General features: G+C 37.7%; 1 protein-coding gene and 1 long non-coding RNA gene across 6 annotated transcripts; both read left to right on the top strand.

The window, feature by feature from the left end:
- Positions 1–6,760: 6,760 nt before the first annotated feature.
- On the top strand, positions 6,761–12,212 carry LOC125686567 (uncharacterized). Of its 2 annotated transcripts, XR_007373829.1 has the most exons (4): positions 6,761–7,136; positions 7,770–7,942; positions 10,774–10,880; positions 11,483–12,212. It is a non-coding gene; the product is annotated as an uncharacterized LOC125686567 (long non-coding RNA). The 2 variants fall into 2 exon arrangements; XR_007373830.1 differs by having other exon boundaries at positions 7,770–10,880.
- An 8,698-nt stretch (positions 12,213–20,910) lies between these two features.
- ADAMTS6 (ADAM metallopeptidase with thrombospondin type 1 motif 6) lies at positions 20,911–169,460 on the top strand. Of its 4 annotated transcripts, none has more exons than XM_048930635.1 (25): positions 20,911–20,979; positions 26,161–26,530; positions 27,311–27,675; positions 35,435–35,603; positions 41,165–41,382; positions 41,941–42,024; positions 42,543–42,688; positions 74,915–74,958; positions 78,225–78,330; positions 94,639–94,785; positions 103,972–104,113; positions 115,432–115,539; positions 122,511–122,656; positions 125,266–125,329; positions 133,021–133,123; positions 134,161–134,294; positions 134,404–134,527; positions 135,741–135,821; positions 140,746–140,909; positions 141,978–142,116; positions 154,135–154,264; positions 155,604–155,808; positions 161,799–161,975; positions 163,223–163,379; positions 168,995–169,460. In XM_048930635.1, exons 2-25 carry the CDS (start codon positions 26,434–26,436, stop codon positions 169,102–169,104), a joined length of 3,360 nt encoding a protein of 1,119 aa, XP_048786592.1. In that variant the 5' UTR covers positions 20,911–20,979; positions 26,161–26,433; the 3' UTR covers positions 169,105–169,460. The 4 variants fall into 4 exon arrangements, with proteins under 4 accessions (XP_048786592.1, XP_048786591.1, XP_048786593.1 ...); XM_048930634.1 differs by lacking the exon at positions 20,911–20,979 and adding an exon at positions 20,988–21,487; XM_048930636.1 differs by lacking the exon at positions 20,911–20,979 and adding an exon at positions 21,956–22,007.
- Positions 169,461–212,636: the final 43,176 nt, after the last annotated feature.

The following is a 212,636-nucleotide window of genomic DNA, read 5'->3' as shown; positions in this document are numbered from 1 at the left end:
AGCAATGATAAACAGTTACTGCTTCGATGGCAATTTTTACACCTCATTCTCCAAAGCTCTTCCCAAGGAAATAAGAAGTGGTTGAAGAAATGCTTTACTTCGGAGTTGTAGGACAGATCATGGAGAAGTGATCATTAAAGGCAGAAATTCTAATATCCTTATTCTGAAGAAAAGGAAACTTCTTAAAGTCTTACATCAGAGGAAATGGAACTCTATATATGCTCCTACAGCTTCTGAATCACAATACATTTTTCAATCATTTCAGTCATGTTTTTGATTGCTTATGTCATATCACTGTCCATATAATCTCTAAGAAGTGTACCTGTGTTCCCCAGTACAGCCCATTTCACTAGCACAGAGAACCACCCTTGGACTGTGAGACCTTCATTAAAACCCTATCAGTTCACATCCAGACAACCGACTGATCACAAGACAATTTGAGAAGTATTGATGAGGCTTCATAACAGGAATCAATCTGTTTTCTACAGCATCCAGTAGTGATTAAGATAGATGCCTAGGTAGCAACAAGCAGTTGTGTACTTTGTCTTTGACTTTTGAATGCTTCTACTGTGTATTGGGCTGTGTCTGTTTGATTAGGTCTGTATCTCTGGAATATTGATATTGCTTAAAAACCCTCCCACCTTTGATTCTGCTAATTATCAAATAAGCAGTGAGCTTCTTCATCTATCCTATACCAAGAAATTGGTCTAATAATGTCAATGCCTTCTTGTGGGCTATAAGATTACAAGGAAGCACAGACTACAACAGTTGCATGCTTTCACAGACTCAGCCGTGAATACTGGTACAAATTTTCCATCATTATGTCCTACCCAATTAATTAAATTCTGCTGGGTAGCTTTTTCAACTTTCACCTGACATTAAAGTTAACTTGTATTTGTCAACACTTAGCTGAAGATAAAAAAGAATAATGATTGAAAGACTAGCTTAAAAGTCTAGGGGAACAAAGTTTTGCCAGAAATATAGCTGAGATTTTTTGCTTGAGTGTTTTGGGAGAGAACAGGTGATACTGATGAAGACTGTTATGGTTGTCCTAGCTTTGGCTGGGGTAAAGTTAACCCTGGTACGGTATATCACCTTGGAACAAAAAGTGTGTCCTGCAGTGTCAAACATTTTCAGTATTTTGGTATAACAGCATTATGTTTTCTGTACCACATCATATTTGAAGCTTTTTTTTTTTTTTTTAACAACATAAGGAAAAGTCAAATACACTGGTATGTATTCACAAAAGATAGTCAGCTCATGTATATTCTGAGAAAAAGTAAGTTTTTTTCAGCGTTTTGGATTATTTTACCAGGTCTGGTATAGGTATTTCCTGTTGTTAGACTTTCTATTTACTTATTTACTTTGCTTCAAACTTACAGCACAACTACTTTCTGACTGCAATAACTTTACTTATTCCCAAAGGCAAAATTTTAGTGACTAAGCCAGCGAGATTCTTTTTTGTGCATATTCTCAGGCAGCGCTAACTCTATGCTTTAATTCAGATTGCTTCCAGGTTAAACAATGAGCATTCCAAGGTACCTCAGCAGTGCCGAACTACTCGTAATTATAATCAGCCATGGTTACAAAAAGTTCTTTGTTCTGCAGAAGTTTTAAATTCCGTACTGTCAAATGAAACATAATCATGCCTTCTCTATTTGGCAACAAACACTGCTTGCAGGTGCTTCCAAATGAGCTTTTGGATTGTAGTTAGCCAAGACAAATGTTTTTGGTGGTATTCCTCTTGTAATTGTAATTTAGGTTGCATTCAGATGAGTTGCTGGAGACTGTTTCAGGCAGAATGATTTCAAATACAAATTAAACTAGATTGATGTTGCAGTTAATAAAGAACCAGTCCTTTACTATTTATAATAAATCATTGTCCCTGCGATCAGTTGTTGAAGTTCTCTTCAGATAACAAAGTACTTTTATTTTGGTTAATAGAACACTGGGGAATTCTGGTTGGTGACAAGGCAAGACATTATTCTTTCTGTCATGGTCTTCTAGAGACATCTGTGCCAGAATACTAAATGCTCCACAATTATAGAGCTTAAAATTGGTATCTCTTACAACATCTTTGGTGTTTCTTTGGCTTTTATTTAAGAGAACTGTTTGGTTTTCTATGTATTTGTACAGGCTGTAAAGGTCATCGTTTAAATTATTAGCTTGTATTAATCAGCATCGTCAAAGAGGAAGGGTTACTTACAACACTACCTTCATTTGTAACCTGAGGCAGTTGCATCCAGTCTTCATTTGAATGTGCAACATGCTGTTATTTTAGTATCATGTATTTTCAGAGTCAAGTCTGTTTCACTATGAGAAGACTTTGTTTTGTGAAAGTAGTTGCATCAAAAGTTGTACTTTGATTAGGTCCAGGAACATGTTGGTTACAGTCCTGCAACACTGGAAAACCAAGTAATTACTTTGTAGTATTTGAGAGAAGAATACAAAGACGATTGAAGTTGCTTAATAGAAAGAGAACAGGTCTGTGTTTCATCACGGCAAGGTGAATTTCAAATTAGACGGTCTGCTCACAGGAGTGCTGCTATCTGTTCTGCAAATTCAGAATTCACCAAGGCTTTAACTGTGCTATCGTTGAAAACTTTAAAGGGCAGAGCTGTATGTTACAGCATGCTTTTTGCAATTGTGTAATTCTATTTTATTTTTCTTTTATAGTTAGACATGCTTGGTAATTTCCTTTTGTATACAATCGCATTAAGAAAATGGAGCTATAATTACACTGTACAGGAGACACGCAGAGTTTAAACTAACTTAAATCAGTTATATTTTTATTACTCCCTGATGCTTCTCTTCTTTCACTGAGCACAAAGAAGAGTTGCTATGCTTGAAATGTGTGCACCAAAGGTATAACTCAGATGCACCCAGACGTGCTGACTTGTCTTGCTGACTGCAATTACTGTAAAAATCAGGAAACAGGTACAAATAATAGTATTGCCCAATTAGTGCTTATGAAAATGATATTATCGGGTAGTTCCAAGCCACTCATGCTTTGCAGAACAACGGCTGACTGCAAACAAAGTGGAGTTGTGCTGCTGTTTGCACCTAGAGGCTAAAGCTTTACAGCAGATACATCCTTCAATTGACCAAACACAAGCTTGACAAAAACAGTGTAACCTGATCAAAGTCCCTTGTATGTGACAGGATTCTGGCAACCTTGCACAGAGTCTGTGATTTGTGAAGATAAAATATTGAAGAGCTGGCAAGGCTACACAAATAGTACCTTAACTGCATATGTGAGGGTTTCAGCAGAATTCTAAGAACACACGAGTTCGTGTGCAGCTTTCCTCCTACAGCTAGGGCTGTCGTGAGCAGTAACAACATGAATTTAAAAAGCATTTGCAAGTCTCCCAACTGCTAACTTGCAGATGATTAACTCAGAAAGCCAGCTCTAACATATGGGTTACCAGTCAGGAACACTGAAGCTGACCTTGAGAACAGCAACTGCGCCTTGACTGAATTTGTCAAGGAGCAACTGTTCTACTTTAAGGAAAGAGTAGCTGCAGCAGCGTACAAATCTTGTGATGTAACACAGATACTAATTTTGTGAAACATCACTTTATTGACTGAATTATCACAAGAGAAGCAGCACTTTCTAGAGAATCAACAAAACTGGGAGAGGACAGGCAGAGCCCCGCTAGGGTAAATGATTAGGACTTAGCATAAGAAATTCATACCATGCCAGAAATATCCTAAAAATTCAGATAGCCCTACAAAAACACATCTTGCACAGCTTAGGTGTAAGCCTTCACCTTAAACCTAGAGTTATTTTACTCAACCAATTAATTAGTGATGCAGTTCTGTTCCACTATAGATAAAGACTGCCCACAGGACTACACCAGGGTGAAATCATCCCACTGGACACTGCAGCAATGATGCTTCAAACCTTGTGCAAAAGCAGCATCGTCACAATTGTTTAACAAGATTAGCCTTGCAGCATTTTAATAAGATGGTTTTCAAGATAATTGTGAAAATATCTAATCTGTGAGATAGTCAGATTATGTTTAATTCTGCAGGGGAGACAAACCCATTGCTGACTGTAAAAAGCCAAAATGATCAAGTCAAGTGCCTTTGTGTGCTTCTCTTTTAAACAATAAATTTGTAGTTGCAGTTTGGAAGTCAAGTAAGCCAATGATACTGAAATGATACTAGTATGCATACTTATGGGAAAGGTCAGGTTACGTGAAAAAAAACATAATCAGATACAGGAGTTTAGCAAATTATTAGCAAACTACAGAATTGTTCGTAAGCTACAAAACAGTCTGAGCTTGACCACATGGAGTACTTTTAGCAAATTTATTAGAATGATATGCTTTGCCGTGAAAATATTTTATTTCAAAGATTTATATCTGCTTTATGGATGGTGAAGGAAATCCATTGCATAAGTTTGCTGACAGTCGTGTAATAACAAAAATTTAACTGTTCATTAATTAATATTTCAACTAACCTTTCACAGTATGTAATCACTACAATGCTTTGTTAGTATTCTACACTGCAGGTGTTTTTGTTTGAATTCACTGTTCCTTTCCAAAATACCTAATAAATAATTAAAAGAGAAGTGACTGTGTGATCTATTCCAGAAAGGTGTTTTCCTATTTAGGGTTAGTGACACATAATTATGAAAAAACCAGTGTGCTGCTGTTTTTATCTACCACTCAAAATATTTCAATTATCTCTTAGTAGCCTAAATTATATAAGTTATTACTCCTTATTTCATATGGAGTTCATACTGAACAGTCTTGTTCAACATCTTCATTATTGATACGGATGAAGATACACGTTCAGCAAGTTTGCTGATGATACAAAGCTGGGAGGATGACTGACACACAAGAAGGCTGTGCTGTCATTCAACAAGACCTGGATCGACTGCAGAACTGAGTGGAGAGGAAATTTATGAGGTTCAACAAGGGCAAGCATAGAGTCCTACACCTGGGGAGGAATAACTACATGCATCAGTAAAGCTTAAGGACTGACCTGCTGAAGAGGAGCTCTGCAGAGAAGGACTGGGGGTCCTGCTGGACAACAGAGCGGCCATGAGCCAGCAGTGTGTCCTAAGCCAATGGCATCCTGGGGTGCATTAGAAAGAGTGTGGCCAACAGGTTGAGGGAAGTGATTGTCCCCCTCGACTCTGCCCTGGTGAGGCTGCATTCAGAATGATGTGTCCAGTTCTGGGCTCCCAACTTCAAAAAATGCAGGGATCATCTAAGAGTCCAGCGGAGAGCCAAAAAGATGATAAAGCATCTTCCTCCTGGGAAAGACTGGGACTGTTCATCCTAGAGAAGACTGGAGGGGCGGGGGGGGAAGGATCTTCCTCAATGCTAATAAAGGGTGGGTGTCAGCAGATAAGCCCAGGCTCTTTTCAACAATGCCCAGTGACAGGAAAAGGGGAATGAGCACAAACTGGAACACACAAAGTTGTGTATAGACATGAAAAAAAAACGCCTTTATTTTGAAGGTGACAGAGCACTGGAAGATGCTGGTTAGAGAGCTTGTGGAGTCTCCTTCCCCGTAGATATCCAGTATACACCTGAATGCCTTCCTGTGCAATCCACTGCGGGGAACTGCCTTCGCAGAGGGTTGGACCTGATCATCTCCAGCTGTCCCTTGCAACCCCTACAGTTCTCTGATTCTGTGATTCTGTGATATTAAAATCTCAATCGGTACACTGTAGAAAGAGTAAATACTAAAAGTTACCGTTTTCTTTTGGAAAAATGTGACATTCTGTGTGTTTTTCTTGCTTCTACTACACTCATATGATTAATTCATACCATTAAAAAGATCCTACAATTGGTTTTCTTATGAGATTTTGTGCCTATTTCTTCCTTCTACTGTCCTCTACACATTTCTTTCTCTATATTTTGTTCTGGATTTTCTCTTTTATGATCTCTATTTCTTTCATTTTCCCATTTCTCCTTCCAAAATCTGTACTTTACTTTGTTACCTTCTAGGTCAACCAGTATTCTTTACAGTGCTCCCTAGCCCTGCTGTAACTGAAAACAGACCTATCTTTGGCTCTGAGCCTCCATCCAGACACTTTCATTGTGACACAACCTTCTTTGAAGATTTTCTCTTCAAAGCTCATACATTCAAAAAATATTTTCATTTGTTTTCTGAGGCAAATCTGAGCCACACAATGCCTTTTTCTTATGGAAGTGTCCAGAGGAAGACAAGGGGGAAAAAATGGCCCCTTTCTCATTAAGATTATAAGATGCAGTTTCAGCTGCTTTATTAGCAGGACACTCAAATTAATGAAAAAATAATTCAGTTCAAGACATGTTCCTCTCTTTTAGAGTTTTCCAAACTCTTTCCTAGAAACATGGGATTATCAGTATTCACATCAGTACTGATATGAATAACCCATTACACTGTAAAACAATTCTGCCACGCACAGAACTGGGAAAGTACAAAAAGGCATCACAATCTCAAAAACAAGCAGCTTGTTGCTTAAAGAGGCTGGCGGACGGCATTTTAGAAGCAAGCTATACACTGACGACGGGCGCTTACCTTAGTTATTACCTTTTGGCCTACGCAACCAGGTATTTTAGCACATCTAGTACAGAGACTCAGGCCACGCACGCCCACCCACAGCCGCACCCGCCCCGCGCCATCATGGCGGCGCCTCCGCCCGCCCAGCCGCCCCGCCCGGCCCCGCGCGCGCAGCCGCCCCTCGGCCGTCCCTTCACGCAGCGCCGCTCCCGGCGCGGGGGGGGGGGGGGGCGCGTGCGCTGCGGTGCGTTGGCTGACCGCGCAACGAAGACGACGCGGCCGCTGGTTCCGTTTTGATGCGGGAATTTGAGGATGCCTTTCAAGGTTGCCGAAAAAGTCATCGGTTCCTTGGTTTGTTTGCGAATCGATTCTCAGTTTACATAAGCACGTGAGCTTTCAGACGGAAGGCACGGCGGTGCAGTAAAAACGTGACTTCTGTAAGCCCTCTGGTAGCAGAGAAACGGCCCCGCTTCGCGGTCACGCCGCGTTCATTTCACCGCGTTTTGGCGGCACCTGCGTTTGGGAACAGCTGTTTTCGGGATGAAGCGCGGGAAGAGTGAAACTTCATCACAAATCTCCGAGGAACGCCCTGAGACCTCACTAAGAACTGCGGCCATTGCCGTGGCACCAGGGTGAGCCATTCGTTGCACAAAAACGGTCACGTCCCGCTAGTTTTATGGCTTTGTTGCTTCTTGAAATATGTTGTCATTAAAAAGTAAAAATATAAATAATGAAGTAAGTAGGTGTTACTTTGTGTATATTAAATATATATTTTTATGAGGGCTGCTTGGAAAATAACACCTATTTTATTATGTTGGCCCATGCTGTCAGTCAGATGCTGGTGGTATGGCAGCAGAGGTTGAACCTTCCCACCGGTATCCCATCCCATGTTGTTGCCGTGTGACAGATGGCAGCAGACGGGCGCTCTGACGGGATGGTGTCTGACACGGAAGTGCACATGGAATAGATGTGTGTAATTGAGTTCTTCCATGCAGAAAAAATGGCACCCACTGACATTCACCGACACTTACGAATGTTGATAGAGGCCAAACAGTCGATGTGGACGCAGTGAGGGGTGGGCGGTGCTTTTCAACAGTGCCAACAGTGGCCGTCTCCACTGGTGCAGATTTTTACAAGTGCAGCATGCAGGCTTTTGTTCATTGCTGGCAAAAATGTGCAGCATGTGGTGGTGACTGTGTTGAAAGAGTGTTTTGTAGCTGAGAATTTATCAAACTGTGCTGTTAAGCTCTTTCTATTTGTTTCAGTTTCCACGGAAATAAATAGGAGGCATTAGTTTTGGAGCAACCTATGTGGCTCTAGTTTGTTCCTCTTCAAACCGTGTGGCCCAGGTAAGCCAAAAGTTGGACACCCATACTATAGAGCTCCTAGTACATTTTTTGTACTGAGAAGACTGGTCCGAGGATCAAGCATGTGCTAGGTACTACACTTCTATTTGCTCTTTATTTATTACTGTTATCTGTCCTTATTTTAAAAATAAATTAATAAAAATGATTACTGGTTAAGAGTTCGAAGGGAGCATCTTTTCTTTACAAAGGTTTTTATACTCTGCTGATTGCTGACATTCCTCAGTCCTGGCAGATCAATTTACAGGAACACTGTCCAAATTGTACTGCCTCTCTTGAGCTTTATGAAGAATAAGAAAACTATGGAAAATAGCAACTTTTCAAAAAGTTGAATTTAAAACAAGTTTCTGTATATGTAGTGATGGAATAGTTGGAAATCTTTTGGTGAAAGGTGCACCATTTCATTGACTTTTTTTCCCTGAAATAGTTATCCTCTATTATAGATGGAAGCAATAAGGGATTTTTTTTCAGTTTTATGGAAGTTAAAATCCAGTCTATAGACTATGCTTGTCATTACTTTTTATGGAAAGCTTTCTCCATCGTACAAAGGCCAAAAAAAAAAAAAAGTCCCAACAAAAAGAAACCCATCCCAAAATAACCTACTAATGAAGACTCAAAGAAAGGATGAGTAAAACATTGGTGCAGAATATGTTACTGAATGCCAGAACAACAAAACCACTTAGCGCTTTAGCATAGATCTATCCTCGGTTTTCTGTTAGATTAAATCTAGTTACTTTAAATAATATTCACTTATTTGAAGTACAGTCATGAAACTGCATCTCTCGCACCTCAGCCAAGTGGTCTGGCTGTGCAGTTAAATAGAAGATTCTATGTTCATCTCAGTATAAAACAGAAAGACTTTTCAAAGAAAACAAACAGTTCTGCTATTGTTACTCCTGAAGTCTCAAAGAAATGAGGTGAAAATTGTGCACCTTTGTAGCAGAATGATCAGTTGTGGATATAAGGCCTCTAGTTTTTGTTGTGTTGGTTGGTTTGCTTGTTGTTTTATGTTTGGTTTTTAGTTTTGTTTGTTTTGTTTTCTACAAACAATTTCTACAATTTTGAAGCTTCTTTAAGGCCACAAAACCAAATAGTGTATTGGAAAGGAACAGAACAGCAGCAGAGATTGTGCAACCTGAAAAGCACTTGCCACAGATAAAGACTATTTTCTACAACACCGTTACTTTTATATAAGAAGAACTGTAATACTGGCTCTATTGCTTCATAATATTTAGACAATACAGCATAAGAATGTATCACATAAACACACAAATCCCTAAGTTTTTGGTCTAAGCAGAAAAGTCATAGAATTATAGAATCTTTTGGGTTGGAAGGAACCTTTAAAGGCCATCTAGTCCAACTTCCTTGCAATAAGCAGGAACTGCTAGGCATCCTGCTCAGAGCCCCATCCAGTCTGATCATGACTGTCTCCAGGCATGGGGCATCCACCACCTCTCTGGGTAAGCTGTTCCAGTGTCCCACCACCCTTACTGTAATAACTTACTCCTTATGTCCACTCTAATTCTCCCCTCTTTTAGTTTGAAACCGTTTCCCTCTGTTATATCATCACAGACCATGCTAAAGAGTCTGTTCCATTCCTTCTTACAGCCCCCCATTCAGATACTGAAAGGCAGCTCTCAGGTCTACCTGGAGCATTCTCCAGACTGAGCAGCCCCAGCTCTCAGCCTGTTCTCGTAGGACAAGTGTTCCATCCCTTGGATCATTTCTGTAGCCCTCCTCTGGACCCACTCCAACAAGCCTGTGTCTGTTCTGTACTGTGAGGACTCTACATCTGGATGCAGTATTCCAATTGAGGTCTCACAGCACAGCATAGAGGGGCAAGATTACCTCCCTTGACCTGCTGGCTACATTTTTTATGGTGCAGCCTGGGATCTGGTTGACTTTCTGGGCTACGAGAGCACACTGCTGGCTCATGTCCAGCTTGCCATCCACCAGTACCCCCAAGTCCTTTTTGTGAAACCTGTGTTCCACCCTTTCATTCCCTAGCTTGTACTGATAGCAGGAGTTGCCATGACCCAAGCACAAGACCATGAACTTGGATTTGTTGAACCTCATGAGGTTCTCCCGGGCCCACATATCACGCCTATCCAGGTCTTTATGGATGGCATCACATTCCTCAAGCACGTTGACTGCACCACACACCTTGGCATCACCTGCAAACTTGCTGATCTCTCTTTAATTTCTATTTAATTTAAGGGATGTGCATAAGGATTCTTAACATGCAACATACCATTTTCTTCTTCTGTCAAGTTAGTGTACATTCATCGCAATGTTAGTATAAATACAAAGAATGGCTGTAGAAGGTTTTAAGGGGTCATTCTGTCTTGCCTCCTCATAGAAAAGCTTTGTAGGAATCATGGAAACTGGAGACAGTTACAATGTTTCAAAATTAGATTAATAGAAACAAAGAAGAGAATCCTATTTTTATTGAAACCAAACAAAACTAACCTGATTTCATTTTTTACAGAATCAGAGAATCATGCTTTTAGTTGAATTTTATTACCATCTTTTAAACCAGAGTTGTTTGTATATGTTCATCCATCTAGTATCCACCAGGTTTACACCATACATGGCTAATTCATCACGTTCTCATCTGAGGTAAAGATACTAGTTCTTCAGAGAAGATTTCTGTAGAACAAAGGAACACTGGAAAACTCACGGATGTGTGGGTTAAGTTACTGTTTGCCAAGTCACAGAGTGAGGATTTGTTCAGCTCAGTGACCCTTATTTTAAACTATCACAAGAGGGAGATAAAATGATTCTTCCATATGATGTTGGATAAACCTGTAGAGGTCCCAGGAACAGCTGAGAACTCTAATTAAAACTGTTTTTCATGTAGTAAAAGTGAGTATTCCAACTATTTTCTTCTTCCATTCCTTTTTAGAAAATCTGCTTTCAGGTCAGATTTGCTGGTTAGACACACGTGTTATTACAGATGACAGCAATTTGTGAGAGAATTGAAGCAGTGCAATCGGATGTGGAGTGGTGCAGGTAATGAAGCCAAAATGATTGAAGATGGCATGTCAGGTTGGCTGCATCTGCCACTTTTTCCATCTCCCTGAAACTTCCTTTTAGCACTGTAAGTGAAAGAAAGCTTAGTATATAGGGGTGGGAGGAGTTTAAATTTAGTAGCCGCTGTGTGCCAAGTATATAGTCATTTTTCTTCAGGGAATTAGTTGAGTCCAGCACATTGGCAATGGGTAAGGGGAAACCTATTCTGCTTCCAGCTGGCTGAGCTAGGACTCCATAGCTCAGAGGTCTGAAGCATTATGCTGCCTGACATAGGACGATTGCCTGATGACCAAGTACAAGGTTAGGAAATACAAACTACTACTCTGACAAAGCCATCATATGTGTAGGGAGATTCTGATCTTGTTACCAGTATTAATAAGAAACAATTAAATATGTTTATTTTGGTAAAATAGCAGGAAGAAAGATGGATAAGAAGTAAACCCAAAATAAACTATTTAAAAGGGGGAATTATTTTTTGCCCCAAAGGACAAAAGGCATTGTTTGTTAACCATGCAAATTAGCTTCTAATTATGCAGTTAATTAGTATAAGTTAAGTTTGACTGTGTTTTTCAAAAAAACAGTTGTGTCATCTAGACTACTTTTATTCAACATCAAAAGCAGAACTACTTGCTGTGAGGGCCGGTACATCCATCCAAAAGGCTGAATGTAAACCAGACAACCAGCAAAAGGGGAGCCCTTTTCCAGTCTCAGCTCATTCTCACAGCCCAAAGACCTGGATCTTCACCTGCCACTGTGCTTTATGCTTAGCCTGTCAAGTGAAGTACAGTCACGAGTGTTAAGAACTTCTTAATTGTAAAACTGAAGTGCTTGTACTGTATTATTATCAAGCCATCTGAATGCTTCAGATAATGCTTATTGAAAAACAAAAATGTGGAAAGCTGGGGATCTGAGTCTAAATGCAGAACTCTAGCCACAAGACAAGTTGTTTTTGTAACAGGAAAATGTTACTTTCTGGGAATTGCAAAGAATTAATTTACATGGTAGATTTGTTCACCTTCCTGCTACTTGTGTATGTCCTTTCTATGTTTAACACGTACATACTGGTTTGATGTATATGATACAAATATACATTTAAACATATAGACTTGAATAAAATAGTTTGTTTTGTCTCTTTTTAACATGAATTTAAGCTACTAATTTGTGTGACCATGCCAGTTTATATACAGTCATTCATGTTTCTCCTTTGTAAAAACACAGTTGATAAACTAAGAGGAGATGCCCATTGAATTCTATACCCTTTATATTCTTAATACATCTCAGAGGTTGGAGAGAGAATTTACTTTTTTTTTTTTTTTTTTTGAAAAAGATCGGGGTGGTTTCCAACGTAGGATAGCCCTGAAATGTTATTAATCCCACTACTGATGGTGGTTTGTTGTCAGTGAATGAAGGACACTTTCCTTACTGCTGATCACGTTGTCATTGTATCCCCTGAAAGTACTTTAAGATTCAGTAGCCTAAATGTCTGAAGGCCTACATGTCCGCAAGGGGGCAGAAGACACTTCGTTAGCAGCAAGTCCACCCATCGATTACACCCATTGGACATGCAATGTTTAGCCCTGCAGACATAATAAAGTTCTTAAAGAAAAGCAGTCATATCATGTAATTGTATCCTGTGGGCAGTAGGGGCATTTTGTCACTCAGATTTCTGTTTTCAAGATGGAAAAAAATTCTTTTCTGCAGATAAGATTTATTTTCCCAAATTACTGAATGAATAATGAAACAAAAACAAAAACAATAAGAACCTAACCTCTATCTTTTGTTAGAGAGCAGCTATTAAACAATGAAGAAGACAATGTTTTATTTTCTGAAAGACAGATGGACTTCAGAAGAATTGTAGTAACTTATTTTACACTGCATCCTTGGTAAGAAACTTTGGTAGCTGATAACGGATTGGTCTGTAGTTCCACTGTGGAACTGAGCGTGAGGAATGCTGGGATGCCCTGCCTGCTCCGAAAGTTTTGCGTGAGACATTTCAAGCTTCCGCGGTTCTTATTTTTTCCATGGAGTCTCAGAACAAAAAAAAAAACTTGGCGGAGATAGCACACAAAGTGAATACACTGGTATTCTTTTCCCGTTAATTTGTTTCATCCCCCTAAAGAAAGATCTCAATAGAAGAGTATCCATTCATGTGCAAAGCCGAAAATCTGGGGCAAAACAAGAGCAAAGGTTAGTCCCGGTCCCTCCCCCAGCCCTCTTCACAGCGAATCCCAGTTGTCTTTCTCACCTCTGCAAGTCAAACGCTGTATCTGTGGACAGGCGTTCGAAAATGAGAAATAAAAATGCTGTGCGTAGACATTCAGTAGAAACATCAGGCTAAAACAACAGGTAGTTAATGGCATCACAGAAAATGTTGAGTCGGACAGGACCCACGAGAGTCACTCGGTATTTTCATAAGGAGGCACAAGTTTAGGCTAGGGAAATAAGGGCAATACGCAGTCATTCATGGATGAAAATATCTGAAAATTACCTCACTTACATTCAATTACTAAAAGGTACTTGGGCACAATATAAAACTTGTAACAGCTGAAGGTGAGGCATTGCACAAACAGTTAAACGATTTATGCAGACCCTTGCATTATGAAGTAATGCTTCATTATACCAAAGTGTCTTGTAGCCTCACTGATCTCTTAGCAAATGCCAACTAGATCTGGTTGTATGTGCAGACACCTATTTTCAGGTGGGATATCTGCACCTGTGCTCACTGCCCTGTAAATACACTGTTAAAGCTTTGATAGGTAAGGGTAGCTTTGAGTGTAGGGACTTACTGTTAGCTGAACTTTATACACACTGGCTGCACTGGAAGAGTTGTGTTACATTTAAATCTATGCAGAAAACTGCTCATGCAATAATTTGTGTAAGAACTTATTTATTGCCAGATAATGTAGTCTATGGATAAAACTATCTAGATTTATAGACGGCTGCAATAGTGGATGCAATGAGCTAAAAGTAAATGTCAAGCATTTTCTTCAAGCTTGTGGATTTCTTCAGCTGTTGCTCCATTTGCTTTGAATACTTTTTTTTTTTTTTTTTTTTTTTTTCCCCCTAATTTCTTAATGTAGTCTTAATAAAAAGATTATAAGGGAACTCATTACTACTGATTAAGTTTCAGGCATTGTGAGAAAACAAAGTGGTTTTGGTTTACTTTTTTAATTAAAAAAAAAAAAAAAGGAAAAAAGAGGTTTGGAGAAGTTAGTCTTACAGGATTGCAGAAGGTCACTGCTAGAATCAGCTCAAACATTTGTGATTCGTGAACAGCCACAAACCAACATCTTCTTACCTCTGGATAGTCTTACGCCTAATTCATGTTAGAATGCAAAACTATAGCATACAATGTACAAACCTGTTGAACCGTAATACTTGGATCAAATAAGCTCCTTGAAAGTTTTTGAGAATACTTGAATCTCATCTTTCACTATAACTTGTCTATTGATGCAAATAATCCCTGAATGGCTACAAAACAATCAGAAGCACATTAAGCAGAGTTCATTCTTCAGTTCACAGATTGTACTTGTAGTACAGATTGTACTGAAACTTGTAATTAACTAGAAATGTAATCTTTTGATTTCTTAGCAATAAAAAGGTTTTTTTTGTTTTGTTTTTGTTTTGTTTTTTGTTTTTTTTTTTGTTGTTGTTTTTTATTTTATTTATTTTTTTTATTTTAATACATCAAAACCCAACATGCGGATGATTCACAACTGCCCCAGTGTGAAGTTCACCAGTGGCTTTGATCACCAGTGGACTCCAGTGGAAACTACTGGGAAATACTTGTAAATTCAGCAACCTAGAGTTTATACTGAAGAAGCTGAAGGCTACCCTTCACATAAAAGCAGCTACTGGGTCATACCTAAAGATTCGTTTGGCTAGGGATTTATGTGGAGGTCAGGGCTGTCACTGCTGTACAAAATCAGCTTCACACAGTGCCAAGCAAACCTAAATAAGATGTAAAAATGAAATGCTGGAATTTTAAGGCTCCTCCTTCATGCTAACCAAAGAGCCACTAATGTTGTGATAATCATATATGAAAATGAATTTTGAAGTTCCTTGTGAGATAGGGAAAAAAATGTATGTACTTATTATAGTCACATGCTCTACTGCATTCATTTGCACTTTTGGGGAGATACTGAAAAGTTAGCAGGAGAGAGTAACTATTAAAGATAGTTCAATTTATAAACTGTTGCAAGATGCTATGGTAGAAAGAATGCCAAAAAGCCATCTAAATTAGACAAAGCCGTAATCTCTGTCCAAAGCAGTATGCACTGCATGCTCTAGAGTCTTTAATAAATCTTTTCCAATTATACAGTCCAGGAATATGGAAAGCCCAATTCTTTCCATTCAAAATAAATCCATACTCCTTTCACAGTCCAATTTCACAATCTCTGACATTGGTGTATGTGTTCATGCTTTTATACAAAGTGTACCAATAAATGAGAATCCCCACATATTTCAGCAGGTGCTAAATGAGCAGACTGGGTTATTCATACAAGTACATTAACTCTTCTCTAACTCTGAAACTAAACAAGCCACCTAGGTTCTGAGATCAAGGTGCCCAGTTCTGCAGGAGGCTGTAATTCTTAGAGCTGTGTGCCAGGCTGCAATACGCTGCAGTGCTCTGCATTCTAATTGCCAGGTCTGACAGGTCAATAACAAATTCTTCATCCTAAAAAAAATCCAAATAACCAAATTCTTGTGTTTCTGCTAATAATTTATGCAACTTTATCTGGAAATAAGAAAATAAGAGAACAAGAATATATGTACATAGAAAATTATTGTACATACAGCTGGAAAATTCTACCTCTAAACAAATTTTTGCGCCTACTGGACTAATCTTTATGGTATCTGTTGACTTGGAAAGAGACAAAGAAGAAAAGGATACTCTATCTTTGAAAAAAAAAAAAGCTCTCATCTGATTTCTCTCTTCTTTTATGTTTATTGCAATTGCTGTTCTTTTATGGAGCCCTATTATGTTTGCTGCACTTTCTACTTCAGTCTTAACGAGGATAGGATCAGCTCCATCTATTTGCCTGAAAAAACGGAAGTAAATACCCATTTTAATCACCTTCCACAGGGTAAGATTCTCAGTCTCAGGTTTACTTGAGAGAATTCATCACCCTTCCCATTGTCCACCCCTTCCAGGTTTTGAGTGAGCCCTGAGCATTCTGTTACCACATTCACGTCCTCTGGTCTCTACCCTGCCTCACTTGTGTTTTTTCTATCACGGAGAAAGCTGCCCAGAACCTCCTGGAGGACTGCAAACTTACACACACTGAGATCTCCAGTTCTATTTCCAAATCTTACAATAAGATATTCAAGTTGGTCAGGTCCACGGGTCCTTATATAAAGTGACTTAGGTGATGATAAGCCCTTTATCAGCATAACATACAACTGCTCGCAGGGAGAAGCATTCTAGAAAAGGATGGTCTACCATCTTGCATTTGGTAAGGCTCTTCACATTCAAATGAAGACATTCTTGGTAAAATGTGCATTGCTGGGAAGACAGAGCCTCAAGGCCTTACTTGAAACCAAATTCATTGCTATGAATTTTGTTTTAGAGGGCCATCAAGAACAGCTCAGCTCAGAAGGGCTCCATTTTCCAATTGAAAAGACACTTTGATATGCAGTCTTTTTTTTTTTTTTTTTTGGTGGCAAACTGAAAAATGGTGTGTGGTGCACAATAGCTTCTACCTCTCTTGCATGGGAGTGATTGGTATTGCCCTGAACACCTCTCTTCCTGTTAACAATCTGAATTCAGGCTTTTTACAAAGAAATGTCAGTGAGAGAGCCTGGACCTCAGTAATACAATTATCTTCCAGCACTCCTAGAAAATTTTTAGTTTAGAGGACTGAAAATAAAGTCCTTATGCTCATTACCAGCTTCCCTCCCCTATCAGCACAGATAAAGCACAGGACATTTAGCACAGATGAATGTAAGGTTATAATAATGATTTTTTTTCTCAACTATGTGGTCAACCAAAGTATCTTAGCAAGTGTTTCATCTACCTCACAGATCAAGTTACTCAATCAAGTTTTAATTAAATTATTCAATCAAAAAGTATCATATCTTACATGTATTTCTAAATTAGAAAGCCTAAATAATGTACAAACTCTTACTTGTGTGAGCATATTTACATGGTGATAGGTGTTACACATAAAGTAATGGGGAATCATACTGTTTGATAATGTTATCCTACTCACTTCTCCAGAGACAGGAGCAGCATACTGTCCAACTCTGGAGGAGCCTTTTAATCCAATTTGAGGTAAGAGGTAGCCATAGTGAAGAGACAAGCAAACAAATGAGATGTCTGACAGATCTGTTCTAATTTTTCCCAGTCCTGACAAAGGAGTGGTAAGGAGTATTTTCTAATTCCTTCCGTGGAATTTACCAGATCAAGAATGGTTCAGGATGTAAATTCTTCCAATTCAGTACAAGCTACATGACAGTAATAAACAGTAAGATTTCTAATGCTAGAATAACATCTAACAACCAGCTTGAGGAATGCACTGTTATGACTAGTCTTCTCACAAGCAGAATAACAGTTTTCAGTTTTGCAGAATGAGCAATTCATAGTTATGAATGACAAAAGTTTAATGTTGGATGGCTTTCTCTCCATCAGTGGAATGAATATTACATATAAAATCTCATGTCTTAAGTCATGGTACATGCTAAGCTATTGTCACTGCTGTAATGACTGCTGTAATCATTGCTACAATCATTGCAAAGGGCCCACAGATCATCTGTAAAGCTATCCCAGCAGGTAACAGATACTCTAGTAGCAGCTGTCCTCATCAGCCATCAAGTCACCGAGTGTGATGGTAGCTGGACTGTGCTTCAGATTCTGATACAGAGTAGCTTACGCTTCTGTAAGCTACTAAAGTACAATGCCCAAACAAGAATGGTGCAAGCCGGACACCAGCAGTCCCACCACCAGTCTTATGGAAGCAGCAGGAACAATTAGGCTGTTAAAACCATAGTCTCATATATTTAAAAAATAAGAACAGGAGGAAGTTGTAAAAATTGAAAAGGCAATCACAAATAATTATAATATTGACTAAGCTCATCGTGGACTCAATTGTCTGATTACTGAGCAATGGTGAGATTCTTTGACTGTTCTGGACAAGAGATTTTATGTATTTAGCATGATTAATTTTATAATTTAGTATATCAGAACACTTCAAAATTTGCACTGCATAAGCACTTATTGCTAATAAGAAACTGTATCTTACCAATATGTTGGGTGGAATTTTGCACACTGTTTCTTACTTTGCAGTTAAGAATATGATTGACTGCCTTCCACTCACCTAAGCATTTCAAATAAAGTTCTCAAAGAGAACAAAAATGACTGATGAATCACGCTTGTTGTACAGGTGTCACTTTTCCTTTTATGTTGAATATTTAGAAATGATTTTTCTCTTCCCAAGCATTGCTGAAAAATTTCTAAATACAATAGGATATTACAGTTGAGTCTTCAGTGACCAGACAAATTGGAGAAAAGACATACTTTCAAGCATGCCCATTCAAATGTATAGGGAATGAGAAACTCCTCTTGTAGAAGTACACTTGTACAAATACTTAAAAGCTTTCTTTTCTGTGTTTATTAGTTAACAGCAAGATTCCTGGAATCAGCCTCAAATACCTCTAAGTATGTCGAGCGATGTTAAATTGAAGTTTAATGTAAATATTTATTTAAACAAAAAAGTGCTTGCCAATCTTATCAGTTGTTGACTGACATGCTAAAGGATTCGAAGGCCTAAAGTAAAGTCAAGAGTGCTTAATGCTTTAGCTAACTACTTCCCTAGTCTGCAAAGACTAACAAGCAGGGTAAGACATGGAGTAGTACACTCTGTTCTCAATAAATCTGTAATCCTGTCCAGAGCTTCTGAGACACAGAATGGCAGTTCCTATCTCTGCTATTTTGTTGTTTCTACTTACAGCAAAGAAAAAAATATACAAAGAATCTGCATATGACTTTTTGTGCAAGTTTCTTGTTTAAAATGTTGCAAATCATTAGAAACATATGGGTATTATTCAGGCTGACAACACAAAAATAAAAGTCATCAAATAGACTCACTATTTTTATCTGAACCAGGTTCACTCAGGGAAAAGTGATTTTATGCAAAAAGGCTAAGTCAAACTATATTGGGAATTCTGTCAGAAATTCTAATTATAGATCGTCAGGAATTTTTTTAACTGGAGCCAAAGTTTTTCCTGGTAGTATACCAGTTTTGACAAAATTGCTATTGGAAACATTTCTTGAGCTCCAGCAGTGGGTGTAGGCAAGAAAATGGAGTTGTCTGGGACAGAAAATAAATAACTTGTTGGTCTGAGCAGGCAGCTGAGCTTTGCAGAGCCCAAGTCTTTGCCTTGCTTGATTTAGAGCGAGGAGCTGAACCCATTGAAGTGCCCTGGCCAGACAGTGCTAAGCTGTCTTTCTTTTTAGCTTGATGAGTATTTAATCGGTTGTATGCCATGGAGCAGCTCCAACCACAGACAGCCGATCTTCCACACCAGAATAACCCCAGCCTAGCTGTCAAGACCGCATTCTGTCTCTGGCTCGGCAGGACCTGAGCAGGTCTCCACATCCCACCAGGATACCACGACCATGAGGCAATCGGATCATGCGCGTCTCCCTGTTCAAAAGGTTATTTTTGGTCCGGGTATAGAATGGGGTAAAAGCCGTCCTTTCAAAAGGACAGACTGCACGTTTGGCAGACCCTATGCCGAGCAGAGACCGTCACAAAGTCCGTTCGGAGAAACGGCCAACGTAGCTAAGGTATGCTTGCCCGCACCTGCCGCAGAGCGCGCAGTATGAACGCGATCGTCTTACAAATGAATTAGCTGCAGAAGGAGGAACTTACTCCAAGAAAAACCACTCCTCCGCTCCCAAGCTGACCAACACGCTTTCACTGAGCGGCTGCCGCAGAGGCACGCCGCAGCCTCCGCAGGGTGGCGCCCTCCGCACGAGCACCTCCCGCGGACGCGCCTCGCCGCCGCACGGCGCTGCTTGCCGGAGGCGACCGGTGCGCGCTGCGCGACGCCGAGCTGCTCTTGCCCGAACCGCGGCTGCCTAAAGGCTGCAGCAGGGCCTCGTGAATGGGATGAAGGTAGCGGGACGCTTCGGCAGGACTGGGACAAACGCGAGTACTTTCCTAAGGGATGGTGCTTACTCCGCTGAAGCTGCTGCTGGCAGGAACGTCACCGGTTTACGTGCGGAAGTTAGAACGGGACCGCAGCGGCGCGTTACGTTCAAACAGAACTAAGTGCGCCGTGATTCTGACACCGTGCCGCTCCAGGACCGGCCTTCGGGCTGCCCTCCAGCCCTCGGACGCGCCCCGCAGCAGCTGCACTGTGGGACTTTTCCCGCGCGTTGGCAGCTCACCGGCACCCCCCCGCTGCCTCCGACACAGCACGGAGGAGCGCAGCGCTCGGGCAGTCCGCTAACGGCAGCACGAAGCTGCTATGACCTGGGCTCCGCGCTGCAAAAAAAGCCGCAGCGCTACGCGGGTGTCCTCGGCACGGCCTCCTCCCGTCCCAGCCCCCAAAGTCCCCGTTTCACGAGCCGCCTCTCCGGCACCGTGCCCTCACGGCACACGAGAGCTGCTTTGTGATGAAATCCCCGGTAACGCCCGGGCCGAAGGCCGACGGGAGGCCTCTGCCGGCTTCGCCCGCGCCTCACCGGACAGAGAAGCGGAGGAGGCTGCTCGGCCCGCCGCCAGCAACGCCCACCCGGGGCCCAGCCGGGCTCCCGCACACCGCGCCGTCCTACAGCACGGCAGGGGGAAACGATCGTTAAAGCCCCGTTCTGTTCCCCCTTCTGCGCGGTGGGCGCGCCGGCAGCGCACGGCACCTCTTCCCCATCCCTCCCCACCGCTTTGCGTTACCCCGACTGTACCCCTGCCCCCCCCGCCGCCACGTGACGAGGCGCGCATGCGCGGCGCCGCCGCCGGGCCGGGGCACATCTGCAGGCTGACGTCAGCGTGCTCCGCGCCGTCCCCCGGGCGAGGCTGCCAAGGCTCCTGCTGCCGCCGCGCTCGGCTTGGCTGGGAGCCGGTAGCGAGAGGAGGTCTGGGGCTACTTCAACCAAATTTTCCTGAGTCCTTCCTGCTCTGCCTGCCTTCTCTCCCCCGCTCCGCTCTCCTCTCTCTCTCTCTCTCTTTCGTCTCCCTCTCCTCTCTCTCTCTCTCTCTCTCTTCCCCCCCCCCCCTTTGCTCCCCCCCCTACTCAGATGATATTCACATGGTATTTCGCACAGAGGCGGCTGCTCGAGAGGAGGGCACCCACCCCCACCTCAATATAAGCCTGTTTTTCCTTCCTTCCTCCCCCCCTTCTCGTTGGAAAGACAAAATGTGCAGGGTGATAGGTGGGGTGAACTGATGGCATCCTCCCTGCTGCCCCGCCGGTCCGTTTCTTAAGAGCCCCTTTTGGGGAGGCGACAGAACGTGATTCTGTGGGCGCAGACACCCCGATGGTGGCTTGCTCAGAGGGGAAAAGCAGAGAGGGAAGCGGGACCCGTCCTGTGCAATCTCTATTGTTTGAAACTTACTTTGTATCAGAAAGTGAAGATGAGCACGGTAAGGAAGATTTCACGCTATTCGATGAACTTTTTCTTTTCTCGTGTCCCGAGCGGCGCTGCGTGCAGGGCTCGGGCGCGGGGGGAGTCGTCTCGCACCAGGCGAGGTGGATTGGAGCGATTTCAGAGAGAAACCTCTGAGAATGGGGGAAGGGGGTGCGAGGGCTTTTCGACCGAGAATAGCCGCGATTTGCACAGCACGGTCTGGAGCAGGGCAGCTTTGCTTGAGATTGTTCTGGCGTTAGTACGAGATCGTTAGAGGAGAAAAAGGGGGAAAAAAAGAAAGGAAAAAAAAAAAGACAGCCCCCGCCCGCAGGCGCAGCAGCCCCCGGGCCGCGCTCCCCGCGGCTGGCGGCAGCCGTCCCGAAGCCCGCCGAGCGCTGGCCGGGCTCGTCAGGAAGATGGAAGCGTGTGGTTTTGATTTACTCCGGGCCGCCGGGGACTCGCCAGACTCTTAACCCCGCGGAGCCGCGTTGCTGTCGGTGTACGTCTGTCTGCGGGACGTGGTGCGGCGGGGGGAGGTGAGTGGGCTCCGGCCGTGGGTCGGCGGGTTCCGTGCTCGCGGGTTTCTCTCGTTGTGCGAGAGGGGAGAGAGCGAGTGAGAGGCAGTCAGACTCTTGTTTTTATTTGGGCTGCCGGTGCAACGCATCGGGCCGGGCGCCAAGTGTCTGGGTCACACGCGTTTTATCCAAATAGATCCAGCGCTGCTGTCTGGAAACGGGCTGCCGAAAGTTAACTTTAGGACCGGCTCCGCCGCAGCAGCCAGGCTCTTCCCTCCGCTCTCTGGGGAGGACGACTTTTTTTTTTTTTTTTTTTTTTTTCCTCCTCTTTCCCCTCCTGAATCCTCTTTGAGCGATGTCTGTGAGCTCAGACGGCGCTGCTGTTTCCCGCTACGTTTTATTATTATTATTATTATTATTATTATTTTTTTTTTCTGAGGGGTCGGCGTGTGCGGCCGTTGTCCCCGTCCGTGTAACACGCGTGCATATGTGTGGGGCTGTGGTACAGACAGCTCTCGAGCCCGATGTAGCTTTTTTTCTTTTTCCTCGGCTTTTTTTTCTTTCTCCCCTTTCCCTCCTGCACCGCGGTGACAGCGAGGCACCCCGCGCCTCACCTCGGCAGGCATCGGGCCCCGCTCTGCTATGAGGATGGGGCAGGAGGAGCCGTCCTTCCCTTTGTACGTCCCTTCCCCAGCCCCTTCCCCCCGAGGTCTGCGTGCCGCTATTCGCGCCCCGGAGCTCCCGGGGACGCTGCTAATCCCGGCTTTTGAAGCTGCGGAACGCTTCTCGCGGCCAGTCCCGGTACCTGTAATTGAATTGGTGTGACTGACTGCTGCCCGCCCTCTCCATCGCCCTGGCAACCGCTCGTAGCCCGGCGGGACGGCCGCCTTCGACCGCGCCTCGGCTCGGGCTCCCGGCCGCGGAGGGGCGGCTGGCACAGCGCGGCCCCGGCGCGGGGAGGGGGCCGCGGTCATCCCCGCTCCGCCCGCCGCGCCCCTCGGCCTGCTGGCCGCAGCACGAAGCAAAGTCGTTCCCCCCGCCCCCCCCTACGTCCCCGCCGCTTTGCTTCTCTAATCCGGCGCCGTTGTTTCGGAGCTCCAGCACTGCCGGGAGAGCTCGTGGCGCGGCTGCCGGCAGGGCTGTGGCTGTGTGGTGCGACAGCCCTCGGTCGCTCCGCTGTGGAGGTCCGGCAGCAGCTGTGTGGCGGTGCTCTGCACGCCCCCGGATGACTCTCCCTCGGCCCTCCATCGGTCCAACGGAATGTTGAGGTGCCCGAGGCGGCTCACACCCTTCACCTGGGTGGTGTCGCCAGTGTGTCTGGTCAGACATGGCCACTTTGGCTGGACAGCATCTTGGAATGCACGCTCAGCCACAAAGTCCTCTTGCGCCTCATGGCCTTTCTTTTCCCTTTTGGATGTGTGCTGAGTTTCAGTGAGTAGGAGCCTCAAGGCTTGGTGGCAAGACTGCCTCTCTGTCACAAGTGCCTGCACAGACATCCTGGTGCACAGCACCACTTGTGTCACCAGCACTGTGAAACGCATCTTGCACTTCTTCCTGACAGAACTCCTACTGTTAAGCAGGAACAATAATTGGAAATAAACTTTACAGAGCCATACGTGCGCTTGTCATGGATGGATGTGTAGTGCAGCCATGAGGCAGAGGAAATGCTTCCTACTGTATGCTTAACGCTGACAAAATGAACCAGCCTGGACACAATGCAAGTGGAATGTGAACGTACATTGCATACGGAGGAAGGAATATATTACAGGTGAAAGGAAAAGGGTACAGATACTGGATGTAAGTGCTCTGTCTGGGGTTATTTGAGTACTTTATCATTTGTATCACAATTTCTTAAGCCAGACCATTGATACTGCTGCACCTGTTGTATTTGTACCAATGCATGAACTGGCTATAATGCGTTTGGAAAGGAGGCAGGAAGTTTCAGCAGAACTTTCAGTGAGCCTGATGTGAAATGAGATTTTCCTGTGTGAGGATCAAGGCTTAGAATGTGATTCAGAGCCCTGAAAAGATTCCAGACTGAGGTGACGCTTGGATGTTGTCAAGGTTTAATGTGGGCTTGTGGTGACTAGATAATGGGCACCATTTTGTTTCCTCTATTCAGAGCTACTGAGCCCTGTGGGCGTTGCAGTTTCAGGAGATCTTAGTGCTAGTGTAATTTCTAATCAGCCTAACAGACTGAACGTGAGTTCCCCATTACTGTTTGTTGGCTAAGTAAAAGCTGTGAGGCAATGTTATCTCTATATATGGCAGTAATGAGCCATTACTGGACTAGTGTCCAGTTCTGATGTCTGTGCATGAAAAGAACTGCTGACAAATTGGAAAAGATTCAGAAAAAAGCTGCAGAATTAATTAGGCATCTGGAAACTGCATTGGCAGAGTGAGGTAAACTGAATAGGTTGAACTGCTTATCAGGGAATGTCAAGACGTTATTGTATTGGACTATAACTATCTATGCAAGGAGAAGAAAGCCCACTAGCAATCATGTAAAGCGAGATTCAGTGGAATTTGAAGGTGGGTGTTGTTATATTGGAAGTAAGGCATACTCTTTATTATACTAGTGTAACTGAGGAGTATATGATTATTTCTATTCAGATCTTGAAAAAGGCTAAAATCTGTAATTAAGTATTAGCTCGGAAATGAAGGTTTTACGTGGAAGGTCGGATTAGAGATTTTATTAGTATCATCTAAGGCCTTGCCCTTTGTGATGGCATCACTAAGTCAATTTGTTTCCTCGGGGGAAAAAAAAAAAATTCTAGTCCAGACTGTGCTTGTGAAGTATCTTTTATTCTCCCTACAAACCTGATTAAATGCTGAGTGCTCCCTTGAAAAAAATTTAAACTTGGGCACAGGAATGGTGAAGTTGTCCACGTTTATTGTTAGTAATTAGGTCTGTCTCCATTTGGCTAAGAAGTTTTCTGATATTCACTGTAATGTTAGTAAAGAGGATTTATATGGTGTTGATTTTTCTCAAGTTGACATACAACTCTTTAAATTTTACGAATAATCCACTGACTGCAGGGGGTGTTATCTGTCTGAATGAGTTGTAAATCGCTCCCATAATTTCAGAAAGGCAAATATGTCTGGTATACGTGTAAGTGACTGTGTGTACTTGGAAATCTGTTTTTGAACATCTTCTCAGGTGTTCTCTTTCAATACTGCCTGCTTCTGTAGAGTTTGTTCTATGTGCAAGTTTGTGGAGTGCTCAGGTGAGTTGGTTAGTAGCAGCTGACACGACACATTGTTATGTGGACAACAGTCCATGATACTGGACTGTTAGATGTCTGCATAGACCTTCCATTTAATCCATATCAACAGAGTTGCTTTTCAGTACTGTTGCAAAAGTGTTTGAAATGATGGCAGCGGTGTGCGGGAAGTTCAGTATTCTGTCAGTCTCATGACCTGCAAAATGAAAATAAAACGTATTCTACTACATCCAATTGTAGTTTTTATATACTAAGCATCTTTGATAACAGATGTTGGAAATCTTAGGATGTAAGTGGTGAGGTTGTTTCTCTGATGCTAGAAATGTGCAGTTTTCCCATTTTAGTGAATGAAAATTCTGCCTGCATAAGCAGAACCAGGGCCCAAGTAATAACAAAATACATGCTGCAGAAAGATCGGATAACTGCACTCATAAGTATTAGCTTGGAAATGAAGGTTTTACATGGAAGGTCAGATTAGAGATTTTATTAATATCATCTAAGGCCTTGCCCTTTGTGAATGGCATCACTAAGTCAATTTGTTTCCTCGGGAATATAATACTGATTCTTTCCCAGGTTCTTCCTTTGTCTCCCAATGCTTTGAGTCTACTTATTTTCTGCTGAAATCAATTGGTATGGTGCACTGACTATATAGGTGGAACAAATCTGAACACAGTATTGTAGCAAAAAGAAACATTAGTTTTATAATTCCTTTTATCTGTTCAACATGAAGCAGAATTGTGCGTCTTAAGCTGTATTGAACTACTTGTTCAAGGTTAATGGTAGTTCATGGTGGGGTTTCTTTGTTGTCATTTAAAATTGTGACCTTGGATCTTAAAGGTAGTAATGGTTGGTATATTTTGCATAATACGTCACGGTAGCTCAATATTTTGCAGGGTGGATCTATTTTAGTAGAAAAATTTTAACTTGACTAATTTTGCTTTGTTTTTCAGGGAAAGAAATGGAGCAAGTTCAGTAGCTATCCACTCTAACATCTTAATGATATCTTAAGGAATCTTACAGTGCTTATTTTGAATTGAGAAAATGACTGCAGATATAGAAGAAAGTTGTTGGAAAAGAATACCTGTCAAAAAGTGGAACTTCCAATAGTATAAAATAAATATACTTGTTATGGTGCAATTCTGGAGTGGAGTTAACCCTATAGCACACAGGTAGCCCTCCAAGGAGAGAGAGGAAAGAAAAAAAGCTTTCTGTTTTTCTAAATTATGGAAATTTTTTGGAAGACGTGGACATGGATTCTGAGCCTAGTCATGGTTTCATCGGAATTTCACAGTGACAGCAGGCTTTCATACAGTTCTCAAGGTAGGAGCCTGACCTCTACAGATAACAAGAATAATCAATTTTTACATTTGGGAAATATTTTCAAAGCCGTGGTTATATTATTAATGAGATCATGTAGGCTGCGGTCCTAGTTTGATCATGATTCATTGCCTTGAATGTTTGATTACATTGATTTAATTGTTTTTTTTTTTCTTTTCCTAGTTTTAACTGTACAAAAACCTTACGAATTAAATTGGTAAAATGTTGTATTTTTTAATACTTCATAATAGTTTAAAGGCTTACCATATGGTCATTCACATGTTTTTAAGCTAGGAAGTAAGGATCTAATCATTAATCCATTAGCATTTATAGACTTTTGATGGCAAGAAGAGTCTTTTAGATACGTTGCAATATAATACTTTACTACTGTACAGGTGAATGCAATAGCTTTTGTCTTTGAATGATATCATTAGAAAGAATATGTGCTTCTAGGTAGAGTTTAGCCCCATGTTTTCCTGCTTTATGTGAATAGGACAAGGTACGTTATTCAAAATGGTTTTTTTTTTTGTTGTTGTTGTTGTTGTTTTTCCTGTGATATCTGATTATTAGGAAAGAGAACACATTTTTTTTACATAGAGAGAAAGAAAAGAGCATTTTCTTTTCTTTAGTAAAGCTCAGCACCTTGTGTTTACCTGGTAATAACTTTTACTCATGCGGATGATGGGATTTAGCCAGTTGTGGTTTATGTTTACTACTTGTTGTTTCCTGTTATATTCTCTTCTATGCACGCTCCCTGGACTGTCTCGCCTTGTGATTACAAAGAGGAATTCCTGTCTTACCTTGAACACTACCAGCTAACAATCCCAATAAGGGTTGATCAAAATGGAGCCTTCCTCAGCTTTACTGTGAAAAATGTTAAACCCTCAAGAAGGAGAAGGAGCACAGACCCTTATGATCAAGAACTGGCAGCATCTAAATTATTTTTTAAACTTTCTGCCTATGGCAAGCACTTTCATTTAAACCTGACTCTCAACACAGATTTGGTGTCCAGACATTTTACAGTGGAATACTGGGGAAAAGATGGTCCTCAGTGGAAGCATGATTTTTTAGACCACTGTCATTACACGGGATATTTGCAAGACCAGCACACTACAACTAAAGTGGCTGTAAGCAACTGCAATGGTCTGGTAAGTGCACGTTGCATGTTCTAGAATAATAGTGTGTCTACCCCTTTTAAAATACAGAAGGACTTAATTGGCATATCTTTTCAGTTTTTTTTGAGTTCCTGTGAGGAGCAAACAGACAGAAGTTGCAACAAGCCTGTAAAATCCGTTCCGGTCCTAGGGAAAAGTAGTCATCGGTTTAATTGTAATTGTAATAAGCTTAACTGTAAGTACTAGGACCCAATTTTGTAGTCCTTTAGCAGACAGTACCTTAAGTGTTTACAGTGTCTGCACTGGGGCTGCAATATTAGGTCTGTTGTGGGATCATTACAGGTTATCAAAATGTTGCAGACTTGAGGAGGGAGAGGGTAGCAGTTGTTCCTTTAGGATGCTGGATCTGTTCAGTGAGATGCTGATTGAACTGTGTGCTTCATTGATTTTTTTATTTTATTTTATTTATTTATTTATTTTTTTAGAATTAGGGTTTACCTATTTTGACAAGGAGGAGGAGTTTCTTTGTATGGAAGTCATCATTGCTATAAATTCAGAAAAGTAGATTATTTGCAAGTATCAGCCTTTCTAAAAGTATTGTGTCATAAATATTTGCATTCAATGCCGGGTTAGAAATTTTGTTCTCAGATTTTACTCTTCTCTTGATCATGACAATAGTATTTGCATGGGGCAGAAGCTTTTCTTCACAACAGAAATTAGAAAACAAAAAAACCCTAAAAACTTACTGCTATCAAGTAGTAAAATACTTAAGTAAAAGAGCATAACTAGGAAGTACTAAATCAAGAGCTCAGTAATTCCTTTAGTAAAAATACACACTGCAGTTACTCAGTTTTTATATAGCGGAACATTGGTACATCTTGTTAAGAGTAAGCAGATCTAAGCAATTGGTAAACGAGGGGAAAAAGAGAAAAGGCTACAACCTTGCTAAACTGTTTCCTTTTTAACCTTTACAAGTGCCTGAGAGCTATGAGAATGTTTTTTGGTAGACAAAACCGTGCTGTTTGGGATCTAGACAGTACTAGGGACAGCACGCATAGTTGGCTGTTAAGTATTTTGTCTTGGTTAACCTGGATTAGTCTTGAGTTGAATAGATTACTCTAGTTGAATAGAGATTTATAGAGATGAGCGAGCGCTTCTGAAGAAGCATAGTTAAAATGTAGCTCTCCTTAATGTGTTATCAGAGTTTTTTTAATGCAGCTTATAGGTCTGAATTCAGTACCATAATTTAATTCAGTTTCGTAGTTCCCATGTAATAATGCTTATGACACAGTTGTTTGAACTTCTATTGCTAATGTAGTGGATTAATTTGTATTTTAGTTCTTTTCAGCTAAAAATACTTTGAAGAGAAAATTGCTGCTTTCAGAATTTACTTTTTATTAAAAAAAAAAAAAAAAAGAAGGTCTGCATGCCTTGATCTCCAGCATTTCTCCCCATTGAGAGACATACTGGTTGGCCTCAGTGGAGCCATCTATCAGTTTCACGTTTTCCTTGTCCTCAACAATGCTACTTGGCTGGTGTGAAGCTATATGTTGTTCCATGGTTTTATGTGTCATACGTTAACTGTGCTTGCAAGTTAATTTCAATGAGGAGTGCTGTTCAGTTTTCACCTTCAGTGCCTGTAGCTGTCATCAACTTTTTAGCGTTTCCTCCTGGTATACCTACTTTGTATTAAGGCAGACTCAGATCTTTGGGCACACCATGATTGGGACTTTTGAGTCCTCTGTGGTCATGCTTCTTGGGACTGTGAGTGTTAGATTGGGCCATATGCAATTGAGGTTTTTGTCATGCTCCAGAAGCAACAGTGGTCCCATAAGGCTTTCTTTCAAAGGAGGAGGGATCGCTCAAGCAGGTGCAGTGGTTGGCTGGACTCAATGTGATCTTCTGCTGTAAAAAGCTTCCCTGTCATTGTGTTGACAGTGTGTACTAGGGGCATGGGTTATAGGAATTACCACTAGATTCAGGTAAATCCATCAGTTATTTTAAAATGATTTCTACTGGCAAATATCTTGTTCTAACCAGCTGCTTTATAACATGTTTAATAAAGCAAGTGGCACTTTAAATATTCAGGACACTATTGTTTGTTTTAGAGTTAATGATATTTGAGCAAATGTTGTGTTCAAGGCATTTGTTGCATTTTTTTAAGTCTTATTTTTGATGTGTAAGAGACTGACAGTCATGTTCTGCATAGTTTTTGATTAGAATCTGTCCAAAAGGCAGTAATTTTAAGTGACTTGTAACTCTAAAACAAGTAATAGTCTTAAATGACGAGTGCTGCTCATCAGCAGAATTTAAGTATTGTGTTTATTTTGCTTCCCTGCTAGGTTTCAGTATTGCCAGAGGAGTCAAATTTCAGGGTGAGCAAGTGAGACCATGGTTTAATTAATGTAACTTGTATGACTTTGTAGAGTACCAGTGCAAGTAGGGCTTTCTGTGTTGGGTGTTGGATGTAAGTCAATGGGGCTGAGACAGTAGTAGCTGAGGAACTGCTTAAGCTGAGTATGTAATCCTAGAGGAAGTGAAATAAGAAAGTGTGGTAGATGGACTAAATAGAGAATTTCACCTTACAGAAAAGAGGTTTGTCCAATTCCAAGAGCAGCAAGTCTTGAAGAAAATTTTTGGATTGAGAAACAGTGAAATTTAGCAGAAACGAAACTCGGACTTTTCTTCGCCTTCCAGATTTAAGCCAGTAACTGAGTGCCCAGACAAGTCTTCCACAGCAGTGGGTTTTCTCCTTTTGATCTGACAAGCTCAATAGAGGGAAGTACTTCAAAATGTTTAGAAAGAAGTGATTGTTAGGAAAGTGAATTAGAGATTAAATATATTTTTGTATCTACAATATTCCTAAGGAAATATTTAATGTAAGGTGCCAAATTTTTCAATGGCACACAAAGTTCCATTCACGAAATAATATTTGTCCTAGGTAGCACAGATGTCTCCAAGTAGATAAGAGAACGAAGGGCCAAGAGCTGTCTAAAAGCATGATCTTACATAGTCAGCAGACTTCATGTTTATTTGATTTATTTCAAAATCAGTGTATGGATAAATACCCTGGTAAATCTTCATATTTTTAAATAAGCTTGCTTGGAAGCTGATTCTATCATAAACAAAACATCTAAATTTGTAGATCATAAATTGCATATAGCGATATTTTTGAATCATATATAAATGCATAATTTACAAGGTAATTTAAAAGGTCAGAGGTATCAAAAAAGACTAATATTCTAGGCTGCTGTCTATTGAGTTCTTCTCGGTGCAGCTCTGTAATTGCCTAGTTTTAAAATGTCTTGCTAGGTCCCATGATGTATTGTCTCAGGCCAGATCACTGTTGTTTCATCCTAAAGAGCATGCAAAGGGAGTGCAGCCTTTTTCCGACGATATAAAGCTACATTGAAGTGTACAGCCAGCTGTAGACTTGCTGAACAACCCTGAAAGTTTTTTAGGAATTTTATTTTCTTCTACTTTGTGTTTTTAATATTAAATTATATCAATATTGAATTATTATTAAATTACATTAATATTTAATATATGTATATTTAATATAATATCTGGAAAGGTTGAAAACAGGCAGAAATTTGAAAAAAAGTAGCACTTCGAATGTGGAAGAAGCTTTTTCTTTTCTTTTGTTTTTAACTGATGTTAACTGTTACTTCTGTAGCTGATGGACATCCCCTGTCTGAACTTAGGTGAGACCCCATCTAGGCAGTCTGACACAAACAGATTCCTTTTTACAGCTTCAGGGGAACTCCACGTGGATTCACAGATTTGTCTGAGCATGTCAAACTGCTGGATCCGGACCTTATATATGTTAGCAGGAGTTGGCAATCTGTGGTGGAGTTGGGTAACATAGGACCTCAAACAATCTGTTTTAGATAATAGCCTTGAGAATGCTTCTTACAGTAACTTACTTAGGGCATACATTATTTCTTAAATCCATGGTATTTTCTCACAACCTTTTTCTGGTCATTCCTTAATGATATTTCTTGCATTTTGGAACAGAAGTTTAATTCACAAACTGTTTTTAAGTGCTATGGCAAAGCTGAAAAGAACAAACAAAAACAAGCAAAAAAGTCCAACCCTGCCAACACATTTAATTTCTTTTAATGCTTCAATACATGTAATTCCTTTTGATGCTTCATAAGTCTTTATTTCAGTCCTTCTTTTCAACTGAAATGTTGTTTTGCTCAAACAAAAGATGATAAGCCAGAAAGAAGATTTAGGATGTTGTTTAGGATAGAATAGTGTAACTCCCTCTATTTATTAATAGTGCGTTATGGAATGCATATAGAGTGGAAACATCTCTAGCCATATGCATTTTCTAAACTCAAAATAAATACTGGCATTCACTGGAATGGGTATTTCTTACGTGCAGATTTACAAACATTTCTTAAAATTCACTCACATTAAACTGATGCAAATGGTGTTGTTGAATTAATAATGGAATAACAGTTGGGCTAGCAAGGGAAGTTAAGATATGCTATGTATGCAGGGCTTATGTGAAGTGCATTTGCAGCTATATGCAGGGCAAGTGATTTTCCAGTGTGATCGTGTCACTTAGCTAGCTGCAGCAACCGACTGCATATGTATTCTGATTATCTGCTAGCAGGTGTAAGTTAAAATTTATTTGCAATTCCTTGGGCAAACTAACACTTATATTTGTATCTTTAAACCCAGAATAATGTTTGAGCAACGGAGATGAGATAATGATTTGACATAGGAAATTTGGTGATACTCGCCTTGCCTTTTTCACTGCTTGTACCTAAAGGAACTGCAGTTGTAATTTTGCATTCTTTTGTAATAGATTTTGCTTCTCTTAAAACACAATCTGCTTAGAAAATTAGTACTGCTATTAGTGTTGTTTATGTCATCTGAAATTACTTGCTCCCTCTTTTGTCATCTCACCACTTTAAAGCTCATTTACCTAGCCAGACTCAAGTACAGTTAAAGACCTCTCTCTGTTGCAAAGACAGCGCCATGGCTTGAATGGTACCCCTGTCTCCTCAGACCTGGCACAAAGCACACAGCCTGATGGTGTTGGCTAGAAAGACTGCAGGACTCTATTTTCTGATGGGAATATAATACCAGAGCTTATAGTGGCTCAGGATTCACTTGAACCCAGATGTCTGACAGCCTGGCTGGATGCAGTCCAGATTATCAAGGCTCTTTCTACACATCTGGCAAACCTAGTTACATTTTGGTTTATATTTTCAAGGTTGCTTAAGCAGCCATTAAGTGACCTATTTTCTTAGTAATATTGTAGATTCCAAATATCGAGACATTATGAGAAAATTTGGTGTCCAGGTGTATACAGGCCCTGATGTTAGTTCTTGAGTAAATATTTGAGCTCATAATGAAAAATACCACTGAAGAGGAACACTTAATGCTGTAGTCACTATTGGCACTAAAAAGCATGTAATTGAAAACTGAATTGTGTTCATGCATATATTTTTAAAATATATGATGGGATTATGTTGTTAAAACACAGTTCTTTCTGAAGTGTTATGCTGGCATTTTTATTCTATAAGGTCTGTGCTGTTACTGAATTCTGGTTATTCCAGAAGTGAAGAACAGCAGAGAGCTGATGTACAAAACAGCAACAGAAAAGGTCTGACCAAAAGTACAGTGATCTTAGAAACAGATTTGGGATATTTGGATCATCTATAGAGCAAGTGGTCTTACAGGTTACCCTGGAGGTGTCAATGGAGAAAAAAAAAACCAAACCCTTTAAAGCAACAACAAAAAACTTCTGGAAGTGACAGGGTGATTTTTACATGCTTTTAGAAGTACTTTGAAATAACCTTACTGCACATTGCACTGTTAGGAGTGTTCAAATAACGTTAATGTAAATGCATGTTAGCATGGTTTGCTGGTGATACGAAACTGGGAGGGGTGGCTCACACATCAGAAGGCCATTTGGCGGGACCTGCACCAAGTGGAGTGTTGGGCAGGGAGGAATCTGATGAGATTTAGCAAAAGCAAACATGGAATCATGCATCTGGGGAGGAATAACTGCACACATCAGTAGGGGTAGGGGCTGACCTGCTGGAGCTCTACAGAGAAGGACCTGGAGGTCCTGGTGAACCAGATTGGCCTCGAACCAGCGGCAGTTCTATGATTCTGTGATAAGGCCAATGGTATACTGTGCATTAAAAAGATTGTATCCAGCATGCTGGGGGAGGTGATCCTCCTCCTCTGTTCTGCCCTGATGAGGCCCACATCTGGAGTACTGTGTCCAGTTCTGGGCTTCCCAATTTATAAAAGACAGGGGTCTCCTAGAAGGAATCCAGTGGAGGGCCACAAAGATGACTGAGGGCCTGGAGCATCTCCTGTATGACGAAAGGCTAAGTAACCTGGGTTTGTTCAGCCTGGCGATCTGATAAATGTTTATAAATATCTAGTGGGAGGTAGGAGACAAATGGATGAGGCCAGGCTCTTCTCAGGGGTGTGTAGCAATAGAACAAAGGAGTAGTGGCCTGAAACTTGAACACTGCAAGTTCCATACATACATGCAGAAGAACTTCTTTATAGTAGGGGTGACAGAGAGCTGGAGCAGGTTGCCCATAGAGGTTGTGGAGTCTCCTTCTATGGAGATATTCACGGTCCATCTGGACACTGACCTGCGCAACCTATTGTAGGATACCTGCTTTAGCAGAGGGGTGGACTCACTGATCTCTTGAGGTCCCTTTCAACCCTGCAATTCTGTGATTCTGGGAACAGTCTTCACAGTGGCTTTAATGGTATCTCCATTGATTTGATCAAATCAGAATATGAATGCAGAATTTAGAATTTCCACTGAAACTACTGATCAGTAGTTATTTCTACTATAATAGAAAAGTTATACATTCAGAATTTCCTAGGTAGAAATACTGAATTTTTTTAGTTAGAGACTATAAGCGTAGGAGTCTCTGTTGGGCTTATTCTTCAATATTTGTGTACCCTAAATGATCCCAAAACTGGATTTTTTGCTAAAGTTTAGTTTTAGTCTCTGAAGATTCAGGCAGTTACATAGTTGGCTTGAAATTTCCCTTTTCTTCCATCAACCACTTTCCTGGTTAGAAGAAACTGAATTCACAAATATGAGAGTTATGAGAATAGAATATCTGTCATTCTGCCCTGTAGTGTGAAGGGAAAGAAGTGCATTTGCAGCAAGAGAATAAGGTTCAGTGCATGGTCTGCATCAGCTTGGATCTACCAGAGGTTTGTGGTGCGATGTGTTAAGGAGTAAGTGCTTTGTAGATCATGTAGTCTAAGGTAATTGATATTAAAATAACTTGGCACATGAATGTAAAATGCCAAAATTTTTCTCAAAATAGTACTTCCTAAAATTAATTTTCCATGCAGTTTTTACTTTATTAAGCATTTACTAGTGTGGCATCATAGAGGAACATTGAGCTCACTTGCCCTTTGGGCAAGATGGTTTTGGCTTGGTGTTACTTCAATGGCTCTCAATTATGTGGTTTTGGAAAAAAAGTCTTTGAACAGTTTATCTGTCGCGTACTGAGAATCTGTCTTGCTTTGTTACCACACTCACTAAAAAAAGGTAGGGATGAATTCCAGAAGTAAAGCAATGCTATTTTGTTCTTTCTGTATTGTACTGCTTGTAGGCATTTACCTCTCCTTCCAACTAAAGACTCCGAAAATTAACTGAATCATGCATTTTATGTTGACTTATTTCTTAAAAGAAATAAAGGATTGTCAAATGTTACTTAATTTTAAGGTTTTAAACATAGATTTATCTTGTCTTGCAAATTTTCCTTTTTTTTTTCTTTTTAAGCATGGAGTTATTGCTACAGAAGATGAAGAGTATTTCATTGAGCCTTTAAAGAATATAACAGCTAATTCAAGTAACTTCAGTTACGAGAATGGTCATCCCCATGTCATATACAAAAAGTCTACCATGCGCCAGCAACTTCTGTATGATCATAGTCGCTGTGGAGTCTCAGGTAAATGAATATGAGTATCAGTGGTGTTATCATAGCTTCAAAAATTTATTTAGCCTTCCTTGGTTCACAGGTAAGGTACTATATACAGTGTAGAGTAAGACTCCTTTTGGGTGATACAGTATGCCCTGTTATAAAGTTGCTTCACATCAAGATTCCCATCCAGAATATAGTGTCATTTTACAAATAAAGCACTGGGAGTAAGTCTTGTTTTATTTCTTTGTGTACAGTGGTGTTAATGATCACTGACTTTCTCAAAATGTACTTCCCAGAAGGACAGCATGACTTCAGTGACTACGTGTTATAGCTCAGTGTGTACCATGTGTTTCATGTCATTTGAGGAAACTCTATGTATAGTGAATATGTTACAACTATGATTATTAGTATACCTGAAGCTGGAGTCTGTATCTTCTTCATTCTTAGGGGTTTATGATTTAGAGTTTTTAAACTCGTAGTGTTTGGGTCAGTGGGTTGATGTTATTCTGTAGTAGTTGAGTATGTGGCTAACAGGAATGATTGTATGATTTTGATTGAAGGGTATTTTTCTTACAAAGCAGTTTTAACATCTACAGAAACACTCTTTAAGTACTATTAATTTTGAAATGGTTTGCTTAAACTGTAACGGAAACTTAATTTCTTGAGAACAGCTTGGAGTAAATGATCGGTTGTTTTAGGTTTACAGCACTAGAATAGTGTATTTCTACATAAGAGAAGAAATGTTTTAGCTTTAGTGATTACCTTTTTTTTTGTTCTTGAAAGTACTGTCCCAGACATTAGTGTTCCATGAGATTCAGTGCACAGGGAAAGCTGGCAAATTCCTTAAAAATGAAAAGAATATAACTTTGTCTTTTTTTAATGCAACTTCTTTCATCTTCTTTTGGAAATTTTAACCTTGCTGATTTATTAAGCTGACAGCAAGTGTTTTCTGAAAAGGCTCATCTTTGTGGAAGTTTCCTGAGTAGTCCAGCTAACTGTCAAGTGCATGTCAAACTTTGTATGCTGCTTCTGTTTTAGTTTAGGAAGCATTATTTCACGTGCGTGCTTTATTATGGAACAATTCTGATGACTACTATGTGCTGATTGTAAAATAAGAACACTAATGTATGCAGATGCTCCAGTTTATGCATTTTGCAGTAAACATCTGTGAAGCATCTAACTTTTTATTTCATTTTGTATGGAGTGCTGTCACACAAATCCATAGAAACAAGTGGAAGGGATTGCTAAGTGTACTACAGTTCCATCTTTTACCATTAGGATTTATATAGAAAAATAAAGGATATTGACAGCAGTCAGATCTTACCTTCTGTTAATGCTTGGGAGATCATTTATCCTCAAAGTGAAGGTGAAGCAGTGGCAGGTAGTTTAGTTTTGCTTTGTCTAACTGCTCTGACAGTACCTATGCTATGGATCATAAGTTGATCAGAGCTTTGCATGAGGTTTTTGTTTTAAAACATCCAGTAATCCTTAGCATCTGTACCTCTTTTTTCTTTTTTTCCCTCCATATTTGCTGCTGCCATTATCCTTGGAGAAGCTGTTCTGCTATTCCTGAGTTTTCAGATTTATCACAACCTGAGAACCTTAACAGTAAAATACAAAATCTTTTTGCAATTCTGACACTTCTCATGCTCATTTACTTCACTTCATTCTCTTCTTGCTGGTGTGCAGACTGTTTTAACTCAGTGAAAACTTCTGACAAGCTTTGTTCTCCCCAGTACTGCAAGATCGTACCTTTTCAGATTACATGCTGTTTCAAATGTTGTTTGTCTGACTACCAAACCTTTTAAACTTATTTTCCAAGCACTGTTTAAGCCCATTTTTCCCGTAAGGGCTTGGCATTTTGAGCATCCCCGGAGTATCAATGAAACAAAAATTGTTTTTTGGTTTCCCAGCTTTCAGATATTAGAAATAAAGACAGGTAATAACTCTTGGAAGTTGAGAACTCTCCAATTCTATGTTAAACAACAACAACAAAACTTAAATGCAGATTTAGGAAAATGATAACTGCATCTTTGGAAGAATACCTTTCATTTTGTCTGAAAAACTGGTTTTGGTTTTACCTTCAGAATGCTATTGCCAATATAGTACACTGGGAGGAATATGGTTGTGCAGAAGTGCCACTATTCACATTCTGTTCTGTGAAGTTTCTACCACTGTAAACTAAGTTTACCGTGTATCTGTTCTGTACTGAGAAAGCAGTGAAGATTTTATCTTTATTTTGGTGAACAGATGAGCAGAATTTGTTGGACTGCTTCTTATTATGTAATAGAATTTCAGTGATCAGTACAAAAGAAAAGCTGGGAAGATTAGAATAAAAATACTTCTCTATTTCACAGTAGCTCATTTTCAGGTAAAAATATGGGTTTGAATTGTGGCTGATTCACATAACCTAAATTTGATTTTTAATCAGTTAGACTTGAGAGTGTTTTAAAAAAAGTTAAATAATATTTCATGTATATATTGTCAACAAGTTAATTGTTTTAGTAAATACAGTTGAAATCATTAAGGCCTTGCTAATAAATTGATTAAATTCAACTTGCCTCAGAGGGATTTGAGGTCACTGGATTATGCTTTGCAGGGTCAGCCTGTAGAAGAGTTACTATTATCATTATTTTTTAAAATTCTTCCATCCAAACTAGTATTGCCATCTAGTTGGTTTTTCAAAGAAAAGGCATCTTAAAGCTGTGGAGTAGGCAGGTATAATGCCAAGTGGTATTTGTTTTATAGCTTTGATTTATGATGTAAATATTTAGATGGCATGCTAATGGTACTCATTATTAGTTTTGCAATTAAAAATATATTATGAACTATTCTGTTCTGTTCTTGTTTGTCTGCATAACTTACTGAAATATTTATTTTTCCTTATGTCTAATAGTGCGTATTATGTTGAAGAGTGAAATACTTTTAGTAGTTCTTTTAAAAAAAAATTTTTTTTTTTTTTTATTTGCACAATTCTAAGAAATAGCTTTTCTGCAGACCAGCCATGTTGCTTCTATTTTTGTCTGGAATTGAAATTCTGTTTTCTTGGAAGCATGAATAAAATTTCTTTACCTGTTTTGGCTACAATAATAAAAAAAAATAAAAATAAAAATCACAAAACAACCAAAGGAAAATGTGTATTTACAGACTGGGTATGATTGAGAAACAATAAAAATTGACATGTGAAATCTGTGAAGTGGCAGATTATTTAGGGATAGTACTACTACATGCTGCCTCTTGTCATGATTTTATTCATGCCAAATCCTACAGTCAGCACATTCTAAAATGAAAAAATGCTTATATATGCATTAAATGGGGTTGCTTAATATTAAGAAAAGGCTGTATGTAATTTTTCACCTATGTAAGATGCAATTGTGAGAATATTAAAATAGTTTGCAATTGTGGATTTTAGACCACCTTTGGTTTGTTTTTGCGTGTTATGTTCTTTCATCTCTGCTTCTTTCTCCTATCTAGTACCTTTGAAGATGAAGACTTAAAACTTGGGTACCGTTACTGTGTACTCCGCCTGCACCATTTCTTTCTATGTGCATCTGGATTTCTTTTCAGTTGCAGTTTACAATCTAATTTCCTGCTTTTGTACTCGTTACTTTGGGGTTAATTACATTGCTTTTCTGATCCCTCCTCTTCCCCCACCCTTGTTTTATTTCCCAGTAGATATGCTCAGTGTTGATGTAAGGTTTTTAATCTAGGACTAATTATGTTATTTAAAACAAAAATATTTTTGTCAGAATGTTTTCCGTGAAAGTTTGCAGTCTTTTTTAAAGAAAGTTTTTACTCAAAATTGTTCAGTGTTTTTAAACTAAAACATCATGAAAACTGATAGATCCTGGAGTGTGAGTACCCAGGATTATTTCCAACTTTCCCATTACTTTGAAATCCGCTGAAGCCTTTTTATCATCTGATAAGAAAAGGAGAAACGTTTGTTTTCTTGAAGTCTTCTGAGACCTTTGTTTTGAAAGGTGGTGTCAAGATGAGTCCAGAAGAATTGTTACTTGTTTTTTATGTGGAAGTTTTCTGAGCTCATTGGTCTTTCAAATGTTTAGAACAGATTTGCATCTTTGAATGAAAAATTATGAATGAATATGAAGCAATATTGTATGTATAAAGTACTTGGCATTTTTATGAGCATTAGAAATCCCCAGATAGCACCATTTACTCTGAGGTGTTGATTTTTTTTTTAAAAATGTACCACAGAAGTTGCCAGCTAAAATTCTACATATTCTTAAATGGTCTTTTTAAAATTCTTCTCATGGTTGGACTCAGTGATCTTTAAGGTCTTTTCCAACCTGAGTAATTCTATGATTCTAAATCACTACTTAAGTGAGATGAAAATCTTTAAACAATTAGATCAACTTTGAACTTGCTAGAATAGGGATAAGAGCTAGTAGAAATCTTGATGTTGATTTTGAAATCCTCTCCAGACTTATTACTTATTATCAATATTACTTGATATTATTTTTTAGGATGGGTATGGGATTATTGAACTGTAGTACTGTAGAATGAGAATAATTTTACTTCCAGCATTTTTGTCAGCTGCCCAGATTATTTCCTCTTTTCAACTTTCCGAAAATAACGTGCCTTTTAAAGCCAACTCTGTGCACTCAAAATATTATGCAACAGTGGGACTACTGAAGTATTCCTGGTTTTGTCCTGAATGTACATGCTTTGTGGTGTAATTATTGCTCTGTGAAACAGATGGTTTAGCTGGACTGCATAAAGTAGTGCTTTTTCACAGAATATATTGGACATATCTCAGCTTATCCTTAGCTGAACTAATTGTAGGAGAGGTAAGGTTGCATCTCTTGTGTTGATCACTTGAGCAGTCTCATTCAGTCACTTAAAAATGTGCTTACCTTTTAGTGTTCTTAAGTTCATCCATAACTACCATCCATAACCTTGAATATTTTGAAGTCCTTACTACGTGATTTCAGCTTATTTTATGCTTTATTGAACTTGAACTTGAGATTTGCATGGATCTTTGTGAAAAAGGGATACTTAATATTAAAAGTGCCCATTTTGCAGGGAAGGGATGTTCAATTTTGCCCTGAGGACATGAGTTCAAGTATTAAGAAAGTATGTACTGTTTGTTTCTCTGATAATTTCATGTTTGTAATAACCATATATTGCATAAAAGCGGTATTGCATTTTCAAACTGTTTAATTCCTTAGTATGTCTTGATACCTTTAACCTTAATTTTGATTTTTTTCTATATTTTCCAATATTTTTTTTTATTTTCTAGTATTACAGCCATCTCATATCCTGCTCATGGTTAACTATAAGTAATCTTTAGTACTAAAATAGATGTGCAGGATTAGATACGTTGAGAGAAGATGATGATTTGTCATGCTAAGCCAAGTTAAGTAGCATTCAGAATATCAGAACTTGAAGTAAACTTGTTTTTCCTTTTTATGAGGTATTTTAAATTTAAAGATGATAAACTTGCATTTTCCTTGCCTCAAGAAAGACTTGTTTTTAGAGTCTTAAAGACAATCTCAACTTAAAACAGCTGCATTTGAATGAGTTTTACTAGTGATCCTTCTGAAGTGTTTAATTATTTTGGTTCCTAGAAGACCTCACAAGAAGCAGTAAACCTTGGTGGATGAGTGATGGATCTGCTTTTCCAACTTCACTTCCTGTCAATGACACATTAAGTAGTCATAGTCGACAGAAGAGATCAGTAAGCCTTGAGCGGTTTGTGGAGACGCTGGTAGTAGCCGACAAAATGATGGTGGGATATCATGGTCGCAAAGACATTGAACACTACATTTTGAGTGTAATGAATATTGTAAGTTTCATCCCTCTCAATATTGATATTAACATGTGCACTCTGAAATCTCAAAGTATTTGTAAAATATTTATTTACTGGCATAGTAACGTCTTAAAATATGCATCATCTTGCAAGAATTAATAATTACAATATGGTAAATACTAGCATTGTGGGGAAAAATGCAGTACTGTTTCTGTTAAGTGTGCTGTGATCATTCACTTTTTTTTTTTGTTTTGTTTTCAATCTGAATGTAATCATTTAATAATATAAATCGTTTAATTATTTAAGAATTTAAAATGGTGTAGCTTTGTTATGTTTAAATCAACAGCCTAAATGCTTCTTATGTTGGATGGTTTATTAAACAAGTTATAAACTATTTTGACTGAAAATTATGACAGAAATGTATTTATTTTTACTGAATGGTCATTTGTTTATCCAAAAAGTAACTTAGGTAATGTTAATTATCAACATTCTGTAAATGCATTGAGCAGGAAGATAGTTGAATGGTTAACAATTTAGGAACTGCACGTTGTTTCTTGTCTGACTTTGTGCCTTTTCTTATTTTCTGGAGGTCAGGTTGCCAAACTTTATCGTGATTCCAGTCTAGGAAACGTAGTGAATATAATAGTGACACGTTTAATTGTCCTCACTGAAGATCAGGTAAGAGTTGCTGCACTTCAGCTTTATATCCCTGAAATACAAATTATGCTATTGTGTAGTATAGAATTATTCAATTATTGCTTGAAATGGCTGCATCTGAGTACAAAACCTGCCTTGTAATCTTTCACTACTATAATCAAGATGAAAACTTTTCAAAGGAATATTTCCCACATATTATTTCAAAAATATCTGTTCTTTACTTCAGGAGAATATTAATATACCTTTGAGTATGTCAGTTTTATTTTTAGACCTATATTTCAATACTTAGGTGTTTTTTTTTGTTTGTTTGTTTTTTTGTATTGACATAATCATTATTTAAGTTGGAGCAGAAGGAATGTCTGTTCAGTAATACACAACTGAACTTGGGGTCAGATTTTACAGAGATAAAATTTGGCAAGAAGAGTTTATTCCTAGAAACCACTGCTTCTAATTATAGTCCCAATTTAGTCTTCAAAAGGCTTAACAACTGACCTTAGTAATTTGTTTGGAACATTTCTGGTATGCATGTTGTATTGCAGCCAAACTTGGAGATAAACCACCATGCAGACAAGTCCCTCGATAGCTTCTGTAAGTGGCAGAAATCCATTCTCTCCCACCAAAGTGATGGAAACACCATTCCAGAAAATGGGATTGCCCACCATGATAATGCGGTTCTTATTACTAGGTATGGTCATTATAAGTATTATGTTTGTTTTTATTTTAACTCTGTAGTTTTCTTGCTCTTACTTTTATGTAGAGGCTAGTTATAAAGTAATATAATTAGTAGGTAATATGATGAGGAAAAGAAGTAACAGATGGTTTGACCTAAGTATATCAAAGTATAGATTAAGAAGCTTGGAAAGTAAGATACGAAAATTACTTGCTTCTCTTGTTATTTTCATTACATAATTGCCAATGCAAATATTCCAGTAGAACAGATGGATCTTATTGAGCATTTTATATTTTTATAATTGAAAACAATTCTTAAAATTATGGACAGAAAAGCAGTGTGTAAAATGTTTTGTTAACTATATATAATGTTTTATAAGAATTTCAAGGCAGAAGCTCAACTACTGTAATACTGTTTTTCTGCTGAAACAACATTTTTCTTGCAGATTCAGGCAATGTATGATTCTGCTTTGTAGTTGTTTTGATTTATTGTGCTTAATTAAGATGAGAACTGATGGCTTTAGTAGTAAGTTTCAAAGCTGACGTGCACATTTGTTAGCTTCTCTACCACCACTACTATGATAAAGTCAACAAAGCTATCTTGTACTCCTGGTGAAAATATTACCACTTGTTCTCTGCAGTTATGAGTAGGCAATTGTACTTATCTGGATGATTCGTTTGCCTTTTGTTTAAGGACGGTATTTATTCTTTTCTCTTTTGTTTAAATAGCAGCAGGTGCAGCAGCACTAATTTGGATTAGAATTCTTTCATTATTTCTGCTTTCCTGGTCAAATTCTGTACTACTCTGTATGTCGCCTATTTTTGGAATCATTGCGCTCCCTGCAGAAATGTTAAAAACATTAAGTGATTAAAATAAGTGATTTGTCGTGGAGTTTTCTGTGAAAGATGGAGTAGTGGCTGGATTATTGGGAAGGGAAGGGGGGCTGTTTTAATTTTGTTAAAGAAACCCTTTTTTCTTTTTGAATAAGTAAAAAAATTATTGTTAGTATAAAAATATACTTTTACTTATACTTTTTTTTTTATACTTATATACTTATACTTTTTTTTTATTACTTATAAAAATAAGTAAAAAAAAAAATTGAATTCAGTAAGAAAATCTGAATCTCTTGCATGGATTTTTGCATTCATATTCCAAATCTAATTGTTACATGTGGATGTTAATGCTGCATAGTAATAATTGAGGCGGTGAAAATGATTGAGACCTCTTTCTTTTTTTTTCCTGTGAGGTGTGTGGGTGTTTTTTTGTTAGTTTTCTTTTTTTTCCCCTCACAAAAAACGGATTAGTTTTACTCAGATTTTTGCCTTCACTAGAGCTGCTCACATGTAAAATTAAACCTTTACAGCTGTCCTACATGTGAAAGTTTTACTGGCTTAGGCAGTCAGTGAACAAATCTAATTGTTACATGGTACTGTTGTGTCACTGGAAGCTTCCCAGTATGTATGGATGAGTGGTGTTGGTAACTCTGTTCTTAATCTTATGGCTGAATAATTTGACGTTTTGTTAATGTTACTCTGGCACTGCAAAGCAGAATTGTTTATTTTCATTCACTGTTGTACTTTAGCATGTTTTATTACTCTGTATTCTGTATAAGCTTCCTTGTCCTGGTTGGATGTTCTGTGTTCCAGACGAAGGTCTAAGTAAATGCTAACGTGCAGACCTGTAACTGTGGAAGAACTGTGCAAGTTCACAGAGAAAGTGAAAAATTCTAATTGAAAAAGTTTTACAGCGATCAGTGAGCACTGAGGACTTGTTTGGTTTAATAGTCATCCATGTATTCTGCTGCGTTTCTGAAGGATGGATGTGTGTTTGCTATCTTATGAAAGTAGATAAGATCTGTAAAATAAGTTTACGCTTCCATGCACATACTTAAATGATCATATCTCAGTGTGTTACCATCAGGTTTGTGATACTGACCTTTATAAAGCATTGCTGAACTTTCAAATTCAGTTCCATGTTTTCATGTTAGAATGCTTGCATTTATTATTTAGTGTGGCCTTTGGTATTAATTTTGGAAATTACTGTAGTAATCAGTATTTAATTTTTTTAGTCTTTAATTTTTTTAGTATTTAATTTAATTAGTCTGGCTTTCACCTGAACTGCTAGCTCTTCTGAATGTTACTAACAAATTCTATCAGCGTATAAGAATTGGGGTTTTTTTGCAGAGGTGGAGTTGGAATGAATAACAGTAATTGTATGCTCTACAATAAATTGCTTTACTCGATGATGCTTTAAAAGGTGTCATGTTCTACAGTGTACAAAAAATATTATCAGTACTGATTTAGTGAGGCCTGCCTGATCAACTTTTGTTTCCTGAATCGGCTATATGCTAAAACTATGTATTTTTACCAACTAATCTGCTAATCTTGTTGGAGACAACATTACCGTGCCAACTATGGCACTTGTCTTTGACCAAGAGCCTTCTTGATGTACTGGCTTATTTGCCACAAGCTGAAGGCATACTGTAGTCTGCAAAGTGCTTATTTTATTAACCTCATAGGGAACTGCAGAAAAATGTTACTAGATGAATACAAAAAATTAAAGTAGATAAGAGACTGGTCCAAATCTCATTGAGGAGAGCAAAATTATGATGGTGTAAAGAAATACGGTATAATTTGCATACATGGTACAAAAATGATGTCCATTCTCAACTTGTTCTGATGAATATTAGGAGTAATTTTGCTGCTCTGTCTCTACTGCTAACCTTTATGCCATAGGATGGCTAGTGGGAGAATTTACTGATAGTACTGCTAGCAGAAGCATCTTACTTCAGTTTCACAGGAAAACTTCTGAACATCCCTCAAACTTGTGAGACCAAAGGCACTTTACTGTAACATGATCTCAGAGGAGGTAATTGGCTTTACTTAGGACAACTTCAAGAGTCTTGAGACCCTGGATGACTTTATATAAAGCAAATAGCAACTATCCAGAGCACTGATAATACTTTTGTATGTCTTACTGCTTTTTGTCTTCCTTTATACACTTACTTCAGAACTTTTGGTCATATTTGTTGAGTCATAAGTGTTCAGTCATAATTCAAGATAAGACATTGAATTAAGGTTCTGAAACAGTAATAGCTGTTTTTTGTTATAGAGCGTGCCTGTTGAAATTTTTTATTTTTTATTTTTTATTTTTTAACTAAAATAGTATGTGACTTAATTATTTTTCCAGAATCACAGAATGGTTAGAGTTGGATGGGTGAAAGGGACCTTTGGTCCATTTTGTCCAACTCCTGCTCAAGTGCAGACATCGGCCTGCTCAGACTGTTGTCCAGGCAGATTTTGAAGATCCCCCAAGGAGGAGAGCGTACAGCTCTCCTACCTACCTCATTGAACCTTCCTAAAGGAAGCCTACAGACAAGAGGGGAGTCAACTCTTTACAAGGGTAGATAATGGCAGAACAAGGGGAAATAGTTTTAAGTTGAAGGAGTGAAGATTTAGTTTGGATATCAGGGAGAAGTTCTTTACCAAGAATGTGGTGAGGTACTCGAACAGGCTGCCCAGAGATGGATGTGGATGCACCATTCCTGGAGGTGTTCAAGGCCAGGTTGGATGGGGCCCTGGGCAGCCTGGTCTTATATTATATCTGGAGGTTGGTGGCCCCCTGTCTGTGGCAGGGGAGTTGGAGCTTGATGATGTGCAAGGTGCCTTCCAACCCAAGTCATTCTATGATCCCCTGGGCAGCCTTGTGCCAGTGCTCCCTCATGCACACAGCACAGAAGAGCTTCTTGGTGGTCAGACCTTCCATTGTTCCAGTTTGTGTCTGTTGCCTCTTGTCTTGTCACTGGAAACCACTGAAAAGAGCCTTGTTCCATCCTCCTTACATTTTCCCCTCAAGTATTTGTAGGTATTGATGAGATCTGTGTGAAACTCCTCCAGGTTAAACAGTTCCAGCGCACTCAGCCTCTCTTCTTAAGAGAGGTATTCTAGTTCCTCGATCAGTTTAGTAGCCCCTTTGGACTCTATTCTGTATATCCAGATGTCCTCTCTAAATTGGAGAGGTGTGAATTTGAAGGATGGACTGTTCAGAGGATTGGGAATTGGTTGGCTGGTTGCAGCCAAAGGGTTGTGATCAATGGTTCTGTGTCAGGGTGGAGACCGGTCACAAGCGGTGTCCCTCAGCAGTCAGTCTTGGGACTGGTGCTCTTCAACATCTTTATCGATAACAGATGATGACATTGAGAGCCCCCACAGCAAGTTTGCAGACAACACTAAGCTGAACGATGCAGTTGATACACTGGAGGGAAGGGAAGCCATCCAGAGGGACCTGGGCAGCCTGGAGAAGTGGGCCCATAAAGACCTAAAGAGGTTCAGTAAGACCAAGTGCAGGGTGCTGCCCTTGGGTTGGGGCAATCCCAGATACTTATACAAACTGGGGGAAGATCTCCTTGGGAGCAGCCCTGCACAGAAGGACTTGGGGATCCTAGTGGATGAGAAGCTGGACATGAGCCAGCAGTGTGTGCTTGCAGCCTCGAAGGCCGACTGTGTTCTGGGCTGCATTAAAAAAGGGGTGGTCAGCAGGGAGAGGGAGGTGATTGTCCCCCTCTACTCAGCTCTTGTGAGGCCCCATCTGCAGTACTGCGTCCAGGCCTGGGGTACCCAGCACAAAAAAGATGCAGAGCTCTTGGAACAGGTCTAGAGGAGGGCCACTAAGATAAACAGAGGGCTGGAGAACCTCTCTTATGAGGAAAGGTTGAGGGAACTGGGCTTTTTTAGCTTGGAGAAGAGAAGGCTCCGGGGAGACCTCATTGTGGCCTTCCAGTATTTGTAGGGAGCATAAAAACAGGAGGGGGAATGATTGTTTACATGGGTGGACAGCGATAGGACAAGGGGGAGTGGTTTTAAACTAAGACAGAAGAGTTTTAGGTTAGGTATCAGAAGGAAGTTTTTCACACAGAGGGTGGTGACACACTGGAACAGGTTGCCCAAGGAGGTTGTGGATGCCCCATCCCTGGAGGCATTTAAGGCCAGGCTGGATGTGGCTCTGGGCAGCCTGTCCTAGTGGTTTTGTGACCCTGCCCACAGCAGGGGGATGAAACTAGATGATCTTTGAGGTCCTTTTGAATCCAGGCCATTCTATGATTGTGTATCTCATGTTTTGATGGGCCCAGAACTGGGCCTAGCACTCTAGCTGTGGCGTCTTCTGACCTGCTGGCAATATTTCTCCATTAATAAAATGGCTAAGAGTAGCATTAGCTGCTTTAAGGGCAGTTTACTGTCTTGTATTCAACTTGCTGTGAATTTACGCCTTTTCTAGAGAGCTACTTTCCAGACTCTGCAGTTCTTGTTGAACTCCGTGAGATTTTTGCCAGGATATTTTTTTCATTTTATTCTGCAGTTGTCTAAATCAGTTTCTTAAGAGTACATAAAGTGAAAATACATAGGCTACTCCAAAAGTAAGTTCTGGGTAATTCCGTTAACAGAGTTCTAAAACAAACACAACGATAATAAGAGCTATTTGAGCAAATTCTAAGTTACAAAACACTTTTTCAACAGTCACTGCCACGAGTTATGCATTTTCACCAGCCATGAACAAGATTCTACACGCTTGTAAAAATCTCCACCACTGGAGGTGACCCACTGTCTCTACTGCTGAAATGCAGCAACTACCCTTCACTGTGCTCACATCCACTGTTTGATCTTTATCAATGTTTACAATTGCCAGTGAACTTCAGTGAATGCCGTTTTTTCTGCTTGGAGGAAATCAGTGACAAGCCTTTGTTTCGTATGTACTTCCATGTCAGATGCCATGTTGTCAGGCTGTTCCCTCTGCTACTACCTGTCTCATGGCAACAAAATGTAATGAAATATTGGTAGAAGGTTCAGCCTCTGCTGTGATACCACCATCTACCTCTGATGTTGTGGGCCAACATAATAAAACAGCTATTACTTTTGGAGCAGCCTTCATACTAACCTAATAGCTTTGCTTTGTGAAGTTGCATTATAGTGTAATGCTATTTTGATGACCTTCTACAGAAGAGAAGAAGAATAAATTCATATGCTTATTTTGTCTCAGGTGTTTTGGTAGAAATAGTTAGTCTTTGTATTTGATTCCTGTATTCCAGCATCAGAGATGTGGAAATCTCACTTTTTAGCACAATGTCAGGTTTTCAGATCAGATTTAGAACTGTAGTTTTGAGTCTGTATATTCTCCCATACACATCCCTTTATTCTACCTCCAATACTGAAGTATTTATTTGCCTTTTTTATAGTTTTTGTTTATGGGCTATTTGTGTGTTTATGTGTGTGAAAAACCTTCATTGATAACCTGATGACTTTTTGTTTTTCTTCAGAAATGCTGTAAGAAATATGGCCAAAATGGTGACCTCCAGAGTTTTGTGTTTTTAAGATAAGCTATTTATGCTATAATGTCAATTTTTGAAGAGAAAATGGGTAGTTTTCTTCAATCCCATTCAGTTACTTCCTTGCCTGGAAATTAAAAATCGTTAAGTAGGGAAATTCTTAAAATAGCACTTTGTTTTGGGTTTCTGGCACTGTTCAGTGATGGTGTTCATCAGCAATGACTTAGTTAACATGCAGGTGTATACCTTATAAATGAAATTGTTCTTTGTCTTGTGTGCCTGATTTAGTAGCAGAGATAAAAGATGACAGAATACAAAAATGGGTGTTTTTCTTTTACAACCCAATAGTTCTCAAATATTTTGTGAATCTGAAATGGCTAGTTTGTTTTCTCCATATACTAAACAGCTGTTTTTTTCCAGAAGCACGTTACTGATTTACTATAAAATAAGTTAAATTTATTTATTTTGTAATAAAGTTTGCAGAAACAGTCTTTTCCTGCTGGGAGGAAAGATCCAGAGCTATTAATTTGCCTTTTCTTATGACAGAAGATGAACAAAAGGTACACCAAACAGCCCATGGAGAAGAAAATTCCAGGGGGAAGCTGAGGTTGTGTGTGCGTGCCTTAACACTAAGGACATACCTTAGTGCTTGAAATACGAGCATTTTAAACAGCAAATCTATTGAAATGAAATGTCTCCCAGTAGTTATTCTGTATTTTTTAAGGAAAATGAAAATCAAATTCAGTACGCATGACAAAACCATCAAGATCTTTTTGATGCAGCAACAATCCTTTTGATATGATTCTGATTCCAAACCATGCAAAATAATTATTGGAAGCTTTTTTCTTAAAACTTTGGTATTGAGACTATAAGTGTTATTTGTTTTCCTCAGATATGCTGTTAGAGATGCAGATACGACATTTGAAATTAGTGATAAATAATAATTCTACATTCGAAGGTCTTGTAATTGAATTGGAGTTACTTTTGTAAGTGGTCTACTGTGTTAGCAACAGCTAATTCAGCAGCATCAATGAACTAGCTTACTTTGTTTTTGGAGGAATCTTCATTTGTGTGAATACAGAATCGAGAGTATAGCACATTTTTATTGACTAAGTTCAACACCACCTGGATTTGTAGGTGCAGGTGAAAGAGGACAGTATCAGTGAGCAGTCAGTAAAAGTGGAAAGTGCTACAGGTGCTATAATTTTTCCTCTTCCCTGGACTTCATATGAACTTGCAAGCTGCAAGAGTGTTTGTTCTCTCTGTCTCTCAGAAATTAGTACAGATTTTCATGTTTTTGCCTGCTACCACTGTACTTGTAATTCAGTAAGTGTAGCGCTTGGCAGTATGGTGTGGTGGCTGTTAGCTTTAACTCCAATATGTGTGCAGACGGTACTAATACTCAGTGTCTCTTATAACACTGCTTTAGCATCGTTACACAATTGTAGATTTTTCCAATACTTAAAGGGGAGAAAATTTACAGAGCTTGTTTGTTTATTGTATTTGTACAAGATTAACTTCATGATGCTTTAGGTAATCATTTGCTCATCCATGTGCTCTCATTGGCAAGGTGTATTCTCTTGTACTTATCTGTGAAGCATGAATCCCCAGTGCAAACCAGTGCTGTCACATTTCTGAAGGGGCAGACGGTATTCGCATACAGCAGTAGTCTTAAACTCCTGTAAATCTTGTGGTCGGTAATCTAAAGAACTGTAGTGTTTCTGGCAGTGGTTTAGACATTTGAGAGGAGCAAAAGGCTTCTTGTTTCATTTTGCATACCTGTGTAGAGCTGACCACAATCATGCCTTTCATTTTTTATAATATTAAGGGGGTTTAGGCAGCCAGGGCTGATTTAGAAGCTGTGTTGTCTGATTAGCAGTACTAAAAGGAAAGCTATTTCATACGAATGGTTCTTCTTTTACATGCTGGTAGCTTATAGATTAGTAATATATTTTTATTCTGTAGTAACAAGTAACATTTTCCCATTAGATTCTGTACTAGTTAAGGCATTTGGTAGCAGGGTCGGGCCAGTCAGGACTCTGCACATTCCTTTCCTCCTGCAGGTCCAAGATTGTTATGCTTCTTTTCTGAGGCATTTTTCCACTTTGTCTGGGCTTCTTAACTTGTTTGCAAAGATTTTGTTTCTATGCAAGGCACTCTAACATTGCTCTGTCAGGAGAATTTCCTATCCTTGTCCAATAAAAATGAGCATTCAGAGCATTCTGGTTCCCATGAAATCTTGTCTCTGATTCTCATCCTGCAGTTTCTCCCCCCATTAACAAGAAAGGCTTTGATTTCAAGAAGTAATTTTGATGTCAATTGTATTTGTTTGCTTCTTTCTTCTTTGGCTACAGTCCATTAAGTAATTTTCATCCTCATTTGTTGTCCAGACTTCCTAGCTGTTTTACTGGAATTCCTTACAGTGAATTTAAGCCCTTGGCAGGAGGCTGTTTTCCTTTGTGTTATTTTTGTGCAAGAATTGTAAGATTATCCATTGACTTAATTTATTGGAGACCACAGGTGTGTGTGTTCTTCTGAGGGACAGTTGAAAAACTATCATATATCTGTTGCCCTTAATTTCTTTCTGTGCATGTATTTAAAATTTGAGGACCCCGCTTTACAACAAGTAACAATAAATTTCCCATGCCTCTTTATTCTCAGGGAATTGAAGACGAGTAAGTAAAAAATCCTAGTGCATTCAAAATGATAGATTTGGTAGGGTAGAAACAAACTCTGAAATGTACTTCTGTTTAGGTACAGTAGTTTGGGGAATGTGTGGTACTTGATATGGTTCACACAGTAGGAGTATTTGTACAGTATTTCTGTAGATGGTATGCTCCTTGTACTCCTTTTTACATATACGCTACTTTCCACTGATAGAATCACTTTTTAAACCTAAATAATGAACTAATACTACTGTTCTTACATTCTTGCTTTTGTGTTACGAACATGTCGTTGCTCTTAATTATCTGAAGAAATAATCTCTAGAATGACTACCTGAAGACTGACAAAAGAGGAGTTGTGATTGAGATCTGACATAACAGCTGTGAAAATTATGGTGACACACGTTCTCTCTCTTTTAGATACACTTGGGCCTAGAGCTACCAAGTTTAACCAAGATGGCAAGCCCTATACATTTAGGAGAGAGGAAACATACACAAAGATTTCAACGAAGAATTTTCTGTCATCAGTTTCTGTAATTTGTAGCTCATCTTGTGAGTTGAGTAGCCGTAGGACATGGTGGAATAATGATAGAAAATGAAATTAGATAACACTGCCAATATAAAAAAAAAAACAAAAAACACAAGATGAATTAATGAAATCAGTTGGCATATTATCTATATTCGCATTTATGTGATAGTTATACACTTGCTTGTTGGATGTGACTTCTTTTGTTTATTGTTCCACTCCCTTCTCTATTTATAGAATAAGGCCTAAATCTCAATTCAAACTTCCTATCTTGGCTATAAATTGCTTTCGATTCTGAGGGAAGAATGGTAGCGCAAGTGGTATCTTTTAACACTTATTAATAGTTTTTTTTTTTTTTTTAGCTGACAGGAGTCAGACTGTGGGATTTGAGAGAACTCACTTGGAATGCTAAAAAACTATCTGAAAAATCTGAAATATGAAAAATGCTTATTGCATTGTGGATGTCAAACAGCAGGTCATTAGCAGCTAATTAACAAGCATGTTTGTGAGTGGATTGTTTTCTAATCACTAAAAAGGTTGTTAATTTGCGGTATCATTGGTTGGCTTATAGATTATGCTTTGTTGAAGATACGTATTCTGATTTAGTTTATAAAGTTTGTGTCTCTGAGAGTGGAAGTTTGGAAAAGATGTAATGTATGCCCAGAGTTTGCCTAATCCTTTCCAGATGGGCAAAATGTGTTTTATTTAATTCCAAATCCAGAAGAGTGACCAGTATCATGGAGTAAAGCTCAGATTTTCATGCTTTGACTGGAGACCTGAAGTCTGAAAGCTGGCTTTTTTGTTGGTTGGTTGGTTGGTTGGAGGTTTTTTGGTTTTTTTTTTTTTGTTTTTTGTTTTTTGGTTTTTTTTGGTAAATGCATTAAAATACTTGCTGTTGAGTAAAGAGACAAGTAATGTTCACCTATCTCAAGTTAAGACAGAAATTTTGAGTTTAACCTTGCACACTTAAGATGTGCTCAATGAGTGAAACTGGTCACAAACCTAATGTTTTCCTGAGCTGGAAAAGTTGAATATATAGTAGCGTATACAGCAGCATGAAACGTGAGCAGTGCAACTACTTCCTGTCCCTGGTGAAAGGCTTTCTGTAAATGAGGCATAATTAAAAATGCATTGAAGTAAATCCGTGAAATACCAAACTGCATTTTCTGTTGTTAGTAACGGTATATTAATGTTTGCTGTAGTTTAGAAATAAATGTTTTCCTTTTACATACCCACCTTACAACAGAAGAAAAAAATCAATGAAAAATTCTTTTGTATGCTGTTGTTTTTTTTTTTTTTTTTTTCCCTCTTCAGACATTTACCTTCTTAGTTGCACAAAGGGTCATAAAACTACTCAAATGATAGTTTTTCCAGGAAATGTTTGGTGGTAATAGTTTAGGATATCTGTTAGAACACTCAGTTACTGCTTGGCCAGATATCTGAGGAAGGGCTTTCTAGCAGTTTGAAATGTCATATTTTGCCTTCTTTTATTTAGAGAACATAGAGGCTTTTAAAAACCTCTCATTTTAAATTTTTTCTTACTAGTCTGATTAGAATCCTAGCATTCCCTTTCCCTTCCCCCTCCTTAAGTACAATATCAGAGCTGGTATTTTCACAATTTACAGTGACTGGCAGAATAGTAGATATGCAAGTGACTAGCTGTGCTTCTCATTCTTAACAATCCAGAAGAACATCTTAGGCCAGTTTTTACACTGGATTTTTACCAATGTTGGAGTTCGTCTGCAATTTGTTGCAAAAGGTCTCTCTCTCTTGCTGCACATGAATATATTCTACATTTTCATGTTTTCTTCAGATTTTAAACATTAGTCTTGACTATTAGCTCAAGTTTATTACTACATTTTATTAGATTGCTTCTGTATAGGAACACATTAAAAACATATGTTTTTAATTACGGCACAGGTTGTAAATTAATTCATTTAGTGACAACATCATAGCCATTACTTTCAGTATTTAGCGATCTTCAGTTTCTACTAGTTTACACAAATCTGTCCTAACAAAGGGTATGATTATTTATGCGTTGAGGTCAGTGGCAGAATGCCCAATATTTCAGTAGGATCTGGGTAGGATTTCAATCTAAGTTCATAGCCTTTTCATTTTAATTATGCAAATACTCTTACCATAAAATGAGTATTGCTTGTTCCCTGCTGCTTAACTTTTTCAGATATTCAACAGCTTTAAAATCTGTACGTGGAGTTGGGCATGTGAGTATGTTAACCATTTCAAAACTAGAGGTAGTATTCTCTCTGACCTTGCATATCTTATCTCAAGTTATGCCATCTGTTAAAGGTCAATGTCATTGATCTACCTAAATGTTGCAAATGATGTGTTCAGTTTTCTGTTTCTGTTATCCTGGAGATGCAGGTGCATCTCTCCACCTCTTTTGTATGTTAGGGATTGTTTTCCCACTCTGATCTCCAGGTGTCTGGTGCAGTTATATGGAGGTATTTTCTGTGAGGTGGTCTGAAGCAATGTTTTGTGCTTTGTGTATTGTGGTTTTTTGCCCTGAAAGGTTATGGAACAGATCCTCAGATCTGTTCTCAGATCTCAGGAGCCATCATGGACCAATTAAAGGTCAACCAGGGGATCAGGCCCAGTCAGAATGTCTTTACGAATGGTAGATCCTGTCTGACAAACCTGATTTCATTCTATGACAAGGTGGCCCGCTTAGTGGCTGAAGATAAGGCTGTCAGTGTGCTCTACCTGGACTTCATTAAGGCTTTTGACACTCTCCCCCACAACATTCTTGTGGAGAAGCTGGCTGCCCATGGTTTGGATGGGTGTACGCTGTGCTGGGTGAAACACTGGCTGGATGGCCGGGCCCAAAGAGTTGTGGTCAATGGAGTTAAATCCAGTTGGCTGCCAGTCATGAGCCCGGGCGTCCCTCAGGACCTGGTACAGGGGCCGCTTATGTTTAACATATTTCTAATGATCTTGTTGAGGGGATTGAGTGCATCCTCAGTAAGTTTGCAGATGGCACCAAGTTAGGAGGGAGTGTTGATCTGCATGAGGGGAGAAGAACGCTACAGAGGGACCTGGATAGACTGGATCAGTGGGGCAAGGTTAACTGTATGCGTTTCAACAGGGCCAAGTGTTGGGTCCTGCATTTTGGTCACAACAACCCCAGGAAACCCTACAGACCTGGAGAAGAGTGACTGGAAAGCTGTCTGATAGAAAGGGACCTTGGTGTACTGATGGATAGATAGATGGCTGAATATGAGCCAGCAGTGTATTCATGTGGCCAAGAAGGCCAATGGCATTCTGGTTTGTATCAGGAATGGTGTGGTGAGCAGGACTAGAGAAGTGATCCTGCCCCTGTACACAGCACTGGTGAGGCCTCACCTTGAGTACTGTGTTCAGTTTTGGGCACCTCAGTAGAGAAAGGACATTGAGGTGCTGGAGCATGTTCAAAGAAGGGTAACAAGGCTTGTGAAGGGCTTGGAGAATATGCCTTATGAGGAGTGACTGAAGGAACTGGGGCTGTTTAGTCTGGGGAAAAGGAAGCTGAAGGGAGACCTTACTGCTCTCTTCCAGTATCTGAAAGGTATTGCAGAGAGAGTGGGGTTGGTCTCGTTGCATTGGTGACAGGTGACAGCACCAGGGAAAGTGGCCTCAAGTTGCACCAGGGGAGGTTTAGGTTGGTTATTAGGAAAAAGTTCTTTACAGAAACGGTTGTTAAGCATTGGAATAGGCTTCCCAAGGAGGTGGTTGAGTCACCATCTCCTAATGTGTTTAAAAACCATTTGGATGTGGTGCTCAGGAACATGATTTAGCAGTGGGTTGTTACGCTAGTATGGCTAGGTAATGGTTGGACTTCATGATCTTCAAGGTCTTTTCCAACCTGAGTAATTCTGCAATTCTACTAGTGATACAGATGTATCCTATTTTTGAAAATACCTAATCTGTAGAAATAGAATAATGCATTGTTAAACAGTTACTTTAAATCACAGATTCATAGCAATGTAAAATAAGGGTATACTTTTTCTAAATAACTTTTAATTAAAAAAAGAAATAGATATTTAATAAGTAGTATTTAATTCCATAGACATCCGTCACTTCATGTATATCAAACTAACAAACCACCAGTGTTCATAAAGACCCCTGGATGGTTTAACTAGTTCCTGTGCTACTCTATTTTCTGCTGAGTTCTTTGGCAGTGAGGACTCATGCTCCACTGTTAGGGGTTTTTCTCATTGCTGCATGATATGGGTTAGTGCTTGTGGTGGCAGTGGTGATGAGGAGACGGTTGGACTAGATGATCTTATAGGTCACTTCCAACCTTGTGATTCTATGATTCTATGATCTCTTAACTTTTCTTAAGATTGCCACTTCTTTGCCCTTTGTCACACTGCTGTCAGGAGTTATTTCAGTTTTATATGTGCAAACTATGTTTGAGGGAATTTCTGTATTTTGTTGGTTATATAGACTCTCTTGAGTACTGTGAGGCATCATTTTATCGTTGCTCAGATCCCAAAATCTTGATAGTCTCCTACTCCAAGCATCTATTTTTTCCAAATAGTTTCCAAAGTTATTTCCTGTTACATGTGGTGAGGTCAGAGCTAGACTGCCAGCTCATGATTGCTTCATATTTTCAAACACTGCTTTTTGGAGGAGACTTCAGAAGTAAGGTCAGATGTTCCTGAAGATTTGTTTTCTACAACTGAAATCTTTACATAGAAATCTGACTTTCTAAAACTTTCTAAAATAGCCATCTAAAGACTGCTGTTGAATATTATTCAGTAAGTTGTCACCTGTACATATTTGAATGTGTTTTGCTAGCAAGATAGAAAAATGTGAGGTTGAGCTGTTTGATTGAAACGTGTGATGAAAGAGCTGAAGGACAGGAAAGGGAATGCTGTACCAGTACTGCAAAAGTTTTTGCACCGCTTTTAAGTTCAGCAGGGGTTCCAGTAAGGCAGATTCCTATTCCTTTTTCTATGTTACCTCAGTAGTAGGTTAGAGTTTCCCAGCCAAGCTTTTAGGAATAAAGAATCGCTACACCATACTTTAAGTAAATAAATAAATAAAATTCTTGGGTGTTTCCACATCCTCTGAACTCAATGAAAGTTGCTTAGGAATAAGCACATTTGAAGCATATTTCTGCTTTTAAAACAGAAATGTGGATAGCTTTATACTTTGAGTTACTTATGCTCAAAAGCACTACTGGCAAATAGGAAAGTAAGACTGTGATTCTGTCAAATATGCAATAGTTGAAATTGTCAAGTCCAAAAACGAGATTTTGGTAAGCAATTGGGGCATGACAGAGATTCTAGTATGAGGTTATATATAACCTTTGTATTCAACTACTTGCTCAAATTCTCTAGTTATCTTGGAAGGCGGACTATCTGTAAGGAAAGAGTCTATATGAAATAACTATTTTATTAATGTGTACAAAGATGTAGAACATAAATAATGAACAAGTTTCTACTCCTCCTTTATCTCCCTCCCCAAACCTCCCATTTCTCCACCTTCTCTGTTGCTTGTTCTCTTTTAGGTATGCCATGGATGTAGGTTTGATATAACAGATTGGAGTGTCACCAATTCTTCTGTCTATCTTCTTAAAAGTAAATAGTGTCTTTATAAACATCAGAGGAAGAGAGATTCTTTTTAGAACTTGTACGATAGGATAGTTTTCTGTTTTAATTAATCTGCACTGAAATAGCTGCTGTGTGTTGATTGTATTTTTTAAAGAGAAGGGAATTTCTGAGAAAAGCAAAACAAAATTAAAGATATACCCACTTTTTTCCAGGAGAGTGACAGTGCAACTTAAGGTCAGTTTCTAGTAACTTTCATTAACTACATTAAAGGTGTACATCATAAACTATGCAAATGTGAAGTGCATGGCAGTATTTGTTCATAAACACCGAGAACAACCAATAAAAAAAGCATCTCAAGATACATACTGTTCTTCTGTATTTCTGAGAATAAGACACAAGATACATTTAATGGGTTATGTAGAAGTACTTTTTCTTGATCACTGTATGTATTTCTAAAAGTGTGGTTTATCTGCTTTGGTTTTTTTGTTTTTCTCCCAAAAGAGGCATGTGTTGTGTTGATTACCAATGAATTAAACCTGAAGGTCAAGTAAATCAATATATTCAGTAATGGATTGATGTTTTTTGCTTCTAAATATTGTGTCTTCAACATTGTTAAACTCATATTCCAGAATCTTTTTTTAAAGGGGGATGGGGTGGGGTGGGGTTGGGGAGAAGGAGGGGAGAGGAGAAGTTAAGAGTGCATTCTTTTCCGGATGTAATTAGATGCATAATTTTGAGCATATTCATGTTTTGATGTCTAACTGTGAAAGATTGTAGGGACAGGGTATTTGGAAAGTTACATCCTCCTTTAGAAACTAAAGCTCTTGAATTACATCAGAACAGAAGCGTCTGAAACTTTTTGGAAATAATTTAGGTTTAAGTATTATTAGTCTAGAAATAGATTCACTATCATGTTACATAAACGAAGTTAACGTTTTATAACAAAAAGGGATTACATTTTCAGTGGCATAGAAAACTCTGTAAATGTCACTTTGAACTTGCTTTTTCTGTTTCATAGGAAATACATGATAGGTTAGTTGTATTATAATTAATTTGATAACTCAGTAGGTGGCACTCTTCCCTCTGAGTCACCAAAATGCCTAAGTCATCTGTATTTGAGGTTTGATTTTTTTGGAATACAGTATAGAATAGATCCTGTCTACTTCTGCTCATTAGAACATCAGTTGTGATATTCTAACAATGTTTGTGTTTAAGAATTACACTCTTGCTGTTCAGCCTTGGCTATTACTGCTGTTAGATAACAGGTTTTTATTCTGAACTGTTGTGCGTTTTATTCTTAAAATACCTAGCTTTGAAGGTGGTAGCATTCAAACAGGTCTGCTCTTTATGTTCCTTGCACTTGAATATTAATAATTCTACAATAAATTTTATCTGAATGATAGTGCAATTCTAGCTTTGTTGCATTGGAGTTTGACCTGCTGCCTCTCTCTGGGATCACTTCTACTTGACATTTGATAGCTGCAAACTATGCTGGAGACTGTAAAAGGTTACAGGTTCTGATTATCAAATCTTAATTCACAGGATTGAGTCTTACGGCTTCAATAGCATTAACTTCATATTAAGTGTAAATTCCTTGTGTAAAATTAAAGCATCAGTTAATTTTTGGTGAATTTTATGTGAGACTTAGGTATATAGTTGTGCTGATACTCTGTGCCCATAATATCAAAGCAGGATCTTGTGTATGGCTTACTGCTTGCCTAAGGGTCTGATTCTACCACTACAGACAAGTACAAGTCAACAGTAGGCCACTTAAGTGTAAGCATATGCACAATCTTTAAATACATGTTCATGGAGTGTATGTTACTGAAAAATATTTGAAAGTGAAATTTTACTGCCAAAATGGCTTAGTCTTAAACTTACAGCGTTCCAATTCTGAGCATCAGTTCTTTTGGCTATGCCATACCTACGTCGTCGGAACCCATGATAACATGAGAAATTGGGTTTCACTGTGTCTTTGATTATTCTTACTACTTAAACCAGAGGCACAGAACTTATGTGAGCCACTTATTTGTACACCACGCACTTCTTGTTTTAGCATTTTATTCAGTGGATTACCCTAATCTAGTTTTTCCTGGCTTTATGCAGCCTGTAATCAAAAAACAAAATTGCACAATCTTCATACCTTTTCTTATTTCCATCGAATTGTGGATTGAAATAAGTACTGCTGTTTGAAAGCAGTCTTTCATGCAATACAACTCATTCTGCTGAGTATTTTTTTTGTTATTTGAATCTAACATTCATCCAAAGTCTCACTTTATTTTTTTGAGAAGGAAAAAAAAACAAAAAAAACAGAGAAGCCCATCTTAAGCTTTCCGTAATACTCAGAATTACCCTAATGCAGAAAACAAAGCAAGTGTGTTGAGCAGGCATTCTATGCTATTCTTTTTACAATTACATACTCTTCAAAGAAAATAATATGTGAGTTCTCCTCTTTCAACTAATCAGCTGAAACAAAAAAGTTCTCTTTAGCTTTCCAGACAGAACGCAACTTAGGATTCTCAGTGCATCCCAGTAATGTTCTGTGGCCCTTTGGCTCAATGATACCTATACCCATCAATATACAGCTGTTATGCTAAAAGCATCAGTTTTCAGTGCCCTCAGTTTTAATGACTCCGGTTTGTGATACACTCTCCAAGAACTAAGGTGGTGGTGTTTTTTTTGTTTTGTTTTCTGTGGTGCTTTTTGAAAGCAGAGTCACTGTTCTGTGTCCTTTTCAGTTGTGCCCCTTAAATACAGTACCACTACGTCTTATGTTCTCCAAATTTGATGGTATGCAAGCTATTTTTCTAGATTTTTAGATTCTATTTTGACACTTTTAGACTTCAAAACTTCCTTCTGCTAGAAAAAAAAACAGCTCTCAAATTTCTTCAAGGAGTCTCCTTGTGACTTGAAATAAATGTAGGAGACTGCAAGTTAGGAGGGAGTGTTGATGTGCATGAGGAGAGAAGAACGCTACAGAGGGACCTGGATAGACTGGATCAATGGGGCAAGGTTAACTGTATGCGTTTCAACAGGGCCAAGTGTTGGGTCCTGCATTTTGGTCACAACAACCCCAGGAAACCCTACAGACCTGGGGAAGAGTGGCTGGAAAGCTGTCTGATAGAAAGGGACCTTGGTGTACTGATGGATAGATGGCTGAATATGAGCCAGCAGTGTATTCATGTGGCCAAGAAGGCCAGTGGCATCCTGGCTTGTATCAGTAATGGTGTGGTGAGCAGGACTAGGGAAGTGATCCTGCCCCTGTACTCAGCACTGGTGAGGCCTCACCTTGAGTACTGTGTTCAGTTTTGGGCACCTCAGTACAGAAAGGACATTGAGGTGCTGGAGCATGTTCAAAGAAGGGTAACAAGGCTTGTGAAGGGCTTGGAGAATATAGGGCTTGGAGAATATGTCTCATGAGGAGTGACTGAAGGAACTGGGGCTGTTTAGTCTGGGGAAATGATAGCTCTCTTGATAGTCTCCTACTCCAAGCATCTATCTATTTTTACCAAATAGTTACCAAGTTATTTCCTGTTACATGTGGTGAGGTCAGAACTAGACTGCCGGCTCATGATATTGCTTTCTAATTGCTCTCTTCCAGTATCTGAAAGGTGATTGCAGAGTGAGTGGTGTTGGTCTCTTCACACTGGTTATTGGTGACAAGAGAAGGGGAAATGGCCTCAAGTTGCACCAGAGGAGATTTAGGTTGGTTATTAGGAAAAAGTTCTTTACAGAAAGGGTTGTTAAGCACAGGAATAGGCTCCCCAGGGAGGTGGTTGAGTCACCATCTCCTAATGTGTTTAAAAACCATTTGGCTGTGGTGCTCAGGAACATGATTTAGCAGTGGGCTGTTAGAGTTAGGGTGGAATGGTCAGGTTACGGTTGGACTTGGTGATCTTCAAGGTCTTTTCCAATCTGAGCAGTTCTGCTATTCTAGTAATAGTTATTTAATAATAATAGTTACTTACTGTTTTGTACAAGCCTTACTGGTCCAATTCTAAAAGTAGCCCCACAGCTTATGTCCAAAAGCATTTTGAACAGATTCAATTAAGAGTACTTCAGAATAAACTTAAAAGCCTGAAAATGTGCCAAAAGTAATGCATTCTATTTATTACCATGGCAAGTGCAAAGAGCGCAATAACAATGATAGAGCAAGTTCTCAGCTACAAAACACTTTTTTTTTTTTTTTTTTTTTTTTTTTTTTTTTTTTTTAGCATAGTCACCAGTAGCAATAAATTTCCACCAGTGATGAACAAGAGCCAGCTTGTAAAAGTCTGCATGGCCATCCACAATGTGGCTGTTGCAACAACTGCTGAAACACAGCACCTGCCACCTCACTGTGCTCACATACATTGCTTGGTGTCCATAAATGTTCAACAGATTTGGGGTGCCAATTTTTCTGCATGGAGGAACTTTGTGCACTTTGCCACTTTGTCAGACTATCCCTTTGCTGCCGTATGTCACATAGCTACAAAATGTGATGAAAATATTGATGGGAGAGTTCAGCCTCTGTGTCTATACCACTAACATCTGGTTCTGATCATAGAATAGAATCAAAGGATCACCAAGGTTGGGAAAGACCTCCAAGATCATCCTGTGCAGTACAGTGCGACTGTCCACATATCATGACACTAAACCATGTCTGTTAGTACATCTAAATGATTTTTGAACACCTCCTGGATCAGTCTCTCAACCACCTTCCTGGAATCCCATTCCAGCACCTGACTAGTCTTTTGGAGAAGAAATTTTTCCTGATGTTCAATCTGAACCTCCCCTTGAGGTTCAGTTTGGTGCAACTTGAGGCTGTTCCCTGTAGTCCTATCACTGATGTCATGGGCCAACATAGTAACAGTACTTCTGGAGAAACTCTTGTAGTTTTGATAGTCTAGAACTCATGTAAACTAGTTAGTTTTAATCAAGAATGATGGAATTTAAGAGTTCTTTTAGTAGTGGCTTTAGATTAAGCATTAGACAAAATAGAGTGTCAAACTGTAGTGTTAGTCCACAGAAAAGGAAGAGTATTCAAACCACATTTATTGTTAAGGTTCTTAACAAAGTGAGATGTAGTTCGTAGGTGGCTTACAAGTATCTGTTTTGGATGGCCTAATGATTTTTTGGGTTATACTTAGTGATATACATAAAGTAATAGTGGTGCCAGGCAAATCTAAGGGAATGTTTAATAGTTTAGACACATGGGCAACTTAATACAAAGTAATGTGAAGGTAATGTAAGTTAGTTTAGTCATATCTATTACAGATTCAGTTGACTCAGATAACCCTTCATTTTTCATGAGCTGAGGGTGATGTAGCTGTGATAAGATGCTTTAATGCCAGAACTAGAAGGAGTTGTGGAGTAATAAGTTGCTGAAGGGATGACGCTTCATGACCATCCAGTTTGCTGTTGAAGTTAGATCTTTGTTGTATATACTTGTATTATTGTGCTATGGAACTTGATATTTTATAGAGCTGATCACATACAACTTCCAAGTAGTATCATGATTCTTCTGACCTCTTAAGAAGGTATCTGTTGGAATAGCACCTAGGCTGCATTTCTATGACTTTCACATTTTCTTCAGCCAGACCAATGGCAAATCGCTCATTTATTACTTTTAGCAGCTTGAAGAAAAGAGTAAGTGAGTAGAGATTTAGGGAAAAAGAAAGTAGAGGTGGCTCATTAGCTTACACATTTAGCTGTAATGGAAAATATTTGCTTATATTTTAATTTTAGGATATTTAGTCCTGCTTAAAAATTGCAAGGTCATAAGTTATGCTGACCAAACATTTATTATTCAGATTCTTTAGAAGAAATGTCTACTTAGCTCTACCTGACAAAGTGGAGTAAGAAGTATTACATAGTTCTGAACAATGTATTTGGAAATGCTAAAGAACAAAAATTATAGAATCATAGAACTACTCTGATTGGAAAAGACCTTCAAGATCATCAAGTCCAACATCAACATACTCATAGTACCCTAACTCTAACAATCCACTGCTAAATCACCACTCGCTCCTCCTGTGGGCTGCGCTTGGAGCAGCACACGGAAACTTGCCTGGGCTGACAAAGCTGGAATTAAAGGCATGTATGGCACTGCTGTCATCTGTTATTACTCGTTTGATTGCTGTTTTGGGGTCAAAATCAGATCCGCTTTGCTTTCTGATAAGAAATTGTTCTCCAAATGTTAGCAAAACCTAGGAATGAATTTCAGACATGTGAAATACAGTCTTATAAACTGTGAAGTGCTTATAAGGCTTCGACTAAGATTGTTTTTGACTCTTTCACTTTGGTCATATTTAGCCTACAGAAGTTAATTACACAGTGATTTAAATAATGATCAGCAAACAAAAGCAATAGTAGGATTAGTGATTGGTAAGGAAGACTATGATGTGTTGCAGTTCTATTTTTGATTATGTCTTGAGTCAATTAAGTGGATTATTTAGCAATCAAAAAATGTGCCATCCCAGTTCCTGAACACGTTAAAAAAGAGGACTCTAAGTAGTGTGGTGCTGACTTCACTAAATGTATGGCTATTCTTTGTAGCCTCTGCACTGCTGAAGGTGGGATCTCTTCTGGAATTGCTGGAAAGAAATTATATCCAACCCTTTTTTTTTTTTTTTTTTTTTTTTTAAGTAAATGATTTTGACTTCAAATTTTGTTGTAGTGTTTCACTGAGAAAAAACGGGAATATGATTATTCCCGTTTGTAAATAGGATTTACAACAACCAGTTGTAAATTATTTTTATTTATTAACAGTTGATGTTATGAAAACCATTGACCAAATGAGGCTAGTTGAGGGTAGTTGATGTTATCTTTCTGGATTTTGGCAGGCTTTCAATACTGTCTCTCACTGCTATTGACTCCCTCAGAGTGGAGAAGCTTTGCAGAGATCCTCACAGACTGGAAGGCTAAGCAGTCACAAACAGCATAAAGTTTAGCAGGAGCAAGTGGTGGACTCTGCTTTGGGAATGGGGCAATCCTGAATATATCTGGGGCAGTCCTGGTTATGTACAGACAGAGGGATGAGAGTCTAGAAAGCAGCCCTGCAAAGAGGAATCTGGGGCTCTGGTTGATGGTAAGTTGAACATGAGCCAGCAGTGTGCCTAGGCAGCCCAAAGGGCCAGCTGTACCCTGATGGCACCAGGCCCAGCACTGCCAGGGGGTGAGGGAGGGGTTTTCGCCTCTGCTCTGTGCTGTGCAGCCACTGGGTGTGGTTTGACCACCGCAATACAAGGAGGCTGTAGAGGTACTAAGAGAGTGTGGAACACTGCTAAGTTTGAGAAGGATCTAGAAGGCAAAACATATGAGGACCAGAAATGGTTCCAGGATTTCTTCAGTGCAGAGCAGAAGAGCTGAGGGGAGGCCTGATGGCGGATGCAGCTCCTCACAAGGAACAGAGGGCAGCACTGAGCTCTGCTCTTTGTGGTAGCGACAGGGCCTGAGGGAACGGCATGGAGCTGTGCCAGGGGAGGGTGGGGTTAGGGACAGGTTCTTTGCCAGAGAGTAGTAAGGCTCTGGAACACATTCCTTAGGGCATCGGTGATGGCACGGAGCTGCCAGAGTTCATGAAGTTGGAACTATGCTCTCACACTTACTGATTGAATTTTGGATGGTCCTTTGTGGAGCCAGGGGTTGGACTCCCATAATCCTTGTGTGTCCTTTTCAACTTGAAATATTCTGATTCTATTCTATGATTTTAAGATACTCATATTTCTCTCTATGGAAAAGTTAACTCTGTCATTGCCCTAGTTCTTCTTGATTGTTTGCCTTCTGCCCATGCCATATATGTTTCTTAACATGATGAAATTTTGACTAGAAAATAATCTGTTCTTTGAAATGTTCATATGGTACAAACAAAAAATGAGAAATGTAATATTTCTAAATTCTAGGCTTTACATTTTCACACTATTTTATTTATATCTGTACAACAAAACTAAATCGTGGCTGGTAGGCGTAGCTGTTGTTTCCCTTCTGCCTGAGGTCTGGACTACTGTTTTCCTATACACAGTTTAGCGTATTTTTTGCTGTGTTGTAGGATGCAACTAACCATGCCTATGCAATTAATTTTGCTTATCTTTCCCAGACTTTTTTGTATTAGAACACTCTGAGAAACATTGCCTTACAAGCTGCTTGTGATGTTCTTAATAAATGTCCTTTGAACAGAGCTTTTGTCCATCTGTCACCAGATTTTTCCTGAATGCATTGATACAAATATTGTTAACAGTGTACTTGGATTAAATAGCAAGAAACTTCTGTTCTCTAAACTAGTCTTAGGTAATCACATGTAAACTTTGGAAAGGTACCGAGAATATTTTAAAGCTGTGGAATTCAGTTTTGAGGAACAGAGTACAGTAGGTTAAATATTCTCTATAGTCTTGTGATAGAGCGAATCCTGAGTCTTTCAATAATCTCTGAATAGTTATAAGATTATGACTGTCATTTGTGAATCTTTGTCGCTCATGTAGGTAGCTCTAATTATTCTGGTCCACTATTATAATATAGACTAGGAACTATTCCAGGAGAAGAAAATAAAATGTGTGATGGAATCACAGAATCACAGAATTGTAGGGGTTGGAAGGGACCTCTAGAGACTATTGAGACCGACCCCCAATATAATATAACTCTCTGATTCATGGTGTCTAGCTTGCAAGTCTTGTGCCTGACTGTCATAATTACTTTTCAGAATTCAACAATGTTGACTTCGACATAGAGTTTATTCCGTGATAAGGTTGAGGAATCATGGTGTTGAAAAGAACCAAAAATCTGGTGTGGGATAGAGTTTATATACACTGGAAAGGATGGATGGATTTATTAGAGGGTGGGCTAAGCCTCCCAGAAGGCCTGGGGATTTTTCTGTATTATGATTGACCTGTGTGTATCTGAACTGCTGCTCTCAGTTTACTGAAGACGTATTTTAAGTTCTTTATCTTGGGTGCTGATACTGAATGCATAAGCACCAAAGTTGGAACAGGGTATAAAGATGTAAGGAAGTGAGATGGATCTTTAGGTTGCTAGGCTAGGCTGAAACTACTGATACAATACTGATGCAATAAGATATTACTGAAGATAAATAGCTCTCTGTTGATATGTCTTTGACTATCTTTTGTTTTACATATTTCTCTTCCCGTAAATCAGAAAATTAGAAATTAAAGTGATAATGATTTTTCTAGCTCAGAAATTCTGCAACTCAGGATGTCATTTTTCCACCAAACTTAATATCAGTAAAAAATCCAACAGAGCCAGACTTTGTTGTCTGTGGCATTTTTCAACACATGGAAAACTAATAATAGAAAAAGATATTTCTGTTGAGTGATGTGTAACATATATATTACACTTTCCCTTCCTTGGTTTAAATAGCTCTTTTTGGTTTGAGGCTTTTGAGGAAGAAGCCAAATAAGATCTGTACTTTATTTTAAGGCAGAATCCTGTTGTGGTGTACCACTTTCTGTAAGTCTAAGTATATACTGCAGTAAAAGTTTTAGAAGGAGATCAGCAAGTATTGTGTTATATATGTGTATTACTGTTTGTAAACTGTTCAAGTTTAGTGAATGACCAAATTATCTTAAAAGTGGTAAACTATTGAGGAACTACAATGAAAAGTTTATTAAAATTGATCGGATGCCAGTACTGGTTTTATAGCTGTTCTTCCACACACTAGCATTAGTGAAATTGTACTTGAAAGATGACTTTTAAAAACAGCTATTTATGAAAAAGAGTATGTTGACACTCAACTCACTGTTTGAATTTTTAACTTCTATTTTTTTGTAATTTAGAAATGGGAGGTTAAATTGTTCATTTCTTTATTGGAAGTCTGAAATTTCATTTTGATCAGCAGCAGTTCAGTTTATAGCTCTGGGTGTTGAAATTAAATTAACTTACATAAAATACTTTTTTTTTTTTTTTTTTAACTTGTTTTAGCACTTACTTATGCATCCAGTCACAGACAGACTGTATTTGAATAAGTTGCACAGCACAAAAAGTGAAAAGTAAAGAAGATCAAATTCTGATGAACTCGTTAGGTTTATCGTTAAACAAGGACATATAAGGACCCTTAAAAATTTGAATAATTTATTACAAAAAAATCTGTTATCATAAAAAGTGTTGACATTAGGATTTGGTTTAAAACAGATGAAAAATAAAACTTTGTTTTCTGGAATAACACACTTGGAAATGTTCCATAAATTTAGCTGATAATTGTAGTAGGTGGTTCTGTTTGAACTCTGAATTGAACTAGTTCATAGAATCATGTAATCATAGAATGGCCTGGGTTGAAAAGGACCACAGTGATCATCTAGTTTCAACTCCTCTGCCATGGGCAGGGTCACAAAACCACTAGGACAGGCTGCATGCGGCACTGAACACAGGGATGGGGCATCCACAACGTCCTTGGGCAACCTGTTCAAGTACGTCACCACCCTCTGTGTGAAAAACTTCCTCCTAAGACTTAACCTAAACCCCTTCTGTCTTAGTTTAAAACCACTCCCCCTCGTCCTATCGCTATTCACCAATGTAAACAATCATTCTCCCTCCTGTTTTTATGCTCCCTACAAATACTGGAAGGCCACAACGAGCCTTCTCTTTTCCAAGCTAAACAAGCCCAGTTCCCTCAACCTTTCTTCAAAGTAGAGGTTCTCCAGCCCTCTGTTTATCTTAGTGGCCCTCCTCTGGACCTGTTCCAAGAGCTCCACATCCTTCCTATGCTGGGGGCCCCAGGACTGGATGCAGTACTCCAGGTGGGGCCTGACAGGAGCTGAGTATAGGATGACAATCACCTCTCTCTCCCTGCTGACCACCCCTTTTTAATGCAACCCAGAACATAGTTGGCCTTCCGGGCTGCAAGCACACTGCTGTCTCAAGTCCGCCAAGCTTCTTGTCCAGCAGGACCCCCAAGTCCTTCTCTGCAGGGCTGCTCTCAAGGAGATTTCAAGGATTGCCCTGACCGAAGTGCAACACCTTGCACTTGGCCTTGTTGAACCTCATTAGGTTTTCATGGGCCCACTTCTCCAGGCTGTCCAGGTCCCTCTGAATGGCTTCCCTTCCTTCCAGTATATTGACTGCACTGCTCAGCTTGGTGTTGTCTGCAAACTTGCTGAGGGTGCACTCGATGCCACTGTCTGTGTCACTGATGAAAATGTTTAAGAGCACTGGTCCCAGCACTGACACTTGGAGGACAGCACATGTGACCAACCTCCACCCAGACATAGAACACAAAGGGTTGATCACAACCCTTTGGCTGTGACCAGCCAACCATTTCTTAATCCACCAAACAGTCCATCTTTCAAATCTATACTTCTCCAATTTAGAGAGGAAGATGTGGTGAGGGATCATGTCAAAGGCTATGCAGAAGTCCATGTAGATGGATCCATTGCCTTTCCCCTGTCCACCTATGTCATCACTCTCCATTTTAGAAGGCCACCAGATTGGTCAGGCACAATCTGCCGTTGGTGAAGCCATGCTGGCTGTCTCGAATCACCTCTTTGTCTTGTATGTGCCTTAACATAGCTTCGAGGTAGATCTGCTTTGTGATCTTCCCAGGCACAGAGGTGAGGCTCACCAGTCTGTAGTACCCCAGGTTATCATTTCTCCATTTCTTCAAAAGTGGGAGTAAAGTTTCCCTTTTTCCAGTCATTGGGGATTTCACCTGCCAGCCATGATTTTTCAAATATGATGGAGAGCAGCTCGGCAACCACATCAGCTATCTCACTCAGAACCCTAGGATAGATATTATCCGGCCTCACGGACTTATATACATTCAGTTTTGTGAGGAGGTCTTGGACTTGGTCCACTGTTACAGTGGGGTGGAATCAGCTCCCCATACCCTCACCTAGAGGTACATTGTCCTGGCAAACATGGAGAGGAATGTGACCACCATTGCATACTGAGGTGAAGTGCCCATTGAGTACCTCAGTTTTTTCCATGTCTGAGGAAGCGAGTTCTTCATCCTCACCTTGGTCACACTCTCCTTGGTCTGTCTCCTCCTGCCTATGTACCTGAAGAACCTCTTGTTATTTTTCACATCCCTTGCCAAGTTCAGCTTCGTCTGTAACTTGGCTTTCCTGATTCTACCTCTACGCATGCAGACAGTGTGCCCATATTCTTCCCTGGCTACACAACCCTACTTCCACTTCCTGTACATTTCCCTCTTTTTCCTCAGTTTAAGCTGCAGGTCCTTGTTCAGATATGCTGGTTGCCCACTTCCTTTGCTCAATTTCTTCTGATGCTCTTGTACTCTCAGAAGGATGTCCTTAAAGAGCTGCCAGCTCTGTTATGTACCCATGCCCTTAAGGACAGTTTCCCAGAAGATCTGACCTAGCAGTTCCTTGAAGTTTGCTCTCCTGAAGTTCAAAGTCCTGACTCTGATTTTTGCCAGTCCTGCATTCCTGAAGATTACAAACTCCACCAGGACATGATCACTGCAAACCAGGCTGCCTCCAGTCTTAGTCTTTCTAAAGCTTTCCTTCCTGGTGCTTTGGTGAGCACCAGATCCAGTAAGGCTTCACCCAGCTTTAATCTGTCAAATACCTGAATCAGGAAGTTATCCTCAACAGGTTCCAGGAATCTCCTGGATTGTCTGCCACCCACCATGCCTCTGTCCCAGCAGATATCTGGGTGATTGAAATCCCTATCAGGACAAGAGCCTGCGAGTGTGAGACTTCCTGCAGCTGAAGCAAGAGGGCCTTGGCAACAGGCTCCCCTGATCAGGTGGCCTGTCGCAGGCCCCAACCACTAGATGTCCTTTGCTGGACCGATCCTTGATTTTAATCCAAAAGCTCTCAACTTGGTGTGGTGATGGCTGTTACTCAGAAACAGCTCTTTGCAATCTATCCGCTTAACATAGAGGGCAACTCCCCCTCTCTTCCTACCAGTTCTTAGGCTTTATTTTGTTTTCTGCTAGTCTTTTATTTTCAAGCTTCTCAATTGGCAGATCTTGTAGTACTACATATATAAAGTACATGTCCAACTGCCTTGAAAGAGAGTCTTATGTCCAGTTTGTTTAATCCCACCTGAATTTCTGCATCCTTTTTTCATTTATATTTCATCTGTCTTAGTAGTTTTTTTCCACAGCAATTTGTCGTTCTATTCTTTGTTGCCTAGCACATCTTGGATTGACAGTAGCTGTACATGATTTATCTGAGAAGATGGAGCAGTACTATGTTTACAAAGAGCCCATCCTTCTTACATATTTGATTTAAGTGACCTGCTCAAGCAGTCAGGATTGTAATACTCATAAGATATGCAGAAGAGAGGTTTTTTCTGCAGGTGAGCTTTGTAGATAACTGAGGCTTCTTAAGAGTTTATTCTGTACTCATAAATGAAAATTAGATGTCACTGACAGTTGGGCTTAGAACTGCTGGCACCTAATAAGCTTTCTTCTCCAGAATGGAGTAGATGCATTTTGCATGTTAATAATTGTATGGTCACCTTCTGAATTTTACCTGGAAATTCCTGAGTTTAGTTGCCATGGGTTGAATCTGCAGTATTGTGTTCATTTCTGGGGCCCCCAGCACAAGAAGAAGGTGGAGCTGTTTGAGAAGGTCCAGAGGAGGTTCGTGGTGTTAGAGCTTCAGCATTACTGTGAAGGCAGGCAAGGGGAGTTGGAGTTGGTCAGCCTGGGGAAGAGCAGGCTCTGAGTAGACACTATTTTTAATAGCCTTTTATTTCATGCAGAGGACCTAAAGATGAAGACTTTTTGCAAGGATGTATATTGACGGGAGAAGGTGTAACGGTTTTACATTGAAAAAGGGTAGATTTAGATTAGACATAGGAATAAATTCTTCATTTTGAGGGTGTGATGAGACACTGAAATGGGTTGTCCAGGGAAGCTGTGGGTGCTCCATTGTTGGAAGTCTTCAAGATCAGGTTGAATGGGGTTTCGAATAACTTCATGTATTGGAAGGAAGAGGGCATGACTGTTTATGAGGGTGGATACTGACAGGACAAGGGAGAATAGTTTTGAACTAAGACAGGGGAGGTTTAGGTTAGATATTTGGAGGAAGTTTTTCACCCAGAGGGTGACACGCTGGAACAGGTTGCCCAAGGAGGTTGTGGATGCCCCATCCCTGGAGGCATTCAAGGCCAGGCTGGATGTGGCTCTGGGCAGCCTGGTCTGCTGGTTGGCCACCCTGCACATAGCAGGGCGGTTGAAACTAGATTACCATTGTGGTCTTTTTCAACCCAGGCCATTCTACAATTCTTTGATTCTTTGATTTCTTTGATTCTTTGAAGGTGCTCCTTCCAGCAGAGGTCTGGAACTGGATGACCTTTAAGATCTTTTCCAAACCAAACCATTCTGTGATTCTGTGATCTTTCTTCAAAATTGAAAGTTTATCATAATACTATTTGGGTTTTGATCTGTATAGTCCTCATTTATGTTTGTTTTACCCTGAATCTCTTTCAGGTACTATTCTTTAGTGAGATAAATTGTTTTAGGTATTTGTAGACTTGCTCTCTCCCCACATCTTGCATGGAAACAAAGAAGGAGCAAGAGTTTTTCTTCTAGAGGGAAGCTTTCTAGAGCCATGTGATGAGTGGTACAACTCCCACAGTGTATGTAATGACTGTGCATCTTACTGATCAAGAGCTACTGGTGGAAAAAAGCCCCTCTCTTTGTACTGTTTTCTTCAGTTAAGATTTGAAAACAAGCAGTATGGACAAGAGGCAGCTAAGTTGATGGTTCTTTTGCCTTCAAATTCTGTGAAAATAAAAAATATATGTATCTGATCTTCATTGTTAAATGGATTCCTTGATAATTCAAATTAAAGTGGTGGAAGTGGTGTCAAAACCCAGAAAGACAAATTAGCATGATTTTATTGAATCATGTAGATTAGCAGATGGTGGAATTGAACATTTCAGTACATGAAAATGATGCCAGCTTTAGAAAAAATTGCAAGCAGAAGCTAATAAAAGGGAAAAAAGAAAAAAAAGCAACCATAGAACTTGAAGGGAATGGTGCAGGTGGACTCTGAAAACTTACATATTTTCTTCTTGTGAGAATAAAGAAGAGAATGTATGAGTGCTGCTTAGAAGAAGCCTAAATTATTACTGTGTATTAATTTTGATTAATTGGTTATTTGAATATCTATTCAAACCATTAGAATACTGTTACTCTCTGGGATTGATCTTGCAAAAATATCTAATTGACTGGAAAATAAAATATCTTTGTTAATTTTATTTAACCATCCTAATCTAAGTTTCATTAACATCAAGCTTTCTTATAAAAAAAAATAAAGCAGAATATTCACTAGCCTTCAATCAGAAGGATTTGGTCTTTGTTTTTCAAAAGTGTAAGAGAAACAAAGGATTCAATTCATGTCTTATTCTCCTATCAGCAATATATTTTGAAATGTAATTGAATGTGAGCAAATACCTTCTTTATACCCATGTGAGAGTGAGCAGATGGAGACCATAAGGGTAAATTTTCAGCTCCATTAAAGTCAGTAACAGCTTTTATTTGAGTAGTGGAACTGGCCATCTTCTTAAATATTCGTTTTATCGAAGGATGTATGGCATTAATTAATTTTTTTTCCTATTATTATTCACTATTAAAAAACATGAGAAGAACAGTAATTGCTGTGAATTGCACAGACTTTCTGGTGTTGAATATTCTAAGCTCCCTTTTAAGAGAATTCAGGCAAATTTGGATTTTCACATTAAAGAATTCTGATCCTTGTTTGCTTTGAATTTCAAAAGCACTAGGTTCAGACTCTATCCTAAATGATTTAGTTCTAAGTTTGTTTCTGTATAGATATTGAAGGCAGAAAATGTTCAATAAAGTCTTTCTTCGTCATGCTTCAGCTTTGTAACATACAAAACCTGATTATATTCTGACACATTTTGTATAACAACGCTGATTTGAGTATAGCCTTTTCCAGAAACAGCAAATGGAACATCAGTGAGGGCCTTATGTTGCATTTAAGATGACAGTTTGAGCCACTTTGGTGAGATCAGTGCATATGGAAATCTGAGTTCAAAATTAAGGCTTCATCTAGCAAACTGATCCATGTTTAGTACCTTTAAAAATCCCAGGGACTCCATATGGTCACAGCAGTCTACATGCACAGAGAATTTACTGGATTTGTTCCAAATTTTAAGCTTTGTTATTTTGTCCATGGATTTGGCTTACAGACAGACATTAACTCTGTTAACTCTGAAAGGTATTTATCTCATGATCTGGCTTCTATGTTATAAACTTTTTGAAAACAGCACTTATGTTACTTTTAACAGAAATGACCTGGTGGTCTGGAAGTAGTATATATTTAGGTTAAAAATTAAAGCACAAAGATGTTATTGTCTTTGTTTTCTCTTGCCATCCAAAATAATGGGAGTTTTTCTGGAACACATTGCAAGGAAATGAGAATAAATCCTAGAAATTCAAAGACATAATAAGAGTGTTCTCACATCACTAGTCATATCATGGATTTGCGTACTCAAAATATGAAGTTATCATTCATGACTTATGACTGTTGCAGGACACATTTATTATGATTAGCTAAGTCACTGGAGGTATTTGCATGTTAACTGCACAAAAGCTTTAGTTTCTGTATTTGACGGATCATAACTAAAATAAAGGAAGTTTTCCTTCAAATATATTATTTAGTTTTTGGCAGAAGTGTGTTTTTCATTTTAGTTCACTGTAGCGTGCTCTTAGGACACATGTAATCACTGTAAAAAAAAGAGATGAGAATTACAGTGCCAGTTCTTAAGATTTCTTCTAAAGTTTGGTGTTACGATCGAAAGTTACTGTCTTCAGTTAGAATCAAAATCTAAATACTAGAACTTGCAATTAATACTACTTGTTTTGAAGTGCAAGACTGTAGGGAATTCCAGTATGTTCAAAAAGTAGAAGTCAAGTGTTTTGAAGCAGTAGCAGTCCAGAGACATGCTTCTGTAACTTCATAGCGCTGTGGTAGACTGCTTTATGGAGCTGGTGATTACAGAGATTCACTTTAACCATTTTTTTCTTGCTGGCAGGTGTCCCACTGGCTTGTAGCCAGCGGCTGCGAGTGTACTGCAGCTTGTGGTTTACACCAGAGTGTAGAAAATGCCGACACCAGCTGGCTGCACATAATTAAGCTGATTGCTTTCTGACAACTTGATCTATGATACAGATATGTGATAAATATACAAAATAACTTACAAATCTAATTCTCTGACGTATTTTATCTACTTTTTTCTCTTTAACAGATATGATATCTGCACTTATAAGAACAAACCGTGTGGAACTCTGGGTAAGATCATAAGTAGAAATTTCAGTTTGTATTTGAATTTGTTTCTTTGCTTTGTACTCAAATGTTGATTTATTGACTGCTTGGGTTTTTAAAGTTTTATGTTTTCAAAATACCGTTTTATGGTTTTATAAATGTGAATAATAGGAGGTAACCTAGATGGGTATATGCTTTGATAGATCACTGGAAGTTTAAGTTAAATGAGCTGCTGATGGATGTCTCATCTCTGGCAGCTTTAATGCTGCTAAAACCTAGATGATTACTCAAATTTATCAAGCAATAATTAGAGAAGAGAACTTGTCATATATTTTTATTTAATCTCTCTTGTGAGGTATTACAAAATACAAGTAGAAGACTTCAAGAACATTTAAAAAAATCAAGCTAGGAAAGAAAAGAGCTTTAAGAGTTACACTATTGCTCTGCTTATTCTTGAAGAGTATAGCTTCAGACTTTTCCTTCCATGAACTTGGAAAAAATAACAGTGAAATATAAATTACAGTAATAGCGACACTCCTTAAAGCAGTGCTTTGACAATGGAGAAACACATATAGCAATCCTAGGTTTGTTCAGCAGGGTTGTTCTCTTCTTTCCTAAATTTGTCACCAGAAGTTGTTTACTGTAATGTAGTTATTGCCTGTAGTAGTGCTTTAAGGAATTAAAGATACGTCATTCAAAGACTATTGTAATGTTTATGCATTTTTCAAATTTACTCAGAAGTAATTCAAGATACAATTCTAATTTTACTAGTTCAAATTATTAATAATGTGAGCTCATAACTGTATTTGCTTTGTCTTTCCCTGTAATACACTCATGGCAAAGGAAATTAGTTTGCATGAGGAGAAATGTATCAGAATTTTTTCGCCAATTGGAAATACAGAGTATCTTAACAGCATGTTTGAGTAAAAGGCAAAATGTAATTATTAATTTCTAAGTGTAATTGGTTTCCTTTGGTACCTCTGTGGAAGAGACAAAACTGAAGAGACTGCCTACACTGATGTTGTGAAGTTGTCTTAGCAATTTGAAAGGGAGAACATTCACTCACAAACTGCTTGATATTTATATATGATATTTTTAATACAGGCCTTTAGTGTACTAGTCGTCTCTTTATCAGATGCAAAAGCAAATTCTGCTCCAAAAATCAAATCATGTATGGTATCAAAGTACTGTTACGAGACCCTTGGCTCTAAAACTGTGATGGTGTACTTCCATTGTAAGCACTGTACTGGAGAAGAAATAAAGTTCCATGGCCCTCTTTTGCAAGGCATTTGATATGCTTAAGTCCCACTGACCTCCGGTAACTAAAGCATAAATTTAAGCTGTCTGTGAACAAAAGTCTCAAGTCTCAAAAGGTCAGAACAAATGTGGATCACTGGTGTTCCAGGAAGAAACAGAAGTGAAGGCTTTACAGGAGAAAAGACACCTCTTTTCTGTTGTAGTTTCCTAGAACAAGGAATCTTACATAGAGCTGCACTGAGATAGGCCTCAGATTTTTCTGCAGCAGCTGTATTTCAGCAGAGAAGGCCTCTTCTCCTTTGATCTGAGCTATAGACTGTGTGTTCTTTAGTTGATCTCTGTTACTTTCTGCAGGCGCAGTACATAATTGTATGTTACTAGTATGGTCCTATAAGTCACTAAGCAAGCGTTCAGTGAAAAAATCTGAACATAGAGATGACTTCACCACCCCAATATGGTGCACTTTGCAGCAGAACATGGTTGTTGTTACAAAAGTATTGCCATGTTATATTCAGAATTTGCTGCGCTGTTAGAATAGCATAAGTTAGGCATGTGAACTGTAATTACTCTATTTTCTACAGGTTGCATAAAGCAAGCAGTGTACACGCCTGTCAGTGGCCAGAGTTTTGTCTTCTGTTTCTTCATCCTGGTCTCAGTGATAATGTCTCCTTCAGTGATTTGATTTAGAGTAGTCTGTTTTGATTGAAGTTCAACAAGCTGACATTATTGCGTTTTGCCCATGTTAGTTTGGTTATCAGAGTAGTTCTGTTGTGTGCTGACTTGATTTATTGCAGAGAAAAGCAAGTCAGAACATGTACTTCCCAGATACTCCTATGTACACCTAAGGGAGACACTAGGGTCTAAATCCTAATGATAGCCTGTTACATTTTTTTCCTCTTGGAAGTTTTGAACCACGTGTAATGTTTATGTTTGACTTACGGAGGTAAAACTAGTCCAAAATAGAATGACCATCGCACATGCATAGTGATGCATAGAGGAATAGCACTGAATGTCAGAGCTGTATTGTACCGACCAGCTCCTGTAGCTCCAGGTTACTTGCTCACATGGACTCAGCTAGGAAGCATTTGCGGTCTTATTGCTAGCTTGCTGGTAGTCCAAACAGAATAATTTGAAGTGCATACTTGTTCATAAAGAGTATGTTATTTTTCTTTTTGCATAGCAAAGTCACACTGTTCCCAGTTAATATTCTGTCACAGTGTAGTTAATTTTGCAGGTAATTTCATCAAAAGAAGGGATTACTGCTTTTTTTCAGATAACCTTAGAAAGGGATACATCAAATAATGTGATGCTTAGAGGTTTCTCTAGTGGGTAGCATATTTTGTCTGCAAAATGTTGTGTGATACTCTATTTCTGAAGAATGTAAAAAATAATGAAGAACAATATTCTGAAAATGCCTGTGCCTTGCTTTCTTTAAAGAAAGTTTTCAGAAGCACTTGTCATATAGAAAGGTTTTAGTTCCAGAAGATAACAGAAGATAAATGGAAAAGACTTCCTTGTTTAAATGAACTTATTAACATGTCTCCCCCTTCTCTTCATTGATGCATGCAGTTTTGTTTTTATAATTTTTTAAGTACCATATGGTGCTTCTTGTAGCTAAAAAAGTTGCTTGTATGTTTTTATGAACCCACTAAACTTAAACAGATTTCTTTAGAAAAATAATGTGGATACATTTTGCTTTCTTCAGCCTCAAGAATGTTAAAATAGAAATGCTTTTTTGAATTCCCTTTTCTGGCTCAAGTTACTAGGTGGTCCCAAGTTACCAGAAGTAAAATTTATAAATCTAACCCCTAGTCTAGACATTTTCCAGCACTGACTGCAGTTCAAAAAATATTAATGTCTAGCCGGCAAAGTGAAATTCCCCCCAGTGATTTTGCAAATGACTAGAAAGTTAACCTTTTGCCAACTGCTCCTTCTGTGCATAGAGATTATTAAAAAGAATCCAGGCATTTATAACTAGGGCTTTTAAGACTGAAACACCTTGGCATGACCCTTTGTGTCTCCTTCTGTTTATTCAGGCTTGGCCTCTGTGGCTGGAATGTGTGAGCCTGAAAGGAGCTGCAGCATTAATGAAGACATTGGCCTAGGTTCAGCTTTTACCATTGCACATGAGATTGGTCACAAGTGAGTGAGTTTACAAAAAGAATATGTTTTAATGTATCACATTTTTACTACTAGTTTAATCGTAGATATCATTTTTTCTGCATGGCTGTACCATCCCTATTCTGGTGCTCCATGTTTCTGTATAAAGTATTCATAAGTAGCTCTACCTTTTATTAATTATATTTTATCAAGAGCTTTAACTTTAGAACTGAAAACTTATTGTTTACCCTTTGATTTCAGATTCCAGTTTAATCTGTGCTTTTTAGATTTGGCTCACAACCCTCCTGCTGTTTCATATTTTTAATATTAAGTTTTGAAAAAAATTTCTTTGCCCCATCTCTTGTCTACATTTCTTTATGAAACAAAAGTGGTTGTAAGGTTCTTTTTTGCTTTTCATTATTTTGTCTTAAATACAATTCAAACTGTTTTGAATAAAACATTGCTTCTCTTGTCAGTATTCATACACTGTTAGTTTTCTTTCATTCAAGCATGAGATATATAAAAAAGCCATAGCATCACTTGTGAATTTTAAGTGCTAGTGTATCACTTCGAAGAGCATGATGTTATGAGAATGATTAAGTATATGAATTTTAAATTATGTAATTGGTTGTGAAGTACTTCAGGTCTTCCTTCAAAAGCAAGCATTTCTAGTACATTGTGATGACTCCAAAAAGACCAGGCACTTTCTTTTATAAAGAGGTTTCCTTTTCTTTACATGGGTTGACTAATGCTGAGTTTATAGGTCCCATGTTTTTCTGGTCATTACTTGATACAACTGCTGTAAGTTTAAATGCATATGGAAATGGAAGCGATCAATCTGCTGATAAAGAGTAGGATTGGAATTAAACACTTATTTTTAACACCTATCATGCAGGATAATCACTTGGCAAGTATGATCTCATTTACATTATGCAGTAATGTAATACTGCAGTTACACTGAAGTGGATGAATTCTAAAATCAAAAGCAATTGTATAAAATCCTAGCAAAAACAGTGTAACAAAAAATAGTATAACACACTTGTAATTCTTGTCATCTTCATTTTCTTCCTTTTCTTTATTTGTGTGAGTTGAAAAAGATAGAGGAAAATATATTTCTAACATTAAGAAACTGAAGTTCTTGTTAATAGTGATATGCAGTGTTGCTGTGAATTTAAGTCATGTGTTCAAGAAGAAAAAGATATCCACATCTTTGTTCTAATCTATGTGTCATGTAACTATGCACTTTATGAAGGTTATTTCAGTTACACATGAGAAAAATATATATATGCAGCTCTGTTATCATTCAAAACTATCAGGATTACAATGTTTGATTTATAGAAGATAGATTTTAATTTAAGTAGTTAACTTCAAAATCTTTGGTGATAGATGGAAAACTGCCATAAAAATTTCAGCTCTGGATATGAGGAGAGCAGACTCAGGGAACTAGTTTAAATGGTCCCAGGGGAAGCTGTTTTTGAAAGCATTGGAATCCATCAATGCTTATCACTTTTTAAGTATTACTTGTGAGAAGCACAGGAACAGGCTATTCCAAAATGCTGGACATCATGCAGGAAAGGCAGAATAATGCTTGGCTAAGAAAAGAAAGTGTATGGCCACTGGAAATAAGACTGAGTGAAATGGGAGGAATACAGAGATTCTGTCTGCTGCTGTAGGGAGAAAATTTGTGTGGTCAAAGCTCAGAGTTTAACCAGCCAGTACTGTGGAGGACACCAAAATAGAGCGTTTTAACAGCAAATGGAGGACCAGAGATAGCATTGGTCCATTACTTGGTTAGGTTGATCACTTCTCAGATAGGGTTTCAGACAAAGCAGAAAGGTGTGATTCCTTTTTCAGCCCTGTCTTCAACACCAGTGATATGCCATGGGACCCTCTGAGCCCCATTGTGTATGATGGTGTCTATGATAATTTTAAGCTCCGACACTGTTCTCTGCTTCATTGTCTTCCTTTGAAGGCTTTCAAGGACCTTAGCGTCCTTTTTATATTATGGAGCTCAGAAGCACACACAACATTCAGTATGAATTGAATACGGCCTGGGACATGAGCTGCTGGAGAGGAGCTGTGCAGAGAAAAACCTGGGGGTCCTGGTGGACGACAGGTTGGCCATGAGCCAGCAGTGTGCCTTGGTGGCCAAAAAGGCCAGTGGAATCCTGGGCTGCATTAAAAGTAGGTCAGAGGAGGTGATCCTCCCCCTCTACTGTGCCCTGGTCAGGCCTCACCTGGATTACTGTATCCAGTTCTGGGCTTGCCAGTACAAAAAAGACAGATCTCCTGGAAAGAGTCCAGCAGACGGCCATGAAGATGTTAAAGGACCTGGAACATCTCCCCATGAGGAAAGGCTGAGCGACTTGGGTCTGTTCAGCCTTGAGAAAAGAAGACTCAGAGGTGATCTTATTAACATTTATAAATATCTTAAGTGGGAGTCAAAGGGACACGGCCAACCTCTTTTCAGTAGTCTGTGGGGACAGGACAAGGGGAAACGTCCATAAACTAGAGCGTAGGAGGTTCTGCACCAATACTCATGGGAACTTCCTCACAGGGAGGGTGACAGAGCTCTGGAACAGGCTGCCCAGGAAGATTGTGGAGTCTCCTTCTCTGGAGACATTCAGGACCAGCCTGGATGCTTACCTGTGCAGCCTGCTGTAGGGGCTTGCTTTGCTCTAGATATCTAGAGGTTCCTTCCAACACCTGCAATTCTGTGATTCTGTGAGGCTGTACCTATGTTAATTGCCCAATTGTTAACTGGGATAATTGCCTCTTTTATAGTTCTTCTATCGGTTTGAATATCTTGGATCTCATATTGTTTTATGCAGTTGTGTTTATATTGCAAAAGAAAATGTGGTTTACAGGACAATGTCAGGAGCTTTAAGATCTTAGCAATCAACTAACTAGCATATAGGGTTCAAAATGTTTCATGTTTGTAAGATGGAGGAATGTTTCAGCAGAGTGGAACGGAAGAGGGAGACATTTTATTTTGCTTTGAAATAAATTGATAAAATATTCTGGCTTTGATAACTTTAGCTGTAATGAAGCTTCCAATTAGGGTATACATTTTACTAGTCAATAAATACTCTGAAAAGTTGTGTTAAAATACAATTTCTATTATTTTGTGACAGATATTTCAATGACTTTCAATTGGTACTTGTGGGTAAATGCTTAATAAAAAAAAATGGACTTCATGAAAATGCTGAAGAGGAATATATTTTCATACATCAAAGATGATTAACTTTGAAAAGTATTTTACAGAATTACAACTTCAATTTGTAGTTAAAGAAATACAATGGAATACTTTCACATATTTAGCTGTGCAGTTATCATTTGTGTAGACAAACATGTCTCAAACTAAACTGGAAGAGAATGCATTGAAGGACAGGATGTTTTAGCAAAAAAATGGACTTAGAGACTTCCAAAAGTAAAAAGCAACAAAACAATGGAGAGTGTCAAGTTTTGTCAGTCTTTTCTGCTGACCCAATGGGGAGGAACTGATCTCTCCTGAAGCTGCACACAGATGAACTGATGGACGAAGTGAATGAACGCTAGGGAGGGTACTGTAGGGCTTGGCAGCACAGCTAAGTGGATAATGTACTAGGTTGAAAGAGCTGGTGTTACCACATCCTGTATTCACATTATGCCGATATTACATCTGATGCCAATGGCAGAGTTAACAGTACCTCTACCTTATGTGACCTGGCAAGAATCTAGCTTGAGATTGTTGTAGATGCTTTTGTTTAAGGCAGAAAGAAATGAACCAACCCTTGCTTCAAACTATCACTGGAGAGAAGACAACACTACTTTTATCTTGGACTAGAAGTCTTTGAAGGCTGCTGGCATAAAATTTCATGCAGTACCTTCATAGAGGTTATCAAAGTGATTCACCAGATATGTAATGTCAATAGCTAAGTGATGGGCAAAGTTAAATACATTATCTGAAGATCAGAAGTAATTAGGTCCATGTCATGAGTTTATGACTTTTGTTATTGGTATTCCATATAATAACATTATGTAGTGTACTGGGAGCTAAAGACTTAATGCTTCAGTTCCATGGATTGTCAGTATTTCTGGTTCTGAGAAGAGAAGAAGAACTACATATCCCAGAAGACATTCACTGTTCTGTTTCCATTCTCTATTTGGAGGGAAAGATAAAACTGCTCATGAGTTGTGAGACTGCCTCTTCTTTTACCGCATGTTTCGTGTGGTTTGTGCTCCTGAGCCATTTCACCTTCGGCATTAGAGTAAGGCCTTTGTTTCTGGACACACTCTGTCTCTCATTTATTTGATTTATTAGCTTCAATTCTGATTATATTCTATTGTATTGTGTTGTCTTGCATTCATCGTAGATTTGCCTGGGTTCAAAAGGACTACAATGATCACCTGGTTTCATCTCCCTGCTATGTGCAGGGTCACCAACCACCATACCAGGCTGCCCAGAGCTACATCCAGCCTGGCCTTGAATGCCTCCAGGGGTAGGGCATCCACAGCCTCCTTGGGCAACCGGTTCCAGTGTGTCACCACCCTCTGAGTGAAAAACTTCCTCCAAATATCTAACCTAAATCTCTTCTGTCTTAGTTTAAAACCACTCCCCCTTGTCCTGTCACTATCCACCCACAAACAATCACACCCATAAACAATCATTCCCCCTCCTGTTTTTACGCTGCCTTCAAATACTGGAAGGCCACAATTAGGTCTCTCTGGAGCCTTCTCTTTTCCAAGCTAAACAAGCCCAGTTCCTTCAGCCTTTCTTCATAGTAGATGTGCTCCAGCTCTCTGTTCATCTTAGTGGCCCTCCTCTGGACCTGTTCCAAGAGTTCTACATCCTTCCTGCACTGGGGGCCCCAGTCCTGGACGCAGTACTGCAGATGGGGCTCACAAGAGCTGAGTAGAGAGGGACAATCACCTCCCTCTCCCCGCTGACCACCCCTTTTTTAATGCAGGGTATAACTGGCCTTCCAGGCTGCAAGCGCACACTGCTGGTAGAACATGGCGTTGTGATATTATATTTAGTAAATTAGTTTTCTCTCTCAGCTCGTTGCTGGTCCTTTGTTTTTAGCCCCATCTCCCTACCTTTTTTCCCAGTTTTTTTTATCCTTCCCCTTCTCCTGGGGCATAGGTCGTTGGGTCTCTCCTCCCTAGTTAGTCATGGGACTGAGCAGAACCGGCCCATAAACTTGACAATCCAGTTGTCAGTTACAGAATTTTACCCTTTCTAAAACATTAGGGCAATTGTGTTGCTGTTAAGAGTTTACGTAAGTAATGCAATTCAGCCTTCTGGTGTAGGCCATTCAGAGAGATCGAGGTAGGATGGAGAGTTGAGCAGAGAGAACCTTATGAAGTTGAACAGGGGCATGTGTAGAATCCTACCTCTGGGAAGGAATAATTGCGTGCATCAGTACAAGTAAGGGGCTGACCTGCTGGAGCGGAGCTCTGCAGAAAAGGACCTGGGTGTCTTTGTGCACAGCAGGTTGGCCACAAGCCAGCAGTGTGCTTTTGTGGCAACGGCCAGTGGTATTCTGGGGTGCATTCAAATAAGCGTGGCCAGCAGGTTGAGGGAAGTGATCCTCCCCTCTCCTCTGCTAAAGTGATGCCACATCTGGAGTAGTGCTTTCCAATTTAAGACAGACAGGGAACTACTGGAGAGAGTCCAGGATGTTTAGAATCGTGGAGGACTTGGGACTCTTCAGCCAAGAGAAGGCTGAGTGGGGATCTCCTCGATGCTTATAAATAACAAAAGGGCGGATGTCAGGTGGATGAGCCCAGGTTCTTTTCAGTGGGCCCAGTGACAGGACAAGGGGCAACAAACACAAACTGAACACTAGAATGTGACAAAGAACTTTTCTTTGAGGGTGACAGAGTACTGAAAGAAGATGTCCAGAGAGGTTACAGAATTTCCTTCTTTGGATATGTTCAAGACCTACCTGAATGCTTTCCTGTGCAACTCACTCTAGGGAACTTGCTTTAGCAGGAGTATTGGACTAGATGATGTTCAGAGTCCCTTCCAACTCCTCCAGTTCTGTAATTCTGTGATCCTATTACAATTCAAGTAGGAAAGCCAGTTATTGGTCCTCGAATAATTCCTTCCTAGGCACAAGAGCTGGCAGAACTTGTTACTGAGAGTCACTTAGAGAGAAAGGAATCTGGCAGTTGTATCTGTTTTCAAGACACAACTCTGTTGCTGCAGCCAATTTTCTTTACCAGCTAGTTCAGGGGTCTTGGGATTTTGTATTGGCAAAAGTAATGAAAAAAGTTGCATCTGCTGCACTTTTAAATTTTTAAGGTGTGGGAAATTATGTAACTGTAGACTGTTCCATTAGACACTGCTTACAATCCTGGTTCACATATCATATGAATAATACTCTTTGTGAAGAACTACTGTCGTAAAGTTGGTTACTCTTTTTATTTTAGTCAGGCTTTTTATTTTTCCATAATGTTTGCAGCTTATGATTAAAAAGATTTTAAAACTAAAGTAAGACCTACAGACTTTTTCTTGTCTCAAACAGATGAAATGCTTCTTATTTCTGGCTGTGTTCTGCTTATTAAGAAGATGAAACATTTACACCCACATTTTGTGTTGGAAGAATGATTTCGCTTTTTGGTGTAGACAGACCTCAGATGTACTACGGAGGTCACTCTGAGGTGCTTGTGTTCCATTTATCAACACACAAAAAAAGGAAAAAACTAACAAATTAAGCTTTTTTTTGTATTAACACAATAAGATCCTTAGAGAGATTACATCTCCAAATTGGATAGGGTTTCTGTTATGTTATTCTTGTAAATTTATTCCCTCTTAACATTTTTTTAAGCTTACCTTTGTAAGAATTTATTACTTCTGCAATATTCAAATTTGTTCTTAACATGCTTAAGACGTTCTGTTGTTTTTATTTTGGTCTGGTTTAAAATGGACAGTGGAGTGACTGTCTTTCTTTTTGACTTTAAAAAAAAGTCAGCAAATAGATTTCATTCCAGAGGGAAGTTTTTTATTTATTGTATTTGTGATGAACACACTGGGGTCCATCAATGCTGGTCACTTTTTTAAGAGCCGTCTTTTAAGAGTACAAGTCAGGGAAGTCAAGTCAAGAGAGCAGAAAGAAGGCTTGGCTGAGCAGAGCCTAGACAGAAAAGGAAAGTGTGCAGACTCTGGAAGTAAGGTCAAATGATGCAGGAGGACTAAAGTGATACTGTTTGCCATTGTACAGAGAAAAACTGTGTGTCCAAAACTCAACTGAAGTTGAAGCTTGAGGTCACCAAAAGGGACACTTAAGTATTTTAAGAATCAGAAGAGGACAAGAGATGACAATGGTCTGTTACTTGGTGAATCACTTCAAACTATGGGCTATGGAAATATTAAGTGCTCAGCCAACTTGGAACTTGTGAGAGATTTGCTGCTGCAGCTGGAAGAGTGTAAGTCTATGGGGCTCAATGGGATTCATCCTGTTACTCCAAGAGCTGTCAGATGTCCTTGTGAGTCTTGAAATGTCCTTCTCTCAATTATTTTTCAGCAGCCTTTGCAATCTGGAGAGTGGACTGGAAGCTGACAAACATTGCAATTTTTGAGCAGGGCAAGAAAGAAGACATTGTTTGCTGCAGATCTGTCAGTCTCATTTTAATGCCTGGAGAAATTAGGGAGATTATTCTGGGATTTAGTGAAAAGCACCTAAAAGATGGTGCAATCTTTGCAGCTAGCGTGGGTTTATTATAATATTTATAATATATAATATATATAATATAATTATAATGTTTTGTGAAATCCAAGCATCAAATCCTATTCACACATAACGTGACTAAATGGCTCTGTGAAGGAAGTTAATAATTCCTTTTGACTTCCTTCTTCTATAAGTGAGTTTTATTAATGTGTGTACTAGAAAGTTCTTACATATGTTTGTTAAATAGTGTTTTCAAGGAGCATTGAAAAGTTTTTTTTTTTGCTGCACCAAAATTATTGTTTTTCTGTTTCAGACATATGATGAAAATAGGAAATTGGCTGATGAAAATGACGTATGATGAAAATTAGAACCATTTAAATGAGTTATCTATGCTAAAGCTTGTAATAAGAATGGAGAAAGAGTTTTTACTGGGCCTAGCAGTGACAGGACAAAGAGCAATAGTTTTAAACAGGAAAAGGAGGTAGATTTTTATTAGATATAAGCAAGATGTTTTTCGCTGTGAGGACAGTGAGGCACTGGAACAAATGGCTGAAGTAGTGGATGCCCTCTCCGTTGAATTGTTCCTGGATAACATGGGTGGGGGCTTTGGGCAACCTTTTATAGTGGAAGATGTCCCTGCCTATGGCTGAGGGGTTAGACTAGATAATCTTTAATGGTTCCTTACAGCCCAAACCATTCTATGATTCTGTGACTCTATGAAGCCCTTAGTTTATCCATTCTGACTTTCTGTGTACCACAGCATAATAAATGTAATTAATTTACCCTTGTATTTATTCCAGTAATTTACATTTGGTCAAACAATATTATCCAGAAAAGCCATGGAGACGTTATGAGATAGAGAATGTGAGAGTGATTATTATGGCTAGTCATACTTTCTGTTAAATATTTGTATGGAATTTTAAAAGTGTTTTTTTGGCTTCCTTAAAAATTGTAGTTTATGTATATTTATATATCCTTGTTTTGTGCAGTTAAACTGTGTAGACAAGGTTCATAATGAACTGCTTTATTGAAGGCATCTATAGCACTGTAATCAACCGAGTTTTTCTTGAGAGCATAAAGAATGGTATTGAGTTTTACAGTATTTCTCCCTATATATAGTTCTTAGGATAGCTTTATATTGCTGCTAATACTGCTGTTAATCAGACAAAATCCAGAGTGGGCCAGGGAGAGAATTAGGCAAAAGCCCAGCTTGAACTCAATTTGGTTGTTGGTGTAAAAGAGACAAAAAAAATTAACAAATGTACTAACAGTAAGAGGAGGGCTAAGGAGGATTTCCATCCTTTCCTGGGTGCAATAGGAAATGTGACCACTGAGGATAAGGCTGAGGTTCTCAGAGCCTTCTTTACGTCTGTCTTTGAAAGTCGGATTAGTTATCCTTGGGGTGCTCTATCCCCTGACCTGGAAATCTGGGATGGGGAGCAGAATAAAACCCCCAGCATTCATGTGGAAACATCTGGAGACCTTTTACTCCACCTGGGATCCACCAGAAGACGCTGAGGGAGCTGGTGGAGGTGATTGCCATGCCACTTTCCATCTTCTGTTAGCATTCTTGGTCAAATTGAGAAGTCCTAGAATATTGGAGGCCTGCCTATGTGATTTCCATCTACAAGAAGGGTTGTAAGGTGGATTCAGGGAACTACAGACATAGTGGCCTGACATTGGTGCCAGTGTAGGTAATTGGCAGATCATCTTGAGTGAGACCATGTGGCATGTGTGGGACAACCAGGGGATCAGGCCCAGCCAGCATGGATTCATGAAAGGGAGATCCTGTTTGACCAACCTGATCTCCTACGATGTGATGGATGTGAGAAAGGCTATTGATGAAATCTACCTAGAATTCAACAAAGCTTTTAACTCTGTCTTTCATAGTATTCTCCTGGAAAAGTTGGCAGCCGATGGCTTAGACAGGTATGCTCTTTACTGGGTAAAGAACTGTCTGGATGGCCAGGCCTGGCCCGGAGGGTGGTAGTAAATGGAGTTAAATCCAGCTGGCGACCAGTCAAGAGCGGTGTTCTCCGGGGATTGGTACTGGGCCTGTCCTGTTCAGAATCTTTATTGACGACCTGGATGGGGGGATTGAGTGCACCCTCAGTAAGTCTGAAGATGACACCAAGCTGAGAGGAAGAGTTGATCTTTGTGGGGGTTGGAGGGCTCTGCAGAGGGATCTGGACAGGCAGGGAAGCTGGGCTGAGACCAGTGAGATGACATTCAACAAGATCAAGATCTGGGTCCTTCACTTCAGTTGCAGGCAATACTGCAGGCTTTGGGCAGAGTGGCTGAAAGACTGTGTAGAGGAAACAGACCTGGGGGTATTGGTTGATGCTCAGCTGGACTTGAATCAGCATTGTGTCCAGGTGGCCAAGAAGGCCAGTGGCATCCTGGCTTGTATGAGAAATAGTGTTGCCAGCAGGAGTGGAAAAGTGATCATTCCCCTGTACTTGCCACTGGAGATTGCACCTTGAGTGCAGTGTTCAGTTTGGGCCACACCCTGCAAGAAAGGCATCGTGGCCCTTGGCATCGAGGGGCATGTTGAAAGAAGAGCAACAAAGCTGGTGATGATTCTGGAGCACAAGTCTTACGAGGAATGGCTGAGGGAACTTGGATTGGTTAATCTCAGGGGAAATCTTATAGCTCACTACAACTCTACAACAAAGAGATAGTAAATTGACCTAACCAGCCATGTAAACCCAGATACTCTCTCTTCCTTTTAATTGAATATTATTTTCTGCCTGCCTTTTCATATTGCAAATATGAAGGAATACAATTTCCATTAAAAATTCTTTATTAGGACCTTCATTTTAATTATGTTTTGTGCGTTTAAAGAAAATGTTGTAAATATGAGTCTACAAGAACGATTTTCATTTCTGTAATATGTTTACATTTAAAAATGAAAAAGGCTTATGTCTAAATAAATGACTATGATTCTAAATATGTTGAAAATATTGTTTGAAGTATATAATAATAAGATCATGTCTTACATAAAAGCATTTAATCAAGGAAAAGTAATGTAATAACATTTAACAGACCTCTGCAAAAGTATAGGAAGAATAAATTGGGAGTGAAAAGAAAGTTTATAGTAACCTTCAGGGCATCATGAATTTCCAAAGGAAATCTGAGCTCCAAAGTTTGCTTCCTGATTAGAGGCATTGCTTTCCACTTTGACCTATAGTGTAGAAACCTATTATGTTCATACTTCACCTTTGCATAGCATGCAAACATTATTTAATGTTGCTCTTGTGGCATGAAAACTGGATAACTAAGGCAGTGTAAACCAGGAAGAAATATTTTTGCTTTTCTTTTTCTAGTATTTCTATAGATGCCTGCTATTTCTCTTGGTTTCTGAATAGGCTGTGTTTTTTTTCAGTGAAATTGCTTTTTTTTTATAGTTGTATATTTTATTTAATACTAAATTATGCTAATGTATCAAGATTGTATGCGTTTAATCATCAGAGAGAAGTCAAAGAGAAAAGTATTTAGGAAATAAGTAGGAAAACAGTTATGCTAGAAACATGCTAAAATTGTGTTTAATTTCATGGCACATATGCTTGTTGTAAAGCTACTATTGTTCAATCAGTATGTTCCCCAGTTTGCAGGGTAATAACATATTTAACTAAAGTAGAAATTGGAAATTCTACATTATTTCAGAGTAAAGGATTGGGATGCCCCAAAACTTATAATAATCTCCAAATACAGGAAATCATCAGTCAAAGCTAAAGTCCACAGTAAGATATGCAAATAAAAAGAGAAGTAACTAATCTTGATCCCTTCCTTGAGTGGAAAAATGCAGTATCAGTTAGTTTCAACAAATCAATGGCTGTGATCCCAAATGGAAATAAGCCAATTTTCAATACTTGCTTTTTCTTTTTTCTTATGTCATTTAAGGGTTAGCTGCAATTTGCATACAGATAGGAAGCTATAACCAATACTTCAATAACATTGGCTAGAAATGTATCTAGGTCTTCCACAGTGAAGGAGAACTCTCTGTTGTGACATGGTGTGAAAGATATGATGAAAAATAAAAATAAAAAATTACTAGCCTTCTACTGCTATAAAAGCAGACTTCCTCTGTATCAATTTACATTATTTACATTATTTTTCTATTAATAGGTATGAGCATAATTAACAAAATTACTGTGTATATCCACTCAGGAATTGCTGTGTGGGTTACATGTATATAATAGCTCTGATATTGTAGAAAAATGTATTTTATTGTCTAATAGTATATCTTGTCAGAATTCATGCTCATTCATTGAACAAAATTATACCAAAACATTCTAGTTTTCTCTTCTTTTTCCTCTCTGCGTATGTTCTGATGTGAAAAGATCATTTAAGGGTGTAGTAATGTTTACAGATTTTTTTAGTATAGGCTGTATGTAGTCATTCAAAGCTGTATGAATACAGTACTTTTAAGTAGATGAAATTTAAGATTTCTGAAGATTTAAATGACATCTGTGTAACAATTACTGGAACAACAAACTAAAAATAAAATGGATGTAAAGTTTATGAGAAAGTTGTTCAGTCTTACCTAAGCAGATAAACACAAGTAAATTGCAATTCGTTCTTTATATCTTGTATCAAATACAACAAGACTTGTTCAAGAATGCCTTCGATATTCTCATTGTATCTGTAGTTATTTACTACTAGAAATCTTGAAAGTACACTTCACTGGTGCACAATTTTCGCTCTTCCCTGCCCCTTGCTTTGTTCTTCAGAAAAGCTGTGGGAGTAGTGTTATCTAGTTAGTGTACTGACTCAGTCAAGTGAGATCTAGTGATGCACCTGGTACACAAGATACTCAGCTGAAAGTTGCCTCATTTCATTCTTTTATATGTGTTTGTTTTGTCTTTCCTAGGTCAAATAAGTTAGTATAATGAAACCTATTAAGGTTAGATCTTCTTTCTTTTCTCTCTTGAAGATTTATTTTTCCTAATGGCTATATGTAGTTACAGAGCTGTAATTTACCTTCTGAAATACAGAAAACAGTAAAAAAAGAGCTTAATCTTTACAATATTTATTTTGCCTATGACTTTGTTGCATCACCTTACTCTTTGAGTGTCTCTTTTTCAGGCATTTTCTTCCTTGCGTTGTTGAACATGTGACAAAGCAAAGTGTGAGGCACTGATTTAAGAGAATTAGGCCAGGTTCTCCCATATGTACTATAACTCATTAATCTGTGATTAAAAATTAATAAAATAATAAATGACTACGAATACTGTATTGTATTTAGAGGAAACAAACATTAGGTATCTCTGCAGTTCCCAGTGTTCCAAGCTACGAATTGGCTTGACTTGCAGATCATCAGTATTAATGATGGAAAGCAGAAGTAACAGATTGCTAACAAGTCAGGAAAAAAAATATTTCACCTGAGTAGCAAATTCCAGTTAATTTTAGTGTTACAAAAGTACATGGTACGTGAAATAAACATCTGTAAGCAGTATTAAGGAGCATTCAGATTGATTTGTATCTGTCTCGTCTGAATCTTATGTGTTTGGATAATAAATTAAGGCAAAAGCATGGCTGTTTCACAAAAATAATTTCAGTCAATTCAGACTTTTACTTTTACTCCAGGGTTTCTGTTTATCTGTTACTGTTTTATTCAATGCAGCTGAGACCAGTTATCTCCCCTGTGATTTTTGAGGTCACATCATAGGTTAGATATGTATTACAAATAATCCTCTGAGAAATTTTTTCAGATATAAGTAAAAACATTGCCAAGAAAAGAAGCTATTCTATTGCAGATGTTAATAAATGAAACAGAAACAGAGCACTAGATATGCTGTTTATTTAGAATTTCTCAGCAGTATACAAGAAACAGGAAAAAATGCAGGAAAGTTTCTACAACGATTTTAAAACTCGTATTGCTGCTCCTTTGCATAGTTCTTGTATGTAAATGTGAGCTTTTGGGAAAAGAGTGAACATAATGCTGTTAAAAAAAAAAAAAAAAGTGATTCAGTGCTCCTGACATAAACATCTTTCCTTGAGATAGTAAAGAAAATGGTAATTTCTTAGAAAACTCCTGTGTCAATTCACAGAATCACAGAACTGCAGGGGTTGGAAGGCATCTCCAGACATCGAGTCCAACCCCCAGAGTTACTGGAGTCACGGTCTCCATGCTTATCTGGTTGTTCTTTTAAAACTAGAATTGTATTGGCAGTTTTGGACAAGATCTTTAAGCCAGTGAAAAAAATACAGTCTGTTTCTGTTTAGTAATTTTGAAAAAGGCAGTGCCTCTATGAGGACTTCTTCATTCTAATTTGCCTTCCCACCCCAACTGAATTGCAAACATGCTTTTGTGAAAGATGGAGCCTTAGTGTAATGACGACCAAATGAAAGTAACGTGTTATGATGAATATAAAGCAGATACATTGGACAAAAATATGTTTTCATCTGCCATAGGAGTGTAAATTAGTATGCTGTAAGGGCATGCTGCCACTACCATCTTTGGAAAAAGATAACAATTTTTGTAAAATTCCTCTCTTAGTATCAGAAAAATTACCTGCACCTAGTGATCAGTTTTCCTACTAAATTCAGAAGCAGCAGCAAGTAAAACAGCCATTGTGAAAGGGAATAGATGATTTAGTTGAATTAATATTTTTAAATAAATGAATAAATCCACCAACTCATGGAAATGTTTTGAGTACTTGTATGCATAAGATTTACTTTTGATCAGATATACCGCTGCCATCATCTTTCACAGACTGCTGGTAAAAGCAAGGATACTTAACTATGAAGTTTGTTCCTGGTTGACCCTAAAGATGAAAATTATTTTTGGACTCTTTCATTTCCCAGACTGCTGAAGTACAGTGATTTCTTTGACAATAGGAACGTGCTAACTAGAAATAAGATGAGTGTCAGAAATACGTATTTCTCATACAGAAAAGCATAGCAGCATGATCCAGTGTAGCTCTTTCCCACATAATAGAATGTCCATTTTTATAAGCAACACACTCATAGGGACTGTTATAAATTAAGGTTTTCCATTTCAAGAAATCGTACAGAGGTCATTCAAAAAGAATTCCTTACATCTACTGATATCATTAATTCTAGGAAATGGTGGCAATTAACTAGGCCAATAAAGTACATTTTTTTTATTATAGACCGATTCAGTTCTATCTCCTTCACTCCCCTAAAAATTTATCAATATAAAAACAAATTAACAATGATAATTAACTCTCATCTGATAGTTTCGCTGTAGCACATACATTGCACAACAAGATCTTTTTGTAGAGCTCTAATTCTTTTGTATAATGGTGATAGTTTCATTTGAGAATGACCTAAAATGTCAGTCAAATGTTTCCTATTCATAATACAGCATGTGACTTTCTGCATTTATGAGACATTACACCCCAAACTAAGAAAGAGCAGGCATTGCTACTGACTATGGGAAAACATAGGCATGGAAGTGACGTATTTTCTGGCAATCAGAAGAAAAAGTTTCTAGAAATAAAAAACTGAGTCTTCAACACATTTGTATCCCTGAATATTAAGTAAGAAATCATGAAAGAAATATTTTTAAAAATTCTAACACAGAAGGCTTCAAACTGACCTCTTCATATGTCACATAAAGAAGTGTTGCTCTGGGAATGCAGAAGCTTAGTTTCGACATTCACTTTGATAAGCATTCTTTCTGAAGCTCAGAGAAGCTTTCAAGTATCTCAGTACCTGCTTCTTTCACTTCATAAGTTTCATAAACAGGAATTAATGTTGCTGAAGGTTAATGTTTAGATAAATAAGGTATTTTGTCCCAAGTGAAAGAAAGGCAAACTAAGGAAATGGAATTTTAAAAATATGTATGCCTTTAACAGAGGTCATAGTTTTATATTTCTCTTCAGGTGTTTCAGTGATGTCAGGCCTGTGAAGTACATGCTGCCAATCTAGGAACAGCAGTCAAGATTTCATTTTAAGATAGTTTTAACATGTATAACTGAAGTCTTTTCAAATAGATTCTCTTTGAGTTGACCTCAAAGTTTTAATTTATACGGGTTGTCTGTAGCTTGAAGGTCTTGTTTCAGTAGCACGGGATTTCTAGGTTATAAGCACTTTTTTACCGTATTTCTTTTTCCAGAGTCATGTCATCTTTGTTGAAAGTCAATAAATTTGGAAATCTCTGTTGGCCAAATTCCACCCAGAGTTTTCTTACTGTATTTTCTACTGATTTTAAATCTGTTGAACTTCTGTGACGAGTGACAGCTCTAATAGAAAAAACTGCAAGTCACCTTGTGAATGGTTAGAGGGAGCATGAGTACTGTGTAACTCTGGAAATTGCAAAACCCATATTCTGCTTAAAATATTCTTGGCTACTGTGTGCCTACACATACTGCTACAGCAAATTCATGTGCCCTATTTGTCCCAGTTTACTAACAGAAGAATTATAGCTGTAATGTATATTCCGTACTGGGTGCTCTTCATCTTGCAAACATTGAATATTCGTTGAAGGTTTAGAAAAGAAGATGCTTTCAAAACTGTGAAAATGAGTGCTAAGTAATTGTACAGCATTCCAAGGTCTGAGTAAACTAAACAGAACATAACTGATCTTAATTCTCCACTTGGAATTCTCGTATAGTGACTGTGTTCTCCAAGGTCCAATATGATTTCTGTAAAAATCACATTTAATTTTATGAGATGTCTGATGCTGTAGAAGAATAATGAACTGTTTCTCTCCTCTTTTGGGCAGTTTTGGCATGAACCATGATGGAATAGGAAATTCCTGTGGGACCAAAGGTCACGAAGCAGCAAAACTAATGGCAGCTCATATTACAGCAAACACCAATCCTTTCTCTTGGTCAGCCTGCAGTCGGGATTATATCACCAGTTTTTTAGAGTAAGTAATCTCTCAAGAAAAATCATGAGTTATTAGAAAAATTCACACCTTTCAGAATAAATACTTAGTAAATATACAGTGGCTGGCTCTAATGATTTATGTTTTTAGAATGTAAAAGCACAAATGAGTGAAGAATTACGTTGTAGAGCTCTTTTCCTGTGTACTGGCCAAAGCTTCTAATCTTTTTCCCTTTTCTTGGTGTTAAGTTTTAATTTATTCAAACATTTTAAAGTCGTGATCATATTCTCTTTACTTAATCTCAAGGTGAGAAATAGGGAAGATGAGAATTTGTCAGTGATTAATAGGAAGTAATTTTTTGTTTAAATATATGTGTAACATGAGGAAATGCAGGAAGGGAACAAGGTTCAAGCCCTTTTCCTTGTTCTCCCATTCATGTGTTTTTTTATGTAGTCTTGTGGTTTTTCTGTATTCATTGGCAACTTTCATGAAAATAATCAGAGTTGAAGCTGTCATAGATTTTTATATTAGTATCTTTAAACCATTGTAATCTATACTTCTATGGTGATTTTTATCCAGAAATAGATCCCTCCCAAAAATTCTACTTCTGCATAAAAAAATTAAAATAATCAAAATATATCAGTATCAAAAATGTGTTCATTCTCTACATGACGCAAAATGAAGCCGTTGTGTGTAGTTAGCAATTGAAAGACAGGCACAGAACTGTGAGTTCACTGACAACTAGTTAATAATGGTTTTAAAAATGTGTATGAGACAGTGGGTTCATGGGAGCAGGTTGACACTGATTGATAGGTGCAGTGTCATCAGTGAAATTATTCTTTAAGAAATAAAAGTTGTTCAGAAATTCAATCACTTTGTGTTAAGAGGTGGACTTAAACCAATCAGATAGTCTAGTCATTGGATTTCTAAAAAAAACAAACTTTTCCTTTTTCAGGGATGTTTCTTCAGAATAATAATTCTGTTTCCTAAGGGCTCCATCCAGACCAGTAACGTTTTCCTTCAGCTGGTTCAAATGTAGCTACTATCACACTGAATCACTGAATTGTACAGATGTGTTTGGGCTCCCTGTCTGTATAGTGAGCATAATCAAATGTGTTAATATTAGGGGTTGTTGAGAGGAAAATACTTGGTTTTGGTTATTGTATCAGGTTAAGGTGTTCTGTATCACCTCACTGAACAGTACACCCACTTTTATGTGCTGGAGTGTTTAAACGAGTGTCTAGACTAAATCATACTGAATGAATTATCCCACATGTGCGTAATGCTGATTTCTCAACAATATAAGTTATTTTCTTAGGAGATATGCATGTATGAATTAAACACGAACAGTATGAAAAAAAACCTTCAAGATCGCTGCCAGTCATATCTGCTCAGCTGAGCTGCTCTCTATAGTACTCCTTCTAGTATACTATATAGCCAAACTTCAGCTATTTGAAAGAATAGGATTTTTGCATCTCTGCTATGAGACTAAACCACACTACCAATAACCCTGACCACCAGCTTACATTTCAGTTATTTTCTCACAATCACAGATTTACAGAATTGTAGAGTCTGGAAGGGATCTCTAGAGGTCACTGAGTCCAACCCCCCTGCAAAGCAGACTCCCTACAGCAGGCTGCACAGGTAGGTGTCCAGGTGGGTCTTGAATGTCTCCAGAGAAAGAGACTCAGCCACCACCCTGGGCAGCCTGTTCCAGTGCTCCATCACCCTCACAGTGAAAAAGTTGTTATGCACATTTGTGTGGAACTTCCTATGCTCCAGCTTCCTATATTCCTATGCTTTCTTGTAGTACTGGGGATTTGTCTATTACTATTACATTTTTTGCTGTTTATAGTCTTCCTTCTATTTGTCACTCTCTTTTAAACTTCATTTTGAATTCATAATTTTTTTGAAAATGATTTATAAATTGATGATGACTGTTCCATGGGTAAAGTATTTTTTACTTATGTCCTTAGAGAAGGAAACACATGATAAATTCTGTGGCTTGTATTATGCTTAAAATATAATACTGCTGAACATTTTTTCATAGTTTTAAATTTCATTCTGAACAACCTTTCACGTTTCTTTACTTGCTACCTCTGTTTATATAGTGATCAGCCAGTTTTTAGCTATGTCTGTTAAAAAAATTTAGCTTGTGCCTCTCCTACTCTGTTAAAATGATTTTATTTATTTTATTTACTCTTAGCATCTTTGATATTCTTTTCCATTCCACTGAAGCACAGTGAAGTTTCTTTAAGTTGCTGATACTTTTAAACCTGTGAGATGCCACTGAAATTGTTCTTACATTATTACAAAGGGAGAATAATACTGTATTGAATGTGTTTCTGTTGTTCTTAGCTGTTTGGTTTTTATGCATTCTTTTTAAAACTCAGATTTCTCAAACATGATCAGTTAGAGATTTGTTATAAATCTGTGCTGCTGCTTCTTGTTTTGGTTTTTAATATCCTAGGAATGAATTGATGCTTTTGTTCTTAAAATAGTTGTTGCCAGATTTTGTAAGGTAAAATAATAGTTAAGAGTGAATATTTTTTTCTTAAGTTTCCAGTCTCTCCCCTCAATTTTCCCATCTGTTCAGGTAAAAACAGCCTTAATGGCAGATGCTTTTCATTTTCAGGTAATGATCAGTGAGCAAGAAGCAGAGAAAAATAGTGAGATTCACGTAGTAGCAATTCCCTGCCTGCCCCTGTAATAGCTGAACAGTTTGAATCCAGACAGGAAAAATTATTCAATTTTTGTTTTTTCCTAATTTCTCTTCAAAACTTAGCAGCAGATGAGGAAACAGCTGATTCAGAGGTTTAAAGGCAAAGCCTCAAAAGGCACTGTCATCTCTGTCTGCAGGTGTTTATTCCACACAGATTTTATACTGCCCTTTTTTTTTTTCAATTTTGCATCAAAAAATGAGAAAACATCTGCAACAGAACCAGTAAACAACAAAAAAGGATGACAAGTTTTTTTTTTTTTTCTTGTATTGAATTCACTTAGTTATATTTAACATCAAGAATAGAGCATTGTGGAAGGAAATGCAAACATACTCAATAAGAAATGTGAGGTCATGAGTCTGTATGGTAAAACATATTTTAGATTTATCAGCGTGGGTCTCCATAAAAGTTGAGGCAGAGTAGTCATGACTCCCAGTGCAGCTGGAATGCATTTGTTCAGAAGCTCAGTAACTGTTCACTGTGGTAAGGTAGGTTAGTGTGCATCTAGGTTAGTATGCTGACTTGGGCTACTGCTTTGCAACCGCACAGTTTTGTACTGTGTGTTTATTTTGTAGTGTTGATGCCATGCTGTCCTTTCTCATCAGGCAGAAGCATTTTGAAACAAGTCATCATGGTGACAATGAAAGCAGAACCTCAGTGTTACCCTCTTCTTTCTCAAGACTTCTTAAGATCTGCATCTGGATACAAATTTTCCAGACTGAGGGTACTGAGGAATAGCCATTAAGTATTACTTAAAAGTTGTCAATTCAGCCAGACTCTGGTTGAGAAAAGAGTTTACTTTGTGAGACAGCCAGATAGAGGGTGAATGTGACTTCATGGGAATGAAGTCAAAGCAAAGCTGTGTATATTGCTAATAGGTCCATCAAAACTCCCAAGAATGATGACCTGATAGCCCAGGCTGTGAAATGGCAACTGAGAACCATTTTAATGGGGAAAACGTTTCTTCTAGCAGGTAATAGCTGTTGGCTGTAAGCTCTGGTTAAAGTGAAGGGCGATTTAATTTATCACCTGAATTGTTTAGCATGCTTAACAGGGGCTTTAAATTTCATTAAACTTTTTATAGAATTAAATACAAGAAGGACTCACTAAGATTTGAAGAGTGGGAGAGCAGTGTTACAAGACAAAGGTTCCTGTGAGAAATGTAGAAACTAAAATCTGTTCATTGAGAAGTGAACTAACCCTAAAATTATTGTCTGTGGTTGAAAACCAATTGGTAAAACTTCATTGAGTGCAGCATATATATATATATATATATATATATATATATATATATATATATATAAAATGCAAGTTTTGTTTTACCCAGTCTTTATTTCTTTATTTGTCTAGGGCGTGGCCATGCAGATCCCAAGATTAAAAAAAGAGAACTTTCTTCTTCATTTCATTATTCAGTTGCTTTTATAGTTGGTAATAACCTAATCTGCTTGATGTCTGAAGTCATTAATCTCTAGTTGTTAAATCTTATCAGTGTCAGATAGGAGAGGGTTTAACAAGAAGCCACGTGACCAGCTCAGTCTTTCAAAGGTATTTTTGTCTTTTGAAGAGGAATGAAGAAGAGCCTTAACTCTTTTAACTATTTGAATAAGTAAGATCTGTCACAGAATATTCTTGGAGAGTCTCTAGATTTGCCATACAGCAGGATTTAGCTCTGAGTAACTAGATTTTTCTAGCTCTGGAATTGAGCCAAAAATACTTCAGTGCAAGGAAGCTCACAGGATCACAGAATGGCCAGGGTTGGAAGGGACCTCAAAGATCATGAATCTCCAACCCCCCGTCACATGCAGGGCCACCTCCACGTTTAATACTAGACCAGGCTGCCCAAGCTCGTAGAGATGATGTAAAAAATCTTCCAGTGTCTGTGTTCAGGCATCATCTGACCAAGAATCTCAGACATAAAAGTGAATATGCAAGATAATACAAGATACTTTCCTTATATGCCTTATGTACTTTGTATGGCAGATATGCCCTGTTACTCCAGGAGACTAGTTTAGTAAGACAAGGCACATTAATAATAATATAAAAATTCCATCTCTTTCTGTGCAAATAAAAGTAGAAAATTCACATCTGTTATTATCTGTTGACCTATAGTTTTTTCCTTCACTTTAAAGATTAGAAGACTTTTTTTGCTGACAAATAAGGATCAAAAAGGATATGTCTGTAACTATTTTAGATCTAAAGTCTTCAAAAGTCAGTATTCTGCCTAAAAGGCTGCATTTAAAAAGAAGAGAACCAGTTTTTGTAATCACTGGCTTGCAGTATGTTTCTGAGTATTGACTTTTCAAATAATAGTCTTTGTTTACTTGTTCTTTTTATTTTATTAATTTAAGTAAATTGTAAAGGGCAGAATTAGTCGCAGGTTCCTATAGAGTGTCTGATGAAATGGAAATAGAACAAATTGGATGATTTTTTTTTAGTGTCTCTCCAATTCTTTAGGATGGATACCAGTAGATTTTGGTGGGTAGAGCAGATGATTTTGATAGATGGCTCAGTAGGTTTTTTCCTAATAAGGGTGCTGGATATTTAATCAGAAGAAGAAAAGAATGCTTGGGAACATAGCATGGAGTGGAATATGCATTAAAGAAATAACAAATTATTTACTAAAAAACAAAAGAGAAAATGAGCATTAGAAGAACATTGTGCAAAATTGAAGTGTATTTGCTATGAAATAGCTACTCAGCTATAGAGCTAGCCTTGTGTAAAAGGCTGAAAAGTAGTAGAACATATCATAAGAGTCTAGTAAATCCACGTCAATATCTTAATTTCTCAGAGTTCAACAACGTTTGCATTTAGTAATCCTGTTTATCTCATTTTTAATTTTAAACATACCACTCTGAATCATATCTCCATTACTTATGCCCTTATTATACAAATATTTATATGTTATTATCTATAGATTATTGAGCAGTTTGCAGAGTTTATTCATTAATGTCAGGTTAAGCAATTTTTGTAGCCCATATAGAAATATATCTTGGTACTCTTTAAAAATCAGTTTTTACTCAGGAAAAATATATAGCATATATGCAATAAGTCTTTTGAAAAAAGCCAAATGTTGTTTATAGGTATATAAGTAATTCATATTTTTATAGCTGTGTAAATATATAAATGCACTGTTTATACTTAAGTTATTTTAGTGTTGGTATTTTCCATGTTATTATGGGAAATTTTGTAATATGATTAAAGAAAATATTATGCATACTATCTAAATGTTTATCTATATGATTGTTTAGCTGGAATATAATGCAAGCATGTATTATAATGAATTAGCTAATTCTCTAACGTCTCAAACTCATTTTCTGTGCTAATGTTCTGGGTATTTTCCTCAGCCACTGAAGGAGTCCTAATGAAGTATGTATGTTCCTGAGATATGTGAGAATAAATAGTCTAACATGAGCATAAACCCTGAAGGGTCTACATGGGTGGTTTTTCTTTTCAGCAGCCTTGCATAGAAAGTGATGACTGCACAGAGATTGTCACTGTTATATGCTAAAGAGTCTAGCATCGAGTCCCTTGTTGCTGTCATTTTGATCAATCAGTTTGACAGTGACGTAAACTTTGAGATTGTGAGCTTTTAAAGAAAGATGTAGTATCCTTGGTGTCCTTTCGGACAGAAATAAGATTAATTTTCTAGCCTGAAATATTGTAATACAAATTAAATTTTGAACTTCATTATAGATTACTTTACTTTTGTTTCTTGACACATCATACTGGAATACTTTTGTTAATAACAGTAAAATGGCATGAAGCTTTTCAATTTTATGATGGAAAATAGTCCTAATGTGCCCCATATAAACTAATGAAATTAACTTAGGAAAACGAGAAAATGCTTGAGTACCAGTGTAGTATCTTGTGGAGTAAGCAGAATGTGTCTTGAGTTTGAGTTCATCTTATTCCTATAGCAGACAATGAAGACTTACTCAATCCTTCTTCAAAAATACACGTTCTGTCTCTGATATCATGTGGGTGTTGGTTTTTTTTTTTTTTTAATTTATATTCAATTCCTATGTAAGAAAAAATCACAAGCAGTGAAACTGTTGGTGAGTAGAAATAGTTAAATTTGCAGAAATGAAGATATTGAAAAGTCCTTATCATTCTCACTATCTACACATACAGCATTTCATTTTAGGTTCCCCCACTGATTTTGTAACACCTGTTTTTTTCAAATTCTTTGAAAGAGAAATAAAACTGAAGCAGGAGGAAAAAGAAATTAATATTCAACCTGAGAGAAGTAGTTCATAAGTTTGTTACTACTTACTAGACCTTTTCTTGCTTTTTTATTAATAGAGCTGTTTTTTGTTACAATAAAAATGCTGTCTTCAGAGAATGTCACAGTTCTGTCCTGGTTTGGCCTGTTCCATGACTAATGGGAAGGGGTTGACCCATGAACCCATGCCCTGGGAAAGTGGGAAGGAAAAGGTAGGCAGATGGGCATAAAAAAATAGTGGCAGCGAGCTAATTTATGGAGAATGCTAATTTATTAAATATGATAGCAGAATGTGAGATGATACAATACAAAATAATTGAACTAATAAATCAATTAAATGAGACAGAGAATATGTCCAAAAACCAAAGGCCTTGCTGTAATGCCGAAGGTGGGGCAGCTAGGAAGCACACTCTGCAGTGGTGAGCAGAAAAAGAAAACGCTCTCGTGACACCCAGTCAACTTCAGTACATTTAAAGATTAAGATTCTAATCTTTAATCTAATCTGTGCAGGGATCTATATGCCTGTGGCCAACGGTAATGATAGGTTTTTAAATGCTTGTCTTTTTGCAGGATTATGTATTACATACCAAACTCTGCACTAGTTGCATCTGTGGAGATATTCTTGTTATATATAGCGTCAAATGTTAAGCTTCCCATGGCTTGTTTAAACAAGTTAGTATCTGCAGTTTGGTTTGAACAATGCAGAATGCTTTGATTGTATTTGATTTATTTCCATATTGGAATTATTAGCATGTACTCCTCGTGCACATGGAATACAAAACTGAAAAGCTTTAGATTCAGAAGAACCTATGATAGTTTCCTCAACTTCAGCCAAATGCATGCGCTTGTAGTAATAACAACTGGAATATAGGGACAAGTGCGTTACTTTTTAATGCTAGAATCATGTATTTAACATTTTAAGCCCTGATTGGGTGAAAGGAAGGATTTTATGCCTTGGTTTGGGCTGGGGGAGGTGCAGGTGAATCATATGGAACTTTTTGGGAAAGAACCTGAATAGCTTTTTTATTATTATTACTTAGTTGATTAGTGAATTTGTTGCTGTGTATTCAGATGTGATAGTGGTTGTTTGGGCTTTTCCACAAGGTCTGCTCTTATATTTTGAGGAAATTAACAAATTAAGGTTAAGATGAGGTAATTAGTGGTACGGTTAAAAAGGAGCCTTTTTGTTTTTATCTGCAGATGAAAGAAGTAGAAAATTGGAGATCTTCACAAAACAGTGTGGAGCACTCACTATTGAAATTATGTTCCTTTGGCAAGATGCATGGAAAAGATTTGAAAAAAAAAAACATAAGTGCTGGCAAAATTTGTAGGAATGTCAGAAAAAAATTGGAAGTGTTGGCATAAGAATTCTTTAAAAATCCTCACTTATTCACATGTGAATGAGAGTAAAAAAGCATCTGTCCTCTTTCATGCACACTGACTAAATAAAACTGAATAATTATATTTAGCAAAGTATAAAGTATTCTAAACGAAAGAACTCCATCTGCCTTTGGCTTTCTTTGTTATTTGTTCCACTACACTAAAATATTGTGGTTGAATATGGGCATACATTGAAAAAAGGCAGTGACTATAAAAGAATATGAAAGTTTTGAAAGAAGATGATCTTAGTTAAATGCAATGGAAACTATCTTTAGATCCGTACACATTCTTTTACTCACCCAAGTAGAGGTAAATTCTAAGATTCTGAACAATTTTTATCACTGTAACTATTTTGTTCTCTCACATGGAGGAGTAATAATGCATGTTACAGTCCTAGTTCTTTGGACATTTATTCATGTTGAAATTTAAATGTGTTTTATATAAATCAGTTAAGTTGTGTGTATCTGTTATGTTTTCAAGTACTTGCCTGTTTGAATGATCAAAAAGATCATTAAGAATTATAAACTTAATTTATCTGCTTAATTTGTTTATTTTTCTTTCTGTGACCAAATGTAGCTATTCTTCAATGAAAACAAGTAGGAACATTTAAACAGAATTGAAAATCAGTCTCGAGTGGCTTAGTAATTATCATGCTTTTTGAAAGGATAACATATGACCTAAATAAGCATTTTTGTTAATAATTACAATGAAAAATTATTTTGATCTCTTAATTCCCCCTAATTATGTTTTTTTACCGTGGGTGTACCATTGTTCTGGTTTTTTTTGTTGAAATCATACTTGTTTCGCACCCATGGCTGTTAAAAGTAAGAGCTAGATGCATTATATCATTGCTGTGATTTACAGTCAGTAGAATTCCTAATTCCTTTGGTCCTTTATGTTGAACAGTTCGGGCCGTGGTACTTGCCTTGATAATGAACCTCCCAAGCGTGACTTTCTTTATCCAGCTGTGGCCCCAGGTCAGGTGTATGATGCTGATGAACAATGTCGCTTCCAGTATGGAGCAACATCCCGCCAATGTAAATATGGGGTAAGAAGTCTTAATCCTTATGCTGAGTGTTTTGCTTAGTCATTTGTATATATTCTTTTATAGCATAAATTTTTAGTTAGATGCACTAGTGGGTTATGAATTCCCAGCAGTGTTCTATCTGGTACTATCATATATAAGCAAAGGGTACATTTTAATCTTTATGCTGCATCTTTTGCTTGAGTCATTTGTGTATGTATTTTACACCCCGATGTGTTGTAACAGTGAGCTGGAGAAGCATTCTTGAATGCTAGGATAGAAAGGAGCCCAGAACGTATTACCCTGCTCCTTGTAAAGTATACTACATAATTTTCACTGGTTTCAGTTAAATGAGATCACGCTCATGCTCTGTTAATTTTGAAATATGAAATCTGTTTTGTTGACTTTAACTTTTCAGTTGAAAGTTACATTTTGAAGTTACGTTTGTATTTTTATCAATTTATCAGGTCTGTTTTATTTTTTGCTGACAATGAGTTCGTTGTTTCTCACGTTCAGAGCTCTTTTGGAAGAGAAGAATAATTGGTTATGGGAGCAGAGTAACATGAAGCTAGACTGAATAACATATTGAATAGCTAAGTACTAGCACTGCTTTGGCTGCAAATACCAGTGTGCAGTATTGAAGGTAAAAAAATTTACGGGAGTAGTAAAAACCTGCATACTTAATATTTTAGGGCATTATGCAATATATTTTAAACTAATATTTTAAGAAAACATTGCAGCCCAAGATACGTAGTAAAATGATGTACATTGTTACACTTACTGTTAAATAATCCACTGACAGTAAATAAAAAAATCTTAAATGCTTTAAAAATACAGAGCTAATATTACTATGTTTTTAGTTATTGATTATTCAAATCATTTAACTAATTGAATTGAATGATCAATAATTACTAATATTTTAATTATTGATTATTCAAATAAAACAATTATAATCATGAAATTTACTTTGTTTACTTCTGTAAAGAATAGCTCCAAAGAAAGTCCATTAAAGGGATATTAAATAACCCTTGGCTGATAGATACGTTATTTTTCTTGGGATGCCTCTTTGACAGATAGCATTGTGCAGAGGATTTTAAAACCTATACGTAGCTGGCTGACTAGCTTGCAGGGTCTTCTGTTCCTGATCCTCATCAAACCTGTCTTGGCCTTTAGTGTGCCTCTGTAAATTTTCACATTCTACCACTGTTCTCTAATGGCCTTGTTTGCTGTCACTACATCTAAATTTTTTAATCCTTTTTCTTGCAGATTTTCATACTCTTTGTTTTCAGGCTAAGGAAATGTGTAGGCATTTAACTTGCTATTTGTTGCCTTTGGAGAGACACTGCATTTGAAAATGCAGACAATTAGAAGTACTGAAGATGTAGGTAATTACAGAGTCTACTAAGTCTGCTTTCATTTTTTATAAAGTTTTATAAAGGAATTCTCCTATAGTTCAAAAAAAGAAAAAAAAAGTTGAAACTAAATTAAAGCAATTGTTAGAAGAAGTTAAGTATTCATGTGGCATCACTAGTCCTCTGAATTGGTGTAGTGTACTACATGCTGTCTACGAGCATGACTTACAAGAGTCTCAGAAAAAAACAAAGTCCTATTTTTAATTGTAGAATGTAAACTGTATGTATTTCCATATCAGAATATTTCAGAAGCCTGGTGATATCCAGAAACATTATCTGCCTCAGCTGTGATTTTCTAAAAATGCCATCATTATGATCAAACAGATTTGAAGTAATAACATTGAAGGGAAAGAATACAGATGGAAAATACTCACACCAGAAAAACATTTTCTGAAGAATGAGTATTTAGAACTGATAGTGGAGCTGGATGGCAATACCAGGGAAAGTTAAGTTAAATTTTCTCTTCTACTCTTTCACTATCAGAAGTAAACAGTTAGAACTTTGAATGTTTCTGTATGAGCTAATATTCACATAATGTTATAAACAATTCATGGATCTCAATCCAATGAGCATGCAACTGTAAATGAGAAAACATAATAAAAATCTTTATATAACAGTGTATCTGGTTGATGTAATGACTTTTTTTCTAGTGGTCAGCCCTTTCTTATTGAAATGCCTGCTAAAAAAGGAAGAGGTGTAGCAAATTTTCCAGGAAGGATGTTTAGTTAAATTCTAAAATAAAAGGAATTCCAGAAAAAAATTGTTGCTGTTTCCTCTTGCTCATGTTTTTTACTAATTTGTAATAGCAAGACATGACAAGAGAAACTGTCATACTTCCAGATCAAAAGAATTAAAATTTTCCTTTGGGCTCTGGTATAAGTGTCAAGATGGCATTTGGTAATTTAGAAAATATTCAAGGTCTTTGAAATTCTGCTCTAATGTGTGTCTTACTAACCTCTAGAAAAACTACCTGTTTTGGCCATATAGCTTTGATGACAATCTGTATTCATTGCTTTTTTTCCTGTATTTCCACATCCAGTCCATTGTATTTTTATTCTAACTGTTTGTTGCTTTTGTTCATAAATTAAGTTCTAATTCAGAAAAGCTTTTCTTCATTTAAATATGTGAAGTTTTGTCTCTCACTTAGGAACTTCAGGTGTTTGAAGAGGTGTTTGAATGATTAAGGCATAAGAACTCAATTACTGAAGGGACCATAAGACTGCTTTTCTGTGTGTGTTCACTGACAAGGAATTCTGCAAAGCAGAACTAGACTTAATGGAGCTTTCTGTTTCAGTCACTTACAAGCAAAACTTCCAGCAAAAGTATTACAGCTGTTGATCAGATTTTCTTCAAATATTCAGCACATTGGCAGGCAAGAATTCACAGAGCTGTTTTAGCATATTTATTATTGTTTCCAAATAGATAGCAATTTTCTAATGTCAAATTTGCATTGTTCTTTATGCTTTTAAACAGTCTGTGATACAGGAGCACTTACATGGAATTTAATTCAAGAAATAGGTAGTTTGAATAAAGAACTGAGAGTTGATGTGACGGTACTTAAATATATTTAGGCTGCTACAAATATAATGCCTCTTTTTTTATTATTTTGCTCCATGACATCAGAGGTGGGTGTTGGTGTTATGGAGTAGAGATTGACTTCCTGCCAGTTCTGTTAGATTTTGTTGATGTGTGACAGAAGGCAGCAGTGGGGCAGTCTGAATAAGTGATGTCTGACATGGAAGTGTGTATGGAGGAAAGCTGTGTCATTGAGTTCCTCCATGTGGAAAATATGGTACTCATTGACAGTCACCACATTCTGGGTGGTGAGGCACAGCTGTCACACCATGAAAAGAAGTGCATTTGATCAGGTCATCCATGCAGATCAGCAGATTACATCCAGGAAACTACAGAGGGAGCTGAATATCAGCTTAAAAGCACTCGAAATGATGGTGTCAATATTGAAATATGACAGTTTGTACTAGGTGGATGTCGTGAGTACTCACAGGAATAAAAAGAACTCTGTACACAAAGTTGTCAGGATCTACTGAGCCAAAACGATGCCAAAGGGTTCATTTTTCTTGATAACATCACTACTGGTGATGATACATGGTGTCACCACTCCAAGCTGGAGTCAGAATTGCCGTTCATGCAGTGGTGAAATGTGAATTCCATGTCTGAAAAAAAAGTTCAATATGCAGCCGTCAGGGGATAAAGAGATGTGCACTGTGTTTTAGGAAAGAAAAGAGGCAATTTGTCTTGATTTCCAGGAACTTGGATGAGCCATTGACTCTGACTGTTACATTATGATGCAAACTAAGTTGAGGAGTTGAACTTTTGGAGTGAGGCCAGAGAATATGACAACCTTTCCCTTGCAGTGCAATAATGTCAGGCCATTTACCATGGAGCCATATGACAGTCTTGGCTGGACTGTCCTAACACACCCACCTTGTAGTCTGGATTTGGCACCTTCTGGCTTTGATTTGTGCAGGCCATTTAAAGATTCTTAGCAATAATGCCATCATAACATCTGTGAAACAGTAGATCATGTCTACTGGGGCAGATTTTTACAAGTACGGCATGCAGACTCTTGTTCATTGTGAAAATGCATGGCTAATAGTTTTGAAAAAGAATGTTTTGTAGCTGAGAATTTTCTCTATCAAAGAGCATTATTGTGCTCTTCATATCCATTGTGATTTTATGAAAATAAATAGGAGGCATTACTTTTGGAGTGATCTTCATTCTTTGAGACACAGGAGAGTCTCAAATTTTGGATTTTTGGTGATTATATTGGTGGAAATTTCACCGTATACTACTGGTGTGTGGCTTCTTTTTCCTAAAGGTGTTGCATGCTTTCACGTATCTTATTAGTTGCAGTGTTGTGTGAGATTTTGAGGGTATTAAGAAGAATACAAGTTCCTGCAGGATGATGCAGTGTGAATTCTCCTCTCCTGACTGTTAAGTATGGTTTGATTAGGCTGTACTCTGTGTCCCACATGGCTTGGTAGTTCAGAAACATATTCAATCATTTTATTCAAATGAGTGTAAAGAGAACTTCTTTTGTCGACTCCTTACCTTGTTCACATTTGTGCATCTGCATAGTTGGTTCTTGGCTGTCTCTGGGCTAACTCAGGAAGGAATTCCAGTCTTGACTTTAAATGTCTCTGTTTTATGAGTTTAAATAATATCTGTAGTATGCCTGACTGTAACTTGCAGATTTTGTGGTTCATAATAATGTTTTGCTTTGGAGCTGGTCCCCACATTTTTAGGACAGGAGCTGAAACCTCATATATTTTAATAGCAGTTAATATGTTATGCATATGATTGATTTTGCTGTGGTGCATTTTATGATCTGAGAAGCTCTTGGGTGCTAGCATGAATTTCAGAGATAGTGCTTAGCAATTCTCTGATAAATTTTTTCCATTTTATCCTTTTCCATCTTCACTGGTGTCATTAATTCAGAGGAATGAGGCAGTTGCTACCTTGAGTACATGGCTTCACTCAAATCAGCAGAACTTTGTATTTCATGCTGGACCTTAATGTATCAAGTATATATCCTAGTTTATGACAGATAGATCTCTTCTTTGTCATAATCTAATACAATTTTATAACTTAAAAATCAAAGATTTGCTATTATTCACATTTTGTATCTGAGTTTTGAAGCACTGATGAAGCTCAAACTATGAACTTATTGCTTGTAAGCAGAAAGAATGAAGATACTTTTCTCAAAATAAGACATTTCCTGGCTTCTGTTGATCCCCTTGCTTTAGTTGTCTCTAGGAAGTTTTTAATGACTTCTGGGGAGTATCCACAAAGATAGTGAACATTAATAGAATGTTGCTTAGAAAGTGCAGAGGTACAGAACACAGAGTTGTCACGCCTTTCCTGCTTCCTAATTTCCAACGGCCATTTCAGAGGCAGAATAGTTTAACTGAGTTAGAATGAGCAAAACAAAATGGTATTTATCTGGTCAGATAACTTTAAAATCCAGTACAGTAAACAAATTTCCATACACAGTAGTTCTACAGTAGTTCTGCAGAATTTCTTCTAAGACAAAGCAGGATGAATTTTAATTCACCCTTGTGATTATGTGATGCAAATTTTAATGTTAATGAGTTTTGTTATTACTCTACATAAACAAAGTTTTCAAATAGTTTTTTTTTAATGTGACCTGGGGCTTTTAGATAAAAGCACATTCTGGAAGCTGTTTTTTTTTTTTCCAGAAGGGAAAGACAGAGGTGTATCTTCTCCTTAGACTACAATTTCCTTTCTTTTCTCTCTCTTGTTCATACTATGACAAATTCTGTGCTCATGAACCCATGAGTAATACTGCCTCACTAATAAGTGACTTTTTTTTCTCATCTGGCTTCGTATATTACACCGTCCCTAAGCTGCTCTTTATTTGGTGCTTGTTAGCAATGCAGAAGTAGGTCAGTCATGCTGACTTACATTGCATTGCTCACAAATTGTAGTTTTAATATGTGCATGCAGAGGAATTGACAATCTGATCTTAATATTCTTTCTTACCAAGCTTTAAATTATTCCCTATTTTGTAAGGTTTTGTCTGCAAAATGCAACATCACTAATCAGTATTAGAAGTCTTTTGCATTTCGAATGATTAAAGTTTCAAGCTTTTCTTGTGTAAGGACTAACAGTATTATACTGTAAACAAGAGCATTTGAAACACTTTCAGTTTTATTCTTAAATTTAATCTTTTCTCTAAGATTAGGATGCATATAGAGAAGTTCTAAAAGCTTTCCTCTTCCTGAATCTGAAGGTGGTTTTGCATCATTGTTTAATCTTAAAAAAGTTCCCACAGTGCTGCCACCACAATACTGTCCTTTTTTTCTTCTTTCCAATGACTATCTTACCTCCACACTCTCCTTGTCCCTCTTTCTTTGTCTCTTTCATTTTTTTTCTCTCTCTCAGAAGAGTCACAGACATTCACAAAACTGTGGATCTTGTTGAAGTTATTTGAAAAGGGCAAAGGGTTGCCAGTGATCAAAGCAGTAGTAGTGTCTTAGAGGTTACAAGAATCAATAGTGAGACTCTGGGTTCTGTATTGTGTTTTGAATAATGATGAGAAGGATTGCATGGTTTCAAAGGGAAGATGCTACTTGGAGGTGATTGACCTTCTGGGGCTTCTGTAGTTTCCATAAGGTTCACATAAGCACCCAATGTTTAGGAAAGCATGCAGGTAACATAATACAAATGTACAACTTAAGCTACAGATTTTATTTTACATTCTTTCAGCATGTTGTTATTCAAAACATGCTGCACCACTTAATGAGCATTTGGTAGCAGAGCACTAAAACGGTAACTTTTGGGTGCTTATCTGAACTAGATTTGTATTTGAACCTTCCGGAGTTCACCCATAATATATAATCAGCCTTCTAGTTTTGAGTGTCTTAACATCAGAATTTCAGCAGTGAGGCTGGAAATACTCTGGGCTGATACTTTTCAGATCTGAATTGTAAGCTATAATTTAAGCAAATCATTTTTATGCTGTGTTTTAGCAAATGCTCATCAAGGGGTGCAGCATATGGTAGATGAAATAAACTATAGAAACATAAAATTCTGATTAACTTTTTAAAACTTTATGAAAAAAATGAGTCCCTAGATTTCTGGAATTTAATATGCAATTTAAATATGAGTCCCCCGAATTATCATAGTTTAGTATGCATTGTAAATGTATTTTCTATCTTTTTTTTTTTTTTACTTAAGGGCCAAACTGCTAACTTCTGTTAGAGGCTTAGTGTTGAATATTAAGAACTGAACAGCACAGCAAGTTGACCTTTGCTCATATTACTGAGTTTTTGTTGTGCTGTATTGTTACCATTTATTATGATTAATTAGGATGCTTAGATGTTACATAATTTGCAATGCTTATATGTAACTCTGCATGACACAAGAGAAAGAGGCTCCATCATTGATAACACTTAGGCAAAAGGAAGATAATTTGATTTGCTGTTTTTTTTCTCTAGATTGGTTCAGCTTTGTTTAATTTACTGCAAATACAAGCATCCGAATTCCAAACTGAAGTCATGGAGCCCTAAGATACACCGTTACAGGTTGTCATCTATCTTGTCTTGATCTTGTGAGAGGCCTCAGCTTCAGTTTATGTTTCCTGGATTTTTAGAACATTTTCCCTTGTTTCCTTTACAAATGAATAGCTACTGAATACACACATGGAGTCTGACTTCGAGATCACTGGTGAATTTTCAGATTATGCTTCTTTTTGTTAGTTACAGTAAAATATTCACACAATTTAATGTTCACAAAAGATCTGTTAATCTCATCTTATTTCCACCAACAAAGAAAAGGCTACCCTAAAAAGCCATCACCTTACATTCGTGGGTGAGTGTGTACTTGTGCATGTATGAGGAAAAGCAGTATTCTTTCTACAATGATTTTTTGGCCTGACCTTTCCGGGTTTCTCACGGGTTTTTCAGCCTGATTTACTAATAACAGCTGCTTAGAGATATTACAGATATGATAGTAGTAATAAGGAAATACTTCAAATCAGTAGTTATAAATTTGAGGCAGAATGAGGTGGAGGGTTCATAGGAAGTACAGAAAATGTTGTGCATCTTGGTGAGATTTTCCTTCTGTTCAAAATTAGCTGAAAATAAAGAAGACATAGCCATAAACATAACGAACATGGTATGATAGTACTCCCATTTAATGGAATAACACCAGAGATTAATTTTGCCATTTATTTTCAGATCTCTTGTTTTTAAATCACTATTCATGTCATTTATAATTTCATATACAAGGTGATAGAAAATGTACTTTAAATTCTACTCTATCTCTTAACTGCAATGCACTTGGGGAAGTTGAATAACCTTTTAAATAAATATACAGTTTCTATCAAAAGAAATTGCAGAAATGTGTTCTTCACTTTCTTGTTTTAGTATAACTTTATTCTGCAAGTTGATACATTATGTTATTTTAGTTTACAAGTCCTCTATATTTAACATAGTTTTCCTTAAGGAAATCAGGATCTTAAGGTACTGAATGTCTGACCCTGAACAGAACTCCTTTCTGATTTAAGCAGTGGTTTTTGCTTAAGTATTAGTAGTGTGATACAGGCTGTATTCAGTTTGAATTCCTTTCTGTTTGCCTTTGGAGATTTGCTGAGGAAAACTCGAGCTGAAATTAAGGACTGAGTAAGGACTAACAGACCACGTCGGCAATAGCGTCTAGCTGTGATACAGTGTTTCTCATACTGTCTCCTGAAATAACTTAGGAAAAAGGAAAACATTTTCCTTGTTTTACGAAGTAGGGAGGTGAGAGAAAATTGTTTAAATCATTTTGCAAACACATAATTACTAAAATAATTCTGAATGCTGTGTCCATTACTTCACTAATTTCAACTGATTATTTACTTGGATTTTAAATGTCTGGGAGTATTTGTTAAATATTCTCCTTTTTGGAGATGTTAGCCTGATGATGAAATACATGTTTTAATTATTACTTCCTTTGCTGTGCTAATATATGGATGGTGTATTTGTGTAGGTATATCACAAGTGAAATTCTGCATGTAAAAAACGGAGCCCAAACCAGCATTCTGGATTCAAACCACTCCGAAATGTAGAAGTTTTCAAAATACAGATAGTTGTCCAAATTCAATTTTTTTTCTTCTGTCTGTGTTGAACTGGTTGAAATCTTCATGTCCTAATGCACTTCAATTTTTGATATTCTGAACATTGGTCCACACTTCTTAAAGTCAACACAGGTATTAATTTAAACCAGTGATCTTGATTTGTTTAAAAATGAGTACAGGATAATGAATCACAAGTACAGCCATTGCAGTCTGACACTTTTAGTTACAGTGCGACAATCCAAGTCATGCACAGAGCAGATGAGCAATTAAATTGCAAAAAAGTAAGTAAGACATTATCACAAGAGCACCTGACAACATATGTGAAAGGAACTTCTTTTAAATTCTCACTTTGAAATGTATACTGGATTTAAGTTTAGATTCTTGGTTTAGATTTGGTTTTGATTTAGTGTTGAATTTTGAAACAATTTAAAGCTTATAAAATTCATCATCAAAAGAATTATTGGAAAAAAAGAATTGTGATATTTTCTGTGATTTCCTTGTTTGATTTTTAGACAGTGTATTTGTGATTGTATGTCTCAGTCTGAAGAAGTTACAATTGTAGTGGCAAAAGCATTTTATTCAGAGGTTTAAGTAAATACTTACCATGTTCTAATTTCTGCAGTGAAAAATAAATTCAACTTTGGAAAGCAGGTAGTTCTTCATTGGCAACAGGTATGATTTTACCTGGGACCATATTTCTAATAAGAGGCTCAAGAATGTCTCTTCTCATACATTTTCATAGAGCTACTCACCAAATGATGCATAATTTAATGTAACTAATTGTCTTTGGCCAAATTGTCAAATGTTCAGTGGAATTTCTCCATCATTACTGATTACTCATAATTTTAGTTCTAAGATGGTATATTTTTAATTGAGTTTTTAAAAGATGGCTTGCTTCTACCAGTCATGAAAGTAAATGCACAGTATATTTATATCTTATAAGAGTGACACCACCTGATTTTAAATTTAGAAAATAATTTTCAAGAGAAGCTTGTACTTTTTAACGGTTGTTGTGGCTACCAGGTAATAATATTTAAAACCATTTCTGTATGCAGTACAATGAAAGAAACATGAATCTTAGGGAAAATCTTAACAGTTGTTCCGAATGAGGTTCACAGGAAAGACTAGATGCCAGTTGCTCATTACGTCAGACAAGCAGTAAATTTGTGGAGGATCTAGATGGGAGGCTAGTAAACTTATTTTACTCATACCATGTTTTCATTTTTGCTCTTTGTACCAGGATTCAGCATAATAGCCAATACAGGAATTATTTTGGGATATAATTTTAAGCAGATGTTTAATGTAATAGTAATGACTATCACAAGGTCATTTTGAAGATGTGAATATCTTTCAATTTTTCAGAAATACTTTGAAATAGAAAATATCTATAAGCAGGTTGTTAAGCCCTATGGAGATCTCAAAAGGAATATAACAAAAATTATCATGCAAAAATTATCGGTTACTATAAAAGCAAGTAATTTCTAATTCTCTTCTACATATATAGCACAAGAGAAGGGCAATTGAAGTGCCCATGGAGATTTCCCAAGTCATTAGCCAATTTTGGGTTGTGCTCTCACTGTGAATTTCAACCTCACATATTTAATTATGCATCTGTAATGTCAATAGAACTTGACTTAATTTAAATGAGTAAATGCACAGAAACAAATGAGAAAATACTGTAGGAGAAAAGACTCCTGGAAAAATTGTTTAATGCTGGCAGTGGAGGAAATCAGAAAGGCTAAATTATTTATGAAATACCAGCCACAAGTCTAAAATACTTAAAGGAAATATTTTAATATTGTAAATATGTACTGTTCTAACATATGTTCCAGAAAAGGATTGCAAGTAATCCAAGCTTATAAACCTTTAAGTTTAAGCTGAAGGAAACAAATCTTGCTGGTTCATGTTTAAACATTATCTTTCCTTTTACCATGATCTTTTAAGTCAGATGATGTTAGTAATGGAGACACCACAGCAAGTTTTTTTGCAGTAGTGCTTTTACAATAGCACTAAAATGTAAATATAAAGTAAATATGTTGCTTAGATGAAACTGCTGTGACAAAACACTATGAGCATAGTGGCTACGGAAAATCACATTTTTATTTTCTACAGCTTGATGCTTCCAGAATTTTTGTGGCATAATATTTGTCTTTAGAATATGGTGACAATTAAATTGCTACAGATTATTTTAAAACCCCCTAGACATATTTCTCCAGCCAAACCGTTGCAGTATGTTCAAAACAAAATCTTGTGTACGTGTTTATATGAAGACTTGAAGCAATTTTAATCTGTTACTCTGATCAACTTGCTTCTGCCTTCTTTCCTAGGAAGTGTGTAGAGAGCTCTGGTGTCTCAGCAAAAGTAACCGCTGTGTTACCAATAGTATTCCAGCAGCTGAAGGTACTCTTTGCCAAACAGGAAGCATTGAAAAGGGGGTGAGTACAAGTAACTTACTGTTCGAAGAGGTAATTTATTGTTTGGGGATTACAAGAAGAAAAACTAGAAAATTAAAGTCCTAATGTTCAAGTAAGAGTTTAAAAAAGGAGAGATCTGAATACATTAGCATTCTAATGTTATTGCTGTGCGGAAGTTATTTAACAGTTTTTTATATATATGTAATACAACTTAAATAATTTTATTTCCTGAATTTAAAACAAAATAAAACAAACAATTGCACAGTCTCTCTTTATTTTCTGGGTTATTTCTGTAAAACCTCTGTCTTTTAATCTTTATGAAATTTTACGGAACTTCAGCAAGAGTGTTGTTACAATAGTAGGTCTTTCATAGACTCTGAAAATGTGTAAAAGATTTAGAGCCTGAATTCTGTTATTCTCATAGGAGATAAAAGAGTCTTAATTCCTTCAGACACTAGGTGAACCATACAAGCATATAGAAAAAATGCTTGTCTTACTAAAAGTGGTTTCTGAAAGTCTGTATTTCCCAGTGACCAACCTGTTCTGACTTCGAATTATTTAATATTGCATAACTATGTAGCTTTGAAGAGCTTTGCTCTTCTGCTTAACAGAAAATTACCAAAAGTCAGTGTTTTTTGTTGCAACAGATAAGTCTAATACTATTGTGTCTCTCTGAACATATGAGTTTTGATTTTCAAACACTGAATATGTTTCAGTAGTTTCAGACAAAATTCTGAAAATAAATTTTAAATAAAGAATAGTAGTGGAGCAAGGGAAAATCTATATATATTTCAGAGGAGTGAAAAATAATTTGATCTTTAATTTACAGGTTTTGTACTGGAAAAAAAGGTTACTTCCATTTGCCAGCTCCCAAGATAATAAAACTTTTATGCAAGTTTTTGCAAAATGATGACAGCTTATTATATCAAACAGTTTCTAGTATCTTTTTGAGTGTTGCTGTGTCTGTCATTAAGATTTACTGCTCCAGATTGGATTTTTTCCTAACAGCGACTGCTATCATCTGTTCTCTGTTCTGATTCTTGCCATGCTAGCTAAGCTAGTTTCAACAAAGATTACACTGCATTTTGACTTGCAATCAGATGTTTAAATAGAATGAAAGCTTTTGGGCAGCTGTCACAGTTTATTAATCCTTGCTGATGGTTTCCTTCAGGGCCCATGACCTAGCACCATTGTGATGACTTTTCCATGCCGAGTTTGGAAATATTGGTAAACCATGTTAAATACATTCATTGAAGGGGTCATTTTAAAAAATAGAGTTAGCCAATGAAAATAGAGAGACCTTCACGTTTTACTGAAAATGTTACCTTTTATTAGAGTAATAGAAAATGCGAGGAGCCTTATTCTTAAATCAACAGTCTAGGTTTATTTTGGAACCAGCACTGCTTGTCAGCTACAAGGAGCAATTTACCTCAATTTATATTTTTCAAGCCATTTAAACTACAGTGGAGAAGTCAAGACACTTTAAGACAGTTACTGTGTCCATTTACCAGAGGCTCCAATCAATTAGTTCTCTACAAAACATGTCCAGTACCTTCTCTTTTTAGATTTTAGGGAGAAGTGTGGGTATCAGTATTATTGTACTAAGCTAAACTGTTAGTGCCCTTAAAAGCAGGCAATTGCAGCTATATACTTCGAAAGTTCCTGTAAATTAATAGTTCCTGTTAGCAAATAAGCAGAAAACACAGATCTTTCCAACTATGTAGTTTCTCTTCACCACATGCTAAGGAGAAAATAATAGGTTGCAATAACACTTTATTATTATTATAATAGTAACATTTATATGGCAGTCACGCCTAAAGGCCACAACCAAATTAGGCCCTATTTTGCTGGGCTCTGTCCAAATAGATAATAAATGACATTCCCTGTTCTAAAGATGGAGCAAGATCCCAGAGTACTTTATCGTATTTAGACGATCAATTTCTGCTTTTAGTTACTCTGATGTAAATTCTGCATAAATACTAACTCAAGGCAAAATGTGATCATTTGATGATGGAGTGTGCATTAATAGCTTATTGGCAGACCTAGGAGGGATTTCTAGAGTAAAAATTGCCTAACACTGTATTATAATCCTTATTGTAGTTGCTTATATAAATGTGCCAAACTTTAACTCTTTGTGTTGAAATGCTGTCAACGTCTGCATAAGACTGAGGATTTTTAGACCTTTTTCCATAAATTATTCAATTGTTTCTGCATAAAAGGAGATAGAATAGTGTGAGGGCTTTTTTGCTGCTGACAGACCATCTGTTCTGTAACACCTTCAAGCCTTGGTGAAGGGGTTCATACATTGGTTAGGTTCAAAAAGGTATACTTTTCCCAAATCTTGCAGTAATTTTTCAAGAATAGATGGAGCTTCTCTCTGGTCTCACATCATTGTATAAACCCTTTCTAAGCACGTAAACAAGGGGCAAATGAGCAAAATGAGAAAACACAGTGTACTGAAAGAAGTTTGAATATTTGGAGTATGTAGATATAAATTCAAGTTATTACTGGACATCGGTTTTCCATGAAAAAAAAAAAATTGTAGAAATTAGTGGTTGAAAATCCATTGTTTTTGCTGAGATGACAAGCATAAATTGAATTCACCTTTTTTTTTTTCCTATGTTTGTAAAATGATATAAATTTTCCTCTGTATCACAGTGTTTGCTCTATGAGTTTTTGAGAAGCATGCTGTTATATCTAAAATTCTTACAGAAGTGGTCATATTTTTTTTTAACATATTTTCTTTCACCATTAATGATCTCTATAAAAAGAATCCCAGACTGCTCATATTATCCAGAGTTGCAATCTTGTGCACATTCAGTTTGTTTTGAAATGCATCACTACTGTCTCTCTGCATTTCTGAGGAACTGAAAGTTCCTTCTCTAGTGGGAGAGGAGAATTAACTTTTCAGCTCTAAGCCTTTAATAAAAGATTGCATTTCTCAAATAGCTGTCACTTCCTCCATTTTTTTATATATATATTTTTTTCAAAAACTGTTCACTCTGTAGTCCTTTCCTCATTATTACATTATTAGAAATAATGCAAATTTTTGGACATTTTGAATTAATTAGATGGAGATTCAGTATCAGCTGAGAGACAAATTTTCACTAGAAAATGTGCAAGAGACATCAAAATGCATGGTAGGTCTTCAGATTTAACTTCAGTAGAAGAGAAAAACCAGCACTGAAGGAGTTTTTACAGAGGACTTTGGAAATATAGAAGAAGGAAATACTAGGAAAGCAGAGAACAGTATGAAGAACAGAGGTTCTATACAAGTTTAGGGAAATGTAAAATGCAGGTAAAATGCAGCAGCCTCTTGTGTTGAGCCATAATAGCACTGAATTGGGTTATTTGCATTTTCTCTTTGTACATGTGTGGTATGGATTTGGGTTTTATTTATTCTTTTATTTATAAATCTTGTTTTGGAAGTGTTTATATTATTTCTATAATGTATTTTTAGTCTAAATTGTTAACTTACATTTTTACCCTTAGAAACATTCTAATTTTTAGCATTTGACCTTCGTATTAGATAACTGTTTATGTACTCCTGTGGCTTCTGTAAAAAAATACTGCAAAGTGATTATTGTCTAATAGTTAATGAAATGATTATCACTTAGTTTGTCACTGTAATGAGGAGAGCCAGAAAACTTAGTTCACATGAATTAACTTTATTTTCCATTCTACAGTTATTGTAGAACACTGTCATTTCAGAAAGTATATCATAGAATCATAGAATCAGTGAAGTTGGAAAAGACCTTCAAGATCACCCAGTCCAACCGTTCACCTATTCCCAATAGCTCCCACTAAACCATGTCCCTCAACACAACATCCAGTCTTTCCTTGAACACCCCCAGGCTCGGTGACTCCACCACCTCCCTGGGCAGTCCATTCCGGTGCCTGACCACCCTTTCTGAGAAGTAATACTTCCTCATGTCCAGCCTGAATCTCCCCTGCTGTAGCTTGAAGCCATTCCCTCTGGTTCTATCACTAATGACACGAGAGAAGAGCCCAACCCCCAGCTCACTACAACCTCCCTTCAGGAAGTTATAGAGAGCAATGAGGTCTCCCCTGAGCCTCCTCTTCTCCAGGCTGAACATTCCCAGCTCCTTCAGCCTCTCCTCATAAGCCCTGTGTTCCAGACCCCTCACCAGCTTTGTTGCCCTCCTTTGAACACGTTCCAGGGCCTCAGTGTCTTTCTTGCAGTGGGGGGCCCAAAACTGGACACAGTACTCGAGGTGTGGCCTCACTAGTGCTGAATATAGGGGAAAATATATTTACTATATTTACTAAATGAACTGCTTTATGTGTTAGACTGGCACTCAGTGACAGTCTTGATTTTAAAAGCTACTCCATATTAAGAGTATTTTCCTCTGCTAGATGCCTGCTTATTGGCAGAATTCTCTAAGTTGTAAATTTAGAACTGCAAGAAGAAGAAACCCTTTCTTGCTCAGAACAGCTCTATGAAACCTCACGTCCTTCTTTTTTTTTTCTTCTTTTTTTCTTTTGCTGTTGTTTTCTTGTTGTTGTTGTTTGTTTTTTCTAAAGAAATATGATTTGAGACTGGCTGATAGCTAAACGTCCCACCAATTTTTTGCTCATTCCTCCACATCAGGACTAGGGAGAGAATCAGAAAGGTAAAAGTGAGAAAAACTCATCTGTTGAGATTAAGGCAGTTTACAAAGTGAAGGGGGAAAAAAAAAAGAGAACAACACAAACACAAGAGATGCAGAGGCAATCAGTCACTCACCACCTCCTATCAGCAGATCAATGCCCAGCCAGCCTCTAAGTAATAACTGCCTTGGAAGTACCCCAGCAGTGTTATTGCTGAGCATGATGCCAGTTTAATTGTTGAATACGATATTCTAGGCTTTACGGGATATCCTTTTGCCAGTTCAGGTCAGCTGTCCTGTCCCTGTCCATATCCAGTCTATGTCTTGGAGGGGCAAAGTGAGAAACAGAAAGCTTTGAGGCCATGAGGCACTGGTCAGTAAACAGTGCTTTCAACACTGTTTGGTCACAGGTCTAAAATACAGCACCATCTAGGCTGAGATGAAAAGATAATCTGATAGAAAAGGCAATTTTGAACCTGAGATTTAAAATATTCCACTTTGTACACTTTCTGAGGACACTTAAATGCTGGGTTTTTTTTTTCATTTTTAGAGGTAGAGAAAGAGGTTTATAAACAGAAATATGCTGGATTGTAGCAGCTATTCTTCAAAACATGTTCAAGAACAACATATAAAAAGAAATAAATATAAATCTAAAAAATATATATCTATAGCATATATTATACAATTTATATGATATATATAAAAATATATAATATAAATATAGTATATAATATAATGGCAGTTAAAATCTATTGAGAGAAAAAAGGATGATGTGGCTAGAAAAATAATGTTAGTTTTCACTTTTATTAATGTTAAATGGTAGCATGTATGCAAAACTACTTTGTAACTAGGTGCATTTGCTGATGATGAGCTACACAGTTCATTATTAGCGTATTAGGTGTACATTCATAGGCTTTGACATGCTTGACAATTAAAGTACTTTCTATTCAAAGAGAAATTTCTAATGGAAACCTAAAATTTTTAATTAATTTTCATTGACTAACACTGTATAATCCTTCTTAATATCAAACCTTTATTATTATTATTATTTTCTTTTCTGAATTGTGACTGCAGATTAATTGTATTTTCACCTGGTATCATGCAAATCCAAATTAATTCAAGTCTGTTGCAGTGGCTACATTTAATTGTATTCAATTCATTTTATTTTATTCAATTCCATACTACTGGGGCTGAGGTGACTTTAGGTGAGCTTTAGGATGAGAAGAGAAAACTTGGTTTTGCTGTACCAGTTAAACTCCACACAGAATCTTTTCATGCTGTTTGTGGTCTGAACACAGATACATCTCTTTCACTGTGTTTTCTATGTGTGTCTCAGTGCATTGTTTCAGATTCAGATTTCTGATATTGGGCACAGAAGGTTTTTTTTTTTCTGAACAGCATCAATATTATGTCTGTTATGGTACTTCAAGGCAGTTAAAGAACAGATGATCACCTTTTGGAATTGAAATGTGCAGATTTGGGACATTGTACACTTGAGTCCATGTTCTATTCTGTTGCTGGATGTAATAATGGCAGTAATGAATCAACTAATTGAACTGTTTTAGATTTTCTGTGCTACACTAGAATATGGATCAAACTGTGATTTATTGGTTATTTCTGAATTGTTTAATAAGGTTGCTGACTTAGGAAGTGATGAACTTACTTTTACAAGTACCATTTTATTTGAATTCACGGACATTTTTTATGACCAATTTAAGTAACAATATTGCAAAGTTTCAGTTTGCATGAAAAAAGTACGTTGTTCATTCTGCTGCTAAACAAATGAGCAGTTACAGTGATTTTTCTGTACCATGTCTCATGCCTTGGCACTGGTTTTGTTATGTCTGTAGCATTAAATATAGGAAGTACTACAACAGATTCTTCTTCTATTGTAGCTTTGTCCAGATACTTTTTTAAAATGTAGGGAAATACTTTCTTGAATTACTATTGGGGAAAGTCTTTCATTTTGCATAATGCAGCCCCTGCATGAATTGTTAATTGGAGCTTGCTCTGTTAGATTAAATTCAGAAAGGACTCTTACTGTCTAAACTTAATACAGCCTCTACTTGATGGTTCCCTTATTCTGAAACGTTAGCAAGGATGTATCATGGAAAAAGAAATTATTCTTCTTTAAGTTTGCTTAAACTTCTGTTGTGTGTTTGGGACTTACAATTTAGAGTTTAGTGAAGACAATTAACAAATCACACATGCCCTTACCAGTGTCTAAACATGGCTAGATTAAGTAAAATATTAGTCTTGCTATCTGTTCAGAGAACACTGATGCCTATAATTGGTCATTATCTGACCCTGGTATTTTTCTGTCGTGATAACTGTCAGCCTGAATGTTAATTTTGTTTGCTTGTTTTTGGTGAAATCTTTCAGTGGTGCTATCAGGGAGAGTGCGTTCCTTTTGGCACTTGGCCCCAGAGCATAGATGGGGACTGGGGTCCATGGTCAATATGGGGAGAGTGCAGCAGGACCTGCGGTGGAGGAGTCTCCTCATCAATAAGACACTGTGACAGTCCAGCGTAAGTAGCTAAAGTAAGCCGGAGCCAACAAAAAGACACAGTTGGAATTTATTCAGAACTGTGGTTTCACATGTTATCTGTAAAAATGTTTTGCTGGTTTGCCAGCATTTGTCTTCGAAATAGCAGACAGAAACAGTTAAACAGGAGAAGCTCACTTGGCATAGCTTTAACATTTTTTAATTTACCTATTATGTATGTAGTATATAGATTGCTGGGATTATATTTAGTAGTGACTAGAACAATTTTATTTTTCAAAATTCCTTTTATACACAATATATTTAAATTATGAAATAAGTTTATTTTTTCATTATCCATACCATCTCTGGTATTAGTCTAGAATATAAATAAATATTGCCAGTTACTTATTAAAAAAGCAACACTGTTTCCAAGATTCTGCATTCAGTGATTTACATATAATCTGTAATTAGTAATATTGCTGAGCTTACAGTACATTTATGTTCTGTCACATTCAACACTTAGCTTTGACTTCCCACTGACTCTTAAAACAATTGAGCTACTTCTCTCCTTGCCACCACTCCCTATTGGTCCATTTATTCTCTCTCAAGAGGGGGCACCTTCTCCACTACAGCTTGGTCTGTTCTGTATATCACCTCGTAGTAGCATCTGTCTGCTTCCCAATGTCCTGAGCACTGTTGCAGAGGTGGTTTGTCAGGTAAGTGCTTTTATCTGTCACTAGTGCTTCTCAGATGAGGAATGCTTACTTATTTTCATTGCTGTTCTTGCTGAATGAGTCACTTCTTTTTTCTGTTTCTCCTTGTCCTGCTTGGGTTATTTCATTATAGCTATAGTTACCTGTAGTAGTTTTTTTACTCAGTACTTTGTTCTTGTCATGACCTCTACTTGCACTACCTCTATCCTACCAGCTACATGTTTGCTAGCTTTTAAGACAACTTTTTCTTGAGAGCATCACGTTTTTTTTCATGAAAGCCCTTCTGTGACTCTGTCATTCCTGTCTTACCTTCTCCTCTTAGTATACTTAAAGTTCTTCATTTGTTGTACCCAAATTTTGTAACCAAGGCTGTGCTTCAGCTTCAATGATCTGTAAGACAAGGCACCATGATGTAATATTACTGCTATTTAAAGTGATCTTTTTACTTTCTGCCATTATCTGTTCCTATCAGTCAAATCTGGAATATACCACTACTTGCTGAATAGATTAAAAATTATATACATAGGTAACATGTCAGACTTTATTACTGGGAGAACAATAAACTAAGCGCTATGTAAAAACAGTAGTGAAATGTTTGCATGAAGCATAATTAAAGATTTTTAAAGATTTTTAGCTCTCCTATCTTCATATGTATCTATTATGTTGAAAGATAATTAGCAGTGTAGCAAGTATACACAATTTTTAAAAAATTATTATTCCAATGCCCACATTAGGAAAAATTTCCCTTTCATTCATTAGGATTCCTGGTTAAATACCTGTAACATGAAAATAGTGTTGATTTACTGTTTAGTTAACTGAAAATTCTTCTTTTCCTTTATTATAAAACAGACATCAAGTGTTTTTAGTTTCTACTCTCAAGTTATGAGCCAAAGATCTGATGGCTAATTAATCTTTCACTAAAGTCGATGATAATTATTATTTGACCTCTGTTGAAGATAGATAAGGTTCTTGAACAATCTAGGAATTTAAGAGCATTTTAGAACAGTCGTAATCACACCAGCTTACTCTGGTGTTTCTTTAGATTTAATACTACTTAATTCAAATCAGAATCAGATTCTTGAAAATGTAGTCTTTGCTATGACTCCAGTATTTAGCAGGCAGTCTCTTCATTTTGTTATTTCTTAGGGAGTGATATGAAAATGTGGGTAGGTTGTTTACGCACAGACACACACAAAAGCAGTACCTTTTTAATATGTTCAGATTACAATTACACTGTATTGCTTGAAATCCTTACAAACTAGATGAATACTGTGAATGAAGATTTTAAGCACTCAGTACTATTTTGCATCTGCTGTCATTCAAGTCAGTGCAACAATTCTTATTAAGAAAAATATTTTTAAATCTTGCCTTAAAAATTTAATGTCAGTTATTTTTACATTATATAGTTTATGAGGGCTGCTCTGGTACAAATGCCTCCCTTTTTATTATATTAGCCCATGCTGTCAGATGCAGATGCTGGTGGTATGGCAGTGAAGGTTGTACCTTCCCACCAGTATTTCATTCCATGTTGTTGCCGTGTGAGAGATGGCAGCAGAGAGGCAGTCTGACAAAGTGGCATCTGTCGTGGAAGTGTGTATGAAGCAAAGGTGTGACACTGAATTTCTCCATTCTATCCATGTGGAAAAAATAGCACCTACAGACATTCATCGACAGTTTGAAAAATGAGTAACTAAGGGTGATGACTGTGTTGAAAAACAGTGTTTGAAAAAAAGTGTTTCATAGGTAAAAACTTGCTCTCTCGGGCTGTGTTATTGCACACTTTTTATCTGTTGTTGCTTCCATGGAAATAAAAGGGAGGCATTTCTTTCAGAGCAACCTATGTATATCTTAGGTACTTACATTTATGCTTATAATATAAATCTCACGAACATATGTTTATGCTGAAACATAAACTAAGACATAAAACATCTTTTTCCAGGCCTTCAGGTGGAGGCAAATATTGTCTTGGAGAAAGGAAGAGATATCGCTCCTGCAACACTGATGTAAGTAAATTTTGTTCCTTTGTAGAGCAACTTGTCTGTTCTTAATTTCATCAGAAACAGATGCATTTATGCATTTTTTTTCCAGTTCACAAAAGCTGTGAATTTAGCACTTCATTGGCAAGCATTTCTGTTGGGCACCTCTATACAGTGGACACCCTACAAGCTCTGCTGTATGTCGAGATCCCTGTCTCAAGGGGTTCCCAACTAATTCATTCATTACTAAGACCTAAAGGAAGTTCAAGATGAGCATTCAGGTTTAAGATGAACTAGGAGCATAGGAAGTTCCATTATACATTAAGCTCAAGTTCTGTCTAGCCTAGCATCTCTCAATGGTAGGTAATAATTAGTGTTTAGGGAAAAATTACAAAATCATAGGAGCCAAGTGTGACATTTCCTTCCTCAGAAGTTTCCAAAAGCTGGGTATTGAAAGACTTCTTGAACCTCTCGTGTTATCTGTATATTGTTTAACTTTCACAAATTGGACTATCCTCAGCTATCCCTCTATTTCTAAACCTGCTTTTTATATCCATATAACTTTCAGTGTTTACAGTTCTCTTTGATAATCTGTGAAAATGTATTTCTTCCAGTATAAGTGAATTGTTTTGCCATCAGGAATCCATTGGTTCTTGTGTTATCAGAATGATCATGCAGTTTTGGTTCAACCCACCAAGTAAAGAGCTAACACTGAGGAAGGAGGTAGGGCAGTGTGCGAATGCTTAAAATCAAATTATTAACAAAAATTATAAATTCAAATAAGTTAAAAATTGAACACAATTGAATGACAGAAGTACATAATAAAGCAATTCACTAGTAGTTTTTTTAAGTTAGTAGCAGTACAAACAAAAAGCGAGCTTCCATAATTTTTTAGCTTCAAATTCAAGTTGGTTTTCTTCTCAGAATAAGAAACATAACAGTGGGAGAATCCATGTATATATGGTGTATATAGCACTGTTATTTCAGCTTTTCATCTTTGGCTATATTTCACAAAAAAAATACAATAATTAGTATTGTTTCCTTTAAAATACCTTGATATTATGATCGCTATTAATTTTCATGTGTTATCTCTGCATACGTGAGATTTTCCCATGAGATTTATTCTCATTGTTCAACTGTATTACAAATTTTCAGATTCAAAAGCAGTTTCATACTCTGTATCACAGGTGCTCTGTTCACATATCCAAGAGGTGTGCTAGACGTTTTTACCATAGTGTTGTAAGAGTGTCTAAAACTCAACTTCTTGTCCAGTATATGAGTTGTAAATCTTTTCCAGTCCAACTGCCCTCCAAATTACACCGTTAGGAAAACCTGACTGTCTTTCTTTTTCAGTGGATTTCAAAAGATCAGCTGTGTTTGGTGTCTTTGTGCAATTTTCCTTTGAATGAATCCAGCTTGCCAGATGATGCTCTGTAATTAATTTACTGTCATTTTGTTTTTCACACAGCTGGTTCTTGTGAAATTGGAAAATATCCTGTTATTTATAGCTTCAGTTCAGAAACAAAAATGTTGAATGATGCTGAACGTGTTTCTCATTTTCACAGTTGATAGGAAATTCTACAGTGAATTCAATTCACTGACTAAGTAATGAATCCTTATTGAGGTCTTTTATTTGTTAGTTACCAATCAATAACTAGCAGTTTTAACATATGTTTCTGAACTAGTGTAGGTTTGGTCTTGTTTTTAATTGGGATACAGTACACTTTTAATTTACATGGCTCATTAAAATGTAGGTATATTGTATTATTTTTTTTTTCCACCGGGAAACATATAAAGCTGTAGGTGATAAAATGTTACAGTATTCTTCTACAAGACACTGGTCTGTATTATCATTTATCTTTCTTTTAAGCCTGTATTAGTCAAGTCACTGTCAACTTTTCTGCTTATTTTGGTCTGATATCAGACAAGCACGTCACTCACTAGCAGATCAGAAAGTTTAGGTAATATAATATCCTGCTACCTCACAAATATTCAACAATTTTTAAATTGTCTTTTTTCTTTCTAGTTAGTATACCATACCTAGTGATACTGTTGAAATGTTGCTAGGATTACTTTTAGTCTTACCATTTTTAATTTCTTAATGTTAGGTACTTTTAAGAAATTCTTCCAGATTTGCTTTGCTTCCCTTATTCTCTCTAAACTTCTTGTTTATTATGAAGAGGAAGCTGAAAATGTCACAGAAGGAACATTTGAAAGGTGGCTGGGAAGGCCATTCTGGCTGTTTCCTGAATCAGAGGCAAAATCAATTGTCATTAAACTATTTTCAAATGATAGGTGAAAAGCTGTCTAACTCAAAACTCTAACTCTTTTGAGATAGCATTAGAATCTTCACTTTTCAGGACCATTTTCCTAAAATATAGCACATTTTCCCATTCCGTAAGAGTCTTACTCTGTTCCAGGTATGATTTAGAAGAACATATTCCCTCTGTGGCAGCCTTTCCTCTGTTTGCAGACTACTATCATGTCTCCTCTTAGTCCTTTTTACACTATATAGTCTCTCTGCCAACTATCTTTGGCATCCCAGTTGCGTGTGTTTTCTTGTAATGTAGTAGCCAAACGCTGCACAGGTTTTTTGACAGTTTGTGTCAAAAAGAAGCTTAGAACTATGTTATCTTAGTAATGAAATTAAGTTTATAAATTTCAGTACTGTGTTCATTTTTCTTAAAACTGTGACAGCGTTTATTCAGTCAGTATTGATTCATAGCACCCAAATCTCTTTCTGAGGAGCTGGCATTTAGGAGGTCATTCCTCAGGTTGAGCTTGTACACTTGTTTAGTCCAAATCCAAATGTAGTAATTTGCATCCATTGCATTATTTCAAAACACTGCTCTGAGTAATCCAAATCTTTTGAGGTTATAATCCTGTAGTCCAAAGTGTTTATTTCCTGCCTGTGGTCAGATTTTGATAATTTAAACAAGGAGTTGGAAAAAGAAACCTTCAGTGTCACTATCTAAGCTTTAAAAACAAACCTTTAACAGTGAATAATTTTTTTAATCTGGAGGGGGGGAGGATGGGTGGCAGGTGGAGTGGTAGTGTTTTTTCAGTGCATGAATATATTGTAACTTACTGAAATTTAAACCTTCTGTCTTAATAGTTTTGGGAATTGTAGTTCATTTCTTTTATAGTAAACTTTATGGTTCTAGATAACTAAGAATTGCTGAGACTAGTAGATTTTGTTTCAAGATTTATTACAGTCCTTAATGCTTGACATTTTGAATGGAATGGTATGTATGATTAATGTAAACATTAAAAGCATGCAAATCTATCATTATTTTTATGAAAAATGTTTTGTTAGTACATCTTTTCTCTTGAAGTTTTTTGCAGTGTCAACATTCATTGCCCATATGTAATTTTAAATGTAACACTCCCTAAAGCTCCTACCATGCATTAACATTCATTTTGACTTCATTTTTCTTTCAAAGATGAGTTAGTTCTGTTGCCCTCTCTTATGACCATTTTCATTCTTTGGAAACAGCACACACACTCCTACCAGGCATATTTCTCATCAAACACTTCAAAAGCCGCATATGACTTCTTAATTCAAAAGGCATCTGCAAATGGAAACATTGAGATCAGCAGAAAAGTACATTAGTTAATGAATTTAGAAACAAAAGGTAATAGAAAGAACACTGTCGTCAGAATTGTATTTTCTAGCACCAACCACTTACTTGCAAGAAACAATACTTCAGCTTAACTAATTGTGATTTAAAATATATATAGGATTTGAAACTCAAGCTCATAAACATTTGAGATGTAGAAGACCCCTTATCTTTTAAATGCAATAAAGTGTTTTGCTTATAGGTTAAGTAAATGCTTTCTTTTCATAGAAGTATAGATGTGTGCATACCTTTTGAAGATTATTGTTCTGTAGTCTTTTCTCACAGAAGAATGTAGGCAAACTATTTCTGTTGTCTTGTTCCTTTATGCACATGTTCATTCATCGGTATTGTTAATATTTCTCATCCTCTGATGTAATCCTTTGTTAAGAGGAAACCTAGTCAATTACAGAAGTCTGAGGAAACCTAGTCAATTACAGAAGTCTGTCTGACTTGAACCTCCAAGATAAAGAGATTTCTGTAAGATAAGGTGTTTGGTGTTGTGTCAGTATTGGTTCAATGATTTGTTGACAGTTGTTGAACTATTTTTGCTTCATTGTTTAAAAAATTTAATATTCTTCTTAGATTTTTTTGACTCAAAATTTTAATTGTTTCATCATCTCCTTTGGACGTTCTTCATATCCTGTTATAAGTTCTTACACGTCTCATGATTTGCTGTCTCCTAAAGAGAGATTGGAAACACAAGCAGCCTGTAGCAAGAGTTACTCATGTACAAACTCCTAAATCCTTGAAAAATATGAAATATCTTACCCTAAAGGCCAGACAGTTATTGCATATTAATTTTGGGAGAAGAATATCTATGAGGAGGGACAGTGCTGCAGAACTGACATTTTGTAAATGCATTTCTTGAGGATACTGTCTTTAGTTTTACTTTCTTCCAGGTAGTAATGACATACTCAACAGAAAATAAAGTTATGTAACAGAAATTAATTTAATTATCGGTTGTATTTTTCTTTATTCAGAGTACAGAACATTGTGCTTTTGAGTTTGGTGGCTACAGTCTTCAGCGGGGCTGTCTGAAATCCATCTCAAAGCTGGATTTAGTACATGCTTGAGAGTGTTAAAATTGATTGGTGGGAAGAAGAGCAAGATCCTGAGATATGATTGTTTTTCAGTATTAGCTAAGAAGACATAGGCACTAAAATGGAAATTTACTTTACTGCACGGGTCCACAGATCTGCTCATTGTGCAGTCAGGTGTGAAAGGACACAATGTGTCATGGATACAAAAGATACTTTTTTGGTTACGTTAAGGTAACTTAAGAAGTATGATGAAAAGACCTAACTATGACAGCTGTAGCCCTTCTATTGCCTGTCTTAAGTAAAGTTGCAGTGATGATCCCCTTCATCATTAGCAGACATTCTGCTTAAAAAGTAAAATTTTATTGGAATGAACGAGCTGGAAGTCAGCTGTAGTGGAGTGGTAGTTGTTAGGTCCTAGCACTTTGGAAAGTAACAGATGCTCCTTACACGTATTTCTTTCAGGAAAAGTTTTCAACCCTATTTGACAATGAAAAAGCCAGTAGAAGTCTGATTTCCTGTACTTTTCCATTTTCTGAAAGCAGTTATTTCAGTGACAGCATGAGAAAAGAAAGTAATGGTGGAAGCTGAGATTGTGGTGTTAAAAATAAAAATTTGCCCCCAATCTTGCTGTATATAACATTTTCAGAATAGGGCATTCAGTTATTGGCCGTGGTTATCTCTAAGTATAGAGGATAAGTAGCTTTGTTCCCATGGTTCATTTAACTGTTTCCAGGTATTGCTTGCCTTGCCTACGACTCTGGTGAGGAGTAAGATTCCAGCCTAAGCATGCAAATGTGTGTAGCTGTTTTTCTGTCAGACTACCAAAGCTGTCTTTAAGAAAGAGAAAGTAGTGATATTAGCAGTTTAAATTGTGGCTCAGGAAGGAAAGGCTTTGCTTACAGAGTCCCAGAATGACTGAGATTGAAAGGAGCCCCGGGAGGGTGTCTATCCCAACTTGCACAAACCTTGAGATGGTTGCTCATCAGGACCCAGCTGACTGTCTCCAGGAATGGAGATTACACAAGCTCTCTTGGCAAAGTTTGCCTCACCAGTGCAGAAAAGAGGGGAAGGTAGTCATTGCTGGCAGTAGTTTGCCTAATGCAGCCCATTATGATTGCCTTCCTTGTGGTAAAAAATACATTGTTTTGTGTTCAACTTTTTTGCTGTGACTCCTTTTCTGTAAAGCTCCTTTTTGACTGGAAGGCCGCAAGCATTTAACTGGTTCATAGGGATATTTCCTCCCTGGGTGCATGACTTTGTGTTTCTCTTTTATTGAACTTGCTGAGGTTGCGGTGGACCTATTTCCAAGCCTCTTGAGATGTTTCTGAGTACCAGCATGACTCTGGTATTATTCATCTCATTGTCTATCATGAGCAGAGTTGCTATGCTCTTATCCATTATCCAGATTATTATTGAAATTTATGGTGCCGCCTCAAAATACATCCAATATATCAACACCAAAAGAGAAGTAAGACTGCATCTCAAAAATCAGATTGCAATAATTTTATTCATACAAAGGGTTTCATGATGTCTTTTGCAGTGAAGTTTAACTTTCCAAGTTTTTGTAGGGGAATAATAGCCATGCAAATTAGTATCTAAGCACGTGGAACTGAAGAGTGGTGGGTATTGACAAGTACAGATGAGATTTGATTGCAGACTTTGCGATAGATCAGGACTGTTCCTTCTAATACTTGAAGAATAGGAGACAAAGCAGCAAATATAATTGTTACCAATGATTTTTTTTTTCTTTTTCTTTTTACTTTGAGCATTTTTCCAATTATTTTTATTCTCATTATGAGAAATTAAAAGACTTGAATTAAAGTACTAAGTACATTTTTAATCAGTATTATTCAAAAATATATTTTTAATTAAATAGAGATTAGAATTATAGGCAGTTTAAAATTATAAGACTAGTATCCAGTATTTTCATTTGTGTTCAAAATTGGAGAAAACTTCTGTAGTTTGTGAATCATAGTGCACTGGGCTGGCTATGGTAGGAGCTTGATTAATGTGAGAATTATCATTATTAATATTTGCATTGTGTAGTAGATTTTTATCACACACATTTATACAGACCATTTCACTTGAATGCAATTGAGATTCCTGAACAGTGGTAGCTGACTTAGATATATGTAGGAAGACTAGTAAAACTGCCATGAAATGAACTCTTCTGTTGCTCATAAAATAGTAATATTTATTCACAACTCTAATTTCTGTCAAACAGTCTCTTTCCTCTTTCAGTCTAAAAATGATTTTAATCTGTATTTCACATACTTTGTCTCATGGCACTTGAAATCATAGCTGCTACTTAAACATTGATAGCAGTGTTTAACATGCAGTGTGAATTCTTGTTGTGTTCAGGGTCATCATTATTATTTTTAACTCGCTCATGAAAAATTAGCAAAGAAATAGCAAAGAATTCTGTTTCTTCTGAAATAAGAAAACAGTTTTTAAGCTTTGTAATTGGAAATGTGTAGTAGTGCAAATTTAAGTGAAATCAGTTTTTATGTCTTAATTAATGCTTGCAGTCAGGACCAGACATGTTATCTAGTCTCATTCTTGGCTTATTGCAGTGCTCTTTTTCAAAGCTGCAAGTAAGCAAAGATGATAATAGTCTCATCTGTAGAAAGTGTTATAATTTCTTTCTCAATATCTTATACAACAAATGTCAGTGCAGCTGCTTAATCTGAGGCAAGAGCACTTACCAGAATGATTTTAATTTTTTTCACTTGTTTTTTATATGTGCATTTGTAAGGAGGTAGCTGACAGATCGATTAAGAAGCATAGCTTGACCCAATTTTGTTTTTCTGGTTTCATGGAAACTGTTATAACACTTACCTTTCTTTAAATTAATAATTCAATTCAATTCATGCCAGCTGAAAGTTGCAAAATAGACACTTAAACTACAAAGAAGTAAAGAAAATGTCAAAATCAGAGCCACAAGATAAAGCAAAGTACCACCTCCTAGTCTTCTGATTGTTATTATTTGTAATATGAAAATTTCTTTTTATTTTTATATTCAGAATGAATACTTTTTTTTTTGTCTGTATTATTTTAGCCATGTCCTGCAGGGGCCCGTGACTTTCGAGAAAAACAATGTGCAGACTTTGACAATATGCCTTTCCGTGGAAAGTATTATAACTGGAAACCCTACACTGGAGGTAATGTGTAGCTTTGTAAAAACATTATCATATGTGAAGTATTCAAAAATGTATGAATTTTATACAGAAAGTAGTGTCTCTATTTAGAATCTTTTGATGAAGATGTCATAACCTAAGTTACGTTTTCTACCCTTTTGTCAGCTGCTAAAATCTTACAGAAGAGCCCTGACTATTCTAACAGGGATTTTGTTTTTAATGTGGAAAGAGCTTGAGAGAATAGTTATAGGGACTCTGTATTAAAATATAGAGCCCTTTTTCACCTGTGAGTGTGATAGAATTGGAAGATTATTTTACAGATTTTTAAATTAAATTACAGATTATTAGCTTATCTGTAAGTGAATAAACTTCTAGGTAAGATTTTCCTTAATTGAGTTGAGAATAGTGGGAAATGGGGAAAGGGGAAAAAGCATTACAGGATCTCTAAAGCTTACTTTAAAACATGAGATTTGTATAATTGCACTGTAAAATAAAAAAGGTATTTTTTGAAGTAGGGAAGAGAATTTCAATCTCTTTTTAGAACAGTTTAATCAAGTTTAGTTGCATATTGTTCAAAGTTAGTAAAACTCTGAATGTCAGTTTTTCCCTTTTGTTTTTTGTATTGGTTTTATTTGCAGTTTTGTTTTAGATGGAAAGCCTAGAAGTGACCACTGTGATCACATGATCTGAGTGATAGTGTATTTCATGTAGACGAAAGTTCTATCTTAAATAATCTGATGTTTTTGAAATTCACCCTGACTTATTTGTGTTCATCAAGTGCTGCTGAAATGGTATCTTTTAAAATTGTTTAGTAATGATTAGGGTTATGTTAACAGAATCCATTTGTAGATATCCAACTTTGCTGTATCTTGCTGTAAGAAATAATCCTCTTTGCAATAAAAGGAAGAGTCAAGTAAGTAAATCTGTAATGGGAAGTGAAATAAGGTATCTATACTACATGTGAGAAATGTAAGATAAGATCATGCATTTTAGATCAATTTATGCAAGTACATTATTTTTTCAGGAACTCTGTTATTTTTTTCTTCACTTTTGTTGTCTAGGTGGGGTTAAACCATGTGCATTAAACTGCTTGGCTGAAGGTTATAATTTTTACACTGAACGTGCTCCTGCAGTAATAGATGGGACTCAGTGCAATGCTGACTCACTGGATATCTGTATCAATGGAGAATGCAAGGTATTAGAATTAGAGTAGATAAAAAGAATATCTCAAACTTGAGTGTTTTATCATACAGTGAAGATAAAGGTGCAAAAAACCATCATCTTATTAAAGTATTTTTTCTTAGCATGTAGGTTGCGATAATATTTTGGGGTCGGATGCTAAGGAAGATAGATGTCGTGTTTGTGGAGGAGATGGGAGTACATGTGAAGCCATTGAAGGTTTCTTCAATGATTCATTGCCCAGAGGAGGTATGCATGTTTATGTCTGTTCTGTTGCATTTAGATAGCTGTTAAATGAAAAACAGTACTTCAGTGGTTTCCATTATTTGCTGCTAGTTTGCTGCTGTCACTCACTCACTTTGTCTCCTTTTGCCTTATTGTTTCATTTTAATGTATTAGTTTGGATTTATGTCAAATTCTGCAATATCCTTTATTATTGAATATTTAGTTTTTAGGATCTTAGATGCACTTAGTAAGAAATGAATGTTCAGGGGTTTCTGTTTGTTTGGTTGGTTGGTTTGTTTTGCTTGTCTATAGTGCTTTGGTAGAAGAAGTTATGTGAATGATTTTAATGTGCATAGTGGAATGCAGTATTCCATATATGTGATAATCATGTATATGACTATACTTGAAATTTTAGAATGGACAGGATCCATAAGAGTTAATGTTATCAAGAACTTGGAGAATATAAGTGGACGATTAGCCGAAAATACAGCTTAAAAAAACAATACTACTGTTGGCAGTGTCAGTTTTATTAATGCTGCATCTGGAGTCAGTTTTGGATTCTCAAATGTAGGCAAAGGATTGATGCACTGAAGTGAGTTCTGTTCAGTGAGGGACAACTGAGATAATCACATGCTGAAAAAAAAACATTCTTTGAGAAGGGGTTGAAGGAATTAGACTTATTTTGCCTGGAGAAGTGATAGTTCATGGGGACCTGGTATCGGCCTTCCAAAACCTGTGAGGAAGTTAGTGTGGAGACAAAAAACACGCTGTTCATAGTAGGTGGTAGATGACATGATGAAAGGAGCAGAGACAATGGCTATTCAAAAAAACCCCCAAAACAACAAAACATTACCTGAATAGAAGGAAAAACATTTTCCCCATGTGGCAGTGATTCAGTTGCCCAAAAGAGGTTGGACTAAGTGACTGTCTGAGGTCCTTTCCAACCTGAATTGTCCTATGATCCTATAATCATTCCATACATTAGTTACTTGTGATACAATGTTGAAAGCACTTTGTTAGCATTTTAAAAAAATGAATACATAAATTTATACTACATTTTTGCTACAACTTCAAAATGTGTGTGAAATTAAAAGAATTTTCCTTTATATCACATGAAATGGAATGTTCAAGTATGTTTGAATCCTATACTTCCTACTAGTTTTTAATTGTAAACAATTTAATAATGGTTAGTTTCATGACCAATATAACGAGAGAAAAATATACCATTTTCTCATAGGCTACATGGAAGTGATTCAAATTCCAAGAGGTTCAGTGCACATTGAAATAAGAGAAGTGGCAGTGTCCAAGAACTACATTGGTAAGAGCATGCTTTAAGTAGCAGACTGTAAATAAGTTAGAGTGACTTGAAGGTACGGTTTTCTGGTTTGACCAAACCATACGTATAGTTGAAGGAGGAGAGGGAATTGTAGTTTTTAGGCTGTGGCAACTGCCTAAAAAACATCGTTTGTTAGGATGCATTCTCCCAAGTGGAGCTAATGGAGTGCAACTTTCCTCCCTGACCAAAGCACAAACTCAGGCCAGCTAGACTTGGAGCTAGAGTAGATGAAGATCACTAAAGTGATCCACTGCCCCACACTGAGCTAGTGTCTTCTTCCTAAGGCAGATTCTCATTTTAGGGGATTGTATTGTTTTAAAACATAATCTTGGAATGTTTATTCACCAACAACAATAGTTACTTAAATACTAATGAATTACATACTGGAAACAGGTTGCCTAGAGAAGATGTGGATGCCCCATCCCTGTAGATGTTAAAGGTCAGGTTGATTGGGACCCTGAGCAGCCCACAGCAGGAGGTTGGAAGAATATGATCTTTTCAGGTCTTCTCCAACCCAAGGCATTCTGTGATGATACAACGCTGCCTCTGTATCTTGTCAATATATTTTGTTAATTCCACAGTGTTTCTATATTGCTGTGTTGTAGGGACTTATTGCTATGCCTTCTTTTATGGAAAAAAAAGTTACATGCAGGGAAAAGTTTGTGCTTTATTAAGATCACTCGGGAAACTTGTGACAAAGCACAGAATTAAATTCAAATTAAATTAATCCATATTATCCTTCATTTTCTTTAAGACTATGTTAAATTTCATTTCCATTTCTTAAAATATTAATATGTACAAATCTGGCTTCCTCAAACTCAAACATGCATTTCTCAGAGTTTATATACACTGGTTTGCATAGCATTCAGTTCACAGCAGTGCAGGAGCACACATTCTTCAGTCAAAAATAATGTAGAGAGCTGATAAGTTGTACAGGAAACAGATTAACACAACCAGAACCTGTTACCTTTATAGACTTCATGGCAACTGTCTGCTGTTTAGTCAGTCTATACTAATAGAAGTTTACGTTACAATACTGATATGTTGCATCAGTAATGCATAAACAATATATAAATATATGATGCGTATATATATAAATAAATAATGCTATATAAATATATGATGTGTATATATATAAACAAATAATGCATAAATGCATGTAAGTGTTAGTTTGAAGGGTAATTACTCTTTAAGGTGCATTTGTTCCTAAATGTATTATATTGATAATAATGGTGCCTTTTACAATTGGTTGCTTTTTTTTCTTCTTTTTTTTTTCTTTTTTTTTTTTCGGACTGCTCCCACAGTGATGTAATTCAGATTTTCTGTTTCCCTCCATCCTGTAGGAGTAGTAATGTTCAGTACTGCAGGAATAAAGAGCACTTACCATCTTTTCAGCATCACACTCTCCCAATTCAAAATATGTCAGTAAGATTGCTTGTGTATCCTATATTGACAGTTGACACAGAGATGATGGGAGAGGCATTAAGTGCATTCTACCACAGTTGCTTTCAAAAAAGTATGTTATGTAATATTGACATTTACACCAGTATTAACGTCCTATTTAATATACAGATCACATTAAGAGACTTGGGTTTCTGATTGTATGGCTAACTGAAAACAGAGATGATAAAAGAATACAGAAGATAACTTTTAGTTAGTACAGTTAAGATTTTTGTTCCTCTAATTTATTATCAGAGAAAAAGGATCTGGAACTGCACTTATGTCAGTAACCTCAGCACCAAAATTAATGAAAAATGTCAATTTTTTAGCTCAAATGGACAATGTAGGCAATATCTGTGGGTTTTAATCTGACCACAGGTTTGATAAGATAAAGTATGTTTCCAGTGTGCTTCTCACAATCTCATGGGTGTTCCCAAGTTTCAGGCCTCTCCTCACTACCTTGCTTCATGCCTCAGATGTCCTAGCTGATTCCAGGGGCGTTCATCTCCTTCACTACTTTGCTGTGTTTACAACTTTCAAGAGAGCCATTATATGCTAATGTAAGATAATAAAGTCACAGGGACTGTTTCTTTCTTTCTTTCTTTTTTTTTTTTTTTTTTTTTTTGAATGTTTTGTACTGTGAATGTGAGCAAGATCACTATTTTAGAATCACCAGTTTCTGGGGGAGGGAATGCTTGTAATTTGTCTGTTCCCTAAAGAGAGCTTTAGAAACATAGCAGTTAAAAAGGAATTTATTGTGTTAAAATACATACTTCAAGGTGTTGTTTTATAGGTGCTTCTTCTGTAGCAGTGTCTACTTCACAACTCTCTCCTCATCTTTGTGGAGTTTCCTCTTGTTTCGGAACAGCTGTTTTGTGGTCACACCATGAACCAGATTAGAGAACTGATTCAGCTGAAAATAACCATTTACACATATTATTATGTTTTGTTCTACGTGCACGCAGCCAAATATGTGACCACAGTCAAAGAAATCAGTTTCTCAATTTGGAAATAAAAAAATAATGAAAAAAAAAAAAAAAAAAAGAAAAAAACCTCCTCCCCTGTAGCTTTGATACTGGCTTCAGTACTTTTCTGTTCCTTTCAGTTAGTAGGGTCTCAGATTAAGACTATGATCCAGTTGTTTTGCAAGCCCTAACCTTAAATTGAGTCAGCAGTTAGACATCTGACAACCTCAGGTAGCTCAGTTAGTATCTGTGCTCTCCATGACTCAGACTAATTGTTTCTGCACTAGTATCACTTACTGTGCTGTGATACTACAAGCACATGTTTCTGTGGCTGCATAAGTAATCTGTTTTTTTTAAACCAATCTGTCCATAAACAACAGCAAAATTGCCTTTTTTTCAGATCTGCTGAAAAAAATATATGCTAAGAAGTGCTGCTGTCTTTCCTTAATTGGATTTATTTAAATGACATCTTCACTTCTATTCCCCTTCGCAACAGAGTGTTGTGTTCTCATATCCTGTGGGTTTCCTGCGTTCTCACAAATTTCTTGATTATGGTATTAACTTGTTCCTTTTTTCACATATGCTAATAATTATGTCACTGTCTCGTCACTGTCATATAATTATATTTTTGGGATACTCTTCACAGCTGTGTAGCCTCCACCCGTATATAAAAACTGACATTAAGCAAATCCATTCACACAAATATATTTTTCCTTTGCAGACAAGCAGGTAAAAAAATAATCGTGTATAACACACATATAATTAATAGAATAGAGTTTAGGAAAGATTAATTATGTATGAAGACATTTTTTCTCCTTTGCTTATTTATATATCTCACTTGTTCTCATTGATATGTCTGAAGTAATAAAAGTAAGAACTTAACTCATTATTTGCTGTTAGTAGATACTAGATGTACTAACAAGAAAAGGTTTGGTATTAAATGTCAGAGTAAGACAGACCTTAATGTTTTAGTGACTGTGGGAGATCCCATAATCCTCTTTTAATCAATCTAGAGTTTGTGAAAGCAGAATGGTTAGAAATTTTAACTATAGGGAAGTCTGACCACTAGTGACATACTAATGTTCAGCTTCAATGTAGTTATATGAAGTTATGATAGGACAAGGGGCAACAGTTTTAAACTAAAATAGAGTAGATTTAGATGAAATATTTGGAATAAATTCTCCACTGTGAGAGTGGTGAGGCACTGGAACAGATTGCCCACAGAATCTGTGGATGCCCCATCCCTAGAGGTGTTCAAGGCCAGGTTGGATGGGGCCCTGGGCAACCTGATCTAGTAAGTGGCAAAACTTGATCCTAAGTTGTCTTATGATTATGAAATGAGTTTGTAAAATCCTATATAGTTTGTGTTTTGTCTCAAAAAACAGCACTGCTGTTTGATTGTGTTTCCACCCGTTGTTTTGCCTCAAATACTGTTATATTTAAAGTAAATACAAATGATGAATAAGTCTATAATCTTCATTATTGCTTCAAGCCAAGGAGTCAGTATCTAATCAACAAAATATCTGCCTTAAGATACAAAGTCATTTTCGTATTTAGAAAATTAATCTCGTATTACTGGTTAAATATCAAATACTAAGTCTTTGATGAGTATCTGCTTGTATAGCCTACTTAGGCAGTTAGTTAAGAAGTTTCTTATCTATAGTACATTTATGGTTTAAGGCTGCAAATCAATAGTAATAAAATATATTGCCAGATAAAATAACTGATATTTGATTTTGTAGTAGAAATGTCTTGGATTTATGCTCTAAGAAGGAAAAAAAAAAAAAAAAAAAAAAAAAAAAAAAAAAAAAAAAAAAAGGTGTGCAAAGACAACAAAGTAAGATCTGATAGGTAACATAATTCAGTCTTCTTTTTTTTCCTACTCAGGATGTTATATGAGGTACCAGTCTCATGCTCCAACATACAAAATTTTAATCAAAAAATTAGATTGATCTGTTTTTGCTGGGGGACCCAGGTCTGGACACTGTTCTCCAGATGAGGTGTCATGAGAGTAAAGCAGAGGGGACAGTCCCCTTCCTTGCCCTGCTGGCTACCCCACTTTTTATTCTGCCCAGGATGCAGTTGGCCTTCTGGGCTGCAGTTGCACACTGCTGGCTTAGTCCAGCTTTTCAACTGCCAGAATCCCTAAGTTCCCCCAGCAGGGCTGCTCCCAGTGAGTTCTTTTCCCAGTCGGTACATATCTGGGATTGTTGCAACCCAACTGCAACACCTTGCACTTATGTAGAACAGTATGAGGCATTCTGTTATGTTCCATACAGTATTTGCAAAGTTTACCTGCACATTCGAGATTATGGTAAAAAGCCTTGCCAAGTTGCTTGAGGGATATTTTAATCAGGGCTAAAGAAAAAAGTTTATATTGAAAAAACAGTGATGACAGTTGAAATTCACATACTTCTACTAGATTAGTAGGTTAATTTGCAATGGCTTCTCCATTATAAATGCTGCTTCCAATTTTTAGGTGGCTTGTATTTTTTTTTAAGCTCTAAAATCTGAAGAGGATGACTACTATATTAATGGTGCCTGGACTATTGACTGGCCAAGAAAGTTTGATGTTGCTGGAACAGCTTTCCATTACAAGAGGCCAACAGACGAACCAGAATCTCTGGAAGCACTAGGCCCTACTTCGGAAAATCTCATAGTCATGGTAAAGTTATATTTAATATATATATGAAATTTGAAATATGATTTTTGTTATCAGCAAAGATAAACCGTGAATATAATCAAAGTAGGTCCCAGACCATGCTGGGATCTTGCATTTGTATTTTAATTAAGTTTCCTTACCTTTCAAAACTGATATGCAGATACTGAGATGAAAAAGAGATAAAATTATAAGAGCCCTGGGAAATATCACAGAAAATGCCCCATCTATGTTAAATGTGCTACAGAAGAAATTGTAAATTGGATATGTATTGCATTTCTGTGTACTTCTGATAGATGGAACTGTTTGATGTGTAATGTGAATACAGTAGCTTTTTTCTTTACTGACAGTTCTGTAATGATGAGAATAATTTGACCTGTATTTAAAAAAAAATAAAAATAATGAAAGACTAGTATATGTCAGGAAGGGGTGAGTGCAATACAGTCTTCAGACTGGGTAGACAAAAATTCTTGATGATTATTACTCTGCCATCTATATCAAATGCAGTGATATGACTGTAGTGATAGTTTTGATATTCCTTTGAAGGATCCACCAGTGTTAACTGCATGTATTCAGTGAAAACCATAACCTCAGCAACAGTCTATTGCTGTTACTATTTTTACTGTTATAAATCACTAGAAATATAAGCAAGGAGAGGGCTGGATTCTTATCTAGTTGCTTGATTTCAGTGATAATTACTGCATATTTGCATACTGATTTAATTAACTTTCACTTCAAGTAATGATTCAGTTACGAAATTCATTTCCATGAAGACATTGATTTATGAACACTGGCTTCTTTGTGGTTATTGTGTCAAGAATAAAAATCTGACGGAGGTTAGGTAGTTACGATGTCAAAGTGAAAATAAGGTAAAGCTCACTTATACAATAATACCTTTTATGTATGCTTAACAATTTCATTCAGATTGCTTTGCAAATATATTAAAGAAATATTGCAGCTTCCTTTATTACTTTGCTCCCTTTCACAAGACATAACACGTACCTAGATTAACATCACTGTAGTTACACTCTGCTTGCCTGTTTTAATGGTATAACCAGTTGTTTTCAACTTCAGATTCTGCTACAGGAACAAAATTTGGGTATAAGGTATAAATTCAATGTTCCCATCTCTCGCACTGGCAGTGGAGACAATGAAGTTGGCTTTGCGTGGAATCATCTGCCTTGGTCAGAATGTTCTGCCACTTGTGCTGGAGGTAAGACACCAGGCAGCCAAGGATAAGGATAAGCTGAATTGCAAGATATTCTTTCTTACGTAATTATGTAGGTAACTAATTAAAAATGTTTCTTCCAGATATAACTCAAACCTTATTTTAGAGAACGAACATTTATCTCATCGGATTTTGTTGTTTTCAAGTACATTTAATATATTCAGATGTGTTTTGTTAAATGCAGTATATGTTGGCAGTGTGTCTGTTGTTGGTTCTTCTGAGATTCTCTTGAAGTTGCAATGTTTGCTTTTCACAGGAGCTTCCATCAGAAGTTTTTAGTAAGGAGATTAAAAACAGAAGGCAAATAAAGGAATCGTAAATAAAGGGATATGTCTGTGTATGTTTGTACATATTCTTCACACATTCTAGTCAGCCCTCTCATCCTCCAGCCACTAAACTTTAGGATACATACTGGCAACTCTCCTGTAGGAGATTATAAGAACTGGATTATACTTCCCAGCCCATAGCAGTATGTATTAATTGTTGCCTTTTGGCAGCAATGGGGGTTTTGTAGGTTGTCCCATGTGATTCATCATGGGTACCTTTTGCCCACAATTTACTATATTCCTAATCCTCCCTCTAGTGGCCATCAATGCAATTCTTTACCTCTGGCTGGGAGAGCAGAACAGTTGGCTTTCTTCAAAGCCAACACCATTGCTGCTGCATGGACTGGTGAGTAGAAGTGCTGTGTGAACAGTATCTTTCTTCTCTCTGGAGACTGAATACATCATCACCAACATATATTTATTTCAGAAGACACAGAAGAGAAAGTTAAATTGACCTCAGAATTTCAGCTTTCTACTGTGCTGTGCACTGACCATAGCAAGATTAGGAAATAGTTGTGTTTTCTAAAGATACTTTGGAGCAAATATTGTCCTTTTCTTTCTGGGTACTGGTGATATTCATGTTTAGAAACATCCTGACTCATCTTTCTGATGGATCCTGCTGTGACTGTTAGTGGTTGCTTGCAGTTTAAATACTGCAATTTGAATAGCATAGGTAGGACAGAAAGGATAGTATGAATTCTATTCTGTGTAACTAAATAGGAAGTCTTGAAACGAAATTCAGGAAGTTGTTAAAATTCTCCAATATTTTGTTCTTAATTTGTAGGATTCTTATACTCAAATAGATGACAGTCTGCTGTTTTAAATGATATTTTAACACTGTTAATCTAGTCAGAAAAGGAAGATTTTAGAGTGTTTGAAGGGAGAGGTGTGGTGGGAGGTGCATTTCCATATGTCAGAACTTTACAAGTACCACCAAGTCAGATTTTTATGATGGGTTAAAGAGCCATTTGAAGTCATGGGAAAACTCCACTGATTTAGATAGACATAGTGTTTTACCTGTGAGTCTTCTCAGGTCATAGTGATTTCAGAGATTTGAAAGTGTCCAATGGAAAAAATAATTGGTCCCAAATGAGTAAGTTTAGATAAAACTAGTTTGAAATACTTAGTTTTTTTCTTATCTTTATCATTACATGTGAAGTGTATGTGAATCTCTGATAAATATATGCATTTATTAATCATTTGAAACTTACTTTTGAAAGATGTTCTTCAGTAGCTTATGGTGTGTAAACCAGGCTCCTTTCATTCTCTCCTTTCATTCTGCTTAGTATGAGAATATACTATGATCACTTATTTTCATATAAATTTTTAGTAGAGGAAGCTATAATTCTTGCTGAAAACCTGGATCTGCTTTCTTCATATGTGTATCCTCTATTTCTCTCTTTATGAAACACCTTCTGCCATATGCCAAAAGAAGACAATTTTTAAAAGGAGATGAGTAGGGGAAAAAAAAAAGGGTAGAAGTTTGTAGAAAAAGCAGAACTGGAAAAGTTGACAAGTATAAATATGAAATGTGGGAAATCTTACAAATGTAACCACTGCATGGCTTTATTTGTTTCAGTAGGATTCATTATGAAGTGAGTTACTGCAGTTTACTTGAATTCTGTCTTTAGAAGATTTCTTTAAATCAAAGGATAACAAAATTGTTAACAGTTGAAGAAGGTATCACTGAAAGAAAAAAAGAATGACAGTGCATATGTGTGAGGGATACTAGTTTGGAATGGAATTTGGTTTTTATTTTATAATCATATAATGCCCGTGGAACAGACCATGAATAGGTCAAAGGCATCAACATTTTTCTACCTCTTCCTCTAATTGTAGTTGGTGTATCTGAATTGTAGTGCATAGGTATTAAATATTTAATCATACCATATTCCATCTTGATCTGGGAAAACTTGTGATGAAGTAGAGCCAGATACTGTCATATCAAGAATCTTGATATTAAATTAATAAGAGTTAATAAGATATTAAATTGATTAGAATTAACTTCTAGCCATCTCAGAACGTACATGTACTAATGTTTTTGTCCTTTTTCTAGGTGTATGTTACAAGAAATAGCTATCTTAAGAAAATATCAAATTTGCAGTGTTTAGAAGACAAAAAATGACAAAATTAAGGATGATGTTGAAATGTTAGATTGTTTTCTGTGACTGCTTTTTGATACAGAGAGCGGTTGAGCAGAGGCCATTTTCTGATCCTTAGGCTGTGTCTCAGACTAGCTTATATAATCACTGAATTTTTATGGTTGGAAAAGACTACGAAGATAATCTAGTTTAATCATCAACTCATCACCAACATTTCATTAAACCATCATGTCCCTTAGTGCCACATTTGGGGTCTTGGTAGACGGCAGGTTGGCCATGAGCCAGCAGTGTGCCCTGGAGGCCAAGAAGCCAGTGGGATTCCGGGGTGCATTAAATTAGCATGGCCTGCAGGTCAGAGGAGGTGATCTTCCCCCTCTACGTTGCCCTAGTCAGGCCTCACCTGGAGTTCTGCATACAGTTCTATACTCCCCAGTACAAAAAAGACAGGGATCTTCTGGAAAGAGTCCAGCAGAGGGCCATGAAGATGGTAAAGGACATGGAGTATCTCCTCTATGAGGATAGGCTGAGTGACCTGGGTCTGTTCAGCCTTGAGAAAAGAAGACTCAGAGGTGATCTTATTAATGTTTATAAATATCTTAAGTGGGAGTCAAAGGGACATGGCCAACCTCTTCTCAGTAGTCAGTGGGGACAGAAGAAGTGGAAACAGTCATAAACTGGAGCGTAGGAAGTTCTGCACAAAAACTCATGGGAACTTCCTCACAGTGAGGGTGACAGAGCTCTGGAACAGGCTGCCCAGGAAGATTGTGGAGTCTCCTTCTCTGGAGACATTCAGGACCAGCCTGGATGCTTACCTGTGCAGCCTGCTGTAGGGGCCTGCTTTGCAGGGGGGTTGGACTTGATGATCTCTAGAGGTCCCTTCCAACTCTTACAATAAGTGACTCTGTAGTCTATCCCTTCCTTGAAAGTCTCCAAAGACAGCGACTTCACCACCTCTCTGGGCAGCCTGTCCAATGCCTGACATTCTTTCTGAGTAATAACCAACCTGAAGCTCCCCTGGTGCAACTTAAGGCCATGTCTAGCCGTGTGTACCAGGCCCTTCACTAGCTTCACTGCCCTTCTCTGTGTACGTGCACCAGAGCTCAATGTCTTTCTTGTAGTATGGGGCCCAAAAATGATCACTGTACTTGAAGTATGGTCTCACCAGAGCTGAGTACAGAGGAACGATCACCTCAGTAGTCCTGCTAACTGCACTATTTCTGATATGAGTCAGGATGCCATTAGTCTTCTTGGCCATCTGGACGCACAGCTGGCTCATGTTCAGCCAGCTGCCAACTAACACTTCCTGATCCATTTTCTCCACACTGCTTTCTGGCCGTTCTGCTCTAAGCCTGTAGTATGGCATGGCTTTGTTATAACTGAAGTGTATGACCTAGCATTTGGTCTTGTTACAGCAGTTGGCTTCCACCCATTGATCCAAACTATCCAGATCCCTCTATAGGGCCTTCCTAACCTAGGCAGATCAGCTCTACCTCCCAGCTTGATTTCGTCTGCAAGTGTACAGATGAGATGCACTCAATCCACTCATCTAGGTAATCAGTAAAGATACTACACATGGCCAGCCCAAATACTGATCTCTGAGAAACACCACTAGAGTGACTGGTCACCAACTGGATTTAACTCTGTTCACCATCACACTCTGGGCCTGGCCATCTAACCAGCGTTTTGCCCAGCGAAGAGCACACCTGTCTGAGCCCTTGACTGCCAGCTTCTCCAGGAGAATTCTGAGGGGAGAATCAAAGGCTTTAATAAAGTCTAGGCAAACTACATCCACAGCTTTTCCCTCATCCACCAAGCAGATCACCTGGTTTTAGAAGAAGATTGGGTTGTTCAAGCAGCACCTACCTTTCATGAACCCACATAGGCTAGGCCTGGTAACTTAGTTATAATGCTTTGTGATCACAGTCAAGGTGGTCTGTTCCATAATTTCCCCCAGTACAGAGATCAGGCTGTCAGGCTGTAATTCACCTGATCCTTCTTTCAGTCATTCTCATAGATGGGTGTGATGTTGGCTAGTCTCCAGTCATCTGGGACCTCCAAGATTGACAAGGACAGCTGATAAATGACAGGAAGTGGCTTGGCAAGCACTTCTGCCAGCTCACTCAGCACTCTCGGCTGGATCCCATCTGGTCCCATAGACTTCAGACAGACCAGGTCTCTAACTGATTCCTCCTGAATTGTGGGGGATTTATTCTGCTCCCTGTCCATCTTTTAGCTGAGAGGGCTAAGTACCCCCGAGGATAACTGATCTGACTTTTAAAATGTAGAAGTAAAGAAGGGATTAAGAACTTTGGCCTTTTCTTTGTCCCTGGTAATAATGTTCCGTGCCTTGTCTGGTAAGGGCAGGAGATTCTCCTTTTGCTGTTACTGTATTTGTAAAAACATTATTTTCTATCTTTAACAGATCAGCCAGATTAAGTTCAAGCTGGTCTTTTGCCTTTCTGATTTTCTGTCTGCATATCCTAGCAACATCCTCATACTCTTCTTGGGTTACCTCACCCTTCTTCCAAAGGTATAGAACTATCTTTTTTTTTAAGCACAGCAGGACAGCCTGTACTTGCAACTTTAAAATTCTTTTTGTTTTCACTCCACACTTAAGTCTAGTTCTCTCTAAATCAGACTGACTGTATCTGAATTTCATAGCATTTGCCAAGTCTGTGATCTTAAGATATAGTTATTACTTGAGATATATTTTTGGATTAAAAGTATCTAGCACAAAGACTAGAGCAGTATTTTAGCATAGCGAGGTCCAGATAGTTTTGAAGTTTTGTATGTTTCCACTTTTGTATATGTCCAGTCTTTATGATCTCTCTTCTTTATTTTGAAATAAAGTATTTTGAAAGCAGTCCTCTGCTTTCAGTGATTCCTGGGGTTGCTTATAGGCTTTGTTTTGGAGAAAGATTACTGGAGCAGTCAAGAGCCATGGAACAAGCTGAGAAGCAATTGGTGCTTTTTTATTTATTGGCTTAAATACAGTTTTATGTCTGTGTATGAACCTACAATCATTAACTAAAACGGTAGCATGCTGTCTGTTCCAGTGGACTTCTACCTCAGTGTTCATTGTTGCTGTGCTTCTGAACAGTAAAAGCACTTCAATTTTTAGTACAGAGCCTCTATTCTCAAACCTGTAACCATTTTGCAGAATAGGAAAAGCATGCTGTAGAAGGAGCATGCTATAAAAGGAATTATAGAAAGGAGGAAGTTTTTGTGCTTACGGTGGATAAATGTGCTGGAACTCTGGGCTCCTTGTCTCCCTCGCTTGTATGGCTCTCATGTGATACTGAGCTTGCAGTGTATATTACACACTCACTAATTATCAGTTCATTCATTATTTGGATACCTCCTTGGAATGTCTGAGCTCTGAAGAATGCCATGAGAGTCATTGCATGAAGTGTGCATAAAGTATTACAAAAACTTCCATGAACAGCTGAAATCAATGGACTCAAAAATCTGAGTTTTGCTTTGATATTTCTTAAGATTTTCCAAAAACAGGTTCTTTGGATTTACCAGGGACCTTTTCTTTTATAAAATCATGTACTCAGATGTACTATGAGAATACATATGTTTGTTCATTTTCATGATCTGCCTTTTAGTATCTATCATTTCTGATCCAATTCTTTCTCTCCAGGAACATTGTGCAGAACTGAACTTCATTGATTTTCCATATTAACTCTTTTTTCTTTTTTTTTTTTCCTCCCTGAGAATGCACTGTTAACTGTTCTGCTCTGAGTTGTGAATCTTGGAAGGAAATTTTTTGTTAGATTCTGCAAGTCTATAGCTAGCGGATACAAATTTAATCTTCTCCTCAAACTTTAACATAGCTTTGTCTTATAAATAAAAAAGCACATTGTTTACGGTATTATAATTTGTACCGTGTTTGAAGGGAAGATATTTCTATGCTAAAATCCATGCCCACTCAGATTGTAATAGACTTCCTGAATGGCAGAACAAACATTGCTGGGTCACAGTGCTATCTGTTGTATCTGTTACAGTTGCTTGTAGATTTTTTTCTGCTTCACCCATCTATTTGATGTAGTGCAGAGCCTCTGTAAGCTGGAGTTGGACTTAGACAAGAGTTCAGCAAAACAATGTCGGAGAATATCTACAGAGATGTAGAACGCAAGTTTACCTAGACAGAAAAGAGTGGAATAGAAGAGATCACATGGAATTTAGAAGGCCTCACTGTCTGGATAAAATGGTCAGTGGAGTTCAGAAAAATCTGATGATAGTAACAAAAGGCTATATGACCTAATTATTGAAGTGTAAACAAGAAAAGCTATTAACTAAACAAGAAAATCCAAGAAAGGGAAACTAAAACACACAGAAATAGCAAATAAAATGAATGCTGGAAAGGGAAATAAAAAGAGCTGTAATAGGAAAGGGCAAAATTTTTAACTTAGAGATCACGGAATTGTAAGATTACTCTTAAGCATGTCTTTCTTTATGTGATACTTTGTAGCTTCCCAAGCTCAAGTCTATGACTTTGGCCTAAATGCGGGTGTTGTTAATAAAGAAGTGTACAGCTGATGGTATTGTTTAAAAATATCCAACAGATGATGAAAAACCCCTACATATTTTCTCTTTTGTTTACATTAAGAATAGACCACAGTAAGTGCGTGCATTCATTTCATTTTATTCCATTCCATTTCAGTCCTGTCCAATCCATTGCATTCCATGCTTAATAAAAATCTAGCCATAAATGGCAGCATTTATATCTGGAATTTACAAAGTACCCAAAGTATTGATTTTGATTTTGTTTATTTTGTTAGTGTTCATCTCTGGATGAATAAAATAGCTCATGTACTCATTTAAGAAAACAAACAAGCACGCAAACAAAACTTCTCTCAATCTATTATTGTAAGTAAGCTGGTTGCTGTCTGGATCCTTTTCTGATGGTGACTCTTGTAGTACGATGCCTACTGCATTTTTCTTTCATGCCCTCAGATGAATTGTGAAACAACCTTTGGACAAATAGAACATACTTGTCCTCATCAGGGAAAATGTGAGTTTGGCTCTGTGATGAACATCTTGTGACCTGATGAGTGGGCTCAAAAAGTATGTCTGGGTTAACCAGCATGCAATAGTTTTTGTGATGCAGGATTCAATATGTACCTTTGTAATTAAAATTTACAATTGCAAATCACAGTTGTGGAGGATTCCCTGTAAAAGTAGATAGAACATTTACAAGCCTGTAGTTTTAATTTAACAGTAAAGTGTGTTCTACGTAGTTTAAAATTTGGCTGCTGAAATTTGTGCAGACTACTTATGAATTGAAATCTGCAAAATGTCTCAATTCTCTGGAGAGTATGGTCAATAAACCACTGAAATTTTGTTTTCTATTAGAATTGCATTGACCGGTCATGATGACATTTTATATCTTTTATTATAAATCATAAATCTATATATTTGAAAGGAGGGTTTTTCTGTCTAACTCCTTGTAATTATTCCTCCAGGAGTTTAAATGAACTTATTTAGGTATGCTTTTTAGATTATTTGAAGAGAGACCACATATTCCTACAGCAAGTAATCTAAAAATGTTTTTTCAAGGCCTACAGGGTTTAGCTACTTTGTAGCTGTTCTCTGGCTAAAATTGCATTTCCAGCTCTCCCATTTCTTTTTGTTGTTTTGCATTTAGAATCTGAATTGTGTTTCCGAAATATTATTTTAAATAATATTAATTAGACAACAGTGATGTGATGTTTCCTTAATCCACACGTATGTTTCTTGTATCACATACGATATGGAAAGATGATGCAGAACATTTAAAAACTGAATTAACGTATTTGCCTGGCATTGATTAATGGTTCTTCACCACGTGAGTAAATAGTGATAAATGCTTATGAGTGATATGTTACCTGACCACTGGTTCAATAAATAACTTGGCTGGTGGCATTTTTCTTTTCTTTTTTTAAGCTAAGCGTAGTGATACTTTGCATTCATGGTGCTTCAGAATACCTTCTTGTTCCACAGTCCTCAGAAATAAGTTTATTGAGGCTGATAGCTGTTTTTTTTGGTTTTTTTTTTTTTTTTGTTTGTTTGTTTTTTGTTTTTGACTGAGTAAGTGTTGTAGATTCATTCATCTAGAATTTGGAAGGTTTTTCTTGTTACTTACAAATAATAAAAAATTAGGAAAGGTCAGTAGATGGGAAGTGCTCTTAAAATGTGAACTGCAAGATCAAAAGTCATTAAGCTTTCTACACGTTTTAAAGAACCTGTAATGACTTCCGACTTCAGTTTCTCTTGTTCTGATGGTAGCATAAAAATATTGAAAGCTCTAATGAAAATTGCTTGATAGGAGTGCTAGGAAACATATGGATATGTCAATATGGAAATAATATCACGTTGTATTCATGATCGCTGGAGAAAGCAGTAGTAAAATTCCTATGGAATACTGGGCATAATTTGTACTGTGGGCATAATGAACTCAAGTGTGAATGGATGCACAGAAGGACTGACAGCTTGGCCAAATGAATGCTGTATCCAACACTTCAGGGACTACAAGAGTTTACTCTATTAACAGAATAGTTATTTAAACTAAAATACTGTTTTTCATTTCAAGAATAGTGTTAATTGGCAATTAATGAATGTAGTAGTCGCAGGTATGGATTTCAGAGAGGAAACTGTACCGGAGTTTTAAGGTGGAGATTGATCAGTTTATGAACAAGTGGTTCCCAGAAATAAAGATTAGTGTTGCTTCTACTTGTATGTTCCTTTGTTCCAAGTTTATTTAATGTGTAATATCTCACTGAATTTAAGCCTTTCTTCTAATGAAAATGTCAGCAGCTGAGAATGCTGAACGGATCTCTAATATCTTTGATCTTTATCAATGAATATGTGAGTATCAGTAGTTATGGGGAGGGCCTATGCTAATGATTCTCTAACTTCAAATGGACTAACTTTTTAGTACAACACATAAATTGAGAAGTAGTGGAAAAATAGAGGTAGACATCTTTCAGAAAATGGTATTTTTGTTTTAGCTTACTCATGTAAATTTGTGTAGGTAAGAAGCAATTGGAAAACAGTGACAACTTAATGCACTGTTTTACTGTGCCTGCAGTTGTATAGTGGTGTGGCATGCAGGTATGTGTAGAAAGAAGGAAAATTGAGAGAAGCTGATTTGTTGTACCTGGTTTATCTGTAAGATGCACATTTCAAATTAATATATTTTAATAAGTAAACCTTTATTTAAATGATTGTGATGCTTATGGATAACTTGAGATGTCAGACATTCGTAGCTTGATTTAGAGTGCCTACTTTGTGAAGGTTATGTGTAGCTGTAAACTAAAGGAGGTATCTTTTCCCTGCAGTAGGGATTTAGGGATTGTGGTAGAGCCAAGACTCCAGCGTTAGGTCTCTGTGGTAGAGCCAAGACTCCAGCATTAGGTCTCTTTTGGTGCTGTAATGATTAGTGATTTTGAGGTGAAGTAAGATGGTACGTGATTTTGAGAGCTGATACACATAGTTCTCACCTGCTAAGCAGGCTGCTTATAGGAAGTGTCATACTGAGTGATTAAATCTAACCCATCTCCTGATAGCTTGGAATATACACATTTGTGTTCATGACTGCTTTTACATGTTTTAGGATCCAGCCTGCAGACTCTTGGGAGTATTTGAATTAACAAGGCTCTGTAGTTACATACGGATTTATACCTTTATTTTTCAGGATGCAATGGCAATTCTGTATTAAATAGCAGCTCTCTATTTCAGAATGAAGTTATTTTAGCTAGGAATACATCTCCAGAAAAATATGCCACAAAATAGTCGGAGTGTCTAGAATGACAGGGAAAGGGAATATTTTGTAATGGACATTCATGGCCACAATGCTGTCAAGGATGCAAGAGTGATGGGACCAACGTCAGTAAGAAAAGAAAGAGATGTAATCTGTAATCAGCAAATAAGACATTCACATAGCACAGGCAGGTCATACTTGGAAGATGGTTTATATATTTTACATTAGGCTGTAACTGAATAGAAACTAGACATAACCTACAGTTTAGAAACTGCAGTCTTGCCGCCGAGTGGCTAAATTAACCACCTCAGGGAAATACTGTATGCTCAAATTTAATACTGCCGGATCTGTAGCTTCTTGAGGAAATGAATAACATTCTCAAGACTGTTTTGAAAAATGAGGTTTCCATGTTGTGCATGACGTCAGAGAGACATATGTCTCACATCCCATGTGTCCTAACATGATAGAGACAATGCCTGTGTGCTTAGACTGGAAGATTTCTGTTCATAGCTAAGCAGGATGCTTTATGGGCTAAACTTCAAGCATCTTAAGGCTATGCTTGACTCACTGTTGGAAGTAAGTACAATGTTCCTTATAGGTATAATTTTAGGAACCAGAGACTTGGTTCTTGTTCATAATGGGTAAGAAAATAAGCAATTGAAAGGTAAGTTATTTAACTAGTTTAAAATAAGAAAAAGAACTAAATTCCATGTTTTTATTTGGCTGTTTAATGTCTGAAAAATATGTTCATATAATTAATTTTTTTGCTGCATATCTGCCTCCTATGAAACATTTGTCTTAAAATGAAGAGAGAGGACTGTAACGTAAGTTGAAAGATATTTTAAGCCAGGGTTTTTTAATCCCTGTTTGTTTGCATGTAGTTCAGATTTTGGAAAAAGTTAAGTATTTGCTTCTGTTTTAAGATTTAAGGCTTTTTTTATCAGTTTGTCATGCTACAATCCCATTATCTCAGTACTGTAACTACCTATGTTGAGAACTCCATATGAATTGAAGATCCACAGTTGTCCACAATTTGTTCTAGAAACAAAGAGAAGGCCCTGCGTACCTGTTTACAGCAATACTTGGAGCTGCGCTGCTGTCAGTGGTTCTTTAATGTCTTTCCTTATATTCTGTTTTCTAAAAATAGGAAAATCTGCTTGAAGTGTTATCTTGTAATGACTGCTGCCTTGGCAGGTACAGGTCACTATGGCCTGGAAATAACAATTAAATGTGAAGTGCCTGTTGATAGTTAACATGATGAGAGAGGAGCTGGGAGTGCCAGATCAAAAGAGCATTCACAAGACAAACTGCTTCTTTCAGAATGAATAATTCTTCATTATTTTAATGAAGAAAATGTTTCTAGGATGACATGTGTGAAAATGTAACACTGTATCCCAGATTGTTGTTTTATTTTAAACCAGAGTCCGTAGACAACAATTCTGCATTGAACAGTGTCTATGTTCTATTTGGTGATATTTTCTTTGGAAATCAGAGTGTCTTTTACTAAGAGGGAAGGGTAGATGGAAAATTGATTTTTTGCAGTACACAAATAAAAACAATCTGTCAGTAAATCTATAAATATATTCTCTTTGTTTTAGAAAACAACAGCAATTTAAAATCCTCTCTCAATGAGGTGGCCTAAAATTAAAAGAAAATGAAAAATTCTTTGTGGTCAGGGGACACTGAGTCAGTTGGAATTCACATCCCTGAAGCATTCAGCCCGCTCAAGTGGGATAGTGGGAATAATAATTAATAGGTGAAACATACTTCTACTCAACAAACAGAACAGTAAGAATGATTAATTAATGGTGTTTAATTTCATCCTAAGGTGTGCAGAAACAAGAGGTGGTGTGTAAAAGGTTGGATGACAACTCTGTTGTACAAAACAACTACTGTGATCCTGACAGTAAGCCTCCAGAAAACCAAAGAGCCTGCAACACTGAGCCTTGCCCACCTGAGTAAGTTTATGATCACTAAGATGTGTCTGTCTTGCATTTGTAGAAAATCCTTTGTAATATATAATAAATCCGGTTGATCAAATGTAGTATAAAATTCTGGTCTAACTCGAGGACTCAGTCTTATTAGACAGGATGTTTTATTTTAGATGTTGGTTAAGGCTACTTGTTCCTCTGGAATCATTTTCTTTCACCTAGAAGAGATCTTTGAGAAACATAGGTTTGAACAAGTGTTCAACAATTGAAACTGACAACACTGCAAGTGAAAAGTAAAAGATGGTGGTGAAGTACTTTATTAAGATGTTAGGTGTGGTGAACAGTGCTGGGAACAGAATTGGAGACCAGTCTTATGGCACTCATGACAGAAGAATTTTGAGGTGAGAGGTTAACTTTCCCACACTGAGGAGGATGTACTAAATGTTTGCCAGATTTCTAGGTGTGTTATATTAAAATTTGTTTTGTCTTCTTCAAAAGGGAAACAGTAAACAGAGAAACAGTTTACCAGTAAACAGAGAACAGTTTAGTATACCAAACCATTTACTTGTAGTAGACAAGAAAAAGACACAAGGAAGACATAAAAGACAAAAAAAGAAACAAAAAGGAAGAAGGAAACAAGACTATAATGCATTAAAATCCAACAGGTATTCATGAAGTCAGTTTCTTCCTAAACTACCAGCTTGTGCTTGGGTTGCAGGATGGCAGTCCTCTAGATTTACTCCTCCTATCTCATGTATCTATTCAGAAGTAAAGCTGTTACATTCTTCTCCAGAAGTAATAACATTTGATCAATTCCTTTTTACAAAATGCATCTCTATCCCATCCCTTATCCTTAGCAGTTAACAAATTGTCACCTCTAAAAAACAGTTCTAAACGATATTCTAACATTTCCCTCCCCCCCGCCACTAACTTAAAAAAAAAAAAAAAAAAAAAAAAGGCTGAAAAATTTAGCAGTCAGTAAGGCTTACTTTTTAAACAAAGTAGTTAAATACTTTTCTTCTTTAACACAATTCCAGTTTCCTTCCAGTGATTACCAAGAACTACGGTAATGAAAAAGCTTATGTACTTCCTCCTGAGTGAATGCCAGTTAGATTATATTTGATTATATATATTAAAGATTATAATATAGATTATATTATATTATATTTGAGGCTCCTAACAGCAGCAAAGACTACGTTTGATCACATTGAACTAGGTACCATCTAAAGTTTTTACTTAATTTCACTCTGACTAGGTGTAGTGTTAACAGTGATAGTAGACAAAAGTATTTGTATTCTGGGTTTGTGCAATTATCTACTCAATTTCTGACATGCAGTAATCGACTTTCCTAACTTTTTCTATTCAGATGGTTTATAGGAGATTGGTCAGAATGCAGTAAGACCTGTGATGGAGGAGTGCGTTCACGAACAGTTCTCTGTATCAGAAAGATTGGACCTTCTGAGGAAGAGACACTGGACAATACCAACTGTTTAACACACCGGCCTATTGAGAAAGAGCCCTGTAACAATCAGTCCTGTCCCCCACAGTGGGTCGCTTTGGACTGGTCAGAAGTAAGGAAATTTTGTTATATCAGATCAATAAGACAAGAGCTCTGACCAGTGAATGTTGGTACATTTCCTACTGCTGCTCACCACATGAAGTATTAACAAAAAATTCAAAATGTGGTTCATTTGAATTATTGAACCGGTTTTTGTCATTCATAATTTTTTTCTTTATTTCTGGGTTGTCAGTTCTGTTATCTTGTCAGATAATTACGACCAGTTGTTATTAATCATAACAGAAAAATAGTATTATACAAGAAAGCAGCTAAATATAAAATATCAGAAAAGTGTTTGCTATCAGATGATTTTCTTAAAGAGAAAGACTGCATTTCCATTGGTTCTTGAATAGGTGAATAGCTGAAGAGAAGAATTGATGAATTTACAATATCAAAAGCCAAAGTAAACTGCTAGTTTTTTTTTTGTGAACCATGGTGGTGTAAAGCATCACCTTTCTTAACAACGTGCATTAAGATGTGAAAATTGTTATTCACTCAATTCAAGAGTGTCTTTTGTCAAATACAGTGATACATACTACAGCATAAACCAAGACATGCCATTGCTTCAAATTTTAAATATGAGGTATGTTACTACGTGCAGCTTTAAGAAGACAGACTGATCTGTGATAGAGTTGAATGGGACTGTAACATATGCAAATCACAATGCAAAAATGCTTTTACGCTTTTTCAGATCCATGCTCTTCTGGACTCTTAGGCCACACCTCTTTTTATCTTGAAGAAGCCTTTGGAGTACTTACAAGTAATCTCTATGCACTTATAAGTACTTATTAGCTATGTCCTGTCTACATCACTGCTGTCAAATGCAGCTGTATAAATAATTACTTTCATAAATGAATATCCATATCATATCCATATCTTTATCTTCCTTTTTTTGCTTCAGCTGATGATGTACCTGTTAAATAGTGATTCTTGGTTTGTTTGTTTGTTTGTTTTTGGAAGTGTGTTCTCTTGCACTTCGTACTGCCAAATTGCACTTCAATTATTTTTGTCTTCAAAGTTTACAATTCCTTCTTTAGACAGGCTCTTGTAGCACTGGGATTGATTCAGTTACCAGTGCTGGCTGCTAATTTCAGTAATATGGGTAACACTGAACAGCTGGAACTGTTGTGTAATCATCATTAAGTAGACTGAGAAGAAATGTGAATCAGGTCAGTTCTTGTCTGATCCTGGAAGGTCTTTACAGGTAGCATCTCTCAAGCTCTGTTCAAGATAAGCAATTGTACTCCCTCTTTACAGAAGCCCAGATAGGTTAGAGCTGTTGTTTTGTCTGAAAAAAATGGAAGATTATTAAAGTAAGCTGGAATGATATACCAGTGATAAATTCATGATTAATTGTATCCCATTTTTCATATACATGCTCGCCTTTAAACTTTCATTCAAAATAAATTACAAATCACTGAATATAGAGAAAGTTAATATGCTTGTGGTTGCACAAATCTCATCTGTGCACACATGGTTTTTCTCCAAAAATTGTTGCAACCTTTGGAAAGTCAAAGCACAAAGTGGAAGGCTACTAGGCTCCCTGTTTGTACTAATGCTCATACCAATAGTACAAAGGAATTCTTACCATATATATATCTTTAATATAGATAATGTGGTTCACAGAATCGTGGAATGGTTAAGATTGGCAGGGACATCTACAGGTCTCTTATCCAGCCCTTCTGCTCAAGGAGGATCACCTAGACCATGCCCAGGACCATGTCCAGCTGACTTTTGAGTATCTTCAAGGATAGAGACTCCGTCAATTGTTAGTTAATAATGGCTTAATTATTATGGCTGTATTTGAAAGTAGTAATACCTGCCTGTCTCCTTGCTGTCTAATTTCATGCCTATATAATATAATATTCATCTGTTCTTCTTAGCTTAAGAAACTGCTTGTGTAGACATTTTTTCCCATTATGTACATTATTTTTCTTTGAACAACAGTAAAATGTCAATTTGTTACACTATTGAACTATCTGGTTTTGTTCCATAAGAAATTATGAATGAAGTGCCATTTTAGTAAACCTTTATGTAAAGAAAATTCTTTTAAAGCACAATGTGAACTTCCAGTTGTTTTTCTGTTTGTTTTGTTTTCATTAATTTTACGTACAGATGCTTTTGTTTATACCCTGAATCTTCTGTCACCTGTACCAGGTTTTATAGATTAATTTGATATTGTAAAACAGGTAGTTATTCATGGAATGTTCCTAAATCTGTCTCTAGTTTTATACAGTTTTAAGATAACAGATCTTTTCTTGAATCAATTCTACTGAAAAAAAAAAAAAAAAAAAAAAAAAAAAGCCACTTTGTAACCTGAAACCTGTGGAAAAGCAGTTCTTCTCAGCACTTTTCTCACTTTAGAATAGGACCTTAAGACACCTAGAAATGACAGTGAATTTTAATGTGTGTCTTATTCTATGTGAGGAATTTGTATTTTTACTCCATTTTTTTTGCTAACATCACACAAGAAATAGAGCATCAAAATCAAGGCAGGAAAGATTTTAAATGGCCCTTGTCCCAATCTAAGAAGACACAGTGTACTCCAATACATCAGGAATGAATAAAACTTGGAAGGAGCAGAAGAGGAAGGAATGAGAAGGAAAGAATGGATGAGTAGTAAAGGAAGTTCAGTTGAAGACTCTTAGATCATGTCTGTGGCATGAATAGTTTTTTTTAAGCTGTTTGTGATCATTACCATAGAACTTTATTTCTGATTGGAATTTCTGATCGTCATCTCAGTAGTAACATGTCACAGTATCCATTTGTCAAATTATGAGCCCTAATTATTTTAAATACTTTAAAGTATAAGCATTCCCATGTAGCTGCCTGTGCTATAATATTGTCCTTGGAACTATGAACAATTAATCTTCCACATCCAGCCTTTATTACAGTAGAAATGTGTTATGATTTTGTACAACAACAACAAAAATATCTAAAGCTTCTTGCTCTGCTAAGCAGTTGGTTGTAATGGTATTCTATCACTATTATAAAAAAGGACTGATTTCTTTCTTGTATAAATTTTGCCTGATGTAGCTTGGCAAAGTGTCTTGACTGATGATACCATTCCAACATAATGAGATTTATTTTTACTGTTCACTGTTCCCAGAAATATATTTAAAACTGTATATAATACACATGTAAATATGTATACACATGTGTATTTGATATACAGATATTTCTTAGATTTTTTTGTCAGAACAGTGAAATGCTATGTGTGATTTTTTTGTTGTTGTTGAGAAAAAGCCAATTGAGAATCTTTTTGGACTTCAGCAAAGCTTCCAGTGCTGTTTTTCATAGTGTCCTACTGGAGAATATGTTCTGCATAGAGTTGGGCAAAAGCAGGAGTTAACAACTGGCTGATAGGTCAGGCTCAGATGGTTCTAGTAAATGAAGTTATGTATCAGGCTGACAGCTGGACACTAGTGCAGTTCTGCAGGGCTCAATTTTAGGGCCAGTTCTCTTTAATGTTTCCATAAATGATCTAGAACAGAATTCAAATGCATACTAAGTTTGCAGATGATACTAAGTTAGGGGAATCTGTTGATTCCCTCAGTGGAGAGAACTTACAGAGAGATCTTGACCAATTAGAAGGCAGGGCAATCAGTAATCACACTGAGTTCAAGAAGAGCAAGTGCTGGATTCTGTGCTGGGGGAAGAGCAACCCTGGTTTTATGTTCAGAGGGGATGAGAGGCTGGAGGGCAGCCCCACGGAGAGTGATCTGGGGCTGTGGTTGATGGCAAGTTAACACGTGCCTGCCCTCCATAGGGCCAACCGTGCCCTGAGGTGCACCAGGCCCAGCAGTGCCAGGGAGAGGGGGCCCTCTGATCTGTGCTGCGCAGCCTCACCTCCAGTGTGAGTTGGGCATGGGACATAAAGGTACAAGAGAGTGCCCATGTACTGCTATGAAGGTGGTGACTATTCTAGAGGGAAAGATGTCTAAGCAGTGGCTGAGGTCCCTGGGTGTGCTAAGCACAGAGCAGAGGAGCTGAGGGGAGGCCTGATGGCAGCTGCAGCTCCTCACAGGAGTGGAGGGCAGCGCTGAGCTCTGCTCTGTGTGACAGCGACAGGGCCTGAGGGAACGGCATGGAGCTGTGCCAGGGGAGGTGGGGGGTTAGGGACAGGGTCTGCACCAGAGGGTGGTCACGCACTGAATCAAGCTGCACAGGGCATTGGGCACAGCCCCAGGCTGCTGAGTTCAAGAGATGTTTGAACAGTGCTGTCAGGCACAGGGTTTGAATTTTGGGTGGTCCTTGGTGGACACAGGAGTTGAGGATGATGATCTTTGTGGGTTCCTTCCAACTGAGGATATTCTGTGATTCTTGAGTAAAAGTCAGTTTCGCTATTAAAGTCACACTTTGCAGTATTTGAGCTTTGACTGAGTTCATCTGCACTCTGTAAATTACTTCTGGTTTTTATTTTGGATTTTTATTTTTCCAGTTAATAAAGTTGCAGGACAGAAGGATTTATTGTGAAGAGCTGTATCAGAGACAAGAACATTTTCTTTGCGTCCGTGTTACAGTTAGTCATGGCTTCCACAAGTCAGAAATTCTGCAACCCTGCTGTGGTGGGGTACAATATTTTCTGGTTTTTGTATGGGTACTTTGTCTTCCACTTGCTTTGGAGACATGTAGCTGTGCTTAATTTTACTGATTTTTGTTTTATTTTTCGTGATTCAGTATTACTGTGGGCAACCTGTTTTCATACTTCACTTTCATTTTTGGGTATAAGGTGTAGTCTGTCTCACTTATTAGAATTTTTAGGGGCACTTCAAATGAGACTAGAAAATTGGTGCACCTAAATTGAAGAGCTGATCTTCAAAGTTTTGTTTGTTTGCTACCATTTTCTTGAGATTATGAAACTCTATAGATACTTTAGATTTTGACATTCATTTTACTGATTATCAGATGTTCTGCTTTTTTGCCTGTCTTGACACACAGGAGAAACTGCATGCCAACCTCTTCCCAAAGCCACACAGTGATTCACATGGTAGACACTTTTCTACGTATCTTCTTCAGAGGCTTCAATTTAGAAGGCATTTGTAAGAGTCAGCTGTGCTAGATGGTAGTTTGCATTTTTATAGTATTTCAAGTTTTAGAATGTGACACTCAGAGCACAGCTTTGTGCAACTCTTACATTTCAAGTCTGTCTGTCTCCTGTTGTTTTCACAAAATATACTGATCACCAGTCTGTAGACTGCTCTTGAAATGGCAGGCAGGTTGTGTCAGCATTCTCTCTCCTATTGATGTTTCATGGAATTCGTAGTAACCACGAAGAGGAAATTGAATACAAGTGATTTTTAAGCACACTGCTGTAGTTAAGGTTGAAGTCCTCCTCAGCTAGGAAAGGATGTTTTCTTCTAGTCCTTGCTTTAATGTTTTTATATTTCATGAATATTTCTGGGAAAAAATAAATGCAGTATTCCATGGAACTTGGACTAGAACAATCGAATCATGATTATGATGCTGAAGATCTGACATATTCATTATCATTCACTTTTATTCTCTACTTAGTATAAATATTTAATTCTTTCTACATTTCAGCCAGAGGTAATAGGTCTTCCTTCTCTGCCTTCTGTTAGGCTTCTAGTAGAGATTTAGGGTACATAAAATTTGTGTAAAAAAAAATAAGTGGAACAGGGCGTTTTACTCAAGTTTGTCTCATAACATTACATGTGGCAAACCTTCTTACTTTGCAGCAGAGCTTCTCTTAAAACTAACCTAAACATTTTCATATATGAATCAAATAGTAATATAGTTGCATAAATAAAAAAGAAAATCTACTTTTATCAAGTTATAACACATAAAAGCTTTAACTTTATACAGCAGTCATCAGCCAGCTTGTTTGTTTCTAAGCATTTTAAAACTACTATCCTGAGAAAATAGCAGTTCAGTTGTATGAACGTAAATATATTCTACTATTTTTCCTTAATAACATTTCAGACACATATACTGACATTTTACTGGAATATTCACTTTATGTTTATACCAATATTTTTTCAGTGCACACCAAAATGTGGCCCTGGATTTAAACATCGAATTGTTCTGTGCAAAAGCAGCGATCTTTTAAAAACTTTTCCAGCTGCTCAGTGCCAAGAGGAGAGCAAACCTCCAGTCCGCATCCGCTGTAGTTTAGGTCGTTGTCCTCCTCCTCGCTGGGTTACTGGAGACTGGGGACAGGTAAGATACTCCATACAGATATTTATCACCATTAATCTCCTACATGTTATCCATCAGTCTATCACCTTCTAAGGATAAAGATGTTTCTGAAAATGAATAAGAAGTAGTTTCCATGACTGAAGTAAAAACTTTTCCTGTTTGTCTCACGTTGAAATATGATGCTAGGTAATAGTTTGCTGAACTATAAAGGATTATTGATAGTCATTTAATTTCTACTGGATGAGTTTCTGTATGTGTTTTTTATAAATAAACCAGTTCTTACTACAGTTCCATGTTTTATGAACAAGGAGTTTATGATACAGCAATATTTCAAGTTTCTGTATTTTTAAAACACGTAGAATTTAGTTTGAGAAATTTGATGGAAATACAAAGCCATTTCCAATATTCGTATAGTGTGTACAGAAAGATATATAGCAGGCAAAAGAAAAAAAGCTTTATGATCTTATGTAAAATATACTTAATTATTGAAGGTATAAGCTGTTAAAGGTCAGACTGAATTTTGCTGCCAGTTATGTCGTGTTTCTAAACAAGATATACTGAATTTCTTTCTTTTTGCATCTTACTTGTGATCAGTGACCTATTAAATAATAAATTCGTACTTTTTAAGTTTCTTCTCTGTAGAGAAAATAAATGAATAAGAGCCAGTAATGAAAATAATTTAGCCTAACTAACCAGGGGACAGTCATTTGTCTTATTACAGTCAAATTAATTTGCAGTCCATATTTTCTTTCATGCTGCTTGTCCAGACACTTATTTTTCATAAATTTATGTAAGTCTTGGAAAAAGACCATTTAATTATCGAAATTTTAAAAGTATTGAAACCACAAAGTATTTCTATTTGAAAGATACTTGCCTTTGTACTTAAAAATGTCCTTTAGCAGATTTGAATTCTTGTTGTCCTTTATTTTATTTCTCTTTGTTCTAAAGTAAACGCTTTCTCTCTTGAAAATATGCAATTAAGCTCTAATATGATACGTGAAATAACGTAAACTATGTGTTCCTACCTCAACTCTGACCTGTTTTGTAAGCTGATTGGATTGTTTTATTTTCTTTGAGAGTCATAGCGTGCTTATTTTGTTAAATAGAAAAATCATAAATATTTTGTTTTCTGTATCGACCAAATCTCTCCAGATGCCTTTTTAAAACTTTGTGAATGTGTACTGTTCCTGATTACTTTCATTTATCTTGTTTTATATTTTAAAAAATGGATCCACATCGTTTCACTTTCGTGTATATTTTATCTTCAGTGTTCTGCACAGTGTGGTCTTGGGCAGCAGATGCGAACAGTACAGTGCCTCTCGTACACCGGACAAGCATCCAGTGAGTGTTCAGAAACACACAGGCCTCCATCAATGCAACAGTGTGAAAGTAAATGTGACAGTACTCCCATTTCCAACACAGAAGGTAAGTTTACTATCGGAGTATAGTTTAATCTGGGAAGAATGAAGTAAGGTGATCAATATTACTGTATTTTTTTATTAATAAAAATCTACTTGTATCATTGCCCAGTCTATGACTTAATTTTTTTGCAATTATTTTCTGGTTAGTTATTGTTGTTCCAAGGTGAAGTCAATGAGAAGCTAAGCATAGTTCAAAAATAAGCAAGCTACATATATAGCCACAGACAAAATACTGTACTTTTGTACATTTATTTTCCAGTCTCCTTATTGTTTCAATGGAAATATGCATAAAAAACAGGGGAGGGTGACATACTTCTTAGTCCACTGAGTTTGTACCTACTCCATCAGTGATTAGCATAATGAAAAGTAGTAATTGCACAGTCATTGAAAAACTGGGACTATAGATTTAATGCTACATGGTGCTACAATTCTGTATGAATACTTTGACTTTTCAGTTTATTCTAATTTTAATTTTGAATTTCCTGGATCCATAAAACAGTCAATCAAATTGAGATATTTAGATGAAACAAAGCATACAAAAATCTTACCAGAAATGCACTGATGATTGTCTATGAGAATGTTAATTTATAATTCTGAGGCTTATCATCCCCTGTTATCATTTGAAATACGTCTTCATAATGGATTTGTTCTTGATTACTTTAATTTCCATTTTTATGATGTGCTCTTAAGTAATCTTTAGACAATTAGTATCAGTCTAGGAAACTTTCTATCCTACAAAACTCAAAGGCTATTATTTTATTTCTAGCCACAGATAGCATCTCTTTTCCAAAGGAAGGAAAGTACTTTTATGAGGGCATGATTAAGGCTTGATCTCCTCTTAATTTCAAGATGAAGAGTGCATATAATTTATTGTCATTACATTAGTAATTTTTTTTATTTGTTGGGAAAATACACTGATCTCCTAAGATGGATGCCATCAGACAGTTTCTGTGTCTATGTATGGACTCTGGGTGTCCATAGACTTTAAAGTGGAGCTTTGCAGGGTAACTATACAAAACAAGGTTGTGGGCAGTAGTGTTTTTCAGGGACCTGCTCCTTCACTGGAAAAGATCTGGAATTTGTGGTGTTCCAGATGGACTTCTGCTCTTTGGCCTGCAGTTTAAGTTGGCCAGTTCCATACTAACAGCCATATAGCCTTGTTAGCACAGTACTTCACTTGAGGTAATAAAATCTAGGAGGAATAAGAAGATACAACACAATGTTGTCAAATACATATGTTCTTAACAGTCACACTGCCACTTCGAGTCTTGATTTTGTTTCATGTTCATGGTATTTACTGGAAGCTACTAGTTGCTGATCTCTTCTTTTAGTAGGGTCTCACCTGCTAGGCACTGAAGCACTTTTTTTTATGCATACTAGAAATGATAGAAGGCTTTTAAGATTTCAAGAACTGACTAATCCAAAAGACAACAATGGATCTCAGATCTTTTCAAAATAAAAGCTGGTCTTCTAGAAAGATGGAGAGTTTTAATGTACGTAGTGTATCTTCATATTTCATTTTCCACCAGTTTCAGCAGTGTTTGTTATTGGTTGTTTTTTTTTCTTTTCTTTTTTTTTTCTTCCCTTTCATATGATGAATTGATCATGATTTAAGCAAGAAGTATTTGAGTTCTGATATTTCCTTGCCAATGATATTTATGGAAATGCCGTGTGCAGAAATATCTGGGGGTCCTGGTGGACAAGAAGCTGGACATGAGCCAGCAGTGTGTGCTTGCAGCCTCGAAGGCCAACTGTGTTGTGGGCTGCATTAAAAAAGGGGTGGCCAGCAGACAGAGGGAGGTGATTGTCCCCCTCTACTCGGCTCTTGTGAGGCCCCATCTGCAGTACTGCGTCCAGGCCTGGGGCCCCAGTACAGGAAGGATGTGGAGCTCTTGGAGTGGGTCCGGAGGAGGGCTGCTAAGATGAACAGAGGGCTGGAGCACCTCCACTATGGAGAAAGGTTGAGGAAACTGGGCTTGTTTAGCTTGGAGAAGTGAAGGCTCTGGGGAAGACCTCATTGTGGCCTTCCAGTATTTGAAGGGAGCATATAAACAGGAGAGGAAATCATTGTTTACATGGGTGGATAGCAATAGCAAGGAGGAATGGTTTTAAACTAAGACAGAAGAGATTTAGGTTAGATATCAGGAGGAGGTTTTTCACACAGAGGGTGGTGACGCACTGGAACAGGTTGCCCAAGGAGGTTGTGGATGCCCCATCCCTGAAGGCATTCAAGGCCAGGCTGGATGTGGCTCTGGACAGCCTGGTCTGGTGGTTGGTGACCCTGCCCACAGCAAGGAGTTGAAACTTGATGTGCTTTGAGGTCCTTTTGAACCCAGGCCATTCTGTGATTCAATGAGAAGGACATTCTATGCCTTTATGTACGCTTCTGCTTCTCTTCAGGTACAATGGGTTGTCTACTTTGTACCTGTGTTTTGAGCTTCAGGGAAAGAAAGTTCTGCCCCTTGGGGGTGCATCTACGTAGCAGAGCATATCTGTTTGCACATACAGCCTGTGTTCAAATGCTATCCACTAGCACTGCCTTGTGCTTTGGGTACCACTGTTAAAAAGAACACTTGATCAGTAGTTTGCAGCTGAGGGGATTACTTTCCTGTCTAAAAACTTGTGGTTTCATGGTTGCGCTAACTCAAGATAAGAACGTACATATTTTTCAGGAAGCTTAAATTGCTCCACTGAATATTGTTAATTTTGGTCCAGCTTGGGAGCACTTTCTTGGGGAAAGTATAGGTCATTCCCGTAAAATAATAGTAAAAATTGTAGGGATATGATATTAGTAAAATAAAATGAGGATCTATCTTGTGACAATAAACATCTCCTTTAACTTTGTTTTTCACTAAAGTCTTCGTTGGAGATTTAAAATATTGTAGACAACATTTTGAAGCAAACGTTGTAGCATTACATGCTCTACAGGCAGCATGTAACACGATTTTAAGTCTATTCAGAATGATTTTATTTTTTAAGTCTGCTGAATCTAGACTGCTGAAGGTCACCTGAAGCTTTACCTAATACACAGTATGATCTAATTTTATGTTATTTCAGTTCCCTTGTATTTTCTGTAGTATGCCTTTATGATCTCTCTAGTTTAGAAGGCACAGTGACATGCTGTGCTTTTATTACTTTAATGGGACACGTGGTATTATAATATTGTCTGATCTGACCACAGCATTTGGGAAAGAAAACATTAATGTATGTAGTTTACTGCAATTTACTAACAGTAGTTACTAGTAACAAAGAAGATTTTGCTGATCCTCTTTCATTGAGCAACAGTGAAAAATAGGTTACTTTGTCACCCACTGTATCTATTTCAAAACTGATTTTTAAAACACAAGCTGTGGGCACCTCCCAGGGTATTGCCTTACTTTTGTCCAAATGACAGTGGCTGAACAGTGTTCAGATTAGTCAAGAAGAAGAAAAATTTAAAGAAATATGAAGCAGGATAATTCTAAATCCTACTTTTAGCAAAAATGCAATTAGCAGCTTTACCTGTGTTTAACTAAAAGCAATGTGTATGAGATTGGTGTTCAGATTTTATGAACTTTTATATGTCATCAAGATCAAGCAAATCTTTTTAGTCCTTGCTTTGTTTATAATTTACGATCTGTCTCTCTCATGTTCTCAGTCTTCATAAACATGGGGACTCAAATATTTCTGAAATACATTTGTCCTCTTTTGGGAAGAAGTTTCAAAATAAAACAGTGAGTGGCTGCAGTCGCTGATAGAGAAATATATCTGTACCTCAACCAGCTACCTGCAATTTTTTTTTCTCCCGACATCCAACTCTCAAATTGAGAATTAAAATTACTAAAATATCAAATAGCAAAACAGCTAAGTGAAAATACTATATCTGTGTTAGTAAAATGAAAATTTAAATCATTTCATGCCTCTACTTGCCTAGCTAAAAGCATGGATATTGCCATGATAAGAAATACCATTCAGTATGTTCCCTTAAGTTCAGACTCATTTAGGTTTTCCTAGGTTCAAATACTAAAAATTCTCATCTTAACACTGTCTTTTTAGGATGTGAAATATGTACATAGAAGGAAAAAATATAGGAATAACTGAAGGATTGTACATCCTGATTGGGTTTCTTTCACTATTACTTTTTGGTCTTCCTGCGTGTTTGGTGTGGCTGGATGTTGTCTTTTTCATACTTTGCTTGCAGACACCTGGGAATCAAGGACTTTTGTCCTGCTAGGCCTTGTAAGAGCAGAATCCTGGCCCCCCAGTCTTCACTTCTAGATACCAAATCAGTACAAAATATGAAAATGGTTAAAATACTGCTAGGCCCTCTCCTTTTTATTCATCTTTAAGGTCTTTTCCAACCTGAGCAATTCTATGATTCTATGATTCTATGTATTCATAGCTGTTGTAATTCGAGAAATGTTGCAAGGGGTAACCAGTATCAAATGCAACATTACAGCATTTTTTGAGATAAATTATTTTCTGATAAATTCATCTAATTTCATTCTTCCCACATCATTTTTGCAATTTTAATTTGTGGGTTTTGCTTTTTCTCATACATCTCTTCCATCTTCTTACCTGTGAAGCAAAGCTCCTTGCTGAAGTCAGTCTGGAAGGCAATATGCAAATGCTTTTAACTGGAGATACAAATCCTGTCTCAGACTTCTACCACAACATTTACTTCATTGTAGTGCAAATTTGCAGTAGATTGCACTAGCAACAACAGCTGTATGACCTGAGTGTACCAAGGAACTCTCAGATTAAGCCATATCTCCAGCTATATCAGAGTAAGAACTGGACATAGACCAAAACATTCTATTCCCTATTACCACCTTCTTTCAACAGAAAGGGAATCGGGCCAAAGGAGAAGCATGGTATATTCTAGCACTGCTCATGTAATGTAATGTGACAAGTCACTTTATATACCACTTGTATAGATGGAAATGCAGGAATACTACTTCCATGTGGTAAACAGAATTCTTCTTCTCTTCCTGGGAAAGTTACCTGCCACTGTAGCTGCAGAGGCAGTAATCCCAGTTTACAGGAAAAATGCAAGTATTAAAAAAAACCTCTTACTCATCTATTATAGGCCTTAAAATGACTTTTGTGTAAAAGAAAGTGTGGATGTGTGGAACCAAGCCTAGAGTATAATCCAAAATTCAGTCAAGTCACTGAACTCATGCTGTTTGTGCCATTATTTATAACACTCTTTGCTTTCCCCATCCCTGCTCACGGCTATGCGTATAATATTTCAAGGCTTCTTACAAATTCACAGGCATGGTACCAAATATTGCAAGTCATGTTAGAGTTTGGATAACCTCTGATGGATGAATAAAGTAACTCCTGAGAAAGAAGCTGTAAAAGTATTGTGAAGAATGACTCATATTTCCTACCTGCCTAAGATGGTCATTTATCCCAATAAATGGTAATTCTTTCAAGACAAAGTGGGCACACTTCTAAATGCCTGGGAGAGAAGCCCTGCAAATGTTTTTATGGCTTTGTAAAATACGTGGTTTGTGTACTGCAATGGATAAGGAAAAGTATAGCAGGGTGGATGGATAGAGCAGGAATGTGTTAAAGATCAAATTTTCTTTATTTCTAATTTTTTTTTTTTTAATCTTTAATGCCTTTAATTATTAGAGTGCAAAGATGTGAACAAAGTGGCATATTGCCCACTGGTGCTGAAGTTCAAGTTCTGCAGTCGTGCATACTTCAGACAGATGTGCTGCAAGACCTGCCAAGGACACTGACCCACAGAAAGCATGAGAATGTGCCTTGTTATTATCATTGTGGAAGAGTGTCTATTGAAGAGAGCCACACAGCGGAATAAGATTGACGTCCTTGGAAATGCATTACCCTGTGGAAAACGTAACCACTGGTCAGCCCCAGCTGACAGGATTTCAATATTATTTTAACTTCTGTGAAGTGGGATTTATTCATCCAAAGTGCTGGACACAGTATAAGGAGGGCATGCCAAATTGGAAAGATCCGCATAACACATATAGAATAGCTTACTGTGGAACATTTGTGTTCTTTTGACTCAATCCAATAGTCTGTTTACCTCCTTGGACCATTAAAATAATTTTTATTATGGACTTAGCGATGACACTGAATCCATTTGTATTTAAAACTGTTTAAAATGTAGCTGTTATGACTTGGTCTACTATGGAAGTAAAGAAGAATCAAAAAAATGTTAAGTCATAGCTTAAAAATGAAAACTATTTTATCTCGTGACACAGCACCACAATTTAAATTATAGAATGAGTTTGGAAATGTTATTTAAGGAGCAGAAATTAAAAAAAAAAAACACATATTTTTTCCCTCATTCCATCTAATTCCCTTTGGAGTAATCCATATTTCCTGAACACTGCTGTGAACCACATATAAAGCTATACTCAGTAGAACAACCATGAGGGATTTTATTTTAAAAGGTGCAACAGTTATTGCAGTGGTGCATAAAGTACAAGTATGCTATGAAATGAAATGAAATCTGTGTTGCAGTTTTATAACCTTTGTACGAGCAAAACCAAGGTGTCCACTAAAAGGGAACATATTTCAATTCCATGGGGGAGGCAGACTCCAGTAGTAGTGAAGACTGTATTGCCAACTCTTTCACTACTACTGTACAGCTTGCTTAGAATGTAAGACTTTGACTCCAGTGCACTTTTGTTTACATCACTATCCACAAAGAAGAAACAAGTTAGTGGGCATCCAGATCTGTTTTATATGTTATTTTTGATTCTCCAAGACCAAGAAGTATCAGTGTGAAAGATAAGCCTACTGTGTAATAACAACGATCCTTTGCAAAACTGAAAGTTAAATGGATTCCAGATGTTCCCTTCTTTGATACTGTAATGGAAGGGTATTTGTTTATGAGGAAGAATATGTGAGTCTGCTGTTCAGGAGACCATATCATAGTAGACAAGGTTACAACCAAAGACTTGTGGGGATATATAGATTCTGTTAAAATGAGAAGTCAGGAATGTGCTTGAGCTGGGGTACATGCCAGGCTATTAGGGGTAAGGCACACTGGAAAAGGGGTGGCTAGAAATAAGTCTGGCCACCTTGACCTGAATGGCCAAGTACACATTTCAAGCTGGATCATATTTAAAGCTTGAGGCAGCTTTCAGTATGAGACTGGAAGAAAGTCCTGTCTCTGGATTAGTAGCTAGATTCCATATGATTTTAACTATTTCAACTATTCTGCTGCCATAATCCACTTCGTATAAACATAATTTTAATACTCACCAATTACCTTACATTTTTAAATGTGAAACCAAACTACTTAGGCAGTTCGTATTCAAGAATCTACCATTAGAAAAGCAAAATGTCAGTCATACTCTTCTTCCCTTCACTTCTCAGTTACAGACTCAACAAGGAGATTAAAAAAGTGGGTACTAGTTTATATTAATATGTTGTACTTGAACACTTGCAGTTTGCAGCAGGTACTTGATGAATGTGCTTTTTGTGTCCAACTATGTCTCCTTTGTTGTAGTGCAATTAAAATAAAATGAACAATAACGTGTTACAAATTCTAACTCAAATAGCACTTTTTAAAAACAAGTACACTTTTCAGTGAAAAATAATTTCAGAATATGACGAGATTGAAGTGTATCAGTGTATTTTACCAATAACAAGCCAAAAGTGTTGCACAGTATTTACTAATGTGAATTAACATGGAGAAGTAGATACTATTAAGAGAACTCATACCATGAAATCCCCCTAATATACTGACAATCTCTCAGTGGGGTTTTGTGTAATCCACATATTCATTACCACAAAAATTTTGTCATCTGCTACCTCTTGCCAGTATTTTCATTTTGTTATGCCTGTGACCAGTGGAACTCATTTTCAGTTGGCTTGCCTTTATTCATGTATGCTTATCTGCTGCTCTCATCACTATGTAAACAACTCCTGTTAAAACTGACACCAGTAAACAGCCTTGGGAGTTGCACATATGGATCAGGGGCAGTTTGTAGTCCTTCTCAGTTAAATGAATCAATTTTCTACATTCTTTTGACAAAACACCTTGGTGCTAGCATGCCCTGGTTAAGTCAAAATACAATAAAAGGGAAAGGCATTGCTATGGCATTCTCTAAGCAAGAGGCCTCTCTGTATCAGGGTCCGGTTTTCTCCAGGGCATGATTGTGTTTATCAGATAATGTGTCTTTTCAGTTGACAAGAAAAGGGCTTTCTATATATATATCTTTTACCTCACCTAGGACATGAATATGGTAAGGAGTGTTTCCAAAGACACATTTTGCTCTCTTACTGGTGCTAGAACACTAGGGAGTCCCATGTTTACTCAATGTAACAGCTCTGAGGCTGTAATTTAAAGAACTCCCTGGAGCAACATTGCATTGTATTGTTAAAGGGAACAAAACAGAATGTATGTGGATTTACAAACTAAGCAACACTTCAGACAAATTAAAAAAAAAAAAAAATTGGTTTCCACAGCACAGTTCATTGCTGCTGCTACGCTGTAGCCAACTATGTAATCTAAGCTAAATAGTGTTATATTCCTAAATAGTGACAATAGGACTATTTGTACAGGCTATAAATATGACAGGCCTAGAATCAAATAGTAGAACATTAAATACAGAAATCAGTCTGGTGCCAGTACTTTCACTGAGCAGTTCTATCAGATGAAGAAGATCAAAACAAAGAAAAATCTACAGATTAACCCCTTAAGGTGTGTACACCCCAAAATAGGCCATTTTGTTAGGAACTTTGTAATGGAGTGAATGTTACATAGATATCCTTAATAATACAGACTGAAATTACCTTTGTATTATTGTGATTAGTTGCTTATTATTTTATACTCAGTATTAATGTGGTACACTGTTACTTTATTATTATTATTTTTTGCTTTTTGTAAATTATATTCTAATTTATTGTCATGTTTCTTAACACTTGTTGTACATGCAATCTTCTGCTTTTAATGAAAACAAAAATATTGTAACACTTGATGCAGTGAAATTCCACACCAGGCACAGATTTGTTTTTAACATAGACAATTTAGTAAAATAAAACTGCAGCTTTTAAGAATGATACCCATGGTACTGTTGTCTGACTTGCAGTTGCTAGAATTCTGTAAGCTTAATGTTTGCTTCATCAAATGCATCAAAATATATATATGAGATATTTTCTTTCATCTATACATTATGTCAGAATTCTGTTATTCAGCAGTTTGTCATTCATAAGTAAAAGAGTAAGGAAAAGGAAAAGTCAAGAATATGATTGTGTACATTATTAAATAATATTTTAGCCTAAGCAATAAATGTAGATCAAGAATGAGATTAATGGCAGCAAAATATCCTGTACTTCTTGGAATTATTTCATTTCCAGTCAGTCAACAATAACAATAAAATGTCCTTCTTGCATTGAGCTTTTAAGGTTTTATCTGAAGTTTATCAGTAACCATAAATATAGGGAACAAACTCATTTCAGAGGACTTGGTGCTTAGGTTATTGTTGTTGAGACATGCTTCTTTTTCTTACATGATGCAGTTAAAATATCCTGTATTGAAATCTGTGATAAAGTCCTGTAGAATATTTTCTGTTTCTCTAGCACACCTTTTGTTTTTATTGAAGTAATTCCTCTTAGTGTGAGTTAGAGGCAAAAGAAATTATGGAAACATAAATATTTTCACAAGGCATTTGATAATCTTGGCTTTTTTTTTTTTTTAATTCTGTTTACTAATGAGGATTCAGAAAACAACTGCATATTTCAAAGATACTAATATTTCTATCTACTATCAAGTAGTATTGTTGCCTTTCAGTTCATAAATAAAAGATGGAATAGTCTTAGTAAATTGGCATAATAACAGTTTCCTCTGTGATTCCAAAATGGCTGACATCTCCCATGTCACACTGCAAAGTATTACCTCATAGTTTTCCCACTATTCAGTTTTCAGTATTCTTTCCCTCTGGAGCAGTTGTGTTTTGGATTACCACAAGAAGCTGCATACACTGAAATATATGCTCTTGTGTTTCCTTCTCTTTTTCAACTTCTGCTACCTTATATCTAATATCACCTAAGCTAACTACATAGTTCCTAGCACACAAAGCTCCCTTCAATCTTCTTAAGTGTACTCTTGCTACATCCAAAACTTTATTCTAGAGCCAATCCTGCTATTACAATTCTCTGTTACGCTTTTTTACCATATTTTTTTTCTTGTAGGGACCATCTTTCATTAGATGCCATTTTTACCTGAGGTTCTGCTTAGCCTCACTCGGATTTCCCTCCTATCTCCCAAAATTGTTCCTTCATTTAAAAAAAACCCTAATTGTATTTGATCTCTTAGAAACACTTTTAAATACCCTCTCTAGAATGCTGAACAGCCCTTGATTTATTTAGCTGATCTTTTTTATTGTTTTTGGTTTTGTTGTTGTTGTTAATTCATTTTTTTATTACTAGGACCTAAAATCCAGGACTTTTGTGGACTTCTACTGCAAAAGACTTGGGATGAGTCCTGTGAGTCTCATCTGGAGTCAGTCATCAATCTGAGAGTCTTAAGAGAAAGCCATTACTAAGCTGAGGCTGCCATTCTGTGAGAAGTGACGCCTTATTTGGCTGTCTTCCCTTCACCACAAACAACAATGAGGTGGAAAGGATGGATCATTGCATTTGTGTGGTCTCTCCGGTCTTTGTCCTAGACAGACTGGTGTAAGAGCATTTGCATGCAGTAATCAGGATGGAATCCCAAATGGATTTATAAGGGCTGAGTCGGACACATAACAAGGTTCACTACAGCTCTAGGGACTTGGTAGCTTCCCAAGCATATCTGGCCCGGCTAAAAGGGGAGTTCATGTCCAGTTTTTGAAAGAGAGCCACTCAGAATGCAGCATGGTGTGCATTTAAAGATACTGCGTCCCTTAAGGTGGTGTATCACCTCAGCACAACGTCATTTATTTTTGTCCGTTTCTGCACATGACTGACATTTTGTTGATCCTGATAGGCTGTGGGTCAAATAGTTTATGCTCATCACAAACTGTTCAGTTGCCAGTCAGGAAATAACTGAAATATGACCTTGAAAGGCTATAAACATGCATTTCTGCAGTAAGAGTGAGAAGATGCCATCTTTATAAGCTAGCTGTAAGACCTTTTCAGAGAAGATCTATTATAATTGTTTAACCTCACTTATTTAGTAATCCTGTTTGGAATGGATCCATCAGATCACAGCTTCAGATAGTAAAAGAAGTATTTTGGAAGCTAGAAGTGAATGCTCAGCCAGAGAGAGCTCCAGGCTTTGGTTGCTATGACCACCCAGAGGGATCAGATTTGGCCTGGCTGGTAAAGGCTAAGACACGGATCTTAGAAACTGAATTTCTTCAAAGCCAAACACTTAACAATCAGTGCAGTTTTTTAACTCTCTCCTCCCTCGTCAACCACCTTTTGACTCAAACTCTTTTGAGCTGTACATGTGTTTTTACAGTGTTCATAACATAGCAAAACCATTTGTCATTATTGTTTGAAATCCCATCCTAATATTATTTATCTTTTGTAATGAGAATCAGTCTTGTGTGTAGGACTAAAAATCTCTCTTCCCTCAAAGACAGACTGGTATTGAGTAATACTTCATGTACAAGTAAGATGAGGTAACAGTTCTGCATGCGTGGGAGGGTCTTCCAGCTGTATCTCTGTGAAAGTACATAGGCTCTAAACTTAGCTGGAATTTCAGGAGACAAAGTTAAATTGAGAGTGAATTTTAAGTTCTTATTACCACAGTTGCTTAGAGGTCAATTATGGTTACAAAGCAAATCATTGTACAGAAAAGCAATGCACTTAATAGAGTCAATGCACTCTATTATCCTTGAATAGTGATGAGAAACAGAGTCAGGGCCCAATATGAGTATCAGCTATGTATATTAGACAAGTTTGCAGTCTGTTTCCAGGGTTGGCTCATTCACTGCTCAGCCTCTGCACACTGGGCCCGAACTTTCCTCCATCCTCTTCATCCACTGGGACTGCACCACATCTTTCTCACTCATGACTGTGGAGTCTTACAGTCAGTGTGTAGTACTGCTACCTTTGATCTGCTGTTTTAATTGAACACTGCGTTGCATGTTAAAAACCCTAATTTTGTCTGATTTGTGCATTTTGTATTAAACAGTAAAAACTAAATCAGAAACCTAAACAAAAATCTAAAGAAAAAAATACTAAAGCCAGTAAAATGTTATTATTTGCTTTCAAACAAGTGATAATGTTTTTTTTTTTCACATTTTCAACAGTAATTAAATACCCCCTCAAGATCCTGAGTTAAGAACAAATATAAGCAGAGGAAACTGAGTCTCTCTTTTGTCTCTTAGATTCTCTTTCACATTTAGCCTTTGCTATTGAAATACACTATCAAAACAAGACCTGCAGCAAAAAGGAATCTCAAACATCTCATTTGCCCTTTGTGGCTTAAGGCTTTCTTAGAAGTTTATTTACCTAAGATAAGGTTACATTATTGAAACCATCCTGTCAATTAGCAGATAACACTTGACTTCAAATGTATTATCCTTCACAAACATTTTATCAAGGATACTGCTGGTAATTGAGTTTCTGTGGAGGGGGGGAGGTATGACAACCATAAATTGCCCATATCAATTAACCCAGCTTGCTCAGAATCATGGTGAAATAGAGAACTAGCCAGCTTATTTAAATAAAAAGCAAAAAGACTTTAAGTTGCGTTTTGTACCAGCCACAAAGGCAAAATAAAAGGACAAGACAATTGTTTTGGGATTTCTAGTCAGGCTTAAGAGGTTAGCTCAACATATTACTTTGTAAAGTCATTCGTAAAACTGTTTATAATGCTAAATGGCCATAGCCTGACTTCTCTTACCATGCACTTTCAAAAACTTTTTTGTCCTAATCAGCCTAATAAAGATCATATGTCTTAAGACATTAACATCCTTCTACAATATATTCCTCCTCAAGATAAGTTGCTATGTTCTTTATGCCCATTCCTGCAAACATGCTGATCACAGATTTTAATGTACAAAAAACTCTGGAGAACTATGGGTTTGTGGCTTCAGTTTCATGACTTTGGGCTCTTCCCTTCACTCGCTTACTCCTTTAGATAGAAAACTGCCCTGTGGCTTGGTAGAACTGGTGAATGTTGCTTCAGGCATGGTGGTTAGCTCCGGCTGTGGCATCAAGGCAGCAATGTGGGGGCAGCATCTGTCACACTCAGCAGGTGGCAAGTAGCTTTCCTGCCCACTGAGGTACCTCTGAGCCCTTTTTTGAAGTGCTGCCAGGGCCACAGCCAGTTCACAGGGAAAGCACAAGGAGAGCTTCTGAGATCCCTCATGTAATGGGTCCCCTCAGACACTGGCAGGCCACCTAACCTAAAGGGAGGTCAAGAACTGGGTATGGGCCAGCTTCAAGCCAAGAAGTGCCAGGTCAGGGGTGTGCCACTGGGTGAAGAGAGCCAATGGCTTTCCCTAGCCACCTGGGGCAGGTTGGACAGCTACAATGACAGCAAGTGCTGCCTCATCTGGACAAGTGAAGACAGCACTGTACTGAGCAGCCTCATGGCTTCCAGGCAGTACTCCCTATATGTGAGCACACAGCCTGAACTGAGGTGAAAGGTGAGCTGGTAGGGTTGGGAGAGCCAGCGTGTGGTGTTTCCCTGGGATGTGCTCACAGTGGTGCTGAGTAGTGAAGTGGTCCTCAGGGCCAGCAGGCTTGGAAGGTGGGGGGGAGGCATGAGACAGCATAGGGGAACTCAGTGCAGGTGAGGGACTGAGGGGATCCTGGGATGGGGGTGGGAGCAAGAGTTCAGTTAATTGATGCATGGCTCAGGTCCTGTCCAGAGGTGGCTCTATAACAGTGAAGAAATTGCTCCTGCAGGTAGGTGTGGAGTGTACAAGACCCTCACAAAAGCCTGGTGCTGGGTGAGAACAAGGGGACTGCCTTTCAGGAATTCAGGTCTTAGGAGAGGTGGTCTGTGAAATGCTGTGGAGAGCACACACAGGGACTGCAGAGACCCATAGTCTACGTGAACCTTTCAGAGAACTCCTGTGTGTTACGGGGGGGAAGACCTGACTCTGTATTACTCGCAACAGTGTGCTGAACTCTGTACCTCTTAGGACAGCCTCTTTTAATTGGTTAGGCTGCATTTAGAAGATTAGCAAACTGCAAGTGAGCACAAAAAGTAGCAGTTGCAAAAATGATGTCCACAAATATGGACAGCAGTGTTCTCTAGTGCCAGATGCTTAGTGAGTCCCATGTATTTCTGCTGAGTTGATGAACACTTAGAGCGTATACTGACTCTCAGCTGGCCATCAGGATCCCAAAGATCTGCCAGAAGGTTTGTTCCTTGTTAACACTCTGATACCTAAGGCCTTCAAAAAAAACCAAAAATCCTAAAAGTGGTAAGAGATTGGGAACAAGTTTTGGTAAACTTCAGGCTGAAATTTTGATCATTCTTCTGTGTGAGCAAATCAGTTATGAAAGCAGTCACCTTGTGTAAGGTGTCTGAATTTGTGCAAATGGAATGCTGTGGTTAAGTGTAAAATGCCATCTTGTCTTTTCCCCATCTTTTCAGTATTACACACTGTGTGTATTCAATAGCTCATGTTTATTTTCATAAAATCCATGTTCCTCTTTGAGTTTGCTTTTAAAGGCTCATGAGTACATGGACTTCATTTGGAAGCGATTGTGAGTCTGGCTAATTATGACCTAGCTGCTATTACCGAAATATGGTGGGACCACTCCCATGTCTGGAGGGCTGTGATAGATGGCTACAAGCTCTTCAGAAGGGATAGACGAGGAAAGAAGGGTGGTGGTGTGGCCCTTTATATTAAAGACTGCTTTGATGTTGAAGAGCTTGGGGTTGGGAATGACAGACTTGAGTGTCTGTGGGTAAGGATCAGGGGGAAGGCCTGTAGGAGTGACATCTTGGTGGGGGTCTGTTATAGACCGCCTCATCAGGATGAAGAGATGGATGAAGCATTCTATAAGCAGCTTGCGGAAGTCACGCGATTGCCAACACTTGTTCTTATAGGAGACTTCAACTTCCCTGATATGTGTTGGAAATATAACAGCACGGAGGAAGCAGTCCAGGCGGTTTCTAGACTGCGTGGAAGATAGCTTCCTTATGCAGCTGGTAGGAGAGCCTACAAGGGGTGGTGCTCTGCTAGACCTGGTCTTCGCTGACAGAGAAGGACTGGTGGGAGAAGAGAAGGTTGGGGACTGTCTTGGGCAGAGAAACCATAGAATTGTAGAATTCTCCATTCTTGGGGTTGTCAAAAGAGTGACCAGCAAAACTACTTTCTTGAACTTCCAGAGGGCAGACTTTGATCTGTTCAGGGCGCTTGTAGCACGGGTCCCTTGGAAGTCACTTCTTAATGGTAAAGGGGTCCAGGAAGCCTGCACGCTCCTCAAGACAGAGATCTTAAAGGCACAAGAACAGGCTGTCCCTGAATGCCGTAAGGCGAGCCGTATGGGTAGACAACTAGTGTGGATGAGACTGGAAATACTGTTGAGACTCAGGGAGAAAAAGGGAGTCTACATCCTCTGGAAGAAGGAACAGGCTACTCAGGGAGATTACAAGGAAGTAGCTAAGGTATGCAGGGAGGAAGTTAGGAAAGCAAAAGCCCAACTTGAACTCAGATTGACATCTGCAGTAAAAGACAATAAAAAATCCTTTTATAAGTATATCAAAGGCAAAAGAAGAAGCAAGGATAATCTTCATTCTATACTTGATGCAGCAGGGAATGTGGCCAGTGAGGACAAGGAGAAAGCTGAGGTCCTCAATCTCAGCCTTCTTTACATCTGCCTTAAGTAGCCAGACCAGTTATCCTCTGGGCATTCTACACCCTGATCTGGAAGTCTGGGGTGCTACTCAGAATATACCCCCAGTGATTCAGGTGGAGACAGTCAGAGAGCTCCTCCTCCATCTGGACTGTCACAGGTCCACGGGACCGGATGGGCTACATCCTCAGGTGCTGAGGGAGATGGTGGGGATGATTGCCGAGCCGCTTTCAGCCATCTATCAGCACTCCTGGTTAAATGGTGAGGTCCCAGAGGATTGGATGCTTGTGGATGTGACTCCTATCTTCAAGAAGGGCCGTAAGGAGGATCCAGGGAACTATAGGACTGTTAGCCTGACCTCGGTACCAGGAAAGTAATGGAGCAAATCATCTTGGTGAGGTCACACAGCACATGCGTGGTGTCCAGGGATCAGGCCCAGTCTGCATGGGTTCGTGAAAGGCAGGTCGTGCTTGATCAGCCTCATCTCCTTCAGAGGGATTTAGATAAGCTGGATCGCTGGGCTGAGGTGATTGGGATGAGGTTCCACAAGGCCAAGTGCCAGGTCCTGCACTTTGGGCACAACAACCACAGCGTTATAGGCTTGGGGATGAGTGGCTGGATGATTATGAAGAAATAAGGGACCTGGGGGTGTTGCTTGATGCTCGACTGAACATGAGCCCACAGTGTTCCCAGGTGGCCAAGAGGGCCAACGGCATCCTGGCCTGCATTAGAAATGGTGTGGCCAGCAGGAGCAGGGAGGTGATCATCCCCCTGGTAAGGGATGAGCACTGGTGAGGCTGCACCTCGAGTACTGTGTTCAGTTTTGGGCCCCTCACTACAAGAAAGACATTGAGGCCCTGGAATTTGTACAGAGAAGGGCAATGAAACTGGTGAAGGGTCTGGAGCACAGGCCTTCTGAGAAGTGACTGAGGGAGCTGGGATTGTTCAGTCTGGAGAAGAGGAGGCTCAGGGGAGACCTCATTGAACTCTACAACTTCCTGAAGGGAGGCTGTGATGAGGAAGGGTTTGGCCTCTTCTCTCAGGCAACGAACAGGACCTGGGGAAATGGCCGCAAGTTGTACCAGAGGAGGTTCAGGTTGGACATGAGGAAGAACTTTTTCTCTCAGAGAGTGGTCAGGCACTGGAATGGCTGCCCAGGGAGGTGGTGGAGTCGCTGTCCCTGGCAGTGTTCAAGAGGAGTCTGGATGAGGAGCTACGAGATATGGGTTAGTGCTTGTGGTTGCAGTGGTAATGAGAAGACGGTTGGACTACATGACCTTATAGGTTGTTTCCAACCTTGTGATTCTATGATTCTGTGATTCATGTGTGGAAGTTCAGAAAAGCATGCAGTTCAAAAAAATTTTGAAAGTATCTTTAGGGAAAAAAAAGAATAACAAAACAGCAATGCAAAATCAAAACTCTGAGTCACTGTTCTCTTATTTGTCTTTTTTTAAGACTCATGTTCTGATTGTATCACGTTTTTTCTCCTCTAGTGTTAACACTAGAAAGAAAAGTGCTCAAGAGTGAGATGAGAAGTAGAAAACTCAACAGCTGGATCCAAGTCATTGTAGAAGTCTTTCAGTAGAAAACAAATATTATCAGATGTTATCAAACTACAAGGGCTGGCAGGATAAATCATGAAATTGTAATGTCCCATTGTAGCTGAAAATGTACACTTCTTAAGAAGAGTTGATTGTCTTTCTCTGTGAGTGTAACTTCATCAAATTTTAGGCATATCTCCCATTTCATAAAAATAATAACCTGGCGCAGTGAGATACTACTTCCTACTCAGCTGTTTCAAGGGACCATACTCAAGCTGAAAACTGCAAGAGTTGACAGATATTCTGCCCACACTCTCATCTGTAACGTCTCTGATGAGACAGGAGACAGATGTGATGCCACCTATACAGTAATGAGTAAAGTCTCAACAGCTATGCAGCAGCATTCTTTCTCGCATATTCCTTCTTTCACAAGGTATCACTGACCCTGAACTTCTGTACACAACAAAGGTAATGTTGCCAACATCCTCTCTTCCTCTCCCAGAAAATATGAATCAGGTGCAAAATCAGAAACCCGATAATTCATGATCAGCTTTCAGTGCGCATACGAGGTCTGCTCTGAAAGTGATGCCTCCTATTTCATTATGCTGGCATAGAACATCAGAAGCAGATGTTGGTGGTATGGCAGCAGAGTTTGAACCTTCCTGCCAATATTTCATTACATGTTGACATGTGACAGATGGCAGCAGAGGGGCACTATGATAAAGTGGCATCTGACATGGAAGTGCATATGGAGCAAAGGTATGTCATTGAGTTCTTCCATTCTATTCATGTGGGGAAAAAAATGGCGTCCACTGACATTCATTGACACTTTGAATGTTTATGGAGACCAAACATTGGATGTGAGCACAGTGGGGTGGTGGGTGGTGTGTTTCAGCAGTGGCAACAACAGTGTGAAAAAAAGCCATGTTCCAGACAGCCATGCACTGCTGTTACACCATGAAAAGAAGAGTGATTTGATCAGCTCATCCAAGCAAATTGACCATTTACAACCATGGAGCTGCATGTGGAACTGCATATCAGCTTCAGTGTGTTGCAAACAATGGTGGCAACATTGGATTGTCCCCAAATTTATGAGATGTTCACTCAGGAACAGAAAGAACACTGTATGCAAATTTTTCAGGACTTAATGAGCCAATAAAAGGCCGTCACGGCTCTGACCTGATTCAGCCTGGTCCTGTGGCTAAATGGGGTGGGTGGACTCACAGATGAGATGGGCCTGAAAACAAAACAGCAGCAGTGAGCTAATTGGAGAAAACTAATTCACTAAATCTGGTAGTAGAATACAAGATAACGCAATATAATATAATGTAATTGGAACTGAAGCTAATAAGTCAAATAAAATGAGAATGTCCAAAATGGAAGGCAAGACAGCTAGGTAGTGGAACATTAACTCTTTAGCTCCCAGTGCATTACATAATGTTATGATGTGCAATACAGATAACAAAAATCATACAACCACAACAAAGACCTAAGGTGGCAGTGTCCTCAATCACATTATTACTGGTGATGAGCTATGGTATCACAGTTCCACGCCCGAGTAAAAAAGAGCAGTTGATGGAGGGGCAACATGTGAATTCTCCATCAAAGTTCAAGACTCAGCCGTCAGTGAGGAAAGTGATGTGCACTGTCTTTTGGGATAGGAGTGATCTTTATTTCCAGGCACATGGGCAAAACATCAACTCTGACCATGGCACTTCAACATGGACTAAGCTGAAGGCTCAAATGTCAGGCCAGAGAAAAAAAAACTTACTCTTGCAACCAGATAACACAAGGCTCCATACCTGCTAGAAGATGCTGGAGCACTTCAGCAGTCTTGGCTGGACTGTCCTACTACACCCACCATACAGTCTGAACTTGGTGCCTTCTGACTTTGATCTATTTAGGCCAATGAAGGACGGACTGTGTGGGTAACATATTTCTTGAAACAACACTGTCTTAGCAGCTGTGGAACTGTGAGTCACCTCTGCTTTTGCATATCTTTACAAGCATGGCATGCAGGCTCTTGTTCATAGCAGGTGAAAATGCATAACTAATGGTGGTGACTATTTTTCAAAATAAGATGTTATAGCTGAGAATTTCCTCTATCAAATAGAGTTTCTGTGCTTTTTGTATCTGTTGTAGTTTCCATGGAAATAAATAGGAAGCATTACTTTCAGAGCAATCATGATACCATTGCTTTTGTCTTCCTGTTGTTGCCTCAGTGTTGAATCTAGTCAAAGCTACTTGAGCAATCAATTGTATGAATTCTCTGTTGGGCTGTCTTTTGTTCTTGCTCTTACTTACTTGCTGAAATGAAGGAAATAAATTCTTTGTCTTGATACCACAGTGTGTCAGAATATTGTATGTCACAATGTAACAATCTGCCTCACAAGCAGGCTCATTCTTAGTCAAGGACTCAGTTAATTACATCCTAGAAATTTGCTCATTTGAGATTGCTGGTACATCTGCTATAAATACTTTCAGAGCAGCTTGAAACCAACATAGCATTGTTCCCATCAATTTTTAACCTAAAAAATGTACTTTTTATTAAAAGATTGAGAAAGACTGAATTCTTGGACACCAGTAAATGCAATGGGTAAAGTATGTATAACTAATTGGAGTATTTATTGCATTGATACTGCTAAAAACATTGAAAGGCTAAAAAAACCTTATAAATGCACTACTTAAAATCATTTCTAGTAAATAAGTATGGAAAAAGCCCCTCAAATTAAAACATATTTTACTGTTTAGAGGCAGATAATCCACTCCTAGTCCAGTGCACAAATTTGATTTACAGTGCATTTCAAAATATTTATCTTTTTTTTTTTTTTAAGGTTTCCATCACTGCCTACGCCAATAACCTGCTGTGTTTGAAAATGTCTGGGCAGTAATTGTCATTGTTTGCAAAGCTATTTTGGAAAATAAAAAGTTTCATGGCATTTTGTAGAGTTAAGGAATGCAACTACTAGCATTGTATACATAATCCAAGTGACCTTCTGGCTTTGGGAGCTCAGATCCACAGAAAAAAGTTGAACAACAGAAAAATGTTTAATTTTTCTTTTGAAGTTGGTGAGTAGTAGGTGGATTATGTTGTAGGCAGTTTGGCAAAAATCTGATCAGTTTAACAATTCCATATAAGTACATAATTATGTTGAATTAAACATACAAGGAAAAGTATCATTTCTTTGAGTGGATATTCTGACCCATTTTCATGTGTAAGTATTTGTTGAAGGATTACACTGATATGGTGGTAGCTGGTTGCTCATGTGATTCATCCAAATGATTATCAAAGAGCTGAAAAATTTATTTACTTTTGTAGTTTTCTGGAAACTTAATTAGAAATAAATATACATATAATGAACACTATCCTATACATAAATATAGACAAGAGTTTCTTTCATTGTTATGAGTTGCAGAGTAAGTACAAGCAGCAATTCTGCCCCAGAGGTATAATTAAAATGTCTTTTAAAAAAACTGTTAGCAGTTAGTGACTAACTGCTCCTTTAAATATCATACTAAATATTTTTTGAGGAAAAAAATCAGAAATTATTTCTTTCATTTGTCACTTTTTGCATAACTAATGCACAAGTGTTTCTTGACAGCAAAAGAAAGCAAAAACACGTGTCTTTCTTCAGTCTGCTCTTCCCCTCTCATGATTGATTTTACTTACAGCTCACCCTTTTCTAGACTAGATCTTGATGCATTTTATAGAAATCTGTTAATTCTTCAGAAAGTTACTGGCATCCTCAAGATCATGTGTAAAATGAACACACCCAGGCATCAAAGTATTTATTTACTGATGTTCAAATATGCACTGCATCCAAGTTATTCATAACTTTGGGGAATTTCCAGCTGTGTCTTATACTTTGGACAGATATTTTTTCTTTCAAAGAGCCACTTCTGGAAGAGTAATCTGGGATGATTTTGTGCATGAAATTGCTTGTCACTCTCTTTTTGAAATCTGGCCACCAGCAGTCATATAAGACCTATAGGTACATGGAACCAAGTGCTACATTCTGTAAAATGCATGACTTTAACATCCCGTATGCAGACTCATTGCAAGTTTCCTAACAATTACCAAGAACCAGTACTGTCTCATCAGGTATGTTTACACTGTGATCTGGTTAAGACGATATATGTTTATTTGGACAAATACACTTTGAACTACTTTGTCACAGAATAAGCTTGTTTTAAAACAATACTTTACTTACTCTGGTCTGTGTGACCCAAAGTACTCAAATCTCAGTTCAGGTTGAGTCACGCTTCTTCACTGCCTGTTTTTATGTCTGTACAGGTTTTTTCCTCTCTGATTCTGAGTTCTGCTCTGAATTTTCCTTTATCCATAAAAAGAAATGAATCTCACTATTTATGCTGCTCTAAATGGTCTCTAGCAGAACTCAGCTCACCTTCCTGTTTCTTGAGTGTGTGACACACGTCAGCACCTCTATTGCCATAACAAAAAATCTGCTCTAGGTATAGTATGGTGTTTGCATTTGCACCAAGCTCTATATTTACAAAAGTCAGCAAATGCAGACAGAGGCAGTAACTATAGAATCATAGAATCATTAAGGTTGGAAAAGACCTCCAAGATTATCCAGACCAGTGCCACAGAGAGGAAGGAATGCACTTGCTGGAATAGCTTGCAGATGAGGGCTTTGAGTACAAAGCTGCTGCTTTCCTGTTGCATGAAGCTCTAGACAGTATTTCTGTATGACTAACTCAAAATGAATATTGGAAATAAATTGATAATACAAGTGAAGTGCAGCACTGTGTCTATTTAATTTACTAATGCACTGAAGCAGGCTCTCTTGTGTATTACTCTGCCTTGTTTGGTGCTGTCATCACAGCTGTGAGAAATACCATATACAGATAGATCTTGGACTGCATACAAACAAAGGGAAGAACAAATATTTGGAAATGAGAGACTCCAAAATGCCTGTGCAATAGAAGTAGAGTTAGAATTTTTTCCCTTTGAGGTTTGGTAGGTGCTTTCTCTTCTTCCTTGGGTCTATTAGGAAAATGGCTTCTCATTGTTCTTCAGTGTCCAGTTAGGGATTGGAAACATAAGGTTTGAGAGAGTTTGGAAATTGCCTGTCGAGTTTTACTGAGAGTTTTGAGAATCAGTCCTTGGTAACACCAAGCAAGTTCTAAGATGAATAGAAGTAGCTATCAGAGTATAAAGTATCTTTTCTACCCATGGTTCTGTGCCAGCTGGGAGCTTCTGAAGAGGAGGTTAAGGAAGGTGATAGGTGCTCTGATGGTTCCTCTGTGATTCGAAAGGACATGGCTGAAGTTGCAGCTGGAGTAGTTCTGTCGAAAGTAAAGCTGAGCCTTGTTGTGGTGCTCCCATGACTTGAGCCTGGGTATTAAATTTGAGTAAACTGAATGTTGGTGCTGAATCTTTTTCAGGAAGTCTTTGTGCTTTTTTCCTGAGTTGATTTTTTGAGGCGATAAAGCATTTCATAGGGATGCTTGAATTTTCCAGGGGATGTCTGAGATATCTGGATCTGGTGCAGACCAATGGACCCATGGAGCTGCTGCATATTTTGTACGGAGCAAATGACCATGTTTAGTCAGATCTAGGCAGCCTGTATTACTCAATAAAGTTGAATGATAAATAACAGGAGGCACGCAGGCAAATCCCAGACTGGCCATGGTGTTGCTGCTGCAATCTGTGCTATATACACATAGGTTAGTAGGCTAACAATTAATCTCTTACCCTGTGGGGCAATCAAGAAGGTTTTAAGATACAGTGGAGGATTACAGCTTGTAATCCTTTTCAAAGTTCAAGGGAATAATTTTTTTATTAATAAAGGAGAGTAACACTTTTACCCCAGCAAGTTCTGTGGTTTTAGATTGCTGCTCAGAACAAAGAGACAGTAAAACAGGACTGGTATGATAATCCCCTAGTTCTGGCAACTTGTTCTGAGCCTGCCAGCAATCAAACAACTTTCAGTGCTGACAGTGCAGACAGAGCCAACAGCTCCTCTGTCACTGAAGAATCCTGGATTTCAGGCAGGTAGTACAGTTTCACTGATGTTTCTTTGCATGGTGGCAGGGAGGTCAGCTACTACACCGCTGTCCAAGGTGTTTGATATTTAGATGTTAGGTGAAAGTGGTGAAACTTTTCAGACACTGTGGCTCATGCAGACATTATCAAGAATAAGAAAAGATTTTGTCTCTTGATTAACTAGGTCTGATGATGCATGCTTGTATCAGAAAATAAAGCATCAATATAACTACAGATTTTACTTCAACATCAAGCAAAACCCAGGCAGGTGTGCGTGAAAAAGGGAAGTCAAATGGTCATAACTGAACTTTATTACACTACAGAAGAGTTAGATCTTGAATTTCTGTGATAGCTATTTTGAGTCAAGCTAGCAGGGATAGAGAGAGAAATTCTATTACTAATCTGTTTTCATGTGCATTTTCAATTTGCTGATCGAAACAGCAGTATTTTTATTGTTGTTTTATTTATTCTCAGTTAACAGATTCCTAGTGGTCAAAGAATTACAGATGCTGCAGGATTATCTGGAAGCCCAGGTAGTAAAAAGAAACTGAGGAGTATTTGAAGCTGCTGTTTTGCTGAGTAGCTGATGACCTGTGGAGCAGGGTATTATAAAAGAGAGAGTCTAGTAATTTCAATTACAAACATTGCTACCAGTGAAGGTTGCTCTATGTTAGTCAGAAATCTCAGAATTGTGGCAGAATAAATAACTTTCTCTTTTCTCTATCTCAGAGAACCTTAGGCCAAAGTCAGTAAACACACCTCAGAGTGTGTGAAGATGAAAGTCTTGATCGTCTTATGATGAGACAAAGAAAAATAAGTTGCAAAAATTTTCCTGCTTTTAAATACTACTTCATCTCCACTTCTTTTTGTTCTAACAGCATTATCCTAGCTGCCGCTCACTATGGCCTGAGACTAGAAGGGTAAATAAATGCGTAAGTTATAAATATCCATTCTCTAATTGCATCCTAATTATTTTCCAAACATTATATTTCTTTATTTTAAATCCAAGTTTTAGATTGTGTGATAAAACATTGTCTTAGAAAGACAATGGCAGAAGAGGGAACACAGACAACAGGCTGCCAGGCCTATTGTGAGAGCCAGCAGCCATCAAAGGCCATCTGCGCAAGCCCAAAGGAGCTCAGGAACACACAACAGCAGGCAGGAACCCAAACAGAGGACTCCTGAGGAATGAGCACCTTGTCCACTCCCCTCTCAAAAAATGGAAAAAATGAAATGTCAGGGTGAGGACCACAGCTATATAAAGAGTAGTCACACAGTGTGGTTTGGCTTGATAAAGCTTTCCTTGTTCAGACATGGCAGACAGAAAACCAAAACTTTTCTGCATTACTTCTGGCTAAGATGATTTATAAAAGTGGAATTCTGTAATATTAGCTTAAACTGTAGGGGAAGGGTTGTTTTTTTTTTTTCCAGAAGATTGAGTATCAGACAGATGTGTATTTTCAGCAGCTGTCAAGTATAAATGTGCCTCCCTTGCAAGAAGTGATCAGTTAGAATACAGTCCTTGGGCCTGGATTCATTTGACCTGTACTAAATACCTGAATATTCCTCCTAAATGTGGAACTTAGTGCTTGTGCAGCCTTTGAACAACTGGCTCTAGTCATGTAGCCAGGAATAAAAATGTCACAATAATTTGTATGGAATTTAACTTCTGTCAATCTGATCTTGCATTTTCTTTTGATCTTTGGCTTCTAGTTTAGATAGAAATAAACTATGCAGATATGCCCAGTATAAGGATGATGAAGGAGCAGTGTATTATTTTGTATGTGCATGAGATTTGATCAAAATAATTTTGATTCTATTTCTCTTCACTCTGTAATTTGTGTGTGCAGATATAATCTTAATTACTGTATCCCTTTTTTACTTGTTTATCTTGGACCAAGATGAATATTTCTTTAACATCTTATACTGTGTTATAAATCACAGAATCATTGAATCATAGAATCCTTAGAGCTGGCAGGGAAGAGATTTCTGAAGGCCACCTAGGCCAGCTCCCTTGCAATGAACAGGAATATCCACAGCTCGATCAGGTTGCCCAGGGCCTGATCTAGCTTCACCTTTAAAGTCTTCAGGGACACAGCATTAACCACATCTCTAGGAAACTTACTCCAGTGCCTCACCACCCTCATTGTAAAAGACTTTTCCTTATATCTAACCTAGATTGACCCTCTTTGAGCTTGAAACCATTTCCTTTTATTCTATCACCACAAACTGATAAAGCTTCCCTGCAGATACTGAAAGGCCCCTCTCACATCAACTCTCAGCCTTCTCTTCTCTGAGCTGAACACTCTGCCCATGCAGGAGAGGTGTTCCATTCTGTGGATCATTATTGTGGCCTCCTCTGGATGTTCTCCAAGAGGCCCATACCTCTCCTGAAATGAGGACTCCACATTTGGATGTATTGCTCCAGATGAGGCCTTACCAGTAGAGGAGCAGGATCATCTTCCTTGCCCTGCTGGCCATGCTTCTTTTGATGCAGCCTAGGATCCAGTTCACTTTCTAGGCACACTGCAGGCTCATATCCAACTTCCCTTACACCAGTAACCCCAGATGTTTTTCAATAGGGCTGCACTCACCCCTTTCCTACTCCAGCTTGTATTGGTAGTGATGGCTGCCTCAAACCCAGGGGTAAGGTCTTGCATTCAGCTCTGTTGAACCCCATGAGGTTCACATGGGCCCACTTCTCAAGACTGTCTAGGTCCATCTGGATGGCATCCCAACTCTCTGATGTGTTGATCTCATTCCACAGCATCACTGAGATATGATGACACCGAGCACTGAGTGCACCTGACTTCACAGCTGATGTTACTGATGAAGATATTAGAGAGTATCAGCCCCGGCTGACCCCTGGGGGACACTGCTTGTCACTAATCTCTATCCAGACATTAAGCCATTTTCCACCACTCACTGGACTCTACCTTCCAGCCAGTTCTTTGTCTATTGAACAGTCCACCCATCAAATCATCATCTTTCTAATTTGGAGAGAAGGATGTTGTGGGGTACTGTGTCAAAGGCCTTACTGAAGTCAAGATAGATGACATCAGTGGCTCTTCTCTTGTTCACTGATGCAGTGACATCATCAGAGAAGGGCACGAGGCTGGTTAAGCCTGATTTGTCCTTGATGAAGCCTTACTGGCCCTTCTGTATTAGCTGTCTTCCATGTGCCTTAGCATAGCTTCCAGGAGTATCTGTTTCTTCCTTGGAACAGAGGTAAGACTGACAGTTGGGTAGTTCCTGGGGTCATCCTGTTTATCCTTTTTAAAAATGGGTATGATGCTATCTTTTTTCCAGTCACAGGGGACTTCACCTAATTGATATATCAAGATACATTTTAGAACTGAGCAGCTGTAAATTATCTATCTACTATGTACTTCAGAACTGTTCTTCATAAAGTAAACCAGTAGTGTTGTTAATGTTCCAGCACATGGAAAGCTTCTACTTAAGCAGTATTTACAGAAACAGAGCTTTCTAATTCAGAATTAGACACCTGGATTTTTACGTATTTTCCTTGCTATGGTTCCGTCCTATGCCTTGGGGAAAGGAGAACAATGTCAACCACAGACATGTAGATTGTGAGGAAAGTTAGAAAATGAAAGAGGAATCCAGCACAGTTCTATTAGCCAGATGTTTACTTCCATGCTATATAGTGACATCTGCAGATTGAACACAGTCCTATTATTAGAACCAATTACCAAAGCATGCAAAATTGAGAGATGAAGAGCCATTTCTTAATCAGGAATGCTGTGTACAAGCTTCTTGTACCATAAAAACTGGAAAAACAACCCCCAAATCAGGGATAAATATATTAGTTTTATTTGTCTAATTGTTTGTTTGCTTTGTTTGATGAAGTAAAGATGAATATTGTATGATGTTTGTAAAGATGAAGTTTAAAATACACCAATAATGAATGAATGATTACTAGTTTGCAAGATGTCATAAACGTGTTACATTTATTAAGCTCATTACTGGAAAAGCAATGCCAAGAAAAAATAGCCAAGAATCTGCCTTCACTACAAATGATCCTACAGATCTTTTATGTATTTCACGTTATCTAAATTAATGACATTATAGAGATTTCTTTTCTTCAAACATTTCTGACCCATCTCTTGTCTCTCCTTCTTCTGGCTACATCATCTCAAACCAAACTAATGAATAGAAAGTAACTTCAACAACTAAATTCCACTGTTATTCAAAATAATATGCACTCTGTAGTAGGACTGCAAACTGTGTGTGGTTCATCCTCCATCCTAACCTCACAAGTGGAATATGTTCTTCACTTTAGTGTTGTATTTTTGATCATATATCAACATCATAGCAATATTAGCCTTTGATAATAGAGAAAGTAGTACTTTGTAACTGACAGATTATAATTCTTGTAATTAAACTGCTTTCATAACTCTGTAAAGTGCCGTAATATAGAAGATACTATTTTTGGAATTAGCTGCTCTTCCAGTGTTTATAACCAATCCAAACTGTAAAGAGCCTGAGGAAGAAAGAAATTCTCAGTTGATTTGATATTTTTGCCTCAACTCCTGATCCAGACCATGTTTAATGTTTTGAGAGTTGGCAATCTTCACTTTTGGAATAGGTCTACACTCCTGTCCTTATATTAGCACAGAATGTTTTAGTCATGTGAACAGACTTGCAGCTTATACAGAAATTATGTGATGTATTATAAGTTTTCTTTAAATAAAACCTGAATTTCAGTTCTAATATCAATAGTCAATGACTTTGCTATTTCAAAATTAAGAAAAAAAATGCTATCTTCCGATTTTTTTTTTTTTTTCTTTTTTTAATGGATTCAACATGAGCTGGCAATGTGTTTTTGCCCAGTATCCTGTATCCTGAGCTGCACAAAGAGAATTGTGACCAGCAGGTCGAGGGATGTGATTCTGACCCTCTACTCTGCTCTTGTGAGACCCCAACTGGAGTACTGCGTCCAGTTCTGGGGACAAGAAGGACAATGGAGCTGTATGAGTGGGTCCCAAGGAGAGCCACAAAGATGATCAGAGAGGGCTGGAGCACCCCCCCTATGACAATAGGCTGAGAGAGCTGAGACTCTTCAGCCTGGAAAAGGGAAGGCACTGGGGGGAAGACATTACAGTCGTCCTTCAGTGCCTGAGGGGCCGCCTACAGAAAAGCTGGGGAGAGACTTTTTATAAGGGCAGGTAGCAACAGGATGAAAGGAAATGGTTTTCAACTGGAAGAGGGTAGCTTTAGACTAGATACGAGGAAGAAATTCTTTACTGTTGAAGCAGTGAAACACTGGAACAGGTTTCCCAGTGAGGTTGTGAATGCCCCTTCCCTGGAAGCATTCAAGGCCAGGCTGGATGGGGCTTTGAGCAACCTGGTCTAGAGGGAGGTGTCCCTGCCTACAGCAGGGGGTTGGAATTAGATAATCTCAAAGATCCCTTCCAAACTAAACCATTCTATGATTCTGTGATTCTATGACTCTTGTTATCCTTGTTGAAATTATTAGATATTCATATATCTCTATTCATATATATATATATGGATATATACATTTATATTATATATACATAATGTTATATATATATATATATATATAATATAATCATAGATTAGATATTCATATATTCTATAGCAGGAACATTTAGGCCATGTTTAAACAAAAAATGAAATGAAACTTTAACAACAATTTTTTTTTAAATTGTTAAATTGTTGATTATCTTCAGAGACTTTATAGAAAAAAATATTTAATTTTTCATTGGCTAGATGCAGTCCTGTGTAAGCCACTGGAAATAACACTGTATGACACATTATTCTTATTCTAATTCTTTTATAAATTGAGAAAGTAAAGAAGGAAGGGAAGGAGGAGTTGGACTGGAAACAGTTGTACAATAGTAACATGATTACCTACACCTCTTCTTCCATTTGATGGGGTTGTCTGTTCCCCTTAATCCTCCTTGTGGTTTGTGCTGTATGCAGTTTAGAAATCTCACTGTAATCCATCACATAGAAAAAACCTCCTAAGATACTTTAAAGACATGGAAGTTCTTTATATTGCCTGAGCAGTGGGGCTAGACTGGCATGGATGCCTGACAAAGAGCCAGGACATGCATTTTACTCTTGTTGCCATGGTAAAATGGCCAAATGTGGATTTCTGAATAAAAACATATGTAAAAAGAGAAAAAAACACAAAAATACAGGTGCTCGTGGTTGAGACTGAATGAATACAATTTTGTATTACAAATCATTACAAGCTATTTACAGATTTTCTACCCCTACACAGGATTTTGCTTTGCTACTTGATACATCTATAGATCTTCCAGTATTCCCTTACCAGCTGAGCTCCTTTCAAGTCATTTTTCTTTTGATGGTTTATTTGATTTTTAGTATATTTTTAAAGGGATCAGTATCAATAATTAAGAAAATGTTCAGAGGAAAACCTTAAAAATGTTATTTACTTTCAGTTTTCAAGTCAGAAATGAACGTGTGATCCATTGCTCATTAATGTTCTACTTTTATCAGTAGTTTCCTCTATTTTAGCAAAAAATAAGGGATTTAACAACAGTTATACGGACATTTTTAACGTATTTTTAGTGTGCAAGATTATTCTTCATGGTCAGTCATGCTATGAGAAATATCCAAACTGGAAATAGTCTGTATTGAAGTGAAATAGCTTAGTAGTGTAACCTTGATGCCCAGAGGGATGCTCATTTCTTCTTCCTTTCAGTACCTTCTGCTGTTTTCTTTGACAGCCATGATAGCAATTACTACAGCCAATTGAGAACAAGGAGGCATTTGTTTCCTCTGTGTTAATCGCTTGTGGAATTGCAGCTTCAGGGTATGTTCACCAAACTGGGCCACACAGGTTACATTCTTGAATTCCTGACTATACTCATTACAGGAAATGAAAAGAGGTTTGAAGAAGCTGAGAATATCTTTTTGTGTAGTGATAAGAAAGAAACCTCTAGTGACAACACACTTGGACAAAAACTAATAAGATTGTACAAAGATCCTAAATATTCCTGACAGAATGTTGTTTCTCTTAACATTCATTTACTTCATTTTTAAGGGTTTTCCATTTTTCATATTTTTCATATTTTCATATTCCAGAAGTTAAACTATTCCATCATGCTTCATTTTTGGCACCTGCAACGTGGTTTCCATGGTACAATAAACGTTTCTCTTTTTGATGGCACAAAAGAGATCTAAATTCCTTGCCATCTCTTATCTGTATGAAGAAAACAAACGTGATTTTCCAAAGCAAATTTTTGTGTAATATAAAATTTGTACTGGATTTTTCTGCAAAGAAGAAAATTTGCTGAGCCTCATCATTTGCTTAAAGAGTCAAATCTAACTGTGAATCCTCAAATAACAATGACAAATTAAGTACTTTCAATTACGAAAAATGCCAGTTCAATACTATCGTGCAAAGTGCCATATTCCAGAATATGTGCAAGCATGAAATCAGTTCTGAGCAAAGAAGAAAACTTCCTAAATTGTATGCATTCTTACAAATGTCAACAGAAGTTTGCCACTATGTGCACTCTGAAAGAATTGTTTTTCTCTGTATCTAAACTGTAGCAACATAGATGCAGAAAAAGTAATGTCTTACAGGTATCGAATTGTTCATTCTGTACATGGATACGAAAAGCTTAATTTTTAGGGAACGTTCCCTGAACTGTGGGTCATCAGGAGTTCAGTCTTGGAGAGCTCTTCATCCCAGAGCTTGTCAAAAATAAAAAAGAAAACAAGGAACATACGAAGTGTAAAGTAAGTAAATTATTGCAGCAGAAGAACTAACTCACTTAGAGATGTATCCATGTAGGAAAACCACAATTCATCTGTGACGAAGAGGAAAAGTTAATTTGTAATATCTTAGAATCACAGAATAACAGAATTGTTTGAGTTGGAAGGGACTCTGAAAGGTAAATTAGTCCAACTCCCCTGCAACGAACAGGAACTGCTACAGCCACACCAGGTTGCTCAGAGGCTCATCCAGCCTGACACTGAGTGTCTCCAAGGACGGGGCTTTGACAACCTCTCCGGGCAACCCATTCCAATGCCTTGCCACCCTTACTGTAAAAAACTTCTTCCTTATATCCAATCTAAATCTCCCCTCATTTAGTTTGAAACCATTTCCCCTTGTTTTATGACAACGCAACCTGCTAAAGAGTCTGTCCCTCTCTTTCTTACAGCTCCCCTTTAGACATTGAAAGGCCACTTTCAGATCTCCCTGGAGTTTTCTCTTCTCCTGGCTGAACAGCCCCAATTCTCTCAGTGTTTCCTCATAGGAGAGGTGTTCCATTTCATGGATCATTTTTGTGGTCCTCCTCTGGACACACTCCAACAGATCCATGTTTCTGCTGTACTGAGGACTCTACATTTGGCTGCTGTACTCCAGGTGAGGCTTCACAACCCCAGAGAACAGGAACAGGATCACCTTTGACCTGCTGGCCATGAAGGCTGCCCAGCTTCTGAAGCCTTGGAATTATATTTTTTCAAAGACTTTTTTTTTTTCCCCCCCCCCCCCCATGAAAGTGGCATTGTATAGCGCTAAATCAACTTGAATTAAAAAAAAAAAAGTTATGACAAGGACACATCTGGAGAAAAAATGCTCCAGGTTATCACTTATCTGTCTTTACTTTGAGACCAGACTCTTCTATCTGCTGTTCTGGCTTCATTTTCCCAGCTTTTTGGCCAAACCGAGAGCTGCAGAAGACAGCCTTTCATACTTCATGCGCAGCCTGATTCACCCTCTGAGTCTGGAACATACAGATTAGGGCAGAGGTCATTCAAGAAAAATTGTTTTGTGATCATTAAAGTATGCAATATGACATCATGGACAGATGAGAGGAGTAAGGGAGTGTTGTAGACAAACAGGGAGTGTCCCGCAATTCATGCTCTCCCTGCTGAAATGCTGTATTTCCCTCAGTTTTAGGAATTGCCACATTCACAGGAAAGGAATGCAGTGGTATTTGGTCACCCAGACTGGAATCAACATTTGCACAAAAAAATGTTAGACATGTAAGTAAATAGCTATTTACCGAACCTTACTATTAACTCCACAGTTACAAGACTACGCTGAAAATTATGCTTAGATGAACAACAAAGGATTTTTTCTCTTCCATACAGTGAAGAGGAGGTCAGGAGTGTCTCACTGCACATCAAGACTAAAGTTTAATCATCTTGCAAAAGAAATCTTGGACAGTGTATGTAACATCAAACTGCTCCTGGGGTTTTGTTCAGCCTTTTCCTTACTAAAACAAGCACTCAGAATTCAGTGTTAGACTTCTGCTGGTGGATTGCTCACAGCCCCTACCTCCTTCTTCAGGGGTTAGAAGTAGCCTTGGACAAGGCTTAGGACCCAAAAATGGATCAGAAATATGTAATGGCTGTCTTAGTCCTGAAGTTTATGCAAACCAGTCATGTCAGGTTGGTGGTGCAGGTTCAGGGCTCAAGTGTGTGTGTTTTTGCTTTATGCACTGCAGCATTATTTCTTAGAGTGAACTGAAAAATTCCACACTTATGCAAAAACAAGCACCAAGTATTGCTGCTTCTTACCCAGACAGGATGGTGGCTGGGTAGCTTCATGAATAACGATCATTTTGCAGTATTACTAGCCTTGGCTTAAGAGTGTCTGTGTAAAAGACTGCAGTCCTTTTAGTTCTCTTCCCTGTTAGATTTGATCTGGCCATATGCTGAATTAACTTTGCATAAGCAGGTTGCTGTTACATTTCAGTGCTTGACTTTAAAAACCACAATACTTTAAGGTGCTTCCTTAGTTCTAAATTTGCTGAAACCTCTGGTCCATCACACAGAAGGTATCTTTTTGAATAATCAGGTTATTGGCAGCAATAGGCTGCTGTCCTCCATGTGGATCTTGGACATTTTAGCAACGGCTTGCACAGTTCTTATTGTTAGCAAGGGAACAGAGAACTCAAAGATGATAAATGTTTTCTTTAAGACCATGATTTTTTAAGACTTGTGGTTTTTCTCTAACCTTTTTCTGAGAAGCAGCTAGATCATTTTTACTGGCACATTACCCATGGCCTGCTTGCCTGCAGATGCGCTCCTCCCAGATCTCAGATTGCATTACTGTCTTGCAAAAAGCTGTAAAACAAATTGGCAAGGTGCGGATGTCTTTTTCCCCAACAGATAGAGCCATTAAATGCAAAACTGTCTTTAATTACTACCACTAGCTCAAGTCCCAGGGAAGTGTTACAGAGGAAAATTCCCAATCTTGCTCCTTAATACATTGTGAGAAGGCACTTTTTGTTTTAAAATAGTTAAACAGTGAAAAATTAAGAAATGCCAGGATTTAAAGTTGCTTCTGGTATTGAGACTGAATTCTCATATCCTACTGCTGAACAAAGTTTATCATTTGAGGCTCGATGATGTGCTAAATGCAACAGTATGGTTTTTCATTCAGTGCTGGCCCACATCCTGCTGGCTCAGCCTTGGGGTGGAATTTTCATGTGCCTGCCTGCGAAATGCCATGTAAACAAATGCTATGGGGAGAATTTCCAAGAGTATGTAATGGCCAGATACACAAGGGGATGCTGTGTTGGTGTAATGGGCTATCTCCCTTCAGCGGTCTAAGACTTCACCATCTACTAAAGGTATTCCACAGCTCTGTGTTTGGGAAAAATTAAAAATAAAAATCATAGGTAAGGCACAGATTCTAATCTCAAAGGCAGACCAGAGCACTGAACCCTTGTGCCCCCCAACCTGGTTGAATGTTTTAATGATGAAATTTCCTTCGTACCTTGTTTGGACATATGTGTGGTCTGAGCACATATACCTACAAATGAGAAAGGCTGAACATCTCTGTTCTGAGAATAAAAAATAACTTTGACCCTGTCTCTGCCTAATGAATCTGAAGTGGTATACATATAGGTACGTACCGAAACTTGAATGCACTTTTTTGCTAACTTTGCTGACCAGCTCGTTACATGTGGAGGTGGGGGTTATTAGGGACTATGTTTTGACAGGCATGGGAATTGATGCAATTGATGCCTTGAGGTTCTGAGCCTGAAGTATTGACTTCCTCTGTACTGATAGTAGCCATAAAACACTTTTGTTTGTTTGCCTGAAAGCCATGTTTATTCTATCTTCCGGGGCTTATCCTAATTAAACGTGATCATGAATGAGAAAAAATATTCTATTTCACTGTATTGGAGAGATGAATATTCATGGAAAATGTGCTACATTCAAATAATGACAGAAACTGCTTAGGCAGGGATAAATCTTGACGATGGGCATTGTTTTGCATAGCTTCTTACAAGCCAGAATATAGTAGCAAAGCATTTTTCTTTCATTTCAGTTTTTTTTTTTTTTTTTAATTATGATCTTCCAAGTGTCTCCCTGCTTCTCTCCCCTCTGAAATAATCTGTTCACTTTATAAGCTTGGAAAGGAACAATAAGATGTGATGTGTGTTTATACAAAAACAATTCATTTAATAGCTAGAGGGAATGGCTGTGTAAAAGTAGCATGATTTATAAAGCCCAGGGTCAGCTTTGGAGTTTTTGAGGCCTTAAGCAATGGATGATTACACCGCACCAAGTGGGACCAGAGATAGCAGACTTTGCACCTGCAGTTGCTTTTTCAACCTTTGTACTCTGTGCAATTGATTGCTCAGAGGCCCTCGAGGCTGTTCAAGATTATATGGTCTGAGCTGGTAAAATGAAAAGTCAAAACATCAGGTGAAAAACAACAGAGCAAAGAAAAGATGTCAATACAGAGAAGGAGTGTCCGAAGGTGAATTAGCAGCAATCTGATTGTTCTGTGTTAAGTCAAAAAAACCCACACTGCTGCTCTTACTTTTGTTAGATCTTACTGTATATTACTGGCAAGCATGCTTCTGATTGTTGATGTGAAGCACTTTTATCACGGTCTGTTTGGATTCTTTCTTCAGCTGATGCTTTGAAATGCAGTGAGAAAAGTGTGAAGGAAGTGTTGAGAACAACTCCATAGATTCATTCCTTCCAGTGAGGAAGATAACTGTATAGTGAACACATTAGCACTAAATAGTGAACAAATTAGCATTAAACTGGGAAAAATGAAGCTACAGAGCCATTCCAATAAAGTACCGGAGATACAAATATGACTCTTTTGTTTCTTCTCTCACCACCTTTACATTTGCAAAGCAGTTGCTTTGAACCTCCATATTCCTAATACCCATTATGTGCCTATTTCCATAATTTTTGTATTCAATTGTCTTTTCAGTGCCACTTTTGCTATTCTGTATTTCAAGAATTCTTCTGATTTTGTACACTGACTGCTGTGTGACCTCACTGAAATCTCTTGAAATCCCTTGTCATGATCTCAGTACATAAATTTAGTACACAAACACTTCTAAGTAATTTCCAGAAGCCAAATTAAACAACATGCCTGACTTCAAAGTGGTACCAGGTTCCAGTCTGTTGTTGTTTGCTCACCCTAGCATTTTGAGCTGCATGGTAAATCGTTCTTGACTCTTTTCCCTTTCTTCCAGACTCCAGCCCTTTCCCTTCCCTATTTTTACATTGAGGATGATGTAAATGTGACAAGACAATTTTAGGTTTCTAATGACCAAAAATGTCAGCAGTAAGAAGCTGATGTGATTAAAACAGAGGGAGAAGTGCCACTTAATAAACTAAATATCTCACCAAAACTAAAAATAGTAGTATTTCTTTAAATCGTTTCACACCAACAAAGTGCATAAATCTTATAACAGTGCTTCTCACAGAAAGTCCTACTCCTGCTTAGAAAAGATAAATCTTATGACAAACTCTGGACAACAGTTTGCGCAGGCTTGCTGATAAGAAAGGTGAAAGCCTTTGAAGATTGTACATTCATTTAGATGCAAAGGCTGCCTTGTGGCTCTGCCTCTTCCCATAACTGTGGTTAAGCTTTTATAAGCTTCTGTTTATTCCAGATGTTCATACTTCTCTTCTTGAAAAACATCGTCAGTGTACTGATTTTATGGTACTTAGCCCAGCTTGTGATGTGAAGTGGTATATGAGAAGATCTTTGAAGGAGTCTGTGGGCTGAGTTCATGACTCTGAGCCCTGTGTGCCAGTTCAACTTATAATAAGGAAATCAGTGTTTGGAGTATTTATAAATTTGATATCTCTAATTTTACCCTCAAAAATCAAAGTGCACAAATAGAAAGGTGGAAGTAGGCATTTTTTACTTTATGCTTCTAGAGGTTTTGCTTCTTCTGAAGTTAGTAATTCTTTATGAATAGAAAGTACAAATTAAAAGTCAAAATTAAAAGTCAAAATTAATGATGTCCAAACTAAATTAACAGCATAACTTCTAGATGAATTTGACAGACTGTTTTTGGGGAGAAAGGGAAGGGAGTATTGCACCTATTGCATTGCATTTATCACTTTTCATGTTTTGACCTCAAGTCAGATTAATCTCTTTAAAGCTTTCCCCTTATATTCTGTCTTGACCACGCAAATAAGTTCAGTCTGCACTTATAAAAGAGCTTACTTATTAAGAGCACTTCTGAAAGTGCCCATTTTAGTGTCGAGTTGTGACTCGTGTCTTTCAGTGGAGTTCTGCAGCTCCCCTGTAGCCTCTGAAGGATTACTTACACGTCTCTATGCCCTGTGGCACTTTTGAAATTGCTCTTAAGTGGTCAGATGTGTCTGCCAGGTTATTCAATTAACATCTGCTTCTGTGAACTCAGAGCCCACACTGGAATGAACACATTCATGCTCCACTGACTGATGCAGCTGCCTGGGCTGGAATTTTTACCAGGACGGACTGTTCTCTTGAACTGACAAATATGAATGCAGATCCGGATGGATACTCTCCCTCTGCTTATTACAGCTTTGCCTCAAAGCCATCAAAATGACCATGTATTATACATACCCTTTCCTAGAATTAGGTGATCAAGAGTGAAGGTGAACATACATACAAAGAAACAAAATATAATGCATTCTGTAAATATCTGATTCTGGTCCTCTGTTTCTACTTATTATTTACATAACTTACCTCAGGCTCACACAAACGTTTTATCTTTCTTAATGATTAATTCCTGTATCTCTGCCTACAGCTGAACCCGTCTGTTGTCTGGCTCCTTCTCTCCTCCATTAAATGTGGTAACTACATCAATTCTTTCCCCAATCCTTTAGTAATACCCCGTTCTCAGTAAGCTATCGTAAATCTTTTCTATAAGGTTTCCAGTTTCCCTTTCTTCTGCTTTCATAACTAGAGGATTTAAGTCATCTGGGCCTAGTGCTTTGTTGGCTTTCAGTAGTTCTAACTGCCTTCTTATCTGTTTTGTGATGCGGGTAAAGCCTTTCAACAATGTGCTCCCTCAAGCCTAGGAAAACACGCCTCCGTACCTAGGATGTTATCTTCTTTCCTTTTTTGTGTACTGATGTGAAAAAGTCATTCAGACCTGCATCATATTAACCATCTATCACTAGCTTTTTGCCTTGATCCTCCAGAATTCCTGCTCTATTGTTCCCTTTGGTTTTGATAGCATGTTTCATTTTTTAATGTCTTTACTATCAGTTCTCAGTTTTTCATTTAAGCACTGTCTTTATTTACATGTTGAATTTCTTCAGTTTTGTCCCATCTCTCTATATTAATTTCCTTCTTGAGGATATAAAATTTCCTGACAATCTGCTCACCAGTTCTGTTGCTTGTATTGCAAGGTTCTGCTTTTATTCAAAATTTTAAATATCTCACTTCTGCATGTTGTTGTTGGTTTTTTTTTTTTAAACAAAAAAAATGTAGGGAACTTTTCCTCAAGCAACCGCACGGGTAACTGTAAAATTTCACCTGGTAACTCAGCATTTCTAAATGTGCATTCAGTTGCCAAGGGAATATTGTAAGATTTCTTTCTACTAATGGCTTAGAACTGTAAGGCTTAGACAAAAATCTTGTTGTTTTTATCACTACCCAAAGAAAAAGATACTCATTCTGATCTCAGTTTTAAAAGCTCTTCACTACTTTCTGCAAGGTTAGCACGAGGGGTGTTTTGTTTGTTTTTGTCTTTATCTTAAGGATTTTTTAATTTTACAATGCCATAAAATTAAAACAAAACAAAACAAACCCTGTTTTGTTTTTGTGTGTGGCATTATTCAGTTTGGAAGAGTGAATGATTTGATTAAAGTGAACTTGTTTAAAAGTGAGTTTGATTAAAAATGAATTCCAGAGGAGACTGGAAAGCGCAAAATCAATCTAAATGATCAGATCAGATTTATGATTTTATGAAAATTAACTGTAGGTAAAAGCATGTGCAAAAGCTGAACTGTAAAAGCTTTAGTTACACTGGTTCTTTCCCTCTGAGATCTATCAAACGGTGAACAGTAATCTGTCACTCACAGATGAAAAAAAATGATTTGATTTCCAGACACTTCCAGTAACATATCTCCTTTCATAAGTGCTTAGCATATACATGCATTCTGCACTCTTTCGGGATTTGCTTTTTTGGCCTGTACAGCAGATTCGGACTAGTACCCTAAAAGCCCTCATGCTCCTACCAAAGAGAGGCCTAAGTTTGTCCATGGTTGAGCTGTCCTTTTAACACCACTGACATGCCATCCCAGAGGTTTAACCTTCCTGTCCATTTATTCTGATCCCTAGGATGCTGTGAGAACAACCATGACCTATAGGCTTGATTGAGCAAGGGTGAAGTGTCCTTGGCAGTTTGCCTTTACTGAATCAACCTGCACACAGTATATGTAACCTTCACTAGACATTTTCCTACATGCACTGCTGTGCTGCACATTTGGTTTGTTGCACCAGTACTCCTACATAGTGTTCTAGCACTTTGTAACACTCTTCTTCAAAATCCGTGGCATGAGCATGATGCAGAGGCTTCTTCTTGAAGAACATGACACTGCAATGCCTATCCTGCTGTGCTAATGCACTTGTTGCTTGGCAAGGAGAAGGCACAGCATATCCAAGTATAGAATCATAGAATCACCAAGATCGGAAAAGACCTCTGAGATCATCCAGTCTAATTGTCCACCTATCACCAATATTTCCCCATTAACAATGTCTCTTAATACCACATTTAAATATTTCTTGAACACCTCCACGGTCAGTGACTCCACCATCTTCCTAGGCAGCCTGTTCCAGAGCCTGACCATTCTTTCAGAGAAGAACTATTTCCTAATATCCAACCTGAATCTCCCCTTGCACAACCTGAGGCCATTCCCTCTAGTTCTAACATCTGTTACATGAGAGAAAATGCCGAAATCCACCTCACTGCAACCTCCCTTCAGGTAGTTATAGAGAGCAATAAGGTTTCCCCTGAGCCTCCTCTTCATCAGACTGAACAACCCCAGTTCTATCAGGCACTCCTCATAAGCCCTGTGCTCCAGATCCCTCACCAGCTTTGTTGCCCTTCTCTAAACACACTCCAGGGCTTTGATGTCTTCCTCGTAGTGAGAGGTCCAAAACTGAACACAGTACTTGAGATGCGGCCTCACCAGTGCTGTGGACAGAGGGATGATCATTTCCTTGCTCCTGCTGGCAACGCTATTTCTGATAGAAGCCAAGATACCACTGGCCTTCTGGGCACACTGCTGGCTCATGTTCACTCAACAAATATCTTCAGGTCCCGTTCTTCCAGCCATTCTGCCCAAAGCATGCAGCATTGCATGAGGTAGTTGGGCTGAAGGGCAGGACTTGGCACTTGGTCTAGTTGAATTTCATCCATCTGGCCTTAGCCCAGCCATCCAGTCTGTCCAGGTTGCTCTGTAGGGCCTTCCTACACCCCAGGCAGATTGATACTTCCTGCCAACGTGGTGTCATCTGTAAACTTATTGTAAGTGCACTCAATGCCCTCATCCAGGTCATCAATAAAGACACTGAACAGGACAGGAGCCACTAGTGACCCCTAGAGAACACCATACACAACCAGTTGACAGCTGGATTTAACTTCATTCACCACTACTCTCTGGCCAGCCAGTTCTTTACACTGCAAAGAGTATATCTGTCCAAGCCATGGGCTGCCAGCTTCTCCAGGAGAATACTGTGCAAGACAGTGTTGAAGGCTTTGGTTAAGTCTAGGTAGACTACATCAGCAGCATTTCCCTCATCCACCAGGTGATTATGGAAGTAGATCAGGTTGGTCAAGCAGGACCTGCCCTTCACAAACCCATGCCAGTCGTCCTGCACATGCCATGTGATCATGCTGTGTGATGTAGGTTAAGCAGGGTCCCATGAGCCACACAGGCATGTAGACTGGCATGGAAGGCCCAGTTGAGAATAGAGACTGCTATAAAAAATCCTAAAATGAAATGTTGAGGAACAACTTCTCCAAGATAGAGAATAGTATCTTATTGTCCTTCTGAACTCAATTTGCATCAGGAGGGCTGGAGAGTCAGCATCACCCACTGGGGAATGGAGGAAAAGTGCTTCAAAGGGAATATCTATGCCTCCATCCACATGCCTCTGGAGCAGATGACTGGTGACAACTGCTTTTGCCTCTTAGCCAGAGTGGTTATCTGTGTTAAAATTACACTGTAGTGGTTGTAAGATGTCTCCATTTCTGATTAGTCCATCTGATGTGACTTTCTGCTTTTCTAGTACTAGAGAGAAGCATCCTTTAAGCCCCTTGGGCAGCAGACACTACTTTTTGTGAGCTCTCAGACTGTCTGGAATTTCCAAGCACCTGCCATAGGTTGTCTGGGGAGTCTCACCGGGGAGAGAGTGCAAGGGCCCTGCCCAAGTCCAGAAAGGGGAGATGCAGCTTCGGGCCTGGAAATTGTGATATTCTCAGTGATCTTCCATATGTGCTGGGCACGAGGATAGGGACAAAGTATAGGATAGGGCCACTACTATGGCAATTACTAATAATTTATATGATCACTTATATGCTACAGCAATGTTTTCCCTGCAATTTTGTGTGAGTGAAGGAAGATCTTTTGGTTACAGTGGCAAAACATTGAAATCAGCAAGGCAGACTTCCTTCATTTTTTCTTCAGAGGGTCATCCTGCAAAACACTCCAAAAACTTGAGATCCTTACTCAAAATACAAGGGCTTTTTGACCCTGACTTTGGTTTACATGTGGTGTTAACCTTAATGGTCCTATAAAAATGGGTCTTTCAGTGTTTGTGAGTGGGTTGTATCCAACCTGAGCTGGTCCTCCTAAGGCAGGCTGAGAAACAACAAGGTGAAAGTTTCTAGAGCTTTCTCTCTTGGAGAGAGAAGAAGAAACTATCATGTATTTCTTTTCTCCTTATAATGGTTCTTTTTTCTTGCTTCTGACTATCTTGTTACATGTAACTCAAAATATAAAGACTTTTAAGTGTAAAGAAATAGGGTGATGACTTTAGAATGACTAGTATGCTGAAAAATATTTTTCAAAGAATGACTAAGACTTATTTCACATGGTGAAATTTTTACTTCATGAAGTAACTACATTTAAACCAAGGAATTAAGTTTTTGCCTCAGTGGCTTGTTGGAGAGGAGCTGACTTTCCATTCAACAGTTTATGATGTTAAAGAAAGAGAACAACTCTTTTCTACAGTAGGAATATATAATTTTTCTTTTAGCATGAATATAACTGGCATGTTGATTCACAAGTGGACGCATCTTGCGGGTTCCTCATGAGACTTTCTCTACTGCTAGTTATTTAAACATATTTATATTTGATTACGCATGCGCCTATTTTACTTGAGAGGTAAAACATTTGCATGCCATATAGTTCAAAATTAATTTTTCTGCAATACTAACTGCTGACTTTGTGATCTTACCATAATGTGCCTGCCAATTGTAGAAAGGAGAAAAAAACTTTTTGTAATTTGCCCAGAGACTGTTTATTCGGCAATATCCATGCTTTCTGTTTGATACCTTTTCAGATAGCTCTGGAACGAAGCAAATTCATCTTAATCTCTTCCAGTGGTATTTACATTCAATCCATTTAATACACATAATGGATTTTCCTTCACAAAAAACTTCCTAGAACCGTGTTGAAAATGAATTTGGAAAACAACCATGAATTTGGAAAACTACCAAGCAACAAGGTAATACACAATTGCTTTCATCTGCATGTTACAGCCTCTAACTGGTCTAAAAAAAGAGCCCTGAGGTTGAGACCTACTCTCCTGGAAATACTGTATCAGTACTCCCATACCTGAGATTTTCCTTATACTTCTGCCTGGATTTGAACCAGAGTTGAAATACTGGGCAGGGGCTTGTCTTTTTTGTATTCTGGAGGAATGAAGTGCTGTCTTCAAGCAATTCATCTAGTTTTTGTTTGTGAGCAATGGGCAAATGCAGCAAGAGACTGCAGCTGTGTTATTTTAGAGTTGAGTTGAACTGCCTTGAGATAACATTGCCTCATTTGACTTCTGCCTCCCTATAGACTAAGTTTGGCATGAGGTTTTTTTTTTTTTTTTCTTGTAAACTGAAAAAAAAATCACATCTGTGAAATCCATGAAACAAGACTGAATAATTAAAATATGCTTTTCTCTTTGGTCTTCCTCTGATAGTGTTTGGTCAACTCTCTTCTCACACCCACATGAGCTGCAGTTTCATTTAGATAGTAAGAATAACTCTAATATCAATTAAGTGATAATAATAATAATGTCAGATTAGGTAAAATAGAAGTAACAACTTTGGAAAAACTAGTACATAATGCTAGTGATCATTTGTCTTTCTGACTCCTAGTGCTTTAACTAGAAAACTTTTTTTTTTTCTTTTTTTTTTTTTCCCAAGGTACAACATCAGAGCAGAAATAAGGTACAAGCAGACAGCAGAAATAAGGTAGCACAAGTGTTTCAAGCTAAAATAGACCGAGACTCTGCATCATGTTTCTCAGAAGCTCTGCTCCCTTTGCAGGTCTTGAATGTGGCCCTGTTTTGCCAGACGAGTTCTAGACTCTGCTTGATAGAAGAGTTTGGTGGTGCACTCCAAACCAGTGGTAGTGCTAGTGCTGAACTACTTTCGTTCAATTATGAGAAGAGGACCCTCTAACCTTACTCCTTAGACTAGAGGTGCTGTGGATCTTACTCTGGAGGGTTTCAGCCTTGCTTGTCATGTTAAGATCTCACTTCAGAAAAATGAGCCTAATGTGGATGGATCCTCAACTGTTGTTTGACCAGCTGTTTCTTATCATCCTAGGAATAAAAATGTGGAGATCTAAGGCACTAACTACTCCTATAATAGGTATGTCTGTTTTGATTACTTAATGCCCAGTGAAAGAGTTGTTGAAGAAATCCAGCAGTATTCATTTAATCAGATATTGTCTTACTTGGGTCCAAGGAAAGCAGACGCTCTGTCCAAGAAGTGTCTGATTTAAGAATGGACAAAATTTTGAGCATATGATGGAATAGATCTACAGAAAACATTAATAGTGGAGCATTAAGAACTGCATTCATACCCACAAGTAACCACATTCTAGTATCAACATATCCTGGGAAAAAACTGTCGCTCATTTTCACTCTTGTACATTCGAATTGACTGCTTTCCTAATTCCCAGAATTATGGGGCTACATGGAAACACTACAGCTCTAAACTATACTGCTTTACCAGTGGGAAAAAGAAAAAGCAATTCCTTCTCAGATCAACAGACTTTTAAAGAAAAAGTCTATTTTTCCTTGAATTCTGTTTAATGAACTGTCATTTCCCAATCACAAAAATATGTTATTTGAGCTTGAGAAGAGTGTCAATCAAACTATCTAAAGTCACTGACGAGCAGAGCAAGCCAAGGCTCAAGAATTAAGGATCAGGTGCTAGCAAAGACTGCACTGTACAAAACCAACACATTTGTACCTTCTTATTCACAACAGTTAGAACAGAAAATGCATCCTGATTACACGTCCGGTATTTTACAAGAGGCAAGAGATTAACCCTCAGTCTGATCACTAACAGGTTGTTTTCTCACACAGTGTTGAGGTCTTTTTAGAGAATATCATATTATCTTTCCTTAAGTTCAAATGGCTTTTTGCAAATGCAGAATACTGTTTTATATTCACAGTCACCACAAAGTATTTCACACACTTAAGCACCTCCCTTATCTTCCCTCTGTGTAACATGTGGGCTTCCTCTCAGTAGAAGTGCACTTGACTGAAGTGTAAAGAAGTACACAGAAATTGGTCTAAAAACAGTCTACAGAGGTGTTCCGCTTCCTTAGTGCAGACATGGCAGATCAGTTATCAGATGATAGATGAGTGCAGTAGCTCCTGACACTGTAATTAATGTCCTTTTCACCTCTTTCCTTGGTAAGAGGAATTACAGCTTTTCCATTGAGGACACTTAGGAAGTTAAATTGTGAACATCATTGTGTTCATTTTTTCATGTCGACATAAGGAAGAATCCTCTACAGACTTCCTGTTCTTAGAAGGAGCTCTGCCCCCTCAGTGAGATAAAATGACTGACCAAGTTTGGTAGTGCTTACCTCTGTCATATAATCTGTTCAGATCCAGGGCTGACTTTTAATTCAGTTTCACACATTCAGCCAGACACTTTAAAGAACACGAGGCTTGGAAAATGCACAGTCTCATGGTTTGCAGCTAGAGTTTATATTGCTATTGCTATTGACACATTTGGGGAAAAGAAATGGCTGTGACTGACTGACTTAATCAGGCTCTGAGGCTCAGCTGTGTATTAGCTTGGCTCATGCTGCTGGATTTAGTGAACTGTGAAAGATATTTTTGTCTTACACTGACTATATCATGTCAAGGATAAATTGCATTTCAGCAAATATCTTCCAACAATACTTTGAAACTTTTGTTCAGTCAAGTTTGACCTTTGCACAGTATCATCCTTTTTCCATTATTAGGGTTGTTGCCTACCTTCTCCCTTCCTAATGCTGCCTGTTTTTTGAGGTGTACGTTACTCACATGTCTGAGGTAGCTACTGAATTCAGACGTATTTCTCCATTGCACAGTCTTATTTCTGGTTAAATTCAGGAATTCCAAAAATAATATCAGGGAGGAAAACTCAAAAGCTCATTGCTTTTGTGGTTTGTTTTTTTTTTTTTTTTTTCCTTTTTTCTGAGGCCTGTTTTAGACCATATTTCCAATGATCAGGCTGTGCTCTTTAGTTCTGTGCTATATGCATATGCTGTGTGTGCTACAAAAGATGTTTTTTTTAGCTTCTCCATACAGCCTATTAAACAGTAGTTGGAATACTTCCATCCCTAAAGGGAAACCTTTGGCACAAATAATATTGTCATTTGGATAGGCTAGACATACTTTTGCAAAGTGACCTTGTAAAAATATTGTCTGAGGTATGACTGAGCCTTAATTATATGACAGTGAGGCACTATATTCCAGTCCCTCTGGAATATGAGGTCTCATCTGAAACCAGCTGAAATTAGACAAAAAACAGCAATGGGTATCAGAGTTAGAGGTTAAAATAAATTTATTTATTTTTTAGTTGTAGATGTTTATGTAAATTCTTACATAAGGAATTTATGCTTTCTGTGGTTTTGCTGCCTGATGATTTTTGTCTTCACAAAATAATGTAAAGTACTGGAAAGAGACTTTTCAGATTTCATTATAAATATACCTAAGTCTGGCATGGTTAGGCCAGAATATGATTTCTCTCTGTCTCAAAGGCATAGGTTGATGGTTAGAACAGATAATTTTTGTGGTCTTTCCAACCTTAATGATTCTGTAATTCTTGAACTCTCTCAAATATTTTTTCTGTGACATTCATTGTCATTAGGACAACAGCTTACAGTATATTAAAACATGCAGATTTCTGTTTCTCCTTAAGACTTGATATCTTAAAATCTGTATTCCTAGGTCCATAAGGCAGAGACAGATATGATCGTTAAACATGCTATTAACTGGCTCTTGACCTGAATCATTATTCACATTTTCATGCTTACTGTTTCATGTCACCTAATCTGTTCCAGTTCATGACAACAAAGGGGACCAAACCAAGCTCCATCAGTTGAAGTAATTCTTATGCTTTATTTGTAAACTTTTTGCTTTGTATATTCTATAAATGTAAGGGCAAACATAGTATAGCCGTAATGGCAATCTTATAAAAAATATACAGTCACTGTATGTTCACTGGAATGACTGCACATTCACTGTATGCCATTCCAGGGACAAAGCTTTTGAGAGTAGGGCATAGTTCCTAATAATATAGATCATAGAGGCCATTCAAACAGTGAAAAAATGCAAAAAAAGAAAAAAATGGGAAAAATACAAGTTTGCTTGCAAATGACTATCTCTCATTGCTTGCCAAAAATGTGAACACAGTACAAGCAGGTGAAAGAAATTTGAATGCAATGTTCTGTTAAAATCTGTTTGACTCAAAAATTACTTCTGAAGAAGGGTGCATGATATTTTAGAGCCAGTTTTTCTGCTGCAAATAGCTGCTGCAAAAACATGATCTTCCAGACTCTGCTCAATATAAAAAGCTTGAGCTTTGGATGCTTCATTACTTCCAGAATGTAGTTGCCAAAATTAAAGGGCTGCTCTTTAGCTATGCCCTTTTACTCTTATGAACAAATAATAAAGTGGAGCAAGATAGAACTCAAATAACCTTATGAATATTGGACAGAATTTTCAGATCTGTGGCTCCTATTTACTGGAGAATCTGAATATCATTCCTTGTAATGTTCTGTAGTCAATGAATTGAACAAACTAAAAATAGAGCCTGTTGTAGAATTTCTTTGTATTGCGAGTTCTTTTCCATGTGGTCTTCTAGGTCAAGAATAGCAGATTTTCTTCTAACTTCCACATACATCAAAGTTCTTCATTACAGCTTCAGAGTATGCAACTTTTTTCTAGTGTATTGAGATCTAAGGACAATATTTTTTTTGAGGAAGTTATGTACTTTGCGTAGTCTCTTCTATAGAAATGTCTGCAAATTCAGAGTTATTAAGGTTGGCAATGTGATCTTTTTTTAATGGTACTTTGTAAGTAGAAGCTTATTATCAACCTACTTATGTTTAAAAAATTGAAAAGAATAGGTTTGAGTTCTTTTTTCCTGAAAATTAGCTCTCTGAATTTTTTACAGCTTTGGAGGGGCAACAGTTACCAGTTGCAGTTTGCAGTTAGAAGATTCTCATTCTGAGATCAGATTTCTTGTGTATCAGAACCATATACTATGCCAAGTGCTATCAGTTCAGTGTAACAGTCTGATGCAGTAGAAATGTCTAGCAGCTTCCAGCTTTCATCATTTATGTATGACTTAAAGGATATGATCCAGAGTAACGGAGAAAACATTTTTGGCATGATGCTGTTTCATTGTGTATTTCAGGAACAACAGAAAAAAGGGAGATATACAGGGAGACTATTTTAAACATAATTAAGTTAAATTTTCAATTTAATTCAATTTCAATTGTAAGTCTACTCACTGAAGTTTGGGATTTTTGTAAATATTTGTATGATGTATAGAAACTATATGCACATAACATTTATTAAGCACATCATAATAAAATGGGCCTCAATTGAAGTGTGGTATTTGTGAGGGTTGTACAGATTCTTCAGCTCTGTATCAGGAAGCCTCTGTATCAGGAACACAGAGATGTTGTTCAAGACAATGTGCCTAGCTATAAATGTGGTAGCAACCCGTTCTGGAAGGGGGAGGAGAAGAGTACGGAATCCATTCTCTGGCTCATTAGTATGTGTGGCTAACGGGGAAGAAATGGTGAAGAGACGATACGGTGATGAAGTCTTGGGGAAGAAAAAGGCAATCGAATACTCAACAAATGAGAAACTCATAAGAAAGACCTGCAAAAGTGTCTTACATTTGCAGCTGCCTTTTAAAAAGACACTTCTGACCTGCAGCTTATAAACAAAGCTTATAAACAAAGCTGAGAAAAGGTCTGAATATATGTAAGATCACATGGAAACCCCCATCTGTGATCGACAGATACCAAATTGGCAGGAGATGACAAACTTGACAAATTCTTGACAAAATTGACAAAGATTGACAAATTCTCAGCACTACTGTGACAAACAAACATTAATTTCTCAGTAAAGTGACCAGGACTAGCATCTGACCAGGGTAATGGAGCAGGGAAACCATTGTATGGTGACTTGTATCTTGAGAACTTCTTGTACTGAGAGAGCAGGAAGGTGCTATCAAAAGATAACACATTCCCAAAAGTGGAATAAGAAGTAATGGGCACAAGCAACTCTCAGCAAGGGACTTAAGGCCCAAGACACCATCTGAGATGGAAGGTCAATTAGTTGTCAAGTTTAAGCCCAGGTAATGAGGCTACTGGAGAAGGAGGCAGCAGGAGCATCAACAGCACTGGGTTCAGGTGTTTCCTCCGGCTCACTCTGAACACACTGTGTGTGCTGGCAGCAGGGAGCAGGCAGTGACACAGGGCTGTCATCAGTGCCTCCAGGCCTCCTTAGGTTCTTCAGTGTCATCTCTTACCAACAATCCTAGTTGTGGTCAGCTTCTTGTGTTTAACTGGCACTGTTTGGTAGACATTACCAATTGATGTAAGTTTTCTATGTTGGAAAAAAAATGCCGAGACATGGTGTCAATTTTCCATTTACATCCTCTGTTCTATATATACACCAGCATTAAATTTTAAGTGTAGCCACAATCTCATCAGCTCATGTTCTGTTACAGTGAAAGATGTAAGCAAGTACTTTTACTGCATCTTTTACTGAGAATACATATCTCATGGCCCCAGTTGTCTGTCGTCATTTAAATAACGACAGATGCTGATCTGCCAGGATGAGGCAGAGTCTGGAGCCACCCGCTCCGTCTGAGGCAGGTTTTTATGTTGCCAGAACATAACTCTGTCTCCTGCAAGCCTGAGTTCCTCTAGAAAAGAGCAGACAACGCCAGTGTGTAGTTATTTTAACTCCACAGTTTAGTCACCCACTTACTGCAGAAAGCAAACAGTAAGGGAACAACCTCCACTCAAACCTGCTGGCACTGCAAGCCAGCATTGCTCAGGAAGAAATGTGTAACATGACACTGCAGACCCTGACAGCATCTCTCCTGTCTTGTCCTGTCCTCTCTTCTTGTGAATTTAGATTCCACTGTAGGACTTTTGTCACTTTTAGAACTAGCTAATCTAACTACTAACTACTTTAAGTGAATTTAGGGTA

This window comes from Lagopus muta, chromosome Z (assembly GCF_023343835.1).
Source record: "Lagopus muta isolate bLagMut1 chromosome Z, bLagMut1 primary, whole genome shotgun sequence".
In the NCBI taxonomy this organism is placed as follows: domain Eukaryota; kingdom Metazoa; phylum Chordata; class Aves; order Galliformes; family Phasianidae; genus Lagopus; species Lagopus muta.
Note: the sequence above shows the minus strand (reverse complement) of the source record. Positions and strands in the feature narration are given on the sequence as shown.

What these genes read in the sequence shown, in the direction of transcription:
- ADAMTS6 (XM_048930635.1), top strand. Translation starts at nt 26,434, where the DNA reads ATGGAAATTTTTTGGAAGACGTGGACATGGATTCTGAGCCTAGTCATG. An exon ending in CTGGAAACCCTACACTGGAG is followed by an intron (nt 133,124 to 134,160) that starts GTAATGTGTAGC and finishes TTTGTTGTCTAG; the next exon opens with GTGGGGTTAAACCATGTGCA. An exon ending in ACTGAGCCTTGCCCACCTGA is followed by an intron (nt 154,265 to 155,603) that starts GTAAGTTTATGA and finishes TTTTCTATTCAG; the next exon opens with ATGGTTTATAGGAGATTGGT.